Below are 284433 nucleotides of genomic sequence, written 5' to 3'. Positions count from 1 at the left end.
ACCCCAGATATGGCCAGAAGGATTCATCTCAACCCAGCAGTGTGACCTTCTGAAAATTAATTAACCTTTCTGGGCCATAATGCCTTCTATCAAATGAGAGTAATAAACCTTCCTCTTTCCCTTGGTGTGGGATAGAGCGGGAGAGGGTGTGTGGAGTCCCTCCCAAGGGATCTGAAGGGCCCTCAATGGCTGGAGCGAGCATTTTAATCAAATCCCCATTGTTAGGCGTTTATTCACACACTCCTTTCATTTCAAAGAGGGCCCCTTGGGCTCACAATGGCTCATAATTAGAGCAGCAGGACCAAGCCGGTGGTTTGGAGCAGGGAGAAGAGGGGCTGTGGGGGGAACGCGCACGGGGCCAGGATGCTGCATGGGCCCCAGTGGGCCTGGCACACAGGATGTAGGGTGGGTGCCCAGGCTGTGCCTGGGGGCATGGGCCACATGCTGAGCTCAGGCCTGCACCCTAACTCCCAGAGGTCCCTGTCAATGTGCTGGGAGGTGAGGCAAAGCTGCAGGACATCTTTTCACTAAGAATCTGGATGTGAAAAGTCTATTTACATTGAAAGGTGCAACCTTGTGGACATTATGCAAAATGAAATCAGCCAGCCACAAATCCCAGATGATTCCGCCTGTAGGAGGTCCCTGGAGTCCTCACCTTCACAGAGATAGAAAGAAGGTGGTGTTGTCAAGGACTAGTGTTCTTGGAAGAAGAGGGAAAGACACCCAGGCACACAGAGAGAAGGCCACTTGATGACAGAGCCTGGGGTGGGGCAGCTGTGAGCCACGGAATGCCAGGGAGCACCAGCGACCACCAGACGCGGGATGGTGGGGGGAGGCCGGGGCAGATCCTACCTATTGGGGTGTTAAAGCCCTTCCTCCTGCTTTTCATCATTCCAACACAAGGGCAGGGCTGAGAAGCACTACCTGGAGGACATCCCAGGACATCAGTGTGAGAGAGGAAAGTGCCTTAAGACCCTTCCTTGTTCTTGTCATTGCTATGTTTATGGTTCTCTTCATCCTCTCCGCTCCCACCAGCTCGGGCACCGGCTGGGATGACAAGCACCCAGTCTGCCTGGGACTGGACTCTCCCTGCTCACGTCGGGAAAGTCCTAGGCATGTGGACATGAGCCAGGTCCCCAGGGCCCTCCTGTGCTCCTGCCCCTGCATTCTCTCCGCCATGCTGTAAATGGGGTGACCAGCTGTCCTGCTCTGCACAGGACCCCCCCTAGTTTGGGCCTGCAAGCCTGGAGGGTGGGTCGCCCTAGCTGCAAGGCATGTGATGCATGTGATTTTGTCCATGAGCGAGGGCCGCCCTCCGGACGCTGGGTCCTCAGCTCCAGCTGCGCCTGACGGCCACCAGGAAGAGTCTGGAAACGCTGGTGCTCCGGCCACACACCCGGAGACTCTGACTTCATCTCTCGTGGGAGGGGCCTGGTGCTCCAGCCACACACCGGGAGACTCTGACTTCATCGCTCGTGGGAGGGGCCTGGTGCTCCGGCCACACACCCGGAGACTCTGACTTCATCGCTCGTGGGAGGGGCCTGAGCTGTTTATTCAGATTATTTTATTCTTCTTGTGTCGGTTTTAATAGCATGGCTTTTAAAAAAGATTACGCATTACCAAAATTTTCAAGCTTCTTGGCACAAATGTTTTCATCATTTCCTCTCACCTGCTCAGTGTCTGTGACAAAAGCGTTCTTTTCATCCCTGATATGGGCCATTGATGTGTTCTGGCTCTTTACCTTCTCACTGTGCCCCATTGTTTTGGTTTTATGTGCATAAAGGGCTCAATGGGCTTTTTTCCTCTACTTTTCACCACTAGTAGTTATAGTTACATGGTTGCGGGTAGATTACATAAGCTTTTGGGGGCACGCTGCTGTCGAATGAGGGCCACGATTTCTCCCTGAGACTCTCATCCTGAGCAATGAACAGGATCAGCCAGCTCCGTGCTAGGCAGACCTTTGGAAAAAGTCAGCCATTGCTGTCTGAAGCTGGAGTAAGCTGGGTCCCAGAGAAACAGAAAACATAGCAACAAAACAAAATTAGGCACGGGTGGTAAAGAAAGTTAAAAATGAGACAAAGCGGGGGAAAGTAGAGAGTACATTGACTGAAACCAGGAATGAGAAATAGGTCCTTGTTAGGAGCAACCGCTGATTTATTTCTAAACTCCTCGTCAGACTGGGGTGGGTCCTGCAGGGAGCCCTGGCTGTATGCCAAGGACTGGAAAAGCCATGGAATGACCTGGTGCATCTTCTGATGGTTCAGGAATTGCTAACTGTTGTACACAGAGGCTCCTCTGTCCAGGCAGGAGTCTGTGTATGTCATAGGGATTACGTCTGTTTAAATCCAACAGTCCTGTGGCTAGACAGAGCTGCCATCTCATATTGGCGATGTAGGGAGACTGAGGCACAATGAGGTTCCTTCCTCAGGGCATTAAAAGTAGAACAAATGAAAAGCAGAGATGGGATTCGAACCCCTGACGCACATCTCCCAGATCCATGCTTTTAATGCCCATAGACTCTGCTGCCTTGGTTTTAGGGAGGACCTTATTTTATATGAACTCCCATGAAAAAGCAAATTTTCCATTTAAACGAATGCAGTTGTGTTGGGCATGGAATACCAACTTTGGATGCAGTTTGGAGAAATAACAAAAATGTGTGACTTTGTATGGCCCTGGGTCAGGTCCCATCCAGACCTCCTAGAAGGCATTTGGAGCTTTACACACAATTGGCGGCTCCTGTTTTAATCACACCTCCATTGTGATGCATTTGATTGTGTCCTCTCTCGTTCTGAGAAAGGTCCAGAAGCCCCTATGTGATGTAAATTCAAAAGGTGGGGTGAACAAGAAAGCAGGTGAAAGACACAAGGCAGGGGAGGACCAGGTGGCCCTCGCCTGTCCTGTCCGACCCGTCCAGACCCGTTGGAGGGAGGAGGCCGTGTGCTGGGCTCTGAGCCTGTTTCAGACGATGGCCCCTCACCCTTGGGTCACTTGGCCTTGGGCGGGGCGCCATAAAGCCCATCTTGTAGGTGCATCCTTGAACTTGAAACTTGCAAGATTTAAAAAACACCATTATTTTATACCCAAAGAAACATGCCCATATTAGGGAGCAAACATGAAATTTCCATTAATTTTAAAGCTCAAGGGGAAAATGAAGAAAATTGAATGCTTTCGTGCCCTCACCCCGTAACTCAGCAGGGGAGACGGTGAGTTCTATTTGTTCAACTCAGGAGGATTCTGATGGGAAAATCAGTGACGCTTCAGTGCGATCTCTCGATCTCTCTGGCAGCCTTTCCGCACGTCACCGCCACTGCTCGCGGAGCTCCTTGGGGCAGAGCTCAGCAATGGCACGGTGGTGTGAAGGTTCTGGATGTTTTCTGATACTGGGATTGTTGCTGTTACCTCCTTGTTCTTAAGTCAGTTTGGGGCCAGGGCTTGCTACCTCCCTCCCTTTGATGCCATGAGATTCCCGGTTTCCTAAAGGGGCGGCCCTCCTAGCAGCGGTCCTGCGACCTGGCTGCGGGTCACCCTCCCGGGGAATGGAGCTGAGCACACGCTCATGCCGACTTGTACCCCAGAGAGACTGACTGCTGTGCACAGAGGGGGCCTGAGCAGGCACTGGTCCACAAGGTCGGGTCGTTCTAATGCACAGCCCTAGAGCAAAGTGCACGGGAGCCGCTGCCCACCCCCGACCTGGAGCGGACGGCCAGCATCGCTCCCCACTTCTCTCTGAGCCGGAAGGAAGCACCTTGCCAGCCACACGGTGCCCCTGGCAGCCAGCCATCTCCCAGGCCACATGCACTGAGATGGACCCGTTCACCATGTCCCATCTCACCAGAGGAACCACTTACCTGTCCAGATGTGGCCGTCCATGGATGGGAGCCTGGGGGACAAGTTCTGAGGTCCAGAGGTAGGGCCCTGGGCATGCTCCCTCTCTGCTTCCCACCTTCCCTCTCAATTTCGTCCCTTCCTCTGGCTGCTGCCAGCCACACACCCGCCCCCTCCTCACTGGGGTCCCAGCTCTGAACTTTGCTCCATTGTCTCTCTGAGTGACGCCTTCTTTGCCTCCTCCTCAGACCCCCACGTTCACCTGAGGGCACCTCCTCTGCCTGGGCCCTGGGTTCGGGGTGGGGATATGTCCACCAATGGGCCGTGCAGCCTGTCAGTTCCTGGCGGCCGCAGCATGGCCCGGCTTGTGACCCCACCTGTCAGTCCTGCCTCAGAGGCCGGGAGCTCTGTCTCCATGCCAGCTTCCCCTCTGTGTGTCCAACCTGCCTCTCCCTTCACGGGGACATGTGGCTGCATTGGGGCCATCTGGATGGTCCAGGATAGTCGTCCCATCTCAACATCCTGAACTTCACCACATCTGTACGGGTGCCTTTTCTGTGGAAGTCCGCCTTCCCAGGTTCCTGGGATGAGGACGTGGGCATATTTGGAGGGGACATTATTCAGCCAACCACACATATGTTAATGGATTTAATCCACATACACACAAACACACCATGAGATAAGCTATTAATAACCCCATTTTGCAGATGGGACAATGGAGGCATAGAAAGATCAGGTGACCTGCTCAGAGATGGAGCTGGGACTGGAAGCCAGGCCTCGGGCTCCAGAACCTGGCTTCTCGGCTGGCACCCTGCCCCAGAGGAAGCTCGTAGAGTGGCACTTGTATTCCTCAAACCTGGAAAACTTCACTTCTGAATGAAAATAATCCTTTAAACTCTCAGGACAGATCTGAAGACTACAGGGTTAAAAACCTCCACTTAAGAATATAACATATTAAATTGTGAAAATGTCTTTCCATTGGGATTTTTCTGCATAATTTTGTTTTTATACTTGGAAAGATAATTTAAGACATATCACTGATAGGAAGTCTTTTTAATATGTGATGTGAGGGGAGTTTCCCTCCGGGATACTTGGCATCGCCGTGGGTTTGGAGCCCGATTCGTCCACTAGGGCTGCCGGAGCCAAGTGCCAACAAGTGGGGGGGCTTGGGACCACGGAAACGTCCTGTCCAAAGCCTGGTGTCCAGAAGTCCAAGGTCAAGGTGTCGGCAGGGCCTCGGGGGGGAGCCCGTCCCAGGCCTCCCTCCCGGCTTCTGGCGGATTCAGACGTGGACGGCCGTCCTCCCTTGAGCGGTGTTCTCCCTGTATCTTTACATCCTGCTCTCTGTCTCCTGTCCAATGTCCCCCCTTTTAAAGGACATGAATCTTGCTAAATTAGGGCCCCACCCTACTCGAGTTTGACCTCTTCTTAACTAATTACATCTGCAATATTCCTATTTCCGAACAAGTTCGTAATCTTAGGCGCTGGGTTTTTTTAGGATTTCAACGTACGAATTTGGGAGCTTAGGTACAGAATACAACCCACAACAGAAGACTACTAAATCAACAATTCTTGAGACAGGTTTTACTATGTCCCTAGAATCAAAGGAAACATGTTCTCAGAGAAATGCAACTACTCCATGCATGCGATTCTTAATAACATCATTGCTTGTTGTTTGGTCCATGCAACCATGCTGGCCATTCTGGCGCCCGGCCGCAGCCCCTACAAGGCTCAGGTCAGGGGTGTGGGTCACCATTTAGAACAGGCCACCTAAGCCTGTGTCCCTGTCCTGCAGCCAAAGACCCCAGGATCATGGTTGTCATTGAACAACTGGGTTTATTTCTCCTTACAGGGGGCAGTCTCAGTACGAGGCTGATAGACAGCCCTGTGACTCGGTTTCTGGCCTGGGATGGGGTGGGGGGTTGGTACATTAGATGGGAATAATCACCCTCCAAACCTCTGCCCCAAATATGATGGGACCCAGGCTCACGACCAGACAGGATGAAGGACACGGGGGCAGCTGTGTGACCACTTATAAATTAATTAAACTTCCTGGCCACCGTGTCATCTGCCAAATGCTTACGGGCATCTCCTTTGCAGGACTGAGCCAGAGGGAGTGGGAGGACACCGTCTCACAGGCTCTGGCCACACAGCAGCCCCCTCGTCCGTGGGAACGCGTCCTTAATCAAACACCATTGTCGCCCATTAATTCATATGCTCTCTTGTCTGCGGGGGTCTCAGAGAGTGACGCACGTTAGAGCCAGACAGAAATGCAGGGGGTGGGGGTCGGGGCGTGAGAAGGACCAGGTGAGGCATAGCCCACCCACCACATCCTGGCCTGGCGCGGAGGCTTCACGTTGGGTGGGGACCCAGGCCTCTCAGGTGCGGGAGACACCTTGTTCCTGGGCCAGAACCAGGTGACATCAGGGACACACCTGGGGCTCCTTACACCTTCCAATTAGAAAATGAAAAACGGGATCGCGTCACTCACCACCAATGTATCTGGATTATGGAAATGAGGGGTGACGTTTCCATGGAATTTGAAAGACGAAGCAGAATGATTCAGAACCGTTTAGGGAATGGCCCAAAGCCCTTGATCCAGATGTCGCCCCTTGCAGGGCACCTAGAGCGGTTTCCGTAGCGTCCCCCCCCCCCCCCCGCAGTGGACCGAGGAGCTGCGACGGTGGGCAGCTCTCCTGTAGCATCCTGGGGGCAGGGGGATGCAGTTGCTCCCCGCCCCAGCGATTGGGAGCAGGACCAAAACTACCGCCCAGCAGCAAAATCATCCCTGTTTCTGTTTTCACTGTTAATAGCGTCTCTGTTCCGCTCCACTTCTGTTCCGCTGTTTGGGTCCACGTCCCGCCCTGGCTGCTCTCTGTAGTTAGCCGGCAGCCTTTAAGAATACCCAGTGGTGAGGAGACCTGTTTCTGTGTGGGCTGTCGGAAGCCGCAAGGGATTGGTGCTCTCACTGGAAACGGATAACCGCTAACATCACACACGTTTCAGAGACCGTGGAGCGACCCCTCACCCAGCAAGTGGACACACAGACCCCGAGTTGCAAGCAGCGGCATGCACTCAGCAACTAGTGGGAGCCGATCCCAGGACGCCCTGTGACCCCAGTGTCCGCTCACATCCCCCGCACATGGCTCCGGCTCCTGCAGTCTGGGAAGCTTCCTGAGGTCAGACTGCTTGGCTGGATACTCTCAGGAAAGTGCTTCTTTCTTTGCTTTCTCTTCATTTGTGGGACTGCTTGTGTGTCCTCTTAGCCGGGCTGCGAGCCCCAGGAAGGCAGGACAATGTCCGCCTCGCTCGCTGCCGCACCCCCAGCCCTTCCCCGCCTGTCCAGAGCTCCTGCCACCCCCAGAGAGCATGGGTGGACAGACCCACGGACCAACAGACCCAGGAACGCTGCTCAGGATGTGAGGAGTGTGTAGGTTGTATGACTTTCTGTGCCTTGACATGGGGACAATACCGCAGGCCCTGTCTGCACTTGGAGGCATGTGGGGGGAGCCCAGACGCTGGGCATGGAGCCTAGCGCATGGGGAGCAGACCCTCAATGCCGGGAATCCATTCTTCCTTCAAACTTCCTTGTAATTCCATCCCCACCTCCTCCTAAATGTGCATAGTGAGGGCCTCTGTGGGGACCTAAAATAGAGCAAGAGCTTCGACATGGGAAGTGGTGAGAAGGCTGGGTAAACTCTCATTTTGTGTTTAAGTGGAGAGAGAGTGCACCCAGCTCTTCGGCCGAGGCAGGCCATGCCCCCGCCATTCCCTCCCCTCCCTCCACCCACAGTGCACCCCCACCCAGGGTCCTGGCACTCCCGGGGTGCTGTGACAACCTGGGATGGAAGGGGAGTCACCTCCTGGAGGCTAACAGTGATGGCAGATGCTTCTGAGGTCCTCACACTGGGCCGGGTGCTCCCCTGTGTCCCTCTGCCTGAGTTTCCTCGTCGAATCTTTGAAACAGCCCTCCAGGTCAGGTCCTGCTCATGACAACAGTTTTACAGATGGGGAGACGGTGGCGCCCCGAGGTGGTAGAAGGGGCCCCTGGTCAGCACACATGCAGAGAGGCTGAGATGCTAGACATTGCCACGCCGCCCTGCTCTTTCCTGAAATCTCTAGAAAACTGGTACTTCCACTGTTAAATGCAGTCGTACTGTTTGGGAGAACAGACAACCTAAGGCCTGTGTAAGAAAACCTGCGACGTTTCTCTTAAGAGAAAGCAGGACGCCTGGGATGGCCGAGCCCCCGGGAGGCCCCTCCAGCCTGCGGGGCTGCAGGAGGACCTGGGGAACCGTGTTCGAGGTTCCAAGTAATCCTGAGGTTAAAGCAGGGTCCCGGCAGGAGGTGACAGCCGGGGCTGCTCGCTTGAGTCCAATCAAAACCCCTTGTGAGGCATTTCCCGGGCTGTCTCTTCCTTCAGAGGGTTTCAGAGGCCCGCCACGGTGCACACGTGAGAACAGCAGACAGGTGCTATGTTGGGGGGGAGCAAGGGTGAGAAGGAAAGAGCCAGGGTGAGGCCTGAGAGAGCACATGCCCGTGGCGGGCACACACACGGGCTTAGCAGTCGGCCTCGGCGCACTTGTGCGCTCCCCTCACCTGGCCCAGGTAAGGTCCAGAGACACACCTGACACATCTTCCACCTCTAGATCTTAAAATAAAACTTCAAAACCCTGTAACATTATATGTCATCTACCACTTTTTGGATTAATGAGAGCAGGCCTCTAACCAGGAGAAAATGGGAAAATCCCTTAGAATTGAAAACAGAACAAAAGCAATTCTAAGAAGCGCGATGTTTGCAGCCGACCCTGGAGGCTGAGGTTCCTCGGGGGTGGGCTGTGCCCTCCTCAGCAGACCCCGGGCGGGAGTGGAGGAGTCCTGCCTGGAGGACTCAGCGCCCAGAAGAGACAAGAAAACCAACTGGTCTGAGCTCAGCTCTTCCTCATTAATTTGCATGAATTCTGTTCTGTCATCAGCCACCTCGGTTCTCCTTCCGTTCCCCCCGCTCTACCAGCCGAGGTGCTATCTCGTGCCCTAGGTGTCCTCCCCCCACCATGCCCCACGGTGTCCTAGCCCCTCGGGAACCACAGAGCAGCCCTGGTTGGGTGTTACCTACACAGCCCGGGCTTTGGCTTTATTGGCGCTCATTCATTCTACTTAATTGTTCCAGCGTGAACTGGACGCCTACATTTTTAGAGGAACCAACCCTGTTCACCTTATTTATTTTTAAAGTGGGCTTTGCACCCAGTGTGGGGCTGGAACGCACGGCCCCAAGAGCAAGAGTCTCCTGGCAGCCCCGCGGCAGGAAGCACCCTGGGTGTTATGCCGGCAGAATCCCTGCCCCTTGAGTGCGGGGCGTCTGTGGCTTGATTCCAGCCAGCAGAGTACGGCAATGACAACAACAGGGTGTCATTACCTTGGCCAGGTGACGTAACACAGTGGCTGGAGAGACACTCTGCTGCCCTGAAGAGGTGAGCAGCCCCGTCAAGCAGCAGGCCACGTGCCCGAGAGCTGTGGGTTCCTCTAGGGCCTGAGGACAGCCTCCAGCCGCCCCTGGGGAGAAGCCCAGACTGTCCGTCAAGTGGCCGCTGCCGACAGCCACGTCAAGTGAGCTTGAGAAGTGGCTCCCCCTTGGTTGAGCCTCCAGCTGAGAACGCAGGCCGGGCTCACCCTGACCACAGGCTGTGAGACCCTGAGCAGGAACCCCGCTAAGTCGTGCCCAGACTCCCCGCCCACGGGATTGGTGAGACCATGAGTGTTGCTCTAAGCTAAGCCTGTAGTCATTCCCTTTACAGCATCGAAGAGCCTTTACCCCAGCGGACGACACCCGTCCACATCCGTGTGGGCTTCCCGTGGCTGCTGTCACACGCTGCCTCACACGGGGCCTAAACTTACAGGTCTCAAGGTCAGACACCTGAACCGCGTCCCGCTGGGCTGAAGTCAAGGTGTGGGCCGGGCGGGTTCCCTCTGGAGGCTGAGGGGAGGGTCCTTTCCTAGCCTCTTCCAGCCTCCGCAGGTGCCCCACTCCTTGGCCTGCGGTCCATGCTCGCTCTTGGAGGCTGGCAATCTTTCTAGGGCAGACTTTGCCATGACGCGTCACCCCGACACCGACTCTTCTCTCTCCCTCTTCCACTTTCCCAGAGCCTCGTGGTGGCCCTAGGCCCCTGATCCTGCGGGACCGTCTCCCTCCTTTAGGGCTTCATTCCCTTTGTCATGTGACGTCATGTCCTTCTGTGCACGGGATGCGGGCATGCTGGGGGCAGGGGGGTTATCCTGATGGCCCCATGGTTTTGCTGCATGGTTGTTCATTCAAATCAAGACCCAAATAAGGTGTTTTCATCTCAATCGGTTACGTCTCTTCGGTCTCTTAGTCCACAGTCCATAACCTCCTGCTCTTTGGTCGCTCAGTTGGGTCATTTATCTGGAAACTGTCCCACAACCTGGATTTTGCTGATCACTTCCCCGTGTGGTCTTCCCACACACCCCTCTGTCATCTCTCTGTACCTCCTGGGAATTGATGGCTACAGCTAGAGGCTTGATTAGTTCTGGGGGAGACAGGGGGCAAGAGTATTTCATAGGAGAACTTGACTCTATCCATCGGGGGCCCATGATGTCTGTCCCTCATTTTATGATGTTTGGAGCCGTTTATGGCTATTGCCCGAAACTGTTCATCCATCAGGGGCTGCAACGTATTCCAAATCCATCATTTCTTCATTTATTACTTGTTGCCAAAGTACTTTATAAAGATAGGTTTGCCTCGCCGACCGTTCGGTCCCCCTGTGGTGCAGTTTATATGGGAGAGGCAGGAGAAGCCTTGATCTTGTTTCTCTTGCTTTAAACCGGTTTTACAAAATCCGGAGTTGGTTTCCTAGCATCCTTAACACATGACCGATTCGGTCTTACTCTGCGTCATCATGGTTTTGTGGATTTGAACATTGCATGTTTTCATGCATGGCCGTCGTAATTGGTATTGAGGCTTCTGTTCGTCCATTTTGGGGTGGAGCTCATTCAAGCTGGCCCCCAAGCCTTTCTTCAGTGAGCTCAGCAGGCTTCGATCATGTAATTATTCTAGGATCACCCACGACATGTCCTGCCCCAGACCTGGAATTCGTTATTTCTCCAAGGAGTTCTGGCTTGTTTTTGATGTTGGGGATGTAGAGACCACCATCTGTGGGCTGGGGGTGCCCAGGACTTCTGTCCGGATGGAACTAGGAAATATGCATATTTTGAAGATAAAATGCATTCTGAGTCACACTGATACTTTCAAAGCAGTTTCAGACTTGCAGGAATTCTACTGACCTCGTTGACCTACATCTGTACCTTCTTTTTCCCAGCCTAAGAATCCCCGCTCCCGGCGTCCAACTAATCACCCGGTGGCTTTCTCCTGCGACGTACACCAAACACTCTCAGAATAAAAACACAACACGACCGGCAACATTCTGGTTGCCAAAAGCAGTTGTAGATTTTTTTCTGTGTAACTCTTCTACCAACTTGATATACAGAGAGGCTTAGTTCCTTCACTTTCACGGGGCTAGTAGGGATTGATTTTCAAAAATAATCATCCCGATATAATTATAAAATTTTAGTTTTAATTATATGATTTTACTGCTATTTACTAACTCTTAATTTTATAGAGGTATAATTCATTTTGTATAAGTATATAAAAATATTTGCCTGGCTCCAGAACCCTATCTACAAACAGATATATCATGATAGATCTAGTCTCCTCCACACCGGTCCTTTCTCTTTCTAGAAGCAGGCTTATATTTTTAACATTTTCCTTCCTCTTGAGGAAGGAAATATACAAGCACACTCACACACACATTTGTGTCCCTCTTTCTTGGGTAAATCAGTGTACTGTACACACTTTTCTGCACTTGTATTTTCAATGAATAATCCATCTCGGAAGCACTCCAGAGCAGTGTGTGAAAACCTGGCTCATTCCTTCATCGGCAGAACGATGCTGCATTGTCCCACACTATATCCAACCGGTCCTCTCTTGGTGGACATTTGAATTGCTTCCAGATGTTTGACTTTGCAAAAAAAAGATGCCATGATTGGCCTTATGCATATGTCTCTCTGCGTTTTATGCGCATGAATCCTTACCATTCATTCCAGGAGGTTGGATTGCTGGATTCAAGGGAAATGTACATACCGCTTTTCTAAGCAAAGAAATGTCACATTCCCTTTACAGGTGTAGTACTATTTTTCCTTCTGATCAGCAGCTGGTGGGAATGCCTGTTTCACAGTCTCGCCAAAAGAGAAGGAGCCACACTTTTGGTTCTTAGGCAAATTGACCAAAGAGAAAATGCCATTCCAATGAATTGCAATCAGCATTTCTTTTGTGAAAAACGAAGTTAAGCCTGTATTTGTTTATTTACGGCCATTTGCCTTTGCATTTTGGTGCGCTTTTCCTAACTCCCTTGCATTGCACAACTGGCCCCTGTCCCCCTGCACAGACCCCACCCCACTCCAGAGCAGACCCCGCCACACAGTGGTTGGAATGACTCACATGCTGGATTTGGTTGATGGCTCCTTTGTGTGATATCTGCAACGTTTCCTCTGTATTTTGTAGTTCATACAAATAGATATCAAATGTGGAAGTATCACTGGATTCAGTGTATAAGGGAAGAATCTTCCCCAGGTGGGCATTGCGTTACGTGGGGTATGATTCCTTGTCTCACTTCCATGATGGCGAACTTGAACACCAGTTGGCTCACGCATTGTCAGCTGGTTGAGCCAGTGGGATGGTACCCACCGACATTGCACTTCATGGTTTTAGCGCCCGTGGATAGCTATTGCCTAGATCCACTATTATTACGGGACCCAAAGGGTAATTTTAAAAAATCTGTCATTCCCCCTGAATTTATCAGCTGGCATTTTCGCCAAAAGAAGACTTTCTCTTGGCACCTAGTTGATTCTTCTGGACTCAAGTCCCTATGGGATAGTCAGGATAAATATTTTATTCTTTCTTGTTATTTACCAATTTTTCAGGCTAATAATATGGAGCTGGTATTTAGGGAGTGGAATCTACATACTAGGGGTGCTCATTTTTAAATACTACTGGGTTGTATTCCTCTAAGCATTTTTATGAAACAAAGAAAGAAGGTATTTCAAGGAAAATTTATAAGTTTATGCTGATATTTTCAATTCAACATTAAGATTCCAAAGAGTTACCTAACTTCTTTGATTTTAAAATGTCCTCTTAGGCTAAAAATCTTGCCTCCTAACCACATTAACAGAATCATTTGCTTTATCCTATAATATACCTATAATAGTTTCAAAATAACCATACCAATAAGGAACTCAGATTTTAATTTCTTTGAGGCGTTTGTGTCCTTAGAACATTCTATTAGGAATGTATACCCAAAGTGTTTCAAAGTCAGTTGAACCAATGATTTTCTCCGTGTTGTGATGCCACCAGTCGGATAGAATTTTGGGCTGATGTGTTTCCTTTTGTCTTAAAATGTTAAGGATTGCTTTTTTTTTCTTTTTAAACTTAATCTTTTAATTTTACAGAAATATTGACACAGTTCTAAAAGCAAAACTATACAAAGTTCACACGCAGAGAAACGGTACATCATCCCTACCACCTCTGTTCTAGCACTTTCCTCCCACACAGACCACCGAGTTCACTGGATTTCTGTTTGCATTTCCACTGTTTCATTTTGATAATGGAAGTGCACATGTGGGTGTACTTGCATGCCCGCTTTTGCTGTTTTTCATGCATTTTGGGGGGAGAGTCCTAGAAGATGGACAGGTCAGAGGGTAGGCTCCCGTGGGGCTGCTGGGGACGTGCATCCCCAGCAGCAGTGCGAGTGTCTGTTTCTCTACAGCATTACCAGCAGGGAGTGCTACAACCTTTTGGGTTTTTTTTTTAATTAATTACATCTCAACACACTTTTGATTTCTATTTCTCATAAATGAGGCAGAGCACCTTTTATATGATTAAGAATCATTTGCACTTATTTTTCTGTGACTTCTTTGTATCTTCAGCTTGTTTCTTAAACTCCGAGTTTTGCTTGAATTCGTCTCAGATTTTAAGACTTTTCATATATTAGAGATAGGAGCTTTGAGGTCCACCCGTGTTGGCGTCTGCTTTAATATTTCATTCATTTTTATTGTTTGCATGTGCCACATTGTGCTTATCCGTTCACCAATCACTGGAGATTTGGGTTTCTCCGATTTTGGCTATCGTGAATAAGGCTGAATATGAGTATAGACCTATATTTTGTGTATGAGGGCATGTCTTCATTTCTCTTGAATAAATACCCAGGAGTGGAATTTGGGTCTGTGATCAATGTAGGGGGCTGCCATCTAGTTTCCGAGATGGCTGCACTGTTGATATCCTCACCAGCAACATAGTGGCTCAATTATCTATGATTATTATTATTATTATTAATACAGAGAATTTTAAACTGCAAATTTTTATATCAAGCACAGGAAATCCTCTATCTACCTATCTGTTGACTCTGCACAAACCAAAAGCTCTTTGATATCTTCAACATTTTTTAGGATCGAAAGGAGACACAAGACCAAAATGTTTGAGAACTGTGGTTTCAGAGAAAAAGGGAGAAGCAGAATGCGTCTTTTATCTAGCGGCCACAAGGGGGAGCTCCGACGGCCTCCTGCTGTGTTCTCCAACGACGTGACAACGGTTCACTTCAAATGGTCTCAAAGCCCCCAGACCACATCTGAGGACACGAGGTTCAAAAATGCGGATTTAAGAATCTGAAATTCTGGGCTACGAAACCTCCCTCAATGTTGTCTTCGCACTGCAACGGGGGGCTGTGTCGTCAGGCTGCTAAAACTAGTTTTTTTGTTGCTGTTTTACATTTTTCCTCGCCCAAAACAAAAACACTGCCATGTGAAAAATTTCTTGGGAAATGCCCCACGTTTTTCCCATCTCAAACACGCCCTCCCTGTCCCCACTGGGTCTGCAGATGCCCGTTTGAGACACTGAGTTACATAAGTCCAGAACCTAAGGTAGAAGCAACCTGATCGTTCTAGAGAAAGACCTCCTTTCCCTGTACTGATGATGAGGGTCTCCGCAACGCCCTTGGCGAATGATTGGCCCTTTGCAACACTAGTGGATCATAACCGCTCTTTCCCGGGGCCTGGGACCTGCCCGAGAGCTGCAGGCAGCCACTCCGTGGGGCCACGGGGGAGCCCCAGGAGGGGCCCCGGGGGCACTTGGCGAGCTGAGGTTGGTCTGTCCCTCCATCCCCAGGCGGTGGACCCCAGGGCACCCTGTGCTTGGATCCAGTGCAGCCACGTGACCTCCCTGCACACCAGTGTCCTCTTGCAAACGCACAGTGTGGCCCCCACCTTCGGTGCGTCTGATACCGATGGCAAGAGTATGCACAGCCCACAGGGTCGTCCATAAATAGAAGCTAATTTAAAATCACACCGCCATTGCCAGGTGCTCGTTCGTGAGCCTTTCTTCTCTGGAGGGCTTCAGGGGCTCAGAAAGCCCATGAACAAGAGAGAAGGACAGTGGGGGAGGGGAGGGAATAAATGCAAAAGTCAGGGCATGAAACGGACCTGGGCGAGGCTCAGGTCACCCACCCAGTCCTGAGACCGGCGACACGGCGTGGCCCATGTGGGCTCTGAGCTCATGGCTCTCCGTGTGAGAGTTGCTTCCAAACTCCAGGGTCCTCGGCCTGGGTTGGAGGTTATGTGAACTTGGGGTATAGACCTACCTGCAGGACTGCTTACCTCGAACATTTGAAAATTAAAAATTTCATTTTAATGTTTTTTAACCAAACCCCTATGTAAGCAATTAATTTGGAAGCGTTAGGTAGCAGTTGATACCTAAAGTTCTAGGACTTTAGAAGATGAGGCAGGACTGTCCTCCCTGAGCAGGCCCAGCCCACGCCCTCTGCCGGGCGCCTGACGCATTTCCTCCCGGGATTCCGACCCAGCTGCAGGACCTCAGCTGCAGCGTTTCCAGCCGCCACCAGAGGGAAACACGAGCCCATCCAGGATTCGTAGGGTCTCCAAGAGAAAAGCACAGGAGTATAAATATTCCTGTTTGTTCTGGAAAAGCTCAAGCCTCTCCGAAGTAAAGAGAATAGGAAAATAAACCTCCACATGCCCTCCTTCGAGCCCCAGCAGTGTCCAGTATTTGGCCAATTTTGTTATGTCCATCCCACCTAGAAACTCCTGTTTTCTTAAAGTATCTTTTTAAAAAAAGATTTTATTTACTTAGTTATTTGAGAGAGAGAGAGCGCGCGCACAGGTGGTGGGGAGGGGCAGAGAAAGAAGCAGACGCCCTGCGGAGCAGGGATCCCGATGCGGGACTCCATCCCAGGACCCTGAGATCATGACCTGAGCCGAAGGCAGGTGCTCAGCCCCCTGAGGCACCCAGGCGCCCCTTTCTTAAAGTATCTCAAAGAAGAGCCCCCGCCACTGCGCCTCCTCACCTTCAGGAGACACGTCACCAGGCAACCTCAAACCTCTCCACTTCTGCACGTCAGGAAGCGTCCGGGTCTGCCGTGTTCCATGCAATTGATGAAGGCGAGTCTGAAATGGAACTTCTTGTCATCTTGCACCTAGACCCCAAGAAGTGGGTTTACACTGCAGACCAGCTCTCCCAGGACACCCAGGTGTGACCCAGGCAGGACCCTGCAGGGTCAGCACCGCCCAGAAACTCAGACAGGTGCTTCTGCCTCTCTGGGCTGGCATGCGTCCCCCTAGTGGCTAACAGCAGAAGTGCACAGGCATCCCCCGCAAAACCTCTGATAGGGGGCGGTCCCTGAAACAGGAGCCCTAGGGGCTCGGGATGGAGGAGAGGGCAGGGCATTCAGGCATGGATGATGCAAGCTTCCTTGATTAGTGATGATAGCCCTCTAAACTCTTAAATATCCCCGATCATTTGAATTCTGCCTTCTACTCAGTTCTTGGCTTTTGTGTTAATATCAAAGTAATGGATTCCTCTGGAAAAGAATCTAAGTAAAACAGATACCCCAGAAAATGCATGATTTTTACCCAAAGGGCTCACTAATGCCTGAGCGTGGGGCCCACGGCCCCAGTTTGAAAGGATAAGTAGAGCAGGAGAGCAGGTGAACGTGACCGGAGCCCTGGCCCCATTCTGCAGGGCTGCCCTTCCCTCCCTCCTGGCCCCATCTTTCTGACCCATCTGCCTTGAAGGCCTATTTTGCTGCTGTTTTTTCTATGTCCATGTGACCCATTTTAAGCTATCCTTAGAGTAAGATGGGCTATAAAGTAATGCAAGCATATGAGAAGGAAAGCGTGTCCATAGCTGAGGGCTTCCCGTCCGTGTGCTGGATGCCAGGCCGGGAGATCTGACCGTCATGACACCCGCGGGACTGCAGAGTGAGCTGGCTTGGCTGCCCCTCTCTCACAGAGGTGGGTGCTGAACCTCCCAGGTCACAGCAGGTGCACCGATGGGTTCTAGCCAGTGCTCCAGGCACCTGCTGGCCTTCCGTTTTTCTCCCATCAGAAGTGCCTACAGACAGCAGGGATGGGCTCCTGTCTGTGGATCACAGGCAGTGCTTGTTTGCTAAGGAGCGTGCAGGTAGCAATTGCCAAGGCCTTTGATGGTCTTCAGGAATTTTCTTTCATGACCATCACGAAACTCTGTACCGCCCAAACCAATTGCCTAAGTTAGGTGTCCTCTCCGCAGTGCTCTGGCTGCCCACGGAGCTGACTGCTCTTACAGGCGGTCACACCAGGATCACCGTGGGCTGCTCTGCTGGGTGCCTGCTCTGTCTGTGCTGCTTATTATCAGGCGCCCACTGCCAGCCCAGCGCCTGCACGGACGGTGCCCAGAAAGCACCAGACCCCTGATGCTGAGCACCCAACGGGGGAGGTCAGCAGCATTCAAGACAGGCAGCAACAGAGGTGACAGGCCTGGGACTTGGGTGGGTAACTGAAGGGCACCAGGGGAAGGGAGCACAGCTGGGAGGACAAATAGGAATCTGTGCTCCCAGGAAGAGCCATGTGCCCTCTCTCAGGCACCTGTGCCTTGTCCCAGCTGCGAGGGGGACTGTGAGATTATGGGAGTTTCAGATGGCAACGTGGGTTTGCCCCACATCTGAGGACTCCATCCGTGAAGACCAGGAGCCACCGCCTAGCCCGACGGCCACCAGAGCAAGGCTGCCCCAGGGTCAGGGACACTCTGGAGCCTTATCCACATTCCCAATCTAAAAGTCATACCTGTCCCGAGATGTCAGGGGTGCGGGTGATTGCTTTCATACTAAAACAAGAACAAAGATACTGAGTCGATGGCAAAATTCAAATATTTTTCAAGAATAGACAAGGGACACCGAAAATATGATTGTTTGCATTATTAATATTTGGCCATGATGTTGCATCATACTGAACTGCCTACCCCTGCCAATCCCTTTGGAGAACCTGTTAATGGTCGTCTCTCCTTATGGGAGTGTCAGTGTAAAGGTTAGAGAAGTCCTGGGCCAGACTCTGTCAATGACCCAGGAGCCACCGACTTCAGGGACATGTGCCTGTTTGTGTCACACGTGCCCATATGCCTAGTATGGGATTTCCTCCGAAGGAAGAAGTTCTCTCTCAACCATGAAAAGCACCCTCCATCCCCTAAGAATACATGTGGCCCCAGACTGTGAAGTTATGGTAGAAAATTCCAAGATCTTTTAGGAATACATTCTCAACTGCAAATAATATGGAGAGGAGGTTTTCCCTTTTTCTTTCTTTTTTTTTTCTTTATAACCAGTGATTTTTAAAAACTATTTTGGAAACGAAAACACAAAAATTTGAAAAACCCTCTGAGGACTCTGAGACCTTCTGGAATACTTTCACGATATCTGCAGACACAGCATGAGACACCCTGAACTTCAGAAGGCCAGAAGCCCTACAGCTCTCTGACTTTTTCTTCCTTTTTTTTTTTTTTTTTAAGATTTTACTTACTTATTACAGAGAGAGCAGGCATAAGCAGGGGAACAGCAGGCAGAGTGAGAACCAGACTTCCTGCTGAGCAAGAAGCCGATGCAGGACTCGATCCCAGGACCCTGGGATCATGACCTGAGCCGAAGGCAGACACTTCACCAACTGAGCCACCCAGGCGCCCCACAACTACTCTGACTTTGCACTGTATTTATTATTTGCTTTCAGGAGGTGGTGTAGCAGGAGGTTAAGAATAAAGGATCGGGAGATTTCTGTTTCTAGCTCTGATGGAGCAGCTCGGCAGGACTAACACTCTGCCAGAGAGCATCTGGAAAAGGCGGGGAAAGTCTGTGTGATGTGCCGGAGAGCCCTCAGGTGACCAGGACTTCCGGGGCTAAGATCTGCAAGAAAAGGGAAGAGATATGGGAGCCCACATCGTGCTGCCACTTTCCCTTCAGGCATTTGCTGATTCCTAACGCAAGCGTGAGCCTGAGAGCCGCAGGTCCCTGCAAAGAGGCAGCAAAGCCACCCGAGTTTTTGGAAACAACATAGGCCTGGAAAGACAAAAATTCAGGAGCGCCAAGTCAGCGAGGTCTAAAGGGCCAGTTCCAGAGAAAAGCCACAGGGATTTTGCCAGATGTTTGTGACATGTAATCAGAAGGCAGACAAACTAAACGGAAAGTCACCAAAAAGCAAAGGGAAGTTTAGGCAGTGTATTGATTTTTAATGTGCAGAACAAATGATCACAGACATAATGGCTCTTGAACACGCGAGCGCACATGTATCATGGCGCAGGGACAAAGACGCCTGTGTTGACCGAACTCTGCCTGAGCTCCCACAGACTCTTGCACCTCGAACTGACTTTTGGAATCCTTGTTTATCTCTGTATTGTCCAACTTAACAAGAATCCTGCTAAGTCGGAATCTCCAGAGAAACAGAACCAAGAGAAGATAGATGATTGATAGATAGATAGATAGATAGATAGATAGATAGAAATTTATTATAGGATTGGCTCGTGCAGTTATGCAGCTGAGAAGTCCGAGCATGTGTCGGTCCTCATGAGTGGTAATCAAAGAATGAGAAGCCACAGACTGTGAGAAAAAAATATTTGTAAAAGACACTTCTGAGGAAGGACTGTCACCAAAGTGTAACAAAGAACTCTTAAAACTCAACTATGAGAAAACACACAACCTAATTGAAGAACGGGCCAAACACCCCAACCTCGCCAAAGAAGATTTACAGATGCAAACAATCATATTCATCAGGGAAATGCAAATCAGAACGAGATACCACTAAACGGCTGTCAGAATGACGACAAAAAACCCTGCACATGGATGTTTATAGCAACTTTATGCATAATTGCCAAAATTTGGAAGCAACCAAGATACCCTTCAGTAGCTAAGTGGATAAATTGTGGTCCATCCAGACAATGGACTCTTACTCAGGACTATGGAGAAATGGGCTATCAAGCCATGGAAGGAGAAGGAGGAAACCTAAATGAATGTTACTGAGGGAAACCAATCTGAAGAGGATACATACTGTTTAGTTCCAAGTATATGACATTCTGGAAAAGGCATATAGACTTGGGTTCAGTTATAAGAACATCCAATGCTATCATCAGAATCCTTCAAGCTACAGACCAGAAAATTCATCAAAATTGCCACTGCCTTTCCTCATTCCACCATCAATAGATGCTTCGAGACCAATATCTCCTAGCCTGACTGCTTTCTGGACTCCAAAATGGGTTTATAATTTGTTCTACAAAGATTGCTTATTTTGGCTTGAAATATAGTAAAATAATTTATAACCACCAAGGTGTTAGAGGGCAAAATGTAATATATAACATACTTGATTAATTTTTTTAAAGATAAGAATGAAGAGAATTAATGGAAATAATCAACACAGGGCAAAAGGAAAACCAATAGCAAGATAAGAAGTAAATCTAAAGATACTGTGAATTTTATTTAACATAAATGGGTTAAATAATCCAATTAAAAGACAAAGATTGCCAGATTGGATAAAAAGAAAACCATACACACTTGCTGCTTTCAAGATTCACTACCTAAACCTAAGGGCAGAGAAAATACGAAGGGGACTGTTGGAAAAGATAAATGGAAATATTAACCAGAAAAAAAAGGTGGCTTATCTATACTGCTACTGTCAGATGAAGCAGACTTTAAGTTAAGACACATTACTGGAGATGAAGAGAGTCATTTCACTATGATAAATGGGTCCGTCCACCAAGAAGTTTTATAACAATATAAATGCATATGCACCTAATAACATAGATTCAAATTTGTAAAACAAAAAGCTCCTTCAAGTTTCCACAGGGACATTATTATCAAACTACCATTGGTGGCAATGAGGTGGGATATTAGTGAGGAGATAAATGGGAAGTGCTCTGTCCTAAATTGGAACTGGATTAGGACTAGACAACTCAACAGACATGAATTGACTTTGTCTTGGATGAAAAATAATTAAGTGTTAAGTGGAAGGGCTGGTGTCTATTTAAAATTATATTGCAGTGTGGCTAAATAGAGAGTGTGCTGGTAAACATCCCACTCACAGATGATGTAAAGTTCTTCCAGGTGGCAAAATGCATGCAAATTCCTGCATGCACTGTAAGCCAATTAAAAGATGGCAGGCGAGCCTCAGTTACATTTTTACATTTAGGGAACACTTAACCCAAACTCTGATATACAGTAACTATGAGGAATCCGTTACAAAGGCAATAAAGAGCAATCGTATATTGTTCCCACAGACACTGGCTTCATCTGCTGCCCCTGAACTAACACAGCTAACGACATCTGGGTAAGCACCATAATGAAGTCAATTTTGGAAGCAAAGCAAAAATCATTATGACCTCATCCAAAGCCATCAGACGACTGAATCCTGAGTTCTGTGGATAGTTTCCCTCACTGTGTTCCTGGGCAAGGAAGAAAAGGAAGACCTAGGAGAAGAGATTTAAAACAATTAGGGGTCATTATAACAGACTTTAAAAACAACTGGACTCGTTAAGTCTGCAAAGTTCTAGAAAGGTTAAGAGAAAATGTTAGAATATGTAAAACCACAAATGTTAGGCTTAGGGAAAGCCCAGACTTTTTCATTCAATCTTGGTATATGGCTTAGTTTCCTATTGCTGTCACAACAAATTACCACGACATTTGTGGCTTAAAACATACAAATCTGTTCTCTCACAGTTCTGTAGCGTGGGAGTCTGACATGGGTGTCGGGAGGGCTGTGTCCCTGCTGGAGGCTCTAGGGGAGAGTCTGTGTGCTTGCTCTTCCCCCTTGCTAGCCCCTGGTCTCTTCCTCCATGTTCAAAGCCAGCACCAGTCAGCTCCATCTCCGCAGACTGGGGGCTTCAGCAGCAGACATGTACGTCCTCGCAGCTCTGGAGGCGGGAAGTCCCAGATGAAGGTGGTGTCGGTTGGTTCCTAGCATGTCCTCTCACCCCCTTGTGATGGAGAGAGTGTGAGCCACAGTCCCATGGGCTTGCAGCCCCGCCCTGATGACTGAGTTTAACCTTAATTACCTCCTGGAGTCCCTAGATGCAGGTATAGTCACGCTGGGAGCTAGGGCTTCAACTAGGGCATTTTGGGGAGACCCAGTTCCGGCCACAGCACAGGATGACTCCTTCTCACAGCACACCCTTCTTATCTCTCTGGCTTCCTTCTAAGTATTTTCAGGATCCCTGTGATTACATCAGACTAACCCGGATAATCCAAGACAATCCCCCCTTTCAAGGTTGGCTGATGAGCCACCTTAATCCATCTACAGCCTTAATTTCCCCTCACCTAGCCTACTGTCCCCACACGTTCAGAGGGCTCAGCCTCTCTGGGAGGCCGTGGTCCTGTGACACAGTACACCCAAGTCACGAGTCACCCTCGAGGTCTGAACACAGCAGTTGTAGGACCATCAACAGAGGTGCTCCTTTTTATTAATTGTGATAAAAACACATAACGTGAAATTTACCAACCTAGTCATTTTTAAGGGTATGATAGTGTTAACTCTATGCACAGGTTGTGTAACAGACCTCTAGAACTTCTCACCTTGAGAAACTGGAAGTCTGTCCCTGCCGAGCAGCTCCACCCCAGCCCCAGGCAGCCCCGCTGTGCCGAGAGCCCGACCGCTCCCTGTACGCTTGGAAGAGGTGCCGTACCGTATTTGTCTTTTCCCAACTGGCTTACTGAGCCTCACGCCCTCGAGGTTCAGCCACATGGATATTAATGTCCTTCTTCCTTAGGCTGAATCACATTCCACTGCATGTCTACACTGCATTTGTCTCTCCAGCCACCCATCCATGCTGCCTGGGTTGCTTCCATCTTTGGTCTATTATGAGTCATGCTGCTGTGAACGTGGGTGCACGAATATCTCTCCAAGACCCTCTTTCACTTCTTTGGGGTTTGGTCCCTGAAGCAGGGTTGCTGGATCATCCAATTGCTGGGAGAGGTCGTCTCATGTGCAGACTTTCGAGCCCAACTCGGCCATGTGGGGATGGGCTGGGGGCCCGGAGCACCCCTCACCGGGAGGCAGAGTCCTCCCCGCCTGCGCTGGGCTTATCCCCCGCTGTGCAAATCCGCCCCTGTGTCCAACTCCACATGTGCTCCTTGTGCCGCTTAAGCGTGTGCGTCACATGGTGCCTGGCCCACCCACCGCTCTCTCTGTCCCCCGTGGGAAGGGCCCGGGGTCCTTCTGATGCGGTGCCAGAGGGGTGCGTGCAGGCCAATGGCCCCGTGGCTGCTGCTGGGAGGGACTCGCAGGTCCAGGGAAGTTATCCTGCCTCTTCTCTATGTGGGGAAAGCTCATTCTATCCAGCACCGCACCGTGTTCTGTTTTCCCTGCACTTCGATGCCAAGATGCAGTGGGCAGAGGGTTCCAACTTCTGCTCCTGGTGCCAGGAACAGCGGCCACATGCTGGACAGTTGGGGCAGTGAGTGAGGTCACCGATGGAGCCCACCCGGGCTTGGGGGACACAGAAGGGCTCCTCAGCTCCAGTGCCCAGTGGTGCCTGCTCCCAGGGGTGATGGGCTAGGGACGTGCTCTCTGGACATGGGTATTCCTGTGGTGTCCCGGGGTCGCAGACGATGTCCAAGGGAACTCAGGGGCCTCGTGCAGAGATCTGTTTTCACTCTACACAAGACCACTGAGGGTGTGGCTAAAAATACAGTTACTGAAAGGAGACCCGTCCCTAAGAACAGAATCCACAAACTGGAGGACAGACAGGGACAAAAGCCAGGAAGTCCCAGCCTGGGCGGTGTGTGTGTTTGCTGAGAAGGGACGCATCTGGGGTCACACTGGCACAGTTAGAGAAGGGACAGAGGCCTCCAGGTGCCCACCTGGGGCCTGTGGGCCTTCACTCTTGTCCGGATAAAGCCGAGGGACTTCAGACTCTTCTGGGGCTCTTGTCCTGCTGCTCGCATGATGATATTTCCAGGTCCCCGCTAGGGTAGGTTTAAATGGATGATGCTGGGGGGCCGCGGGGCAGGCGGGATGAGCCATGAGACACAGACGCTGATACTCCTGTGGCTGGGGTGCTGTGATCGTGTCTCACACAGCTGAGTGCATTAGAGGCCCTGACGGCTCGGCTGCTCGTACACAGGGCGCTGCTGCACAGCCCAGTGCGTTAGAGGCCCTGACGGCTCGGCTGCTCGTGCACAGGGCGCTGCTGCACAGCCCAGTGCGTTAGAGGCCCTGACGGCTCGGCTGCTCGTGCACAGGGCGCTGCTGCGTTCAAGCGGCCGTGCGTCCTCAGCGAAGAATGGGAGTCGTGACGCTGGGCTGTGTCCACTCCCTCCCAGCCACCTCGGTTCCCTAAACCCCGACAGGCGGTGCTGCCTGCCAGGAGGAAGGGGGCAGTGCTCTGTTAACTCAGGACTTGCTGCAGACGGGCCTGCTATGAACCCCGTCACGAGTTAACAGCTCCGTCCGGCTGATCCAAGAGGTCCCTGGGACGTAGAAACCGACAAGGCACCATCCCAGGCTGAACAGCCTCGTGGTACCGGATGTCGTCACTGACTCTGTCACCGACCGTCCATACCCCAGACTGGAAGGTTGTTATGGGTTTTCTCCGGCCTACCGAGAAGCAGGCGGCGGCAGGGCTGCCCTCCATCACCGACACCCTGATGTCACTGAACTCGCCAGTCAGGTGCTGATGGGTAACTACACAGCTCTCGATTATCCGCAGGCAGAACCACGGCGTTTGCGTCACTGTGGGCATCTCCTGCTGAGCACACGTCGCTATCGGGGAAGGTGGAAGGTGCCCAGAGATGAGCTTTGCTTGGGCAGGAGGTTAGCAGCTGCACCCCCGCAGCCCCCCCAGACCCACTTGGACTCCTTACCTCAGGCCCCTGGGGATCCTGGCGGAGGAGCCTCGGTCTCCAGCCTGCCAGCTGGGTCGTTGGGGTTACAGGGTTTCTACGCCTTTCATCGTCTTTGAGCTATTTTATAACCCCATCAAACGGGAAGATGATGGGAGTGTGAGTTGTTCGTGGTGGGGGCTGTGGGCTGCAGGAATGGCGGGCCCCCCAGAAGCCAGCGTACGTCTTGGGTGAGCACGCTGACCGCGGCCTCCCGGCGCCGCCGTTCTTGGGATTCTCCCTCACGCTGGCTTTTAGCTCCCTACCAGTCGGTTCCTTCATTACTTAATGACTGCAGTCGCATCTCTGACACTTTATTGATATTTGCATAGGAAAGTCACGAGCTTACCTTTCAGCAAAATCTGTAAGGGGAGGGTGTAGAATAGACGGAGATTCACAGATTTTTGGCAGTTGAGAGCAAGGTAGCAGGAATTCTGTTCTGCTCAGCCCAGGACCCTGCGGGCTGCCTGGGGATGGGGGTCTTTCAGCCTCTAACTTTGTTTGTTTGTTTGTTTGGTTAGAGAAAGTGCGAGCACAGGGAGGGGTAGAGTGAGAGGGCAAGAGAGAAGCCCAAGCAGACCCCACCCTGAGCACGGAATCTGAGGTGGGGCTTGAACTCATGACCCTGAGATCATGAGGAGCCAGAATCAAGAGTCAGACTCTTAACCGACTGAGCCACTCAGGTGTCCTTCAGCCTCTATCTTTAAAAATAATTTGATGATGGGACGCCTGGGTGGCTCAGTCGGTTAAACATCTGCCTTCAGCTCAGGTCATGATCTCAGGGTCCTGGGATTGAGTCCCGAGTTGGGCTCTGCACTCAGCAGGGAGTCTGCTTGAGGTGCTCTCTCCCTCTCCCTCTGCCCCTCTTGCTTGTGCTCTCTCTCTCCCTTTCTTGCTCTGTCAAATAAATAAATACAATCTTTAAAAAAATAATTTGATGAAAAAAAATTGCAGACTCATTGCTATGAATTGTCTGCGGTTCCTAGAGGGAATTAGATCTGGGGGTTGTGAAATGCCTGGAGTCAGGACAGGCTTGGGTTTCTGTGAGCATTTTGCTGTCACCTCGGGAAGCTACAAAGTTGGACTGGGCCCTGTGGAGACTGCCATCGGCTGGGGAAACGGAAGCCACTAGGCCCCTCCATCTTGGTACCAAGAGGTGACAAGACGTCCTCTTCCCTCTGCTGCCAAGGCCCTGGGCTCTGAACCTCAATCCCTGACTCAGATGGAGTTGATGAGTCCAAACATCCCAGGCAGAGGGAGGACAAGGCCTTACCTGCTGGGCCCTGACCTGGGCAAGTGGTGGGGCAGGGGGTTGTGTGATAAAACACATCAGTGGAGAGAAAGGGTCCGTAGGGAGGGAGACTCAGAGAACCAGGAAGCAAAATCAGACGTGCGCGGAGAGACAGAGACAGAGAGACATGGAACACACATACAAGTAGAGACACACAGTCTCTCACACAAGGGCCAGCACACACCTGCCCTCCACCCACACTGAGCGTGGCCTCACGGCTTCCTCCGGGTCCCCTGGGTGTCCCCATCCCGACTCGCAGGCTCCCGTGCTTTGCAGTCTGCCTTCCCTCTACCAGCACCCACCCTGCCAGGCTGCAGGGCACTTTGCATTGGGTTTCAAGGATTTCGGCCCTGAGGCTGCAGGGAGGAAGGATCTCCTTCAGGGCGCACCTGGGAGCTCTCAGGTCATGGAGCCGGTGCTCAAGCTGGTTTCTTCAGCTGGGGCCCCATCTGTCTCTGCCACCACTTTGTCCAGTGACATTAACAGCAACCAACTAACATCACCCTATTCCTTATGTTCCCCCCAAAGGTTCAAAGGAAGCACATCCAGAGAGGCTGAGCTCCTTGCTGCTTCTGGGGATTCACTGGAAGGGTCTAATGCAGGATTTTGTGCGTCTCTCTAAATAATGCACACCACAGACTATCATGCTTTTTATTCCAGGGAAAACAGCCCTTAGTGTCTTTTTAAAACCTTTTATTTAAATTCAATTTAGTTAACATAGAGTGTATTACTAGTTTCAGGGTAGAATTCAGGGATTCTTCAGTTGCAGATGTCACCGGGTGCCCATCACATCACGTGTCCTCCTTCATGCCCATCCCCCACTTACCCCATCCCCCCACCTCCCCTCCAGCAACCCTCAGTTTGTTCCCTAGAGTTTAGAGTCTCTTTCGGTTTGCCTCCCTCACTGTTTTTACCTTATTTTTCCTTCCTTTCCTCTATGTTCATCTGTTTTGTTTCTTAAATTCCACATACGAGTGAAATCACATGATAATTGTCTTTCTCTGACTGACTTGTTTCACTTAGCGTAATACCCTCCAGTTCCATCCATGTCAATGTAAATGGTGCGATTTCATTCTTTCTGAGTGTTGTGTAATATTCCATTGTATCTGTAGACCACACCTTCTTTATCCATTCGTCTGTCAATGGACATCTGGGCTCTTTCCATAGTTTGGCTGTTGTGGACATTGCTGCTATAATCAGTGGGGTGAAGGGGCTCCTTCGAATCACTATGTTTGTATCCTTTGGATAAACATCTAGTAGTGTAATTGCTGGGTCATAGGGTAGCTCTATTTTTAACATTTTGAGGAACCTCCATACTGTTTCTCAGAGTGAATGTACCAGTTTGTGCTCCCACCAACACGTAAGAGGGTTCCCCTTTCTCCGCGTCCTTGCCAACATGTGTCGTTTCCTGACTTGTTAATTTTAGCCGTTCTGACTGGTGTGAGGTGGTATCTCATGGTGGTTTTGATTTGCATTTCCTTGATGATAAGTGATGTGGAACATCTTTGCATGTATCCGTTGGCCATTGGTGTGTTTTCTTTGGAGAAATGTCTGTTCATGTCTTCTGCCTGTTTCTTGACTGGATATTTTATTTTTTATGTATTGAGTTTGATAAGTTCTTTACAGATTTTGGTTACTAACCCTTTATCTGATATGCCATTTGCAAATTTCTTCTCCCATTCTGTAGGTCACCTTTCAGTTTTGTTGACTGTTTCCTTTGCTGTGCAGAAGCTTTTTATCTTGGTGAAGTTCTAATAGTTCATTTTTGCCTGTTTCCCTTGCCTTTGGAGACGTGTCTAGCAAGAAGTTGCCATGGCCGAGGTTGAAGAGGTTGCTGCCTGTGTTCTCCTGTAGGATTTTGATGGATTCCTGTCTCATATTTAGGTCTTTCATCCATTTTGAGTTTATTTTTGTGCATTGTGTAAGAAAATGGTCCAGTTTCATTCTTCTGCTTGTGACCGTCTAATTGTCCCAGCACACTTTGTTGAAGAGACTGTCCTTTTTCCATTGGACATTCTTTCCTGCTTTGTTGAAGATTAGTTGGCCATAGCGTTGAGAATCTATTTCTGAGTTCTCTCTTCTGTTCCATTGATCTATGTGTCTGTTTTCATGCCAGTACCATGCTGTCTTGATATCACAGCTTTGTAATAGAGCTTGAGTCTGGCATTGTGATGCTCTCAGCTTTGGTTTTCTTTTTCAACATTCCTTTGGCTATTCAGGGTCTTTTCTGGTTCCATACAAATTTTAGGATTATTTGTTCCAGCTCTGTGAAAAGTGCTGATGGTATTTTGATAGGGATTGTGCTGAATGAGTAGATTGCTTTGGGTAGCATAGACATTTTAACAATAGTTGTTCTTTCAATCCATGAGCATGGGATATTTTTCCATTTCTTTGTGTCATCCTCAGTTTCTTTCATAAGTGTTCTATACTTTTCAGAGTACAGATCCTTTACCTCATTGGTTTGATTTATTCCTGAGCATCTTATGGGTTTTGGTGCAATTTTAAATGAGTTTGACTCCTTAATTTCTCTTTCTTCAGTCACATTATTAGTGTATAGAAATGCAACTGATTTCTGTGCATTGATTTTATATCCTGCCACTTTGCTGAATTCCTGTATCAGTTCTAAGCAATTTTTTGATGGATTCTTTTGGGTTTTCTACATAAAGTATCATGTCATCTGCAAAGAGTGAGAGTTTGACTTCTACTTTGCTGATTCAGATGCCTTTTATTTCTTTTTGTTGTCCGATTGCTGAGATGAGGACTTCTAGTACTATGTTGAACAGCAGTGGTGAGAGTGGACATCCCTGCCGTGTTCCTGACCTTAGGGGAAAAGCTCTCAGTTTCTTCCCATTGAGGATGATATTCATTGTGGGTCTTTCATAGGTGGCTTTTATGATATTGAGGTATGTTCCCTCTAGCCCTACACTGTAGAGAGTTTTCAAAAAGAAAGGCTGCTGTATTTTGTCAAATGCTTTTTCTGCACCAGTCGAGAGGATCATCTGGTTCTTGTCCTTTCTTGTATTAATGTGTTGTATCATGTCGATTGATTTGCAGATGTTGAACCATCCTTGCAGCCCAGGAATAGATCCCACTTGGTTGTGATAAATAATCCTTCTAATGTGCTGTTGGATCCTATTAACTAGTATCTTGGTGAGAATTTTTACATTCTTTTTCATCAGGGATATTGATCTGTAATTCTCCTTAGAGGGGTCTTTGTTTGGTTTGGGGATCAAGGTAATTCTGTTCTCATAGAATTAGTTTGGAAGTTTTCCTTCCATTTTTATTTTTTGAAACAGTTTCAAATGAATAGGTATTAATTCTTCTTTAAATGTTTGTTAGAATTCCCCTGTGAAGCCATCTGGCCCTGGACTCTTGTTTGTTGAGAGATTTTTGATTACTGATACAGTTTCCTTGCTGGTTATGGGTCTGTTCAGGTTTTCTGTTTCTTCTTGTTTCAGTTTTCGTGGTTTATAAATTTCTAGGAATGCATCCATATCTTCCAGATTGCCTAATTTGTTGGCATATAGTTGCTCATAATATGATCTTAAAATTGTTTGTATTTCCTTGGTGTGGGTCATGATTTCTCCTCTCATTTATGATTTTATTAATTTGGGTCCTTTATCTTTTCTTTTTGATAGGTCTGCCTAAGGGTTTATCGATCTTATTAATTCTTTCAAAGAACCAGCTCCAAGGTTCATTGGTCAGTTCTGTTCTTTTCTATTTCATTGATTTCTGCTCTAATCTTTATTCTTTCTCTTCTCCTGCTGGGTTTAGGCTCTATTTGCTGTTCTTGCTCCCGCTGTTTTAGGTGTAAGGTTAGCTTGTGTATTTGAGACTTGTTTCTTGAGAAAGGCTTGTATTGCTATGAACTTCCCTCTTAGGACCACCTTTGCTGCATTCCAGAGGTTTTGAACTGTTGTATTTTAATTTTCATTTGCTTCCATGTATTTTTAAAATTCTTCTTTAATTTCCTGGTTGACCGATTCATTCTTCAGTAGGATGTCCTTTAACCTCCACGTATTTGTGATCCTTCCAAATTTCCTCTTGTGACTGAGTTCAAGTTTCAAAGCATTGTGGTGTGCAAATATGCATGGTATGATTTCAATCTTAATGTACCATTTGAGACCAGATTTGTGACCCAGTATGTGATCTAATCTGGAAAATGTTCCATATGAACTTGAGAAGAATGTGTATTCTGCTGCTTTAGGATGAAATGCTCTGAATACCTCTGTTAAGTCCATCTGGTCCAGTGCATCATTCAAAGCCCTTGTTTCCTTGTTGATCTTCTGCTTAGATGATCCGTCCATTGCTGTGAGTGGGGTGTTAAAGTCTCCTACTGTTACTGTATTAATTTCAATGTGTTTCTTTCATTTTGTTATTAATTGGTTTATACAATTGGTTGCTCCCAATTTAGGGGCATAAATATTTACAATTGTTAGATCTTCTTTTCGGATAGACCCTCTTATTATGATACAGTGTCCTTCTTCATCTCTTATTACAGGCTTTGGTGTAAAATCTAGTTTGTCTGATATAAGGATGGCTACTTCAGCTTTCTTTTGATGTCCATTAGCACGATAAATTGTTCTCCACCCCCTCACTTTCAACCTGGAGGTGTATTTGTTTCTAAAATGTGTCTCTTGTAAGCAACATATCAATCAGTCTTTTTTTTTTAATCCATTCTGATACCCTCTGTCTTTTGATTGGAGCATTGAGTCCATTTACATTCAGACTAACTATTGAAAGATATGAATTTAGTGTCATTGTATCACCTGTAATATCACTGTTTCTGCATATTGTCTCTGTTCTTGTCTGGTCTCTGTTACTTTTGGGCTCTCACTTCACTTACAGGATCCCCTTTAATATTTCTTGCGGGGCTGGCTTAGTGTTTACACATTCCTTTAGTTTTTGTTTGTCCTGGAAACTTTTTTTTTTTAAAGATTTTATTTATTTATTTGACAGAGATAGAGACAGCCAGCAAGAGAGGGAACACAAGCAGGGGGAGTGGGAGAGGAAGAAGCAGGCTCATAGCGGAGGAGCCTGATGTGGGGCTCGATCCCATAACGCCGGGATCACGCCCTGAGCCGAAGGCAGACGCTTAACCGCTGTGCCACCCAGGCGCCCCTGTCCTGGAAACTCTTGATATCTCCTTCTATTCTGAATGACAGCCTTGCTGGATAAAGTATTCTTGGCTGCATACTTTTCCCATTTAGCACATTGACTGTATCATGCCATCCTTTTCTGGCCTGCCAGGTCTCTGTGGACAGGTCTGCTTCCAGTGTTATGTGCCTACCCTTGTGGGTTAAGGACATCTTGTCTCGAGCTGCTTTCAGGATTTTCTCTTTCTCTTTGAAACTTGCAAGCTTCACTATAATATGTCGAGGTGTTGACCTATTTTTATTGATTTTGAGGGGGCTTCTCTGTGCCTCCTGGACTTGAATGCCCATTTCCTTCCCAGATTAGGGAAGTTCTCAGCTATAATTTGTTCAAATAAACCTTCTGCCCCTCTCTCCCTCTCTTCATCTTCTGGGACCCCTATTATACAGATATTATTTTGCTTTATGGAATCACTGAGTTCTCTAAGTATCCCTTTGTGATCTAATAGTTTTCTTTCCCTCTTCTTTTCAGTTTCCTTATTTTTTTTTATCATTTTATCTTCTATATCACTCATCCTCTCCTCTGCTTTGTTCATCCTTCTTTTTATAGCCTCTACCTGGGACTGCATCTTGGTAATAGCATTTTTAATTTTGGCCTCACTAGATTTTAGTTCTTTTATTTCTAAAGTAAGGGATTTTCTAGTGTCTTCTGTGCTTTTTTCAAGCCCAGTTAGTGTGTTTATAATCATTGTTTTAAATTCTAGTTCAGACATCTTACTTACATCCATATTGATTAAATCCCTGGCAGTGAGTACTACCTTCCGTTCTTTCTTTTGGGGTGAATTTTTCTATCTTGTCCCATTGTCCAGAAAAGAAAAATAGAGAAAAACAATAACAACAATGACAGTGGAAAAAACAAAACAAACAAAAACAAACAAACAAACAAAAAAACCAAAGTAAAACAAAACAAAAACTAGATCCTGGGTGTGTTTGGTGTACTTGTTTAAAGAAACTAGATCCCAGGGGCGCCTGGGTAGCGCAGTCGTTAAGCTTCTGCCTTCGGCTCAGGGCGTGATCCTGGAGTTCCAGGATCGAGTCCCATGTCAGGCTCCTCCACTGGGAGCCTGCTTCTTCCTCTCCCACTCCCCCTGTTTGTGTTCCCTCTCTCGCTGGCTGTCTCTATCTCTGTCGAATAAATAAATAAATAAATAAAATCTTAAAAAAAATAAATAAATAAAAATAAAAAGTTAAAAAAAAAAGAAACTAGATCCCAAAATAATAAAGAAGGACAAATATAGGGGTCAGAGGGAAGATGGAGGAAGAGTAGGGGACCCTCATTTCATCTGGTCCCTTGAACTCAGCTAGACATCTAGCAAGTCATTTTGAACACCTGTGAACTCAACCTGAGATCTAAACAAAGAATTGCTGCAGTTCTGCAAATAGAAAATTGACCACCTTTTGCAAGGGAGAAAGTGCAGAAAAGTTAAACTCAAAATGGATGAAAGACCTAAATGTAAGACAAGAATCCATCAAAATCTTAGAGGAGAACACAGGCAGCAAACTCTTCAACCTTGGCTGCAGGAACTTCTTGCTAGACACATTTCCAAGGGCAAGGGAAACAAAGGCAAAAATGAACTATTGGGACTTCGTCAAGATAAAAAGCTTCTGCACAGCAAAAGAAACAGCCAACAAAACTACAAGGCAACCTACAAAATGGGAGAAGATATTTGCAAATGACATATCAGGTGAAGGGCTAGTAACCAAAATCTGTAAAGAACTTATCAGACTCAACACCCCAACAACCCAAAAAATTAATTCGAGAAATGGTCAGAAGACATGAACAGACATTTCTCTAAAGAAGACACACAAGTGGCCCACAGATACATGAAAAGATGCCCCACATCACTGGTCAGGGAAATGCAAATCAAAACCACCATGAGATACCGCCTCATACCAGTCAGAACGGCTAAAATTAACAAGTCAGGAAACAATAATATTGGTGAGGATGTGGAGAAAGGGAAACACTCTTACGTGTTGGTGGGCACGCAAACTGGTGCAGCCACTCTGAAAAACAGTATGGAGTTTCCTCAAGAAGTTAAGAATAGAGCTACCCTATGACCCAGGAATTACACTACTAGGGATTTATCCAAAAGATACAAACATAATGATTCGAAGTGGCCCCTGCACCCCAGCAATGTCCACAATAGCCAAAGTATGGAAAATTGACAGATAAATAGATAAATAATAGATAAAGAAAATCTGATATATATATGTGTGTGTATGTGTGTGTGTGTGTGTATATATATATATATATATATATATATATATATATGTAGTGAAATGTTACTCAGCAATCAGAAAGGATGACTACTTACCATTTACATTGACGTGGATGGAACTGGGAACTGGAGGGTATTATACTGAGTGAAAGAAGTCAATCAGAGAAAGACAATTATCATATGGTTTCACCCATATGTGGAATATAAGAAACAGCACAGAGGATCATGGGGGAAGGGAGGGAAAACTGAATAGGAGGAAATCAGAGAGGGAGACAAACTATGAGAGACTCTTAACTCTAGGAAACAAACTGAGGGTTGCTGGAGGAGGGGTAGGTGGGGGGATGGGGTAACTGGGTGATGGGCGTGAAGGAGGGCACATGATGTGATGAGCACTGGGTGTTGTATGCAACCAATGAATTTTTGAACTCTACATCTGAAACTAATGATGTACTATATGTTGGCTAATTGAATTAAAAAATATATGAAATAAAATACAATGAAAGAAAACAAAAAAAATATATATAGCATATATATAAATAAAAATTTTTAAAAAATAGAAAAGAATTGAAAAAATTAAATAACTGAAAAAAAATGAAATACTAAAGAATAAAAAAAGCAAAGAATGCTGTGTACTGTTTTCGCCAGGAGCTGAAGCTTTGCAGCCCTCTAGGATCCACAAACTTGGTGTGAGTCAGTAGTTCGCGCTGGTCCTCTGGGGGAGGGGCCTGCTGTGCCGCAGTCCCTGTGCAAATGCGCCTCCCTTGCACAGAGGTGAAGACCTCCCTGCTCTCTAGCCCTGGAGCTGAAAATTTGCGCCCCCCACTCTTTAGTGAGCTGTCCCAGCAAAGCAGTCTCTCATCTACCTTGTTTCTGTCCTCGCTCTGTGTTCATCCAGCCTGTGATTGAACATTTTTATCTCACGCATGGGACTGAGTTTCAAAACTCCAGATTTTATGGATTCCTGTGGTGCAGACCCTCGCTATTTCTCCTTGGGGAGGGAGAGGGTGTCTCGTATGCTTCTGCCTTTTGCTGGATCCCTCCCAGGAGAGCGGCGGCAGGACCATGCAGCGCTTTGCAGTTTATGGCAACACAGAGAGGAAAGCAGGAGCCTAGACTCACTGTTTGCAGCTGGCTTCCCCACTCCAATGCTTGGGAACTCTGCCGCACTCAGGCACCCTTCTTCTTGTGACCCCGGGGATCCTGAGACCGTGCTGTCCCTCCTGGGATTCTGCCCCACTTTGCCGCCTGAGCACCTTTAAGCCAGGCACGTCCCCCCGTAGCAGCCTTTTAACAGACCCAGTTTTGCACTCATGGGCTTGTAGTACTTTGCAGTAGGCTCCCGAAGCCGGCCCCCTCCCCTCCGCCACAGCCTCCTCTATACCACCAGGATTCAAGTCTGCACACCTCCTACCTTCCAAAAAGTAGACGCTTTTCTACTTGTAGAATTGTAGCATTCCTTTCCTCAGATCTCCGATTGATTGTGCAGGGGTTAAGAATGATTTGATAACTATCTAGCTGTATTCGAGGGACCAAACTTAGGGTCCTGTATTCCTCCTCCAACTAACTCCTCCCTTAGCGTCTTTAAATGGAACCAGACCAGGGAGCCAATTCCAGAAACCCAGAACCAATTCAGCAAGCTCCTCCTTAACATTCTGCTTCTCTAGAACAAATCCCATTGCCAAAATTTGTATTAGTCAAAGTTGTCCAGACAAACAGAACCAAGAGGGTGTGTGTGTGTGTGTGTGTGTACATATTATATATGTGTATATATATGTATTATATATGTATATATTATATGTATGTATATGTATATATACATGTATATATGTGTGTGTATGTATGCTATATATGTATGTATTATATGAGGGGATTTATTATAGAACTTGGATCCATATATGTGTGGAGACCAGGAAGTCCTATGATCTACGACTTATGAACTGGAGACCCAGAAAGCCAGTGGTGTAATTCAGTCCAAAGGCTTGATAACTGGGGACAGATGATAGAATTCCAGTTTGAGTCCCAAACCCCAAGAACTGAGGGTGCCAATGTCCAAGGGCAGGAGACGATGGATTTCTCAGCTCAAGCAGAGAAAAAGAGCTCATCTGCCTCCACCTTTTTGTTCTAGCCAAGACATCCACAGATGGTTCGATGTCCATCCACAATGGTGATCTTCTTTACTGAGTCTTCTGAGTCAAACATCTCTTCCCAAGACACCCTTGCAGACACCCCAAAATAATGTTCTCCCAGCCATCTGGGCATCCCATGGCCCAGTCAAGGTGACACATAAAATTAACATCGCACCAGGGAGACTTTTATCACCCAGACAGGGATCCTTTTGAGAGTGAAAGGGAGTGCTATTGATAATTATATCAGGACAACAAGCATAGAAAGTGCAGTCCCATGTCCACTGGGGGGCGTGGTCACAGAGCTGACAACTGTCCCTGTTCCAAAGCCCGTTGTGCAGACATCTGCCAGCTCCAGCAGCAGAGGGGAGAGGAGAGGCTGGGGGCCCCTCCTGGTCACACTGGCCGTGCATGACCCGTCCTCGGGGGACACACATTCAGCAAGTGAGAGCCCCAGGCGTACCTGGTGGTTTTATATTAACCCAAAGAGGGCAGAGTGCAAAACTCATGTGCTTTTAAGAGCTGAAACAAGCCCTTGCTTGCTGTTGCTGCAGCTGCCGACCCTTCCCCTTCAAGGAGGACCTCCCTCTCCTTCCTGGGTTGAGGGTCTCTGCCAGCAATGTTGGGACTCTTTTGCCACAGTCCTGTGGCCACTAGAGGGACACTAATCAGTGCCATGACCCACATATTCCATCAAAAGAAGCAAATTGGCTTTTTAAAAATATTTATTTATTTACTTGAGAGAGAGAGAGGGAAAGCATGTAAGAGTGGGGGGAGGGACAGAGGGGGAGAGAGAATCCCCAGCAGACTCCCCACTGAGCGTGGAGCCTGACGCGGGGCTCAATCTCATGACCCTGAGATCATGACCTGAGCTGAAACCAAGAGTTCAGATGCTCTACCCACTGAGCCACTGAGGCGTCCCAAAGCAAACTGTTGTTGAGAAGGTCCAAGGTTCCCAATTCTAGTGCCGTCAGCATCAAGAGTGAGTGCGAGCACAGCTCTGCCTCCATCGCTGGCCTTGGAGGGAGAGTCATCTGCCAGCAGGACTTGTTCCTCCACTGTGGTCTCTTATGACTGAGACCACCACACAGGCCTTCAGGACTGGCCGGGGGCTGGGGGGACTCAGAATATGCTCCGTAAACTGCAGGTTTCTGGCCGTGGGGGGCTGGGTTCTGGGGTGCCCTCTCCTCCCTGTGCCGCAGAGATCCTGCCTGCAGCGCACCTGTCCCCCAGCATGTCCTGGAGCCCCAGCAGCTGGAGGGGGCCTCGCTGCTGCCTAGGCCTCCCTCCCTGCAGACACCAGGAATCGCTATGGGCCCCTTCTCTGAGCCCAGATGCAGGGCGGTCTCAGGGAGTCTGGGCCCCTGGCACAAATCTTTGACCAGGGGGATGTAAGAGGTGGTGGCAGTCCTTTTCTTTTCCTGCCCACAGAGGGACCATCCTGAGGGTCCCCTTATACTGAGGGGCGGTTGGTGTCCCTGATTGCCTGGACAGTCCCAGGTACACCGGTTACCTCGTGGTCTTGAGATGGCATCTCCTTTCGTTCTTGCGAGGGTCCAAGAATATGGGATAAATAACTGCTATCCCTCCTTATTCAGCCTTTGGGGGACACAACAATGGGTGGCCTCCCTGTAATTTCTCTTGCTCCAGCTCTGGGTCTGCCCTCCCTCAGCTCAGCTTGGGAGTGGGGAGAGGCAGGGGCCTTCCAGATGTTAAGAAGGGGAGGACAGTGTGCCCCGCTGAGCCTCAGAGACAGCGGGCTCAGTTCCCGGGAGGCCACACCGGTGGTGGAGGGCTTTCTAAGGAAGGGACTTTCCGGGAATAAGGAGAAACACGTTCTAGGGAGGGCTACGAGTACTCCAGATGTGCGTGCAGGGGCTTGGGGTGGAAATCGCTGAATTCCACGTTTGGAGAGAAGCCTTGGAGGCATGCCCCCAGTTTGCTGCTCACCCTAAATCCTAGCCTGGGGGGTCTTCCTTCGTGCATGGGTAAAGAAGGAGCAATCAGAGGAGAGGAAAGGGGCCCAGGAGACTCCTTCCAGCAGGGGGCAGGGCAGGGCATGGAGAAGGAGCCCCCAGACCACATCAGCTGCAGGGCAGGGGGGGGGTGGAGGTGGGGGAGGGAAAGGCTGGAACAGAGACAGGGAGAGACAGTGAGGCAAGAGGAGAGAGTCCAAGAGACCACAGCTGATGGAGACCCAGAGGTAGCAGGGAAGGAAAATAGACGGAGAGAAGATGAATGAATGCACAGAAGGATGGAAGGTGGGTGGCCAGATGGGCGGGCGGATGGACGCATGGCTGGATGAATTCCAGTGAATGCCCTTCTCTTGCTGTTCCAGCTCCAGAGGCCTGGCTGTTCACAAAGTCCGTTCCCAAGGGAACCCCACCCCACCTCCTCCCCACACCAATGGAAGACGTAGAGCCTAGTCCCAATCCCAACACGGTAGCCTTCTTGACTCCGTGTTCTTGTAAAATAGGCTCGTTTTCCCAACTGCCAGGGGTGTGGAGTGGGGGGGATTAGCTGATGACTTCTAAACACTCTGGCACATGGCTGGCCCTCAAGCAGGTGGCTGCATGGAGAACTGTAGTTCTAATTGAGATGTCATTTATGTACCCTAAATTCACCGTTCGAAAGTGTACATCCAGTGGTTTTTAGTATATTCACAAGGTTGTGCAGCCATCACCACCGTCACCACCATCAACTCCAGATCTTTTCTATCACCATGTAAAGAACCCTCATGCCCATTAGTGGCCACCGCCCATCCCCCACGCCCCAGCCCTGGCAACCAGTAATATGCCTCCTGTTTCTCTTCTGCTCATTCCTTTCTCAATGGAACCTCACACTGGGTGGCTGGCACTTTGTGTCTGGCTTCTGTCACTGAGCGCAGTGGTCTCAAGGCTCATCCGGGCATCATGCGTGGGTCAGCGCGTCCTTCCCCTTCACTGTCAAGTAGGAGCCCGTCGTATGGACGCATTGCATTGTATTCACCCACTCATCAGTGATGGGTATTTGGGTTGTTTCCACTTTTTGGCTCTTGCGAGTTGTGATGCTGCCACGAAGAGCCAACCCAGCTTTTTGGTGAGACATGTTTCCAGCTCCCTCGGGTAGGCGCCCAGGCGTGCGATCGCTGGGTCCTACAGCAGCTCCGTGCTGAGCTTCGTGAGGAATTGTTTTCCAAAGTGGCGGCACCATTTTGCGTTATGAGGATTTGTTTCTCACTATGGGTTGATATCCCCGCAATGCTTTGTAAAGGCTTTCAGGAGGCGCACGCTCATGCCTAAAACACAGCGGAAAACGGAAGAAGGCAATATTGATTGTATGTGGACATATGTTGGCTGGAATGGCAGGTTGGGTGAATTTTAGAAAACAAAGAGGTCGGCTGCCTGCATGGTGTCCTTGTGGGCCATTTCCATCCCACTCCCCAAAGGTCAGGTACTCACTCTATCCACATCCGCGCCAGGCGCCGTCAGCGCCCCTGGGCTGGGGAACCTTGGACCAGCTCTGCTACATCCGTCCTAGTGGCCACTAGAGGGCGCCCCGCCGATTCCCTGAGTCCCACATTCCTGGAATTTACTTGGCTTCTGAGTTTTCTTTCTTTCCCATGCTGCTAGCCTTGCAATGCTGACCCCTAGTGCTCACCCCAAAACTTCCCCAGGGGACAGTGACAGGCTCAGACTCTTAACCTAAATCAGCAGGTGGACAAAAGAGATGACAGGTGAGAATCTGACAGCTGGAGGCTGAGCTCACCCCAGGGCAGTCTGGCCTTTCAACCTCCTCTCTTTGGTCACTTCAACGACCTTGAACCTGTGTCCACCTCTGTAAGATGCAGAGAAGCAGGGCATGAAGGATACCTGAGGGAGGGCACAGGGCCAGCACACAGCCACAGTAGGGGCCCCAGAAATGGCAGCCACTGCTGTCTATATATTTGCATTTGAGTCAAAAAGGATTTGGGGCAGTTTAGGGTCATTCATAAAATTCAGCAGCAGAAGAGACGTGACTCCGAGCTGGGCCTCGGGGTTCCCAATGACCAGAGAGACAAGATTGTGCAAAGAGAAAGGAAAAAGAGGGGCACCTGGGTGGTTCAGTCTGTTAAACGTTGGAATCTTGATTTCAGCCCAGGTCTTGATCTCAGGGTCGTGAGTTCAAGCCCTGCATTGGCCTCCATGATGGGCATGGAGCCTACTTTAGGAGAGGAAGGAAGGAAGAGAGAGAGGGAGGGAAGTCATCTCCAGGTGGGTCAGAGTGTCCCAGGTGCAGCTCCAGGACAGCCACGGGGCTGAGTGCCTCCCCCCACCCCCAGCACTGGCTCTACTGGACCATTTGGAGGGAGATTTTATGTGCGTGCAGAGAATGGATTTTTAGGATAAAACAAAATACTTCGAAGAACTTAATCATTTCAGTCCCAGACCACCACAGGGCACACACTGATTTTCTTCCAACTTGGGTTTGGATGTCAAGAATCTCTGTCTTTTGCTTTCAGGAGGGAAAACAGATTCCCAGTGGCTAGGAGAGAAACACACATGCACACCCTAGCTCGGTGTACTACTCCAGATTCTGTCCTCTTCTTCAGCCGAGCCACACAAAGTGGCCGGTACTTTTTGAAGAAATGCTGCTTTTCTCTTAAAAAAAAAAAAAATCTATCAAGGTAAAATCCGTGTCATATAAAAGTAATCATTTTGTTTATTTCTATTTTTTAGAATATTCTTTACTCCAAGTTCATCTTAAAAGAGCAACTGTCACTAAAATTCCTTTGTATGAGATATAATTGACATACAGCACCGTATAGGTTTAAAGTGCACAGCACAATGGCTGGGTGTACGTATATATTGTGAAATGATCCCCCTAAGTTTATTAACATCCATCATTTCATAGAGATACAAAGGAAGGAAGGAAGGAAGGGAGAGAAGGAAGGAAGGAAGGATGGAAGGAAGGGAGAGAAGGAAGGAAGGAGGGAAGGAAGGAAGAGAGAGGAAGGAAGGATGGAAGGAGGGAAGGAAGGAAGAGAAAGAGGAAGGAAGGGAGGGAGGGAGGGTGGAATGAAAGGAGAGAGAAAATGTTTTTTCTTTGTGATCAGAACTGGTAGGATCTACCCTCTTAGCAAACTTTCGACATGCTAACAGCAGTTAGCCACAGTCCACATGTAACATCGCTTGCCCAGGACTTACATATCTTAGGGCTGGGTGTTCAAACCTTTGGACCACCTTCCTCCAATTCCCACCCCCCACTCCCTGCCTCTGGTCACCACAGATCTGATCTCTGTTTCTATCAGTTTGGCTTTTTGTTTTTGTTTTTTAGACTCCACGTAGAAGTGAGATCACACAGTGTTTATCTTTTTCTGTCTATTTCACTTAGCGTGATGCCCTCAAGGTCCATCCATGTTGTTGCAAATGGCAGGATTTCCTTCTTTTTCATGGCTGAAGAGTATTCTGCTATATATCCCCCACGTTTTCTTTATCCACTCATCTGTTGATGGGGATTTAGGTCTCTTCCATGTTTTGGCTCTTGTGGGCGAGGCTGCTGTGAACGTGGGGGTGCACATATCTCCTCGGGGTAGTGACTTCATTTCCTTCAGATACATACTGGATATGTGTTCGGATATTTGCAGATCATGTGGCAGTTCTTATACTCAGTGCTGAGGGCTTGGAAGCTCTCCTCTAAGACTGGGAACAAGCCAAGGTGTCCACTCTCACCACCCCTATTGAACATGGTGTTGGAACCCCTTGTCAGAGCAATGAAGCAAGGAAAAAAAAGCTTCAGAATTGGAAAGGAAGAAATGAAATTATCTCTATTTGCAGATGACATGATTTTATACATAGAAAACTCTAAAGAATCCCCCCAAGACTGTTAGATCTAATCAACCAATTCAGTAAAGTTGCAAATACAAAACCAGTATTAAATGTGCAGTTCCGTGAATTAAGTACAGTCATAATGTTGTGCTGTCAACTTCACCTCCAGAATGTTCCGTATTCCTGATCTCAAACTGTCCTCATGAAACACTAACTCTCTGTTTCCCCTTCGCCAGCCCCTGGCATCTGCCCTTCCATTTTGTCTCTACGAGTCTGACTCCTCTGGGGACCTTATATAGAACAGAATCAAGGGTGCCTGGGTGGCTCAGTCAGTTAAGCCTCCAACTCTTGGTTTCAGCTCAGGTCATGATCTCAGGGTTGTGAGGTCGAGCTCCGTGTTGGGCTGCACGGTCAGCACGGAGTCGGCTTGAGACTCTCTCTCCCTCTGCCCCTCCCCCCTCTAAAATAAACAAATAAATCTTCAAAATTAAAAAAAAAAATGGAATCATCCAGTATTTGCAGGGCTTGTGTTTTTGCCTTGCTGGTGGTGTTGCTTATTTCACATCATGGCCTCAAGGTTCATCCATATTCTGGCAAGTTCAAAATTTCCTTCCTTTTTAAGATTGGGAATTTTCCATTGTATGGATAAATGACATTTTGCTTCTCCACTCATCTGTTGATGGATACTGGGGTTGCTTCCACATTCTAGCTTTTGTGAATAATGCTGCCGTGAACATAGGTGTACAGGTATCTTTGAGACCCTGCTTTCAATTCTTTTCTATATATATATTCAGAAGTGGGATTGCTTCTGGATCACAGGGTAATTGTATTTTTAAGTTTTTTGAGGAAGCTGCATACCGTTTCCCACAGCTGTGCCATTTTGTACTTTATACTGTACAATTACATTATACATTATACAGTCCCACCAACAGTGCACGAAGATTCCAATTTCTCCACATCCTCACCAAGACTTATTTTTTTGTGTTTTTTGTCCATATTTTAAAAATATAATAGGTGCGACGTGGTATCCCATTGTGGCTTTGGTGTGCCTTTCCCTAATGACGAGTGATGTTAAGCATCTTTTCACAGGCTATGGGCCATTTGCATGTCTTCTTTGGAGAAATGTCTGTTCAAGTCCTTTGCCCATTTTTGAATCGGGTTGTTTGTTCTTCTGTCATTGGGTTTGAGGAGTTCTCCAGATATTCTGGATATGAGTACAATCTGCAAGTATTTTCTCCAATTCTGTGGGTTGCCCATTGAACACCTTTGATTTGTGATTACGCTATCACATCTGTGTCTTACTCTCTTTTCCATCAAGGCTCAGGGCAAAGGAAACGTCAGGGAGGCTGTGACTGAAAATTCAGGCACAGCTGGAACCAGGGGCTCAGACAATGCCAGCAGTCCCAGTATGCCTCCATCTCTGGGATCCTCTCTCGTCCATGTTGTTGGAACTCTGACGTAGGTGATGACCTCCAGAATTCCAGACCATCCTCTTCAGGGCCGGTGGTTTTAGAAGGGCTTCTCTCTCCTCATCCAGTGAAAGTCCCGTGTATGCCTCCCTGGACCAACTTTCCAGAAACAATCGCTGAGACCAGCTGAATGGACTATGCTGATTGGTCAGACTGGGTCATGTGCCCACCTCTGGCATTAGGAAGAGGTCTTGGCTCCACTGGTGTTAAGGAGGGAGCTGCCCTGAGGGAAATAGAGCTTTTGTTACCAGCAGAGGGGGGCAGAGGCTGCAAAACAGATGTTCACTGCACGTAAGTGGGCCTGGGAAGGCGGTGACCCTCTAATGCCAGCCCATTGGGGTACTGAGTCAATCTGTGGGTACATGGCTGCACTGTCGTCTGCCGCATGTCCAACAGAACATGCACGTGGTGTTGGGGGCGGGGACGCGCAGGAGCCAAATGCATGGGGAGGAGAAACAAGGAGAGGCTTCAGAGAAGAGGCAATGCTTAAGCTGGGTCTTGAAGGGTGAGTAGGAGTTCACCAGGACATGCCCAGTGTGCTGGGCAGAGAACAAAGGCACTGAGACATTGACTGAGGTTTGAATCCTGACTCTCCCATCCGAACTTCCTAGGACAAGTTACTTCATTTCTCTGAGGCTTAGTTCCTTCCTCTAAAAAGCAGTGTGAAAACAGTACCTCTGTACGGCAGCTGATGGAGGAGAAAATAGGAGGAAGCTGGGGATGAAGTTCTCCTCCATACAGTGGAGATGATAATTGTACCTTCCTCAAGGAGCTGTCCTGAAGACTATATGAATATATGCCCACGCTGGCACCTAGCGTTAGTTGCTAATTGTTGTTGCTATTGTTACAAAGTTCTAAAGATGAGGAGGGGTAAGGACAGGAAATGCCAGAGGCAGGCAGCTTTGTACCCAAGGACAGGAAATGCTAGAAGCAGGTGGGTGGGATGCCCAGTAGCATCCAAGACCAGCGCTGCACTCAGCAGCCCTGTGGACATGGACAAGTCCTTCCTCTGTGCGGCCTGCCCTTCTGCATCTGTGACATGGACATGATTACACCTGGTCATGGAGCGGCTAGGGTTTGAACGGGTGGGCTCTGGGCAGAGCGGCACCTGGAAAACGCTCAGTGGTGAGGATGGAGGGGTGTTGTCCCTCTGACGCTCTGACGACCTTTGCCTGTTGCGCTGAGCCAGTCAATCTGATGGTTACAAGGACCTCTCCAGAGGACCCTGCTGCTGCTGAGGGTCCTGAGACCATCTCAGGCCAGAAGCTCTGCCTCAACAGCAAGCCCCCCCCCCCCAAGTCAGCAGAGGCTGCTGGAGCCCTTTGGAAACTAGCTGGGGGAGCGGTTGTGATTGGTGGGCGTTCTCAGAGGACTGGGGGGGGGGGCGCTGGCACAGTTCTAGTTCTTGAGCTAGTTGGTGGCTACGAGGGTGTCCCACATACAGTGCACATTAAGCTAGATAGTTATGGTTTTAATTTTATTTTTCGCGAAGATAGACAATGTATGTCATGGTGTATCAGCACAACAGTGGCTTCTGCATCCTTAGCAGGTGTATTAAAGGCAGCCAAGACGTCTCCGCCCTGGAGAGTCGGGCGCCAGCACAGTCTAGACTCCCCCGGGTCTCATTTCCCCGTCCCCAGGTCCATTTTATACCCCAGAACGCTGGCGCTCAGAGCGTCCCACAGCGGCTCTCACTGGGCAGCCTCCTCACACTCCAGTGAACTGGCGGCTGCCCCTCCTGCCCGCCGTCCCTTTAACGCTTCCTGGGCGCCCCTGGCACTGAGGCCCCGCAATCTGGGCTGGGGCGCCCCCCGGCGGGTCCGGGGAGATCAAGGTCAAGGCGGCGCCCCTAGGCGCCCCCGCCCGGCGGAGGGGCGGGCTTGTGTGGTGCCCCGCCCGCGCCCGGCCCCGCAGCCCCGCCCCCGCCCGCACCCCCTCCCAACCTCCCGCACCCCCGGGTTCTGCGCGGCGCTCGGCGGCCCCCGGCGGACGCGGCCCGAAGCGGGCCTCCGGCGAGATGCGCGGCCGGGGCGGGGGGCGCGCTGGCTGGCCGGCGCCGGTGCGCTCGCTGCTGCGCGCCTTCGGGACCCGGGACGCCGCCGCGGCCACTGGAGGCCCCGCGCAAGGTAAGCGCGCGCCGCGGGGAGGGGCCGCGGGGCCGGGGGGCTCGGGGCTGGAGAGCGAGCGCGCGGGGAGCCCCAGCCCTGCCCTCGGCCGCTGCGGGTTGGCCAGGACACTCGCGGCGCCCCCAGCACAGAGGTGGGCGCCTCCTGGCCCGGGCTGTCCCTACAGCCAAGGCGGGCGACTCTGTCCCCAAACGAGGGCAGTGCGCACAGTGGTCCGACGCTGGCCTTGGGGTCTTGGGGTTGGCCGTCGGGGCTGGGAATCCACCTCTGCTAGCTGCGTGTCCTGTGCGCAAGGCACTTGCCTCCGTTGTCGCGTCTGTAAAATGGGGGCGATCCAGTGTTTGAGTCTTGGGGCAGTAGGTGGGATCACATGGGCAGCGTCCCCCAACCCAGTAAAAGTTCCACACGTGTTCCATTGTCCCCCTCCCCCCCCAAAGGAGGACAGCGGGCCACCACCTGTGTCTGGCAGGAGAGGCCAGGGCCCCTGCAGGCAGACACCTGGTCCTGGAGCGGGTCCAGATGAAGTTAAAGGGACAGGATCTCAGGAGAGGGGCTGAGGAAGCTGCAAAAGGTTGAGAGCAGCACCTGCCCAGGAAAGAGGCTCTGGGGGTGCGAGGCGGCTTAGCTTTTCAGGTGAGGAGGCCAGAGAGCGTTGCCTGTCCGCAGTGGCCGTTGGTGCACTTGGTAACCAGAAGGCTGAACACTGTTGGGGCCGAGTAGACTTGGACCACTGTTTGTGGACTGGCCAGGTGGTGAGAATCCCCTATGACAAGCAGCGTCCCCAGGGTACCACCCTCGGCCTGCCCCTCAGATTCTCCTGGAATCAATATTTTTAACCAGTGCCCCAGGTGATTCTGCAGTCAAGCCAGTCTGGACACTGGCTTAGAAACCTCAGTAGCACTTAATTGGTGGCTCTCAGCAAGGGTGTTTCTGGTCCGCCCCCCCATTTTTGGTTGTTACAACTCCCCCCTAATTACTACTAGCATCTAGTGGGGAGAAGCCAGGGGTGCGGTTAAACATCCTATGATGCCCAGGACAGCCTCCCCCTCCCCCCGGAAAAGGAAAGAGGAGAATGATCTAGTACACACTGTCAGTGGTGCTGAGGTTGGGAAAACGAGGTATACAGAGTCAGAGGGTCTAGACCTCAGCGATGCTGGGGTTTTGGGACCAGCAGGTGTCCTATGAGAGCCAGCTTTGCCAGGCCCTCTGTGGTGCCCCAAGGGCAAGAGGCCCATGGCTGGAGCTTTGGGGCGCTTACGTTTGGTTAATGGAGTACCTGGACTCTGTGCACAGAGAATGGGCAGCTCTCCTGCTGCTAAATCCATCCCTCCAGAATACTGAGCACCCACTCATTGTAGACCTTGTGCTGAGCTCTGGGGGTACAGCGGTGACCAAGAGTGGGATGCTCCCACCCAGGGCACTCACGCTGTAATGGGGACAGAAGTTCCCGCACCCCATCACCCCATGCCTGCACACAGGAGGCGCATGGTGCTGGCTTCCTCCCCGAAAGCACCCCCGCCCCCAACTTTGGGTACTGAGTTTACAGCCAGGTGTGTTTGGGGTTGGACTTTGAAAAGACAATCCAAGTCCTGGCTTCCAGCGGCTTGGCGGTGCTTTCAGAGCCCCCACAAGTGTGTGAGCTGCCCCGTGGACGTTACGCAACTCCTGCCCCACACGGTCACTTCAATTGTTGGGCATTTTTTAAAATAGTTCTGTGGCTTCTGTGTAGGCCTTGCAGGATGGCAGGGCTCAGCCTCTGCTAACCCACTTTTCCCGGGGAGAAAGCAGCGCTCAGGTAGCGGGTCAGCTGATGTTTGTTAAGCACTGCGAGTGGCTCAGGCGCTGACCTAGATGCGGGACAGGAGGGCAAGGTCAGCTTCCTGCCCTCAGGGAGCTTTTATTCTAGTAGGAGGGAGATCCATAATAGGCCCTGAAGCCAAGAAAACAAAACAGGATGATCCCTGGGCAGAGAATGGCTGAGAAGAAGGTTAGGACCCCGAGGCGGTGATTAAGAATGGGGGCTGCTGGAGGAGGGGGGTGGCCAGGGAAGGTTCTTGCAAGAGGAATATTGGGCTGCAGCTGTGATGGCTGGGGAGAAGCAGGGAGCCGTGCGGCTGGGGGGTTGAGCATTCCCTGTGGGAGGAAAAGCTGCCAGCGGCCCTGAGATGGGAATTAGCTTGGTGGAAACGGGGAGCAGAAGGGTCACTGAGGCTGCAGACCCGTGAGCGAGGGGTGAGGTGCGCAGGGAGACTCTGGACCCTCTGATGAGCTGTGGGGCTTTAGCTTGTGCCGTCTGAGGCCACTGGCGGCCCTGAAGCAGAGGCATTGGCTGACCTGCTGCGTCTGAGAGCAGCTCTTTCTGGCTGTCCTGGCTCTTGGTGGGAGGAGAGATGCCTGCTGCCCAGCGACACAGGTGGGCGAAGTGGACAGCCTTGGGGGTCTGAAGTGCAGGACAGCTCCCAGGCTCCGCATCTGGGGCGGTGGGAGGGAGGTGGTGGCTCCGTGTATGGCCCTCGAAGGCATCGAAGGAGAGAGGGTGGTGGGGGAAATGTTGGCAGGAGGAGGCATTCTAGTGTGAAGAGGCCTGTGGACATGCTCGAGGATGAGCGGCGGGGGCTGTGGCATATCTGCGTCTGGAGCCTGGGCTGTAGGTCGGCCTGGAACCTCCAGTCCGAGACTCATCGCGGTGGAGGCTTCCTGTAAAGGATGTCACCCGGGAGGTGGAAGGGGCCTGAGACAGAGTGGGGCCGAGGTTCTGGGTTTCGGTATTGAATCAGATAGGACCGTCCAAATACCAGACTTCGGTTTGGAGCAAGGGTCCAGGGAGCCAGGGTAGAGCCTGGCTGCGTGCCCACAACTGTGTGTTCTGACGGCCAGCCCTGGGCAAGCAAGGAGCCGGGGGATTGGTCCAGCTGCTGCTGGAAGCTCAGCTCCCTCGATTTGCGCGGCTACTTCCCGGAGCTTGCTTTGGGTGGACCCTAATTCCCAACCTTAAAGGGATAATGTGTTATTTATGTGGCCAGAGCTGCTGCTTCAATTTGGGAACAAATTAGCCACTCATTCTTCCAGACTTCGAAGTCTGATTTGGAAGCTCTGACTCGTACCGGGTATTTCTGCACCAAATGAGGGTTTTTGTTTTGAAGGGGAAGGCACGATCGATGATATCACGACTCGCCCCAGCGGATGCTCATTACAAGTTGTGGCTTTAGGGCCTGCAAGAGGCAGCTGGAGATGTAATGCCTCGTTTCCCTGCTCAGCTCGGGGCTCAGAGTTAGGGCGGGGCCGGGCTCCCCCCAGGCAGTGACCCTGAAGACGTGGATAGGATCAGAGTTGCCCAGTTCTGTTGCAATCGGAATGACAGCCAGCTGTGCGCAGCGGGCTCTGGGGCTAGCAAGTGACTAGGCCTCGGGGGCAAGAGGAGCGCTTGCCCGTTCAGGAGACTGGAAGTCCAGAGCCGGGTGGCTCAGTAGCTCCAGCCCGCATCCCATTGTCTGCGCAGGACTCGGGCTGGGTCACCTCACCCGCCCTTGCACCCATCCCTGTGGCCTGGAAGTGGGGGGCGGGGTTGCTAGATGGCAGAGGCCAGGTATGGATGCACATCTCTCAGTAGCCAGGCCCGAGACCCCCAGAAGAAATCAGGGGGATGCCCGCAGAAGAGGGAGAGTGGGTGCCGGCTACAGCAAACACCAACCAGCCCATTTCCAGCGGCCCCCCAGCAGTGTGGGAACCCCCAGGCCTGGGCTCACCCGGCCTGCGGAATCCACCGTCCTGGAGCCGTCCTGCAGGCCTCAGCCTTCTCCCCTGGGACAGGTGTGTGCTTGGAGGCAAAAGGCAGTTTGTGACCATCAGGCAGCAGAGGCCCTGCCAGGGTTTGCCGTCCAGCTTAAGACCTCCCCTCCCCTCCTGTCACCTGCCCAGGTAGCCAGGGCATTCTCTCTGCTCGACCCTCGTCCGCAGGTATCGGCCATCCTGTTACCTTCAGGGTAGCTGTCTACTGATGAATGCGACCAAATGACCTCGTCGATCCCTCCATTTCTGTTTCAAGGGCACTGAGTGACCCTCAGGCTCTAGAACAGGTCTGGCCTCTGGTCAGCGCTAGTAACTATTTGTCAGATGAAGCATATGCAGTGTGTTCTCCTTTGCAGGCAACAGGCTTCTTTGGGGAACACTGTCATTCCACTAGTAGATCATGATGGCCCCGGCCACGTGAGAAGTGCAGACATTGCAAATGAGGCGAGCACGCTCCTTGCGCTTCTCCCTTACTCCCCAGAGATAACCCCGTATTACCGTTTCCCGGGGTTCCCAGCAGACTTCCCGGACGTGTGTGCGCGGGGCTCAGAAAATGTGCTGGATGGTTTCCTGTAAGTATTTTCACAAGTGGCATTTGAAGACAGCACATCTTGTTCTGAACTGTATTGTTTGCGTGCACCAAGGTGTCTTGGAGATGTATCTGGGTTAATAGATTCTTTCTATTTGCTTCAGAATATTCCACTGCCGTCTTAGCCTTTCTGCAGCCGCTGACCTTACAGGTTGCTCTGCGATCTTTGTGTCTCGGGCGGGGCTGCAACGAGTGTCCCGTGTGTGTAGCTGGTGCACCTGGGCCAGCGTGCCTCTGTAGGGCGCTTGTCAGAAGTGGAGTTTCTGGGGCAGAGGATGCACACATTTTTAAATGTATTTGGTGTGGCTCAGTTGTGGAAGCTGTGTGCTTCCACCAGCAGTGTCTGAGGTGCCTGCTCTCCAGCTGTCTTGAACTGCTTCCATTCTTACATTTTCTCAGTTCTACAGAAAACAAGTGGAACTTCCTTGGTTTAATTTCCATTCCCCAGATTGTATTTCAGGGTTTCTGTTTAAGATTTTATTTAAGAGAGAGAGAGCGCACAAGCCAGGGGGAGAGGCAGCTGATCAGGGAACCTGAAGCGGAACTCTATCCCAGGACCCTGGGGTCATGACTTGAGCTGAAGGCAGAGGCTTAACCGACTGAGCCCCCCAGGCAGCCCTAGAGGGTTTTTTTTTTTTTTTTTAATGTTGGCCATTTGGTTAATTTCTGGGAGTTGCCTCTCAGTCGCCAGTCTTTCTGTGAGGTTGTTGGTCTTTTTCTAATTAGTTTGTAAGAACTATTTGTGTGCTCTGGATTTTAACCCTCTACTTGCTGAAATACTTTTGCCGTCTCTGTGGCTTGTCTTTTAACTTTGTCTATAGAGTAGAAGTGTTTAGGTTGGTAATGGACATATAACATTGTATTAGTTTCAGGTATACAGCGTAACGATTCGATAGGTATATACATTGCAGAGTGACCCCCCACAGTAAGTCTAGTGAACATTCATCACTGCACATAGTGGCAATTTTTTTCTTGTGATGAGAACTTCTAAGATCACTCTCTTAGCAACTTTCAAATTTGAAGCCTGTGCTCGGAACTAACCTCACCACCCTGTACATTCCATCCCTGAGGTTTTAGTCTTCACGTAGTAAAATTTATCAAGCTGCTTCTTGATGTATTTACTTTTGTTTCTTAAGAAATCTTTTCCTGCTTCGAGTTTAGAGTGAACACCTTGCCCTAGTTTGCTTGGGACGGTCCTGGTTTTAGCACCAACAGTCCTGTGTCCCTAGAACTCCTCAATCCCCAGGGGCAAACCAGGATGGTCAGTCATAAACATATATGTCACGTTTCCTTTCCATGGCTGAATAGGGTTTTTTTGTTTTTGTTTTTGTTTTTTTTACATTTATGTTTCTAATCCCCTATAGTTCACTTTCGTGAATGGTATGCAGTACAATATAGATTTTTCAGCAGGGATTCCTAGAGTCAAGATGTTTAATCCAGGGAGCTGTTGATTCTGGTGGAAGTGTGCTGCCCTGCCTGAGCCCAGGGAGGAGAGGTGGTCTGGAGGGGCAGTGGGGGCTTCAGGCACTTTGCCCAGGATCCCAAAGCAAATCGTGTCTTCTGAACTATAAATGGAAGCAGATTTTGGGCAAGAGTTTGTTTTCTGATTTCATAACGTATGTGACTTTATTGTTATGATTACCATTTGGTTATTCATTAATTAAATTCCTTCAACTGAGAAGCAGCAACTCACAGGGGCCAGCTGTTCAGAAACACCTAGATGTGCCTCTCGCCGCCCTGGCTGCTTTTCACGGCCGGGCCCCCCTGGAAAGAGACCCTCCCATGTGCCGCCCAGACAAGCATCCTCACGACTCACTCTTAGTAAACCCAGGGCACTGGATTCCCCAAACCCCTCCTTTGTTTGAGCTTCGTTAGGGCAACCTGCTGCATTTGGGATTTCTACCAAAATTCAGTTGCAGGAATTCAGTGTTAAGGAAAAATAATAGCAACAGCCCACACCCCTCACATCGGACTTCTCCAAGCCAGCCTGGCAGCCTGGTTGAGATGGTCTCACTGGGGCCCGGCAGGCTGCTGGCAGGCTCAGGCCCACACTGTGTACTCTGTGGTCGTGGGGCAGGGAGGATGGGGGCGGGGGGTGTGGGGGCAATTTGCCCTCTGTAGGCAGGTGGCCTGGGTTACCTGGGAAGATGTTGATTTTGTGCGATTGCCGTGTTTCCAGGGAAGGTGACTGGTTCCACCAGTCGCTGGGTATGCGTGAATATGTGTGTCTTCGTAAGGCCTTGTTCCCAGTGGAATCCAGCAGTCCTGGGTCCTCAGAGCTGGGATGCCCATCTGCTCCTGGCCCTGGGCTCTGGGTCTTCGGGGGTGGGCTGGACCTCTGCCGCAGGTGTTCCCGGGGCTCCAGCTTGCGGGCGGCCGACCCTTGGACTTCTCAGCCTCCATGATGCGTGTGCGCCTGTCCCTGTAATAAGTCCAGTCGTCCGTGTCTAGTGTCTCCTGTCAGTTCTGTTTCTCCGGGGACCCCTGGCTCATACGGCTGGTATGTTAGTTTGCTGGGGTCGTCGCAATGGAACACCACAGACCGCGGAGCTTAAACAACAGAAATTTGATTTCTTTTTTTTTTTTTTAGATTTTTATTTATTTATTCGACAGAGATAGAGACAGCCAGCGAGAGAGGGAACACAAGCAGGGGGAGTGGGAGAGGAAGAAGCAGGCTCATAGCGGAAGAGCCTGACGTGGGGCTCGATCCCATAATGCCGGGATCACGCCCTGAGCCGAAGGCAGACGCTTAACCGCTGTGCCACCCAGGCGCCCCAGAAATTTGATTTCTCACCGTGCTGGAGGCTGGAAGTCCAAAACCAAGGTGCAGGCAGGGTTGGTTTCTTTGGAGGCCTCTTTCCTTGGCTGTTAGATGGCCGCCTCCTCACGTGGCCTTTGTCCTCCATGTGCGTGTCCCCCTTGGTGGCTCTCTGCATGTCAACATTTCCTTTGCTTCTAACACCAGTCAGACGGGAGCAGGGCTCACCATAACAGCCTCATTTTATCTTAATTACGTTTTTAAAGGCCCCGACTCCAGATAAAGTCAAGGGCATAAGTGTATGACTTTCGAAAGGACACAGTTCAGTCCAGAACAGCCTGCAGGTCAGGGCCGCTGGGCGCCGGGAGCTCAGCCAGGACCGTGGGTTTCAGATCATTGCTACTTAGGCTGCACGGGGCAACGGGGGGTCCCAAGAGGGCGCATCCTAGGAGAAATAGGCTCAAGGTCTGTCATCTTTGATGACCCGGCCCTGGAAGTCACCCAGACCCGGGTGAGGGCTGACACCCCTCCCTCGGTGCGGGAGGTGCAAGGGCACACGGTGAGGACATGTGAGGTGGGATGATGCTGTGGCCATATTGGAGATTAGCATCGGCCACACGGTCTGAACGACTCCTTCCTCTTGCTGCTCCGAGCCTAACACATGCTGTCCTTAACTCCCATGCTGCCCTCATCACGGTGTGTAATTGTGTGAGAAAGGGTTAACTGAGCCAGCCCGTCCGTCTGCTTTCCTTACAAAGGTTGCTTGCGAGGCTGGCCTTCGGCGGCCCCCGAGCAGCTGGGCTTCAGGACGGGTCCCGCACTCTCGGACGGACCAGAGTGGCTCACTGGTCCGCAGCTTCCTGCACAGTGTGCTGTAGGCCGAGCACCTGCTTTCCCTCCGGGGCCCAGGCTCCTGGTGTGCTCCAGGCAGCGTGGATCTACAGAACCAGCCCCCAGTGCCCACTGTGGGTATTGGACCTCTAAGGGGCTTCCCTGGAAGACTAGGATTCACAGGTGTTGTCAGAACTTGTTGTTGGAGGACGTGAGTGCTGTCAGCATGCCTCCGTTGGGAGAGATTTCTGGAAGTTTGTGCCCAGTTTCCCCTGGGCTTCACCCCACATACCTTTTCCCTTTGCTGATGGTACTCGGTGTCCTTTCAGTATAATAAGTCATGGCTGTGGGTTTGACGGTATCTGAGTCCCGGGAGTCCCCCTGGTGACTCCCCAAACCTGGAGGTGGTCCTAGAGACCCTCACACAAGAGTCATGTGTTTGCTCCCCCGTTAGTGACTGTCTTCCCTGCCAAATGTCCAGCTCTTGCAGCAGGGACGTGCGTAGCACGCAGCTCGGTGCCTGGCGTATGTAGCACACAGTGGGTGCATTATAAATTCTGTGGCCCTACTGAGCACAGGAGCGGCAGTCGGTGGCGGGAAACCTCCCCTTTCCTGGCTCCAGGGACAAAGCCATCCTCAGGGCTCACAGCAGAGTCTCCCTCCAGGTGGCCTCTGTTCTGACATAGGGCCTCTGGCTCCTTCCTCCTAACGGGGCGCCATTAGGCCCACGAATACCCACATTCAGTAGCATTTAACCTTCACAGGGCGGGAGGCAGGCTGGCGGCCTCTTCATATGTGTCTCTGTTTGAGTGGCTCCCATGTTCTCCTGAACGCACATCATAGTTTTAGACTGCATCGAATGATTTACATACCATTTCTACAACAAAACGTGAATGGGTGTGTGTAGGCACGGGGTCCTATTCTCCGTGCCGACCCCACGTTCTGTGTACAAGTTCCCTAAGAGACCCCTGGCAGTCCCCTTTACCTAAGCCCTAATCAAATGTCGCCCCCGTCCCCACCCCCGTCCACCCCGACCCATTCCTCCCGCCACAGACATGGTCTCTCAGCAGGCGGACAGGTGTGCCGCTGCCTGTGGAGTTACAGATTTTGATGGGAGCAATCTGCCGCTTCCCCAGAGAGTAAGAACTAAACCAGGCTGTACTAGATGAGGTTACTCGTACGAGATGAGAGCTGTATCCGTCCCCTTACGAGTGTCAGAGCCGCGGTACGAACCGAGCGTTCTCCGCCGACCGCGAGGCTCTTAAACTGCCGTGATTCACACTCACACCTAAAGAGGACGCTGGTACGTCAGAGGCTTGCTGCAGATTTCCATTTCTATTTTAATGGCTTTGTTGTCTGTGCTTTTTTCTATAATCCACACAAAATCATGGCAAATCTTTCCCTCTGGGTTAAGCCTTGGATAATAAAAAGAAATACCTCTCTTATATGTAGACTCAAGTGATCTCCACCGTGGGGCATTATGGTCATGGGGCAAGTGCCAAATTCCTTACACTTCTCAATTGCGTTGGGTTTGCATGGGAGTCACCACAGTGTGGGACCAGAGAGAAGCCACCGTGAAGTCACCCCACGGGGACAGCGGTCATCACTCCAGCGGGTGCCAGACTCCAGGCTGAGTTCTCAGTCTGCCCCCCCCATGTGCATGTATGGATAGGAGCTATGACCCCATTTCACAGATGAGGAGAACCTAGTCTTGGAGAGATCGGATCACTTGCCCGAGGCCGCCCAGCTGGTGGAGCTACCTTTGAACTGGGGCAGTCTCCTTTGGCCGACTCTGGATTCCCAGCCATTTGCTGTCCTGCCTCTCGAAATTTATGTTCTCTGCCTTCTGTTCTGGAAGGCAATACTTGTTCTTAGTGCCTAATTTGGGAGTTCTTAATGGATGACCCAATTCCAGCTGCACCTTGGAGGTGCCTGCTTTGGAAACAAGGAGGCTGGTGGCAGGAAAGAGCCGTGCTCCACCCACAGGACACTGTGTGCCCTGTAGGGCGGATGCCGGGGCGGGGGGGGGGGGGGGGGGGGGGGGGGGAGGGGGGGGTTGTCCACCACACCCGTCCTCCGCTGCAGCTTCTTCCCTTTGTTTGAGCCTTGAGTTGACCTTGGATATGAGTGTGTCTCTCTTCTGTGGATCCTCTATGCAGGGTGGAGGGGTTCAGAGTCGAGCAGAGCTGGGAGAAAGGCCCCTGGAGTCAGGCGGATGGCGGGTTCCAGCTGCACTGCCGGCTCCCCGCATGACTGTGTGTGCGTGACCTCCCCCATCTGGGTCGTGCTGGCCTCGTCCCTGGAAGATGACCCCAGAACCAGTGTCCTCCGCCGCTCGGGAGGATGAAAGAGTGGATGTGTATTTGTCTCCCGCGGCTGCTGAGACAAATGGCAGGGAGCAGCCTAGAGTAGTACCCACTTATTTTCACCGCCTCCCGTGGTCTGCGTCCGATGGGCTTGGCTGAGCCCCTGCCCTTGTCCTGCAGGGTGGAGTCCGGTGTCTGCAGGTCTGCGCTCCTTCCCCGCGCTCTGGGGCGGAGTCTGTTTCCAGCGCACAGGGCTGTTGGCAGATGTCAGCTCAGGGCTATAGGCCTGAGCTCCCTGTTTTCCCGCTGGCTGTTGGCAGGGATCACTCAGCTTCTAGAGGCCTCTGTGTTCCCTAGCTTGTGGCTCCTCAAGGCCAGCGTTGGGGCTGAACCCTTCTCACAGCTTTAAGTCCCTCTCCCCTCTCCTCCAGCCCATCTCTTCCTCTCCGGCCTTCCGCCCCTCCTGTGATTGCACTGGGCCATCCGGATCATCCAGGATAATCTCCCTGCCTTCGGGGCTGATGATCGTAGCCCTGATTCCGACCACAAAAGCCTTCACAGCGGTGCCTGGAGGAGTGTTTGATTGAGTAACTGGGGGTCAGGAATCCCAGGGGGGATTAATATTCTGCTGTCCACACTGTGGGTAAGTGGATTAGCCCAGGGTCTGGCCCACAGGGAGCTGCTCAGTACAGATGGGGTGAGTGAGGGGACGCCAGCACGTGGGACCACCTTGCCCCAGCTGCACGAGTGTATGGGGGCCGGGTGGCTGAGTCCTGCTTTAAGGAATCCTAACATTGAAACAAAAACTCAAAAACCTCCCTCTGACTTAGCACATACATCAGTTGTTAATTATCTGTATTTTAATAGCGACGGTGCATAGGATTTTTTTCTTTATTGCAGTTGTAGCTGTAAGGTACCTTTGAATAAGGAGCTGGTGGAATATAGAGTGTATTTTGCTCTGCCCACTGCCCTGAATTTCCCCATCCTCCATGTTGGATTCAGGGGTCCTCATGCAGCCCTTTGTCTCCTGGCCCCTTCTTGCCTCCCTCCACTGACCTTCCACCTGATGGCCCCATAATGTCCTGAGAGAAGGTAAATCCTGTCTCTGCCCTGTCTGGAGAAACTGCTGGGTTTTTTTTTTTTTTCCCTGTTAGGATAAAATCCATGCTCTACCCCATGGATCATGAGGCCCTTTGAATTCTGGGGCCTCCCTGCCCACCCCACTGCCTGCCACCCAGCCCTCTATCAGCTGCTCAAACGGCCCAGCCTCAGGGCCTTTGCACATGCTGTTGTTAGGAGCACTATCCCGCACCCCCCCCCCCAGCACAACCCCTGGCACATACTATGAGCAAGTGACAAATGAATCAACGCTTGAGCAAATCAGTCAATCAAACCCAACACAGGGCCTTATGTTCTCGAGGGTGTTTGTCGCAGACCAAGCCTGGTGGATCTGTGTAGTCTTCTAGCCCCTGCCTAGATCCAAATGAAGGACCAGCTTCTCGTCCTCACCGTGTACCATAGGTTCTCGTGGGAGCCTGGGCCAACCCCACTCGAGATTCCTGCACCTTCGTTCCCTCCTGCTGACAGCCTCCCAGGCCCATTGCCCTAAAACCCTGAGGCTCCCTTTCATGCCATGGTGTGAGTAGACACATGGGTCCCCTGAGTAGCCCTGGAAAAGAACCAAGAGGGTCAGAAAGCCCCCAAACTGCATTGTGAGACACCAGGAGTATCTACTGTACCTCCAGGGGCTGACTGAAGTTATCTGCTGCGAAACACAGAAATCCGTGCTCTCCCCCCAGAGGCTGCAGAAATCCCCGGTACTCGTGTGGGATTGGTGGGAGGCTGGCAGGGGGTGCCGGAATCTGATTGCCTAAATGATTGCTCCCCCAAATTCGAAGTCCCAGTCGGCCCACCAGCTTTAGAGCTCACGTCAGTTTTAGTGAGCACTGGGCTCTGAAAGAGATCACAGCTTCTATGAAAATACGGACGTTATCGCCATTATTTATGGGTTTATACAAGTGGATTCTTGGGATTATCACTCCAGCCACAGGACTTATGATGTATTTTTAAAGTACTACCTATAAACCTAGCGCTATGGATTTTCTGTAATTTATAGATCGGGCTCAGTGCCGTGTTTGAACGGTTACAGTGTAAAGCACTTGGTCGGCCGTTTCTGCGACAGGGCGTTGGTGATATCAATCCGTTCCACGGTTAAGTCAATAAGCCCAGCTCTGCCCTCTCCCACGGGAGGAGAAACATGTCTCTCCAGAATATAAATCTGGTGAACATATTAAAATGTGCACATTTTATTGGAGGAAGGAGTATGTGTTTGGGTGACAAAGAGCATTACTTAAACATAAATTACCTTTTCTTAAAAGGCAAAGAGTGAAATGACCTGATGGTTCAGGCAGCATGGAAGAAGGGTACAGGTTTGCCCTTTTATTCATCTTTTACGTTATAATCATGCACACATTTCACGATCTCCTTCTCCCGGCACAAACGAAAGCACCTCTGCTGGGAGTGTGGGGGAGCAGCCTCTCCTGGAGGCGGCCGCTTCGGCGACAGGGGACAGGGCAGCCGGGCACCCTGCGTCCACGCACGCACAGCGTGATGTTGGCATTTGGCATTGTTGTGTTGTTACGCAGTGTATCCACCTGCCCTGTAAGTAACGAGTCACAGATTCATGTCATTCAAAAAAACCCGCTGTGTCACACCCCCCAGTTTGGATATAGCCAAGGTCAGCCTTTAGGCTTTGAGAGACATTAGATTGTTTTCACTTTGTCTGCCTTGTTCGTACCTTCCCGTATATGTGGGTTCCCGTGGAGTAGATGACAGGGGATGTCCGTGCTGGGTGGAGGGGACAGGGCGCATTTTGTCCTGGCAGAGGCAGCCAGCCCTCTTGCTCCGGCATTAGCTGTGCCATCAGCAAGCCTGGGAGTGGGGCCGGGAGTGGAGTCGGGTTCTGCGTGGATTTGTCCATGCAAATGGCTTCAGCGTAAGCTGGGGTCACGGTGGGGCATTGGGCGGGATGGGAGGCATCAGGGATGAGCTGGCACAGCGGAAACATTCTAAGAGTCCTTTCTGTCCTGTCACTGTCACTTTTTATCTCTGGGACCTTTGGTTAGTCACACACTGTCTTGGGGGCTCACCTTCATGGTTTGCAAAAGGAGGACAGTGATGTCAGCCTCCCAGGGTTGTCAATCAGGCATGTCATGTTCTTGGTAAGTCGTATGATTGCAGAAACACAGTTGTTAAATCTTCCGTCATCATTGTCGAGTTGGTGGCTTTTAGGGGACTCAAAAGCATGAAGTCCCTGCCTGCGCTTGATGTGGTAACAGCCTGAGCTCGGGAGCAGAGGACCTGGGTTCAAATCCTGCCTCTGCTATCCAAGCAAGTACTAAGCACTTTGCATCCCACTTGCAAAATGGGAATGTACTTGGACCTATCATAATTGGTGACTTTGAGCACCAGCCACATTGGTAATTATAAAGTGCTTAGAATGATGCCTGGCACAGTCTACATGGAAAGTAACTGAAAACCCAGGAGCAGTGGCAGGAGGCATAGAAGTTTCACTCCCTGCACACGAGATCAGAGGGGAGGCCGTCCGAGCTCTCTGTCTGCAGTAGCGGGCATTCCATTGTACGTGTGGTGCTGCAGGGTCGCAGGCTGGCCGCTGTGGCTGCGGACCCCACAGGACACTCCGAGGCCGGAAGCAGGAGCCCAGCTCTTGGCAGCGGTCACAACAACAAACGCCTTTTCCGTAAGTGGCTTCCGGTCTGCAGCAGTGTTTCCCAGAGGCCTCAGAAGCCAGCCCCTCTCCGTTCGTCAGCCCCCCCCCCCAACACACACACAGCGAGGGAAATGCATAGGATGTACAGTGCATGGAGAAAAGCTCCTCGAAGATTCATAGCTTTGTACTGCCCACACATCCCTGACTCCGATGAACCGGAGCCCATTGCTCTATTCTCCATCTTTCCTGTAGGGAGCGCTCTCATCTCTCCCTGGTTGTGCCTCTTGCCCTAAATCCGTCGCCACCAATTCACATGCCCACCCCTGGCCACCTGCATGTGCGTGGAGCCCTTTAGACGATATCAGAAGTCTTGCACCAGAGGACACGTTGTACTGATGGCAGCCAGCACATATGGAGGTGTCCGGGGTGCTGGTCACTGTGCCTTCCCTCACTCGCACCCTGGGCACAAGGGCAGTGTGGCAAGCCTGAGGCCACCCAGAGGAAGTCATCGAAGTCTCATGCTTGGGTCTTCAGCTCCTGCTCAGAAGGGCTTCACTAGATGGTCTGAGAATGGACAGCACTTTGAGGAGGGCTGGGGGCATTGCTAGGAAGTCGAGGGTCTCCCACAGCATGATTTTCAGGCCAGCTCCAGCTGCCAGTGCCTTTTGGTATGGAGAACATGGTTGGTGAAACGGAGGGTTTTGTTTTAAAAGAGTTACATGTGTTTTAAAAAGAGCCCTAGCTAGCATTGCATGATATGGCTTATGCTTATGGATGTCCTTATGTATCCTTATATGCTTGGCATATCCTTATGGATATGGCTGCAGGGGCAGACCCTGTCAAGAATGTGGCCAAAGGTCGGAAGAAACCCAGTGCAAGCCTGAGTCCCCAAGCCAAGTCCAGGGCGACCCCTGGGTGATGCTTTGGGCGCCGTGTCTCCAGTGGCCAGCAGAGGGCGCAGCTCCCCTCCTTACCGCCAGGATCTGCAGCAGCGATGCACTGGGCTGGTCGCTCTGCTGTCCCCACCCTGGGGTTTGCCCTCTTGTCCCTCTTCCATGGTTCTTTAAGAGCTTGGACAGAGACAGCGGCCTGAGCTGTGATTTGGAAGAGACTGGGTTTGCTGGTTTAATTCTCCTTTTTTAAAAAAATTTAATTCCAGCGCAGGAACGTACAAAGTTATATTAGTTTCAGGTGTTCGATGTAGTGATTGAACAGCTCTATGCACTATTCAGTGCTCAAGGTGACAAGTGCCTCCTCCTTCCCCATCTCCCACCGCCCCACCTCCCCTCTGGGAACCATCTGTGTGTTCTCTAAAGTTAAGAGTCTGTTTCTTGGTTTCTCTCTCTTTCTCATTTTCTGTTGTTCATTCGTTGTATTTCTTAAATTCCACATAGGAGTGAAATCTTGCCATTTGCAATGACCTGGGTGGATCTAGTGAGTATCACGCTAAGCGAAATAAGCCAGTGAGAGAAAGATAATTCTGTCCCTCCTGACGCAGGCTGTGGGGCGCTGAGCTCTGTCCTGGAGTCGGGATCTCACACGCACCGTGTGCATCGCGTGCTGGGTCCGCCAACACGTGTTTGCTTCCTGGGTGCCTGTGGAATGCCGGGCACGTTCTCGGGTGAGCAGACTTGACACAGATCCCTGAGCCCGTGGGCTGAAACCCCAGCAGCCCAGAGGCCGCGGCCATCAGTGAGCCGGGGCTCCTGGAACCACAAGGGGCCGGGGGAAGAAGTCAGTAGGCGCTGGTATAACCGTCGGAGCGCCTGCTGACTGTGGCCTCGTGTCGGTGGCCGGCGGTGCCTCACCGTCCCGCTGCTGTGCACTCTGGGTGCCTTCTATGCGTGTTTGGTGGACAGGGAATGGGGCCTGCAGCAGCGTGAGCCGCCGGCGCTGAAGGCCTGGGGGAGGGGCTCCCGGGAGAGGCCCCATGGGGGTGGTCAGCACTTGCCACCAGACCCCTGGAATGACCATGTGGAACGGCCGGGCAGCAGTGACCATGCTCGTTCTGAGATGAGGAATTAGAGGCCTGGAGAGGTGTCACCGGGCCTGCAGCTGGTACCAGACGGTCTGTGGGACCCTGGAGCTTGTGTCCTTTCACACCCGCCCCTCCCCCCCCCTTAAGGAACAGATGGTGTCCGTGGGTCTTGGTGCATGTTCAGCCATGGCCACGGGCTCTAACCCATCGTGTCTGATGCAGTTCATCCAAATGGGGCTCCTGGTCTGTCTGCCCCATCCTGCCCCTCCTGTGACCCTCCCCACCCTGGAAATAGCATTGTGCCCATCTCGTTGTCAGTATCAGATGTGACAGGTACCTTGATGTCCCTGCACCCCAGATCCAGTGAATCATCAAAAGTCAACAATCTGGGAGTCCCCTGTGGCTCCCCCCTCTGTCCCATCCCTCCACAGCCACTCCCTCGCCAACTTGCGGGACCACTTTGCAGTACTCAGTGCCCCCACGCCCGCCTGGATGGTTGCCAGCCCCCTCATCCCTTTCCCTGTACCCGAGGTCCCTTCTCCATCAGCAGCCAGAGGGACCTTCTGGAGACTCACTTCTGCCATCAGCTGCTTTTCACCATCCTTGGGATGAAATCCAGACTCCTGAGGAGCAGCACAAGGAGCCACGTGGTCTGCATCCTGCCCCTCTCTCCAGCCTGGCTCGCACCCCAGCCCCTCACTCTGCCGCTTTCTGGGGACTTCAGAGCCCCATGCTGCTCCCACCTCCCGGCCTCTGCCCAGACGGGTCTCTGCCTGGGTCCCGCTTCCTCTCTGGCTTGTCTGCTTAATCCCCACGGAGCCTCAGCTGCAAGAAGAGCATCACTTCCTCAGCCCGGCTCCTCCCTGCCCAGGTGAGGCGTGCCCAGCTCTATGCCCACGGCCATCGGTGGACTGATCGGTGGCTTAGTTGTTAATCCTGTCTGCTCAAGATCACGAGCTCCACGAAGCCAAAGACCAATCAGATTTTGTTCATTGTGATATTCTGGGAAAATCATGTGTTTTGGCACAAAATAGATATTAATCTGCACATTTATGAGAATAAAACCAACTCTAGAGACGTGTATGGGTGAGATTGGGCTCCTTGCAGCCCCTTCCCCCCACTTCCTGATGACAGTGGGCACTTCCTACGCTTCTCTGCCAGGCCCAGGGTCACCTCCACCATGAAGTCCCTCCTGACTGCCCCAGGCAGAGGAAGACCTTCCTTTTGCCTTCACTACTTAGTGTTTGTTGACTTGGGCCCCTTGTAGTTCTTTGAGGCCACTATGTTGGGGTTATCATGGCTGCTGGAGTCAAGAAATAGCTTCGGGTTTTCTGATCAAGGACCGGAAGGGTGATCCCTGAGAGGGCTTTAGCCTGACTTGAAGCCCCAGGCAGGGACAGGAGAGGTTTTAAGTATGATTACACTCTGCGGGGTGAGAAGCAAACCCAGTCATCCTTCAAACCCAAAGCCCAGCCTAGGTACCTTTATGGATGGTGTGTGTGTGTGTGTTTTAAAAACAGCTTTATTGAAATAACGTATGTGCCATAAAGCTCACCCGTTTAAAGTATAACATTCAAGGGTTTTTAATATATTTATAGTTGTGAAATCCTCACCATAATCTAATTTTAGAACGTTTGGAACATTTCCGTCACCCCGAAAGGAAGCCCCGAACTCATTAGCACCGTTTCCGCATCTCCCCAAACTTCTGGCCCGAGGCACCCACTCATCTCCCTGTCTCTGCAGGCATGTCGCGTCAATGAAATCGCGCAATGTGTCCTCCTTGTGACTGGCTTCTCCTACTTGGATAATGTTTCAAGGTCCGTTCATATTAGAGCAGGTATCCGTACTCCCTCCCTTTTTATGGCTGAGTAATGTTGCAGTGGTGGACTTGCCGTGTGTGTGCGCGCATGTAGCAGTGGAGGGACGTTGGGGTTGTTCACATGTTATGCGGCCTTGTTGGTTCCTGTGAGGTTTCTAGCAGGTGCTTATCGGGATCCTACTGAGGAGGGATGTCCACAAAGACCTTGAGGGTTCTCGAGGCTGGGACCTCCTGTGGACAGCGGCGTTCTGCCGCCTCTGGGCCAGATCCTCCCAGGCTTCCAGCCGCTCCTGCTCTGGGTCTGAATGACCTGGAAGGTCAAAGTCTGTCCTGAAGGCACTTACCCAGCAGATGAGTTTCTGTTGACCAGTACCAGTGGTCACCTTTTTTTTTTCTTTTTTGATTTAAAGCTATTTTTATCATGGAACATTTCAAAGCCAGAGAAAAATACAACGACAAGCTGCATGTCTATTCAGCTCTGACAAATCACAATATTTTGCTAAAGCATATTTTTTAAGAAACTAAATCTTGGTTGTCACTCTTGTCTTCCGTCTCTCCACTCCTGGAGCAAATGCCAAGTCTTCTTTCATGTGCTTTTATTTTTTTAAATTATTTTTTATTTTTTAAAGATTTTATTTATTTATTTGAGAGAGAGAAAGAACACAAGCAGGGGGAGAGGCAGAGGGAGAAGGAGAAGCATGCTCCCTGCTGAGCAAGGAGCCTCATGTAGGACTTCACCCCGGGACCCTGCGATCGTGACCAGAGCCGAAGGCAGACACTTAACCGACTGAGCCACCCAGGCTCCCTGTCATGTACTTTTGAGTCCTGCCCCTACAGTTTTGGGGGGCAGGTGAATGGTATTGCGGCAAAGACCAACTGAAGAGACTAGGAATTATTTTAGGTGGTGCACGGATAGGCACTTAGGAACATTGGAGCCCATAAAAAAAATTGTTTCCATGCTTTTGTCCTTTTGGTCACATTAAGAACATCTCGGTTTGGTGCCTGGGTGTCTGAACGCCTCTTCCACCCTTGCTCATCTCCCTTTCCAGCGAAGCGGGAGCCCACAGGGGACCCGGCTGGCAGGACCCAATCAACACCATAGTCCTTCCTGTAGATGACAGGGAGGCCACCTCTCTGTCGCTGGGGCAATGGTTTCCTTTAAAATGCATGTAAGTGCCAAGAATTGATTTAAAGAAAAATATTTTTTTTAAAGATTTTATTGATTGGAGAGAGAGAGACAGAGCACAAGCAGGTGGAGAGGCAGAGGGAGAAGCAGACTCCCCACTGAGTTGGGGGACTGATGTGGGGACTTGATCCGGGTATCTGGAGATCATGACCTGAACTGCAGGCAGATGCTTAACCATCTGAGTGACCCAGGCACTCCTGATTTAAAACGAAATCTTATGTCAGTAGCAGCATGGGTTCAGAGTGGGGAAGTCCAAACAGTGGGACGGAGGTGGGCAGCCAGCCGATAGCTGGAGGCCATGGGGCCCTTTCTTCTCTGGGATGTGCCCCTGGGCTGCCATCCTCCCCCCACCCCGCTGGCCCATCTCTGTATCTGCTGCTGGCTTTCTCATCTCCGTGTGGGAGGTGTTGATGGTGTGCTTGGGAGGGGGTTCGAAAGCCTGGAGGGGGCCAGGACTCAGCTTGGCTCTGGAGGGGCTGCCTGAAGACCCACTTGGAGAGACCCCGGGCCAGAGGCCTTGGACCTGCCAGTCCTGGCTCGTGACCCAGGCAGGCCACTCACCTCTCTGCCTTGCCGTTGTGTCTGAGGTGGGAACTCCAGTTGCTCTCACCTCCTCAGGCGTTGTGAGAAAGAAACACCCCGAGTACAGTGCTCAGCCCAGAGCTGGGCACATCACCGTCTGGCCCATTTCTGTGTGGATAAAAAGTATTCAGGAAAGTGTCCTCCCAGTTTCCCCTTTGTTTCATGGTGGTGTCAACTCTAACTGTTTTGGGGGGACATCCCTTGGTTTGTGGGTGACCGTTCTCAGCTCTACCCTTCCCTCTCATCCTGGAGGACCCGTTGCGGGGGCTGTTTCTGCATTTGTTCACTGTTGGATTCGTGACGCCTGATGGGGTACCCAGCATGCACTAGACTCTGGATTACTGGAATGAATGAATGAATGAATGAATGAGTGAAAGAATGCACGCATGCGTGCTTCTCTGGTGGCGACTGCTGCTGACAGCCCAAAGCCCTGTGTGGAGCGAACATCCACGATATTTCCCCACTTCTCGGTTCTGTCCTTGGCCCTTCATTGGGGTTCACCCAACATTGCCAGGGTGTTCCCCCTGCACCCCAGCCCTGCTTTAGGGGCTGACCAAATCTGGAGAAACAGCTCCCAGAAGGTCCCAGTTCCTGTGCTGCTGTGGCCAGCTGTGGGACCCCCTGGCAAGCTCCTCCTCTGATCTCAGCTTACTCCGTGGAGTGGGCCTGCCCCCTGGAGCTGTCTGAGGGGCTGAGACTGGATCACAGCGTTGTAGCTTCTGCACTCTGCCTCTGCACACAGCAAGTCTTAGGTGGGAGCAGCCTCCCTCAGTGTCCCTGGGGCCCAGCCATCTGGGCGTCTGGTGAAATGCCCCCTCCTCTGGGCACCTTCCGAGGCCTGGCTCTGTGCCAACCCCATCCTTCCCTGCACCTTCACTGGGCTTTCCTCTTTTCATTACCCTTCCTGCCCCCAGGCCTTAGCTGGAGACACTGGAGTTCCCTGTGCTCCCCCCACGTCACTATCTGGAATGGTGAGAATTGCTCATTAGCACTTTGGAGGGCACCTCTGTAAGTGGCAGCCCTAGGGGGTGTCGCCTTCACTGCCTGGCCCATCAACTCCATCAAGGCGTCTGGGGGAAGCATCCCTGGAAGGCAGCAGGGGCCTCTCCTGCCTGTCTCCTCCCAGGCAGGGGGCTGAGGGCCTGGAGGAAGCAGGGGTGGGCAGTGGAGAAGGGGTTAAGGTTGCAGGGCTAAAGCTCTGGAGGGCACCCCCGTCCACCATGGTGGAGTCTGGGCAGCAGGACCTACTGGCCTCCGCATCCCTAAGAGAGGGAGGGCCAGGGAGACCAGCTAGCTGCCTGAAGCCGCTGGGGAGATTAGGCCCTGCCTCCAAGGGAGGCACCCTCAGGGTCTCCTCCCCTCCCGCTGGGGAGGGGAGGAAGTGGGAGTGGAAGCATTCTTGTTTCTAGAGCTCTGCTGGGGTGGGGGGTGGGCAGTTCATAACTCATGATCGGGGCCCCCCACCTCCCTTGGGCAGGCAGCAGGCAACCCAGGTATTTGAGACCCCTCCCCATCACCACGCTGGCTCTCACTCCCCTCTCTCGTGACGTCATGCTCCTCTCGCGCGGCATGATGGGAGAATCCTAATGTTTTCCAACAGATGCTCCAAGAACAGCTTTCAGATTAAAGCAATTGCAAGAGCAAAGATTTTCCTTTTTCCCTTTTTTTTTTCCGGGGGGGTGGGGGGGTGGGGTGGGGGGAGGGAGCGCCCCCAGAAATTCCTGGACATCACCCCCTGCCCCAAGCACGCAATAAACACTGACAAGAAAAAGTTTTTATTTCCTGGTTCAACTTTTTTTTTTTCCTGGAATATAGACCGAAGAATGGGAATAAACACGAATAAATAGCAGAGCGAGGCCGCGCGCCGGGATGCGCCTGGTTGCAGCCGCGAGGCCATTGTCTCACCGCCCTGAAGCCAGCCTGGCGTTGTCCCCAGGCTCCTTCCCTTTCCCTGTCCTTTTTGATTTTCCTTTTTAAAAAGACGCCCCCTCCAGCCCCCTCGCCTGTGACCTTGGCCGCCTCGGATGCTCTGATTCCACCAACTTGCCCCCGCGCCGGCCAGGCCCATGGCCGCGTCCGAGGACGGGAGCGGCTGCCTCGTGTCGCGGGGCCGCTCGCAGAGTGACCCCAGCGTTCTCACGGACTCCTCGGCCACCTCCTCCGCCGACGCCGGGGAGAACCCAGGTAACGGGGCCGGGCGAGGGCGGCCGGGCAGGTGGGCAGGCCGGGGGTAGGTGGCGCTGGGTTCGTCCCCAGCGCCGCTCCGCGCCGCGCTCTGCAATCGGGAAGCCGCGCCAGGACTGGGGCGCTCGGGCTCCGCAGTTCGCGTCCCCAGGAACGCGGCCGGGGCGCCGCGGAGCCCTTTGTCCGGAAAAGAACCGATTCCCCGGGCAGAGCTGGGCGCTCCGCATCGGCCCTCCTTGCAGGCTTGTGGGCTCCGCGGTCCCCTCCGAGGGGCTCCCCTGCCTTGGGTGCTGACCAGTTGGGGGAAGAGAGTCAGACCTGTGGCCGCCTCCGCCAGTGGTGGCTCCGAGCTCTGCCTCCCTCCCCGGGGCCCCGGCGGCTCCGGCTTGGGCGTCCCCGCCCGGTCAGGGCAGCGCTCCCGCGGCCGCCGCGCACAGGGGCTTCGGCTGGACGCCCAACTCTGGCGGGGCCTGGCGCACCTGGGCGCTCCCGCCCGCCCGCCTCTCGGGACAGGTGTGCCCGGCGGAGCTGCCGGCAGGGAGGTGAAGGGCGTGCGCCAGGACCGAGCAGGTTTCATTGAATTATATGGACTTTGTCCACTCCCCCGCCCCCGCCGCAGCGTTGATTGTTCAGGTGATAAATCCGGTTACAAAGGCGTCTATAGGGCTTGATTGATTACTTTCCAGAGAGGAAGAAAGGCCTAATAAAGCAGGAGGGGGGTGGGCTGCGCGGGGCCTGTCACCATGGAGACGCAGGAAGCAAAGTGATCATTAAAACCTTTCTCCACCAGAAGGCAATTTTCACTTCACAGAGAGAAGTCTGAGCTTCTGAAATGTGGGGTTCAAAAAAAGAATCAAAGCTGGTGTTTTGGTATCAAGCCACTGGACTCAATTTCCTATCTTAGAGAAGCACAATCCCCTCATAGATGATGTTTTGACAATAAGTTGCCCTTACCTTCCTTAGAAGACTTATTCTCTCTAAATGCACTGGCCCCAGATGGGGACTTGATCACGTTAAATGGTGGGCATCAAAATCAAGATAATCCCTGGGGCCCGGGTGAACGCAGGCTTTGTGGGGAGGGATTCCTTCACTTGACTGGAACACATAGGAGCTTTACTCTCCAACTACAAAGAGGGACCTATTAAAGGCAGCTCTTTGGGCACCAGGGCCCAATTTGAAATTTTAAACAATAAACCCATGCAAGGCTTGTAAGATTTCTTTGTTAGGACTATTGACACTGTGTCATTTGGTCAGACTAAGGTACCAGCCGAGGAAATCCCTGGCTTTTCTACATCTGGGAGGGCAAGTTAATTTCCTTGGAGTTTCAAGCAGAGCCTGCCATAAGCCGGCCCTTAAGGCTTTAATTAATCCTTTTACTAGGAATTGGGGATTAAGCCTTCAGCACTCCATGATGGATTGGTTTTCTCTGTGTTGGGGATGCTCACCCATGATTGTTCCAATTATGGAAGTTGAGTGGCTCGTCACGAGAGAACCCTTCCCAGCTCCTTTTGTCTCCCTGGCAGTAAAAGGAAGCAAACTTGAAACGGAAATTATGGAGGATTTAGCTTTTTGGCTGTCTGTGAGTTGATGCCTCCGTGGGTGGAACAGAGGGCTCGGCAGGTGGCTGGTGCCAGTCCACCAGGGAGAGGTGGAAGGGCTTGGGTGGTGACATGATGCCGTGGGAGGGCAAATGCCTGAGTTAGTCTCTGGCTCAGATGGTCAAAATGAGACCCTGAGAGCAGATGTCTGAGGTGAAGAGTCTACAGGATGTATAATTCTGTAAGGGTAGAACCTTGCTAAAGATATCAAGCAATTAAGTATTTATGGATTGTGTTAAGCAGAGGAGTTCTGGCAGAAAGAGGATCAGAATCTTCCAGTTGGAAGCAGCCCGGAGCTTGAAGCAGGAACAGTGGACTGGGGGAGAATTTTCTATAACTACCTTGCCTGGTTGGCTTGGCATGCTTGCATACCTCTTTTGATGGGGGACTCACTTCTTCCTGGTGCGGGGCATGCTTTTCTTTGGACAGACTTACTTAAAAATTCCTCAGATGGCTCATTGGAGGCTGCAGCCCATTAGTCCTGGTGGGATCGTCTCATGGTACGTGCTGCTGGGGGTTTCAGAGAGCTTGCTTTTGAGGGCAGTTATCACACCGATCTGCGTCTTTTCTTCACTAGGGCTGAAAAGTCCCAGCCCTCATCTTGCCCTCCCTTCAGGACCTCTTCATTGGTTCTCCTGCTGCTCTAAAGACCTACTCCTGGAAGTTGAAGCTAGCGCACCAGCTGCAGAATAACCCAGCACAAAGTCAAGGAGAAGAGTGGCCTCCTTTTATCTGGATTCTAGGTTTTTATAAAACAGCCCAAGGTTGCATTTATCCTCAATCCCCCAAATGCATTTTTTTTTTTTTAAGTAGGCTCCATGCCAAGCATGGAGCTCAACGTGGGGCTTGAACTCACGACCCTGAGATCAAGACATGAGCTGAGATCAAGAGTTGGACACTTAACCAACTGAGCCATCCAGGTGCCCCCCAAATGCATTTTTCATGCATCAGTATTCTCTTAATAAAAACTCGGAACATTCTCAGGAAAGTAAACAATCCCTCTCTTCAGAGGTTACCACTGTGATGAGTTTAGAGGAGATCCTCTGGACCTTTCCTATAGGTTTATGGCTGCATGGTCTTGGAAAAAGGCTGTAAGAAAACACTGTATATAAGGTTCTTCACCTTGTGTTTCTACTCCACACTGGGTCTTGGAGGTCTTGTCACGTGATCTATTTCCATCTCCCTCTCTTAATACCTGCATAGTATGCCAAGGAATATATTTTTCAGCGTGCCTATTTGTGTTGTTTCTAGTTTTCACCCATCACGGTCCGCCTGGCTGTGGTTACCGGGCAAAGCCTCCTCGTGCTCCCGTGTAAATGTCCGGTAGGGCGTGTCCCATCTTATGGGATGTCTGGGTCACAGGGGACCCACATTTTCTTTTTATGATACTGCACCCTGGAAAATGTACCAATTGACATTCTTTCCAGAATGTCTGAGAGTGCCCTTTCTCTGATGGCTTGCCAACGTCTGAGATCATCAATCTCCTTTTCCCCCGCACAAGAGTGACAAATGGTGGCTCATTCTGTTAATTTGTGGCTCCTTGATTGCTGGTGAGCTTGAGCAGCTTTTTGTGGCCTTATTAGTGCATTAAATCTCTCAGTGGCCGCGTCTGTGGCCATGGACTGCGTGGCGGGATGAACGGTGCTCCCTGAGGGCCTGTCCTTCCACTCTCTCCGCATCATCGCTGCGTTAATGATTCCGTCTGCACCCTTGACAGGCTCCTCTCCGTAAATCTCTACTCTATACCCACAGGCATGGCTAGGCCTTCTCCCCAAATTGAGCTTTAAACAGGGAAGGCAGCACACCCATGACCTTTCCTCCTTCTGAGGAGTTCCTACTCACAGGGACTTTTGTTTGCCCTTAGGCTTCTTTCAGCCCCTCTGCCCCAGGCATCTGGGTTGGTATGATCCCACACAGAGAAGGCGCCCTGTGACCTCCTCCTTGTCCAACCTGGACCACCTCCTCAGCCTTCTCTGTCTTGTCCCCTGACTGTCCTTGCCCCATCCCTTGTCCCTCTTTCTGACCCTCTCTTCCCTTGGAGTCTGCTGCTTTTCGCTCTCAGGCTCCCTGCTTACCCACCTCCTTCCCTTCTTCCCAGCAGGGCACACTGGGGTCCCTGCAGGCCCTTGGCTGCCTTCTTTCTCTACTCTCTGCCCCTCAGGGGTTCCCCAGTGCAGGACCAGATACTGGGCTGAGAGTTAACTGGGACCACCTTTTAAATGCTTCTGTGGGGGGCGCCTGGGTGGCACAGTCGTTGGGCGTCTGCCTTCGGCTCAGGGCGTGATCCTGGCGTTATGGGATCGAGCCCCACATCAGGCTCCTCCGCTATGAGCCTGCTTCTTCCTCTCCCACTCCCCCTGCTTGTGTTCCCTCTCTCGCTGGCTGTCTCTCTCTGTCAAATAAAATAAAATCTTTAAAATAAATAAATAAATAAAATGCTTCTGTGGGGCCTGGCCATTTTCCTTTGTAAAGATTCTGCTCTGGAGGGCCAACCAGGTGGGGGACCTTTGACTGAGGACAGGCTTTCTCAGGCGTGGCACTGCGGACACTTGGGGCCGGTTCCTGTCTGGGGTAGGGGCCGTCCTGGGCACTGTGGGTAGAATAGTCAGCAGCATTCCTGGCCTCTATCTTCTAGATGACGGTAGCTCCCCAACCCCTAGTTATGGTACCCAAAAATGTCTTCAGACATCGCCAGGTGTCCTCTGGGGGCAAAACAGCTCAGGTGAGTTCACCTGGGGAATCCCTGAGTCTAGCGCTCAGCCATGGCCTCAGTCTCTCTGCTGACAGTTTCCGTGTGTGCGTGTTCCCATGTGAGTGTGTGGGGGGACCCTGCCCTGACCTGACTCCTGAGCTCTAGACCTCTGTGTCCCGCTGTCCCCTTCCCATCCTGCAGGTCTCGGGCTGATGTCACCTCCTCAGAATGCCCTCTTTGTCCCCCCGGTTAGATTAAGTAGATACCCTGCCCCAACCAGCCCCGTTCCTGGCCCTCAGCTTGATTCTCTCATGGTTCATCTCTGCCTGGGATCTTGGGGTCTGTCATCCATGTGGCGTGTGCCCCTCTCGGCCCGGAGCCCAGCACGGACCTCACATGCAGGAGGCTCTAGTGAGCACTTGTGAAATGACCGGATGTAGGCACCAGACACAGGGTCTTAGCTGACAAGGCCTGTGGCTGGCCAGCTGGACCAGGCCCCGGGAAGAGCCGCTCAGGCACAGTCTGAGGGTGGCTGGGGGCCAGCAGCTGCACTCTTCTGCAGGGGCACACCCACTTCTGGAGGGAGAGGAGTGTCTCAGAGCACCCTGTGTCCTCCTGAGCTGCAGACTGACCCAGGGACACATTCCCCTTCCTCCCCGGGGGAGCACTCTTGCTGCTTCCCTTTCCCTGTCATTGGCCCCTGGGCACTGAGTCCCAGGTCTTCTCGTCCCGTCCCCCTGCCTGGTCCCGCGAGGCAGGGCAGGGAATTTTCCAAAGTGTAAGCCGGGTCTGGTCTGCAGCCCAGCGGCCTGGTGGTGATGAGGGAGACGCACCCCGTTTCTGCCCTTCTGCATCCTCCTCGGCTCCGACGCTCTGCTCCCGGGTCCCAAGTCCCGGCGATGTCCCTGTGGCCCCTGGCAGAGTGTCCGCGTGGCTTAATTAGCAGCAGAGCTATGCGGTAATTACCTCGTCTGCTTCTTTGGGCTTATTAGAAATAAAAGCTGGCTGCTTTGAAAAGATACGGAGTTTAAAAACTTGAGTTCTTTTTCTGACGATAAAAGCACTGAACAGAGAACGATTGGATACTTCTGAAATTTCTGTTCCCTGCCCCCTTCTCACCCAAATGCCACGCAGAATGCCATGAGCAGGGAGGGTTTCGTCGAAGGTCAGCCACCAACTTCAGGGTCCCGGCTTTCCCCCTCTCCACTCTGCGCCCCTCTTGATCTTTTGCCAATTGCCTTTTCTCTGTGACTCTTTGAAATGATCTCACTTATTTATGTGACAGCCTAGTTTATTATGTCTCTCCCTCTAGACAACACTGTCCAGGACCGTAACCAGCGATCTGTAGCCATTTAAATCTGAGTTAAATAAATTAAAATCAAAATTTCCTTTCCTCAGTTGCACTGACCACATTTTAAGAACTCAATAGCCACATGTGGCTGGTGGCTGCCATATTGGATAGTGTGGATCTAGAACATTCCATCCCACAGTGTTGGGCAGCACTGCTCTGGACTGCAAGCCCCCTGAGGGCTGGGCCTTGTCCACTGTCCTGGTTATGCCACACCTGGCTGTTTCCTGGGGAGTGTTTGTTGATTGAATGAGCACACCAGCGTGGGATTGTCACGGTCCAGAGCTGTCCTGCTAGAGAGACCCTTGGCCTTCTTCAGTCTGATCTCCTCATGTTGTTAAGGGCAGGATGTCCAAACAGAGACCATTTCATATCCACACAAAATTCATTTATTTCAACTCAGTGAGCTTCCCCAGAGGAACTAAAACATGCCATGTTTGCTTCTTGCCGGATGGCTCTCTGAATGGTTAAGGGAACAGTGATCTGCAAATATACTTTGTCTGGAGCTGGATGGATGGGTCCAAGTCCTGGTTCTGCCACACACAGGTGAAGTGACTTTGGGCAAGTCACCTCACCTCTCTGAACATCATTTCCTTCCTGTCACATAGTGGAAGTGTCCCTAACTCCCGGCAGGTGAGGCTGACTGAGCTCTTGTCTGTAACCATGAGTAAATTTTGAGACACTGGTCATTTTCATTGGTTTCACAGCTTCGAGGAGCCAGAGGTCCCCTCAGACATCCCCTGACCACCTCTAGATCATTCCATCTTCTGTGAATAAACTCAGGAGGCAGAGAACCCTGTGAAGAGAGTGGGAAGGCATGGGAGGGACAGCTCCCGGGGCCCTTAGCAGCCCCTCCTATAACGGGGTCCATGTCGAGGCTAAGCTGCTGGCTCTCTGCACTTCATTTCCTCCACGTGTGAATGTGGGTAAGCCTGTATTGAGCCCGCAGGGCTCGTCAGGACTCAGGGCCCCGCAGTGCATCAGGGTCCATTCTCAGGGCACGGTGATGAGGAGGTCCTGGTTCTGAGTCAGACTCCGGTCTACCTGCATGTTTGCTGCAGGGATGGCCTTGTGTGGGTGGGCTGGCTCTAGCAGTCTCTTTCCACCCAGCCGTTAGCTCCAGACCTCATCTGCCCTTTCCCAGAATCACTGTTCTTCTAGGGCCTTTCCTACCTCCACAGCTTCCTCCCCGTGCAGCCCCAGAGCCTCCTCCTCAGACGCTGCTCCCTCCCTGTCCAGCCCCAGAGCCTCCTCCTCAGATGCTGCTCCCTAGCTGTCTGCCTGCTCCCTTCCCAGACTGCAGGCCACCCAGAGTCCCCTCACCTTCTCCAAGTTACCGACTCTGGTGCTATAATTCTGGGACAGCATCTTGGTGGTCTTGAAATAAGATCTGAATGTGTATTTGGGGGGAGGGGGTTTCACTTTTGTGAGTTTGCCTGACGGGCCCTTTCAGGGAAGGACACCTTCTAGAAGGACACAGCTGAGCCATTGTAACACTTAGGGCTGTGGCGTGGTCACACCAGCTGCAGCTGCCCATGGGGCTGTGAAAGGAGGGAATGTTCTGGACCCCCCATTGGTGCTTCAACCAGACAGTCATTTATGGGGTGGACATAAAATGTCACAGGGAGAGAGACGAAAGGAGAAAGTGTGAATATAACCAACGGATATCAGAGGATTTGGGACTTATTCTTTTGCATTTGCGAGGTGGGAGCTAGTCTATGTCCTATAAAATCGTTTCACGTGGGGCCTGAGCCGAAGGGTCTACAGGAGCCGCACCCTGGCCAGCCGGCGAGTCAGGGAGTGGACTGCTCACACAGAGCCCGTTAGGGCCATGTGGGAGCACAGGTCCAGGGCTGCCAGATAACCCTATTTATATCTGGAGGCTGGACATCCAGATTTGTATGTGAAATGTGATTATGAGATATTGTCAAGTTTATGATTAGGGATTGGTTTGGTGTCACGTACTAGGAAAGCTAACTAGCACTGGCTAAAATAAGATCCGGGTTTTCTTTTGTGGAAGTGCAGACAGCACACCCGCTTCCTGGTGGCAGGGTCGAAGGCTCTGTGACTTTCTTGCGAGCTACTGGTTCCGGGGTGGTTGTTGCATCTCTATCAGCAGATACACCTTCTGGGCACAAAGAAGGGGATGGTGACAGGTTGAGGGGTGTCCACCTGCTGAGTCACGACCCTGCTTTCCTGGGAGCCCTACCAGGGACATCCGCTGGCCTCCTTGGCAGGTGCTGGGGGGCTGGGAAATGTGGGGTTTTGTGTGCTGGGTGTTTGGTTGGTTGTTTTGGAGAGGTGCATGGCTGCCTCTCACAAGAGCAGGTAAAGAAGGGGAGAGTCAGCCTGGCTGTAGGTAATCAGCTGCAGCCTCTGCCATGGCAACCTAAAAACAAACAAAACCCCAACCCAAACCAAGCATCTGGGGCTGCATGTGGCCTGCAGGCTGCCCTTTGAAAATTATGGAGAAGGAATCTCCAGAAGGCTGAAGCAATTATTATGTTTCATGACATTTCTTCATTGAGAAATTAAAGGTTGGACTAAGATGTGTGATCTAAGCCTGAACATTATGTCCACCCAAATTTTATTTGATTATATTTATCCCGGGTACAAGACTGACAAGGTCACTGGCCTTCACGGAGCTGACAGTCTGGTAAATTATTGATAGCTGCAGTGAAAATGTGCATGTTGTCAACTCTGTTCCAGGCGGGGCCACCAGGCTTCCTTCTGTTTCATCTTCCTCTAAACCCTTGAGGTAGCACTGGGGGGCTGGGGAGGCCGAGTGCCCCACCGTGGGCACATTTGCAGGAAGAGGTGGCTGGGGGGAGGAACTTGAATCCAGGGAGTTTGATGCCCCACCCACCCACCTGCCCAGACCACTTCCTGCCCCGCCCACTTCCCCCCACCACTCACTCCCGGCCCCACTCATCCCTGTCCATCTGAGCCGCTCCCTGCCCCGCCCACTCTGCCCCACCCACCCTGTCCGGTCCCGCCCACCCTCTACCTCACCCAGGTCCATTCCAGCCACTCTCTGCCCCGCCCACTCGGTCAGCCCTGCTCATTCTCTGCTGACCCCTTTATACGTCTTACCTGAAGGGCTTCAGTCTCTTAGATGGAATAGGTTCTAGTGTTTCCTCCCTTTCCTGGCTCAGGCAATCCATCTGATGGACATCTATGTATCTGTAGTTATATAAACACACAGACGCAGACAGACTCTACCATTTCCCAGTTCATTTAACCAGAATGGCCACCAGGATGAGATTTATTTATTGAAAGTCAGGCAAGGTGATGGCAGAGAATCAGCTGTCGGCAGAGTCCTTGAAGGTTTCCTCTTTAATGGGCTGGGGCCATGTCCTTGTTTGTTCAAGCAAGTTACTGGATGGGTAGCTTGGCAGTGCACCTTACCTAACGGGCACGGCACAAGTAGACTGCCGGTGATCAGTGGACGGTCACAGAACGAACCTGCCAAGACCCAAGTGGAGGACTGTGGCCACGTGGCTTAATAAATATACTTATTATACGTTGTTATGCAGTTGTTTTAAATGTAACACTTTGTTAAAGTTACCATCTGTCTCGATACTCTTACTAATGAGTTGTGTTACTACTTATTTTTTTGGTCCCACTACTTGGAAGTTTGTATCCATGTGCAGAAAAATTTTTGCCTTGTTGTAATCACCAGCTCAGGGGATTTGAATCAAGTCAGAGAGATGTGCCAGAAATTATCTTTTTGCTTCCCTTTGGCAGGAAAACATTGTCTCGGGCAATGTTAATTCGGGGATGACTGTGTTTCTGCAGTCACATGAGTCGGGTTGTTGCTGACCTTGGCACATTTGTCAGCAGGGTCTTTCGTGCAAAGCTCCTGAGCACTCGTGAGCATCAGAGCCATCTCAGCACCTGGGTGCTGCTGTGCTGGGGTCACCTGTCCCTGCCCCACATTCTTTATTTTCTTGTTAGACTCCACGTATGGTGGGGGTTACAGGTTCTCCATAGGGAGTGCGTGTATATGATCTTCCTTGAATCCAAGTTTATTTACATACAGAAGAAGATGGCCTTAAGACATTACTAAAGTAACCGTGGTCACACATTGAGACAGGAGAGACGCAGACACAGCAAAGTCACAAAGGTCACAAAGGGGCTATCGGTTTCAGGAGACGGGGAAATGCTATCTATTATCATCTTGGGCTTGTGACTCTTGGGTTATTATTTCTGTGCTGACATAGTGACACTGCTGTGTGCAGGGAGCACGGTGTGGGGGCTTATCACCCACCCGGAAGCTCTCGGTTTGACGAGCCGCACTGACAATACCACATACACAAGTACGATGACAGGGTCCCTATGTCCTAAGCACCAGACCTCTCAGATTCGTCCCCTTCTGTGTTGTGTCTAGTTCATTCTCTACTGAGATCCATGGTCCGCAAGCAGGTGTCCGCAGGCTGGCAGGTCGAGGAACCAGGCCTCTTCTCCATGTGTACCTCACCCTCCATGGACCCAGCAACGTTGTCTCTTGGCAATGGTAGAAATGCATGGAGCCTCTCCGGGTCTAGAGCCTGCATTTCTGCCTAATTCTATGAGAGTGGACACAGGGGCAGTGTAAGGCCAAGGAGAGGGAAATAGACCCCACCTCTCGATGGAAGGAGCAGGCAGGTCACAGTAGATACCTTGCAGGGTGGAGAACAGGCCCATGGTGCAGTCCACACAGCAGGCTTGTTTCCCTTCCTAGACCTCCTGAGCTCTCAGAGATGAGGGGCTCAGTCAGATCCACGTCAGCGTCTCCTGCTCCTCTGACGTGGCGAGCCCGACACTGGGAGGCCAGCAGACGAGGTCTGGAGGGGGCCTGGCAGGTACATGGACTCTCTGGTGTCAGACTGCCTGGGTCTGCATGACTGAGCCTCAGTTTCCCCATCCGTCACCTGAGGATGACTTGTAGAGGTGCCTACCATGAAGGGTGGTGGTGGGGTCTGGTGGGCTGGTTTCTATGAAGCGTTTAGCACAGTGCCCATCACTACAGAGAACCTTCCACCCAAGGCCTTTGGTGGCCCCTAAGCATTTTAGCCAGTGACAATGGGGGGCTCTGGTCCTTTGCAGCATGGAGGCTCTGACACCCACGTCTCCCGCTGGTGTCCTCACTATGTTGCCAGAAGAGGTCTTCCTGGCCTGAGGTCAGCACTGCCCGGTGACAATCAGGCATCCCTTCCCACCTTCACACCCTTGCCTCTGGTTGGCCCTGGGGCTGCTTCACGGGGTCGCTGGAATGGCAGGGACACTCCTCTGGAGGCCCTGTGCCCATCCTCCTAACTGGGGAGCTGGGCTGGGGAAATTAGGACGTAACAGGCCCAGGTCAAGGGCAAGGCCCAAGGCCGAGTCACAGCCCCAGCTGGGACGTTGTGCTGTGAGCGTGCCGGGCTGATGATGCTGGAGGTTGGCCTCGGGCTCAGGAGCAGGCATCGGACAGCGGGCCCTCCTGCTCTTGTGTGTTTTCCTCCTCCCAGTCCTCATGGGTAGCTGGTTCTGCCTTCATATAAGCAACGAAAGATTTAGGGATAATGCATTATTTTGTCTCACTGTTTTGGTGGGAAAGGTGAGCAGCAGGGGACGTTTAGTAACAAACTAAGAGCCCGTCTCGCGGTTCTGGTCATCTGGGCAGCCCCTTGGGGGGGGGGGACAGGCCCGTTTGTGTCGTCTGGGGGATCTAATGGGGCTTGCCTTTCCTTAAGGTTGTTACTGCAAACATTGGCGACACCTTTCCTCTAATATTTTCCCAACTCTTCCCCATTTTCCGGGAACTGTATTGGTTCCTTTTTTCTGTAAGGATTTGTGTTGTTCACTGTTCTGTTCTCAGCTCCAGAACAGTACTGCTCTGCATGGACGTTCAGTGAACGCTGGCTTTGTCTTGAATATATGGTAATGACACCCTGTGGCCCCTTCTTCCTACTCGCAGGGACCCTTGAGGAAAGTAAAATTGAGGGGAAAAAAATCCCCCAACAAAGAACAGCGACAACAGGGCATGAGGACTTCAGGGCGAATGGTCTTGCCTTTTCGGAAATTCCAGGAGCAGGTGTGAAGGGCAGCCACTCGGAGCCTCACTTCTTGGTGATACACATTGCTAAAAAGAAGCCTACAAATTTGGTAATAATTAGTCTCTGTGTGGTTTTTAAAATGAACTAATGACAGTTTATTCCAGGAGGACATTAGCTCAGAGCAGCTGTTCCCTCAGGGAAATAGAGACTCCAGTCTCTCGTCTTATTTTTCTGGTTCCTTTTCCTGACCCTGGGCAGAGCTGACATTGTAGCTCTCATGGTGGACTCTTGGGCTAGGGGACCCAGGTCGCCTCTCCCGTTGGCACCCAGGAGCCCAGTTACCAAACATTTCATGGGGTGTGACTCTGGTTGTTGCAGAGAGGGTGTTAGACGGCTTCTCCCCCCAGAGAGTGAGAGCCTGGGCTGGGAAAGAAGAGGCACAGAACATACGTGTGATGACACCAGGTGGCTGATTGCAAGTGGGGACTCCCCTCGCCTCCCCTCCACTTCCCCTCCTCCCTCCCTCCTGTCCAACACACCGAGTGCCTTCTCTCAGGCCAGGTGTGATGGCAGGGACAGGGACAGCACGGACAGCAGAGGCATTGCCCCATCCCATGGGGTAGTCTCATGGGGGGTGGGCTGGGGCTGGGTTGTCCCTCAGGCGAACACTAGTCCCACCAGGGGGAGGCTGCCCAGGCTGGGGGAGCTCAGGGAAGGTGTCACTTGAGTCGAGAGCCAAAAGGTGGGTTGGAGTGAACCAGCCCAAGTGGGAAGGGCAGGACTTTCTGGGTGGAGAAGGTGGTCTGTACAAAGGCCTGGAGGCGGGAAGGCGCTTGAGGGGGGCTCAAGGGACTGAAGTCGGTCAATGACTGGAGGGTGGGGAGGAGGGGGAGGGTGACGGGATGGTGCCCAGGAGGGGCCAGGGGCCTGTGCCAGGGACTCCTGGGCAGAGTGGGGGGCTTGTCTGCACCGGCAGAAGCAACAGGGAGCCTGGGGCGAGGAGCCTGCCTGTCTACGTGTGTGTGCACATGTGTGCGCCCGTGTGTGAGGGAGAGGGAGGCCGAGAGGTGGTTCTCAGGGCCTGTGAAGAGCTCCAGGTTTCCAGCCTGCTTGTGCCTCGGGCTCGCAGACCCCTGTGGGGGTGTTTGTACGGACTGTGCACAGACGTGGCTCCCTGGGGTTTCTTGTGGTGGGATTCTGCTGTCTTCTCATGCAGGGAAGCCTGAAATGAGGCCTCACTCCAGGGATTGGTGGGGCCATCACTGTGTAGTCCCTGTCACCCTTGGGAAGCTTGGGGACCATCCCAGCCTCGGACTGGGAGTGTGGTTGGGGCACCTGCCATGCGCCACCTGTTCTCTCTCTCTCTCTCCTGTGATGAGGGATCTGAGAGCCCATATTTGCTGGCCATCTCCCTGCTATGGGTGGTCTAGAAACCCTCTATGTATTTCTCCCAGTGGCCTTTCTCCTGCGGAGCCTGGGCTCGGGATGCTGAGCACGGCCCCCGTGCCCTGAGGTTGGCGGCTCGGTGGGCGTCTGTGCTGTGCGCAACGTGGGAAGAAGGTGGGCAGGCCTAGAGGACAAAATAGGGTCTCCTCCCCAGAATCACCGGAGGTTTCAGACTTCTTTCTCCCCCTTCTCTCCCTCCCTTCCTGTGTTCCCCTCCTTCCTTCCATCTTTCCTCCTTACCTCCTCTCCCCTTCTCCCTGTGCTCCTCCCTCCTGCCTTCCTGAAAAGAAGAGGCAGTCGTGGGGAGAGACACACGGTCAGAGACTCACCAGCAGCTCTTTTAAGGTCAACTTGCCATCTGTCTTTGAGGCGCTAACGTTCACATAGCTCCTTGTGCTGACTTTTGTCAAAAGTCATTGGAGGAGGAAGTCTTCGCACACGTGTGTGTGTGCATGGGTACGCGTGTGTCCATGTTGAGTTACTGCTGTAACTTCTCATCTTTAAAAAAAAAACATTTGAGAGAGAGCGCATAATCTGGGGGGGTAGGGGCAGAGGGAGAGAGAGAGAATCTTAAACAGACTCCCTGCTGAGCTCAGAGTCCCCATGCCCGGCTCAATCCCAGGACCCTGAGATCATGACCTGAGCTGAAGCCAAGAGTCGGATGCTCACCTGACTGAGCCACCCAGGCGCCCCTCTCCTCATCTTGTTTAAAGGCCTTGGGTGGGAAGGGACCTGGGCCAGGCCCCAGCGCACATCCTTCCTGCAGACAGCTGGAGCCAGCACCCGGTGTCTACACGTTGGTCTTCTGGGCAGGGTCGAACCCCAGCCCTGCCGGTCGCCCCTGGCTGGCCTCGGCAGCTGCCTGCATCAGGCCGGGCTTAGTTTCCTCCTTCATGCACAGAGAAATGACAGTTCTACCTCTCCGAGAGGTCGTGACCTTGGCCCAGTAGGTCAGCCGTAACTGGCCTGCTGGTACCCGCCCATGAGTGTCAGCCAGGGAAGGCGAAAGCAGGGCCCCAGGGAGCTCACACCCTCCTCCTGGTCCCCACCAGGCGGTGCGAGTCTGGGCAGGGGCTGTCCTGACTGTGGAGGGCGGTGCTCCCTGTTTGCTGGGGCGGCCTCAGAAAGCACCGGAAGGCCTTGTGTCTTTGTCGCCCCTCCAGCTGCAGGACAAGCAGGGTCAGAGCTCTCCTGGGGGCTGAGCCGGGCGCGGGTCCCACGGGCAGCAGGGTGCACACAGCCAGAGCACTCTGGGCCAGGTGCTGTTACTTGGTCCCAGGACCCCGCGTCCTTCCTGAAAGCCGTGAGCTGCCGTCTAGAGGAGCCTGAGCTCACCCTGTCGGAGAACACTCGAGCTAATATGCAATCCCGTTGTTACAGTTATTTTGAGGAGGGCTTCTGCACGTGTTCTCATTTTTATCAGCTTAGCTTCGACCAAAACGGTCTTCAGCAAACACTCAGAAGCATGTTTACATGGGAGGTGTAAGCCGTGCAAAACAATCTGCCCTCCCCACCCTGGAAATACAGGCAGGAGAAGGAAAACAAATGTTTTCCATGGGAGATGGCAGATACCGTTCTTTAAAAACAAACAAACAGGTTTTAAACGGGAAAGTGGTACACGCACGTGTCGAGAAAACTCCGTGACGGCGGGGACGGGACGCGGTAGGCTTGGGCGTGCCGGCTTGGCATCATCGGCCGGGTTGTGGTCTGTTCTAGCCACTGTTTCTCCTCTCTGGGCCTCAGTTTCCCCACCGTGGAATGGGGACACGGTGGTCATACCCGCCCCAGGTGGTTACGGTCGGCATTCAGCGAAGCCGCGTGTCGGGTGCCCGGTGCCCGGCGCGCCTTTGGCCGGCACTGACTCTTCGTTGCTGTGCCAAACACGGGGTCTCGCCCGTGCTCCCAGTCTCCCTCCCAGGGGCAGCCATGATGAGCTTTTGTATGTGCGTTCAGAAAATTTCTCTGCATTCTTTTCTCTTTCTTTCTTTCTTTCTTTCTTTCTTTCTTTCTTTCTTTCTTTCTTTCAAGATTTTATTTATTTATTTGACAGAGAGAGGCAGTGAGAGAGGGAACACAAGTAGGGGGAGTGGGAGAGGAAGAAGCAGGCTCCCAGAGGAGGAGCCCGATATGGGGCTCGATCCCAGGGACCTGGGATCATGCCCTGAGCCAAAGGCAGACGCTTAACGACTGAGCCACCCAGGCGCCCCAACTCTGCATTATTTTCTTATCATCTTTTTCCCGTTGTCCACCTTGCTTTTTCCTCTTTGAACTGTGTCTTGAAGATAAATAGTGGCATGAAATTTGAAAGGTAAGTAGGAACGAACTAGAATTCTAAGGGGTCTGTTCCAGGCAGAGGGAGCAGCGTGGGTGGTGGCCCCGTGGCAGAAGGGGGCATGCGTGTGAGCGTGGGCCAGAGGGCTGGTGCGTGGGGTGGGGAGATGGGCAGGGGCCAGCCCAGGCGGAGCTGAGGCTTGTGGTCTGTATCCTATGAGCAATGTGGAGCCATTGAAGGTTGTGTGAGAGGGTGACCCGTTGGTCTGGGACTGGGAAGAATCCGTCTGCCTCTGCTTAGGGGATAAATGGGTCGAGTGTGTGTGGAGGTTGTTACCTGAGAGGAAGCAATGCGGAGACGTAGGTGGAGGTGGGAGACACAGGATGCACACTGGGCGTGCGGGGCAAGGGAGGGAAATGCGGGTGACCCCCACACGGGTGGCCTGTGCCCTCAGATGGGAAGGTTGAGGAGAGCGGTTTGGGGAAGGAGAAGAGCTCGAGTTTTGGAGACAGGCCGCGGCCGATGCCAGGAAGGAGCCGGGCGCGTCAGCTGGGCAGAGAGCTACATCACACTGATGTGCACATTCGAGGCTCCGTGCTTCCTTCACCCTGTCCCAGGGTGTGGGACTCGGGGAGTGACTTTCAGTGTCACACCGACTCTTTCCTGTCGGGTTATACCGGGGGACCCTGACCAGCCAACCCGCCATTGTCCGCCTGCAGTGCAGCCATAGTGCTGGCTGCTGGGGACACAGCAGGCCCCCCGTCCCCACGGAGCTGGGCTCGGTGACCTGTGCTGGCCACACAGGTGGCTTGTGTCCAGGTCCGAATTTAAACTCCGGGAGGGGTGGGTCGGGGGGGGGGATGCTGAGTTAGATTGTGTGGCTTTGAGTCCTGAGTCTGGGTGACCTCAGCTGAGTTACTTGCCCTCTCTGTGCCCTCCTCCACCTATAAAAAGGGGACAACAATGTGATTCAAGTTGTTTCCAAAGGTGGCCACAACCATTACCTCCGACCCCGCCCCCACCCTTTTGCAGTATCACTTAGCCCTGTCCCCCGTCAGGAGAGGTGCTGTTTCCTGCCCCCTTGTGTCCCCTGTCACTTGCTTTGACCAACTGGTGCAGCGGAAGTGACCCAGTATGACTTGTGGGCGTAGAACTTAGAGCCCGTGGCCTCTGTTGTAGCCTGTCCAAGCTGCTGGGCAGGTGCTGACTTTTCAATACCATTTCTCTGTTTCTGGCTGGTTCCGGGTCTGCCTTGAATTTGGAGGGTTCACCTGTTACATTTGTGACTGTGTGCACCTGCTCTGTGTTGATGGATATGATGGTTTCTATCTCGAGAACCAGTAACAGGGAGATCTTAGTGCTTGTGTAGTGCTGGGGAGAGGCCAGCCCAAGGCAGAAGTGCTGGGGAGAGGCCACTGGGGCTGGGCTGGATTTTGAAGGGCATTCAACTCGGGATTCTGAGCCAGGAGTGTTCTTTGCAATCCCCTGTGGGGAGCTTAAAAATGAAATCAATCTGAACTTTCCCCCTGGAATTTGTGACTGGCAGCCATTGTTAACAAGTATTTATTGGACACTTGTTCGTGCCTGTTGCTGTTTTGGGTGCTGGGGATACAGCAGTAAAGACTATGATGTCCCTGCCTTCACAGAGTGAATCGTCTAGTAGAGTGAGGGGAAACTGATCGGAAAGATACAGATGTATGGTGTGACACTAGGGAGTTATACATGCCCAAAGCCAGGCTGGAGGAGGGAGAGTGGTAGGGAGGAGAGGCTGGCTATTTTTAGGTAGCGTGGCCAGAGATACAAGGCAGAAGTGAAGGGATTAGTCATGTAAATGCCTTGGAGAATAGCCCTCCAGGCAGAGGAATTGCAAGTGCAAAGGTCCTGAGGTAGATGCGTGCTTGGAGTGTTGGTGAACAGGGGGACCAGGAGGCTTATGTACAGTGAGTGATGGGGGACTGGAGGTGTTGAAGCCAATGAGACTTGGTGGCCAGGGCTGGGATGCTGGGGAGGTGCTGAGACCCCACTGGAGGCTTGGGCTTAGTTTCCAGAGCTAACACTTGGAAGGGGGTTGACCTAGCCACCGTGAGGGATGAGACCGTATGGAGTAAAGTAGGTCATGTCATTGGAGATGGTAGTGGCTGAGAGCACGCTCTTAGTAGCTGCTCTTTTGGGTACCTGCCTGCCGTTCCCTACAACCACCTCTGCCTCCATCTTCAGCTGTGGTTCCAACTCTGCCCACAGGGCAGGCGGGCAGCAGGCCACGTGCCGGCGCCCTCCAGGCTGGTCCCGGCACCCAAGTGCCACGGTGGCCTGGTTGCTGTTACTGTCATGTTGGCAGCTTGAACTTGGCCACAGAAGTATTTACACCGTGGAAACAGGCAGCTGCTACGTGCCCACTCCCCTGTCCCACCCAGGTGGTGGTTAGACACGTACCAGCACCCAGTGCTAGGACCCCACCTCGGGCATGTACTGGGGGCCCTGGACCTTCTCCCCTGAAGCAGGGGCGTGGCCAGAACATCAGGGGAGCTCACGCCTGAGGGCTAGTCCTCAACTGAGGGGGTGGGGCAAATGTCCTGGCTGCCCATCTTTTGGATGGGCATTTCTCAGAGCTCGTGCAGAGTAAACCCCCTGCTCCTACAGCAGTGACCTTGAGAATGCCCCTGAATGTATTCTCCTGCTCCCTGACTCCCACTTTCTGGGACCATCTTCCAAACAGGCTGTTTATTACGAAGCCCACCTCCGGCTCTGCTTCCAGGGAAGTCAAACCAAGACGGTAGTCGAGCCAGAAGCCGTGAGACGGGGCCACAGTCTGGGTGTATTTTGGAGGGAGAGTCCCCTGGATTTGCCGAGGATGAGAGAGGAGTCAGAGCGAACCCCGAGGGTTTTGGCCTGAGCGTCTGGAAGCAGGAAGCCACTCTGGACGGTGGCGGGGGGGGGGGGGCGCGGGGGACACAGTGAGAGCAGGTTGGGAGTCTGGGCAAACTGATGTGCCATGCAGTTTCGGACAGCATCTGATCCAGGAGCCTATCAGATGCTTGGGTGGAAACGGTGCAGAGTTGGGAGAGGTGTAGACACACCCCTGGGATGAGACAGCACTGAGTGGTCAGGGCCCCAGCCTCTGACAGTCAGCTGTGCCCTCCTGTCTGAGAAGCATGGCTCTCCCTCCCCTCCCCCCTCCCTTCCTGTCATCAGTGTACCTGAATCCCTCTTCTATCTATGATCCATTGTCTGTTTACCTATCTGTAATCACCATCTGTATACACATCATCTGTCTCTCTCTCTACTGACCTGTCATCTATCAATCTATCAACCCCATCTCTCTATCATCTATTAACCTATATCTGTCATCTCTCTACGAATCATCTGTCTGCCATGCTCCTGTCCATCCGTCCATCACTCACCTCCCTCCAACCCTTCCTTAGCAGTCCTGCCCAGATAGAGCCTTGCCCCTGCTTGAATGCCCCCAGGGACAGGCAAGTCCCTACTTCCTCATGCTTCTGCTTAGAAGTTTCCAAATCCTGGGACCACTTGAGTGCAGTGTGATGTGGACACCGTTCTTCTCTCCCATTTCCTCACCCCAAGATTTATTTACACTCTCCACTTGCCAGGAGAGAGGCACTTGGGAGTTCAGAGCCGTGCGTCCCCTGGCAGGGCAGCCCTCAGTGAGCTGGGGAAGAATGGGGCCAGTCAATGCGGGGGGGGGGGGGGACCCCCCACCTCCGCTGTAGCTTCCCTCCTCTTGGCTCCCTGGGCAAAGGCGGCTTTGTGCTCCGCGTGGACAAGGCCCGCCATTGAGGCAGGCCAGCGGACGCCGTGGAACAGCAAAGGATGGCGAGAAACTAAAATTAGGCATTTCACAGAAAGCGAGCCCTGCGCCCGGTCTCCGCGGCGAGCCCCTGCGTGCCTGCGCCTGAATGAGCGCTTTGCTCTCGGCTGCGCCTCTGAGCCCGGCTTCTCTCAGTCCCAGGGAGAAAGCCAGCCCTGTTCCCTCCTGGGGCTCTGGCTGACAAAATGAACAAAAACACAAAGAAATGCAAAGTGGTTCATTTTCTCCTGGCTGCCGGTGGGCCTCCAAACCTGCCTGTGGGGTGTTCTGGAAGGTTCCCTACAACTTATTTGCAGATGAGCCAAAAGGAGGCTGGCTTCCATGTTAATAAGACAAAGGAAAGGGGTGGCCTGTGAGCAGCTTGAAAGAGGCAAGAATTTGTTTTTTAATTTTTTTTTCATTTTCTAAACTTTTTATTTTGAAATAATTTTAAACTCACGTGGAAGTCACATAAAGTGGTAACGCCGTAGCTCACACAGGATGCTGATGGACAGCAGGAGACTGCCCTTGGTGCAATATACCAGCCTGACCAGAGGCCGGAGCCGATGTCACCTCGCTTGACCTGCATATTCTTGGGGTCAGTTGTGTGAAATTTTATGACATTTACAGATTTACCACCAGCAGGTGAGACTTTACTTTTAGATTGAAAGCATTTGGCTCCTTATTTTTATTTTATTTATTTATTTGTATTATGTTATGCTAGTCACCACGCAGTAAGAAAATTGGGATATCAATTAAATAAAAGATTATGCAATTATTAAAATGAAAGAAAAGAAAAAAAGAAAAAGAAGCATTTGGCTCCTGTGATGACACTGAGGCCTCAGGGCTGCTGGTCCCGGGCAGCAGGAGGTAGGCCCTGCCCCCACCAGGCCCCTGCTTCCTACCGAGGAAGCTCAGGACCCTGCCCCCTTCTGCCCGGGCTGCCCCAGGACCTTAGTTTTCCTGTGTCCCCCTCCCCTCGTGGGGCTGCGGTGGTTTCCTGAGGCGGCTGGAACACAGTCCTACCAACTGGTGGCCTAAGGAACGGAAATGTACTCTCTCGTGGTTCTGGAAGCCGGAAGTCCAAGGTCAAGGTGTGGGCCGGTTTGGCTCGTTCTGGTCGCATGCCTGCCCCTAGCACCCGAGGTAGGTCAGCTCCATGAAGCGCGTGCACTGAGTCAGGGCGGAGTGGTCCTCAGAAGAAAACGGATGCTGTAGGATGCAGGGAGAGAGGGGATGTGGTGGCCACTGAGTGGACAGAACGGCGAGCCTCCGAGGACAGGCGCTCAGCCTCTGTTCCAGGCGGTTCTCCTCCGCTGTGCCAGGTGCAAGTTTCCTGCCACCAGCTGCCTCCTTCCCCATAAAGTGTCTCCACCTTGGGTTCCGAGGGGACCTCCATCCCAACTCCTGGATGCCTTCTCTTCTCTCTCCCAAAGCTTCAGTGTTTGGTCTCAACATCCCGTTCTTTTTCTTCCATTGAACTTTATGCGTTGGTAACTCTTACATATTTGGGGCGTTATTTGTTTACCGTTTCCCTCTCCCTCTTCCCCCACCCTGATCAAGAGCTCTGGGAAGGAAGAGATCCTAGCGGCACTGAACCACCCCCCACCCTGCCCCCGCATCGGCCAGCACCTGGACAGCGACTCACGGACGCGCAGCCGGCGTGTTGCCTGGGACTAGGTCCTTAACCTCCCTGGCCTGACATTTCTTTAGTTATTACCTATGATAATGGTCCTCACTTCTCAGGCTCACTGTGATCATTTCACAGGACAACCTACGGAAAAGCACATAGGGCTCGGCACTTCTGACGAGCTGAGTATTCCTGTTATCCTAGAAATGCCCTGGCACGACCATGAGAGGTGGTGGGACACAGTGGTTAGATTCTGGGGGCAACCAACCTCCTGGGTTCAAATCCAGCTCTACCACTTGGTAGCTGAGTGACCTGGGGCAGGTTGGTCAACCATTCTGTGCCTCAGTTTCCTCATCTGTAAAGTAAGAGTAGCAGTGATACCAACCGAAAGAATTATTTATCAGCAGAGCACTTGTAACTGTGTCTGGCTCAGATACGCCTATGTAAGTGTTAGGTGTTGTCATCGTTGGTGTTTGTCGCTGTCAGACCACAACTCAAATGCTGCTTCTCTGGAGTGAGCTACCTAGAAGCAAGTTTAAAACATCTCAGGAAACGAACAAAGTGCTGGGGATCTGGGTTCCATGACTCCAGGTCATGTCATGATGCTTTATCACAAATTCCTAAAGACTCAACTGTCAGCCGTGCCCCCGTTCATGTAAATGTGCTTTATCATTCAGCCAGAGAGATGTGCTGAGCTCCCGAGTTTACTGCCTGAGCACCTGCCCTGCCTCCGTGCTCCTTGCCAAAAAAGGTCTCACGGGCTGTGAGCTGCACGCCGGCCCCAAGCACATCCTGAGGCTTCAGGCTGCCAACGTTCACCTTTAGCTGGCAGCTTCTGTCCCGCATCAGAGAATGGACCAGAATAAGCACCGTTCCTTCTCTGGCATCGGAGTTTCGTTCTTGTGATTCTGTGTGAGCTCTTCAGAACATAGAGAAGAAAATAAACCACCTCTCAATCCTATTATTGTCCTCGAAATAATCCCAGAGGGTGACACGGAACGAGCATCCCACATGAGGTTCACACCCATGACCGATGGGAAGTCATCGAGAAAGCCTCCCAGCTCGTGATGACCTTGGTGATCGCTCACGTGGGTGTGGCTGTGGACCAAGGTGTTCATGGGGCCGAAGGAGAGAAGAGACGGCCGCGCAGAGTTTCAGAGCGCTGGACGGGGTGCATGCTCGTTCCCTGTGAGGACGTTCCAGTGGCCGCCCGCTCGCCGGCCAGCCCAGCGGGATACGATCTCCTGGCAGTCTGTATGTGATTTTAGGAGGTGATGAAAAAATTATATGAAGAGTGTGTACCTTTGTTTAATTATTTTATTTGAAAAATATTATGTTTCCATTGAGGTAGATGCCAAAATTTCCTTTTAAACTTACTTAAGAGAACGTGAAAAGTATATTAACTGTAGGTTTTGTTAGGACAGAAGCCTTGGGCGTGGTGGCCGAGCCAGTGAAATTTGGGATGTGTTGCCTTGTGTGGAGTCCCGAAGCCCCCCCCCCCCCGCCCCCAGTCCAGGAGAAGTGCTGTTGGAGGTTCGGGGGTGCAGAGGAGGGGGCCTGGGCCAGCACGCCCTCCAGGAGCTTACCGTCTGGAAGAGGGGAGGGATAGCCCAGGAGGTGTGGACACAGGGACAGGGGACTTGCTAAGCCTGGATAAGCTCCTCGGTACTGGGGGCCTTCAGGGAGGAAGGTTATGTGCCTGGTGCAGATGGGGGTGTGTGGAGGTGTTTGGCAACAGCTTCATGAAGGACAGGAGGCAGGTCTATGGGCGTTCTGGAGGTGACCGTCACGGTGCAGGCTTTGGGACTCTGGCCGTCGTGGCTGAATGGCAATCAAGGTGTGGGCTTCGAAGAGCTAGCAGAGTGGGGCAGCCCCCGCCTGGGAGAGAAGCAGTTCTCAGGGAAATATAGCCTTGAGCCAAAAATCAAGGGGCAGATGCCCATGCTCTGGGGCCCTCTAGTGGCCTAATTAACGAGAAGAGGTCCTCCCTCCGATAAAGTCTGGTCCCTTGCTTCTCGGACTTCTGTGTGCATGCTCACAGAGGCCCTGGAGATCTTGTTACAGTGTGGATTCTGACTCATCTGGTCTGGGGTGGGGCCCGAGACTCTGCATTTCCAACAAGCATCCAGCAAGCCCCCAGCCCCCACAGAATTTTGCCGCCATCCTCATCCCCGTGACACGAGGCTTGCTCCGCAGAGCCCGGAGTCCTTGGAGTGCTGGGAGGGCGGGAGGGGACGGGAGCTTTTTGCCGTGGTGTTATAGGTTGGTCCCTTGTTAAACGTGGCTCGTCCCGGAGGGAAGGGTGGGCACAGGTTGCCGACTACAATTTTGGCCAAGTAGGGATGTTTTGAAACAAAAGGACAACAATGAAGAAAAAATTGAAACATCCAACTATGACCACAGGTATTTCCTTAAGGAAGAAGGAGTCAGAGTCCAGAGAAGCAGGTAGGTGCGGCACGCCGGTGGGGGCTGTGTTTTAAAGTAGGCACATCCAGCCTCAGGAGCACTTGGCGGCTTTGTCCTCGCGTGCGGGTCTTGGGAAGTGTCACCGCAGACTGGCACGGATGGACAGGCGGAGGGTTGGGGCTGTCGCTGTAAGATTGGGGATTTCCGTGGTCCTCGGAGCCGAGGGACTGTCCCCGGAAGACCTCGTGCGGCGTGTCTGGGGCTGCTCTGACCTTTCCTGGGAGGAATAGCCTGGGCTGGGTGAGACCGCGAGCCAGAGCTCCCCTTCCCTCCACACTGCCCTCCCCTCAGGTCACCATCTGGGTGCTGCCTTGGCTCTGGGCCTCTGGCTAGTGGTCACTCCTCTGTGTCCCTCATAGGCCACCATGAGCCACAGGCCTCAACAGCCTGGTTTCCTGAGACCACAGCCTGGGTGGCGTTGGGGCCCAGTGCCGAAGCTGGAGGGGGTCCCAGGATGCCCTGCTTTTCCTCACCGTCTTGTTGGGAGGGAGTGCGCCTCCTGTCTCCATCCTTCTGGGACTGGCCACCACCCTCCATGGTGCCCTTGTGCCCATGGTCAGGGATCTCGGGTGGACACGTGACTCAGGCTTGACCGCGGAGAGTCTGTTCCTGGACCTCATTGGGAAAGGGGTGTTTTCTCTTTGTGAACAGGTCACTCAGCTCCTAGGAGGTGAGCATGGAGTGCTGGGGGCCACTTTCTCCAGCCTGCTTAGGGGGGACCTGCTGGAGAATGGGTCCAGGAGGTGAAGGGTGATTCCTGCGGCATCGTTTTAACCTGGATACAGTCGTGTGTGGGGCCGGGGCGCCCCGGATTCTCAATTAAACACTTACTCCCTTTGATGTCTAAGCAGGTTCCACTCGCAGCTAAGAACTCTGATGATTGCAGCACCTGGGGGAGGGAAGGGACCTTTCCCAGATCCCGGAACGAGTGTAAGTGCCAGGGCTGGAGTCCCAGCGTCCGGCCTCTCCCCCACACCGCACTCTCTGTCCTTCCAAGCACCTCCGCAGGCCCAGCGGACTCCAGAAGGTGACCGGTTCTGCCCATTGGTCTTCAGCATGTCTGCCTACCTGAAGGGTCCTGGGCTTTTTCACGTGGGAGTGTCTGGAGGACTGGGGGAGAGGACGGGGGTGTGACAGGAGGCTGTCGGAAGGACCTTATGACTCCTGATGACTTAGCAGGTGCTGGGGGTTCAGGCGTTTTTCATGAAAGTGGGGTTTGCTCGGACATGTTATATCATCCCGGCTTGCGTGTCGCGTCCAGTCGCTGTAAGTCACGGCAAAGGGTACGCTCGGGAGCTGCTAATGACATACTTCATTTTAATAATGAGACACCTGTGCTCACGGCTTCCTACCTCCTGTGGCTTCCCACTCTGGCTCTGAGCGGTGTACGAGTTCGCGGTGCATGGGTAACACAACGCATTATTTAGAATACGAGCCGGGAGGTTCTTATAAAACCAAAGACTTTGTAACAGATTAATCGGTTCCTCATGTAATTATTATTTTGAATTTTCCGAAGAATATTTTCTCTAAAATCACCCAACTAGATGAAGTTATTGGGGAACGTCTAATTTTTCTATTGTTTCTCTGCCGGATTTGAATTTTGGTGTTCTTACCGTCCCATAGCGCTTCAGTGCAGAGCTCTTGGCTTTCATTTTACCGCCTGTGAAACACAGACCACAGATCCAGACGTTATGAAGCCTTTGGAAGGGTTTGCCACACAAAGTGGCATTTTAACGCTCTAGCACCAGAAATGCGAACGCGAGGCCCCATCGTGTTCTCCCAAGGGCTTGTGTGTGCTGGCTACAAGCGCAGCCTCGGGGGCCAGGGTGGCCTGCACGTGGGTGGCAACGTCACATCTCTGACTCAGTTTCCTCCTTTCACACTGGGGATACTAGTAGCGTTTACGCGTGTGGGTTGCAGTGAGCTCAAGTGAGAAAATGCAGGGGTAGCACTTAAGGTGGGACCCCACACAGGCTGATGGTGGTAACACTGGTATTCGCTAGAGGGAAGGTCAGCGGACTGTGCCCCGGGAGCCCACCTCCCGTGTTTGTAAATCAAGTTTTATTGGGACACGGCTGCACTCATTCGTTTGTGTTCTATCTGTGGCTATTTTCACACTACAGCGGTAGAATTGAGTAGCTACTTAGAGGTGTCTTTAGTACATTTTATTTCGTCTTAGTTAATTAAAATTTAAAATACGATAACCACCCTTGGTCGCAGTTGTGCTCCGGGTGCGCGGTGACCTGCTCCTTCTCCTGTGTCAGAGTGTCCGACGGGTGGCGTCCTGTGTGGCCCTGCAGGAGTCCTGGGTGGAGGGGACTGGGCTAAGAGGAAGGGAGGGACGAAGGCTGCCCACTTTATTGTTTCTTCTGTTTTTGGTTAGTAAAAACATTGTGAGTTATAAACATAAAACCCTTGGTGAAGTATTTGCTAAAGGTAGAAAAGCACGAAGGAGAAAGTTAAGTTATCTGCTTTCAGGATTTGGAGAGAGAGCCGTGTGAGTATTCTGGTCTGTCCGTTGGTGAGACCAGACAGGATGGGGCACGTTCCGGGGGCTGTGGCTGTGGACTGGTCTGCACATCTGGTGTCACTTGAGTATATTTGTATGCAGCAGAAGAGGGGGTGAAAACGTCCCTGGGGGTGCACAGAAAGCCCCATGGAATCGTGATCCACGTCTGTAAGAGTCTCGGTGGTGCGGCAGCCTCTCGGGCTGGCCCTTCATGCTGGTCACGGTTAGGGGCGTTTCGAGCAGTCCGGGGGTGATTGCCCTTGCTCTAAAGCGTGTTTGTGGTTGTGTTTTTCGTGTTTATACAGCATTGCCGCGCACCCTCCTAAGAGACTTCTGTCAGTTTATGTTCCTGCAAAAGGTGTCAGAAGTTTCTGCTGCCTCCCATATTAGTTAATGCTCAGTCTTGTCCATCTTCCTGACCTTTGTCAGTCTGACGGTGAGAAATGACTCCTCTGTGTTTGTATCACTCTGACTTTGAATAAGGTGTGTCCCCAGAAGTTACTGCTTGGAAATATCTCTGGTCATTTCTCTTGCTCCTTGTCATTTCTGGGTTGGACCCGTGATTAGGAACCAGTTTCCGATTCTGGGCAGTTCGGCGGGGCACGGGTTGGGTCTGCAGATAGCCGACTTTCATAGGAGCTCGTATTTGGCAAGAGCTTTACTATGCGCTTTGCAGGTTTTCCATCCTCCTCTGTTCTGATGAGCCAGGTGCTGTGACCTCCACTTACTGGATGAGGAAACGGAGCTCTCTCTAGCCCAAGCAACTGAGCCACAGGGTCTGGACTTAAACAGATTGCCCCCAGGGCTCACACTCTTCAAGCCCCCAGCGGGAGGTGCGGTGCAGGGGGAGGTGTGGGAGATGGGGCGGGGCAGGGCAGGTCTGGCTGGAATAGGACTCACTTACTGGTTTTCTGGCTGGACAAAGTTAGGTGGCCCCTCAGAGTTTCACAGCTCCCAGAGGGATTCCAGTATATTTACCTTGTAGGGTTGTTTTAAGGGTGATTTTGTCTCAAGGAGAAGTGTGTAAGGGCCCTGGCACCATTCCTTATACCCTATCAATGATAAATGGTGGCTGTTATCTGTATTATCAGCAAAAATTTTTAGCACAATGATGAAACACATGGAGTGAAGATGATGAATGAAAGCGTCTAGAACATCTAGCTACCTGGGTATTAGCTGTCATTATTTCATTAATATGTTGCAACGTGTATTTCCACATCCTGTAACATAACGAACCATGCAAACTTTGCCCACCCAAAGTTACTGCTGAAAGCTCCTCATGGGCCCTGGGTGGTCTCACAGACATAGACCCCCAGCCACAGTGGCCAGGAGCCAATCCACCGCAGCCGGTAGCAGTTTTGATCAGTTTAGGCAAGAACATCACCGTGCTTCACAAGCAGCCTGCTCTCCCAGCCTTGCAGGTGGCTGTCATTGTCCTCGCTGGTTTGTCACACCTTTGCAAGCCGGTGGATATGTTTTTGTTTGTGGGATCTAATGATGAGACCCCTGTTCCATGTCAGTGGTGGGACTTGGGGCTGCTGGAACTGGGGCCTATGGCTTCCCAGTTTGGCCTGCTGTGCCTGACCAGCTGTGTCTGGGGATGGCTCTGGTCTTTGCGTTGTAGATGAGAAACCTCTCATGGTGGACCAGGGGCCTGGTCTGTGGGCACGTGCCGAGTGACCCTCATTTCTAATCCCGTGGGGCCTTCCACCTTCTCCTGGGGTTACTGAGTTGTCCAGGCCGTGACATCTTAGCTTCCTCTTGGTCCAAGTTTACTGCTGGTAAAAATTCTGAGGATTAAACTCTCCAGGGAAATTTGTGTCTGTGAAGAAAGCATCTCTCTTGGAAAACACATCTTCTTAAAGGGATTAGCCATATCATCGACTTCTGACTGTCCCTGTCCTCATCCTAACCATGGTACCCAACTTGAGCAGATTGGAAATGAACCTTAAAACCAACCGACATACCACAATGAAAAAAAAGCCCATCAAACAGCAGGGAAAAGTCATTCTTTTGGCAGATTTGTCTATCCCAGTGCCTAGACAATGCTGACTCATTCTTTTGGCAGAGACATCCTCCTTATTGCAGTTGGTTTGGGTGCATTTTCTCCTTGTGGAGAAGTTGCTAGAAGGTAGGGTCAGTGATGGGTCTATGATGGCAGCTAACATCTTTACTGATGAACTGCTCTTCTGCCAGGCACCACACTTAGCTCTTTACACACTTACCTCCCTAAAGTCTCATGATAGCCCTCAGAGATTCCCTGTTATTCTCCTTATTTTGCATATAAGGGGACCGAGACCCAGGGAAGTGAGAGTGTGTGCCCTCAGAGTAGCACATTCACAGAGCCAGGATCTGAGGCTAGGCCATCTTGCTTCTGACCCCAGGGTCTACATCAGATGTTGCCTGGGTTCCTTGACACCCCCTCCCGCCCACCCCAACCATGTGAGGTCCTCTAGTATAAGCCCTGTTAGCATCTGGAAAATGGCTTTGTAGCACTCACCGAAACTGCTTTGACTGTTCTTTGCGAACTTGGTAGTTGAAAGTCTGTTACAATGGCTGAGCTATAGACTTGTGAGGACAGGGACAGTGTCCAGCTTGTCTCTATCCCAGTGCTTTCACAATGCTGCGTACACAGTGGGTCTCAGTAACAGCTGGATGGATGAACAGAGGGAGGGATGGACACACAGATGGATGGATAGATGATGGATGGATGGTTGAATGATGAGTGGGTGGATGGGTGGGTGGATGATGGCTGGATGGGTGGATGGATGGATGGGTGAGTGGTTGGATGGATGGATGGTGGAAGGACGGGGATGGAAGGATGGACAGCAGCAAGGACAAATCTTAAAGAAGCAGACATATTGTGGAATGGGGCATTTCCCTCATGGTCCCCCAGTTTTGTTGCCCTCAGCCTCTGGAGAAAAACACCTGGAAGAAGAACCTGCAGGTATGTCTTTTCTTTCCTTTTGGCTGAGACGCCCTCACAGAGGTGCCTGGTTACACTCAGGCGAGGTTCTCCTGACCACATAAAGCTGCAAGGGGGGAACAGGCACATCTCTGGCCTCCAGCCGGCTTACATGTCTCAGCTCAAACCCCATCCTCCACCTTCCTGTCTGGGGCCTTTCGTGGGCTGGCTGATTGAAATGAGAATATTCACAAAGGTGACTTTGAAGTATCTTTGGAGGCAGCCACAACGAGTCCTGGCACTAGAAAGACGTACGTTTGAGTACCAGCCCCAGCACGTACTAGCCATGTGGTTTAGGGCTAGTTCCTTCACCTCTCTGAACCTCAGTGTGCACAGCCTGTGGGTCCGTGGAGGAGGGAGGGGCATAGGTACCCGTGGAGAAACGCCAGCCTAAAATGGGTGTCTAGCAGGTGCTCATTTCCTTTATGAACTTCCCATTTCACTCTCTGTGTTTCTTTTTAAAAAAAAAACTCCTGGAAGAGATGGACTGTGCTGGAATTTACTTTCTGAGATTTAGTCTCTCTGTCCTCCATATTATCCATTAGTTGTTTTAAATTTAATTTTATTTAAATTCAATTAATTAACATATAGTGTATTATTAGTTTCAGAGGTAGAGTTTGGTGATTCATCAGTTGCCTGTAACACCCAGTGCTCATTCTATCACGTGCTCTCCTTAATGCCCATTATCCATATTACCCATTAGAATGCAAAAAAAAAAAAAAAAAAAAGACTCGACAGCCCAGCTGCAGTGCCCCCTGGGGGCTGGCAGAGGCCCTCTTGGTTCCAGCCGGGGCCTGGGGAGAGTGCCTCCTGTGGAACAGGGCAAAGCGGGTGTCCTTGGTCCTGCGCACACGGGTGTGAGCCCGTGGTGTGTGCAGCAGGGAAGTGGAGCATAGCAGGTGGGTAGACACCTGCCTGGGTCAGCCACTCCCCAGCTGAGCAATCTAGGGACAGGCTTTACCCTCCTGCAGCGCCAGCTGCAGGAGGGTGAGGAGGACCAAGCGCAGTGAGGGTTGGACGAGTCAGCCAGAGAGACTTCCCCGGAGAGCCTGGTTGGATGTGGGCTGGGCTGCGAGCACAGGCAGAGGAGGCAAGTGCCCTGGGGCCAGGCGGGCGTCCCCAGGCACGGGGATCCGCGGCCGCTGCCTCCAGCTCAGGGCGGGGAGACTCTGGGAGCAGTTAGAGCTGCGGCCGTGCACCCTCGCCACGTGTGCGGAGGACGCCGCCGTGAGGCCAGCTAGCTATGATTATGTGGGAATAGGAGCTCCAGGCTGCCAGGCTTGTGGCTTTTAAGAGAATTTGAAAGTCGAGATTTTCATATGAAATTTCTTCACTCTTTAGAAATGTTTGCTTTCAATTCTTGTTTTCTAAAAAACACAATACACGTATTTCTTGACCTAGTAGCGTACAAGGCAGAGGTGAGAACGGAAGTGATGGAAGGAAATGGAAAATATGAGTGGCCTGAATGATGAGTCCATCAGCCAGCGGGAGGGAAGGCAGCCGCTGTGAGGGCACGAATTTTGTTTCTAGAGAGAGATCGCGCAGATGACTGGCTTGTGGTTGTGAACTCCCACCTTGCATCTTGGAGAAACCAGTGCAACCCTAGACGAGGGGCCTTGTAAGCGTGATGACCTATACGGAGAATACGGACAGGGGTACCTGTCGTGGCAAAAGCATCATAAATGCATCTTTGGAAATCAAGCCCTTGACTTCTAAGTTATAAAGATGGGCCAAAAAAGGACCAGCAGGGCAGGAACACATGATCAAGTGCATGGCATAATTGTTACCTCCCCTGTCTCTCTCTCTCTCTCCCCCTCCCTCCCTCCCTTTTCCTCCCTCTGTTTCTGTCCTTGTCTCTCTTTCAGGGGAGGGATAGGCAGATGCATACCTCTGTGTGGCTATCTGTAGATATGCATGCATATATATTTATAATATATAATTATCTTTTCAGGGGTGACTCACAGCCTTGAGGGAGCGATTACGTCTGACCTGGTGGCTTCCAGTGTCTCTTTAGGTACAAATAAATTATGCAGCATTGATGCCCTTGTCCTGTCTTATTAATTACTCTTCTGTTAGTCTGTTTAAAGTCAATTAAACTTCGTGGAGTTCCAGTTCCTCCTGTGAAAATCAGGTCCTTGTCACTTAGGAAACCCGATCAGATGACTGATGGCTATTCTAGCTCTTAGGGAGAATGTGGCCACTTCCCTGGGGACCAACCCCCTGGGTCTCTGGCGGTTTTGTCGTCCTACAATTGGCAGTGGGTGTGGGGCTGCTGGTGTCTGACTGGATAGGCTGTATGCAGAGAGCTGGCCTCTGGAAAGAACGGCTCTGGATCAGAGGGACTGAGACATGGGCAGGTGCACTCCCCGGACTTGTCTTTCTCTGGCATCCTGGATTTCTGGGGGTGCTGGGTTCTTCCAATATTTAGTTTCTGGCTTGTTGCTCTAATGTATGTATATATGTATGTATTTATGTGTTTATTTGACAGGGAGAGAGGGAGAGAGAGAGCGTGCGCGCACGAACAGGGGGAGTGGGAGAGGGAGAAGCAGGCTCCCAGCTTAGCAGGGAGCCCTACGTGGGGCTAGGTCCTGGGACCCTGGGATCATGACCTGAGCTGAAGGCAGACGCTTCACTGACAGCCACCCAGGCTCCCCTCTAATGTCTTTTCATATCTTTCTTTTAGACTTTTTTTTTCCTGATCACGAAGACAAATATATTCATTGTTGAGAATTCAGAAAACACAGAAAAATACTGAGAAAGAAATAAACACCATTCACAAGCTCCCCACCTCCACCCGGAGATAACTCTTGCCGCTACTCAGTGTTTTCTTCCAGCCTGTTTTCTATGTAACTTTTTTTTAACTGTTTTGGGATTACTCAGTATATTCTTTGTTAAATTAGCATCTCATAAGCACTTCTGCGTCTCTCCGCGTACTTGAAACCACAGTCTGTGACGGTTTCTTGAGGCCCCACAAGACGAATTTGCCGGAATTTACCTGCTGATTGCTGCCCACCCTCTTTTACTGGGAACTTGGTCTGGCTCGATGCTTCTGTTTGCTTTTTGTTTCCTGCTGTAATAGATAAGTCTGTGATGGACTTCAGACTACACATCTTTTCGTGAACATCTGCGGTGATGTGTTTAGGTTGAGTACCCAGGAAGCAGGGTTCCCGAGTCAAAAGGATGAAGGTTGGAGGCACTCAGGTGCCTTCCTGCTGAAGGCCGGTGTTTGTGCAGAGACGGGGCTGTCTGGCGGAACCAAACAGCCTCAAGAAATGTAATTCTACCCCTAAAAGTTGGGGGTGAGTAGATGAGAAAGCATTTGGCACAGCCCCCGGCACACAGTGCACATTAAATGAAGGCGATTCATTTCTTCATTTATGGTGATTTTCCCCGTCTCTTAGAATGAAGTTTATAACTGATTTCTTCGTCTCTTTAAATTGGCCTTATCTGCAAAGCACTGGGGGAAATTCACACACACACACACACACACACACACACACACAGTGATCTCTTTTTATCATTATTTTAGGCATCATGATTTAATACAATTCTCCCAATTTTGCTAACTTTCGCCTATTTTTTGAGTAATTCTGCATGAAACCGTGTCCTTACTCCAAGAGGAAAGTAGACATCTGCCTCGATCTTCACAGGATAACTAGACTCTTAAATTAGAAGGGAAACAGTGCATGTTAAAATGCATCTAAGTAAAATCCCTAGGGATTTTGCCCCTCGTCTTTCGCGGCAGCGCAGGCGAGCTCTGGTGACGCCCGGTGCAGCAGGGAGGAGCGAGTGGGAGCGAGTGATGCTCTCTGGCCTCGGGGAGCATGTGGACGAATTCATAGGTGCTGCTGCTGCAGTCCCTCCACCTTGTCCAAAAATGCTTCCAAATGAAGAGGAGGAGCAGTCTGCAACGTCCAGTGACATCTCCATAGTCCGATCCACAAGGGTAGCCCTTAGGAGGGATGCAGTCCCACTTGGTTGTTCTGGAAGGTTGTTAGAGAACATTCCTGGCTATACTGGAGGAAGGAGGTGGATCAGAGACCCTGGGGCTTGAACAGCTTTTCTTTCAGTGATATCAGTCCACCTGGAACATTCCACAGCAGTCCTTCCGTCCACCTGCAGGCATTTATTGCATGACTAGTACGGTGGAAGAGACTCCTTTAATAAGTTAGGGCTCATCAGATGCCTACTGTGTGCAGACATGTAGGGGCTGGACCCCCCAGATGAGCAAAAGGAACATGGCATCCGCCTTCCTTAACAGAGCTGGCTGTCGGATGGAACAGGAAGATGCTGATCAACGGATCCCCAGCCAGCTTGTCGTGGAAAAGGGAGCCGAGTGTGCTGTGTATCTGGACAAATACGGATGTGCTGTGTTTGGAGGTGAAAACAGTTTTGAAGTCACTTCTACCTGTTGTGATAGTGAATGAAGTGGATGACATGGAAAATGGCTGTGGGTTCTCTTGTTCAGTGTCCGTGCACTCTTGCCTTTCCCAGTCTCCAGCCCAGCTGCACATACACTACATTGTAAAATCCAGAGGGTGGGACCGTGTCTGCTTTCTTTCCAGCCGGGACTCCGGGGTCCAGCGCAGGGCTGACGCGTAGTAGTGCCTGGTGTGTGTCGGTTGGCAGGTGTGTGTCCCCGGTGTGGCCTGAGCTCCTGGAAATGGGGCTTTGGGCAGCGGTACCTTTATCCAGAGCTGGTCACAGCCCAGGCTGCCCCCACACCCTCTCAGGAGGCTATCCTGAGCCCTCCCAGCTTGTCCATCCCTTGTGCTGCCTCTGCACCCCCACTCACATCACGCACCCCCCTTAGCTGGTACTGCTGTGCTGGACGGTCGTTTTCCAGGGCAGGGCTGGCCTCCATAGCCCAGATTACAGGTGCTCAGTATTTTTAGAACCAACACACGTCCTGTTGTAGATTCAAAAGGGAAAGAGGGAGGAGGATGGGAGGAAGCAAGGAGGGAAGGAGGGAAGGCCTTCCCTCCTAGAATAACCTTCCCTCTTTCTTAGTGCCACTGGTTCCCTCCTCATGTATGTCTCAGCTCCAGGTGACACTTTCTGGCCATGACTGCCCCGAGGCTGTCCCCTCCCTCATCACCACCGTCACTCCCCTTTCTCATCCCGCGGTATTTTCCCCTGAGCACACTCAGCACCATCCAGAAATATATTATTTATGCACAACTGACTACGGCTTATATTAATTATATATAAGATACAAACATGTACAGATGATATATAGTCACGTGTGCACGAGCCCTGGTCTACACTACCAGAATATAATTTAAAACGCAGACAGTCTTTTCTGGCACCGGGCGACTAGCCCATTGAAGGCTTAAATATAACGCGAATGAATGAATGAATTCATTCATTCACTTTGCTGTATTTTTCATGAGGCTCTTGAGCCTAGGACCCTCACCCACGGCCAGCCACCCCTGGTGCTCGGGCTCAGTGAGGAGGACCCACGGTCCAGAGCACGGGAGCTGATGACAGTGGGAAGCTCCTTCCAAGTCCTGAGGCAATTCCAGGATCTTAATGCCCCTGATTTCCTGAGAAGGCCCGTGGCATGTCTCCAATAGAAACTCTGTTTCCAATAGAAACTCTCCAATAGAAACTCCAGAGACAGTGTAGGACCCAAGTCCCTTTTCATCTTTTTATCCCCTCTCTTCCCCTCCCCCACGAGTCCCTGTATCCCTTGGACCACCAGGCTCTGCGGTTTCAGAGGAAAGGAGTGTTGGGAGTACGCGTATCCCTGTGTGGACACGCGTGCCCTGTGGGATGTCATCTGCAGCATCCGCGTTCCTAACCTGCTTTCCTGAACGTTGTAAGAATTGGGGTCCTTGAATCCAAGCTGTCGCCCCACCGCTGCTGTGCTGGTGCCCCCAGTGGCCTTTCTCAGCTCGGCTTCCTCCTCTGTGCAGTCTGGGATCTGGATTATTCCATTTCTCCCTTTCCTTCCAGCTTTGAAATGCTCCACATGCTTCTGTTTTGTGTAGACTGCTGACATCAGAACACTTCTTTGGGTTAATTGATGGATGACGCAGGCCCTTCCCCCAGAAGGTGCTTTGTCTCGTCAGGCAAGATCCTTCCAGTTGCCTGTGGTTTAGTTGCCCCTGAGAAACCCAACCAACCACACTGGCATCCCCGTGAGAGGTACTTACTGACCTACAGATTGGATTACTCTGGGGGGAGTTTGACTTCAGGCCCCTGGATGCAGGCGGTCTCCTTAGAGCCCCCACATTGGCTCCCTCTCCATCTTGCGGCTGGATTGTCTGTGTTCACCTGTTCTTAGGCCGTTCTTCCTCCTCTGGTGGCCCTTGTAGTCTCCAGCCAACTCTGGAAAAGGGGAGCATTTCCCTCTCCTGCTAGTTGAAAAACAGAACTCTAGGAAATTGTCTTCTTGGCCTGGGGATGGTCAGCATCTCTGAAATCCTGTGGACTGGGTGGAGAAGGGATGGGTGCCCCAAGGACGTCCAGGGGCCGCCACCAGAAAAGGGTGTGGGGGGAAAAGTTCATTTCAGTGTCTTAGAAATCTTTTCTCTAAAATTTCCCAATGATTGCTTGAATCTCCCAAGGATGGCTTGAATCTCATTATCCTGCAGACCGGGATAGGGGTGGGGGAAGGAACTGGAAGGCCTGACCTTTGGGGGTTGATGATACACCTTGTTCAGCTTCCCAATAACAGACTTGCACCGACCTTGTTGCTTAACATGGTCCTGTCCTTTCCTCAGCTCTCCAGCATCCATCACTGTCATGTCCTTCTGGCACTAATTAAAGGGGACACGTTGGATTAGTACAATGATAGATGGGTGGATATGAGTCAGGGTAGGGCTCAGTGAGTGAGAGGAGCTCACTCTTAGAGAACCCCCACCCCCCAAGTAATGCAGACGGCCTGCTTCACCAGGGGGCTGTGGGGGGGAGCTCGGTAACCACCTCTTCTGTCTGGGGACACCTGCGTGGAAATGATGATCCATGAAGGGTAGACATGGAAACTCCGTGCCCCGGGCTCTGTCCAGCTCAGTGTCGTTGACTCCGGAGGGTGAGGAAGCTTCAAACGGTTTTTCGCCCCAGAGCTTATGCGTTGGGTAATCGTTTGCTTAGTTGAGTTAATTTCTGAGTTTTCTTTTCATGACTTGGCCTCGCATTAAAAAAAAAGGCTAATGAAGTGAAATTTTATGGTAACTATGTTGAAAAGCAAGTAGCGAATAACCCATCTATGAAATTGTTATAAGAAAAGTTATTAGGGTAATGGTTAGAACAAAACAACTCTATTTAATGCTTGATGGTTATAGAGATTCCAACCAAGATATAGAAATGCATTCTTTCTTAAAAGATTTTTCAAAGCACACATTTTAATGTGCTTTTTGTCCTACTCAGACACGTGCATTCGTGAAGTAAATTCGACAGAGGGGCCTGTGTGCAGCAGCCCCGTGCTTGCTTGCTTTCCTTTTTGTTCTGTTCGATTTTTTTGTCGTTACGGAAGTAGGGTTGACATAGAATATTCTATTCGCTTCAGGGGTGCAGCACGGTGATTGATTCAACAGTGACTTACGTTACAAACTGCTCACACCATCATCACCGTCTGTCAACATACAAAATGAGACCGTTCCCTATACTGTGCTTTTTATCCTTGTGACTTATCTATTTTATAATCAGAAGTTTGTACCTCTTAATCCCCTTCATCCATTTCACCCATTCCCCCACCCCATGATTTCTTTCTTTAAATCCACTATGTATTCCATGTTGAAAGTTAGGGGCTACGTTATTCAAGATGGATTTTGTGGTGATATAATGGGTATTTGGGGATTTGTTGTCTACTTATTTTTCTTTGGGTTTAAAGAACTTCTTTATACCTCAGCCTATTAAAAAGGATCATCCTGTTAGAATCCCAGTTAGAAGTGCTTTTTCCCACGAAGAACTCAGATGCCAGTACAAATGATTACTTTGAAGACTTTTTATTACCAGTGCACGGCTCAGGAATGCTCTGTGATGTCATGCCTGTAGTGTAAAGCATCGCGGAGAGATCGGAGTGCCTTCCGTGTTAGATACAAAGTGTCCCATACGTACCTGATGACTGTTGACCTTCACATGTTAAAAATAAGAAGCAAAAACCTCACAATGTCGTTCTCCACATTATCTTCGTTTGCAGTGGGGGTATGCTTTTATAAATTAGCTTTTGTCTGACTCACTTGACTTACTGTAGAGGTCTTGTTGTACACTTGATAATTGGTAGGTTTCCAATATTTTCCGTGTTAAAAGTCAAGTGGTGTTCTCTTATGTATTTTTTTCCCTGAAGGTCACAAGGTAAATTTGCAACATCTGTCAAAATATGGATGAATAATTTAAACATGTGCACATATTTAATTTTTATGTGTATACAAAGAGATATAAAGGGAACTGGGAAGGATTGCCTTTTAATAAATGAGCATAAAACAAATCAAACTATAAAGAATGAAATACTAGGCTCTGGGTACAGTATGATATTCATAATGCAAAATGTGCAGAGTTTTTTCCTCATATTTTCTAAGACAGTGTTCTTAGAAATGTGTTTCTGCTGTGAAACAAAACAAAGAAATAGTTGAACGTCAGGAGAACCATCAATTAAAAAGCAAATGAGGGGAAATTCCAAATGGTTCTGCAGCTTATGCTTGTGTTTTCTCTAAAATTAATAAAGTATATGTCTTACGTATCTGTACATATTTAAGATTTACATAAAGGATATAAAGATGCTAAATTCTTAGTGATGAGAAAGAATGTATATGAAGCTGGTCTCTGTCTTCTGCATTATGCTGATTGTTCCCGTGGGGATAAAAATTAATTTTAAAAAGCCAATTAAAAGTAAGCTTTCCCATTAAAGAAAGATACTGTCGTTTTAAAACACTATCTCGTTCAATGCAAATGAAAACGAGATGCTATTTACACTCGTCCGACCAGCAAAAGTAAAAGCATGTCACAACGGGAAGTGTTGGCGAAGTGTGGAGAAATGGGAACTTTAAGTTCTGTGGATTTCAGCATAAATGGGTCTGACCACTTTGGAGAGCCATACACTGTGTCTCCTTGAGTTCAAAATACCACCCCAGCAATGACCGTCCAAGCCTTCGCCCTGGAGAAAATCGCATCCCCGAGTAGCGGGAGAGTTATCTGGGATGTTTATCACAGCATGGATTCAGTAGAGGAAAAAATGGGAGGGGCCATAACAGAGCAATGGGAACTCACAGCAGAGAGAATCCACACGCCCACCACTACGGCCCCTGCCTCTGCGGGGGGTTGCAGGGTCGGGTGATGCGTTGGACTCCCAAGCTTACCACAGGCACTTAAACTCCACCTGTAATGCTTGTTTCTCCTAATAAAAAGAACACCCACTTTTTAAAAAAGATTCCAACCATTTATTTGAGAGAGTGAGCGCAAGTGGGATGCAGAGGGAGAGGGAGAAGCAGGCTCCCCGCTGAGCAGGAATCCCAATGTGGGGCTCGATCCCAGGACTCTGGAATCGTGACCTGAGCCAAAGGCAGATGCTTCACTGACTGAGCCACCCAGGCGCCCCAAAAGAAAACCCATTTTAAGCAATTATGTCGAGGTGTTAATATTTGCTAATTCTGGCTACTGGATGCGTGTGTGTTTATTTTCCGTTACCTGCGTATAATTCAACAGCAATCAACACATTTAGATTGCATTTTTTAAAGTAGTAGAATTCTTTATTTCAGAAACTAGAATCAATCAAACCACTGAAGTATATAGTAAATTATGAACTATTGTTGGTTACCAAAATATCCTGCCAGTGTGTGTTCATTTAAAAAAATACATAAAAATGGAAGTTAGAAAAACTAAAATACTATGTTAGATTACCATTACAAACTAGCCCTATAAACTTAATGGAAGGAAATTTGGTTATATTTAGCAGAATGACATATACAGCTACCCTTTGAACCGTTAATCCCACTTCTAGGAATCTATCCCAGAATATCTTGGCAAAATATAAAATAGCACATATGCAAGGCTATTCATTTTGTCATTATTTGTTATAGCAGAATGTTGGAAACAACCCACATGTTACCAAATAGCGGACTGGTTGGCTAGACAGTGTATACCCACACAGCGGAGGGTTGGGTGGCTCTCAGAAGTCAGGATGCACTGTGTACCAGTAAGGAGTGATGCTCGGGATAGGTCCTGGAGTGGGAGACGAATCGAAGTACAGAGCAGTGTTTATAGTATACTGCCTTTTGCGTAAGAAGGGAGGAGGTGTGTGTGTGTGTGCGCGCGCATCCTCATGAGTGTGCATTCACGTGTGTGTGTGTGTGCGCGTGTGTGTGTATGTGTGCATAGACTGTCCAAAAGGAACCCTGGATGTATAAAGCAAAACCTAAGAGACATAGCTGCGCAAAGGAGAGGGAGCCCACAGGGGGAAGGGCACAGGTGCTGAAGAAAGGCCTCCGTGAGTGCACGTGGTGGTCGAACTTTGAGTTTTGAAACATGTCAATACTTTACATATTGAAAACATTAAAATTGAAAGATAAATGATAATTGAACCTGACTGTATATCAAGTTGGCGGCTTCGTCTCAGAGAAAGCAACGCCTTCAAGTAAGTTTTAAACCCAGTATTTTAGTTGTCCATCCCTAGTGCGGTATAAAGATACATATGCATATGTAAACACAAAGAGATCATAAACAGCGTTCGTTAGTCTCATTAGCTATAATGTTGATATTGTCACTTTGAAATTATTATAGGAATAATTTTAGAGAAAGCAAAGAAGCAATGTGTTAATGCTAGGAATCAAGATTCTTAACATGAGAGAACAGAGGTGTGGAAGAGTATTTTTCAAAGCTACCTAAGTCCTATCATCTGAACTTTGAATTAGCAATATCCAGATGAATTCATTACATTCTTTGCTCTTCAAACCGCCCCCATCATACTCTGCATGCTGAAGAGGGCTAGAAGCAGTCATAACCCTTTGGCAGTGCACACCCCTCTACTGCCCGGAATTTGGTCACTAAATACCATTTCCCATGGAAAGGAAGCAGAGCTCCTTGCTTGGACAAATCATGGGTTCCTAGTCTGGATACTTTATTATACCAGAAAGTAAGGAAGCTATCAAAGGTTAATACAATTACATCAGAAGAATATAGGAATTAAATTGAATGATTTTCTACCGGCTAAGTTGAGATACTTGCATATCAAACAAAATAGTGACTAGAATTGATTGAAACACTTCAGAATTATAAAAATCGATGCCTTCCAGAATGATACTTCAAAAAACAATTGTCACCATTAGATGTTGCCAGGGTACCGGCTCCTTACTCTGCAGCCGCTAGGTAAGGAGAAAGAGTCCTGTTTGGCTTGTATTTCAGGGTAACTAAGTAGTTGGTGATAGAATGCTTTTCTTTAGAGAAAAATTCTAATTAATAAATGCAGAAGGAAAGATGCAATTTCAAAGTTGCCATTTGTCTAGGCAGTTGTTATCACTGGGTATTAAGTTTATTGGCGTACATTGGTGGGGAATTGTGTAACGGATGAATCTTGCAGATATAATTTGGATCAACTGATCTCATTTCACCCCTCTCAAAGTACGACAACCACACATGCTAGTCCTCCCAATACGCAATTGGAAATACACGTCACTGTCTGGAATCGGTTCTTGCCTAAAAAAATTAATGATCAAGCTTCTAGACCTTACTACCATCTTGCAGGAAAAACGGGGACTAAAGGAACATGTTAACAAGTTAACCGCCTTCTGGAACAAGATGTGGAAGAAGTCCATCACTCCGGAAATTTTCCTAGTTTCTTCCTCCACTCAATTCCACCTTTACTCACAGGAACAATAATTTTCCATAGATTCCACCATAGATTATCCCATAAATGGCGTCTAGTCATACGGTATGCGTCTGTGCCTGTGTCTGGCTTCTTCCACTAGACATAATGTTTTAGAAATTCTTCCATATTGTGTGTGTGTGTGTGTTTATATATGTAATTGGTTTGTTCCTTTTTTATTGTTGAGTAGTACTTCCTTATATAAATATCCCATGATCTGTCTATTCTTCTGGTGGACATTTGTGCTGTTTCCGGGTCGGCTGGCGTACCTCAAGCTGCTTGTGACTATTCTGTGAATTCTTTTTGTGCACGTATGTTTTTATATCTCTCGGGCAAATTTACAAGAGGTGAAACTGCTCTAACGTCGAATAGGTATGTGAGTAATTACAAGAAAGTTAAAGTAGTTCTAAGCGATGGGGATTCCAGTCACTTCACACCCTTGCAGAAGTGGGTGTTGTCTGTCATTTTAATTTTGCCGTTCAGGTGAATGGGAATTGGCACTCGTTATGATTTTTTTAGTTTACTTTTTACAAAACAGCTTTGTTGAGATTCACATACCATACAATTCACACATGTAAGGTGTATACTTTAATGGCTTTTCGTATCATCGTGCCGTTGGTAGTTTGTGACTTCCAAGGAATTTGGCCATTTCTCCTGAATTGTCTGATTTATTGACGTGCAATAACTCATAGTATTCCCTTCTCATTCTTTTTATTTCTGCAAGGTTGGTAGTGAAGGCTGTTCTTACATTCCTTCTTTCAGAAATTCGAGTCTTCTCTCTTTTGTTTTCTTCAGCAGCCCAGCTAAGGATTTGTAAATCTTCTTTGATCCTCCCAAGAACCAAGCCTTGGTTTCGCTGATTTTCTCTGTTGTTCTCTGTTCTTCATTTCGTTGGTTTCTGAGCTGATCTTTCTCTATTCCTTCTGTTTGCATTAGGTTCACTTTATGCTGCTTTTTCTGCTCTCTTCAGCGGGAGCATTAAGTTATTGTTTTGAGATTTTTCTTCTGATATAGGCATTTTGTAGCTGTAAACCTCCCTTTATGCATTTCTTTAGCTGTGTCCCACACATTTTGGTTTGCTGTTTCCTCGTTTTTATTCATTTTGAAGTACTTTGTTTTTTTTCTTTTAATGATTTTATTTATTTATTCGACAGAGAGAGAGGTAGCCAGCGAGAGAGGGAACACAGGCAGGGGGAGTGGGAGAGGAAGAAGCAGGCTCCCAGCAGAGGAGCCTGATGTGGGGCTCGATCCCATAACGCCAGGATCACGCCCTGAGCCGAAGGCAGATGCTTAACCGCTGTGCCACCCAGGCGCCCCCATTTTGAAGTACTTTCTGATTTTCCTGTGGTTTCTTCTTTGATTAGTGGGTTGTTTAGAAGCATGTAGATTAATTTCTACGTTTTTATGAATTCTTCAAATATCTATTAAGGATTTCTAATTTCATTCCATGTGATCAGATTTACGTCCTGTTTAATTTATTGAGGCTTGGTTTATGATGTAGCACATGGCCTGTCCTAGAGAATGTTCCATGTGCACTTGAGAAGGATGTCTATTCCGGGGGTGCTGGATGGAGTGTTCTATAGATGTCTGTCATATTGTACATGGTACGGTCGGTCTGCAGTGCTGATCAGTTCTTTTATCCCTTCCTGAACTATTGCCTGGTTGTTCTATTCGTGACTGAAAGTGGGCTGTTGATCTCTCCAACTATTGTTATGAAGTTATATATTTCCCCTTGTACTCGATTAATTTTTGTTTTGTGTGTTCTGGGGCTTGTTGTCAGGTACATGTGTCTATAATTGTTATGCATTCCTGATGGGTTGACCATTTCATCTTTATAAAATGTCTCTTTGTCTCTAGTAACATTGTTTTAAAGTTATTTTGTCTGATATTAGTAAATCTCTCCAGCTTTTTTATGGTTGCTGTTTGCATGATACATGTTTTTCCATCCTTTTGTGTTCAGCCTGTTATATCTTTGAATCTCAAGTATGTTTTTGTAGGAGTGCTTGGGTGGCTCAATTGTGAAGCATCCAACTCTTGGCTTCAGCTCAGGTCATGATCTCAGGGTCCTGAGATTGAGTCTTATGTCAGGCTCTGCTCTCAGCACAGGGTCTTCTTGTCCCTCTCCTTCTGCTCCTCCTCCTCTCTCTCTCATAAACAAAAAATAATAATAAATTATGTTCTTGAAGACAGTGTATAGCTCGATCTGATTTCTTATTGTCTGATAGTCTCTGCCTTTTGTTGAATTGTCTCATCCATTTAATGGATTTAATGTCATTGACACCGTGGATTGCACCTGCCATTCCATTCTTTGTTTTCTATATCTAATATCTTTTTTGTTCTTCTGTTCCTCCTTTACTGCTTTATTTTGCATTACTGACTACTTTTTCATGTAACAGTTCTATTTCCTTAATGGCTTTTTAAACTTGCTTTCTTCGTGGTTGCTCTAGGGCCTACAATGTGCTCGCTAACTTTGCAGAACACTTCAGATTTATACTAACTGAATTTTAGCCAGATATAGAAAATTACTCTTACATAGCTCTATTCCTTTCTTTCGTTCTGTTTCATAATTATTATACGCATTACACGTTACATGTTACAACTCCTATGATACATTGCTGTAATTATTACTTCATATAAAATTATGTCTTTTAAAGAAGCTATGAGAATATTGTTTTTTACATTAAGCTTTCTGTTTACTCTCTACAGTTCTCTTCATTTGTTCCATGGACTTCCCTTGTTATCATCTGTGGTGATTTCCTTACCCTCATGCAGCTTTTCCCCGTACACTTCCTTTGTGTTGCTGGTGTCAAACACATTACGTTTCTGTATCGCATTTTATGTGATCGCTTTTTAAAATCAGTGAACAGAAGAAAACAGAGGAAATATACATTCGTGCTGTCTCTTATAATTCCATAATCATTTTTACTGTGGGTTTTTTTGGTTTTGGTTTTGGTTTTTGTAGTAGATTTGAATCACTGTCTAGTGTCATTTGCTTTCAGCCTGAAAATCTTTCCTAGCGTTTCTTTTTTTTTTTTTTTTTAAAGATTTTATTTATTTATTCGACAGAGATAGAGACAGCCAGCGAGAGAGGGAACACAAGCAGGGGGAGTGGGAGAGGAAGAAGCAGGCTCATAGCGGAGGAGCCTGATGTGGGGCTCGATCCCACAACGCCGGGATCACGCCCTGAGCCGAAGGCAGACGCTTAACCGCTGTGCCACCCAGGCGCCCCCCCTAGCATTTCTTATAAGGCAGGCCTGCTAGCAGTGGATCCTCTGTTTTATTTATCTGGAAATGTCTTTCATTCACCTTCAAGTTCGAAAGGTAGTTTTGCTGGGTATAAGATTCTTGGCGTACAGCGTTGGCTCCTTCTGCTGAAAGTAGGAGTGTCACCCCACTGCCTTCTGGCCCCCATTATTTCTGATGAGAAGTCAGCCATTAATCTTCCTGGGGTTGTCTTGTATGTCACTTGTCCTTTTTTCCTACTACTTTCAAGGTATTCTCTTTGTCTTTATCTTTCAACATTAGTATCTGGATGTGGATGTCTGTGTATTTGTCCTCTTTGAAATGTATTAAGCTTCTTAGATGCATAGATTAATTTTTAAAATCAAATTTGGGAAGTTTTAGCCATTTTTTTCTTCCAGTATTTTTTTCTGTGCCTTTGTCACCGTCCTCTCATTCTGGAACTCCTATGAGGCATATCTTGCTACACTTCCTGCTGACTCCAAGTTCTCCGAGCCTCTGTCTTTGTGTCATTGTTGTTGTTTTCTTTCTTCTTTTTCTTTCTGTTCTTCAGGTGGAATAATGTCTATTTTCAGGTTTGACCATTCTTTCTTCTGCAGGTTCAAAGCACCTGTTTCTCCCCTTTAGCAAAATGTTTTTTGGTTTTAGTTCTTGTAACTATTACAGAATTTCCATTTGATTCTTTTAAATAATTTCTGTTTATTGACGTTCTTTTTTTTTAATAAGACATTGCCATTAAACCTCCCATTTCCTCTTTAAGAATGGTTTCCTTTAGTTCTTTGAGACTATTTTTAAAGCTGCTTTGAAATCTTTATCTGCTAAGTCTGACATCTGGCCCCTTTCATAAGCTGTTTCCATTGTCTGCTCCTTTCCTATATATTGGTCATATTTTCCTGCTTGTTTACACATCTTGCATTTTTTTTATTAGATGTTTTAGATACTGGTTTCCCTTTCCCTTGGGCTTGTTGTTTGTTTGTTTGTGTTTTGTGACCTCGATAGGCTATTTTGGTGTTTATTTCTCCCCACATGCCTTGGTGTTTCTTCTCAAAGGTGCAGCCTTCGGGGTGTGCACAGGCACTCTGAGATGACAGTAATTTTAGCAGGTCTCTCTTTGATGGCTGGCCTTTCCCCCTAATTTCTCTGTTAATCTCTTTGCCTCTGTTATCACCCCAAGCTGTTGGGCCCCACTAATTGCCTGCTGATTGCTCTATTATTTTTGTCAGTGTCCAGGGGTTTATAGTCCTCTACAATCTGAGCCAATTAAATTTGGACCCCCTTTGCAAAATTATTTTTGAGGCTAATTTTTGGCTAAGAGGGTTCCTCTTAGCAATTTTTCTGATGAACTAGCTGGTCTACAATTTATCTTGCTGCTATCAGCTACTGGCCTTCTATACCTGTCTTCAAGGTCACTGGTAATTTCCATTGCTCTGTCTAGTCTGGCATTAAGCCTATCTAATGAATTCCTCATTTCTGATATTGTATTTTTCATTTTAGTGTTTCCACTTGAATTTTTCTCTTAGTTTCTGTGTGTTTCAGTTCTCCATCTCTTCAGGCACATTACTACTTTTCACACAGTATTCTTTAGAATTTTTATCATAGTTATTTTAAAGTCCCTATCTGAGCTAAAACATCTAAGCTGTTTTAGGTTCTTCTTCTATTATCTGTTTCCTGTAATGATCATTCATCAAATTTTCTTGCTTCTCCACACATCTTATTTTTTACTACCCACCGGACATTATGTATCAGTACCAGTATATTCCTCTTCCTTCAGGCTGTCAGAATTGGAGCCCTGAGTCACGCTTGTTTGTAGTTGAGCTGAGTCCAGGCTCTCTTGTAGCTTTGTTTTGGTTTGGTTTGCTACCAGCTGAAGTTCTTACCTCAGCTCTGAGCACTACGTTTTCTAGTGCTCTACCTCTGAGCTACCGGCCTTCTGAAACTTGCCACAGCCTGGTTAGCAGAAGTGGGGCTCACAGAGTGTTATCGTATGGCCTGCTACGCTGCTTCCTGACTTTGGAGACTCCAGCTGTCTTACACTTAGTGAAGGCCTATAAGGCCTTGATGTGGTTCCCTGTCACACGCATTCCCATGCCCCCAGACGTCAATGACTGAAGGCTGGAATTTCCAGGATGGATTTCTCTTGAGTTTCCTCCTCAGTCCCCCGCTTTCAGGGGACTGCTGCCTTTCACTGTGGGGGGCGGGGCTCCACACATTGCTGGATTGCCGGGGTCTTTTCATTTTCTTGCTTTACCTGTGGGAAAGAGTTGCCAGTGGGTGAAAACTCACTTGGTGTCCAGGCTTCTTGATATTCTGATCTGTTACCTGGCCATCAAATTCACTAAAATATCGTTGAGTCTCTCCTTCCTCCTGTTCTGTCACTGAGCTGTCAGGGCTGAGAAGAGTCAGCTGCCAAACTCCTTAAATAATATCTTCAATCACTTGTTTCCATTCTCCGAATTTCATAAGAATGTTAGTCATATGTAAACACTGCGTATACACAGTAAGGACGTCGTTCTCTTTGAGAGCCAGAAAGTGAGTTGTTTTAAGAAACATCTCTAATTTAGTCAATTAAAAAAAAAAAGCTACAATAGCCATTGCTTTGCCTGAGAAAATTATAGAGAAGGGAATTCAGGGCATCGTGACTTCATCTCTGGAGGATACTTTTTATTTGCCTTACTGACGACCTTTACTCTTTCAGGATTCTGGTGGACGAGGAAGAGAAGCTGATGGCCTAAGGGTTTGTTTGACCATGTCTCTTCACACTGTGACTCTTGTTTTCCTAATGTCACATTTCAGAGTTTTCAAGTGGACAATGGATTGTCCAGGTTTTCCAAAGCCTCTTATTGCCCAGTCGTGTGGGAAAATTGGGTTCAGAGTCGAGGGCATAATCTGCCCTCCTCACCCAGATGCCGTGACTTTGCTCAGAATTAACAAAGTTCGAGCCAGAGAAAGTGGTCTTTTCCAGCTGGGCCGTTCTCTTACTGCCGCGTGTGGTGTGCGATTCCAAAGTCATTCCCTCAAGTAAGGACAGATCCGAGTGGCCATTTCCATCCTCACAGTCCCTGGATAATTGCCAGCATCCTGGTTTTAGGAGTTGGTCTTTTGGCCCCCATGCCTGCAGCTTGTGTCAGTGAATGTGTTGGCCAAATCTGCTTAACTGTGCTGGAAATGCGTCTGGCTTGGCCGTCCATAGGGTGTTCTGTGGCCAAAGAAGCCCGTACATGTTATTTCCTACGTGCTGGTGGCCTTGGCTCCCCCAGGCTGGCCACGGAGTGACAGCCCTGCCTCTCCGTGGGAGTTTTCAGGGCGTCTAATCAGATGGAAATCTGACCTGTTTGCACGACTGGCTTCAGCAGTTGGATGGTGCAAAACATATCTGCTGTGGCCTCCCTCGTCCTCAAGGTGACCACGAGCAGCATTCTGCTTGCTGCAAGCCCCTCACCTTCCGGTTGGATTGCTTCAAGTGGGATCCGTTTCTCGTGACCCCTGCAAAAGGGAATCCGGGAGGCATGTTGTGCTCAGTGTTGCGGAGGACGCCACTGGAGACATAAACCTCGTACTCAGGGGCTTTCTGTGTGCGTCTGGGGCCATTCATTCATTCACTCATTCTCCCAGCCCCCATGTGTTGCACCTCTACTATGTGCTAGACTCCACGCAAGGCTCTGGTCATGGGGCATATAGGAGACAGCTCTACCCTCGGGAGCCTTGCAGTCTAGAAGAGCGATGGATGGTGAGCAAGAGTTACACGTGGGAATACGTGAAGAAGCTCAGGATGTGTGGGGCTCCTAGCAGGGAGACTTGACCCAGTCTGGGGTGGGTGTGGGGACAGAGGTGGTTTCCCGAGGAAGTAGCCTTTCCCCCGCGACCCCCCAGAGAAGCAACGTTCCCCAGATTAGGAGTGACAGGTAGGAGATGAAAGAAGGCTCAAGACAGTGTTCAGACGAGAGAACTGTGTGCACGGGCCTGTGGGACGCTGAGCAGGACGTCTCCTTCGGAGCTTCCAGGTGGACATGAAACTGGGGGGACTGCTGGAGGGGGAGTTGTGAAGGGTGGCTCCAGCTTTCGGGCTGAGTGACTGGGTGGGCGTGTAGGATAAACAGACACCGGCGTGAAGACGGCAGGGCCACTGAGCCAGGAGTGCACGTTGATGTGGGCGTGGGTGAATGACCAGCTGGAGTGAGAGTCCAAGTGCACCTCGGGTTGACCTTTTGTTCTGTTTATTCTACGCAGAAACACTGTCAGCTCACCCTTACTTAGCGTAAGCTGTTCTGTAAACTGCTGTGTAGACGTAAGTCAATTCGGTGAGGGTTGTACACTTGCCGTAGTGTGATGACCACCGGGGCCTGACCCGGTGCAGGGGCCGTGCTGTGTGGCGGGGGGCCGGCTGACCCCTCAGCAGCGGCCAGCTCTGCTCTCTCTGGCTGTGTGCACCTGAGCTCCTCTGAGCTTAAGTTGCTTCCTTTGTGCAGTGGGGACAAAAACAGTTAGGGGCAGGGCCATGGAAAAACCATATGGTGCTGGAAAGTACTTGGCAGAGGACCAGGCTGGTTTTTGTTTTGTTTTTACCTTTAATGGAGGCATTATAGACGAGGATTCTATTTTGTCTTTTACCCAATACCTGAGACAGGAGGATGTCTGTGATTATATGTTGCTTGTTTGAACTTCCACATTACTCTTTAATGGCAATTAATGACAAGGGCTTGTTTTCTTGCGATTCTTCTTCCTTTTCTGGACACTTAGGAGAGAAAAACCCCACTTAATTGTAGATTCTTACTAAGGGTCCACTTTATTTAGTAGCCTGGGAAAATGGTGCTTGACGGATAAATAATAAGCGAAAGAATAAGAAAAACAATAAGCGTCCCCCATAGAAAGAGGACAAGGAAATGAAAAATCCACAAAAGGAGCAGTGACCAAGAACTTTTAATTTGATTGACCTGAGAAGTCCAGTAGTCAGCTGGCTTCTTTCAGCAACCCGCCTGAGTGGCCCTACTCTTGATCCTCACATCACGCAGGAAGACCCTTCCTCCAGAGCTAAACTCAAGCAGCCAGCTCGCAGTAGAGTCCTGCCTGCCCTCCTCTCCTTAGGATCTCCCCAGCCCTCCTCCTCATCTCGCAGCCCTTTCCTGGTCCAGATGCCTCGCTGAGCTAGTCTGGGTCCCAGGACTAGATCCAGCCTTACTCTCCATTGGATCTCAGCCTTGACCCACAGCCCCCATCCTCAACCTCCAAGCATCCTTCTTCCAGTCCCAGGGAGCTCGCTCCTCATTGATGGCAGAAGTCACATGACCATGCTTTTATCCGTGCCTCAACCTCAGCCAAGGCCAAGGGTGCTCGCCCAGCTTGTACATCCCAGGACTGCAAAGTTGCTGAGACCTTGGCTCAGATCTTACCTCCAGCACTCACTGGAAGTCCCAGCCATCCTCTGCCGGACATATGGATGCCAGCTTTCAGTCAGGTCCCGGAATCTGACCCCGTTGGTGAAGCCTCTGTCCTCTCTCCTGTTCACGAGAGGAGAGTGGATGTCGTCCTGCTAAGTGAGTGCTTCGGTCTGGAAGTGGGCTCCCCCCTCACTTCCACGTTCTCTGCCCTCGTGTGTGCGTTACGGGCTTGCGCTCACCTCTGCCCTAAGAATACGATCTGCTTACTTCGTACCTGGTTCACTTCATCTTATTTTATTTGGTAATCAAATAAAGGAATTTATTTCAAGTAGCCTAAATGGAAGCTTTGTTCCCCAAATGCTGCACGGGCAGTGTTTTCAGCGGAGCGTCCACTTTAGTAACATTTATTTAACTGGTCCTCCTCCTGTTGGATATTTTCAATGCTTCAGGTTTTTCAGTGTGATTACTAATAAAATGGTAAAGCCTTCATGCATGTAGTGTTCTCTGTATTTAGGATTTTTTCTTCAAGGTAGAGTCTGAGACAGGAATTTAAGAAGTTAAATGTTCTATGCCTCTTGAAAAATAACTCAGGATTGCCATTGTGTAGGGATGTGCTGACTTACAGGGCTATCAGCAGTGCAGAAAGGGGTTTGATTTCACTGCACCCCCATGAGGACTAGAGAATGGGATAGAAAATCACCTGGGAACAAGTAGAGAACCTGAAGTTACTCAATGCCCAGCTGAAGTCAAATAAAATGAATTTGTCGTGGAGCACGGCATTGTGATTTTTCTCCAGCAGCTTTTACGCTGTGTGCTGGGGAGCAGAAATGAGAAAAAGCGGATGGCAGGGGCAAGGAGATTGTAGTGGGGGGCGGGGGTGTGCTGAGCCTCGGGTGCTGGTCGGACACACTGACCATGGGGGCTCAGGTTGAACTGGATGGAAGTTAACACCTGGGAGGACCTGGCTGAGGGGCTGAAGGCAGGAGAGAGAGACTGTGTGGTCCCGAGGGCTCTGTGGATGGAAGGATGGGAGGTCTGGGGGGGGGGGGGAGGTGAGACACAGGGGCTTCACGTTTTCAGTTGGGGGAGCAGATCTGGGAGAATCCATCTCCATGTTGGTCATGGTGATTGGGGTTGGTGTTGAGAACGTCAAGGACTTATGATGCTAGGGGCTGGACTGGTCCTCATGTGGGTGATGGTTGGGAGGAGACAGAAGACAGTGGCTGGGCTCCTGCAATCCTGGGGCATGGCCCGGACAGGCTGATGGTGTACAGAGATGGGGACTGGTAGAGCTGCCCTTCCTGAGCTTCAGACGAGGGGGATGTTGGACAAAGATGGTGGGGGCGTGGGGTGATGTATGCAGAGAATCACAAAGATGAATCCAGTCTGCTGTGGCTCCGACACCAGGGCCTGAGAGAAGGGGAGGAGGGCCTTCAAGGGGGAGAAGGACATGGGTTGCAGCTTGCATGCAGAGGGAGATAAAATGGACCTGCTACAGAGGTGTCCGTGCCCTCAGCCTGCTGACCTGTCTGAGCCTCTGTGAACTGAGGACGAAGACTATTCACTAAGGCTGCGGGGAGGGCTCTCGGTGCGCACTGGCACAGAGGAATGCTCGGTAGAAGCCAGCGATGACAGCACGTGTGGTCACGAGATTTCGTAGCATTGCAGGTCTCAAACATCTGGTTTTTTTAGCAACTAAAGGTGGGGTTAATTACCGATCACCTGGGGGTGCAAAGTAATTAGGGCTGCTTTCCTTATTGCCTAATTCATACTCAGGGTGTGGCTTCCAAATTGGGAGCGTCTGACCCATGGATAAGCTGCCTTGGAAATTTTCTTTCTTTCTTTCTTTTTTTTTTAATATTTTTTTTCTTTTTTTTTTTAGAAAGAGAGAGCACACACATGTGCCTGCGAGCCAGGGGGCGGGGGTGGGGAGGGGCAGAGGGAGAGAGAATCTTAAGCAGGCTCCACACCCAGTGCAGAGCCTGACGTGGGGCTTGATCTCAGGACCCTGGAGCTGAAATCAAGAGTCAGCCACCCAGGCACCCCCCAATTTTTCTTTTAATTTTTTTTTTTTTTGGTAACAGCTTTATTGAAATAGAGTCCACACGCATCTCATAAAATTTACCCATCGAAGGCATACTGTTCAGTGGTTTTCAGAATTCATGGACTTGTGCAATCAGCACCATAATCAGTTTTAGAACACTCCCCCTCCCAGAAAAGGAACCCGGGGAACATGAGGAATCACTCCCCTCCTTCTCCAGCCCCCAGCAGGCACCAATCTGCTTTGTGTTTCTGTAGTTTGCCTTCTCTGGACATTCCGTATGGATGGAATCATACCATATGTGGCCATTATGACTGGCTTCTGGTGTCTGGCATAATGATTGCGAGGTTCATCCATATTGTAGCATGTTCAGAGCTTCGCTCCTTTTGGTGGCTAATGTTCCACGGTGTGGGTGAACCACAGTTTGTTCGTTCATTCATCAGCTGATGAACATTTGAGTTGTTCCTGTTCACTTCTGCCACCTGAATTGTCTTCCTCAACATTCTTGTGTTGATACCTGCCTCTCTTTTAAGGTTCCTTAGTCCATCTCTTGATCTGTCCGACGAATATTTACTGAGCACCTAATATGTTCTAAGTGCTCTGTGAGGCACCTGACGAGCCCCTCACCGTCACGGGAGGGAGCGTTCTGTGACCGGGGCGCAAACAGCTGTGTGACGTGTCCGGGGTGGTGAGTGCCGGGAGGTCAGCCAAGCCAGGCGAAGAAGAGACGAGGGACGAGGTCTGTTTCCGACGTGGTGGTCGGGGAAGGCCCCCTCCGAGGAGGGGTGTGAGCACAGCCCACACTTGGTCAGGGTCAGCTTCTGAGACAGGTGGATGAGCCTTCCCAGGGTTGCAGCCTGGGCAGAATTTTGAGGCAGAAGGCTCTTTTTACTCTCTGTGAAACAGGCTCACGTGTGGTCTAGCACCACGTATCCACAGCTCCTAGCACGCCTCCCTGTTTTCTCTGCATTTGGCCTTCTCAGCAGAAAGGGAGGGATGGTGGGCACTTGCTGGAGCAGGCAGGCAGTCAGTAGCCCGCGCTGACCTTCCGTGCACGGGCCTGTGGTATCCGCAGCGTGCAGTGCACGCCATCTTCCATTGAGATCAGCTGTTCACAGGTCCATTGCTCCGGACGGTCTTGTGGTTTCTCTCTCTAAAATATCTCCCAAGTAGGCCCCGGTGTTCCCATCCTCATGGCACCTCCCCGGCCTGACTCACCCGCTCCTTGTACCCGGGCAAGGGCAGTGGCCCTCCCTCCCTCCCTCCCTGCTTCTTTGCAGTCTCACACGTTTGCTCCCAAGGCTGGAGGCTGGAGGTGTATGGTGTGCGCTCTGAGTGACCTTGAGGGGCTGCCCCTCTCCCCACCAGCTCCTCCCCTGGTCCAGGGAGAGAGAACATTTGGTCCATGGAGAGCCACGTGGTTCTCCTTCTGCTTATCCTGAGCTTTCTCCTTCTTTTAGTTTCAATCCCAGCATGGAACATAACGGGAGCCAACTGGAAGAGATTTCCAGAATATTTGGCCTTCCTTAAGTGGCTTCCTTGCCCAGGCGAGTGGGAGACTTGACCATCCATATGTTTCGTGATAAAGGCCGGGCGCAGCTCCCTGCTGGGTGAGCCTCCCCTCTCCTGGCCGGGAAATGTCAAACATAGTATCACATGTTCCCTGAAGCTGTCATGCCTTCTCCTTTCTCTCTCAAGCCTGGGTTGGAAGCCACCGAGTGTAGAAGCAGCCTAGGGAGGTGGCTTGACCCTGTTCTTCTCTAAATCTGGTGGAAAAGAAGGTAGAAACCCAAGGTTCAACACAGGAAGCCCATGGGCCAAGGTTAGCTTATAGACTTGCTTAATTTGGTGAACTGTGTGTGTGTGTGTGCGTGTGCGTGTGCACGCACGTGTGTGTGACTGAATGAACACTTAAAAGTTGAGGGATTTCCATACCCATTGCATTTCTATACACTAATAATGAAGTAGCAGAAAGAGAAATTAAAACAGTCCCATTTACAGTTACATAAAAAATAATTAAATACGTAGGAATCAACTTAACCAAGGAAGTGAAAGACCTGTACTCTGAAAAGTATAAAATACTGATGAAAGAAATTGAAGATGACACAAATGGAAAAATGTGCCCTGCTCCTGGATTGGAGAAGCAGACGTCGTTAAAATGTCCCTAGTAGCTGAAGCAGTCTACAGATTTAGTACAATCCTTATCAAAATACCAACGACACTTTTTACAGAACTAGAACTAATAACCCTAAAATCTGTATGGAACCACAAAGACCCTGAACAGCCAAAGCAATCTTGAGAAAGAAGAACAAAACTAGAGGCATCACAATCTCAGATTTCAAGCTATACTACAAAGCTGTGGTAAATGAAACAGCATGGTACTGGCACAAAAATGGACACATAGACCAAGGGAACAGAATAGAGAGCCCAGAAATAAACCCACGATTATGTGGTCAATTAATCTTCAACAAAGAAGGCAAGAATATGCAATGGGGAAAAGACCGTCTCTTCAACAAGTGGTGTTGGGAAAACTGGACAGCTACATGCCAAATAATGCAACAGCTAATTTCTTACACCATACACAAAAATAAATTCAAAGTAGATTGAGGACCTGAATGTGAGACCTGAAACCATATAAATCTGAGAAGAGGCATGGGCAGTAATGTCTCTGACACCAGCCATAGCAGCGTCTTTCTAGGTATGTCTCCTGAGGCAAGGGAAACGAGCAAAAATAAACTATCGGGACTACATCAAAAATAAAAAACTTCTGAACACTGAAGGAAACCATCAACCAAACTAAAAGACAACGAATGAATGGGAGAAGATATGTGCAAATGTCATATGTGGTAAAGGGTTAGTGTCCAAAGCATATGAAGAACATAAATGCAACACCAGGAAACCCCAAATAATCCAATTAAAAATGGGTCAAAGACATGAACAGACATTTCTCCAGAGAAGACATGCAGATGGCCAATAGATGCGTGAAAAGTGCTCAGCATCACTCATCTCCAGGGAAATGCAAATCAAAACCACAATGAGATACCACCCCCCACCTGTCAGAATGGCTAAAATTAACAACACAAGGAACAACAGGTTTTGACGAGGATGTGGAGCAAGGGGAAGCCTCGTGCGTTGCTGGTGGGAATGCAAACAGGTGCAGCCACTGGAGAAGACAGTCTGGGTGCCTCAAAAAATTAAAAATAGAATTGCCCTATGATCCAGTATTTCCACTACTGGGTATTTACCCAAAGAATATGAAAACAACTAATTGGAGAAGATACACGCCCCTCTATGTTTATCTCAGCATTATCTACAATAGCCAAGATATGGAAGCAGCGCCAGTGTCCACTGATTAGCAAATAGATAAAGAAAATGTATTTTTACAAAAGGAATATTATTCAGCCATAAAAAGAAAGAAATCTTGCCATTTGCAATGACATGGATGGAACTAGAGAGTATCATGCTAAGTGAAATAAGTCAGAGAAAGACAAATACCATATGATCTCACTCATGTGGAATTTAAGAAGCAAAGCAAATGAACGAAGGGGAAAAAAAGAGAGAGGCAAACCAGGTAACAGAGAATGCACTGCTGGTCACCAGAGTGGAGGGGGGTGGGGGCGGGGAGAAGGGGGGGTTGGGGAAGAGGGAGCACACTTGTGATGGGCACCGGGTGATGGATGGAAGTGCTGAATCCATACATTATACGCCTGAAACTAATGTAACCCTATATGGTAACTAACTGGATTTAACATTGAAAGAAAGGAAAGAAAGAGAGAAAAAAAGTTGAAGGATTTCACGCAAACATCTGGCCTTCCTGGCTTGGCTGGAAAACCTCAGGGCTCTGGCCGTTCTGGGCTGCCAGACCGGACCTTTCATGAAGACACAGTTTCTGTCTGTTTTGTCCACTGCTTTGTTTTCTTTCCCTCAGTCGTGCTTGGAGGCGCTGGTCCATAGAGACAAACAGAGAAGCTGAGCGCCAGCCGTGTGCTCCGGGCAGGACCCACCGGCCCAGCTGGGCAGCGTGCCTACCACCTGTGCGGGGACCTCCCCGGCCACCTTGCCTTCCCCGTGTGCTCAGCCCGCCTCTCTTAGTCGGCTGTGGTCCTCCAGAGCGCAGCTGTAAAGCTTCCTGAAATTTCGCGGAGCAAGCCTCGCGCTGTGGCTGTGGGCACAGCCCTCGGGAGGGAGCACACTGGGGAGAGGGGTCGGTGGACGTCATCTGTTGCCGTTTGCCAGGGGAGTGCCCGCCGTGTGAGTGGCCGCGTGTGGACAGAAAGACAGGATGGGTTCAGGGGCCAGTAATGCTCCTTTCGGGATTCATTTGCCAGGGGTAAGAAGTCTCAGACCCCGGCTAGAGGCAAAGGCCACACACACCCACTTCCTAACCCCCGGTGTTCTTCCGTCTAGAGCGGCTTTCTCGACTGGGAGTGGCTGTGGCAATGTCTGGAGGCGTTTTTGGTTGTCACAACGGGGAGGGAAGCTCGGTTGGCATTGACTGGGTGGAGCCCCGGGCGTTGCTGAACATTGTCTAACGCCCGGGACAGCCCCGCCCACTGCAGAGAATGTGCGGCCTCCGTGTCCGTGGTGCTGGGACTGGGTGGCTGTGCCCCACAGTCACAGAGCCCTGGCTTCCAGTCCCAAATCCGTTTCATCACTGTGTGCTGCCGACCTGCTGCTTCAGTTTCCCACCGCTAACATGGGGAGGGTAACGACTCCCACCTCTCTGGTTTTGAACGAGATACCCTGCACCCGGGGTCTGGGAGTGGAGTTCTGCGTCTCTGGGACGGAGTGGTCCTCGGCTGGGGCATCTAGTGCTCTGCGTGTGACCTCAGGCATCTTGCTCGCCCCCCGGGGCCCTTTGCTCACCTAGACATCCGGGAGAGTGACAGTGATCCCTTCTGGGATGTGAGCACTGACTGGACCTTGCCTGGACTCGGCCCATGGAACGTGATGGCGTGTGAGCAGCCGGCCTGCCCCTCTGCCCCGCGGGCCCTGGCTCTGTGTGGGCGCAACCGTGCACTTTGACATCCAGCTCCCGGCCTCTCCTCCCTGCACCATCCCTTATCCTCAGCCGGGCGTGGAGGAAGTCTGCCCTCTGACCGACATGCTGCATGAGGATTCAGGAAGTTTGCTGGGGTGGATGGACACCTGGGTGGCTCCCCACAAGTGGGGAGACAGGTGGAGGCAGGTGGGGGCTTCCAGGGGACAGGTGAGCATGGCTTAGTCTGGGCTGGGGCCTAGGGCTGGGGAGGAGGTGGAAGATCCTGGAGGAGGAGCTGGGAGGAGTTGCTGATAGATCGGACATGTCTGTTCCAGTGAATTGTGAGGTATCTGGGGGCAGGAGGGCACCCCATTTCACTCGTGTCTCCCGACATCTGATCAATATGGTATATGGATTTCAATAAACTTGAAGGTCTTGGGGCATCTTTCTGGGACAACCGTAATTTGCTTGTCTTCTCACGATGTATGTGTTAGAGTGGCAGGAATGTCCTAAGATTGGGTCCAGGACCCCGTCCACCTGCTGCCTTGCTGAGCCTCTTTGGGTCTCAGTTTCCCCCTCTGCAGAATGGGGATAGAATCCCTCCCTCCATGGCTTCCTGCGAGGATTCAGAGGACTGATGTTGCAAGTCGCTGGCAGAGAGATGGGCTCGTGCAATACAGATGGGAGGAATCTGATAAGGGACCACGCTCATGAAAGCTCGCTCCAGGGGTGCTGAGTGCGTTCCGGGAGCCTGGCACTGTGCTGAGCCGCGTTTTTGCGGTGAACCTCGTGCGGCTGTGACCCGGGCAGAGAAGAAGGCTCTGGGTTCCCTTGCATGTGCTCACAGCCAGTTCTTGCCTCAGCATGGGGCAAGGGCTCAGTTGGCTTGGGGGCCCCTGTGGAGGAAAGGCATCTGGGATGGCATCCCTGGAACTCTGCCCCCCCGGGATCAGGACTTGCTCCAGGCTTTGTTTGGTGCTCCCTCGGAGCTGTCTCTGAGCCAGGACCGTGACCCGGTTGCCCTGGGTGTTGGTACTTTAGAGCCGCAGAGGGTCACACCCAGGCCCAGAGTGACAGAGATAGTTCCTGTCACCCTCCCCAGCCACCTCCTAATGAGTGGCCTTGGGCAGCTCACTCTGCCTCTCTGAGCCTCAGTTTCCGCACTGGACAGAGGGATCATAGAAGTGCCTGCCCTTGGGACTGCTGTCTGTGAATGTGATGCCGGGTAGGGCTGCAGGGCTTCCCCACGGTGCCTGGCAGAGGGAGCCCCACCGTGGCAGCGGCCTGGAAGCCCAGCGCTGCGTCTAGAAACACCTTGAGTGGGAGGTGAGGGCAAGTAACCCGTTTAACGCTCCATCCTCTGCTGTCAGCTGAGGTTCCAGGCTGCTGCTCTCCTTTCCCAGAAAGGGCAGAAACGGGCCGCTGGCCGCAGCACTCAGTACACACCAGCTCCCTTGCAAGATCGTGTAGAGGTGTCATTAGCAGGCCAAGCCCTCTTTTCTAAAAGGCAGAAGCAACCTATCATTGACTGCTGGAATTAGAGGTTTCCAGAGAGACCCCAGATGTGGAGTAAGTCGTGAAAAATGTTCAGAGTTAGTGTGCTTACCCCAGGGACGGTTCCGAGGGGACCTGGCTCTCCCATGAGCCCTGCCCTTGGTATTGCCCTCCTCCCCCTGCTGGTCCCCCTCCCCCTGCTTCCTCCTCCTCCTTGTCCTCCCCCAGCTCCTGGTTCTTGAGCCTCTGCTGTGTGATGATGGCGCTCTGCATACCTTAGCTCAGCTCAGCCAGCCTGGGGAGCGCGGGCCCTTGTACCGTTGGGGGAGCAGAAGGGCACACGGGAGTGTGTGGAGGCAGAGCCTGGCCCCACTCCTGAGCAGGAAGGGTCTGGGCCCCTCTGGGTAAGAGCTCCATTAATTAGCCCCTGGCCCGGGCTCCGTTCTTCAGGGCCATACTACCCACTTTGCAGATGAGAACACTGAGGCTCAGAGGAGTGAAACCCCAAGTTCACACAGTCACGCAGTTCCTGATTCACACCCACAGCTGCCTTTCTGCAGACAGAGGTTCTCAACAGGGCAGCTCTGCCCCCAGGAGACATCGGCGATGTCTGGAGACACTTTGGTTGTCCCCCTGGGGTGGGGGGGTGCTTCTGGCTTCTAGTGGGGAGAGCCCAGGGAGGCTGCCAGACATCCTAGGACAGTGCGCGGGACGGGCCCACAACAGACAAGTGTGTGGCCCCAACCGGCAGCCGGCAGCCGTGCTGAGTTGGGGAAATCCTGCTCTGGGCCCCCTCCTCATTGGGCGTCTGCCTTCAGCGTCTCTGTCCTGAGGCCGCAGGTCACAATCCCTTTCTCTGCCGTGGTCCCTGGGGCTTGGCTCCCGGCGGCCTCCCTGGTCTGAGGCTGCCGCAGCTGGCTCAAGACTGCATGGCCGAGCTGCCTTCTCCCCAAGGTCAGCGTGGCAGTGCTGGGGCGGGGGGAGGAGAGGGGAGAGCACCCCCATACTCAGGGGAGACGTTGCCTAAGGCCCGGAGAGGTTGCTGGCACAGTGGGTTTATTTATAGGTGGGATTTGAGACTTCAGTTTGGCGATTTCTGGCAGGCTCCGGCCAGCTGCTGGCCTGGGCAGTGTCCTGACAGTACTGTGTGACAAATCAGGGGCTTGGTGGGGGCTGGTGCGCGTGGTGCTTGGTCCCCTGAGCAGCCCTCCTCACCCCCTCCCCAAGCCCGTACTCCTGCAACGTCTGTATTTAAAAATGTTTACAGATAATAATGGTGTTCAGCCCCAAACGGCAGACAGGAGCTTGCTGACAATTGCAGTGCCGCGCCGGGCTGGGGGTTGGAGGTTCTCTGGGAGCTGAGCAAGTCCTGAGTGCTGCGGGGGCTCTTGGCCAAGCATTACCTCCAAGGGAGGTTTGGGGAGCCGGGATCCAGGAGCCCGCAGGGGACAGAGTTTCCCGGGAGGATGAGGACCGTAATTGAGAATGTTTCTTTGACTATAACGTAAGTGGAATTCCCCCAGACACCGCTGGGGAGGGAGAGAAGTGGGCATCTTTCAGGGGGAGGCCTCTTGAAGGCAAAGGCTTTGCAAACGTTAACCGCAGCAGGGTCAGGCGGGGAAGAAGGGCACTGTTTGCCCCCTTGAATTAAATGTCCGAGTCTGGAATCTGGAGTACAGGCTGAGGGGTGGGTGCTGCCCCTCTCCCCACCGACGGGCCCTTTCCAAGTCTCTGCTGAGCGAGCCAGCAGTCACCAGCGGCCCAGGATCTGCCACAGAGCCCGGGTCTTTTGTTTCCACGTGAATGCTATTTTGACCCTATTACTTCTGGGCTAAAAATAAAGATTCCACCTGGATGCCTTTTCATCTCCAGCCTGTACGGAAATTTCCAGGAAATACTAGATTGTCCTCGATGTGCATTTTGACAGCACAGCGTTCTATTTGAAAGCCAGGTTTGTAAAAATTTAAAGTAGGGGAGGTTTCTGACAATGGAGATTTAAACCTTCATTTCGTGTTTGGAATAAACGCTGCTCTGGCGGGAGTCACTGTCCCTCCCGGCTCTCCACCGGACTCCGGACCGGGAGGGTGGAGGTGGGGAGGAGTGTGCATTTTGCTTTTCTGTGATTTTTGCTTTTTCGTATCCTTTGTGGGTTTGGGGTTCTAAAAAATGGTTTGCAAGGGAGGTTGGCTATCTGGAGTTGGGGCCACAGAGGGGGATGGGGGGACTGATTCCAAGTGTTAATACGGGTCATGTGAAGTTCCTGGAAGCAAAAATTGGTTCCCAGTGGTGCCCCGCTGTGTTTCTAAGCTGCAAGTTTTTGAACTCGGAGGGAAATGAAGTCCCAGGACTTTAGGAGAGGGCAGTTGTCAGCATGCCAAAGCCCCTCCCCTGAAATACTTGCTTTCTTCCTGGGGGAGGAGGGGTGCGCGGGGCGGAAAGATGGTAATTTAGCAGTTGTGTGGTGCAGAGCCCCGGGCGTGTTATTCTGCCAGGATGAATTACAGAATTATGCACATGCATAATGATGGTAGCCACTTCCAAACTCTAAGAATAACCAATCATCAAAAAAAAAAAAAAACCAAAAAAACCCAAAAAAACAAAAACCCATGCTCGAAGTTCATTCAGAAATCATCAGGGGTAGACTGTTGGATGGAGGCGAGGAGCAGGGGAACGTTGTCCTAGAGCCACCTCAGCTGTCACTGAGGTGTCACCCTCAGCAGAAGCAAACATGGCCAGTGAGACATTCTGTACATTGGCTGCTGTTTAATTTCCCGGCTTTTACCAGGCGAGCTAAAAAATAAGAAGCCCGGAGGAAACACTGTTTCTGTAGCGCGCATCGTCTTCCCTCCCTGAGCCACACCCATCAGCTTCAGGACACTTTGCAGCTGTCTGTCTCGTAGAGACATTGTGTCTGTGTTTTTTTTCCCTGTGAATGCTTTGGTTGCAGAGCCGCTGACCTGCGTTATTGACCCTCAACCTCTGTCTCACCGTGGTGTTTTAATCACATCGTTGTTACATAATGCAGTAGCTTTGCTCGTGGGGTGACTCTTCCTATCGTGTATGCTCAGAACATTCTATTTTTAAACCACAAACTATCCTCTTCGGGAGTAACCTGCTCGCTCCTGCCTCCCCTGGAGCCCCAAGCCCTGCACCCGCGGCGCTGTGGGCATGAGGGCACCTGACATATGGACAGAGCAGCTCCTCCTGCCTGGGGCCTCGCGGGACCAGAGGAGTGGCTGGAGGCTGTTTCTTTCTGGTCCTGGAGTTGATGAACCAGAGCCCTCAGTGCTCAGCCTTGGTGCTATTTTTAGCTCCCTTTCTTCATTGCATCTTGACATAATTTGACAGGTCACAGCTGAATCCCATCTTTCTGCACAGGGTGCTGTGTTCTGCAGTCCGCGTTTTGTGGGGCAGACATCGTCTTTGCCTGGGCATATTGCCCTGTGATTCCTCAGGCGGGAAGTTAAGATATTACCAATTAACTTCAAAAGGTACATACGACATAAATAATTCTTTTATTTTATTTCTATGCTCATTTCCCTGGCCGTGAGCACCTGAGGGGAGGGGAGGGACCATTCTTCCAGCTGTTAGCCCAGAGGACAGAGACAGTGCTTCTCAGGGTTCGAGAACCTGCCTGTGAATCCCCAGTAGGGTGGTGGGGCTTGTCACCCCACTGACTGCAGGCCCCACCTGCAGAGTGTCGTGTTGGGTTCTGCAAGCCTGGGGTGGGTGTGAGAATTTGCAGCTCTCACACGTTCGAGGGTGAGGCAGCTGGTCAGGCACCGCGCACAAGCACGGATGCAGATCCCAGTGCAGGGTCAGTAAGTACTTCGGGGCTGGGGGGTGCTTCCGTCTGGGGAAGGCAAGCCAGTTTAAGAAATATTCAGACGGCAGAGCAGGAGATTTTTATTGGCTGTGTATCCCGTCCATGTGGTTGAAGAGGAACCTGATGGGGAAATAAGTAAAAGTTTAGATGAAAACTTTATTTTCTAAAGGGGCTGAGATTTGGGGAGCGAGGGGAGTGTTCTTAGTGGTGTTAGATGTGCTCGTGTTCCTTTAGGGGGTGAACGGCTTGGAGCCGGAGCATCCCCACTTCAGCGTCCTCTGAGATGGCTCGGCTGGGCCCACAGTAACAGGTGCATGAACACAGGAAGCACATGCAGCAAAACGCTAGTAACTGCTCGGCCTGGGGTGTTCATTATACTGTTCTTCATTCTTTTCTGCAAGTTCAAAAATCACGTTAACCCGCTAAGAACAAGCACAGGGCTGAGGACGCCGCTGGGCTTTCCCGTGTGTGCGTGAGGTGGCTACGTCAGGACAATGTGTGTGTGCAGAGCAAAGTTGCTCTGGGACTGCGGGCACACGGGTGGCACACTCGAAGCTCCGACGTGCGGTTGGTCGCTTCCAGTTAGTCCTTGGGCTGTGGTGATGCGCCTGGTTTGCAATGTCTTACTAGGACTGGTGCCGAGTTCTCCCCTGGAGCTGGGGTTAAGGGGGTGCCAATTTCTACGCAGCATGCAAGCCCCCGACTTCTCTTGTTTCCCCGTGAATGAAACCCCCAGCTGTTAACAGGAGAATTCCCTAAACACAGGGCCTGAGGCACCTTCCAGAACCTGCCTGGGGACAGAGACATGGGGAGAGTTAGTACCAGCTGGCGAGTTCTGCCCCCGGAAGGGAGGCGTCGCCTGGAGCTGCGGCCGCGGGGCTCCAGTGGAGGGAAAAGCACTTCTGCGTGAGTGTGAGTCTGGGCCGCCAGCCCCGGGCTGGGAGTCGCTGCCTCTAGGCCACTTAGGAAGAAGCTCTCAGGCCTTCCTCCTGCCTCCTTCTCTCCTGTTTCTTCTTTTTTCCACAATGGTTTCTGTTACAAGCAAATGGCACAATAGGAACTTGGTGATAAATTTCGCCCTTGGAAATAAAACATTTCGTCCGTTCCTTTCCAGCAGCGCATGCGCCTCTCCCCTGACCCCCCCACCCGGGCGTGGGGGGCAGGTGCTGTCATTGCTACTCACTGATGGGCACACGGAGGCTTCGGGGTTTAAGGGACTTGCTCTAATCCCAGTCTTGAGCCCACTGACACTGAGCTGACGTTCCTCCTCATGCTGTGGTGCAGAGACTGGGGCAGGACAGTCTTCCGGTCTGTTCCGGGCTCTGCCTCTCGCCCTGGGCCCTGGCTGCTCACCTTCTCCAGGCAGTGCTGAGCCTCGGAGCTTGGAGACAGACCTCTGGGCTTCCACCTCCCAGTGAGGAGCTGGTGTGAGCTCCGGAACGGATGGCCCAGCCAACTGCTCTGTCCTTCACATCCCGTGTCCCACGGGCTGTCGATGCCCCCCGGCCCCCGAGGCACAGCTTCCATCTGGGATTGCGGGTGGGGGTGTGGCTGGATCTGCTCAGAGAAAGTTTCATCATGGGCAAACTATTGTTTTTCCCTGGGCTTGTGGGCTGCTTCTGGGTTTTGTCAATAAAGTTTTATTGGAAAGCAACCATCTCCATGATGTGTTTTTAAATGACTGGATTGCTGCAGAGAAAGTGCTCTGACCCCTGCATTTTCCTATGGGTATCTTTGTAGGTGGAGATTTCACACACACACACACACACACACACACACACACACACGGAAATGCAAGATGTTGATGGAAGAGGCTAGGTGTTATGTATATGATTGTTCATTATACTTTTTTTCCCCTAATTTTCTGTGTGTGTGTAATTTCATAAAACATTGTGATAATGGTAGTTTGACGACCCCAGGATCTCTAAAGGAATGCCACAGGGCTCCGTTCTAGGTCCTGAACCGTCAACATTTGCCTTAACCACTTGACAGGTTAATCAACAGGGCAGATGATAGAAATCGATGAAAGGATTCATAGTCTGGCCAACATACTCAAGACTCATATATTTTGACAGACTGCTTGGGCGCCCGAGCCAACAGGGAGGAGTTTCATGCTGATGGGGTTCAAGTACGCAGCTGACATTCATGAAGCTCGCTGTCAGGCCCGACAAGCAGCGGACTTGGGTGGGAATCAGGCCTCTTCACTGAGCTGGACCCACGTCTTCCAGGTCCCTAGAGTGTGGGAACACCGTCCTGCTAGCTAGGATACGGGTAAGCACAGCAGACAGGATTGCCAGCCTCCCAGACCCTGCATCCTGGATGGGGTGGGGGGAGACCCAGAATAACTAGTCCCCATAACCAGTAGGGAGTCATCCTGCATACTGGTGATATAAGTGTTGTGGGAAATGCACAGGAGAAGGAGGGCAGGTACAGGAATCCTAAGTGCAGTGAGGATTGAATGGAGTGTCAGGGTAGGCATCCTGGAGGAGGTGACGTTTGAGCAAGGACTGGAAGGCAGTGAGGAAGGAGCCATGTGGATATGGGGGGAAGAGCCTCAGGAAGGAGCTGCCAGTGCGAAGACCCTGGTGGGAGCCTGCCGGAGGGTCCAGGGATGCCTAGGGGCCGTGGTGGCAGGAAAGAGCCAGGGGGTGGGAGGGTGGCATGTGCTACCATGACTGTGGTGTTTGCTCCCAGTGTGCTGGGAGTTGTGGGAGGGTTTGAAACTCAGAGATTCAGCATCCAACTCAGGATTAAGGGACCCGGGCCTCCACGTGAGAGCAGGCAAGTGCAGAAGCAAGGGGCAGACTAGTTAGAAGTCACTGCTGCGTCCAGGTGGGAGCCTGTGACTGGCCCCTGGGAGGGCGGTGGTGGCAGCTGCAGGTGGGAGGTGGGTCCAGTGGATCTGGCCTCCTGAGTGGACAGAAAAGGGAGCGATTGGTGGGCCTTGGGATTTGCCCCGTCTGCCAGGAGGGTAGAGCTCCCTGCCTGGGTGCTGGAGCAGGATGGGCTTGTGCAGAGAGGGCGTCCGGGTGCACCTGCCTGCGGCTGGCACTCTGCACTCAGAAGCGATGGTGGGACAGGGACTGAACATATACCCACACGCCCTCACCCGCCTCAGTCGTTCGTCTGTCACTCTTAGCATAATTCGGTGAATATTGTCTTTTAATTCAAGTCTATTTATTTTTACCTAAACTCATTTTATTTTATTTTTTTTAAAGATTTTATTTATTTATTTATTTATTTATTTGACACAGAGAGAGACAGCCAGCGAGAGAGGGAACACAAGCAGGGGGAGTGGGAGAGGAAGAAGCAGGCTCACAGTGGAGGAGCCTGATGTGGGGCTTGATCCCATAACGCCAGGATCACGCCCTGAGCTGAAGGCAGACGCTTAACGACTGAGCCACCCAGGCGCCCCTACCTAAACTCATTTTAAAAGGAAATATTTTGTGAAGACTTCAAGCAGAATGCTGGTATTGCTTGTATAACTGTAAAATAATGACTATAAAACATTTAGTTTAAACTTGACACGACCTCCCGCCAAGGTTCAAACACCGAGATCTACAAATGTCAGCAGGTGTCAGAATCATCCTAGCACCCACCACCCACTAAACTGGGGCCGTGAACCCCCTAGAATCACCTCACACCCTCAGGTCTATGCCTAGCCCTTAGGGAGGTGCTAGACTGTGTACAGAGTAAGGAGCTTGGGGTCCAGCTTGACCCTCAGCTAGAAGCTGGGTTCACTCTAGGATCCTGTGTTTTCTGAAGTACGTCGGCAAACTGGAATTTGCAAGAACGCTGTGGGGGCTGCGGCTGTTTATTCTAGAACAGACGTGGGGGATGGCCGCCTTGGAAGGAAAGGGTGGGATTTGTCCCGCGTGATCCAGAGGGCGGCACCGGGACCTGCGGGGCGGAGATAGCCAGCTTCCCATTCCCTCTGAGCACACACTTCTTCTTTGAGAATTCTCCTTGGAGTTTGTATTTTTAAATTAAATAATCTGCCTCCTGACTCATCTCTTTCTTCTGGGGAGTTTTTTTTTCCTGTCTGTTTATTGTGGTCTCTTCTTCACGCGACAGGCTTTCCTCAAGTGCCTGGTGAGCCACGGCTGACCTTTCCTGCTTGAGAACAAAGCGGAGGAAGCTGTGCTTCTCGTTGCAGGTGTTTCCAGTAGTGGGCCGGCTTCAGGGCGCTGGCCTGTGTGTGGAAGGGTCCTTGCAGTCCCGTTTGGTGGGTGGCCTGGGGACAGACAGAGGGGGCCCAGTATGTTGTGCCTGGAGCTCTCCGTGTTTTATCTGCAGCCCACCCATGGCTCGTGGTGAGAGGGGGAGCTCCCTGTCCTAAGCAGTATGTAAATAGGACCTGTACCCCGCGGTGTTAGAAGGGCTTGGGGCCTCTGAGGTTCTTCCCATTGTACATTTGTGCGACTTTGTCCCTGCGACCTCTTCTGTAGGAATCCCGGGGCTTCTGACACTTTCTCTGGGCGGGGACACCTGGTGACTAGGAGCGGCTGGTGGCAGTCACATCACACCCAGCCCTGCTCGTGCATTTGGGGGATGCGCTGAAATGTGGAATGAATGGGAGAATGCAGGAATCTGCCACCGGAGGCAAACTGCTTGACTCCAGGCCCCCGAGTCCAGGGGGGCCCCGAGGCCCACCCCCACATCTTCGCTGCACTGTCCTTTTTGCTCTTCCCAAGCTCCCTGGATCCTGCCTGTATGTCCAGGTCCCGCTGTTTTATGAAATCTTGACTCACCGCCTGCACCTCTGTCCGCAGCTGCTGGTGAGCATCCTGGCTCCGCTGCCGCCATTTGGCCCCACCCACTGACGCTCGGCTCCTGGGCAACAGCACCAGCCTTCTGGTGGGCTCCCTGCACCCACTCTCGGCCTCTGTGGGCCACCCGCCTTCTGCCCAGAGCCGGGAGAGGCTCTCAAAGTGTAAATCCAAGCTCATCCCATCCCTGTTTCCCATTGCCCTTGAATAGAAATCCCAGCTTCCTCACCGATGTCACCGTCCATCCCTGTGGAGTGGTGGCCACGTGGCAGGGGACCAGGGACATGGACTGGAGCCCCAGACCATGTGGGTGTGAAGCCTGGCTCCCAGCGTGCTTGCTTCGTGGCCTGGTTCCTCATTTTCCTCTCCTGTGACGGTGACGGTCACATTAGCCGCTGCATAGATTGTCCTGAGGATGAACCAGTCTATGTGGCCAAGCTGCACGTGGTCACCGCCGTGTGTCTGCTCCTGTTTCTTTCCCCGCCATGCACGGCACTCCGGCCACTGGGACCTTTCTTCATGCCCTTTGAACTCGTTCAGACTGTTTCCCGTGGTTGCTCCCCACCTACTTTCGCTAGGAACACTTGTCCCTGGCTTGTCACTTGCTCAGCACATTATTCTTTGGGTCTCAGGTTAAATGTCACCTCCTCCGAGCAGCCCTCTCTGGCACCCCATTTAAAGTGGGTCCCCTACTCCCCTCTCTATGGAAATCCGTAATGCTTCTGTTTGCTGCTGCGTGCTGTTTGCAGTGAGCAGAATTGGTCCATCACAGGGGTGGGGACCGTGCCTGCTGTTTCCTCCACTGAGGTGCCTAGAGCAGCAGGGCCCCAGTAACTCTGAAGGGGAAAGGAATGAAAGATGAATGAAGGCATGAATGTGGACATGAACTGTGGGACGAGGGGCCCGGGGTGTGGGCTGCGCCTGTACCCCCCTCTTCGTCTGTGAGTGCGGTTCCTCTGCATCCGTGCAGCGCTGGCCTCAAGGGCAGGAATACGTCATACCAGGCGGCAGACCCCTGCCAGGTGTGTGGTTCCCCGAGAAATCCCAGTGTTAGGAATCAGACAGAAGGGGATGAGAAGAGGGCCAGGAGCCTAACTGCCACATGTGGTGCTGACCCTGCCATTCATCGGCCAACTTTATGCGATCCCTGGTTACCTCTGTCTCCTCGTCTGCAAAGTGGAAGCGACAGTAGTACCTGTCCCGAGGGTTGCTGGCAGGATTAAATGGGACAGTGATGCTTAGAGGTCTGCGAACAGGGTCAGTGTCTGGCAGATGGTAATTGCTGTGTCAGCGGGAGCTGCTGTGATACTGGCGGTGGCAGTGGTGGTGTTCGTGGTGGGGGTGGTGGTGGTGGTGATGATGTAGGTGATGGTGTTGATGGTGGTGATGGTGGGAATTGTGGTGGTGATGGTGGTGATGGTGTAGGTGGTGATGGTGATAGTGTACGTGGTGATGGTGATGGTGTTGGTGGTGTAGGTGGTGGTGTTGATGGTGTGGGTGGTGATGGTGGTGGTGGTGGTGATGGTGATGGTGATGGTGATGATGGTGGTAGTGTAGGTGGTGATGGTGATGGTGTTGGTGATGGTGGTGATAGTGTAGGTGGTGGTGGTGATGGTAGTGATGGTGTAGATGGTGGTGGTGATGGTGGTGATAGTGTAGGTGGTGGTGGTGATGGTGGTGGTGGTGGGGATGGTGTAGGTGGTGGTGGTGATGGTGGTGATAGTGTAGGTGGTGGTGATGGTGTAGGTGGTGATGGTGATAGTGTAGGTGGTGGTGGTGATGGTGTTGGTCATGGTGGTGATAGTGTAGGTGGTGGTGGTGATGGTGGTGGTGATGGTGGTGATAGTGTAGGTGGTGGTGATGGTGTAGGTGGTGATGGTGATGGTGTTGGTGGTGTAGGTGGTGGTGGTGATGTAGGTGATGGTGTTGGTGATGGTGGTAATAGTGTAGGTGGTGTTGATGGTGATGATGGTGGTAGTGTAGGTGGTGTTGGTGATGGTGGTGATAGTGTAGGTGGTGGTGATGGTGTAGGTGGTGATGGTGATGGTGTTGGTGGTGTAGGTGGTGGTGGTGATGTAGGTGATGGTGTTGGTGATGGTGGTAATAGTGTAGGTGGTGTTGATGGTGATGATGGTGGTAGTGTAGGTGGTGTTGGTAATGGTGTTGGTGATGGTGGTGATGGTGATGGTGTTGGTGGTGTAGGTGGTGGTGGTGATGTAGGTGATGGTGTTGGTGATGGTGGTGATAGTGTAGGTGGTGGTGATGGTGATGATGGTGGTAGTGTAGGTGGTGATGGTGTTGGTGATGGTGGTGATAGTGTAGGTGGTGGTGATGGTGTAGGTGGTGATGGTGATGGTGGTGTAGGTGGTGGTGGTGATGCAGGTGATGGTGTTGGTGATGGTGGTGATAGTGTAGGTGGTGGTGATGGTGATGATGGTGGTAGTGTAGGTGGTGATGGTGTTGGTGATGGTGGTGATAGTGTAGGTGGTGGTGGTGGTGGTGGTGATGGTTGTGATAGTGTAGGTGGTCGTGGTGATGGTGGTGGTGTTGTAGGTGATGGTGGTGGTGGTGTGGGTGGTGACGGTGATGGTATTGTTTTATAATAGATTTCAAAATGTGAAATAGAGCAGATTTTGACAAAGGACTCCAGGGCTAATGAGAGGAGAGCAAGGACACAGCAGGTGCTTGCCAGGGAAGGAATGAGCCCATTTGTAGTATCAGATGAAATTGAGACTCATGAACTTTACTGCAACTGAACTTTGGTTTCCTGAGGCCGGTGGCAGGACCCCTGTTTCCCAGAATGCGGACACGGCCCCAGCAGGTATCAGGGATTTTCCAGCAGTGCATCTGACACCCTCTGTGGAGTAGGACCTGTTTTAAAATTTCCGATCTGTTACAAACTGGTACTTTCTTTAATGTGAAGAGAAGCACTGTGACACTTCGCCCTTAAGGGAAGAGGTGGGCGTGGATTGGTACCTGAGACAGCTCCTTACCTGGTTGCCATGGCTACACTCACTTCCCAGGTGGATGGTGGTCCGGATGCCCTTTGAGCACCACTGTTCTCTGTGTAACTCAGATGGGCTTTGATGTCACAGGGTCCTACGGTCAGATGGCTGTCCCCTTTGAATGCTCTTTCAGTCTTCTGGTTATGAGTATCAAGGAGAAACTTTTAGTTTGTGGCTGGTGTGTCTTTGACCCCAAACACTAGCTGATTTCCTTTCTCTGACAAGCAGAGAACAGCCTCAGGCATGGAGCCCTTGGACGGTACAGCACCAGAATATAATTGCATTGACTTGTTTCCATTGTATTTATTTTGTGGCCACTTAACATTTCTGGAAATGGATTCTGATTTTCTTATCAGAGCAGAGGTGTAAAGTTTCCTTAATAGATACATTTATTTAGGTGCAAAAGCGAGTTGACTTAAAATATGCAGTAAATTGTCATGTAGCTGAGTGTGCATATATGACAAATACCTCATGAAAGTGATACAAGAAAGATTCTTGATAAGCTTTCAGAGGACTCTAGTGGAAGGCAGGGTAAGGGAAGTGGGAATAGATGGGATGGAAATTTGGGGCTCATTTGAGGCTGTGTAAGCTTCTCCCCCCACTCTCTGCTGGGATAGCATCAGGGGCATGCTTCTCTCCATCCCTAACACCTGTTTGTGAGAACCACGGGGAGATATTATTCTTGGTAGCAGAGAAGCCTGGTTTGCTTTATTTTGGGGATGTGGAGAATGTTGTAACTGATCTTGTTTCTTTCTTCATCAGGGTTGCTAGGAAGCCTGGCATTCAAATTCAATTCAAACTTCTGGTCTCTGCACAGGCTCCTTTAGTATGTGTTTTGTGTATTTAAACCATGGAATCTGGGGCTCCTGGGTGGCTCAGTCGGTTAAGCGTCTGCCTTTGGCTCAGGGCTGCACAGGGCTCAGGAGCGAGCCCCACATTGGGTTCCCTGCTCAGCAGAGAGCCTGCTTCTCCCTCTCCCTCTGCTGCTCCCCCTGCTTGTGAGCTCTCTCTCTTTCTATCAAATAAATAAAAGCTTTAAAAACAGTTTTTTAAATAAACCACGGAATCATGTACTTTTTCATGTATCTGTTTTATCTTTTTTTTTTTTTTTCAAACTGCCAGAGGTATTTTTGTAAGCTATCTTACCTCCTTTTTGAGACATGGTGTGGGTAATGAATAAACTCTGAATAAATAAGTAAATAAGGACTGATGACACTCTTTCCTCACACGGCAAGATGGGGGGCAGCTCTGTTACTGGAGGTGCTTGCAAGCGATCAGGACCAGGGAGCAGGTAGAGCGGGGCAGGATGTGAGCCCTTGCTCTTGGAGGCTGGGGCCAGGCGCTGTCACGATTGCTCCGAATGCCAGTTTCTGTTTTTCCGTGGCGCTCCGATCTCGGGCCTCTATTTAAGATACAACATAGATTTCTTCAAGGCACACATTTGCATTCTGTGTGGGCTGAGGTGCCTGGCTTCATTCTCTCTATATATACCCACACCATCCCGTGGGTATTTTTAAACGCACGTCTCGAGAGCCAACTTTTTTGCAGGGTGCAGGCTTATCGTCGTGCCAGGGGATTTGCCATGTGGGTTTGCAAGGGCTGAGGCCAAAGACCTTAACTTCTGGGCAGAGAGCTGCCAGCCTTGAGCAGGGCAGAGATCAGTCCCCGGTGCTGTTGTTAAGGCTGCTGGAGGGGCCAGGAGGCCCCATGGCCGGAAGGGCAGGACGAGGGGATGAGTCAGATGGACTCAGAGAGCGGAGCCGGACGGAGGCAGCAGGGGCTGGCCAGATTGTTGAGGTGTGTGCTTTTTCCCCACACTTGTTGGGGGATCTTTCAGAGTTTGGCGGGGGTGCCCCAGAGGCCCACTCAGAATTTGGGGGCACGCCAGGCTCTCTGGGCTGAATGTCCCACGCCCTGTCTCCTCTCACTGGCTTGGCTTGCTGTGTGGATTGGTTGGCGTCCATACCTGACTGGTGAAGCAAGACAGAAAGCCCTACAGTTAGTCCAGCCCGGTCACTAGACGCGGAGGGAAACCAAGGCTCAGAAGGGGTCCCAAGCTGCAATCCCTCATCCTTTTGCGATGTTCCTAGGGGAAGACACTGCTTTCCACCCAGCTGCTAAAGCCAGAAACCTGTCTCGCCCATTTCCCTCCTCACCCACATCACCACCAATAGCCCTGCAGCCAGCAGACTCCTCCGTGGGCCTCTCAAATGCACCTGCTTCTCATCACCTCCAGCTACCGCCAGGGGCCAGGCCTCCTCCTCTCTCATCTGGGGGATACAGCTGCATCCTGGCCCACCCCCTGCTTCCTCTGATAGGCCCATCTAATTGGGTTTCTGCTGGGTAATTGGAATGATCTTTTTAAACCTCAAATCTCATTATGGCAGTATTTCTGCCCCCACCCCCTATGTTTCCATCCTGCTCAGAATTCCTCAGGGGCTGCCCATGACTTGTAAGGTTAAAAACACTCAAGCTCCTCCCCATGCCTGTCTGGGCTGCCTGTTCTGGCCCCTCTCTGCCCTTCTAGCCTCATGATAGCATGGCAGTCCTTCCAAACTTAGGACCTTGACACATGCTATCACCTGCACCACAACACATGCAGACCTGGGACTTCGCCTGGCTGAGTCCTCCCCCCTCCCATCCTAGCCCACGAACTACTTCTTCACCAGGATCCATCATGTCTTCTTGGTCCTTTGGGACACTCAGAACCTACTGTCAGTGTCTGAGTTTGGGGTTCTGTCTGGTTCTCTCATCCACTGGACTGTTGTCTCCATGAAAGCCAAGTGCACCTACCTCGTGCTGGTACGTGCCAGGTCCTCAGCCGATGCCTGTCCAGCGTACCGTCACACGTGCAGAATGGATGCGGACCTCGAGTGTTGTGCGGAGGCCGTGCGCCATACGGAGAAGTCTGACATCCAAGCAGGAAATGTCTTCTCTCTCCTCGTTGTCCTCCTAGCAAACCTTTCTTTGTGGGGTGGCTGAAGCATCATATTGGGGCTGGTTTCAGATTTGGGGTCCTCAGGTAAAGGGACCGTCTTCAGTTCACTGTCCCCAGAGCCCCGCCTTTTGTACCCTAGACGGGTCTCTGCGGCAGCCGCTGCTACTAACGATCGACGTCAAGCGGATTGTTTGCTGTCTGTCGTACGGCTGTAGACGAGCCATCGGAGGCCGCCAGCAGCACTCCTAAAGTCGAGTGAGCTTTGTTGAACTTGCTGTGGCGCGGGAGAACATGCCATTCGGGGGCCTTGGTGGCCTCCCTGTGAGAAAGCCTGGGAGGGGCTGCTTGTATGGTCTGGGGCATGAGCTGGATGATTCTAGAAGGAACGCAGGAAGCGAGGGCCAGCTCTGGGTTGGATGTTTTCAAGAGAGGGGGGCCTTTCAGTAGGGGTGCCTGTTCAGGAGGTGGCAGAACACATCGGGGGCAGAAGGTCATGGGTAAGATAGTGGGACTCGGACACAAGCTGCCACGTGGCTTCCTGCGTGTCCTGGCCGTGGCCTCGCCTGCAGTGGGGACCCTCCCCTGATTGTCTGCGGGGCTACCCGCACTCTGCTCACTTCTCTATTGTTTCTCTGTTTGCTTTTTCTCTCTATTTCTGAAGGCTCATCTATTAGGGGAATTCAGCTCTTTGCCTGAGAAATGAGCGCAAGTACTTTTCCTTGGTTTGATGCTAGTCTTTTGACTGCTTATAGTGATTTTTGTCGTACACACATTTTCATTTTTATGTAGGTGAATTTATCAAGATCTCCTTTCCTTTATGGCATCTGGGTTTCATATCATAGTTAGAACGGCCTTCTCCACCCTGAGATGATTTCATTTTCTGTGTATTTTAAGCTCTGATAAAGCTGGAATTTTTTTTCGTGTAAAATGTGAGGGATGGAGCCAACCTACTTTTACTCCCATTTGCCACCGATTGTCTTAACTCCACGTACTAGGAATCCCATTTTCCTCTGACTTTCATTTTCATTCTTTATAGGTATTTTAAAATCCCATGTGATTTGAGGTCTACGTTAGGACTTTTCATTCTGTCTCATTGACATCTCTCTATTCTTGCAACAAAACCGCATTAATTGTCACTGCATTATATGTCTTAATAGGAGAGAAATCTGTTGTTCCCTCATACTTTATTCCTCTTTCAGTTTTTTTTTTTTGTTTGTTTCTTGTTTATTTATTTATTTTTCATTTAAAATTTAGCTTATCTCCTATATGTCTCCTGAATGTCCGATAACACTAGCAGGATTTTAGACCTACAGGGACTGCTGCATTCGAACCTGGGGGGATGCTTGCAGCCTTCGGGGGAGCTCTCATCTGCTAGAGGGAGCATGGTGATTTTAGAGAGGCGAGCTGAGTGAGTGCTGGTGATGAACCAGGAGGTCCCCATATCCGGGCTGCTCGCCCCCTGCCCCGCTCCCCAGCCTCAGCCTCCAGCTCTGAAGCTGGTCCTTCCAGCTGCCAAGGAGGAATTTCATCAGCAGGTGACACAGGGTTCTGCCTTTGATGTGAATTTGCTCTTTTAGGTCAAGGCAACGCCTTCCGCGCTGATTTAGAGGGAAGGATGGGCTAAGGAATTCATCTTTGATCTCCGTTTTGCTGTTCGTGTTGTGAGCAAAGCTACAATGTCGCCAAGGCCACTTCTTTGTTTTAATGTCGGAAGCAAGTTCTGTGAGCGGGGTTGGTTGGCTCCATTGAACTTGTGGGAAAAATCTCACAAGTATCCAAGGAAGCAAGCGAGCGGTGTGAGACCGAGGCTGGCACGCGGTTCCCCAGCAGGGCCACGGGACCGGAATCACAGTAAATAGAAGTGGGGGGGCATCCAGAAGGTCACACGTGGCTCGGCTCCGAGGTGCCCTTGCTGGTGCTCGCTCTGAATTGGCGTCCGCCTATAAATAGCATCCAGCCAACTGCCAGTGATGATTCTGACTGTCCCTTGCCGGAGGCCTGGACTGCTGGCTTGGTCGTGATTCTGTCATGGGTCTCTGTGACCTCGAGGAGGAAGAAGGTAGGCAGCAATGGTTCTGCTGATGTTAGCATCTAACAGTTGTGGAAAGCATGTCCGATACCATTCCCTGCCCTCTGCATGAATTAACCCTTCAGTCTTCCAACACCCCTTGGAGGCAGGCACTATATTTGTCCCCATATTACAGGTGAGGAAACTGAGTCCCAGAGAGTGGGTGGCATAGCCACCCATTGCCCACAACTCCCCGCCCCTTTTCTGTGAAAATAGAAACTGCACCAGGCATCATCCCACTGCCCAGAGGTGAACGCTGCTGGCGTCTTGGTCAAGCTCATTACAGTGTTTTTCCCCATTCATGTGTACGACTAGAGATTCCAGAAACAACATACTGCTTATGTTGTACCCTGTGTTTTTTTATTAAGTTTTTACATTTTAATTTAGTGGCGTTAACATGCAGTGTGTATTAGTTTCACTGTATTCTGGGTTTTTCAGCCCACATTATATTTGCGAACATTTTCACATGAATATCTTATTGACTGAGGATTCGGGGGTCAGGCATGTTTCATTTTACCTCTTAAACTCAATGTCAATCTAGAAAATGAGGATTTCCCAGGTGTTTATAGGGGGGTGTTTAGTTTGCTCTGGTTTGGAGGGGGTTAAGTGAACGAATGCAGTCAGCCCAGCTCCATCACCGTCTGCTGTGCTTTCGGACACGTTCATTTATCTGGGACTACAGCAGGTAGTGTGCTGGGCTACAGGTATCCCCCGCCTTCCAAAAGCTGGTCTTAGGCCACTTTGCTTTTTTTTTTTTCCTTAAAGATTTTGTATTTATTTATTTGAGAGAGAGCGAGCACGCCCAAGCAGGGGGAGCAGCAGAGGGAGAAGGAGAAGCAGGCTCCCCACAAAGCAGGGAGCCTGACGTGGGGCTCGATCCCAGGACCCCGAGATCACGACCTGAGCCGAAGGCAGACGCTTCACCGACTGAGCCACCCAGGCACCCCTAGGCCACTTGGCTTTTATGAAAGACCTAGTTAGTACCCGTTTTTGCTAACCACTAACCAGAAGAAATCCGGAGAAGATTTTTGTAAACGCATTCAGCACGGGTTTGGCAGCGAGCTGTCCCAGAGGCAGCGCCCCCCGGACTGCGAGGGTGGTGCCCCCCGCTCCTTCCCCGGGAGCCACACGCAGCCTCTCTGCCTCCAGCCGCCAGTCTGAACCCTGTCTGTGAGCATCTGTGCTTTATCTTGATGTATTTTGTGCATCTGTTACCAAGATGCGTCCTCAGGTATCAGAAAAGCCCAAGAGAGGTTATTTTTGGGGACTGGGAATGCTAAAAAAATTTTTCCATGTAAATTCATGGTGATTGCTTCTTTGCTTTATGCTATTTTGGCTTATGAAATGTTTCATAGGAATGTTCTATTTTCGATAGCAGGAGAAACCTGTATTTGGAAGGTCGCATGTTGAGAGAAATGCCTTATATTCTTTGGTACTAGCACAAAATAAAATTAAATGGAGGTCGAAGCAGAGAGCACTTATGGATTCCCGAAGTGTTCAGAACGACAGTGGCTGGCTATAAATTACAAAAACGGACGATGATGCTGCGTCCACGACTGTAAACAGGCATCAATTAGCAGCAGGCGGGCGGCAGCCAGCCTCTCTCAGGGCCTTCCCGAGAGCCTCGAAAGGGTGGCGGCAATGGGCGTGGGATTGGAGTCAGGCTGAAACTGCCCTGTAGACGTGGGTGGGACCTGCCCATTTTTCCTAAGGGCCGAGCATGCTGGGGTCTGCCTCAGGCACGTGTGTTTTCTTCCCCCACTTTCTTGGGAGGCTCTCCGTACCTACGTGGAGTTCATGCGTTCAGACGTGGGGCATTTGTCTTCCCGCCTGCTTTGCCGAGAAGGCCGGAGCGACTTGGCGAATACTAAGGAGATGCTCCCACCCTGGCTCAGCTGTGCTGGGCTTCCTGGGCAGCTGCCCACAGATAATGCCAACAGCCTTGAAGAGGGGCCAGCTAGCGTTGGGCCCCTTCGGCTTGACGGGACCCAGAGCAGCCTCTCAGGATACCCAGGTCTGCTTTGGGGAGACCTACAGGCTGGTGAACTTGCCACCTCATTCTTGCTTTACCTGAGTCAACACTGGGGCATTGGAAGGTGTTGAGTCCCCTGCTGGGTGGTCTCTGGCTGGGCAAGTGGATGGACGCTTGCAGTAATCCAGAGATGAGCCTTGGGAGTGGAACCGAGGGTGATGGGCTTCATCTAGACATCTGGGCAGAGAGAGGAGTGGGCTGGTAACAGTTCGCTGGTGATGTGACAACGATCGCTCATGAGCTCCGTTCGCTTCGGTTCTCAGCGGGGCCCTGGGGGAGCCGCATGGCCCCACGTAACAGGCTTGAAGCTGAGGCTCAGAGGGTTGTGGTGAGTCGTCCCAGGGGTGGACAGGAGCCCAGGAGCCTTCTCTAGAGCCTTGCACAAAGGAGGTAGGCATGGGCAGCTTCCTTCCCTCCTTTTCTCTCAGTGCGTGATGGCATCCTGTTTCACTGATGGCTGCGGAACAGCGAGTTCAGATGCATCACAGATTCGTGTCGTGACTTTATGAAAATAGGAAGCAGATGCTTACTTTTCATGGTGACGCGGACCTCCTTCTCTAGCCCTGTGTTTGCACACAGAGGCCCCTAACAAATATCAAGCAGTGGTTAATGGTCCATAGGAGCCTTGGCTGGAGACTCACTGCCATTTCTTTTCTTTTTTTTTTTTAAGATTTTTTAATTTTTTTATTTGACAGAGATAGAGACAGCCAGCGAGAGAGGGAACACAAGCAGGGGGAGTGGGAGAGGAAGAAGCAGGCTCATAGCGGAGGAGCCTGGCGTGGGGCTCGATCCCATCACGCCGGGATCACGCCCTGAGCCGAAGGCAGACGCTTAACCGCTGTGCCACCCAGGCGCCCCCTCACTGCCATTTCTTAGCCATGGGACCTTTGGCAAGTCACACATCCTTCCCCAGCCTCAGATGGTAGGGATCGCTTAGTTACCCGGGAGGACCAAGGAAATGGTCATTGTGCACGATGCTTTAGGCAGTGCACCGGCCAAGAAAGGAAGAGAGAAATTAGGAGAAGACAGGAGAAAAAAGAAAGCGTGGGACATTTTTCACCCAAGGGATTGACCAAACAATTGAAATCTTTGATAATGTCAAGTTTGGCAAAAATGTGGGGAGACAGCTCTCGTGCATTTCGGGTATAGGTTGGTGTGGCCATTTTTGAGTGGCAGTTTGGCAGAATCAAGGGAAATTGGAAACGTGCTCCCTGCCCCTCAGTCCTGTGTCTATTTCTGGGCAAGGAGATGTGGGCAAGGAGGCCAAAGGGGATCCCTACAATGATGGGCATTGTGGGTAATAACAAGTAACTGAAAACAACCCAAATAACCTTGTGTGAGGGCCTGGTAGATGAGATCTGGTGTGTTCTTACCTGGGACGCCAGGTAGTCTTTAAAAGCAACGGACGAAATGTCTACAACAAAATCCGGTTGCAAGAAATGCACAGTGTGCTAGCTTGCGTGTAATCCTACCCCCCATAACCAACATCCTACGTGTGTGAGTACGTGTGGGAAGGCGGCTGGGAGAGAGCGTGTGAGCAAACACGCGTGCAAGCAAGTGTGCGCCAGCACTTGAAGTATTGGACTGGAAAGGCATGGACCGAATGCACCCTGATCGTTCCTTCTGGGAGTGAAAGGAGTCAAGGAGCATTTCAGCTTTACCAGGGCGCCTCACTGCCAATGTTATACGTATATGTCTTCACACATACACACCAAACAATAGCACTAACAGCTACCAGTTCTGTGTGGTTAATATATTATTTGCTGTGCTTTTGTTTATTATTTTTACTAATTTTTAAGTAGGCTCCACACCCAGCATGGAGCCCAATGCAGGGCTTGAACTCACGACTCTGAGATCAAGACCTGAGCTGAGATCAAGAGTCAGACATTTAACCGACTGAGGCACCCAGGCGCCTCTCCCCGTGCTTGTAAATTTTTTTAATTGTTATTATTCAGAGAAGCTAAAGAAATAATTTTGAAAGAAAGATTTATTTCAGGAGGAGTTTAGAGGGGAGAGCTGAAGAGCCATATTTCAAGTTCAAGGTATTGGTCTTACTTTTGTAAGGTCATTTGTTCCTGGAGAATGTTTTCGGCAGACACTTATTAACTGCTTATCGTGCATACGGTCCCCAGAACTGTCTGCCATGCTAGTTCTTTAACCACTTGGCACAGAAATAAATCCTCTGAGTTCATCTCGGATGATTTTTTTCTCTCCATTTGATAAAAACTCAAGCTGCCACGCTCTGGGTCATCTAAGCCACAGAATGTGGAGAGCAGATCAGCAGTGCCTGGGATATACATTCAGAAACATGACTTTGTCCAGATGTCCCCATGTTCCTGCTAATCCAAAATTCCCAAGGCCAGAATAAGTCCAAGGGTCATGTCTGAGCTCTAAAAACATTGGCAAATTGCTTGAGTATTAACTATAAAGGGACGTCACTTCTTATTTTTAATAAGAGCAAAAGCAGGGCAATATCACATACCAAGTCAGGAAAGGACAGACAAGCCAAGCTGTGAGCCACTGTCTTTATCTGCCACCAGGTGTGGGGCAGGGGTGTGGTTTGCCGGGAGACGGCCCTGTGTTCTTATGTTAATCTTGGGCTGCACCACCATCATCATCACCACCATCACCATCGTCATCATAATCATCATCAGTTATTAGACAGCAGAGCCCCTCCTCTCTTCACTGGCTGTCCAATTCTCCTCTTTTGGCCTCTTTGACTCCTTGAAGATATACCCATCATGCAGCATGTATGCATACGTGTGCGTGCGTGCATGTGTGTGTGTGTTCCTGCTTTTTCACACTCATGATGGCATTCTGTACGTGGCATTTGGTACTCTTCTCACTTGGCAGTATTTCTTGTAGAGCATCCCACATCAGTCCAGGCCACTTTTCCTCATTCTTTCTCTGTGCTGCTTGATGCTCTAAGGAGAGCCTGTAGCAAAACGTTCTCCTCCAGGGCCCTGCCCACCAGGATAATGAGATTGCTTCCAAAGCTGGTCAACGAAGTCAGCTCTCGCAAGAACACTCCCCTGTGTCCACCTGCAAGAACGCTCATCTTCATTCTCAGGTTCCGGTTGATCTGTAACGTGTGTTGCGGTGATTGTAACTGCTCAGCCAAGCGGGTTCATTTGGACAGATAGGAAGAATTGACCTGCAAACATATTATGCCGATTTATAATCACACAAAAATTGGCAGGGACTCCGTTTCTCGACTGTCTCACCAAGCCAGGTGGATCGAACATCCTAAAAGGTATGTCAACGAGAGGGGTGTTTGAAAATAGAAGTCATTTCTGGTTTAAATTCAAGCCACAGTGACAGTTGAAATGTATGTGTCTCGCGTTGGCTTCACGATCAGGCAGTGGGCTAGGGGGCTAGGGTGCAGGGGCGGGGGACGGGGGTGTGTGCGCGAGAAGAGATCTCCGTGCGTGTGCGCTGTTGAAGCGGGGCATGGGTCCGCGGCCGTCTCCAGACCCGTTCTCTGTGCTTCCCAGGTGTTGCATGTCTTTGTACTTTTTTGTAAGAAATTTTCAAGTCAGGTGTGAAACAGTGTCAGCATCTGACCCACACAGTACAAACTTGGATGATGAGCTGTCCTAGCTTTTTCATTTTCCTGCCTGCATTTAGCAAAGCTCGCCATGTGCCAGGCACCCGGCTCAGGGCCGTGCCTGGACATCTCGTTTACCCCTCAGGGCATCCCTCCGAGTCTGGGTGGTGATAGTTTGACTTTGGTTTTACAAATGAGAAACAGAGGTTCTGAGAGACTAAGCAGGAGGCTGAACCAGACGTCTAGGAAAGCCACACCTTGCTGTGACTGGCTGTCCTATGCCTGGCAGCTGACCCTGCGTACCACCTGTCCGCCAGCTCTGGGGGCACCAGTCACTCTGAGGGTCTAGTGAGTAGGTAGGTCCAAGTGGATGGGAAAGACGGACAGACACAGGTGGGGTATAGGAACATTACAACAGCAACTCTCCTTTTTAAATAGATTTTATTTTTTAGAGCAGTTTTAAGGTTAGAGAAAAATTGTACGGAAGGCAGAGTTCTCATATACTTTCTCTCCCCTACATGTCTCCTGTGATTGACCCCTTGCAATGGTGTGGTGCTTTTGTTACGAGTGATGGGCGCACACCGATACGTTATTGTTAACAGAAGTCCGCAGGGCCCATTGGGGCTCACTCTTGGTGTTGGACGTTATGTGATGTGTAATGTCACGTGTCCACCATTACGGCATCGGACAGAGTAGCTTCACCGCCCTGAAAATGTACTGGGCTCCTCCTGCCCCTGCTCCCGCCCTCTCTCAGCCCCCCCACAGCCTTCCCTCTTGCAGGAGGGAGGTCGTTCAGGTGGGACCGTACCGTGTGCACACGGCTCAGACTGGCTGCTGACGCCTGGGTCCCCTCAGGTCTCAATCACTCATTTCTCTTTATCCTTGAATATTCCGTTGTCTGGAGGCGCCACTGTTTGTTTCCCTGCTGAGGCGGGCGGGGGGGGGGGTAGTGGGGGGGCTTCCTATTATTGGCACAATCTTTTTTAAAAAAATGTTTTCATATGCAACAGATGAATCACTAAATTCTACCTCTGAAACTAATAAAAAAAAATGATTAGATTTAACCTGTGAGTCGTGCTGCACCTGGAACACCGCCCAGGTGCTACCCACGACCTGAGGCCCAAGCGGCCTGGGACCGCCACCCACACTGCCCTGTCTGGCTTCATTCCCTTCTGTGTCTCCCCCTTCCTCCGCTCTGCAGCCAGCCAGCCTTCCCAGTGCCACGCTGGGTCCTGCACCGGCACCTTGTGCTGCTTCTTCCCTCTGTCCTGAAGGCTCATATGCCAGCCATCTCCCTGTCTGGGTCCACACAGCACCAATGACACCTCCTCTGAGAAGCCCTCCCAGACCCCTTCTGGAAAGAACCTACCCTGCCCGGGAATCCCTCACAGGCTCCTGTTCTGATTTTCTTTATCACACTTTTCACTGCCTGAAATGGTCCCGTCTGTTTGCCTGTCTGTTACCTGGCTCCCCGCAGAGGCAGGGGCCCCATCTCCCAGCCCTCGAGTGGTGCCTGGGGCACGGAGCAGAGGCTGGGAGGATAATTGGGGGATGAGTGAGTGAGTAGATGGGTCTGACTGCTCCGACGTGCCTCAGGTTGGTCGCCTCGCCTCTCCACTGGTCGAGTTCATCCATTAAGGAGGGGACGGGCAAGTCCGTCTTCAGGGGTGTGGGTCGTGTCTCGGGGAGCTGTCCGGGGGACCGTGGTGAGTTTCCATGCGGCTTCTGCTGGAGTTTGGTCTGCACCCCCCTTCCCTCCAGAACAGAGGGATGGAGCCCACAGCGGTCTATCATTCTACACAAACACGTTCCAAGAATCTCTTTCAAAACAATCCTTCTTAAAACGAGACTTGTCCCTTTCCCTTCCCATCCAGGGAGCCTTTGAAAGATTTTTATGTTGGTTCTGCCAGTCTCCACTCCTGGCATGCCGACAGGCGCCATAAATACGCGTGTCTCGAACAGGTCCTGAAACTTTCTGACAAAATCTCCATTTTCTTGTCAGTACTTATGAGCATGAATGGTCTTTTGTGGGGGGTGGGGAATTATCTACAGTTGGGGATGGTTTGAAGGTGTTTTTGTGAGCACGTTTAGTCATTGGCGATCACTTGTTCCTGAGTCATGCGTTTATTTTAAGCCAAAGTCTTTTGAAAGGTCATTTAGATTTTTCAAATATAGTAGGCAAATTGTTGTCTCCTCTTCTTTCTCTTCGCCCATTCTTGACTGTAACAAAGAAAATCATTTTCAGAGAAAGAAGATTGAGATGATATTGAGCCAGCCCTAGAAAAATATAGCTTTGCATTCACACTGCTGAGACACTCGTGCCTTTTTATGGGGGAAGGATTGTATCCTAGGTAGGAAGTGGTGAGAATTTTACCCCAAGTCTCATTTTTTAAAAATTTTTATTTATTTATTTGTCAGACAGAGAGAGAGGGACAGAGACAGCACAAGCAGGGGGAAGGGCAGAGGCAGAGGGAGAAGCAGGCTCCCCACTGAGCAAGGAGCCCAGTGTGGGGTTCGATCCCAGGACTCTGGGATCATGACCTGAGCTGAAGGCAGATGCTTAACCGACTGAGCCACCCAGGCGTCCCCAAAGTCTCATTTCTAATTATGAAAGTGTGACATATGCATGATGGAAAGATTTTCAGGTAAGCGTAAGAAAGAAAATTATTACCCAAGTTCCACCAGATGTCATTAACATTTTGGTGTATATCATGTGTGTGTGTGTGTGTGTGAGAGAGAGAGAGAGAGAGAGAGAGAGAGGGAGATCTTACAGATCGGACTGTAAACGCCAACCAGGCAGGCCCCTCGTCTGTCTTGTCATTCTCCAGAGTGTCTGTGTACCCGTGAGAGGCTCAAGGCCACTTACTAAATGAAATCAAATTAGGTATATATGTGTCACATCTTTCAAAGCAAAATTTGGGTAGTTTTCTGTATTTAGTTTTGTATCCTGCTTGTTTTTCATTTAAAATACCAGCAATTCCTTATTTTTAGGATTTCTTTGAGAACACGATGTTAAATAGTGGAATGTCATCTCGTTGTATGAAAATCATGTTGGAAACCCCTCTCTACAGCAGTCTTCAGGACCTCCTTCATTCGTTTCCTTGCAATCCATCTTCAGAAGTGCAATTCTTGGGTTGAAGGGCCTGAACATTTTTAAAGGTTTTTATATATTTTTGCTAAGTAACTCTCCAGAGAGAAGGAGCCAAGCTTCACTCTCCTTAGCGAAGCACAAAGTGGCTCCTTGGGTTATGCCCCATGAAAAGTGGCTTCAGGGCACTCTCCCGGGGTAGGTGGATTCCTGTCGTGTATGTTAAAATATTTGCTCCAGGGAGTAGTATTCTGCTGTGGTGGTATTGTTGTTTTTCTTTTCTTTTAATTATGTGTTTTCATGTTAGGAAGTTTTAAAAATTATTAGGTCAAATCTACTAGTGTTTTTTCTTTATGGCTTTGTTAGTTGCTTTCACACCTGAGAAGGTCATTCCCACTGCCAGGTCAGAGGAGTGGCTATACTCGTTATTTTCTTCTGGTTCTCTTCTAGGCTCCTTTTCTTTATATTTGACCTTCAGCTCATAGAAAATGCATTTAGTGTGCGGTGGGAGGTCCTGACCTTCTGAGTTACGTCAGAAGCCCAGCCCCGTCCTTCGAACTGTCCATTTTTGGCGCTGATTTAAAATGCATGTTTTATCCGTAGGGGAAGAAAGGGATAAAGAAAGGAGGGTAATCAGAAGGGGGAGTGAAACATGAGAGACTATGGACTCTGAGAAACAAACTGAGGGCTCCAGAGGGGAGGGGGTGGGGGAATGGGATAGGCTGGTGATGGGTAGTAAGGAGGGCACGTATTGCATGGTGCACTGGGTGTTATATGCAAGTAATGAATCATCGAGCTTTACATCAGAAACCAGGGATGCACTGTATGGTGACTAACATAATGTAATAAGAAAACATTAAAAAAAATTTTTGTAATCAGAATGGTCACCCTAATTTTCTACATTCCAAGACAGTGGTCTTCCTGCTATATCATGCTACTTCCCTAAGATCCAAGGTTCAAAGATTATATCTAAGTTGCTCTTTGAAATAGACCTAGACCAATTGCATTATTCACATTTTAGTTTTTCATTTACTCAATAATCCTCCCCTGCACTGTCAGATATTATTGATTATCATAAATGGACTTTATCCAAGCAATTCATGATCCCATGATATTTATTCCAATAAATGATTCCTGGCTCTTAAAAAAAAATAAAATAAAATGCATGTTTTATAATATACCCACTTTTATTTATACTAAGTTCTTCTTCTGGATTTTTTCTTTTATTTACCTGAGTCTGTTCTTTTATTTTATTTTATTTTATTTTATTTATTTTTAAAGATTTTATTTATTTATTTAACAGAGATAGAGACAGCCAGCGAGAGAGGGAACACAAGCAGGGGGAGTGGGAGAGGAAGAAGCAGGCTCATAGCGGAGGAGCCTGATGTGGGGCTCGATCCCAGAACGCTGGGATCACGCCTTGAGCCGAAGGCAGATGCTTAACCGCTGTGCCACCCAGGCGCCCCTGAGTCTGTTCTTTTAATAACCATAGTTAAGTATTTTAATATCCAGCCTCCCTCATTACATATTTATGTTCCATATTAACTATAATTACATATTAATTAAAATATGTTCGGTTCATTTTTTAGTATGAGACCCACTTCATTATATTTTGGAGATTTGGAGAATTCACCAAATGGACTCATCCCATTCAAGAACCTGGCATATGTCTCCACTCTTTGGGACTTTTAAAAATCAATGTAATTCTCAGTTTAAATTTTCTCGCTTCTTCCCAAGGAGTTCAACAGTGTGTTATGGGTTTTGTGTCTGTGTGTTCAATGCTGTGTATCAGTTATTGCAAATGGGATTGTTAGTTCCCTAAATTATCTGGGTCATTATTGCTGACTAATTAGGAACAAAAATACTGATTTGGATCTGTTCATTTTGTAACAAGTTACCTTAGAAACTCTTGGTATTTAAAATAGCTTTCCAGGTGGTTGGGCTCAGTCCTCCGGTGTAGCTGTGATCCGCCAGCCGCCCACGGGGCCAGCACCAGAAGGAGGGTGTGCATCCTGGCCTGTAAGCGTCCACGGCTGGCTCGGGATGGCCCTTATGCAGACACAGCTCCTGGTCTGTCTTCTGTGGAGAAGGACCCTCTGGCGAGCTTTAAGCTGCCCTTTCCCTCCTGCAGGCGGTGATCCCAGAATAAATAAGTAAAGATACTCACTTGGTTGGTAAATGGCCACGCAGGGCTGGACCCCAGCCTTCTGAGGGCTGGGCCCATCCTGTCACCCCCTCTTGCTTTTTCAGGCTGCTGTGCTCCTCGTCCCCGTACCGACTCCTGTTCTGACCCAGTGAGATCTCCTCCCTTCATACCTCTTCCCTTGCTGCTCTCGCTGCCAGGATAAGGACCCTTCTCCCCTGTCCCATCTTGCTCACCACTGTGCATTCAGAGCCACTTCCTTCAGGAAGTCTCCCTGGACCTTCCCACTAAGCTGGTCTCCCTGGTCCCTGTTTCCCTGAGGGGCACTTTCCTATTTCTCCGGAGACAGGGGCCCTTGGGTCTCGTCCACTGCTGAGACCAGGTCGATAGTGAGCACTCTGCATCTAGCTGGCAGGTGTCAGGGGAATAATGGGGTGCCACAAGAGAATTTAGGATGCCAACCAGGTCCGTTTGTGATCTGAGTCTGGGCCCCCACCCAACAGTCAGGCTGCGGGAAGGGCCAGCCTGCAGCATTCAGACGCACGCAAAGGACAGCACTGTTCACTTGGGAGTTCAGACTGTGGCGAATGTCCCAGGAAATGGGAAGAATCCGTGTGATGCTGACAAGTCCCCTTGGAAGGCAAGTGAGGTCTGGGACTTTTCATAACCCCATGAGGATATGGCCCAGAGTGCTTCCCAAACCACGGCGCGTTTCCCACATGCGCTCCTCCTGCGCCCGTCTGGTGGTACGACAGCCTTTCCTGAGGCTTTTGCCAAGGTGGGAATAGTGACAAATGGCACTCAGACCCCACCCACGGGGTTGGGCCCAAAGGATGCTCATCCTCGCCCCCTCCCACAGCAGAGACCAGGCGTTTCTGGCTCCCAGAAGTCAGTGCTCCTAGGGCTCCCGCCTGGATCCCATTAGCGTTAATGGACGTTCCCGTGGGCCTGCGAAGATAATGGAGCCATTTCCCCCCGAGCTGTTAATTTGGGAAAAGCAGTGTTTGTTCTGCTTTGCTTCTTCCAATCTTGTGGTGTTGCTTAGAATGCAGACACACACGGTCACACACAGACGTGAAAGGGCCCTTTGGTTGGAGAACCAAGCCCGCTGGACACAACAGAAGGGGAGCCGCCCACAGCTGGGCTCCTCCGCGGCCCAGGCTCCGGGCTCCCCGCTCCGGGCTCGCTGGCTGGGGAGCCGGTCAGCTTTCTGTCCTGGGCTGAACACGCCCACCCCGCTGAGCTCCCCACGCCGTCCAGGCCTTTTCCTGAGGGCTTCTCTCAAGGATCTTACGCTTGTCTTGCAGAGGAACATGCAGGGTCTATTTGTGTTTGGTCCCGGTGGGGGGGGGCAGCAGGTCTGACCCAGAGGGGTGTCCGCGGGAAAGGCAGCGGCCGCTTCACGGAACCAGGCCAGCCAGGGGGTCGGTCAGGCGGCTGCGTCCGGGGGGCGGACCTCGTGGGCAGCGATCTTCTCTGTTGGGTCGGCTTCCTCCCTGGCAGGCTCTCACATAGCTCGTGTTCTCGAAGTTCAGCAATCCTTACTTGGGAAAACATGTTAATCTCGACAGTTTCATGGGGGGCCAAGGGGGTGCAGAGAGAGAGGGGCGTTAGGATTAGCAGGGCTCATGCACCCCGCACATCTGAGGGACTCGCAACCGTGATGTGTGGTCCTCTCGGATTCTACATGCGGACTGTGGGACAGCAAAGGGACACTGCTTGCCCAAGTCCTCGGGGACCCAGCTTGACCGGGGCTCTACCCCAACACACGTCTCCGTGACCATAGAGGCAGGAAACATGGCCCAGAAAGCATCCAGTTTGGCCCTCAGGACGAGCTCCCGGGGCACAGTTCGTAACCGCCCCCCCCAGCTCCCCCCTTAGGATGCCCTCTTTTCTCATGTTCTTGGTGGGTTTTGTCAAGAGCAGATGCTGGAAGACAAGGTGTTCCTGAGGCGTGAGCAGCTTTCTCAGCTGGCGGGTAAGGTCCGAGGATCGTTTATGCAGGACACAGCAGCTGCTTTGGTCTCATCTGGTGAGTTTGGGCAAGATACACCCCTCGGAGCTTATCTGTTGGTTCTCGTCGGCCTCATCTGCGAGCAACCACACTACAACTCTGGTTAAGATGTGCCCTCCCCGTGAGTCGGAATTGGGGTGCTCTGATGTTGTCAGACACCCGCAAAAGAGTTGTAACCGTGCTCCCCTTGCTGAACCGTTGTGTCCATGAAAGGATTTACTAGACACCACGTAAATCCATTTGGGATTTAAACGAGGGGCGTGCCAGCAGACGGAGTCGAAACCACCCTTTGTCACTCCAAGCCTTCTTGTCTTTGTTTCTTGTGGGTGCTGATGAAGCAGGGGGCTTTCCCCCATCTTGCAGACCTTTGAATTTCTGGATTCTCTTTCAGTGCTGCTGGACCTGGTTACCTGGGTGGGCATTTCCCCATGTATATCGGCTGTGTTGTGGAGGGTTATTGCCTGCATCTTGGGAGGAATTTGGTGGCTTCTAATGATAGTTAGCATCTACTTGAGACTTAGGATTATCCTTAACGTGTCTTAATAAGCGATTGGATGTTTCGTGCCTTGTGCATTCCCTCTGTCGCTGGTGCATTTAGAAGCCAGTGGAAATTCTGGGTGGGATTGGGGGCATTGGTGCAAGTTGGACACTCATTTGTGGAGGCTGACTCAGCACTTCTGGGTCCCCTGAGTCGGGGTCCCAGTGCCTTTGTGATTACGTAAAGCTACCCCCGGCATCTCTGAAGTGCAGGTTATGGGGCACTCGTAGTCGCTGTGCGGGCTTTCCTGGGATCCTATCACCTATACTGTATCGTCTGGTCCTTTGCAGGACCGGCTGAGCTCGGCTTTTCCCCATTTGGGAGGAGAATCAGTGGGGTTTCAAGGAAGGCACTGGGAAGTGGCAGGGTCTGGTTTGATGATCGAGTCTTTCCGGTTCAGTGATATTTTTTCTCTTTACTTTTTCCGGTTGGTTTCTGGAAAGATTTCTTTAAATCCTCCCTGGTTTACCGCCCGAGTCAATAGATGCATCCTAACAAGCCCAGAGAATCGTGTTTGTTTGGGTACTGTGGACAAGAATGGCAAAGACAGAAGGGGCCCCATTTGTTCACTGTGTTCTCCCACTTTTGGTCCCAAGCTGGATGCTCCCAGGGTCTCAGTGGACCTCAGGAGGGATGAGTCTGTGAGACACCAATGGTAATCGTCCTCCTTAGATCCGGACCAGGCCCCGACTTATGGAGCGTGGCTTGTTCCTTAGGAGACAGTGGTAGGGTCACGTGAGGGTCCCCATGCACAGGGCATCACAGACGCAGTAACAGCTGGGTTTGCCGGCCACCCCCCTTAGGCAGACACACGCTTTCGACTCCCTCAGTCTCCAATTAGGTTTTTTTATTCTTTTTCAACTCTTGTGTGGCTCCTGGAAATACCTGGCCCCTTGCAACAGAGCCTTCAGCTCTGCCAGTTTAGCCAGTGGTTCCATCACTGACTTTCTTATTTCTGGTCCCATCTTCATGCTCATTAGCCCCTAGCTCAGCACCCAAGTCCCTCCAGGGTCTGCACGCCCACCCTTCCTTCCTCACCTCTCTCACCATGGCCCCCCCTTAGCCCCCAAACCCACATCTGTCCTCCCTGCAACACAGCTCCCATCACCTACAAGCTCTTCCCCACCCTCAAGGTCCAGGTCAAGGGCTACACCTTCAGGAAGAATTCGAAAAGAATGATGTTTGTCTGCATCTGAGAGTGTTATGTGCTTATTATAGAATATTTACCAATAAAATGAAAATCACCTGCAATCCTATCAGCCAGTTAATCACTGCAAATATTTGCGTATATTCCATTCATCCTTTTTAATGCAAATGTACACATAGAAAAGATAATACTGATACCATACTGTAGATCTAATTATGTGTCCTGATTTTAAATATAGCTGTTGGACTATTTAGATGGTTTACTTATGAATAAATCTTTGTCTATATCCCCGATTGTTTCTTTAGAGATATGGTTGTGTCCAAGGTGTATAAACTATTTTAAAGCCCTTGACGCACGTTGCCAAAGTACTTCTTAGGAAGGTGGTGTTAATTTACACTCCCATCTGTACGTGTGCTTGTCTTTCCAAATCTTTGCAAACGCTGATGAGTTGATTTTTAAAAACTCAACTACCAGCTGGGTAAAAATGGAAACATTATTTAATTTGCCTCTTTGGAATAACTTGTACAACTGGGTTTTCTTTTCATTTTTTTACCGTGTACTTTTTTTCTTTCAAAAGACTATTTAAGTCTTCTGTACACTTTCCCAGGAGCGGCTTTTGTTTTTCTTGTTGATTTTAAAGAGGTCTTTGTATATTACAAGATTTTACACTTTATCCTTGTGAATATATCCCAGAGCTCATTTGACTTTGTTTTATCTGGATTTTGAACAAAAAGTTTTAAAATTCTTCTATAATTTGGACTACCCATTCTTTTTTTTTTTTTTTTTTTTAAAGATTTTTATTTATTCACTTGACAGAGATAGAGACAGCCAGCGAGAGAGGGAACACAAGCAGGGGGAGTGGGAGAGGAAGAAGCAGGCTCATAGAGGAGGAGCCTGACGTGGGGCTCGATCCCGGAACGCCGGGATCACGCCCTGAGCCGAAGGCAGACGCTTTAACCGCTGTGCCACCCAGGCGCCCCTGGACTACCCATTCTTTTGTTCTTGATGATTTATATTTCTTTTTAAGTTGAAGAAGTTCATCTTAATTCTGAACCAGTTTCATTTTTTTCCCCTAGATTTTCTACCATTGTGCTTAGTGAACTAAGCCAGAGGTGATCTTAGCGGAAGTACGCAGCAACTGTCCAGGGCGACCTTTCCCCAAACACCTGGTTAGGGTTCTGCCACATGCTGCATTACCGAGGAATGTGTGGCTTCCCACCCCCTGGATGACGCTGCCTTTCCTGCGACTACAGAAGTGACCTGACTTAAGGTGGTCCAGGTGGCCCTGTCCGCAGGTCTGAGTAGGAATGCCTTCAGCTTTGCCACGCATTTCCAAGTCTGGGAAGCACCCCTGTGGCCCTTCCTTTTCATCGTGGTCCCCTCTCAGAAGGACTTCTACCTTCCAGGAGGTCGTGCTGATTGGTGGCTGTGTCTTGCTGTATCAGCCGCCAGGCAGCTCCTCGAGGACGGGGCAGGGTCTGCTCGCAGAGCGTGGCCCGCCCCGGTCCTGGCCCGGTGGAACCCCAGCATACGTATTTGTCAAGCCACGTGTGCAGTTTCCTTCAGGTCACTTTCAGGCTTCCTTGTATTTTTAGACAACCTGCAATTCAGAAAGCAAATATATGCCATTTTTGTGAGGCTCTTGTCTCAAACTGCAGCCCAGCTAATTGAACTTCCAGCGCTGGTAGTGATGACGGGACACCTGGTGAGTTAGGACGGCTTTCCCAGCAGTGACTTAGAGTTACTCTGAAACCTAAGTTACTTCGATCCCAAACCGAAACATGGCCGTTTTGATTACCGTATTTCCTTATTCCTGTTTCAAACCGAAACATCACACTGGGCTATGAAATGGTGTTGAAATGGCCAGAAAGGAGGCCTTGGCTGAACAAAACGAGGTGCTTCCTCTTCTCGTGTCAGGACCTGGGTTTGAATCCCGTTGGAACCACGATGGGTGTGGGGGAGTCAGACGACCTTCCAGGCTCTACTGAGCGTTCTTGGATCGCGTGCCATCGGGGCGTCTGTTCACATTCAGGGGGTGGACAGAGGCCCAGAGAAGTCTTTATCATTCCTGTTTGTTTTTCTATTTTCATTTTAACATTTAAATACATTCTTGGGTGTGTTTGGTCCTCCCCCCCCCCCAGAATAGACGTTCAAAAGACAGGTTTTATTTTTTTTTAACCTGAAAACGTTTTAGAAACATTTGTTGATATGTAGCACTCCCATAAAAATATGAAACAGTCGAGCTTGCAGACCAGCTAAGTGAACGTGCCTCGAGTCAGTCATCAGGTGGGGAAACAAACCATCGGTGGCCCAGGAGACCCTGGGTTCTTCAGTCACGACTCTCCAGAGAGACCCACTGTCATGACCTAGAGGAGCACAGATTAGGTTTTCTTGTTCTCAAACGTTATGCAGTGGAACCCATGCTGTACGTACTGTTTTGTATCTGACTTTTGTGTCTGCTGTTGGAGGTGGGGCCGAGTCACTGATCCCTCCCCTGGAGACTATTCTATTAGGTCACGATACCACAATATGTTCATCCTTCTGTTGATGACCTTTGCTGTTTCCAGCATTTGGCTGCTATGAATGGTGCCCCTAGAAACATTCTTACTTGTTTTTGTTTATTGGTTGGTTTCTTTTCCTTTTCCTTTTTTTTGGGGGGGGGGTGAGGATTTGCTGGGTCATGGGGTCTGATAGGTTCAGCTTTCGCAGATACTGCCAAACAGGCTTCTACAGTGGGGGAACCCCTGTCCACTCCAGGGTCCCTCTGCACCAGCAGTGGGGGAGTCTAGCTAGTAGCCTGATTCCACCCCGATACTGTCAGCAGTTTAAAACGTTGTAGCCGTGGTAGCATGTGCGTGGAAATATTACGTTATGATTTAATTGACATTTCCTCGAATACTACTAAGTTTGAACATCTTTTCATTTTCTTTTGGCTCCTTGTAGGTCTTCTTTTCAAAATGCCTTTTAGGTGCTTGTTCATTGATTGTGTGAGGAGGACGGTGCCCATCTTTTAAAAAATAATTTCTAGAATTTAAAAAAAAAGTATATTCTAGATTGAGTGTTTGGGAGGAGGCACAGATCTCGAATATTTCCCCTTGGCATGATTTGCCTTTTCATTCACCTAATGGTATTTTTTGATGAAAAGAAAGATTTCATTTCAATGTAGGTCAATTGATTTTTTTTCATTTTTGTATTGTGTTTGAGGAATATTTGCTCATCCCCAAACCATGAAGATTTTCTTCTGCATTTTCTTCTAGAAGTGTTACTGTTATTATCTGTGAATTTTAGAATCAGAACTGACTGTGATTTGGTGTGAGGGGGGGATCAAGAGTCAGTGTTCCCGTGTGGGTATCCCACTGATTCAGCAGCATTTTTGAGAGGCCTGCACTTTTCCTACCACATACTGCATAGCTGTGTCCCCTTTCTCCTGAGTCACTCACTACGTCAGTGCGGGTCTGTTTACACCACTCTCTGTTCTGGGGGTCTCTTTGTCCTTGCACCAACAGCATATTGTCATAGTTACTATGGATTTATAATCAGGGTATTCTGAGAGTGTAAATCTTACCACTTTATTTTTATTCTTCAAGATTGCCTCAGCCATTCTTGGTCCTATGCATTTCTGTATAAAATGATGAAATTTGGAGGGCACCCGGGGGGCTCAGTCAGTCGAGCATCTGACTCAATTTCAGCTCAGGTCATGATCTCAGGGTCATGGGATTGAGCCCCGTGCTGGGCTCTGCACTCACCAGGGAGTCTGCTTGAGGTTCTCTCTCCCTCTCCCTCTGCTCCCCCATGCTCTCTCTCTCTCCCTCAAATCAATCAATCAATCAATCAATCTTTCAAAAAATTATGAAATTTTGAATTAATTCTCTCTCTCTCTCTTTCTCTCTCTCTCTCTCTCTCTCTCACACACACACACACACACACACACACACGCAAACACACAATCTGCTGTGATTATGATTGGGATTCCATTGACCCTGTGAATCAATTTGGGAAGAAATGAGATCCTTAAAACGTTCAGTCTTTCTGTCTGTAAACATGGTGTATCTCCATTATACTTAGGTTATTTCCCTTTTCTCTTGGGAATGCTTTCTCTGTGGAGGTCTCATGCACATCTTTCGCTAGATTTATTCTGGGGTATTTTATATTTTTTGATGACTTTTAAATGATCTCATTATTTAAATATCATTTTCTTAATCTTTGGTTCTGGCATCTAGAAGTATAATTTATTTTTGAAAAGGAACCTTCTATGTAATAACCTTGCTAAATTAACTTATTCTAATTTTAGGGACTCTTTTGGATTTTCTAAAAACATTACTCTAGAAAAAAAAAGAAGATGGCTTCATTTCTTCCAATCCCGTACTTAAAATTTTTGCTCCTGCCCTACTGGTTAATATCTCTAGTGCAATTTTAGACAAAGACATTTTTGTCTCATTCCCGATCTCAGAGGGAAAGCTTTCAATATTCCATCAGTAAGTAGGCGTTTGCAGGAGATATTTTGTATCTATTCTTAATAAGACCAAGACACTTCCCTCCTATTTCTAATTTGCTAACAGTTCTTAATTATGAGTGGATGTGGCTGTTTATCAAGGGCTATTTCTGTATTTATCGAAACGATCATATGACCTTTCCCCTGTATTTGGTTAATGTGAGTTATATGATTTCCACGGATTTGGTTTTTGGATGGTGATGGAATCCAGGGGAAAAGCAGTAGGATTGTTTCTGGGATGCGCCCGGCCCGTGTGTGCTGGTTTGTCTTCCTGCATATCTCTGTCTCTGATTTAATGGCATTTGTGAAACATCTCTGTGCACGCTCGTGAGAGAGACCGGCCGGCCCCCTCCACGGCTATCCACACCCTTTCCCAGTTCTGTTTGTACCGGTCGCTTGAGCCTCGTAAAATAGGTTCCCTCTCCCTTCACCCTCTGCGAGGCCGATGCTAGTTCTTCCTTAAGAGCTCGGAGGGCCTCCCTGCCAGTCCGCTAATGCTCCAGCAGGTACGTAAAGATTTAGAAAAGGGGACATCCTTCTCAGATGGTAGCGAACTAAGAGAGGCCAAGACAGGTAAACACAGAGGGGCTTGTCCGTGTCTCCCCTTTGCGGGAAGGGTGCATTCATTCAGCAAAAATCTCCTGACTGTGTGGGCATACCCGCCCCTGCTGGGCGTTACGGGCCCTGTAGGAGCCAAACCCAGAGGCCGCGTGCCGGGGAGCTCGCCTTCAGGACAAAGGAGTGTTTCCAACGCCAGGTTGAGAGTGTGTGTCCCTGCCCTTAGGACCCCTCATTCCACCCCGTCCCCGCGTGTGCTGGCCCTGACCCCTTCTCCGGCTCCTTCGCCCTGCTCGCTTCCCTCCTCCCGTGTTTCCAGGCTCTGGGGTGTGCTGTAGCCCGCGTGCCTTGGGCACTTCCTGTTCTGCTCCTACCTTCACCCTTCCTCTGCGAGTCCTGCATATTCTGAGGGTTATTTCTTCAGTGAGGGCTTGGTTGGCTGTGGCTTTGAATGTAGTAGAGGAATGGAGACTTGGAGGTGTCCTAAGTCCACGGTGTTCAGCAGAAGGGCACAGCCGCTCCCATAGCAGGGAAGCCCTGGGGTGGGTCAGCAGCCCCAGGGAGCAAGGGGAAGATGTGGAGAAGAGCCTTTATTGTGGTGTCCCAGAGAAGCAACAGGCGAGGCAGAGGAAGTAGGCTCGGGTCTGGCTAGTTGGGATAATTCCAGTGGGTTCTGGGGCGTGGGGGCTGCTGCCCCTTGTCTGGGACCTGGCCCTGCAGTGTTAGGGCAAGTACATAGTGGCCCAGAGTGCGAGACCCCGTAAGGGAGCATATTGGGGTGTGGCACTTCACAAACCTGCAGTTCAATTGTGTGGTTATTGTTGTTTTCATGGTAATTGTTCTTCCCAAACGGTGGTGCCTCCTCGGGACACGAGCTCTACTCATTCTGCTCAATAGTGAAGTCTTTGTGCCCCATGCAAGGCCAGGCACATGCTAGGCGCTCAATAAAGGTGCACTTCTTACCTTCTTTTCTAAAGGGTTCTGGAAGCACATTAGTAGGGAAAAAAACAAAACAAAAAAAACCCAAAAATGAAAACCCCCAAAACCCAAACCAAAAAAACCAAGCGCAGAAAATACAGATGAAGACCAAATCCAGCTTGTTTCCGCCGTGGGTCCCCGTGCCTGGCACGCGCCGCTCCGCCAGCATCAGTGGCATCAGTGAATGAGGAAGGGTCACTGAGTGTGCTTCCCTCGCCAAGGAAGACAAAAACAGTTGTCACATTGAGATTATTTCAGAAGTTAGTTTGTTCCTACGCTCGTTCTGTTTCTGCCACCGACAGTCCCTAGAGACGGCTATTTTTTGTTTTCATGAAAAATTGAAAGAACTCTTGAGCGTTTATTCACCATATCCTTTTCGGCAGGATTAATGATCTTAATAATGAAAATAGCCCGCTAACTATTTAAAATTTGTGTTGAGATCACTGTAGATCTGTGGGCAGCCTCAGAAATAGTTCAGAGGGATGTATGTGGCCTTTACCAGGTTCCCCCCGTGCCAGACTGGAGCGTAGCAGCCCAACGGGGATACTGACACGCACGCAGTCCCCGGAGTTGATCACGCCATTCGAGGTGCCATGATGAGTGCTTCGTCTCCTGTAATTGGCACAACAGGCCTGCAAGGGAGACAGCGTCATTGCACGTGTCCTGGAGCCCGGGTGCTGGGAGGGGAAGTCGCCTGCCCCGCGGTGCACGTTTCACGCGGCGGGGCTGACTCACACCAGGAAGCTCGGGCTCACGTGAACCACAGTGCATGGCTCTGTCCCTCGTCAGAGATCATTGAGGGAGAAAATGACGTGAATAACAAAAAGAATTTTGTTGGAAAAGTATGTTTTTGAATGCTCCTCCAGAATTGTACCTTCTGTAAGTCTAAAGCCTAAGGAAAACCGGGAAGGTTCAGGGCACCCGGGTCTCTAAGCAGAAGCTCTTCGAATAGATGGATGCATCATTCTCGTTCTTTTAGTGTACCAGTGGGTGCAGTCACGTCCTCTGTGCAGTGGCTTCGTGTCTTAGAAGAGCTCTGCCACCTAGATTTGCGGATGTCCCTACGAGGTTTGGGAAGAGGTCCCAGGTGGTAAGAATCCTGGGTTTGCCATGTCCTTCCATGTTCTTAGAAGCCAGGTGGCTGGGGCAGCCTAGCAGGGAGGTGGCTGAGAGCAAAGATTCTCCCTTTTCTGTGTTTCTTCCCAAGACTTTATCACTTGGAAGATCTGAAACGGCTTCCCCAAGGCCTGCGAGCGGGTCCTTGTGTCCTTATGGGTGCACACTCTTCCAGGCCACACGTTCTCTCCTGCTCCTGAGCCGTGTCCAAGCCCACCTGGTTCCTTTCCTGGTCACCGCGTGCTCTGGATGACCCCGGGGCAGGGGGCTTCTCGCTGCCCACCCCAGCGTTTCCATCTGGTGCCCTCACAGAGCGGGGAAGTGTGGGTGCCGTGCTGGTGACTGAGCTCCCCAGGACCCCGCCCCCAGGTCCATGGTGCCACCTGCCCGGGCCACTCGCTCCTTGTGTGTCTGTGCCTGATGAGAGAGGAACAGGGCGATCCTTCACAGCAGAATGAGAGGCTCATTCCTCAAACTTTGGCCTGGCCCCTGCTGATGCTGTAGGAAAAAACTCCCCGAACAACGCGTCATATTCGTGCCTCTGTTATTTCATTCTAGAATGAGATCTCGCTTTGGCTTATGTTAGGTAGATCTGTGTATGAAACTGCCGTTCCCGTAAGGTAGCACCACGGAACGTTGGTAGCTTCGAATGGCTCAATCTAATGCAATAAATTAAATTGAACGTTGAGGAATTTGCAGAGCAGCCCTTCGCGTGGCTCTGTGTTTTAAGAAGGATGTCAACATATGTCAGCGTATTTCTGTCATGTGTTGTGAGCAGCTGCCAGTGGGTGGGGCCCAGTGGTTGGCCTGCTTATGGCTGTTGTCACCAGAAAGCCCTCCACGTCCCCGAGGGACAGGAATGTCATCACGAGGGCCCTCCCTTACCTAGAGAAGAGCCCATCGGATCTCATGAAAATTTAACGTGTCAACGTATACAGTTACACGAGGCTTTTTCCCCCCAGTAAAGGAGCTTGTAGCCCTTGGTGACGCAGGTGGATCAATGAATGATGGGCCCCCCCGGGGGCTGTGGGGCTGATGGCTGCGCTCAGGCTGAAATTCGCTTTCTCCTGTTTGTGGCTTATCCGTAAAGGGAATTCCCTGCCTTTTATTCTTCTTTCCGAGGTGATTTCAGGTTTGCCAGATTCTGCAGCGGTTTGAACTGGACTTCGTACTTTGAGCCTGAGGGCTGCAGCAGGAATAGCCTGGCCACCTTCCCCCGAGAAATGGTCGAATGCCACAGGCGGTCCCCCACCGAGCCTCTGTTCTGGGGAAACTTAAATAGGGCTGGGGAGTTAGCTTGGCTTGCCGAAGCGTGGGTTTGAGTGGCTGGCTCCTCTCCTGGTTTTGGGTCCTGTCATGGGCATGACCGATGCGGTGAGGGCCCCTGAGAGGCCTGTGGCCTGACCACGGCCATGGGGCCAGACTGCGTGCAGCCAGCCCGCATCTCCTGGCTCTGAAGCTCGGCTCGTTCCTGGTTGTCTAGTGAGACTCTGATAAGCCCCTTGAAAGCAGGCCCTGTGCTCACTTTCTCGGTGTCCCTATGGCCTCCGGCGTTTCACAGGGGGCAGGTGACGAGCACGGAGGAAAGGCGTTTGGTGCCGGGGGCTTCTAAAGTGAGGAAGGGGCATCACCACCATGTTATCCCTGGAGGGTAGACAGCAAACAGCTTCTCCTGGGAGGCCAACACACCTGGCCAGAAAGCTCCCCGTTTCTTTGGGTGAGCCCCCCACACAAGTGACCCCCTGGCCACAAAGTAGCCCACCTCCCACACGGTGACCCACATCCTGCATAGTGGCCCCACCTCACACAGTGGCCCCCACACCACACAGTGACCCACGTCCGATGATAGTAACCCCCACCCCACATAGCGGCCCCACCCTGCACAGCGGCCCCCACCCCACAAAGTAACCTCCACCCCACAAAGTAATCCACACCCCACATGGCAGCCCCCACCCCACACAGTGGCCCCAGCCCACACGGCGGCCCCCACCCCACATGGCAGCCCCAGCCCACACAGTGGCTTGCTGGCTCCTACAGACCCGTGTTGTGGACACACGCACATCAGTAAACATTACCAGCAGCCACGAGGAGGCCACAGGCTCACATGGACAGGCAGGTGGAGAATGGAACTGGCAGAGGCCACGACCTGTGACATAAGGTCTCTCCGTTGCCGTCCCCTCACTTACGGGGGTGACGGCCGTGGAGTGTGGCCCGGCAGTGGCGTCTCTGTCAGGCCCCCAAGGACATACGGCTGAAAATGGAAGACTTAATCAAAGTGTCGCTCTCCTGTGATTCCCTTGAAAGCTGTGCGGCTTTGCCCAGGATCTCCATGGTGTCCTCATGCATTGGGCAGATATGTACCGAGTGCCTGCTGTGTGCCAGGGACCGTGATATGGCAAGGCCACCCAAGGGGCCTAGAAAGACTGATGTCGAAGCAGGTGGGGGGCTCCTGTGGTTGTGAAGCTTTGCCACGTCCCAGACACCACGATGCACCCCCCCCCGCCCACATGAGCTCACCCAGCCCTCACAGGTGGGGGCCGGCATCATCCCCGTTGCACGGCGGTCAGGCCTCTGAGGCTCCGAGAGGCCAAGTGACTTGTCCGCGTTTGGGCAGCTCACGAGAGCTCGCATCCACAAGTGGTCTGTCTGGCCGTGGCAGCCAAGCTTGGCAGGTGCTGCCCCCGCTGTGCAGGACGGGCCTGCGGGGGCCTCTGCTCTCCCCAGAGGCCTTTCCCGGGGACTGACTTTGTGCAGGGGTCTGCCCTGATTGGTGGTGGTGAGCAGGACCCGCCTGGCTCTGTGCTCTACGGAGGCTTCCAGCGAGACGTCCAGCGAAGCCAGCAATGCTCTGTGAGACACAACGGAAGGCAGCGGTGATAGAGAGGCTGGGTGCACAGAGCGGGGCCCCCAGCCCTGACTCTGCAACGGGATTTATCTGGGGAGGAAGCGAAGTTTAAGCTGTGATCCGGAGTAGGAATTAGCCAGCCGAAGATGCGGGGCAAAAGGGTTTTATAAGGGAAGGCATGTGTAAGAGTTCTTTTTTTTTAAAAGATTTTATTTATTTATTTGACAGAGAGACAGCCAGTGAGAGAGGGAACACAAGCAGGGGGAGTGGGAGAGGAAGAAGCAGGCTCCCAGTGGAGGAGCCTGATGTGGGGCTCGATCCCAGGACTCTGGGATCACGCCCTGAGCCGAAGGCAGACACTTAACGACTGAGCCACCCAGGCGCCCCAAGAGTTCTTGAAGCAAAAGAAAAGAGACCTCGGGAATCATGAAGTGGCCAGTCTGGTTGGGTGATCAATGATGAGGCCAAGAGTAGCAAGACCAGACCCCTTGGGGAGGATCCTGGAGGCCCTGAGGGCAGCTGACTGAGCAGGGGATGACTGGCATCCAACAGAAATCTATTGAGTCCCTGTTGCCCTTGGTGTATATAAATGCTAGATAGACAGAGTCCTTGCCCTCCAGGAGCTTGTATTCCAATGGAAAAGCAAACAGGTAAACACACAACACAGCATCAGAGAGCAATAGGGGCCCCAAAGGAAGTGAAACAAAGGGAAGTCTCAGAGTAAGTTGTGAAAGGTGTAGGAAAGCCATGTGAAGAACGTGGGTGGGGAGAGAGGGCACATTGGTGCCGTCAAGACTTGGAGATGAGGAGTCAGCAATGTGGCATTGTTGGGGGAAAGGCATTCCAGGCAGAGGGGATAGCTGGTGCAAAGGCCCTGAGGCAGCAACCAACTGGGCACGCTCAAGGAATGCAGAGTATGGTCAGTGTGGCTGGAATGGAGGGAAGGGGCTGGAAAAGCCTCCAAAGGAAGACAGAGGGTCTTCAAGGAGTTCGGGTTTGATCCCAAATGGGGGAGAAGCCACTAGAGGGTTTAAGCAGGGTGTGGCAGGGCCTGATTTGTAATTTTGACCATCACTGTGCTTCTGTGCAGCCAATGGATTATGGAACTGCAAGCATGGAAATTGGGATGGGTGGAGGGGGTGAGCTCTTGCTACAGAAGTTGGTGAGTCGACCTGAGCCAGTCCGTGGCAGGGAGAGGAGCTCAGGCAGATTTGGACGATGTTGGCACGTGCTCACACTTACTCTGATATGGAGCTCCTGACCAGGGGGCAGCGAGGACCACAGCTGTGGGCAGCAGTCCCGGGTCCGGAAGTCCACTTGTCGCAAAAGACACTACCATCCGGGGAGGTTGGGAAAGACCCCCATGGTTCTCAACCGGCTCAGAGATGTTGCTGAGAGCGGATGCGGGCCGGCCCGACCATCTTGTATTTTCCTGTTTTCATAACGGGTTTATGGAGCTGTAATCCACATGCCGTACAAGTCACCCACGTAGAGTGTACGATTTAGTACGTTCCCACGCTTGTGCCACCATCACCGCGATCTGTATACATGGAATGATACCACGTGTGGGCTTCTGTGACGTGATAGGATTCCGAGGTTCATCCGAGTGGAGCAGGTGTCTGTCCTTCACTCCCTTATGTGACTGACCACTGTGTGGACACACCGTATTTTATTTATCTGCTCATCCGGTGGTGGAAGTTTGGGTTGTTTTTTCCCCACTTTTTGGCTATGGTGGGTAATGCTCCCACAAATATTCATGAACAGGCGTTTGTGCGGACGTATGTGTTCAGTTCTTTGGGAAAAATTCCTGGGAGTGCAATTGTCAGCGGGTGACTCTGGGTAACTGGTCAAGAAACTGCCAGACTGTTTCCCACAGCGGCTGCCCCCCTTCCATCCCATCCACTGTGTGCTGGGGGCTGCCATTTTTCGCATCCTCACCCACGCTCGTGATTGTCCCTGAACACCTCTGACACGCTCTGTCACACTTGCCCTGAGCAGTTCCCTGGTGATTTACAAACCAGGCTCCTGGGAAACAGCACCCCCAGTCCCCAGCTGCATGAGAAGCTGTGCGTCCCATGTTCTCTGCTCCCAAGGGTGAGGAGGTCCTCGTGCTCTCTCCACCACGTGGGTTCATATCAACCCACCGGGAGGACTGAACGTCTCAGGCTTCACTTCATTTACTTAATGGATGAGGAAGGAAATGGTTTCTGAGGCCAAGACCCGAGCGGTCCCCGAGGACTCCATTTCGACAGTGCATTTAAACATCTACTTGGGGGTTCGCTTGTTAGGCTGGGAACTGTGACCAAAGACCTTTCAACATGTGATGTTTATAAAGGGGGTTTGAGAGTGATGACTTTTAAAAAGGCGTTTGAGTGGGGAGGACTCATTTTGGGGTCCATGGTGTGTGTGGAGTTTGCAAAAGCAGCTGGACAGGGCGTGCCCTTTGTCACGCTCTGGTCTGGGGTGGGGGTGAGCAGCAGAGATGTGTGGAAATCTCCTTCCCCTGGTAAGCTGTGAAGCCCGGAGTTCACATCCGGTGCCATCACCCGGGGCTGTGTGATCCTGGGCCAGTCACTTTGCCCTTCTAGGCTCTACTTGTCTCTTTGGCACGTGGCTCCTGTTGCACATGCAAGATCAATGGGCAGTGGCAACGTTTTGGAGAAAGTGCGACTGTGACTATTCCAAGCTGTCTCTTTCCATGTGGCTTCACACACTGTGTTTTTCTTTTCTTTTTTTTTTTTTTTAAGACTGTATTTCTTTATTTGAGAGAGAGAGCATGAGCGCAAGAGAGAGAGACAGAGAGAGAGCATGAGCAGGGGGAAGGGGCAGAGGAAGAGGGAGAAGCAGACTCCCCGCTGAGCCGGGAGCCCAATGTAGGACTCGATCCCAGGATCCCGGCATCATGACCTGAGCTGAAGGCAGACGCTCAACCAACTGAGCCACCCAGGCGCCCCACACATGGTGTTTTTCTGAATGCAAAGTGCTCACCCCAACTCATTCTCATCTGAGCTTGAGTCAGATTTCTTCTAGGACATTTGTCCCATCCCCCATTGCCTGTTCCCAGACACCGCTCTCCCTCAAAACACTTACCTAGGCGTTGCAGTGCAGTTATAAATTCAATTCTTTGATTGATGCCTGTGTGTCTGTGACCCCGGGTAGGCTGTGAGCCCAGGTAGACTGTGAACTCAGGTAGACTGTAAGCCCAGGTAGACTGTGAGCCCAGGTAGACCGTGAGCCCAGTGAGGGCAGGCACCCTGTCTAGTTTTGCTTATCAGTGTCACCCTAGCACCTGGCACAAAGTAGATGGTAGTCTTAGTTTGGGTTTATTGCAAGGAGACTGGAATGTGGGTCTGAGAGCAAGTAACTCATAAGGAAGTGGTCCCAGGAGAAAAAGAAATAGGAAAGAGGAAGGGGCTGAGGGGGTGTGATCTCAGGCCGAGGGCAGTTACACCTGATCCCACGGGGGACTCGGGGTGTGAGCAGCTCCCCAGAGTCTGTCTCTAATGGAGGCAAGGGGGCTGGGCTTTACTTCTGTAACGTCACTGGCTTGGGCCAGCCAGGCTGTGTCCACCGCCAGCACTGCCTCCTCTCTCCCAGGAAAGCCAGCAGGGCCCGCGGTCGTGGTGTCAGGACCGCAGGGACCCAGGGGGAGCCTGCCCCAGAGTCCGTTCACATCCAGTGTCTGCCCACGTCTTCCTGCTCGGAAGGGCTGCCACGTGGTCTCTGGTGGGCTCTGACGCTAGAGCTTGATCATCAGCCGAAGTGGTGCTTCCACGTGGCAATCGTGTGAGCCCAGCCAGAATGCTTTGAAATTTGGGATACTTAACACGTTTTTAATTTAGGGTAATTGCAAAGTTTGCATGCGACTTTATGCTTGTATGGCTCTTTCAGATCTGCATGAATCACAGTCCTGATGTATGTGTGGGTTATCGTTCGGCATCCCGACCGGCTTCCTTCTGGACCCCAGGGTCCTGGTTCAGCGAAGGGCTGGGTGGACGTGCATGAAGGAGGACGCCAGGTTGGGAAGCGAGCTGGCGTTAAGTACATGGGGAGGCTGCTCGGCTCAGTGCAGACCTGCTGGGGCTAGGATAATCACGTGATTTATTCTCTGGGACCCGGCTTTCCTCAGCACCGGGTCACGCCATGCGCAAGATGCAGGTGAATGGAAAAATGCAGGACTGTTTCCTTTTTGTTCCTACCCAGAACCCACCGCTCTTTTTGCTCAGTTGTATTAGTCTGACCCTGGCTTTATGACATGACGGAGAGCTCCGCTGGGTCAGGACATGCTTTTTAACAGAGGTAAAATGACCTCAACTTAACCTTTAAAATATCTAAGTTTAATATTTTATAATTTTTTAAAAAAGATTTATTTATTTTAGAAAGAGAGAGCATGAGCAGGCAGGGGAGAGTCTCTCAAGCAGACTCCACGCTGAGCACAGAGCCTGACCCCAGGACCCTGAGATCATGACCTGAGCCGAAACCGAAAGTCAGATGCTTAACTGACTGCACTACCCAGGTGCCCCTTAAATTCAACATTTTGACTATTTTAAAGGGTACAATTCTGAGGCATGCAGTACATTCACATGGTTGTGCAACCTCTCTCTAATTCCAGAACTTTCTCATCACCGAAACAGAAACTCTGCCCATCAGCAATCACCCCCCATCCCCCTCCCCCCAGCCCTGGGGACCCCTGATCCGTGTTTACCTATTCTGGCCGTTTCATACCCGTGGACACGTCCTTTGTGTCTGCCCCTCTCTCTCGGCATCCCACTCTGGGTGTTCGTCCATGTCGTGGCACGTGTCAGTGCGTCATTCCCGCCACGTGGGAGACAGGCTGGCCTTTGCTCAAATTTGGTTAAACATGGAAATAAGACCCAGCAGTCGCCTTCCCGGGTATACACCCAGAAGAATTGGAAATAGGTCTTCCAGCGAACACGTGCCCGCGAATATTCATAGCAGGGATGTGATGAACAGAGACACAAAACGTGGTGCGTCCATACGCTGGAATCCTGCTTTTCTTTCATACTGATGACCACTCCATAGCTCGTTTACCTCCCGCTGGGTCTTTGAGACTCTCATCAGATGTCGTCAGGCGTCCTCTGTTGGCAGGAAACTTACCTGAGCAGGAGACCAACCCTCGCCTTGCCCACAGAGCGCCTCTGTCGTGGTGCCTGGTCTACACGTCCCTTCCTTCCCTGATCCCTTCCAGATCTCTTGGGAGCCTGCGGTGGGCGGGGCCTGCTGTTCCTCTCCAGTGGGGAGGTCCGAGTGAGAGAGAACGCCCCAGAGGAGCCCTGGCTCGCAGAGCCCAGCTGTGCTGTAGCCCCACGGCCCTCCCTGTGGAGGACCGACTGGCATCCAAAGTCGAGAGAGCACAAGGAGGCGGCTGGCAGAGGTGGGAGGGAGAGGGCTCCTCCAGGGGCCGCCAAGTGCAGGGTTCCAGAGGTGGGAAGAGCCCCCGGGGGCTGGGGCTGCTGGTCGGGGAGAGGCTGGGGCTGAGGCACAAAGTGAGATTTTATTCTAATGCTAGTGGAAGCCACTGGAGCTGGGAGAGGCTGGAATAAGGGGACGTGTGATGTGACCTGGGGCCAGATGTTGCAGGGACCCCAGAGCCACGAGGGTGAGTGGGACCTGCGTGTATGAGCCGCAGAGGGTGCAGGGGGTAAGGTTGTAATGTCCAGGTCCCTGTTCTGCCGTTGCCACCCCCACCCCAGACGCTGGGCCTGGGAGCGCTGGGTTAGGTCTTGGGCCCAGAGTTGATGCTCACCAAAGCTGTCTGAAGTGTGAGTTGGTCAGCTAGCGTGCAGTGCAGGGGGGAGCGGGCAGAGCCGGCCGCCTCACCAGAGCGGCTCCCGGGTGCCCCGTGATGAGGGAGAGCAATGGCTGGGGCTGGGGTTAGCCATGCATCCGTCCGCTGGGACCGGCCCTCCCCGGGGGCACCGGGGGGCTGTCTCCCAGCACAGCCAGGGACTTGGAGCATGCTCTGAGTGGACAGGAGTCAGCGGCTGTGGCGTGGTCCTGGAAAGTGTGCGCTGTGCGGACTCGCCGGCTGGCTGGGCTGTGTCCACTCTGCAGGTGCTTCTGCGACAGCCGCCGGGGGGCCGGGCCAGGACGGGGCCCGTGGTGAAGCTAGGAGCCACAGTGACAACAACAGCAGAGACACGGCAGGTTCTCAGACGTAGGGGCCTCTGCTCTCGGGGGAGGTTCTCAGGGCGGCCACGAGTGAAGCACTGAGGCGCCGGAAGGAGGCAGCGCCAGGCAAAAACCTAGCGTGGCTAGAAAGTCCACAGATTCAGGAAGGAGCCCCACTTGACAGATCCTGAGAAACACGTCTTGTTCTGTGGGATTTTACGCTTCAGATGGGCCTGCTCTCGTTACCCACAGGTAGAGACTGGACTCGAGCACAGAGGAATCCGCCTCTCCTTTCCTTTGGCTTCTCAAATACTTGCGGAGCCCTTGCTGGGCCCTCCTAGGCTCTGTTTTAGGGCTTGGGGAGGTAGTTCCATGGGACACACTTGGTCCCTGCTCTTCGGGTCAAATTCCCAAGAAGGATATCCAACTAGTGAACAGGCAAATCGACAGCTCATTGTAAATCGCACTGAGGTCTATGGTGAGAAATGGGACGGGAAGCCCAACAGGTGGGTGTGGAGGCTGGGACCGTGAGGAGTGAGTAGGAGTTCATCAGGGAAAAGTGTTGCCTCCAGAGGGATTGGAAAGGGGGCAGCCTTATGTCGGGAGAGCTTCAGAGGGAGAGGCAGCAGTCAGTGGAGCAACGCAGGGAGGTGTGGTGCGGGATGAGCTTAAGAAAGCAGACCCCAGAATCTGGGGTCACTGTCGGGGTCTTGTGTTTCATCCTAAAGGCCGCTATGACGTGAAGCAGGGAAGTGACGCAGACCGTGTCTGCTTAGGGGGCAGGCTTAGCGGATGCTGGGAAACCAGGGGAGGCTGCAGACTTGGGTGTGGGAAGTGACGCTGGCCTGGACCCCAGGGGTCAGGAGTGAGAGAGAAGGTCAGGGATTCTGAGCCAAAACCATTCATTCCCTCTCACCCTCTTTCTTCTCTGAGCGTCTAGTGGTACCTTTTCCCTGAAGACGTTTCCGAAGGGACCGTCTAAGGCAGGAGTTGGCAAACTATGGCCCACAAATCCAACTTCCACCAGTTTTTATAAATAAAGTTTTATTAAACGGTGTGGTCCGCGAAACCGGAGACATGTATGAGCTGTCCGGCCCTTTACAGAGAACGTTTGCGCATCGCTGATCTCAGCAAAATGAATGTGGGACACATTTTCAAAATACAAATCTTTTGGCTCAGAATCTTCCCAGCATTTAAACGTGTTTAATTCCTTTGAAAAATGCTAACGCATGCATATTTTAAAAAATCAACATTTGTCCTTAAGCTTTGACTGGCATCTGAGAACCTCATCTTACACTTTGGTTTGGAAAGTCCGGGCTAGAACTTGGGCTTTGAAGATGTTGGACAATATTATTTGTCTGGATTTACAGTGCGATGTTGGCATCTCCCAGTGCGTTGTTTGACGGTTTATCCTCTCTCTGAAACGCTCGTTTTTCTCTCCTCCGTTGAAGAGGCTCTTTAGGGGACGGCTCTAAAAGCAGCTTCTAGTTTTTGCGAAGTCTGTGGGCTTCTTGCTAAATAATTTCTGTTAGCGTTTGCTGATGGGCAAATACAGAGCTTCCTGCGAAACCCAACACCAGCAAACGCGGGTTGGTGACGAAGGTGCTTTTCTAGATTCGCCCCTCCTCCCTCTCTGATCCCATCCCCCTCGTGCTTTAATTCCTAGTTCCAAACCCCACCAGCCTTTTCAGACCCACTTGGTTTACAGATTTGAGCTGATTTTCGCTTGGAGAACTGGCCATATGTCTGGCAGACACCAGCGACCATTGGCAGAATTATGGGGTTGATGCTAAACAGATGGGCTTTCTCATCAGATATGCTGGTTTTTCCACAATATATGCGAGGAAGAAAGAAGCCACTTTAACGATGCTGTGGTTTCTCCGCTGGTGTCGGGGTATAGACGGTGCTCATTGTCTGGTCTTTATATTTTCATCGTTGCCGTGTAGGGGCCTCGGGCAGCTGGAGGACGCTCAGAGACGTGAGAAACTTCGAGGCCCAACCTCTGCAAAGGTCTTAGAGAATCCCCATTATATTTGGAATACAGATATTGGGGACGAGACTTTTATATTCCAAAAATAAATTGTCATGAACACTTCTTCGCAGGAGTACAACTGCTTAATCTCATGTCTACTGCTCCAAATCCATTGTTGCTCTAGCCTGTGTGTGGTTTTGGCTGTCTGGGCAGCAAGGCGTAAACAGGCCTGATCCATCTGTGTAGGAAAAGCTGGCTAAACAGCTGAACAGAGTTGCTGACTGCAGGACTGCTCAGAGCCTTTGTTTGCTGTGCTAGTATGTGGCGGTCCTCCAGGGAGGGACTTTAAGTGTGCACAGTGCTTTCCCATGTGCCTTCATCCACAGAGCATCTCCCACGCTAGAGTTCCATGGAACGTGCGTTGGGAAACACTGGTGTCGTGCCCCACTGGTGAGCTCTACATCCCAAAGCTGTGCTCTTGTGCCAGTTCTGCCACTTCCCAGCTGTGTGACTTCCTACATGGGTCCCGCCCCCCAGCCTCCTCTTCCTAAATGTAAAATGGAGCTTGAAATATAGACCCTGTCCCCTGGGGTTGTTTGCGTGGAACAGACATGCAAAGAATTGGGCAGCTCCCCTTGGGCATTCAAAACTGCATTCTACAATTAAGCATCCATTCGACTCATGATATTCCGGGGCCCATTGTTCAGTCTGAAGCTTAGCAGAGCTCTTGTGTTTCTTAGCCCCTTGACTGACAAGCAGGGTACAGCAAGGACATGCGATCCGCGTCAGGGGCTGCTTGTGGTGGCAGCCAGGAGAAGGGGTGGGGCAGAGTGAAGCCTGGGCATTGCTTAGGAGTTGTAGCTGTCCCCCGCTATCGAGGGGCACAGAGGTGACTCGGGTCCCTGTTAATAACCAGTGACCTGCATTCTGATCCTGCTTCTGTTTTCCTACCGCAGGATCTGTCTCTCTCATTCATGCATTAATTCACTCTCTCCTTCATTCATTTATTCCACATGTAAGGCGCCGAGCTGGGAGCCCGGGGAGGAGGCAGGAAGCCTGCTGTGGAGCGCCCCGTGGCCTCTGCACCGGAGGGGCTGCGGCTGTCCACCCGGGGGCTGTGATCGATCGATGGGCAGGCTGGCCGAGCAGTAGAAAAAGCCTGCAGAGGTTCTGGGAAGAGAGCCATAGGCCCTTAGAAGTCCTTCTCCCCTTTTGGATAAACTCACCCTTCTTCCCGCATCCCTACCGGCCCCCTGCCGGCCCCAGCGGCCAGTCCCCGCCTCCATCCCCAGCCTGATTACGAGGAGTGCCTCCCTCCTTCCTGGAAGGTGTTCCGGTGTGGTCCCGGCTCTGCCTGTACTGATCAGTACTCCCCACATGTCCTGCTCTTCACTCATCACTCAAGAATTTTCCAGGAGGAGTGGAGAAGGTCAAACCAACCATACTTTTGCATCTGGGAGACTTAAAGTCCATTTTGAAAATGTGGTTTTGGGGGTTCGGACCCACCCTGGTGATGGGTCACTTCAACCATCCGGCACTTCTTTGTAGACAGATGTCAAGCTACATCTTTTGCAGCCTGGACACAAGCCAGGGGTCTTTGATGCTAAATGCCATGACTTTCTGCTGCCCTGAGGATGATCTCTGCTCCAGGCCTGCTCCCATCCCACAGCCCGTACCCGTGCTCACGGTAACGTCATCCTCTGCCCCGTGTGGTCTGACGCAGGGGTTAGGAAGAGGGTTTTTGCAGCAGATGTCCTGACTTCGAGCGCACTCTCACCTTTGCTGCGTGACCTGGGAAAATTATTTCCCATCTCTCTGCCTCCGTTTGCCTCCTTGTGATGGGGTTGATGAAAATAGTGATCTGCCTTCTTGGGGCTTGATAGGAATGGAATGAGCTCGTTCATGGTGGGGGCTCAGGACGGGGCTCGTCACCCCAACAGCAAGTGCCGCAGAGATGCTGCCGTGGCCGCTCTTGGTTTTTCCGGTTCGTCCCTGTGTGTTCGTGTCCCATGTGGATGGCTCTCCCTGCTCGGATGAGAACTCTGTCTCAGCAACATCTCTGGGTCCCTCCCTCCTCTCTGTGCCAGCCCGCCGCCCTCCCCCTGCCTGTCCCTGCTCCGAGGGCCCCCCTGCCTGCAGCCTGGGTCCCTGCCTCCAGCCATCCACGCCACACTCTTGAGGCCTTTCCACAGTGCTGGTCCTCAGCCCCTGCCCACCCTCAGGGCTTCCGTCTGGGCCCCACGTGGCTCTTCTTGGCCGGGCCCCAGCCTCCATTCCAGAAACCCCGAGCTCCAGCTGAGGGCTCCCAGATTCAAGTGCACAGACCCACGCTGGCCAGTGGAGAACACTGAGGGCGACACAGCACTGTTACTTTTTCTCTCGTCAGTATACTTCTAACCAGAAGATGCCGTCCTTACTTAGAGATTTTATTCTTCCTATTATGTGTAGTCAGTGGTGATGATGATAGATGGCCGTGTTGTGTAGGTGTGTGTGTCCGTGTGTGCACGTGTGTGTGCACGTGCGTGTGCACGTGCACGCGTGTGTGTTGGTTGTTAGCTAGCACCATAAAAAGTTGGTTTCTCTGTGCAGACCTCAGTTTCCTGTGTGGAGATTTTACCGGGCTGCTTCTGAACCTCAGAGCCCGGGGACACCCCGTGGTGCTTCCCTGCCTTAATCCCCACTGCCCAGCGACCACGTCCTGTCGTGCGCGGATGGATTCGCACCCTTTTTTCAATTCCTTGTCAACCTCCAAGGCCCTGACCCCCCAGGGGCCCTCTGAGTTCTCACTGCCTCCCCCCCCCCCGGCTGGAAGAATCGCGTCGTCTGCAGGTATCGTCCCCCGACTCAGCTCTTCCTGGTGATTCCAGGCATCTTGGTTTTCTCTGTGGTTAGCGGACCCACCAGGGCGGGGCATGGGAGGCAGCACCTGGCAGGTGCTTTTCTCAGAAGGTGGTCACTGGGTATCGCCAGAGGGACTCTTGGGCAAGGAAGGCTCACTGAGGAAGCAGAGGCCCTGCTGCATTGGTCTGTATCCCAAGTTCTGGTTCGCCTGTGACATGAGTCGTTCCACGGTCTGAAGTTCCTCCTAGTTTCCATCCTTTTCTTCCTCCTGCCCCGTGAGCATGTCGGCTTCCCGCAAAGCAGCCCTAGCACCTGGCAGGCCTCAGCCCACACCTGATGACCAAGGCTGCGAATGAGGGAACTGAAGGAGCCCAAAGTGGCCCTCAGATCGTCTGATGCAGGGGGCGCCTCCCTTCCCCCCCGAGGCCAGCCATGCGGCAGGCGGCACCCAGGAATCAGTGGGGGGGGGGGGCTTGCATTCCTCGGGGCTTGGGGGAAAGCAGAGGTGAAGGAAGAGAGAGGTCAGTGCATAGAAGACGAGGAAGCAGGAGAGCCCCAGCTCACTAAGGAGCGGACTTCGGAGTCAGACGCACGGGGGCCAGGTCCAGGCTCTGGCCGCGGTGGCTCCACGTCCCACATACACAGGCCATGCACGTATTTATTTGCTAACCCCCTGGGGGCCGGGCACCCAGTAGAGATGCCAGGGGCACACGGTGAATGAGACAGCCACGGCTCCTGTTCTCACAGAGCTTCGTGTGTTCCGTTGGGAAAGACAGATGACCGCAATCAACAGGACGCCCCAGGACGATATCCAAGAGCCATCGGAGCGAGGATGGAGGGGATAGCATGTAGTGAGGAGCTGGCCCTGGGGTAGGCGTGAGAATCAGCCGGGTACCCAGTGAGCTCAGTCATGGTGCCTCGTTCTAGAATAGCGCCTGGATGCAGGTCTGTGGGACCCACTGGTGGGAGGTGGACAGGGTCGGGCACCAGGGGCAGCGCAGCCCTGAGGGGCCCCGGAGAGGGCTGGAGTTGTCGGGGGTGCGGGCTAGAGCCTGCTCTCCAGCTCCAGCTGTCGTGTCAGTGGGGCCGGCCACGTGGCCCGTCCATCCTTCGGGAACGCCGCAAGGCCCCCGCCTGCCCGTGGCGGCATCTTTTACTTCCTCACGCAGATGTGGGGACACATTTCTCATTAATTAACTGCTAATGCTTCGCAGGTGGCCGAGGTGGCTCTGGAACGGCACCGCTGTGTGATTCCGAGCCTAGCGGGGTCTGCTAATGCATCTGCACCTCCGGAAGCCTCCCAGCGCGGGGAGCACGTTCCTCTGGAGCCCGATGGAGACACTGCTGACTTCACGGGCTGGAGGCCGAGGGCCACAGGCCGTCCACCTGCCCTGCCTTCCCCGTGCGGACACACACGTGTAGGAACATGCGCCGGCATGCGGCCCCCAGCCACTCCTGCGTCCCCGCGAGTGCGTGGGGGCCACGCCGTGCAGGAGGACGCACTCCCCCCTCTCGCTCACACCAACCCGCATGCACACAGTCAGCGGCACATTCGTGCCCTCTCTGCCCTCGAGCCGCTGGTGCAGAATGCCTTCCCTGTTGCTACAGTGAAATTTCTGTCCTTGGGCCAGGCCCTGGGCCTGAGCTCTGCTGGGGGAGGTGGGGGGGAACTCCCCCTGGGGGCTGGGGGGGCTGGAGTCTGTGGCCACCTGGGCTTTGCTCCCCTGGTGACAGCTGGTGCCCTGAGGCATTGCTCCTATGAAGGTGTCTGTCCTGGGTATTTGGGAAATGGAGATGAAGATCCCTCAGGGGCTCCTGCTGAATTTTGCATCAAATTCAAGCTCCTGGGTACAGCCCCTTCCGTGCTCCAGGCTGCGTGTGAGGACCCTGTGCCTGCTCCAGCCACCAGGGGCAGAGGTGGGGTGGGGGGAGCAGGGAGTCAAATGATAATGATGGTGATGGTGGGGGGGGGGCACTCTATCCCTTTTACCCACCTTCCCCCCCGCTTCAAGTGAGCCACAGGGCTGAGCCCCAGGCAAGGATGTGGGAAGTCCCCTGCCCTTCGTTCCCCAGCAAGGCCACGACGGGCGTGAGGGTGCAGGGAAGAAATGCAGTCAGCACGTCCGACCCCGTCCGTGAGGGACAGAGCCAGGACGTGAGCCCAGCTGCCTGGTCGTGGCACCTGCATTCTGTACAACGAAACCGCACTGGTTTCCATAGCACGCCAGAAATGTTAACGCACAGCGGTGAGGATGATGAAATTGTGGGGGTGGGGGATGGCAGAGATGAGTGGGTGGGCAGATCTGGGGAGCTGTCCGGGCTTGGCGATCAATCTGCCCTTTGTGCTATAGGAAAAGGGAAAGGGTGGAAATGTGCAGAAAAGTGATGTGACCAGAGTTGTTCGTAAGGGGGGTGGGGGGACTGTGGGGAGGCCAATTAGAACACCTGTGGGGCATCTGGGGGGAGCCGCTGGTGGCCGGGAGCAGGGTCACCATGGTGTGGGTAGCCAGTGGGGTGGGATTTGGGGTCTGATTTCTGGTTTATTCTATGTGCTGCTCCTTTTTGCTTCAGCTGCTGGGAAGCTCAGAGCCATATGTGTCCCCCCCCTCCGGTGCCCTCGTGGTATCTCTAAGGCCTCGATGCGGTGGTCCTGTCCAGACTCCCCTTCCCCTGGATTTCTGCAGGCGCTCATCTTGTGGGCCCTGTGTTTCTGGTAACTGCCACCCATCTTTTGTGAGGTATAAACCAAGGGATGACAATGGTCTATTGTCCCCATGCACATCTCTGGGGATCGTCATCTTCATCTTCGAACCAGCCTGGATGCTTGGGGGAACTTGGCCAGTTCTCTCCCCCTGGTGCCAAAATGCCTCCAGGACAGCAGCCTTCCGGGGCCTGGCAGTTCTGTGCCCATCTGGCTTCTGTGGGCGGGAAGGAAAGGAGGGGATAATAACAGGACTAAACCGCCTCTGGGAAGAGAAGGACCCGTCTGCATCCTGCCCCTGGAGCGTGGAGCTGGGGAGATGGTGGAGGGAGGGGTCTGTGACCCGTGCCCTGGGGCTTCTATCGCTCGCTCCCTAGCTCATACTTCCTGGGCCCCCCCTGGGTGCTGGGGACACAGACGAAAACAAGCTCAACCAAGCTGCTTTCTCAAACAAGACACCCCGAGGCTTGTGCTTCCACACAGGGTTGCTTTGTCGACCTCTGTGGACACGGTCTCCTCTCTACAGCTAGAGCTGGTATGATGACAGCTAGAGAGAGTGGCCGCACGCCCTGGTTGGCTGGGACGGTCCTGGTTTATGCCTTTTGTTGGTGTCTCACCATTTGTGTCCTGCTCTGGGAGATGGTTTACGCAGGCACACGAGAAGATACCAAGGGGATCTCTGGAGTCAGCCTGCTCAAGGTCATGCCCAACCTCCAGCATTTCCTCCCTCTGGGAGTCAACAAGACGGCTCCCGGCCCTAACCCTCAGTGTGCTCACCTGTAAAATGGATATGATAAGAGTCTTATCTCATAGATTTACTGTGAGGGTGAAGTAAGGTGGTACCTGGCCCAGAACAGGCAGGGACTGACTTTCACTCCATCATAATTCTTGTGCTACTTGTATGTTATAAATCACCGTGACAGTTTCTACCCAGAGACCATGGTGGCATGGTATGATAAGCAGAGTGTCTACAGAGCCTTAAAACGTAGATAATGTTATTTTACATGGATTGTAACATACTCTCAATGAACTAGGTATTAAATGTGTTTACCTAAGTTTCCAGTCTCCGTGGCCACCCTGTGGTCACCCTGAATCTTCTTTCAACACTAGGCATCAGGGATGATCATTATCTTTATTTTACAGACGTGGAAACCGAGGCTCAGAGGGGCAGGTGCCTTGCCATGAGCCCTGGGCTACTGACAGGTGTCAGACCTCAGGGATCACCTGGTTGCTGCTCCCTGGGGCTGTGTGTCTCATCAGATGGGGCACTGGGCCAGGTCTGACGGCAACCAGCCCGTCACAGGGCCTGGCCCCTCTGGAGGCCTCCTTCTGCTGACAGCCCTCCTGAGACAGCTCACTCCAGCCCTGCTCTCCTGGCATCTTGGGTCCCTCTGGGGCTTCTTGGCTCTGTACAAACTCACGCTCCCCACCCCGCCTGTGGGTAGCAATGAGGTGAAGTAACCCACTGGGTGTGGAGCTAAGTGTGTGCTGGGCAGCATGCGTGTGCGTGTGTGCCCACGTGCGGGTGCGCGGAGTGTCCTGGCCAGGGTCGGACACGTGTACCAGCAGCCATGCTGGGGAGCACTGGCGGGTCTGTGAACATGAGCACCCAGGGATATAGAGAGATGAAAACTTAGGGCACTCAGAGCCTTGTCACTGCCAGGAGAAAGGTCCCTTCCCTGTGCCGGGAGTGGTTTGGGGCAACTGAAGCTTTTTCCTCCATCCTCCCAGGCGCTGGCCTGAGCTCTGGTCTGAGCTATGCCCGGTGGACGGGGGACCGGGTGAGCCATGGAGCCAGCAGTGGTCACTCTCACGCGGCTCTCTGATTTCTCTGTCTTGTCCGCTGCATTGTCTTGCATTCTAACGAAAATTCTTCCTTCAAACATGAGCATGTCCTAACTCCCGAAGGGCCGGTGGTGAAGCTCATGTCTTCCTCTCTCCCAGGCCCCCCAGTAGTGTGTGCCCCCCCATTGCCTGAGGGCCCCACAGACGTGTTCTCTGCGCATACGAGCGTGCGCAGGGACACGACCCCTTTACACGCGTTGCTGGCATATGCCGTATGATTTTCGTGCTGATTTACTTGACCTAGCAATCGATCTTGGCCAGGTTGCCTATCTGCTTATTTCCTTCCATGTCCGTACACGGGTCACAGAGGGGAGGGATGATCAGTGACTTAGCCAGTGGCCTGTCGATGATACCGGTCCTCCTTGTGCGACAAACAGCTCCATGAGCACCCTTGCATGTCCATCTCTGTGTGTCCCGCAGAGTGCAAAAACAGCGTAGTTTTCTGAACAAGGATCCAAAAGAGAGCTGCTTTCCTTGGTCCATTCATGCACTGACTCCTTCCGCGGCTGTTCAGTGGGGAGCATGGCTGGGCCTGTGCCGAGGTCCGAGCAGAGAGCGGACAGCTCAGCAGGAGGGCAGGCACCCAGGCACCACCGGGTGCAGACTCTACCCGCACAAGCAGCTTCAGGAGCAGAAGGCAGGGCTCTGAACCTTGTCTGGGACAGGAGAACGTGGAGACTTGCAGAGAAAGTCAGATTTAGCAGAATGGCTGAAGGAGAGCAGCCAGAGAGAAGCACAGGTGAAGGGCATAGCATGAGCAAAGGTCCTGGGGTGGGAGAGATTTCATGGGGGAACTTAAGAAGTCTTCAAATTGCTGTGGCCAAATGCAAAGTTGGGGGAGGGCTTCCGGCAGACCGCAGAAGGGTTCGGGGGGGGCAGGTTTCCGTAGAAGGGAGCACACGAATTCGGGTGCTGGCACATGCCACCTGTGGGCACTCGCCCATGGGAATGAGCCCCAGGCTTTGGAGAGTCACTAGTGGCCCCTAGGGTGGGGGGAGGGGGTCACCTCGGCAACCCCCCCCCATGGAGTCATGTAGGATTGGTGATCACTTGAGCCCTTCCTTGGTGTTCCCCCTTCCAGATGAAATGGACCAAGCCCCCCCAGCGCGCTCCGAATATCTGGTCTCAGGGATCCGAACTCCCCCGGTGAGGAGGAACAGCAAACTGGCCACCCTGGGCAGGATCTTCAAACCCTGGAAATGGAGGAAGAAGAAAAACGAAAAACTGAAGCAGACGACGTCCGGTGAGTATGGGGGAGAGGGAGCTGGTGCCCCAGTCACGGTGCTTCTCGTGCTGACGGTTTCTCCCCAGCCCCCACGGGAAGGCCAGCTGAGCTCTGTGGGCCCTGATGGCTGGAGCTCTTCAGCCTTCTCCGGTCACCTCCTTGGTGGGGTGCTTCAGCACCGGGCAGATCTGTAACCCCCTCAACACCCAGACCCACGGGGCTCACAAATCACTGGGACCTTGTTAATGCAGTCTCGGAGTCTCTGCAGGCCGGGGCGGGGAGGCTGGCTTGGGGCAAGCTGTCCTTGCTGACCACACTGGGGCCTAACCTCCCTAGGAGTCCCGTCGGGGACTGGGAGTGTCCAGGCCCTCATCTTTACTGGATTCCTGGAGGAGAAGCCTCCAGAGCCAGCCACTCCCAGCTCCTAAGCTCTTCCTGCAGAGGCTGGCTATCAGGCTCTCCCACCCCGACACCCTCCCACCAAAGAAGCTGCCTTCCCTCACTCACCTTGGGCTGCATGCTTATACCCTGCCAGTCCCAGCTCTGTGGGAAGGTGGGTTGCCCCTCGCATCCACACCAGGAACTATGGCCGTGCCACTGGACCACGGAGGACAGATGTGGGAACAACACAGCTGGCCGTGGTGCAAGTAGTGTCCAAGTAAACACTCAGGGCCAGCCCATGGGCCAGTGCTCTTCCCGGGACCCCACCCACCTCGGGGAGGGGCAACAGGCTCAGAGCGGGGAAGCCAGGCCCAGGGTCAAGCAGCCAGCAGGCCATGGAACTAGAGCGTGAGCCCTGGCAGCCTGGCTCAGGTCTGGCTCCTGGATGACAGGGTGTCCGTGGTGAAGGGGGAGGAGGTCCGTGCCCCCGAAGCAAACCCCAGGGGAGACTGCGTCTCAGCTCCCCGCAGGCCTCACTGCTGAGCTGTGTACTTGTTACAGCTACAGCTGGGGACCATTAGCGGGCGAGCTGTGCACGTGGAATTAGTCCAGGCCGTGGGGACCAGCCTGGGAAGTGCCGGCCTCAGGCTGCTGTCTATGGTGGTCCCTGGGGCCCCGGTCTCCTTCCCAGGATGGGAGCCATGCAGACTCTAGGGCTCCGAGGACGGCGGAGACAGAGCCTATGGGGGCGGGGGGGGGGGGCTGCTAATAGCAGCAGGTGCTCCACTCACACTTGTTACACGTTTTACAAATTATTTCTTAAACCCCCCAAGAAGCTGATTGACCAGTCCTCCTTGTGGAGAATGGACTTAGTGTTACTGCAGGACTCCTGAGTGCCTGCTGTGTGCCAGGCACAGAGTAGATGGGGGACCCTAATTCAGGCTCCACGCACTTAGAGCTTTCTGCCCGGTGGGGGTGGGGCAACAGGCCAGCGAGTGTGTGCACGAGCCCATGGATGTCACAGCTCTGGTGGGGCCGCAGAGGAGCTGAGCAGGGTCTAGGGGGAGGTGCACGGGGTTGGGCCTCACGTTGGGCTGATCTGAGAAGTCTTAGGTGAGGAGGCACTGTTGAGCCCAGGTGTAATTGGCCCCTTGAGAAAAGCAGGGAACAGCATCATGACAGAGGGAATAGCTCATGCAAAGACTCTGAGCTGGGGAAGGCACATGGGGCCAGAGCACTGTGACCTCAGGAGTCCCTGACGAGCTCTGGGCTGTAGCATTGGAGGGTTGAACTGTGCAACCTGCGGACTCCACACCCCAGACCCCCTCAGCACTGTCCTGCAGGGGAGGGACCTGTAAGTTCATCAGGAGGCTGTGGGGTCCCTACAGGTACATTAAGACCTGCGGGATCCCCACCTGGGGGCCCTTAATCAGGCATTTGGAACTCTAAAAAACAGGACTACCTTTTGTTTATTCTAAGCCATTCTCCACCCCCCCCAAAGTGTGGGATGTTATTTATTTCAGTATATCGAATCCCTGATTTCACAGGCATTATTGGTTAGCATGAGAGAAAGTAAATCTAAAGGTGATTTAAAGTGACAAGCAAAGCCGACAGTGGCTTGGGCAGGGCCCAAGGATGGCAGCATCCCAAGGATGCCCAAGGATGGCTCCCCAACACTGCGGTCTGGGAAGTGGCCCCCAAGCCGGCACCTGCTCTGGGTGGGGGGACAGTCCCCTGAGATGGGGACAGCAGACCCTCACAGCTGCCTCTTTGGGTCAGTGGGAGGCTCAGGGGCCCAGGCAGGTGATGTCCTGTGTGTGAGCTGGGCCCCGGTGAGCACCACCCTGGGCTGGCCAGACCATGGGGTCCCTCGGTTCTTCAGACCTCCACCCTGGTTCTCTCACCCCTGTCTGCTAGACCGGACAGCGGCCTCTCTACTTACAGCTCCCAAAGTCAGGGTTCAGTTTCTCTTTTTTGTGCATACTTCCAGCTCCTGGAAATTGGACTAAGAAAGGACATTATGTTCCCTTTGCCTGAAAATGTCTTCTTCCCACTGTTTGGGTTTTCCCTGTTATGCTCAGCTCTCAGTGTGAACACCCACAGGGAAACCAGCCCTGACATTCCAGCACAGCTGGGGTTTCCCAGACCCCTGGCCCGAGTCCCTCTGGCTCTGGGTCATTCCACTCGCCCATTTGTAGATGTCCCTCGTCTGGCATCCCCGGGCAGAGGCCGTGCCTGTCTTGCTCCCCCATGCCTGACACAAAGTAGGTGCTCAGTAAATGCTTTATTAGTTCTGATCATTAGAACAACCCCGTTATCACTGCCTGCCCCCCCAGAGCCCCCCAGAGCCCTGCAGGGAGGGGGGCTGAGCTGGTTCTGCTCCCCAGGGACTCCCCAGTGCGTGCTCAGCACTTGGCACATAGTAGGTGCTCAGTAAATATTTTTAAATAAATAACTTCATTGCCATTGCCTGTTTGTCCTCTGCCGCTAGTCCTTAAGCTCCGCCGGGAGGGGCCGGCTCTGTTCCCTGTCCCCCGCCACAGCCCTCACCAGGCAGAGCGCCTGCACACACAGGGGACCCTGCACCCTTGTGATCAGGCTTATTAGCTGCAGTTTGCCTCTTGCCAATAAGGGCTCCGAGGTATTGCGTGGGGCTGTATTTGGAAACGGAGTCCTACTGTAGGCAAACCGTTTTCTGGACAGATAAAGGAGACCGTCCAGCAGAGTGAGCCCCCTGCCTTGGGTTTGGGGCGAGCTGCCCGGCGGGAAGGCTGTTCTGAGGAGGATTTGAGGAGAACCCGCATGGTGGGGTCTGGGGGGGGCTGGCCCCTCCCTCCCTGTTCGGTGACTTCTTTGAAAGCTTTAACCGGGGGTGTTATTGGAGGCACCTCTGGGGGGGCAGTGGCCCAGAAATCATTCTGTGAACTGACCCAAGAGCCTCCAGGGCGTAGTGAGCGGAAGAGAACAGGACCCGCAGAGAAGTGCCCCGGGGCGTTGGGGCCAACAGATGGTTCGGGGCTGGGTAGGGACATTAAGGAGCGTTGCACGGAGGGTAGGAACAGGTGGGAAGTCCGCTTAGGGAAGGGTTATCCAAGGCGTCGCTTTTCAGAGGAATCCCAGAGATGATTGCCTTAAATAGTCTGCCCCATGTGCTTCCTTCGCCGCGCGCCTGTGCAACGGGCAGCAGACCGTGGAGTAGGAAGGCTGGGGACTCCGGGCCGCGGCCCCCCGCCCGGTGGCCCCCGTCCCCGCGGCCCCGTGCGGTAGGCTGGAGACGCAGGCAGGCCCCGCCGCGCCGTGACTCAGCATGTCTGTGTGTTTGCAGCGCTGGAGAAGAAGATGGCCGGCAGGCAAGGTCGGGAGGAGCTCATCAAGAAGGGGCTGCTGGAGATGATGGAGCGGGGTAAGTGCGCCCACCACCCCGCGGCCAGGCGCTGGGCCCGGAGGCCCGTCGAGGGCGGAGCGGCGACCCAGGGAGCCCGGTGTCCAGATGCAGGGGCTGGACCCCAAGGAGGCCTCCGCGGTGGCCGTGCCCCGTCAGCCCCGTCCTGAGGTGCTGGGCACCTCTGCACGGGGGGGCACGGAGTTAAGCGCCGTCATGTGCTGGGCGACGCGGCGGGCTGGTGCTCCGTCCTGCTTCCCCGAGCTGGCGGCATTGGCTTTTGTTTCATGTTCCCATCATTATCCCCGATTCGGGCAGGTTATTGGACTCACACGGCCCTCTAGACCGCTGTCCCCCCTCCATAAGTGTCGACGCTATTCTGGGAGCTGACCCGCCTCACCCATCCCCTGCGGCCCCAGCCCCCAGGCGGTGGTTACCACACTGTGCAGACGAGGGTCCAGGACGGGCCGCCCCGGGGTCACACAGCACAGACCCGGACACCGTCCACACTCTGCTCTGGAGGTCTCACCACGGGGGCGTCTTGGAGAGACACGGCTGTTACTGCTCGCCGTTCGCTCACGAAGTTCCGGAGCTCCCCGCCCAGTCTTGTGCTCTCGGCGATGACGAGGCGTGAGGCACCGGGCTCCGGTCCTGATGCCCACCTTCCGCGCTTCGTCCTGTGCTAGACTCCGGTGTCGGCAGACCTCGCCGCGGCCAGGAGCGCTCTCTGCAGCCCAGCCACGCTCTGGCCGCCTGACCGAGGGCCCGGTCTCGTGGCGTCCGTTCCCCCAGGCTGTGCGAGCCCATGGAACTCTGTCCCCGTGTCCAGCGTTTCTGTGGTTTGGCCCCGTTATCTGGGCTAGGAAGGGGCCTCAGCAAGCCGGGCGTCTCTGCCCTCCTTCCTCGTCTTCAGCTGCAGAGAGGGAAGTGTCTTGATGCCGCGTTCGTGGGAAACCAGCGTGTGAAGTTGCTCACTCAGGGTGGTGCAACTTTGCGTGTGAATGGGGTGCTTGGTGCCGGGTGCCGTGACCCTCCAGGGTTGAACGTCTGCCCCTCCGATTTGGGGGAGTGTCATTGCTGACGGAAATCCAGACTGTTCTAGTTGGGATGGGACAAAGCAGCTCCGAACTCTGTATTTTAAATTTGTCGCCAACACACCTTCCTTTGGACCTTGGGGAAGGGGAAGGGAAGACGAGAACAGCACGAAAGGCCTGTTTATCTATCATAGAAATCATGGTCTCTGGTGAATGAAGAGGAAACAAAGACGTGGATTTGATTCCTGTCAGAAAAACAAAGGGGTGGGTGCAGAATCGAAGGGGGGCCCTCCAGAGGAGGGCTCTGCTCTTGCTCACTCTGAACCTTCGTTCAGAGAGGTCGCCTGGTGGACTGACGGGCCACATGGAGCAGGTGGCGTCTGGCTTTGGCTCCCAGAGTGTCCTTTGCTGACCCCCACGTTAGATCACACCCTGTCTTGTGAGTGATTATGAGCCGGAACCAGGTGGGCCCAACACACAGCGTCCTTCCTCACGAGCTGAAAACACGCTCAGGGATGGATGCCGCGGTAGATAATCCCACAGATGAACAGAGAGTCACAGCTGAGCTGAGCACCTGGGGAACGAGGCACGGGCCCCAGCCTGCGTGGGGGCAGGCAGGACGTGATGTCTCAGTGGGACCCCAGGGCAGCAGGAGAGCAGTCCAGAGCCTGCGCGAATTATCATCACCTGGGGAGCAAGGCAATTAAACGCTGTGGGGGCGGGACCTCGGCACCTGTGCTTCATAAACCTCCGGCTGCCTCCAGCTTTGGTGCCTCCGGGCTGAGACGCAGAGAGCACGGGGAGGTGGGGCGCACCTTCCGGGGGGAGGAGCAGCGTGAGCAGGGCCCCTCGGTGCAAGGGAGAAGGTGGGTGAGGTGCGGGGAGGTTGGAAAGGGGGAGGGGGCCCCAGGTCCGACAGAGCCTTGCATCTTCCCTGCACCCCCCCACCCCCGGAAGCTGCTGGGTGACAAGCCCAGGGGAGTGCAGGGGTGTGGGCTGGGTGGGGCTGCGGCGAGCCTGCCCGGGGGGGGGGGGGGGGGGTTGCTGAGGGGGGCGTGCTAGCAGGGTAGTCGGGGTGCTTCTGGGAAGGGTCTTGGGGTCAGGGAGAGGAGGGGGACGTGCTCTTGTTCTGTGCAACTCTTGCCTGCGTGTGCGCCCTCCCCTGAGCATGCACGGACAACGGGGTCTGGGGTGGTGCCTGGCAGCAGGCCCCTGGGGCAAACACCGACCCGCGCTGGTGTTCCTGCCATGTGCTTGCTTAGAAAATGCCTCTTCCCACTGGGGGCGAAGGCTGGTCCTAGCCAGGCTGCCTGCCTCCCTCCTTCGTCCTGGGGTTGGGGTAACCAGCGGTGGCTAGGAATCTTCGGTGGGGGTGTGGAGCTGCCCTCTGCTGGCTCTGGGGTGGGAGCTGAGCAGTGAGCCCCTCCCCTCCCCTGGCCTCTGTCTGGTGTAGCTGTGGGAGTGACTCCCGTGTCCCCCCCCCCCCCCCCATTTGGATGAAGGACTCTCAGCTACCACCAACTGTTCTCAGCCAGGAGTCGAGTCTGCAGCGTCCCCCTGTGGCCGGCCGTGCCCCTGCGCCCCGCGCTGTCCCCAGGACTTCACACCCAGCGCGCACCTGGGTGGGGGGCGAGGGTGACCGTGACCAAGGGGCCCAGAGAGGCCCCCACAGGCTCGAGCACAGACCCTGCAGAGCAGCCCCAGACCTCACACCTGAGCTTCCTTGGCCAGGACAAACCCACACCCGTGCTCACCCCCCCCCCCCCCACCCCGTGTCTGTCCCCTGGGAGTCTGCCCACAAGCAGTGAGCAGCACGACTGGCTCCTGGGCAGGGCCAGGAGAGAGGCCCGGGGGGCGGGGGGTGCCTATGTCCCTGTCTGTGTGTGGTGTTTTGTGATCCTATGAGCCCGTCTGACCCACTCCTTTTGCTTCCAGAAGTCTGGTCATCTGTCGGAACCTGGGGAGGACCTGGGTGCTGTTAAGAGACACGGGGCGTGGATCAGGTGTGGGTGGGCAGGGAGGAGGTGACCCTTCCTCCACTCGGTCTTCCCTGCTTTGGCCACACGCCTCTGACTCAGGAGGGCCAGGTGGGGGCCAGCCCGTGCCCCACGGGCCCCCCCACTCCGTCCCTTGCCCAAAGGCAGCAAGTAAGGCGCCTGCACATCCCCCCATCTTTCCGGCTGTGTCCCCTTGGCCTTCTCTTAACCGAAGGGATTCCATCCTCCACCACTGGACGTAAGAGATGGTTGTCATGCCGGTGCTTGTTCAGTGACCTGAGAGGCACGAGGTTTCCTTCCTCTGGGGGATTGGGCAGCAGTAAATCGAATGCGTGTGAGTTCTGTGTGGCGGGCACGCTGGGGACCGCGCGCGTGTGTGTGTGTGTGTGTGTGTGTGTGTCTGTCTGTGGCATGTTCCCGGTCACCGTGGCTGCTCTGTGTGCTCCCCCCACAGCGCTCGGGGGGGGATGGGCATCCGATGGAGAACAGGCCAGGAGGGAGGGCTGGCTGAACAGGGAGGCCCAGGGGACAGCCACCCACAGCTCCCCCCGCCCCAGCCGGCGTTCCTTAGCAACGGCCCTGCCACCAGCGCTATTTTGGGAACCGTAACTTTTCATTGAACATGATTGTGAACGGGAGCTCTGAGCACAGGCCACAAGAGTTCTACAGGTGCACTGAGCTGGGACGCAGGTGGGGGACGTTCCGACGGCGTGTCTGGTGGAGCCTCTGCCGAGACGGTGGCAGGCCGCAGACCTTTGGGCCTTCCAGATTCAGTGCTCTGACCGTTGTATTGTGGGTGATGATGATGAGGGATGGTCATTGTTATAAACCGCCGTGTCCATCACTGGCAGCAAACAGCCTGTCCTTTCTAAGATGGGGAGCCCACCTCTGTAAACGGTGGGCCGCAGCCTCACCGGGCGAGGGTGTGCATTCATCTGGAGTGGTGCTCCCGGGTGCCCATGCCGCATCTCTGGGGGGCACGCCTTCCCGCCCGCGCTGGCTGTCCTCTGTTGCTAAGGACCAAGTACGCTGGTAGCCGAGCCCGTCCCAGCCGTATGTCGGGGGTGTGTAAACCGGTCCTGAGCAAGGGTGCGAGAAAGTACGGTTTTGAGCATGAGTTTGTGACCTTTCATCGTGTCCACTGGGCGTGTTCTCCTGGCTGACGTCTGGGTCTTTTCCTGGGTTGGGGTTTGTCAGCAAACCATAGTTGCAAGTTTACAGGTTGGACCTGGCCCAGGACCAGTTTTTGGAAGGCCCTTGGGCTGAGTAATGGTTTTTAAACTTGAAGTGTTTTTTGAGTAAAAAAATCAAAGACTGCGCAGTATGGGCTAGATGGCACTTGGCCCACGAAGTCTAAAATGTTCGCCATCTGCTCCTTCTTGGGAAAGGTTGCTGGCCCCTCATCTGGACTCTGGTCAGGGGCACAGCTGCAGAGACGAGACCTTTCCAGCCCCAGATCTCCAGACTTCCAGCCTGGCTGACCTTTCTGCCCTTCCTGGGGAGATGGCTGTGGCCTTGGGGGGGCGTACTGGGCCATGGTGACCATTCCCGTCCCTGTGGGGTCACACGCTGTGGGCTGGGCCCACATCCTGGGTACAGTGAGGACCCTGCTGAGGAAGCCTGTGGCTCTCACCTGGGCACCTGCGCCCGGCCCAGGGGCCAGGCCGGGCCGTCCGTCCTCCTCGTCAGAGCTCATCACCAGGAGTGAAGATCAGTGCAAGCATAGGGCCTCCTTTCGGCCAGTGCGTTGTGTGGATGGACTCATTTAATTCCCACGCGGATGCCATGAAGCAAGGAGTGACGTCATCCTCCCCACCTCCGAGGGGAGAAGTGGAAGCCAGAGCTGTCTGCCGTGGAATGAAATGCGTGGGGCAGGTGACCTTCTACTTCTTGTCCAACCAGGCCACTTTGGGGTGAAAGGGACGTTGTTGGAGAACCGGAGGGCAGCAGGTGGGGGGTTGAGACTGGCTGGGGTGAAGGGAGCGCTGACTCTGAGATCAACACCTCCCCCCCCACCCCCCCGCCCCACAGTGATGGGAAGCAGTCATCCTGAGTCAGGCTGGTGACCCCATGATGCTGCTCTGCGTGGGATGACCTCGTGCATGGGCTGTGGCGCCTGAGGGGGGCATGTAGGGGTCCCATGCGCTGGTCTGTGATCCGCATCTCGGAAGCCGTGATTGTTATCAGCTGGCTATGTCTCTGAGCCCCGACCTGCCATCTGGTGGCCGTGGGACTGGGCCAGTTATGCCCCTGAGCACCAAACCCCTCTTCGGTAAGCTAGGATGCTGGAGGTGATCCATCTGTCATAGGCCAGACCCTCAAAGGTTCCAGCAGCTGAGCCCCAAGCAAGGGGAGCCCCTGAGTCCTCCTTTCAGCCCCACTGGGAGCCTGGGGTCATTTCTTCTGAGAAGGCCACCCGTCTACATCTAGGGACTCCCTGCTCTGAACCCGCTTAGTCCTGGGCTTGCAGTGCCTCAGAGCATGAGCCGCTGGGGGCAGGGATCACTCTTTCCATTGCCCGTCTTCTTCCTGGGGTGCGTACAGGCCCAGGCGCACCGTGGGTGACGGAGAGTGGCTTGCGTGCTGGGGACCGATGGTGGAACAGTGGGCGCGGAAGCAGATTGGTTGCCTGTAACCACGAGAATGTTCTGTAACACCAGCATTTTGGGGCAGACAGCTGTCCGCGTGTGTGGTCCTGTCTGGGGCTGGCCTCTGCTGGCCGCACGGGAGCAGCTCCGTTTTGTGCATCTGCCTCTTGTCCCCAGCCTGCTGGCCCGGCGCGTCCTGGCAGTGAGGACAGGTGGTGGCTCAATCATGGGAGCATGAAAGCACGTTTGAAGGCCCTGCTGCTTCAAGGCCCTGTTGGCCAAAGCAGGCCAGAGGGCAGAGGCCAGCGTGGGAACGGGGGTCCCGATGTGGATGGAGGCTTTGTGGGCAGAGGCCAGGGGGCTGGGGGTGTGGCAGTGCCTGGGCCTCCTTAGGAAGCCCGGATGTGGAGAGGGACTCCCGGGAGGTGTGGGGAAGAGACGTGGGGGTACCATGCCGTGCCTGGGGTGGCACGCTCCCTAGGAAGGCCCCTCGCATGAATGGAAGCATGTAGGAAGGGAGATGTGGGCTTGGCTGACCGCTGGATTTCCTTGCAGATGCTGAAAGCAAAGCCTGCAGCCCTGACGGAGGGCCCCGGGCCGCACAGAGCGAGCCCTCCACCCCCAAGCAGGAGACTCTGACTTCAGAAGAAGCCCCGCCCGGAAGCCCTCTGGCCACTGGAACAGACCAGTCTTCCCTGGAAGAGCCACTGTCCTTGGACTCCCATTCTGACGATGCAGGTACTGGCTGTAGACCGTGCAGGGCTGAGGCGCCGCCAGGACGGCTGTCGGCTGGGTGGCCCCGGGTAGCATCCTGTCCTCCGAAGCACCGCCATGCTCTGGACGCCAAGCCCTGCCGCGCTCGGCCGTGTGGTTGGGTTTCAACATCCGTCAGAGCATTTTTCTCGGCTGCCCTTCCAAGCCTGGCACAGCCGGGAGGCGCAGGTGCTTGAAGACGTTCACAGGCGGCCTCCCCGTGTAGACGTGGTTGCTGGCCACCGGGAGTTCTGAGCGGGAAGGTCCTCGCCGAGGGAGCGGGTGTCTGGTGGGGGCCTCTAGCTGAGCCCAAGACCGTAGGGCACGATGAGCAGAACGGACCTTCCTAACGGCCTAAATCCTCAGCAGCTGGCTGCCGCCTCCAGGGAGCCCGGCCACACGGCCCCCAGAGCCTCGGGGTGCTGGCGCGGTGCCGCGTGCCTCGCTCCTCACATGCCGGGCTCTCCTTGCCGCGTCTCAGTGGGGCATGCGGGGTGTGCTGCTCGAAGCCTCGTTTCTGGCCTCCGGGAAATGGGAAAAGCAGTACTTCATAGTCAGGGTTGTTTGAAGGTAGGAGAAGCTGCGCTGGGTCGTTGTTGGGGACAGTGGGGCCGTGGCGCTGGTTTTAATTGTCTAGACTGGAGCCAGCTGAGCGAAAAGGCGGGGAGAAGAGGAAGGTGGAGAGGCGACCAGACGTGAGCCCACCCAATGAGCTTGTGAGTGCTCTGAAATACTACCCCTTCTTCTTTGGACCCGTTAGCAACGTGTTTATAGAAATATTTGGGGGGACCTCATTGTCAGGCTTTTTCCCCGTAAAATTGCCAGCTATAAATCTGTTCGGCAGGGTGTGGGGGCTGAAGCTGAACGGTCTGCACACGTGCAGAGGCTGGGAGTCCTGGCCATGTGGATGGGCCCACGGGGCTCTGTGGCTTCACAGCCAGGTGGGCATCTGTTCTCTGTGGCGTCTTCTGCCCAAAAAGGCTCATGCCTCCACATGTCACCCGCGGCCCCGGCCAGTGAGACCCCTCCTGGGTCAGGAGGCCCTTGTGGAGAGGTCTGCTCTGCTCTTCCTGGGGGTGGTTGTGCCTCTCCGGTTTCACCCCAGCTTAGGGATGTGGTAGGAGTTTGGGGTCTGAAGGGTTGTGACCCTTGGGACAGTCCCGGTGTCCCCAGGCACCAGACCCCGTGAGGGTCGGGGCTGGCGTGTTTCCACCTGGGGTCCTTGCCGGCGAGCCCTGCCCTTGGCCATGGAGCTTCCCGCTCTGCGGGCTGCTGTGCCCAGCTCCCTGCTGGCCCCGGGCGCCTCTCCCGGGCAGCTCCTTCTGCCTGCTCAGCTCTGAGGAATGTGCCTGCTCCCCTCGGCGCCCCTGCTGACCTCAGGTGCTCTTTCTCTGCATGCCTGGTGCAGGGGTGGAATTCTTGAGAGCAGAGTAGGTTCGTTGAGACGACAGGTTTATATTAAGGACTTTCTCCTGGGCAGGATGTGCTGTGGGGTCGGGGGTCATGATGGCGAACATGTCTGGGTCTCGTCCTCCCAGAGTGATGGGAGGAGGTGAGCGCACCTGCCGGCCCCCTTGAGTGAAGTCCATGACCTTGGGCGTGCACGCGGGGCTCCTTCCTGAGCCTGGGAGCTGGCTGGTTGGCCAGGCAGAGAGAGAGGGAAAGAGCATCCCGATGGGGGAAGAACCTTTGCAAAGACTGAAAACAGGGTGCACGAGCTGCTTCTGCCCAGGGCCACTTAACTATCGTTGTCTTTGTGTCAGAAGGTTCCTGATGAAACCGCTTCTCTCCTCCGTGTGGCCCAAGAGCGGCCACAAAAGGTGTGCAAACGAAAGCACGTGGCTGTGTGCATGTAAACCTTACTTACAGAAGCAGCCCACAGGCTGGGTTTCAGCAGACTGTGGTTGGCCGGGGAGCAGGCAGACCATGGGACTTGAATAGAGTGAAAGCTTTGTATGTGTGGCCAGAGCCAGGGTAGGATGGAGGGAGAGAGAGGAGGCTGAAGGCCCTTGGAAGCCTGGGGACGGGGAGGGAGGAGGACCCACAGTGGATTTACCGTTGGGGGGCGCCGGGCGGGCCAGGGCCTGGGGAGTGCACCAGACCACGGTCCCTGGTCCGTGTGGGGCGGTGGCGACGTAGCCTCCTCCGGCAGCGGGACTCCCTGTTCCTGCCCTCAGCGTGGGTCCTGGGTCCCGGGGGTAGGAAAGAGGAGTTCACGTAGGTGGCACATGGCCAATCACTAGAAAGCTTTTTAACAGTGGTGTTTGTTCTCATTAGCGCAAGGGGACTGGGTTTCTCATGGAGGGCAGTAAAGGGCTTTTCCCCTAATAAACAAGTTAGAATGAAAAGCGTGAGTTCACGTAAAAGAAAATGCAGCAAACCGAAGCATAGGAACATGGAGAACGGTCCGAAATCTCTGAAGGAGGCGGGCTGCGCACACGGTCCATTCTAAGCACCACACGCACACACTAGCTCTTTTAACCCGTGGTACGGAATTGGGGAATTCCGAGCAACGTGTGTGACATGGCCCAGCCCAGGTTTGAGACGTGGCTGAATGCTCCGCTTAGCTGTGTGACAGCAGATAAGTCACTCACCCTCTCTGAGCCCGTGTTCCCAACTATAAATGAGGACAATGCCACACCACCTCTCAGGGCTGCTAAAATTAGGGAATCCCCAGGAATCCCCTAGCTCCGTCCTGACACACCCCAAGTACTCGGTAGGTGTCTGCTGCTTGTAGTAGTCCTCGCTGTCCTCACAGTCAAAGCCTCTCTCGGGGACGAATGCATGTAACACAGGAGCCAGCTGCCTGAAGTTGCTGAAGTTGCCCCAGAGGCCCTGTCTCTGTCAGCACACATGTTTGGGGATGTGGGTCCACCTGCATTTTGCTACTGAGCCGGGGGCGGAGGGGTGGTCACTGCCGGGGGTTTCTGGAAGCCCTGCAGGCGTGGAGCCCTGCAGCAGGAACGCTGGCCGCCATTGGGGCCCCAGGTCTCTGTTGAGAGGTTTGGCCTTGAACAAAGCCCTTCCGGGAGGGAGCACACATAATCTAACAGACTTTAAGCTCCTTGCTTAAAAAATTGCAAGTCAACATTTAAAAATGAGGAGCTTTCAGCCAAATCTTCGTGTGCAGCTAGCATCTTTCCAGCCACCAATGTCGCTCCCCGCCCCGGGGCTGGTGCTCCCATGCAGCCACGGCCAGGGGCTGCCCCCCGCTTGGCCTCACCTTTCTGTCCTTGCCCGGCCCCCCCTGTGTAGGTCAAGAGCCTGGTCTGCGGAGCCCACCCCTCCGCTGCCACGGAGGTGACCTGCTTTGGGCTTCATCCTTACGTGGTGAATGCAGTGCACCCTCCCCTCCGTGGCCTCGCTTTCTGTGGCTTCAGTTCCCCGCCGTCAGCCGCTGTCTAGAAGCAAATGCATCTCCTGACATGACGTGCCGTCACAGGTGGACAGTAACCTAGTGGTCAGTCCAGGGCCTCGCCCTTCCCCTCGCTGCATCGACTCACGTAGTCTCGTATCCACGCCTATTACGGGAAGGGTGAGTGCAGCCCAGGAAGAGCTTTGAGAGAGCGGCCACATTCACAGAACCTTTATTACGGGACGTGGTTATCATTGTTCTGTTCTAGGAGTTATTGTTCATCTCTTCCTGTGGTGAATCCATAAATTGCACATTATCCGAGATGGGCATGTAGAGGAAAAGATCCAGGACCCGTGAGGTCAGCGTTCTCTGTGGTTCTAGGCATCCACGGGGGTCCCGGAATGTATCCCCCTGCAGATAAGGGGGGGCTTCTGTAGTTGAAGCACAATGGGGTCCCAAGTCTGCAGGGCCTGATGCAGAGCTCAGGGGAGACCGGCTGTGATCGGACTCTGTTCACCTCTCATTCTTGTCCCCATCCCTGTGCCTCATACCCAGGGGTACCACCTGCTGTGGGCCTGTCCCTCTGTGCTGCCAGTAATGTCTAACAGAGAAAGCTGAATTCTAGGCAGTGACTGTGTCCCGGGAATGCCCGGGTTCTCTTCTTGGCCCCAGGACATTCATGGAAGTGTCCAGGGGCCAGACTGGGATGACCTTGTGTCCCCGGGGATCCCCTGGGGACTTCTGTCATGGTGTCACTGTGTCCTGGAGGGTTGGCTGCTCTCTTTTAAACAGCGGACTTCCCGCAGACTTTGCTGGGCAGAGGGAGGGACCACCTGTGCCAAGAAGCTCCCAGTTTCGGAGATACACTGCTTGGCCAGGTGGGAACCCCCAAACTGGGTCTGCAGCTTCCATGTGTCCCCGGCTGCTGTGTGGGTTTGGAGGGAGAGGTGGGGGTTCTCACCACACATCACAAATATCTTAGGAAGAGAATGCTGTCAAAGATTCTGACTGTTGTTTTCTTTAACCCACCGTTTGAGTTTGGTGGTTTGGGTTGACTTTGGACCCTTGAATTTGGGGTGATTTTGTTTTTCTTGTTTTTGCTTGGATGGTGCTAGACCAGCAACATAGCATTCCCTAAAAAGCCCAGAAGGATTTGTTGTGGGACAGGTGGCTGTTCAGTGTTTCTGTTGCTGGGCAGGGCCTGAGCTCCGGCATTCACATGAGTGCACTAATTAAAAAGAAAAGTGGCATTCAGAAAGCATGTACTACGTTCATTGTATTTTCTTAACAGCCCATTTCTTTTCCTTTAGCCAAGAAAGCAGAGGCTCAGGGTTGTTGCTTATCCAAGACCACAGAGCCCAGAAGTGGCAGGCTGGAGATTGATCCCCACACATGATTTTAACTGTAATATTCTATAGCCCAAACTAACAGCAAGCCGGGAATACACTTTCACTCTGCTTCTGGAATGCTCCGGGATGCGGGTTGTTTCTGAAATAGAGGAGGGGACGGCGAACTGCAGGCTATAGGTCAGACCCAGCTGCTTCCCGTGTCTGCATGGCAAGTTTGAGTGTGCCATCAGTCCACGTGGAGACCGCCCCTCCCTGAGCGGTGGCCACACTTCCCCACTGCTCAGAATCTGGGCTCGTCCCACCTCCACCTGGGACTCTGCCCGTTGCCGAGCCCATGGACAGCTGTCCAAGCCGAGACCGAGGACATGCCAGGTGTCCCTGGGGTGCAGTGAAACTGGACACAGCAGCTGTCCCCCGGCCCACCAGGACTCTCCTGTCGCACTGGTCACTCCTGGTCTTGGAATGGCTCCAGCAGGTGATAAATGGGCTCAAAGCACGCCCACCACCTGGGCAGCCCTTGTCAGGCTAAAGGGCAGGGTAGAGCTTTTTCTCTTGTTACGGAAGTACCTATGTAATATTCTTGAGTTTGCCTCTTGTCCTGCCAAGACTAAAATATTGACTCTCTGTCCCTGGACATAAACAAAAGGTGTATCAGCCCCTGCCCAAGAAAGTACGTGGGGGCCACCCAGAAGCATGTCAGTGGAACGTTTCATAAAATGTGCCAGTAAGTCATGGATGTGCAAAGTGGGTTAGTTTCAGTGGCTTCTGTTCATCTGGTGAGCCCTGCACTGAGGTTTGTAGGATGACGCAGGAGCCCCAGCTGAGAGTTCAGTTGGTGAGAAGCGACCTCTGCTGGTCAGGGGTGCGCATGAACAGCCCCCGAGGGAGGTTTCCAAATGTGGGGAACATGGAAAGTTGGCATTGCCTTCTCTATTTTTTTTTTTTTTTTCTGATCTAGCACTTAAGACGTTAACGGATGTTAACGTTTTAATTTCAACAGGATTCCAAGCTATAATGGTTGCTACACACGTGAGCTGTAGAGGGAGATGTAGGCTGAAAAAGATGTTGGAGCACCTCTTTCCCAGCCTGGGGAGCCCCAGACAGGTCAGGGACATACAGGGGTCCATGTGCGAGCAGCTTGGATGAGTTTTGTGGGAAGATGTAGGAGGGGATTTTGGTGAGACCTGCTGTTGCGCTGGGTCCCAGGGCTCTCAGGGCAGAGGAGGGGACCTGCATTCCACCTTGCACTGGTGGGGAGGGAGGACTTCCACAGGGCTGTTAGAAGCTTACTCTGCAGTCTCTCTCTGGTTGAGGGGGGTATGGGCTGTGACCACTGACCCCCTCCCAGGAGTCTGCCGCTCCCCTGTCCAGTACAGTACTCACTGGCTGCATGGCTACTTTAATTAAAACTAAAAGAAATAAAAAAATTCAGCTTCCGTCACGTTGGCCACTTGTCAGTTGTTCATTGGCCACACATGGCTGGCGGCCTACTGAAACGGGTAGGGAGCAACCTTTCCAGCATCTCAGGAAGTTCTGTCCTCAAAGACATACCCACTTTGGGCTCAGGCAGGGGAGTTCTGCTGTTTGAATTGGCCAGCTTTCTGGAGTTTGCTGCACCAACAGAGATACTCTGATCTGCAAAACCCTTTCTAGAAAAAGTTTGCCAATACCTGGTTTGGAGAATGGATTTGGGGCAGGGAGCATGGCAGTGAAAGAAGGAGCCTGGAAGCCATTGCTGCTGTCCAGGCAGAGGCCATGGAAGCTTGCACAAGGAGAAGTGGACATGGCTGGGAAGTATTTTGGAAGTAGACCACACAGGATTTATCCATGAATTACATACACGGGGCAAGGTACTGGGTGTCCAGTGTGGCTGCACAGCTGGTGAGCTGTGTAGAAAGCCTGGTGAAGGATCTGTCTGGTTTAGTGCTGTGTCTGTGGCTCCTGGAAGTCTGCCTGGACCCCATAATTGTTCCAGGACATTTGCAAGATGGGTGGATGGATGATGGATAGATGAGTGTGATGGAGGGGAAGACTGGGGAGGGCTTTCCCCTGGGAAATCAAGAGACGGGTCTGGGAATGTTTCATTTTGTCTTTCTGACCTCCAGATGGAGATGTCACAGTGGCTGATAATGTATGAGTCTGGAGCTTGGAGGGAAGGTCAAGGGTTGACAGAAAGATGGGATTGATTCTGAATCCAGAGGACTGGATGGGAGAGTTACAGCTGTGGACTGAGGGCTGGGTCCTGGGCAGGCCATGTGGAGCTGGTGAGAGGCTAAGCAGATGTGGAGGGAACTGGGGAACAGGTATCTGGAAGCTGAAGAGGAACGTGTTGAAGAGAGACTGAGGACCGCTGAGAGCCGTGGCTGATGCAAGTGTGGGATATGACCTGGGCTGCTCAGTCTCCCTGTTAACTTGGCAGCACAACCAAGGGAACCTGCGGAGTCCAGGTCACATACTGCTCACCTTGTCCAGACCCCCAGGGCCCAGAAACTGGCCTGTCCATGTTTGCACATTGCAGGACCCAGGCTGTGTCACGAAAGTGTCCCAGCCCTGGAGTCAGCCGTGGGTAGTAAAAGAACAGGAATGGCAATAACATGGGATCTGTGGGATGTGCAGTGTCCACTTCTGAAGTTTCTTTGGAAGTTCTCGAAGGGCAGGGATGGGCCAGCACCGTGTTTTCAGCACCACAGACAGCGCCCCACCCATCAGGCCCTCCAGGACCCTTCCCGATGGATGAATTCTACACCCCACACCGTGACTTTAGGACCAGCTCTACCAAGCTGTTCCTGATGAGTGTGCATATCTTCCTCCTCAGCTGGTTGTAAAAAAAATAGGATGAGATGTGTAGCAGGCACCTTGTACTGTGCTGGGCGCCTGGGGTGTGCTCTGAGAAGGCAGGGAGTGCTGGGATCCCTGGTGGGTATGGGGTGGGGGGGACACCTCTCTTGTATCAGGGAGGAGGAAGGGAATATGGGGTTTCAGAGACCATTGTGTTTGAGTCAGGCGTCCAAGAAGAGTGCCCCCACCCCTCTGAAGGCCTCAGTTTCCTGTGGCGGTGAGGCCCCATGGGAGGAGGGAGGTGAGGAGCTGCAGGCAGAGTCTGACACCGAGCTGAGGGCCTGACAGTGGCAGTCCTGAGGTGGTGGGCACTGGGGCTCCTCCACCATCTTTCTCCTGCAGCACTCACGGGCCGAGAACTGGGGGGTGGAGGCCTCACCAGGGAGCTCAATGGAAAGGAAGTGAAGCAGAGGACTTGGGGGTGTCGGTGGGATGGGTGGTGCCGTGATATCAGTAGAACTTGAGAGGATGAAGGGAGACATGAAAGGGGAGCATTCATGGACTGGAGAAAGCCAAGGGGTAGGCAGGCTTGGAGAGGGTGCTCGGGGAGCAGCAGGAAGGAGAGGGGATGGGCACCGGCTCTGGGTGGGCTGATCCTTCCTCAAAGCTGGACCTCCCTGCCTCGCGTACCGCTGTCGGGATCTCTGTGCCAGGCCCGGGGCTGTGAAGTCTACAGCTGCTGAGTTTGGGGGCTCTACAGGTGCTAGACACACATCTCCTTGTCACTTCCTGTTTAAACCTTGCCGCGGTCCTGTGAGGGACTGTTTGTCAGATGTCCTATGTGGGTAAATGGAGATGCTGGAGTTTTATTACCAGGCTCACAGTGCAGGGGCTGATTGGAGCCTGGGTAGGTCTCATTACAAAACCTGTGATGGCTGCCATCTCCGGGTCCGGTGGGAGCAGGAACTTTGGCACGGCCTGTCGAGTGGGAAAAGGGATGGAATTACCTGGCTCTTGAAGTTCCTCCCTCCCTCCCTCCCCCTCCCGTCCCTCCCCCTCCTCCTCCCCCTCTCCTGTCCCTTCCCCTTCCTTCGTCCCTTCCCCCTCCCTCTCGAGCACTTCTGACAGTTCCATTGATCTCTGAACTCCCAGGAAGTCAGGTCTGTATGGGAAGCGTGGTCTCTGTACCCTGCTCTTGTTAACAGTCCCACCCAGCCCAAGCCGCCTTACTGTCCTTGCTCACATCCATCCCAGCCAGAGGAAGAATGGCTTGTGAACTCTCTGTTTTGCCTTTGAACCAGCCAAAATGCCGTCAGCATCCAGAGGTGAAGAAGCAGACGCCGCCAGCAGCCTCCCGCCTACCACGGACGAACCCTCTCAAGCCTTAGCTGGGTCTGACTCCCTGGACAGTCCTCCCAGACCCCCAGAGAGATCCGTGGGCCAGCTCCCCAGCCCCCCACTGTTGCCCACCCCACCGCCGAAGGCAGGCTCCAAAACCACAAAAAATGTCACAGGTGGGTCTGCATGGACACATCCTTCCATTCATCCACGCGTGTCTTCAACCTGGTGGGGCTCTCACCGTGTCCACCATGGGCTGGTTCTCACCCTCTGCTTTTTCGGTCAGGGCTCTGGGCAGGTCCAGGAGAGCAGAACGGGAGGCAGGGGTGCAGTTCTTAGCAAGGAGCTCTGGTCATCAGGAGCAGACCCCTCAGGCTCCCTCGAGTAAATGGGGCAATCTGTAGGCAGGAGTCAAAGGGGCTTCCAGAACCTGAATGCAGAAAATGCAGCCAGCCAGCCCCCAGGATGAGGAGTGTGTCTCTCTGTCTGGATGTTTAGGTGTCCTCCTCTGTCTCTCTCCCTCTCCCCTTCCTTCCCTACTCTGTCCTCACCTCTCCCTCCATCTCTTTCTCATGGTCTCTGCTCATCTTGGTTTCACCGCATCTCCCCAGTGAGCCCCTCCTGCAAGGCAGAGCCAGAGATAAACTCTGGACTGTAGGGTGGTGATGAGAGACGGGAATCTGGCTGGGTGGAGGCCCAAAACGCATCTGCTTCCATAGCTTTGGCCACCCTGGCTGAATAATCCCAGGAAGTCAGAACATTCACTTTTGGAGTTTGGGCATTTCTTGTCCCATCACGGCTAGGAATAGGAGACACAGCTGGTCTGGGGGACGGTGGGCCTGTCCATGTAAGAGGTGACTGTTCTGAAGACCAGGCCCTCACCTTCCACCTCTGAGGGCCGTGGGCATGGAGAGGATGTGTACGGCAGACCCGAGCAGCTTTGACCTCACCCACTGTGCTGCTCCGTCCCCCTTGCTGGTCCACAAGGAGGCTCAAGTACACACGGCCCGTTCCTAATACGTGAGCCAGCCTCTCTGGGGGAGGGGACATGGGCCTGATTCACAGTTGAAGAGACTGAGGCTCAGGGGGGCTCCAGCAACATGTCCCAGGTCCCACAGCTGATGGAGACCCGACCCCAGTTCTGGGCCTGAGGCTTGTAACCTCCCCATTGCTCTTTCTGCTACAGCTTCTTCCCTTTGCTTCACCCAGTCGGTGCCTGTGAATCTCGGTCCCTCCTTGAGGGGAGCCATCCCCGACCCCAACCCCATAGCAACATGCTCTTGCCTTCTGGTATTCACCACATCTCTTCGCCTTGCCCAGTGGGTTGAACGGTGTCCCCTTAAAATTCACATCTACCCGGAACCTCAGAATGTGGCCTTCTTTGGCAAAGGGTCTCTGTAGACACAGTTATATCAGGAACAAGATGAAATCATCCTGCCTTTGTGTGGGCCCTAAACCCCATGGAATGTCCTTACAAGAGACCCAAAAGGACACAGAAGATGACGCAGAGATGGAGACAGACATTGGAGTGACCTGTTTGCAAGCCAAGGTGTGCCAAGGGTTGCCAGCGGCCACCAGGAGCTGGAGGGAGGCCTGGCCTGTTTCTCGGCCCTCAGAGGTCTCCAGCCCTGCTGACACCTGGGTTTCAGACTTCTGGCCTCCACAACCATGAGAGGATGAAGTCCTGTTGTTCTGAGCTACCCAGTTGGTGGGACTTGGTGACCGCAGCCTAGGATCCCACCAGTTCCCATGCTGGCATACAGCAGGTGCTCAGTGAGTGTGTGTGGCTGTGATGGAAGGAGCACATGCGTGCTCTGAGCCCCGCCCGCCTGTGTCTACATAGCTGGGAAGGAGTCCCAGCCTGCCGTGTGCCGGCGACAGGGCCCCACAGATAAGAGTGAAAGTTTCGAGCAGAATCACACTGTCCTGCCTCTTGCTATGATCTTGTGGTAGTTTCCTTCTCCATCTGTGGAGACCTGAAACCATTGGAAATCCGTCTGCTCAGGCAGCACCCACCACGTGGTCTTCTCGCTCACATATAATTTGTTCTGGTCCCTGGATAGCTCCGTGTCCCCAAGATGTCCTGCCCCCGGTGTGCTTGGGACGGATCAGGCCTCAGGCTGCACACGTTCCCCTACTGGGACTCCTCTGCCTGTTCTCACAGCTGAAATTCCAGGTCCCGAGGGCCTCGTGTTCAGCGCCTCTGACTTCCGCCCTCCCCTTCCAAGGGACTCCAGAACATCGGGGGATTCGTCTGGGGACTGGATTAGGAGCAGAGAAAGTGGTTTCGGTGTGGATCTCTTTTTAACAGCTGAGACCCCATTTTGGAACCTTTGTCTTCGTTTTCTCCATTCTCTCGTGTTCTCCTTGTCTTTTGGGGAGAATGTTCGCTTCCGCATGTGAACGCTAGGTGGCAGCAGAGGAAGACAAAGGCCCCTTACCTGGGCTTAACTGGGACCCAGGGGGACAGCACGCAGGAGCTGAGTCCCCGGGGTTTCTTTCTTGCCCCCAGCCTCCGGGCTTCCTCCCCACCCTCCACCAGAGGTCAGGGAATCGTCCCCCTGCCCCCAGGCCCACTCACAAACTCGCTTCTCTGGATCTGTATGGTGTTTTATTTGTTTTAATGGGTTGCCGACATTTTAAACATTCAAATCTGTGCAAGTGTTAAATATTAACACTTTAAATATTAATGTGTAAGTGTCAAACATGTACCTTTTACCTGTAATCCAAAGTTTTGGCTCCTTTTGACAAGTCTTCATATCTGACAGCCCCCTGAGTCCCAGCAGCCCCATTAAGGTGAACAGGAGCTCTTGTGTTTGTTGGAATCCTTGCCTCCTTTTTGTATGAACTGCATGAGGTCCGTGGACTCACCTGCCTGGACCCGGGGCCCATGTGAGTTAACCCCCTCAGGGCAAAGCTGCCCCTGTTCCACTGGGGGACAGTCGCCCCTCTGTACGGGGGTCCTGTGGCCTGTGCCAGCTACACGTAGAGGTGTTCCAATCCCAGCCTCTGCCACACCCTGGAGGCATAACCTGGAGTTGGCTTCGGAGCCTGGCTCCTCACCTGAGACATGGGAGTGGCGAGAGGTGGGCCAGGCCAGGCAGGGCCTGGCTAAGTGCTCAGCGGAGCGGCATGGAAAGTACTTGTTCCATGTGTCCGTGATTGACAGGGTACGGGGACCCCGTTAGAGTCCAGACTGAGTGAGCCCAGGCAAGCCATATTGCCTCTGTTTCCCTGGGCTGGTAATGCCTTCCTAGCAAGTGTGGGGCGAGGATTCCAGGCAACAGCAGAGCGTACCTGCTCGGGAGACGGTCCCCGTGATGAGCAGGGGCTGCCCTGGGAGGGGGGAGGCTGGTGGGGGAAGAGCTGGTGGAGTGTAGAGAACTGGGCTGGTCTTGGGGGCCATGCTCGGGATGGAACCCCCACCCTGCTCTGCCCTATCTGTGGCTGGCACCACCTTTTCCCTTGGGTGTCAGTCAGCTCAGATGGCCCTTCTGCTGAGAAGCCTCGCCTGAACTCCGCAGCCCAGCCCACCTGCTCCCCACGCCAGGTGTGCTCAGCCCACCTGCCTGCTCAGCTCTCCCTAAAATCCTAGTGCTGGCTTTCTGTCCACCTTTCTTCTCCTGGCTCCAGCTGGCTGGCCTTGAGGCCCACTGAGGGCAAGGCCTGGGCCTTGTTTGGTGTTATCTGGTTGTGCCCACAGAAGCAGGTGCTTATGAAGAAAGAGAAATGACCTGTTCCAATGAAACTTAAAGTTTTCCTTCTAGGGTGTGTGTGTGTGTGTGTGTGTGTGTGTGTGTGTGTTGACACTGTCCACACATTCTAGGATTGCATCAGAAAGGCTTTGTCTATTAGGGAGTGGTTTAGGTCTCTCTCCCTCTCTCTCCCTCCCTCCCCCTGTTGAGGTTGGGTACAAACAAATGGTTTGTTTTGTACCCAATCAGACAAATTGGTAGAGCCTGGAGGCTGCGGCTGCGGAGACGAGCTTAGGAGCGGGTCTGTGTATGAACATGTAACAGGTGCCAGGCCCCATCCCAGCGGCCGGGCTCCTGCGGGCCCTGTCAGGGAGCTCTGGGCCCATTTTAGATAAGAAGGCTGAGGCTTTGAGAGTTCAGGGGACTTGCCTAGAAGGGCTCTTCCAGCGGGTCAGTAGCAGATGGAGACTGGAGGCCAGGTCTGTGTAATGAGCAAACCCATGCTTTCTGCCGCCCCAAGCACCTGCCGCCATGCAGAATTTGGAGTGAACGTTCAGGAAGTATCTGTTAGGGAAGGAAGCCTCACCTTCTTAGGATGGACTTGAGCAAATCTCTTCTGAGTCTTCAGATTCCTTTCATGTAAATGATTGTCTGTTGCCCACGTATCGGGTACCAGGCCCGGGGATACAGCAGTAGGAAAGGTGGACACAGGCCCCACCCAGAGGCGCACAGTCAGGTGAGAAGGGCAGGCCCAATGAAATAGTTCATTCCAAGTGGGAGGAAAGGGGTGTCAGGGCTGCCTTGAATCCCATGGTAGGTATGGTGGGCTCTGCACAAGGTGGGGGTTCACGGAAGTTCTCCCTGAGGAAATGAGATTGGTGCAGACAGAGGAGGGGAAAAGCATTGCAGGCAAAGGGAACAGCCTGTGCAAAACCTCAGAGTAGAGCATGTGGCTCCCTCAAGGACTGGAAAGATCCTCCTGTCCTAGAGTGGAGAGAGCTTGGTGGGGGGGTAGAGGTGAGGCCCGGGTGCTGAGTGGGACAGCCTCCAGGGCTCTGGGCCTGGGCCGGGAGCCAGCTGCCGTGGAGGGCCCCTTCCTGGAAGCTCCTGCTGGGGCAGGTACAGGGAGAGAGGGTTGGAGGAGGTGCGGGGAAGCAGGGACTGTGGTGGGTCCAGGCTGAGTGGCCCCTGCAGGGCTGGGGGAGTTGTGCTGGTTTCCACAATAGGCAGTGTGGCTTCAGAAAGCCCAGTTTATAGCAGAGCATCAGGAAGGAGGGTGTTCTGTGCCTGAGACCTCGTGGGGGGGGCCGTGGAGCTCAGCTCCCAGGGTTGGAGGCAGGAGGGTCCGGAGATGGAGCTGGACAGGGGGGAACCCTGTCTCTGACTCCGGGGGCAAGGGACCTAGCACAATGTCTGGAACAGGGTGTGAGGGTCTGCTGGCTGGGGGACTGTGCCCTCTGCTCTCGGGTTCCTGTCTTTCTGCAGAGTCCTTCCTCCTTGCTTCCAGAAACTTACGTTCTCGTTGGTCCCTCTCACGCTCCAGGCCAGCCTGCGCTCTTCCAAGGCCCTGGTGGAAAGAGTGCTGACCCTCCCCTCCGAGGACAGCTTTCCACGCCCACAGGGTCTCCACATCTCACCACTGTCCACCGGCCGCTGCCCCCCAGCCGTGTCATCGAGGAGCTGCACAGGGCGCTGGCCACCAAGCATCGCCAGGACAGGTGAGGCCCTCTCCCTGCTGGTACGGAGACCTGTGTGCCCAAATCCCCATCAGCCTTGTGCCGTGCCCCCATGTTGTCATGGGGGCCCCCGGACTGGGTTCCGTGAACTGCTGTCACTGTCTTGAAACTGTTAATTTTGGGACAAGATCCCCACATTTTACTTCGCACCAGGCTCTGGTCTCAGTTGCCACATTCTGGGAGAGGACATTCACGGGTGGGAGCCCGGCCACAAAGCCCCTGCCTTTCTATGGGGGAATCCAGGAAGAGAAGTAGCTGTCACGCTGTCCCAGGACTCTGAAGACTTTGGTTTTCTTTAGTCATGAGGGTAATTAAGCCTGTTCCTGAAGCTTACACTTTTATCTTTGATTCCACGTGTCCATAGAGAAAGAGAAGGGATCATTGGAGGGCAAGGCAGACGGGACGGGACGCACGTAGGGCTTGGCAGAAACACCGCACAGGCGCAGTGCCCTTCCCGGTTCTCGGGGAGTCCGGTGCCAGACCCGCGCGGTGCGGGGTGTGGCCGGCTTCCTCTCGCGCCTGTCTGTGCTGTCCGAGCAGCGCGTTCTCTGCACCGTCTGGGGGCTCGTCCTGTGCGTTCAGGACAGACGGTGGACGCCGCACGCATCGGGGGATCACCTGTGCCGCGTCCTCACAAGCCCCGTGTCGGTTTGGCTGGGTCCTCCGGTGACGCGGACGGCATCCAACCAAACTGTCTTCTGATTCAGTTTTCAAGGAAGGGACGGTAAAACGTCCCCGAAGAAGCGGGTGGACGTCCGCCTGTCGAGAACGTCCAGCGTGGAGCGGGGCAAGGAGCGGGAGGAGGCTTGGAGCTTTGACGGGGTCTCGGAGGGCAAGCGGACTGCCGCCAAGGGGTGTGAGGAGAACAAGGAGAACTTGATCGTGAACTCGGAACTCAAGGACGACCTGCTGGTGTATCAGGACGAAGAGGCGCTCAACGACTCCGTCATCTCTGGTGAGGAGAGGCCGGAGCCCGCGGCGCGGGGTCGCGGGGCCACGTGGGAGGGACGGGGCCAGGGGCTGCCCCGGGGCTGGAGGGGAGCGCCTGTGAGGATCAGGCGTGAGGGGCAGGCGCTCGGAGGTGCTGAGCGAGCCCGTTCTGTTTCCGTAACTGCACGCGCATTTTCGTGTGCTTTTGAAAACACGTAAAAGGCTCTGTAAGTAACTTTGAGAGCGTCGCTGCTTAGGAAGACGTGGCAGAAAGTCGTGCAGGTGGTACTCGGAGGTCCAGGGTTTGGAAAACAGAGCAAAACTTGCCACCAGGAAAGCAAAATGAGGTGGGAGGGGGAGTCCAGCGGCCATCCCCGACCGGGTGCACGCGTGCTGGCGCCTGCTTGTGTGGGAACGCATGTTCCCAAGGCCATCAGAAGCCCAGCTCTGGGTCTGTCCTCATGGCGTGCTCCGGAGGTCAGACTGACTGCTCCGTCATACCTCGAGGACGCAGGCTCAGGGAGGTGGGGCATCGCAGCCACCCCCATGGTGAAGGGAGAGGAGGTACAGGCCAGGCCATGGGAGCACGGGGAGTGTGCAGGCCGTGCTGAGGGCTCACTGCTTGCTGGAGCCTCGGTCTCCTACTGACTGTCACCACCTGGGGCAGAGCTCTGGGTGGAGACACCAGGGATCCAGCCCAGCAAGTTGCTTCTTCCCTGGGTGTCGGGTGGCAAACGGGGAAGGGGCTGACGTTGACCTTAGTCCCGGCTTGTCCTGAAGGGACGCGGGCATCGGGCGCAATGACCAGGTGGACAGAGTCCAGGGTCATACAGCAGCTCTGGCTGTCACCCTTCCTGTCCCCTTGCATACTTCCGAGCCTTTTCCACCTTGGCCAGCGAAGCCTTTCTGGGAGCGGGTGCCGTAGCGTGGGGTGAGCACCAGCATTCTGTGCACTGGGGGGAAGAGACTGACTTTTTGATCACCGAACCAGAAACTCGGAGCCAGCCCCTGGCCGAGGGGCTCTGGACGTGTCAGAGGAGCCTGCAGCCTGTGGACCTTCCCAAGCTTACCCAGCCCCAGAACTCTCTTCCTTGAACACCCCTCAGCCTCTGAGGGATGGGGTCACGCGGGAAATCTCTGCGAACGGCGGATGTAAGCGAGGCTTGTGCAGGTGTCTGAGCTCAGCACCAGGGCCACCGGGGGCTGGGGATTCTCTGCGGGCAGGGCTGCCCTGTGCCTTGGAAAGTGTCTTGGAAAGTGTTCAGCGGCACCTCTGGCCTCTACCCCCTGGACCATGCTCCCTCCAGCTCTAGGGGCGGATCCCATCTGCCTCTTCGGCTGCTGGTGTTTCCAGACACTCCTGGGTTTGGCAGCTGCTTCCCCTAATCTCTGTCTCTCTGTTCACATCCCTCTCTCCTCTTCTCCCTGGGCCTTCGCCCTTTCTCCCATCCAAGTTCTAACCAGGCCCGATCCTGCTTAGCTGCCAAGATCAGACGAGAGAGAGAGCATGTTCAGGGTGGTATGGCTGTAGGCATGCCCTCTCCTTTTCTTACAGGGATGCTAGTCATTGGATTTAGGGCCCATCTGGGCAATCGTGGCTGTTTTTTTTTCCCCCTCTGTAATGTCTTTGTCTCGTTTTGGTGTTAGGGTAGTGCTGGCCTCTGAATGAGTTAGCTTCCTATCCTCAGCAAGACATTGCAGAGAATTGGTATAATTTCCTTAAAATTTCAGTAGAATTCACCAGTGAACCCATCTTGGCCTCATGTTTTCTGTTTGGAAGGTTATTAATTATTGAGTCCATTTCTTTAATGGATATAGGCCTATTCAGATCATCTGCTTATTCTTGTGATTTGGGGCACATTGTGCCTTTCAGGGAATTGGTCCGTTTCCTCCAGGTCATGCAATTTGTGGGAATGGAGTTGTTCATAGTATTTCTTTATTGTTTTAATGTCCATGGGCTCTATAGTGATGTCCCTTCTTCCATTTCTGATATTAGTAATTTATGGCCTCTATCTTTTTTTCTTAGTTATCCTGAATGGAGGCTAATCAATTTTATTGATCTTTTCAAAGAACCAGTTTTTGGTTTCATTTATTTTCTTTCCCTCCATTGATTTGCTGTTTCAAATATCACTGATTTCTGTTCTAAATTCGTTCTTCTCTCCTTTTGCTTACTCTGGATTTAATTTCTTCTTTTTCTAGTTTCCTAAGGTGGACATTTAGATTACTGATTTTAGATCTTTCTTCTTTTCTAATCCATGCACTCAGTGCTATAAATTTTCCTCCCAGCTCTGCTTTTACCACATCCCACAAATTTTGAGAAGTTGCATTTTCATTTTCATTTAGTTCAAAATACTTTAAAATTTCTGTTGAGATTTCTTCTTTGACTCATGTGTTGTTTAGAAGTGTGTTATTTAACCTCCATGTATATTGGGATTTTCCAGTTGCCATTCTGTTGCTGATTACTGGTTTAATTGTGTTGTGGTCTGACAGCAGACATTCTATGATTTGTATTCTTTTAAATTTGTGGGGGTGTGTTTTATGGCCCGAATGTGGTGTATCTTGGTGAATGTTCCATGTGACCTTGAGAACCATGCGTGTTCTGCTCTTGCTGGATGAAGTCGTCTGTGGGTGTCAGTTACACCCAGTTGGTTGGCGGTGCTGTGGGGTTCAACCGCGTCCTTACTGATTTTCCATTCCCGGGTCTGGCCACTTCTGAGAGAGGGGTGCTGGAGTCTCGACTATGATGGTGTGCTCACGTACCCCTCTTTGCGGCTCTGTTTCTATCAGATAGTTTGACATGTTGTTAGGTGCGTACTTGTTATGCGGTCTTTGAGGACTGGCCCCTTTGTCCTATGGAGTGTCCTTCCTTATCCCGACAACCTTCCTTGTTTTGAAATCTGCTTCTCTAACACCCATGTAGGTGCTCCTGTTTTCTTTTGATTGTGTTATTGTGGTATATTTCTCTCCATCCATTTACTCTTAATCTCTATGTGTCTTTATATCTAAAGTAGTTTCTTTAGACAACAGAGAGTTGAGCCTATTTTTTTTAATAATATGTTTTTATTATGTTATGTTAGTCACCATACAGTACATCCCTAGTTTTTGATGTAAAGTTCCATGATTCATTACTTGCGTATAACACCCAGTGCACCATGCAATACGTCCCCTCCTTACTACCCATCACCGGCCTATCCCATCCCCCCCACCCCCTGAAGCCTTCAGTTTGTTTCCAAGAGTCCATAGTCTCTCATGGTTCATTCCCCCTTCTGTTTACCCCACCCTTTCTTCTTCCCTTTCTTCTCCTACCGATCTTCCTACTTCTTATGTTCCATAAATGAGTGAAACCATATGATAATTGTTTTTCTCTGCTTGACTTATTTCGCTTAGCATAATCTCCTCCAGTGCCGTCCATGTTGCAGCAAATGTTGAGAACTCGTTCTTTCTGATAGCTGAGTAATATTCCATTGTATATATGGACCACATCTTCTTAATCCAGTCATCTGTTGAAGGGCATCTCGGCTCCTTCCACAATTTAGCTATTGTGGACAATGCTGCTATGAATATTGGGGTGCATATGGCCCTTCTCTTCACTACATCTGTATCTTTGGGGTAAATACCCAGTAGTGCAATTGTTGGCTCATAGGGTAGCTCAATTTTTAACTTTTTAAGGGACCTCCACACTGTTTTCCAGAGTGGATGCACCAACTTGCGTTCCCACCAACAATGGAAGAGGGATCCCCTTTCTCCACATCCTCTCCAACGTTTGTTGTTTCCTGCCTTGTCAATTTTTGCCATTCTAACTGGTGTAAGGTGGTATCTCAATGTGGTTGGTCTTGATTTGAATTTCCCTGATGGCTAATGATTCTGAACATTTTTTCATGTGTCTGTTAGCCATTTATATGTCTTCATTGGAAAAGTGTTTGTTCATATCTTCGGCCCATTTTTTGATTTGTTTATTTGTTTCTTGTGTATTGAGTTTGAGAAGTTTTTTGTAGATCTTGGATACCAGTCCTTTATCTGTAGTGTCATTTGCAAATATCTTCTCCCATTCCGTGGGCTGCCTCTTAGTTTTTTTTTACTGTTTCCTTGGCTGTGCAGAAGCTTTTTATCTTGATAAAGACCCACAAGTTCATTTTTTCTTTTGTTTCTCTTGTCTTTGGAGATGTGTCATGAAAAAAGTTGCTGTGGCCGATGTCAGAGAGGTTGCTGCCTATGTTCTTCTCTAGGATTTTGATGGATTCCTATCTCACATCGAGGTCTTTCATCCATTTGGAGTTTATCTTTGTGTATGGTGTGAGAGAAGGTCAAGTTTCATTCTTTTGCATGTAGCTGTCCAATGTTCCCAGCACCATTTATTGAAGCCTAATTTTTTGATCCACTCTGATAATCTCTGGCTTTTAATTGGTACATTTACACCATTGACATTCAAAGTGACTTATGATCTTGTTGGGTGAATATCTACCATATTTGTTATTGTTTTCTGTTTATTACCCTTTTTCTTCTTCTATTCTACCATTTGTGCTTTTATTTTTTTCATTTTAATTCCGATATAGTTAATATACAGTACATATTAGCTTCAGGTGTACGATATAGTGATTCAGCACTTCCGTCCATCACTGGGCACTCATCACAGGTGCACTCCTTAATCTCCATCATCCATTTCACCCACATCTCCATCCACCTCCCCACTGGTAACCATGCATTTGTTCTTTATAGTTAAGAGTCCGTTTCTTGCTTTGTCTCTTTTTTTCCCTTTGTTCATTTATTTTGTTTCATAAGTTCCATATACGAGTGAAACCATACGGTGTTTGTCTTTCTCTGACTTACTTCACTTAGCGTTATACCCCCAGCTCCATCCATGTTGTTGCAAATGGTAAGATTTCATTCTTTTTTATGGCTGAATAATGTTCATTGTATATGCACACCCCTTCTTTATTCATCTACCAGTGGGCACTTGGGCTGCTTCCATAATTTTGTCATTTTAAATAATGTTGCAGTAGACATAAGGAGGCATATATCCTTTCAAATATAGAATTTTTGTATTCTTTGGGTAAATAGTAGTGTGATTACTGGATTTTATGGTAGTTCTATTTTTAATTTTTTGAGGGCCTTCCATGCTGTCTTCCGGAGTGGCTGCCCCGGTTTGCATTCCCACCAACAGTGCACGAGGGCTCCTTTTTCTCCACATCCTCACCAACCATTGTTTTTTTATTTTTTATTTTCGCCATTCTGACAGGTGCGAGGTGCTATCCCCTCGTGGTTTTGATCTGCATTCCTTGATGAGCCGTGTTGAGCATCTTTTCACGTGTCTGTTGGCCAGCTCTTTGTCTTTTTTTGAAAAACGTCTGTTCGTGTCATCTACCTATCTTTTAATTGGATTGCTTTTTTGGTGTTGGATTGTGTAAGTGTATCTTTTAGATACTAATATTTTATAAGATATGTCATTTGCAAATGTCTTCTCCTATTCAGTAGGTTGTCCTTTAATTTTGTTGGTTGTTTCCTTTGCTGTGCAGAAGCTTTTTACTTTGATGTAATCCCAATAGTTTATTTTTGCTTTTGTTTCCCTTGCCTCAGGAGACCTATCTAGAAAAATGTTGGTATGGCCAATGTCAGAGAAATTACTGCCTGTGTCCTCTTCTAGGATTTTTATGCTTTTAGGTCTTACAATTAGGTCCCGAATCCATTCTGAGTTTATTTTTGTGTGTGGTGTAAGGGAGTGGTCCAGTTTCATTCTTTTGCATGTGGCTGTCCAGTTTTCCCAACACCGTGTGTTGAAAAGACTCTTTTTCTCATTGCATATTCTTGCCTCCTCTGTCAAAGACCATATGACTGTGGGTTTATTTCTGGGTTTTCTTTTCTTTTCTTTTTTTTTTTTTAAGATTTTATTTATTTATTCGACAGAGACAGAGACAGCCAGCGAGAGAGGGAACACAAGCAGGGGGAGTGGGAGAGGAAGAAGCAGGCTCACAGCGGAGGAGCCTGATGTGGGGCTCGATCCCACAACGCCGGGATCACGCCCTGAGCCGAAGGCAGACGCTTAACCGCTGTGCCACCCAGGCGCCCCTATTTCTGGGTTTTCTTTTCTGTTTCCATTGATTCGCGTGTCTCTGTGCCAGTACTGTACTGTTGTGAATACTGCCTCTTTGTAACGTATCTTGAAATCTGGAATTGTCATGCCTCCAGCTTCCATTTCCTTTTTCAAGATTGCTTTGTCTGCTCGGGGTCTTTTGTGGTTCCATACAAACTTTAAGACGGTTCTAGTTCTGTGAAAAATGATGTTGGTATTTTGATAGGGATTGCATTAAGTCTGTTGGCTGCTTTGGGTAGTATGGATACTTTAACATTATTTTTTCCTCCAATCTGTGAGCGTGGAATGTCTTTTCATTTGTTTTTGTCATCTTCAATTTCTTTTTTCTATTATGTTCGGTTAGCCAGCATCTAGCACATCATTAGTTTTTGGTGTAGTGTTCAACGATTCTATTAGTTGTGTATACCACCCAGTGCTCATCACGACATGTGCCCTCCTTAATACCAGTCACCCGCTACCCCATCCCCCACCCCCTCCCTTCTGTAACCCTCAGTTTGTTTCCCAGAGTCCAGAGTCTCTCATGTTTTGTCTCCCTCTCTGATTCTTCTTATTCAGTTTTCCCTCCCTTCCCCTGTGGTCCTCTGCGCTATTCCTTATGTTCCACATATGAGTGAAACCATATGATGATTGTCTCTCTCTGCTTGACTTATTTCATTTAGCATAATCCCCTCCAACTCCATCCATTTTGACGCAAATGGTAGATATTCATCCTTTCTGATGGCTGAGTAATAGTCCATTGTATATATGGACCACATCTTCTTTATCCATTCGTCTGTTGGAGGGCATCTTGGCTCCTTCCACAGTTTGGCTATGGTGGACATTGCTGCTATGAACATTAGGGTGCATGTGTCCCTTCTTTTCACTACATCTGTATTTTGGGGTAAATATCTAGTAGTGTAATTCCTGGGCCATAGGGTAGTTCTATTTTTAATATCTTGAGGAACCTCCACACTGTTTTCCAGAGTAGCTGTACCAGTTTGCATTCTCACCAGCAGTGTAAGGGGGTTCCCCTTTCTCCACATCCTTGCCAACATTTGTTGTTTTCTGTCTTGTTAATTTTTGCCATTCCAACTGGTGTAGGTATCTCATTGTGGTTTTGATTTGTATTACCCTGATGGCTAGTGATATTGAACATTTCCTCATGTGTCTGTTGACCATTTGTATGTATTCTTTGGAGAAGTGTCTGTTCATATTTTCTCCCCATTTTTTGACTAGATTATTTGTTTTTTGGGTGTTGAGTTTGAGAAGTTCTTAATAGATCTTGGATACTAACCCTTTATCTGTAGTGTCATTTGCGAATATCTTCTCCCATTCTGTGGGTTACCTCTTAGTTTTGTTGACTGTTTCCTTTGCTGTGCAGAAGCTTTTTATCTTGATGAAGTCCCAAAAGTTCATTTTTGCTTTTGTTTCCCTTGTCTTTAGAGATGTGTCTTGAAAGAAGTTGCTGTGGCTGATTTTTAGTTTTTGGAGTACAGGGCTTTCACCTCCTCGGTTAATTTTATTCCTATGTATTTTATTATCTTTGGTGCAATTGTAAATGGTATTCTTAATTTCTCTTTCTGCTGCATTATGATTAGGGTATAGAATTGCAACAGATTTCTGTACATTGGTTTTGTATTGTGTGACCTTAATGAATTCATATATCAATTCTAGTAGTTTTTTTAATAGAGTCTCTAGGGTTTTCTCTCTACAGTACCATGTAATCTGCAAATAGTGAAAGCTTTACTTCTTCCTTACCAGTTTGGATGCCTTTTATTTCTTTTTGTTGTCTGGTTGCTGTGACCAGGACTTCCAGTAGTATGTTGAATAAAGTGGTCAGAGTGGACATCCCTGTCTTCTTCCTGACCTTAGGGGAAAACCTCTCATTTTCTCCTGAGTATGATGGTCATCGTGGGTTTTTCATATAAGGTCTTTATTATGTTGAGGTATGGTCCCTCTAAACTTTGTTGAGTTTTTTTTTTAAGATGTATTTATTTATTCATTTATTTCAGAGAGAGCACGTGAGTAGGGAGAGGAGCAGAGGGAGAGGGACAAGCAGAGTCTGTGCTGAGTGTGGAGCCCAACGTGGGGGCCTGATCTCACGATCCTGAGATCATGATCTGAGCCAAAATCAAGCATCAGAAGCTTAACTGACTAACGTACCCAGGTGCCCCTGTTGAGGGTTGCTTTTTTGTTTTGTTTTGTTTTGTTTTTGTTTTTTTAATCATGAATGGATGTTGTACTTTTTCAAATGGTGAATGATTTTTTAATGTTTTGTTGGATTCGGTTAGCTAATATTTCGTTGAGGTTTTTGCATCTGTGTTCATCATTGATATTGGCCTGTAGTTCTCTATTTGTAAGTGTCTTTATCTGGTTTTGGTATCAGGGTAATGCTGGTCTCCTAGGGAGAATTTGGAAGCTTTCCTCCACTTCTATTTTCTGGAGTAGTTTGAGAAAAATGGGTATTAACTCTTTTTTAAATGTATGGTAGAATTCACCTATGAAACCATCTGGTTCTGAACTTTTATTTGTTGGGAGTCTTTTGATTAATGATTCAACTTCTTTGGTGGTAATCTGTTCAATTTTTCTATTTCTTTCTGATTCAGTTTTAGTAGGTTGTATGTTTCTAGGAATTTATCCATTTTTTTCTAAGCTGTCCAGTTGGCATATAATTTTTCATAATATTCTTTTATGGTCCTTTGTATTTCTGTGTTATCAGTTATCACTCCTCTTTCATTCCTGATTTTGAGTCCTTTTTATTTTTATTTTATTTTTTTATGAGTCTGGCTAGAGGTTTACCAATTTTGTTGATCTTTTCAAAGAACCAGCTCCTGGTTTCATTGATCAGTTCCATTCTTTTGTTTTTTCATTTCTATACTATTTATTTCTGCTCTAATCTTTATTATTTCCTTCTACCGGTTTTGGGTTTCGTTCTTTTTCTTCTCATCCATTTATGTGTAAGGGTAGGTGGTTCAGATTTTTCTCCCTGAGGTACACCTGTATCGCCGTAAACTTCCCGCTTAGAGCTTTGCTGCATCCCAAAGATTTTGGATTGTTTTGTTTTCATTTTCATTTGTTTCCGTGTCCTTTTTAATTTCTTCTTTTATTTCCTAATTGACCCAGTCATTGTTGAGTAGCATGTTCTTTAACCTTCATGAGTTTGAGCTCTTTCCAGACTTTCTTTTCTGGTTGACGTCCAGTTCCATAGCCTTGTGGTCGGAAAAGATGCGTGGTATGACTTTGATCTTTCTGAGTTCGTGGCAATTTGTTTTGTGGTCCCAATATGTGATCTATTCTGGAGAATGTTCCATGTGCACGTGAAGAGAATGTGTTTTCTGCTGTTTTAGCATAGAATGTTCTGACTGTATCTGTTAAATCCATCTGGTCCAGTGTGTCATTCAAAGTCGTTGTTTCCTTGTTGATTTTCCATTCAGATGATCTGTCCGTTGATGTAAGTGTGGTGTTAAAGTCCCCTATTAGTATTGTATTACCAATTAGTTCCTTTATGTTTGTTGTTGGCTGTTTTATGTATTGGGGTGCTCCCATGTCGAGTGCATAAATATTTACAGTTGTCCTGTCTTCTCTTTGGATTGTCCCCTTTATGATTATATAGAGTTTTTCTTCATCTCTTGTTACAGTCTTTGTTTTAAAGTCTATTTTGTCTGATAAAAGTATTGCTACCGCAGCTTTCTTATCACATCCATTTGCATGATACATGCTTCTCCATCCCTTCACTTCCAATCTGAAGATGTCTTTAGGTCTGAAATGAGTTTCTTGTGGGTGCCATATAGATGGATTTTTTTTAATCCATTCTGTCACTCTATGTCTTTGATTGGAGTATTTAGTCCACTTACAGTCAATGTAATTGATAGTATGTATTTATTTCCATTTTGTTACTTGTTTTATGGGTGTTTTTATAGTTCCTCTCTCTTCCTTTCTTTTCTTGCTCTCTTTTCTCATGGTTATTTGGCTGTCTTTAGTGATATACTTGGATTCATTTCTCTTCACTGTTTGCATATCTATTACTTGTTTTTGATTTGTGGTTACCATTAAGTTTGTATATAACCTCTTCTGCATATAGAAGAGTATATTAAGTTGATGGTCACTTAACTTTGAATGCATTCTTTACTCCTTTCCCTGCCTTGTCTTAAGTAACGGTGTCATACTTTACATCCTTTTATTTTGTGAATCCCTTGACTCGTTTTTACTGCTTTTTTGCTTCCTACTTTACTTTCAGTCTTTCCTTTCTACTCAAAGAGTCCCCTTTAACATTTCCTGTAGGTCTGGTTTAGCAGTCACAAATTCCTTTAACCTTTGTCTGGGAAACTCTTTCTCTCTCCTTCTTCTGAATGATAGCCTTGCTTGGATATTCTTGGCTGCAGATTTTTTCCTTTCAGCATTTTGAATATAGCATGCCACTTTCTTCTGGCCTGCAAAGTTTCTACTGAAAAATCAGCTGTTAGCCTTATGGGGTTCCCCCTTGTATGTAACCATCTTCTTTCCTCTTGCTGTTTTAAAATTCTCTATCATTACTTTTTGTCATTTTAATTACTGTGTGTCTTGGTGTGGTCCTCCTTGGGTTGATTTTGTTGGGGGATCTTTGTGCCTCCTGGATCTAGATGTTGTTTCCTTCCCTAGATTATGGAAGTTTTCAGTTATTATTTCTTCAAATAAATTTTCTGCCCACTTTTCTCTCTCTTCTTTAGGGATCTCTATAACACAAATGTTACTATGTTTGATAGTGTCACTGAGTTCCCTGAGTCTATTCTCATTTTGCATAATTTTTTTCTCTCACCTGCCCAGCTTGATTACTTTTTGTTACTCTGTCTTCCAGGCTGCTGATCTGTTCTTCTGCTTCCCTTAGCCTGCTATTTATTTCATCTAGTGTGTTTTTAATTTCATTTATTGTGCTCATCTCTGATTGGTACTTTTTTTAAAAATCTCTTTGTTAAGGGTCTCACTGAGATCCTCCACTCTTTTCTCAAGTTCAGGGAGTGTCTGTATGATCATTACTTTAAATTCTCTATCCAGGGATATTACTTATATCCATTTCACTTAGGTCTCTTGTTGTGATTTTGTCCTGTTTTTTCATTTGGGACGTCTTCCTCTGTCCTCATTTTGTCTCTATTTCTCTGTGTTACAAAAGTCTGCTTCATCTAGTGCTCTTGAACGTGGTGGCCTTATGAAGAAGTTCTCTAGTGCCCTGCAGTGCAGCACCCCTGCTCATCAGAACCTCATACTTCAGGGTGTCCCCTATGTGTGTTGCATGCACCCTACTGTTGTGGCTGAGCCACTTTTTCCTTCAGACCAGTCATCTGCAGTGACTCTCTTGGCTTGCTGTGGGCAGTGTTTGGTGCCTGTGTTGTTAGTGGGCCAGTCTGGGGTCTCCTTGGGCTTGAGCTGAGTCAAACCAGGCATTTGCCAGAGATGCAGTAGCACCAAACTGCAAGACACTCTCCTTGTGTCGTCCCGAGATGCTCTTTTTGGTGGGCAGGGCCTGGAGTCGGACCAGATGTCTGCCCCAGTTCACTGTTGGGGGTCTTTAGTGTGTGACTGGTGTGTGTGGTTACCTATCCCTCTTCCTGGGGCAGGAGTCTATTTGGAGCGGTGCTGGCCCCTGTCAGGACTGCCCGCGCACTGCCAGGCTTGCGGCACTGTTTTGGATGGGCTCTGGCCAAGAGCATATGGGAGGGTGCGGATCCACAAAGCAAGCAGGGTGAGATGCAGCGCTAGCAAGGTTTGCATCGGTCTTCTGGAGGAAGGGGCCTGCAGCACTGGGACTGAGGCAGGCTTGCCTGGAGGGGGTGAGTCCACTGAAGCTTGGCTGGGACAGGCATGGGTAAGCAAGTTAGGAAGTGAGTATCGGTGCTGCGCTGGTTCCCACAGCTGACAGTGTGTTTATGCTGCAGGGCAGGGGAGGGAGATGGCTTCTGCCTGCTCCTTTGCTCCTGGGGGAGTCTCCCTGCAACCTCTGTCCCTCTAGAACATGCTCTGAGATGAGTAAATAACACTCCCTCTGGTATGCCCTGGGAGTTTTTCAGACTGCTGCTTCTGTGCCATATCTCCATGGACTGTTTGTGGTGCTGTCCCTTTAAGGGCTGGGACTCCGTTTTCTCTTGCCTGGTGATTTTTAAAATTCCAGGTTTTAAGACCCACTTGTTGTAAGAACACAAGAAATTCAACCCTCTGGTTTTCAAAGCCAGATGTTATGGGGAAATCACCATCCCTGTGCAGGCTCCCTGGAGTGATAGTCTTTTTCTCTTCCTACTCTGGGCCTTCTCTACGTTTAGTGGAGTTTGGTCTGCCAGTCTTTGGATTTTCTGGGTTCTTTACATTGATGTGAGTGTTGTCTAGTTGTATCCATGAATGAGGTGAGCTTAGGGCCCTTCTACTCTGCCATCGTCCCAGCAATCCCTACCTTTTGTGGGTTTAATTCATAATTTTATGTAATTTCATTTTTTTCTCCTTTCTTTACATATAAGTTATACTTTTTTTCATGGTTCTCCTTGAGTTTATGTATTTTATATAATATACATATAATCCAAGTCCACTTTTAAATAACACTGGACCACTTCACAGGTAGCATGAGCACCTTATAGTAACAAGATCATCCCGATTCCTTCTTCTGGCCTTTGCTTCATTGCTGTCCCTCCTTTCACTTACATAAAAACATATATATATGTTTATATGTATATATATATATATGTACATATGTATGTGTATATATGTGTGTATGTATATACACATAAGGTATATACATAAGCATGAAAATACAGTATGTATGATATATACATAAGTACATGTAATTGAATACATTGTTGCTATTATTTTGAATGAACTGTTATCTTTTAGATAAATTAAGAAAAATAAGAGTTTTTCAGTCACCTTTACCTATTTCCTCGTTGCTCCCTTTTTTATGCAGATCCAAGTTTCTGTTCTACACTGTTTTCCTTCCCTAAAAAACTTCTTTTAACAACTCACGCAAGACAGGTCTAGTGGCAAAAAATCCCCTTAAGTTTTGTTTGTCTTAATAAGTCTTTGCTTCTCCTTCACTTTTGAAGGATGATTTCTCACTTTCTATAAAATTCTAGGTTGGTGGGGTTTTTTTTATCGAAACACTTTAAATATTTCATTTCACTCTTCTCTTGCTTGCATGGTTTCTGAGGAGAACCTGGATAGAAATCTTTTCATTTTTCTGTAGATGTTTTTTCTTCTGGCTTCCTACAGAATGTTTTTTCTTTATTTTTGATTTTCTGTGGTTTGAAGATGTTATGCCAAAGCATAGTTTTGTTTTGATTTTCTTTTTGGCATATACCCTGCTTGATGTTCTCTGGGATTCCTGGATCTGTGGTTTGGTGTCTGACATTAATTTGAAGAAATTCTTGGACATGATTATTTCAAAGACTTCTTCTGTTCTTTCCTCTTTCTTCTTCTGGTATTCCTATTATGTGAATGCTACATCTTTTGTAATTGTCAGTCAATCCTTGGATATTCTGTTTTGTTTTAGGTTCTTTTTCTCTGCTTTTTGGTTTTTAAAGTTTCTGTTGAGATGTCCTCAAGCTCAGAGATGCTTTCCTTAACTGTGTCCATTCTACTAATAAGCCCATCAAAGGCATTCTTCATTTCTGTTACAGTTTTTTATGTCTAGTATTCTTTGTGGTTCTTTCATAGAATTTCTGTCTCTCTGCTCCCGTTGCTCACCTGGTCTCGCGTGCTGCCTACTTTATCCGTTAGTGCCCTTAGTGTGTTAATCAGGGTTGTTTTAAATTCCTGATGATTCTGACATCCCTGCCATGCCTGGTTTTGCTGTTCTGTTTCTCCAGATAGTGATTTTGCCTTTTGGTATGCCTTGTAATGTTTTCCTTACAGCTGGACTTGACGCCCCGGGGAAAAGGAGCTGCTGCAAACAGGGCTTTGGTAACTCAGAGGGGAGGTGTGGGGAGGGGGTGTGTTCTGTAGCCCGTGACCAGGTCTCACTGTGTCTGTGAGCCCTGCCTCTGGACCGTGAAACTTGCAGGTATCTCTCGGTTTTATTTTCCACCTCAGGTGGGACTGGATGGCTCTCGTGGGCTGGAGTCGGGTGTCTCCCTTCTTCCGGGTCACTTAGCTCTGATGATACCCCAACAGGTCAGGCTCTGGTAAACTGGTTTCCCCAGAGGGAGACCTTGTAAAGGAGAACAGAGTTTCCTGGGGTATTTCTGGTCCCTTCTTGCCCTTCCCCTGCTGGGAGGAAGCAGAAGGGGATTCTTTTTCTGACATTCACTGTGAGAACCTGGTCGGGCTCCTGGTGGTTAAACTCACAGTACTGTGGGGACCCCTGTGACTGGGTCTGTAGGTTTTAACTCTCAGGCTTGTCCGTCTCAGCCTCCGGCAGGTGCTCAGTTACCATTCAGGTTTTCCTGCCCCTGGCGCTGGTTCCCCTGGAGGCTTCTGCCCGCGAGTCTCTGCTCTGGGCCGCCGTGCCTCTGTTCACCTGTCTGTCTCTGTTCTTCGGGGGCAGTGGTTGGCCCTGTGTCCTTCTCTTTTGGATCTAAGAGGAGATGGCAATTTTGAGTCTGTTCAGCCTTTTACTTGGTGTTAGAACAGGGTAGTGACTTCCAGGTTCCTTATATGCCGACCTGGAAAACAAATTTTGCTCACTCAGAGGTGAATTGTAGAAGGAACAGTTTTTATGCTGTTGCCACCCCAAGATTCAAGCTTAAAATCTGTCGAGAAGTTTGTTTTTCCTCTTTTCTCCTATCCTGAACTCAGGGACCACATCTGTCTAATTTGTCTGCTGTCCCTGCACCGGCCCAGTGGGGGGCATATAGCAGGTGCCAGGAGATAGTGCGATGAGGGGGAGGGGGAGGGGCAGCAAGGGTAGCTCACTGGGGGAGAGGGGCAGCAAGGGACGGGGCCCTCACAGGAAGCAGGGCTGCAGGAGGAGTTGCCAGTTTGGGAGAACACCTGTCCCAAGAGGTAGCTCGATGAGGGGGAGAGGGAGGGGAAGCAAGGGACAGGGGCCTCACAGCAAGCAGGGCTGCAGGAGAAGGCGTTGCCAGTGTGGGAGAACACCTGTCCCAGCACCTTCTCAGCAAGCTGAGTCACTTGTCCCTTCGTGCAGACCGTTTCTGCCCCGGGTGTTCACCACAGCGCACCTGCAGAGCTGGGACCTGCAGGCGCGTCTTGGCCACGTTCCATGTTGTGATGGAGCAGGCGCCCCCCCCTCCCCCACTGTGGGGTGTCAAGATACCATAGACTCCGTGGCTTAAACAACAGACATTCTTTTTTCACAGTTCTGAGGCTGGCAAGGCCAAGGTCAAGGTGCCAGCAGACGTAGGGTCTGGTGAGGGCCCACTTCCTGGTGAGCAGGTGGCCATTTTCATGCTGTGACCTCACGTAGTGGAGGGACAGAGGCAGAGCAAGCAGTCTTGTGTCTGTTAAGAAGGGCTCGCATCCCATCACGGGCTCCATCCTCATGACCGAAGCACCTCCTAGCGCCATCCTAGATACTCAGTCTGGAGCGTCAGGAATGTCGTGGCTGAGGGCTGACTGTGCGTTCAGATGGGCCTTCCTCTCTGGGTTTGCTGCGTGCTCAGAGAGGCTTTTGTCGGGGTTGCAGTCTCTCTACCTGTCAGGATGGATCCCTTCTAGCTCTGTGACCTTGGATGACTCCCTTAACCTCTCTGTGCCTCAGATACACCATCTGTAAAATGGGCGTGATAAGGGGGTTATCCTGATGGTTGAAAGGGACGGTTCACCCGCGGAGTCCTGACTTCTTGTGCTCTGAGTGGTTTTGCAGTAATAACCATCATCATCGCCATCATTGACGAGTGGGCAAGAACAAGGGAAAATCTGAGGGTCACCATGCCCGGGATCTGAATGAGTTTCGCCTCCAATTTTGTCAATATCCTGTAGTTGATTTGTTCCTTGTTCCCTCAGCCCCTTTTTTACTTTAACCAGAGTGTCAGTGTCCCTGCAGCCAAGCAGGTATATCCTCCGTTGGGAAGTGTAATCCATACGTTTGTGTCCTTGGACATGACTTTAGGATGGAACAAGGACAAGAGAATCGACAAGTGCTAGGTGCCTTCTTTGGCAGGACAGACTGAGGGACCCTTTGCACTGAGGAGGAACGCCCCGAGAAGGCCTCGGTGGCACCTGCTGTGAACCACCTGTCCCTGACCAGGAGGGAGGACTCGCAGGTCATAGCTTCCCTGTCTGCAACTCGTGGTGACAGTTGGGCCTCCCTGGTCAGGTTGCCAGGGGACTGATGAGCCATCACCTGTGACCAGCCACCAGGCTCATGTGGTATGTCACCTGTGCCCTCCTTGCTCCCCTTCACGTGAAAACAAGGCGTGTCTGTCAGAGCCCCCAGATCCTTGTAGCAGCAGGCATCCCGGCTTCCCTTACGTGCAGTCCCTGACACCTGCCAGTTACCTCTGAGGCACCAGGCCTGCCCTGAACATGGTGGCAGCGGACAGGGCCTCTGGGGAGACCTTGGGGGGATGCACAGTCCCCTGGCTTTTGCTTGGGGTGTAACCAGTAAGTTGGGGGGAATAGCGTGTCCACTCTGCCCTGATGGTACTTGCAGGGCGATCGCGTGCTGCCCTATCTGCACACCCCACTGGCACATCTGGCTATGTCCTGCGAAGGGGCCGATATGTTGCTGACTGCATCCATCAGCAGTGAGCACTTATCCGATGGTCTGTAAGGATGGGAACAGCAGCCCAGGGGAACAGTTTGCAGCTGTGCTCAGCACCGGCTCGTGGCAGTGATCGGTGAGGCATGGTGACCCCAAACGCTGTTCTGTGGGGACAGTCAAGGTCACAAGAGAAGCCCGAGGTGGCAGAGGGTGACTGTGTGCAGCCCGGGTACCTTGGGCTCCAAAGCAGCACAAGACAGTGTGCTGAGACCCAGGGAGGGAAGCCCGCGTTCGCGTGCCCTTCGGGGTCTCCGCAGAGGGCTGTGACCTCCGGAGAGAGCTGTTGGAATTGTCCGTGCCCATGCTCTCTCTTCCGGCCGCTTTGCTTCCAGGAATTTCTCCGCCAGTATCCTAGCACTCACGCATACTGGTTTATATGCACGAGGGTTTTTCCGGCTTGGTACTTGTCACATTTAGGGCCAGGGGCTTCCCTGCTGTGGGTAGGGGTGCCCTGGGCATTGTAGCAGCATCCCCGGCCTTCACACCCGTGGTGCCAGGAGCACCCCCCCCCCCCCGTCATGACATCCAAACATGCCTGCAGCATTGCCAAATGTCCCCGGAGGGGAGCAGCCGTCTTTGGTGGAGAAGAGCTGGTGTCTCTGGATGTTCACGTGTAATAATTGTGACAGGAAAGTTGGAAACGCTCTGAGTGGGCATCAGTCAGGGACCAATTAAACAAGTGTTATCCCGTGTCTGCAGTGGGCACAGGCATTCGACAGAATGTTCCGGCTCCAGCGTGTGGTGCATCCAAGGTGTAGTGGGAGGGGACAGGAAGAACTTGAAAATGTTTGTTAACTATGTAAAATGAAGTCACAAACGTATTCTATATTGTAAGGAAGAAAGAACAAATGAGAAAGCAGACATCTTACCCAGTGTGATCAGGACCAACCCATTATGTTTTAGTCAAAACAGCTGATGAAAGTCAGAAATAGAGCAACGGTGTCCACGTGTATTCAACCTCTTCAGGGTAAAGCAGGAGTGCCGAAGGTTGCACACACGAGGGCACGCTTCTTTGCCCCGGGCGGGGGCCTCAGTGGGGTTCTTCTAGCTGGATCCCCCAGCCCCTGCCGGAAGCATGCCCACTGTGCGTCTTTCGTGGCGTCCAGCTCAGGTTCTAGAAGACGGAGTGGGGCCTGAGCGCTTCTCAAAGCGAGGTGGGTGCTCACTCCTTGCCCGTGGTTGTTTCTTTCCGATTCTATTTAGGGGAGGAGCCGGGAAATCTACGGTACCGCACTTACTATCTTAACTTTGTAACAAGCACAAAGTAACGTCCTCTTCAGGAGTGTTGGAGTGCTCGTGGTTTCCCTTGATGCTTACGAGCGTGTTTTAGAGATGTACGTGTACTTGGTACTCGTTGCAAAGCCAAGGATAACAAGAACTAGTGTAGTTTTTACTGTTTCTTTCTTCCCGGATCTGCTTAGGAAACAATCAGCTGTTTGCACTCATACAGGGCTAATGCGGAGGGAAGTGCCTGCGTGTGAGGGCAGAGCCTCCTCCAGGAGGTCCACCAGAGTTGCAGGTGGTCCTAGAGAGGGCGGGGGACTAAGGGCGGGCGCGGCCACCTGGCTGAGCGCAGATGGGGTGAGAGCATCTCCCACAGGCACACAGGCCACACAGAGAGGGCGTGTGTGTGTGTGTGTGTGTGTGTGTGTCTGTCCGTCTGTGCAAGAGACTGAGGGAGAATTCTGTGCTCATCTGGGTCATTGCCCCTGGGCATGGGACACCACGTCTGGTCAGTCTGTTCCCCATTTCAGGCAATGCTGTGAATGCATCTCTAGGAGAAAGTCCTGGAAGTAAATGCCAGGCTGATATGTATGTGCCTTTTGCACGTTGACCCTCGGTGGGGAAAGCACCGGGGGCTGTGCTGACACCCCCTCCCCAGGCAGAGCAGGAAGCACCCATTTCCCGCAGCGCCTTCATCCGTTCCTGGGAATGGGAGGGGGAGGAAGCCTCCCCATCGGCCAGGACAGAGGGATTGCAGGCGGTTTAAGACAGTTGTTAAAATTTCCACCTGTCTCTGCTGCTTGGCCTTTCAGACCGAGCCTGTCTTTTCTCATTCAATGCAAATCGGCCAAGGCCAGTTTAGGGAAGGCACCGTCCTGCCTTGAGGACTCAGTGTTACCCGGAGCGGGTGATAGGAGCTGGACAGCACCAGGGGAGCAGACAGGCTGCGGGCGGGGTGGGTGGTGGGAGAACGTTCCGGGGAGGGCAGACGAGGCTTCGGCGGGGGGTTTGAAGAATGGAGGAGAGTTTGCTGGGTGGGTGAAGTCTCAGGACGGAGATGGGTGCACTTAGGAAGCTGCTGCGGGCTGCCTGGGGCCCGGGGTGTGTGTTTGCGGAGGTCTTTGTTAATGGAGCAAAGGGTTAATGTGAGGGTCTTCTTCTCTATCACCTTCCCGGTTCCCAGGTCACCTGACAAGCCTAAGAATACCAGCCATGGCGTCACTAGCCACTAATGACGAGAAAATGACCCTGAACGTCAAATTGTATCTGTTTTTTGAAAGACAATAAATAAGCAAGAAACACTCGAGATCCCAAGTGTAGTGAGACTAGAGGGGACCCTGGCAACTCAGCCTGGGGAGCTGGCCTAGGACGAAGTGATCCCCCGAGCAGCTCTAGGGGGGCTCCCAGCCCTGCCTGGTCCCACCTGAGCTGTGTCACCTGGGGGGTGGGCGCGGTTCTGGGGAGCGATGTGAGCTGCTTCTGGGATTCGCCCATTGAACTCCTTGGCTGCCCTGTGTGCTGAGCAGAGGAGGGAGACATCGGGTCCTTGATAGTCTTGCGAATCCAAATGATACGTTGAACCGAGACAGAACCCCTGTGGTGGGTTCCGCAGGTGGTGACAGTCTGGGGCTAGGCTTTACCCTGCGGTCAGGGGCCTGTCGAACGGCTGTCAGTGGGAGTGTGACCAGAATTAGCACCAACGATATAGAGAGAAGTTCATACAGTTCTGGTGGTGCACCCCGGTAGCAGACAGTTCACCCCGGACGTTTGTACGTTATTTGTACATTATGTGAGTGGTACCATGTGAATATACCGCAGACATCAGAAAATGTGCACAAAAATAGTAATGACGGAGGGAGGACGTGGAATAGCCACTATACAAGTATTATCATCTCTTGTCACAGCCTGACCTACAGAATCCTGGGAGTAGGCATGTCAGCGAGCCCAAGGATGGGGTGGGGGTGACTCTGATACCCTTGGTCCCGACTTCATTCTTGGTATAAAATAGTTATAAGAGCTAGAATTTGTTAAAGCTTCTAAAACTGCCTTATTGTTTGTTCAGGAAGTACTGTGTGTCCTAGCCCTGGGCCCAGGATTCTGGGGATAAACCAGACTGGCCGAGGAGCTCCCTGCTAACACTGGAAAGCTGCCCTTCAGCATAAGGGCAAGCAATCCCAAGAGGGCTGTGTCTGGGTGAGGAATCCAAGGACACTGGGCTGGATGCATGTGGACGTGGGTGTGGGGAGAGGTGCGGCTGAGCACTTCCTGCACTCCCTGAGCTGCAAGAAGAGGTGACCCTGTCTGCAGGCTCTGGGACCCTTTCCCAGGGGACACTTTGCGGAAAGCAAAAGCCGAAATGTACTGTGTTACTAGAATCCCATTTTAAATGCAGCAGAGAGCATATTGAAAACCTCATTGCAATGAATCTTGTGAAGTCACCTGTACTGAGTTAGGGCTCACCTGTCCTCCCCACGGGAAGCCTTCAGAGCACTGCTCACTGACTCTGCTGGAAGCTGGGCCAGGCACCCCTGCCATTTCCCCTGTGGACACCAGATGGCGCTGCAGATGGTCACTGGGAGGCAGGATGCTCAAGGGCAGGCCTTGGGGACAACCTGGTGGCCTTGCGTGGTGGAGTCTCAGGTCTGGGTGGTTCTTGCTGGACATAAAGCAGCCACTGCGGGGGGGGGGGGCACTCACAGACCCAGTGATGACCTACAGCAGCTGAGCTGCGTTTTCTTTGCATTTCGTTATTTCCTGCCAGTGTTGTTCCAGGGACTTCCCGTGCAGTCCACCCCTGACCCCCATGGCAGCCTGATGGGGCGCAGGGACTACTGTTGTCCCATCTTGAGGAGATCAAGGCAAAGAGGGGAAGGAGGGTGCCTTCTGAACCCAAGTCTCTCTAGCTCTGTGGACGTCCCCAGTCATTCACGAGCAAGCTTGTGCTGTGAACAGGGTGGTACCAGCAGGGCCCAGCCCGCAGGCAGGCCACACGGGTGGGGAGGAAGGACCCCTGAGCAGCAGTTTCAGGATTGAGGGAGGAGTCCCAGGATGCGCACAAGCCAAGAATATGTGGATTTCCACATCCTAAAGCCTTGCGCTCAGGCCAGCGGCGTTGCTCTGCGATGCCCTGATGCAGGTGCCCCCTCTCCCCCCGGAGGAAGGGCATCGAAACCGCAGACCTGTTGGTCCTGATCCCCTGCTTCAGGAAGGTGCCCAGGCTGGGGCGGGATGTGGGCCACGGGAGGCAGATGGGGGCTGTGCGGAGCGTCCTGGCTGAGTATGGGGAGAGGTGGGGCCGAGCGGGTGTACCGGCCGGCACGGGCTGCAGTGACAGGATGCCAGAGACTGGGCGGCTTAGCAGGCGTTCTCTCGCAGCTCTGGAGGCTGCAGGTCTGGGATCTGGTCTGTGCTGAGGGCCACTCCCTGGCTTGCAGACCGCCACCTTCTCACCATGTCCTCCCGTGACCTTTCCCCCGTGAGCACGAGGGAGGCCTGGCAACTTCGGTGTCTGCTCTCCTCTCAGGACACGGGGGTGATTGGATCAGGGTCCTGCCCTTAGACCCCAACTTAATCCCCTCCAGAGGCCCTGTCTCCTGATACAGGCCCATATTGGGGTAGGGCTTTCAGGCCATGAGATTTTGGGGGGCACCATTCAGTCCATAGCACTGGGGTGGGGGGAGGCTGAGTCAGAGAGGAGAAGCAGGCAGGAGCGGGGGTGGTGGGGTCATTGGCTCAGAATTCAGGGGAGAGGAAGGGGTCCCCTTCCCTGCGAGCTCATGAGGGCAGCCCTCACCGGCTCATGGTTGACCAGGGACCCCACAGTCCCTCAAGAGCATTTATTAAGCACCTCCTGCATGCATGATGATTGAAGCCAGGGGACCTCTGGGGGAGACAGAAGATCCTCAGAGCTACTTGGTCTTGTGTTCAAGTTCCTCTTCATCCCCTGCTTCCAGCGAGACCCAAGCGGCACACGACCTTTCTGTTCACTCACGCGGGTCATCAAACCTCACGCAGCCTCTGAGTCCCAGAGGCCGTTTGGTTCAGAGACCTGAATATCCTTCCCCTGTGGTGAAGACGACGTCTAGGTGATTCACTGCTTCTCCTGCCCTTGTCCCCCCAGGCCTGCTCGTCCCCCAGCGGGGGCTCGTCCACTGCAACTGGGCTCTCCGCTGTCGCTGCGCAGGGCCTTGGGCTCTCACTTCTCTGAGAGCCTCAGTTTCCCCTCAGAAGGACGTGGTCTCCTCCCTTGGACAGTTAGAGAACCCGAGGCCCTCTGGGGCCGGGATAGAGCCGCATACACAGAGAGGGTACGGGTCAGATATGAGTTTCGGGGACTTGTTAGTCCTCTTGCTGCCGTAACAACGTGTCACGCTCGGTGGTTTTAAGCAAGATGAATTATTAGCTGGCAGTTCTGAGGGTCTCTCTGGGCCAAACTAAAGCCGTCGGCTGGCTGTGCGCCTTCTGAAGACTCTAGGGGGAGTCTGCTTCCTTGCCTTCCCGGCTTCCGCTGCTGCCTGCGCCCCGTGGCTCGCGGTCCCGCCCCGGCCTCCAAAGCCAGCAGTGTCTTCCTCATGTCTGTCCGACGCTGACTCTCCTGCCGCTGTCTTTCACCGATAAGGACCCGTTGATGACATTGGCTGCGCTGTGGCTAATCCAGGGTCACACGTTCATAGTTTCTGGGTTCAGGAAGTGGACATCTCTGAGGGCCTTGGTTCTGATGACCATGGTGTCTTTGGGGGGGGGGGCTGGGGTGGCTGAACGGTCACGGACACCTCCCATGCCCGTTTCTGTACCATTCTCAACAGCATGCCCGGCGCATAGTGGGTCCTCAGCTATGATAGAGGTGATGTGACCTGGGCTGTTTCCCCGTCTCACCAGCGACACCCTGAAGCCCAGGAGGTGACGCGGCTGGCTGGGGCTGCGTGCACAGTTGGTGATGGCCCCGGGCACGGGCCCTGCCTCCCGCCCCCTCCCACGTGAGCACGGCTGCTGGATGAGAAGGAGCACCCTAGCTTCCACCGTGACAGGCACCCATGCTTCTTCCAGAAGCCAGACCTCGGGGAGCCCTGGGGACGTGGAAACGTGGGATCCACAGAATCACTGAGAATTGCCGTACTAGCTCACGTTTGACATACACGCCGAAAAACGCGTTCCTCCTGGGGAGTGTTGTCAGCCCAGGATACCTGCCTCCTGACCCCCCCCCCCACCCCCCGCCATCGGGTCGAGAATTCTAATGAAGGGCTGGGCCTGCCTCCTCCTTTTGAACAAGACGGATGGGGAAAAGGCTGGGATGATTTGAGAAGGCCGGGTAGTCCACAGCCTGGTTTCTCGGAGGCAGAAGAGCAGTGATTTTAAGGAGCCGCGACTGTGGGAATTCGGGGGCCCGTGGGTAAGAGCCACATGACTTCCTTCCCTGCAGCCCCGTGGCAGCCTCTCCTGTTTGTGGTCCCTGTGGCTCATTGACCTCCAAACTCACTCTCCGTGGCCCCGCACCCACCCCCCTCAAGTTCTCTCCCTGCTTCCTTGGCTCCCTGCTCTCGGTGCCTGTCCCTGCCCTGCCCTGCCCCTAACTGGGATGGCCCACCGGCTCCCTGCCTCTCCCAGCTCATCCGCACATGCTCTCCCCGCCGCCTCTCCCCGTGAGCGGCTGGCCTTCATCCCTGGCTGCAGGGCTCCGTGGCGCGGAAGCCCCCGGTGTCCCTCTATTCTCTGCTTGTGTCCCTGTAGATGCCCTGACTGCCCCCTAGCTCTGCAAGAGCCGAAGCCAACGCTGCCCCTCGACCAGGAAACCTGCCCACCTTCCTGGGTCTCCATTCCCCGTGCATGTCCTTGCCGTGTTCCTAGGGATTCAAGCTCCAGCAGTCCCTGCCTCCCCTTCCCCATCTTCCCAGAACTCGTTTCTTCAGGAAATGTGAGCCCCACTCTGCGTCCTGCACGGGGGAGGGAGAGATGGACAGGAGCGAGTCCTTGTCTCCGAGGCTCTGGGAGTCCGGTGGTGGCATTTATGAGTGTCGGGCCGCTGTTTTTCAAGGCGTCCAGCCCTGCTGCCGCTGACCTAGGCAGAGCCGTGGTGCCCGCCCTTCCACCAAAACCAGCCACAGACCTGGACTTGGGGGCACAGGACTGCAGGTAGTGCAGACCATCACCCTTGTTAGATGGGAGACACTCTGGGTGAGCCCCACACTGTCCAGCTTTCCTCCTGGCATCTTCCTGGGGGGGCAGTGCACGGAGGTGGCCTCACTGGGACGAGGAGGTGGAGACGGGGGTTCTGGGCTGTTGGCACAGCTGGAATTTGTAGGACAGACAATTGGAACAGATGAGCTGTGTGAAGGGGTCCCCTGGACAGTGGTGTGGAGGTTCAGTGAACCGGGGGCTGGGGTGTGCCCGAGCAGGCAGAACTTCATGAGGCTCAGCACTGGTCACCTGTGGGAGGAGGCCTGGGCCGGGGTGCTGGGGGTCGGGGGGCGCAGGGGGACCCAGCGCAGACCACGTTCAAAGCCAGCTAGACCTGTAGTTGTATGTTCAGGGTTTTAAGGAACAGGATGAACGAACAGAGGGAGAATCTTAGAGAAACAAACTATAAAAGAGCACTGAATGCAAATTCTAGGGATAAAGTGTATAATGGCTACAGCAATGTCACAGCCGATGAAAACTGGCCCCACCGTGTCACTGCTTGTGCCAGGACAGGCCGGAGGGCCCTTCTCACGTGGGCTTGTCCACGAGTCGGGCCCTGGAGAGGGCGGCAGGGGTACCCCTGCCATCCCCACTCTCTCCTGGCACCCAGCCCTGCTTGCTCCTTCTCTTCTGCCAAAGCCTCCTGGCATCAGCTCATGTGGCCTGAGCCCCCGGGGAGCCGGGACGGCCAGTCAGGCCACGTTAGCAGCGTGAGATGCACATCCTTGGAGCGAAGACTTGTGCGTCTCATAATTACGTCCTTAGCATAAGTTCCACAGTGTTCCTGATTGAGAAAAAGCTATCTCATGGCAAGTTTATCTTTAACTGCAGAGCTCCTAGACATATGTTCTTATTTATCCACAGCTCCATCTACATTTCCCCCTCTTTCCCAGGAGGCCAGCGAAGCGGGGCAGAGTTGGGAAAGGAGCACCTGTCATGAGCGAAAACCAGCCCCGCTCTGGCTCCAGGGACGGGGCTGGGAGGACAGGAGGGAGGATTGTACCTGCAGTTTTGGAGAAAGAGCAAAAATGAACACCTGGGTGTCCCCCCCCCCCCCCCCGGGGGTCTGGCTCAGCAAGCAACGGGCTATGTGACCGTCACACTCTGGGATCATTGGTGGCCCTCAAAGGGCAGGAGCTGGGCTGATTCAGCCTGATCTGGAGCTGGAGCCAGATGTGTGAGCGGGACCATGTACGCAGGGTGCCCTGTATGGTGTGATCCGCGTTCCTAAAACATAGAGTGACGTGGGAGTAAGTTGCTAATTGCACAGAAGTAGGTCTGGAAATAAATCTAAAACACAGTAGAGGTTTCTTCTGGAAGTGAGAGTGGGCAGGAAAGGGGATATTTCCCCTCCTAATACTGCTTTAAGCCTAAGCTGTCTGCTACGAGGACGTGTTGTTTTTGTAGCTGAGCAAGTGAACGTCCTTGTTTACTTGTTGGAGCTGGAAGGAGCCGGAAGGAGCCAGAAGGCAGCCGTGGGCTCTATGCTCAGCTGTGACCTGGGCCAGCTCTGGTCTCCTTGAGCCTCTTCACCCTCTCGTGCCTTCACTGGTGTGGGCGGGGGAACTTGGGCTCCTTCCAGCTCCGACCGGGCCAGCTCCCCATAGGGGCAGGGTGGTCTCCGGAGATAACCCTATGGTTTCTCTTTCAGTTTGGTGATTTGGTGAATTACATGGATTGCCTTTCAAATACTCAGCCCCCTTGCCCCCCAGTTGGTCGTGGTGTATTACCATTTTTATAAGTTCTCGGATGTGATTTGCTAAAATAGTTTATAATTTTATATCCATGTTCGTGAGGTGTGGCAGTCTTTAAATCGTTTTGATTTGAGTATCTTTTCTGGTTTTAACATCACTCCATGCTAGCTTTGTAGTATGGACTTTAAAGTGCTCACCCTTCTTTGAACTTTCTGAAATAATTGTACGGAACTGGCGTTATTTACTACATGCTTCGTCATCAGTGCAGCTACCTGGGCCTGTAAAGGTTTTGTTGTCTATGGGGGAAGGTTTTTAATTCCAAATTCGAGTTCTTTAATAGGTAAAGGTCTATTCTGGTTTTATATTTCTTCTTGAGCGAGCCTCGGTAGTTTGCATAGAATCAGTTGGAGAGCTCACCTGTCTTACTTCCCCATGTTGATAATTTCTCCCCCTCCCTCTCCCTCCCTTTTTCTAGGTTTTATCAATTTTATTGCTCTTCTCAAAGAACCAGCTTTTGGTTTTAGTTGTTTTTTTTTTTTCATTATGTTTCTGTTTTCGGTCTCACTGGTTTCTGCTCTGACCTGTATGATTCCTTCTACTTCCTTGGGTTTAATTTGCTCTTCTTTCTGCAGTTGCTTAAGATGGAATCTGAGGTCACTGGTTTGAAGGCTTTCTTCTTTTCTAAGATAGGCATTTAATGCTGTAAAATCTCCCCCAACACCATTTTGATATGTTGCGTTTTTATTTACTTCAAAATATTTTCTAATTTCCCTTTTGATTTCTTCTTGGAACTGTGGGTTATTCCAAAGTTGTGTGGGTTTTTTGTTTGTTTTATGTAGTTTCCAAAGATTTGGGTACTTTTCTGGAGATCTTTTTGTAACCAGTGCCCAGTTTCATTTCCCTCCGATCGGACAGCACGTTTTATAGGGCTGGAGTGCTTTGAAATTGATCAAGACTGGACTATACCTCAGCCTGTGGTTGTCATGGCAACCGCCGCACGTGCGCTTGAGAAGACCATGCGTTCTCCTGTGTGGGGGCTTTATAAACGCCAGTCAGATCCAGCGGCTTGATGGTGGTGTCCCTGTCTGGCACATCCTTGCACACATTCTCTCACACTTCCACATCCTTGCACACATCCATGCACGCTTCCACAACCGTGCACACTTCCAAATCCACGCACACTTCCACGTCCTTGCACACATCCTTGCATTCTTCCACATCCTTGCACACTTCATCTGCTTGTTCTTTTTTTTTTTTTTTTAAGATTTTATTTATTTAGTTGACAGAGACAGCCAGCGAGAGAGGGAACCCAAGCAGGGGGAGTGGGAGAGGAAGAGGCAGGCTCCCAGCAGAGGAGCCCGATGTGGGGCTCGATCCCAGAACGCTGGGATCATGCCCTGAGCCAAAGGCAGACACCCAACGACTGAGCCACCCAGGCGCCCCTGCTTGTTCTTAAAATTACTTGCAGGGGTCTTGAGACCTTCCACTCTATCTTTAGATTTATCCTTTCTGCTCTGTCAGGTTTGCTTTATGCCACGTTCACAAGAACTTTGCACCGTTTTATCCTCCTGATGAAGTTGCCCCTTTATCAGTTCATCCCTTTATCCCGGATCAGGTTCTCGGCTGGGAAACCAACCGCGTCTGCCATTCACGTGCCCCTTCAGCCTTCCTGAGACCGGGCTTAGAGCGCTGCATCGCTCCCCTGGGACTTCCCGTCTAAGTCTTCGCGTCAAAATGTGTGTTCTGTAGGCAGCATCCAGTTTGGTCCTGCTTTGTTATCCATTCTGGGACTTTCTGCCTTTAAGGAGGGTGTTCACACTATTCACACTGAGTGCAATTCTTACTTAGGTTTAAATCCAGCCTCTGGTAAAGTCCAGATCTTCACTTCTGCGTCTGGGCGACCCCCTGGCCCCCAGTTCCACGCTGCAGACTCGGGGGGCCTTGGTCTCCCCCCTTCACCTTCTCAACTCAGGCCGTGTGGCAGGCTCCTCCCGGCTCCTCCCCCAGGTCCCCAGCCCAGAGACCTGGGGTCCCAGAGACGGGGCATCCGTAGGGCTCCCTTTGGTTCGCGTCCCACCAGGATCACTGTGCTTTCCAGCATCTTTGCCATTGTTTCGTGTAGCTGGACTTTGTTTTGCTTTCTTTTGGGGCAGAAAAGCCAGTTCCCATTATCCGTTTTAGCCAGAAGCGGAAGTCCGCACATCACTTTACTTCGGGGCCTGAGGCAGATCTCCTCAGCACATTCTTGCTATGGAGTGAAGCTAGCTTCTGGGACTGCATGTCCTGGGGTGTGGGGCCCCAGCTTTCAGGTCCCAGCTCAGATGCCGCCTCCCCCAGGAAGCCTTTCCTGATCTCCACCTCATGCCCCCTGCCTCTTTGGCTTGTTCTGCCCGGTGCTACGTAAGTCAGCAGGCACTTCGAGTTTGTGTATGGGATACCTTGAACAAGGAACAGTTCTCTCCATGGACGAGCCTGGCAGATTTGTTTTTCTCTGTGAGTGAAAATGTCTCCGGCTCATGCAGTGACCACAGCTGGGGAGAGAGGCAGGCAGACAGGTAGTTCGGAGATGTGGTTGAGCTCGCACACACAGAAGGCACTCGTCCTGTGCTTCTGGTCATGACAGCTGCTTGTTCGCCCCTTTCCCTCCCTCACCGAGAGGCTCAGCAGGCACACGGCCCTCACTTCGGGGCCGGGTGTGGAGCAGACGTGGCTAGCAGGTGCCCGGCTGCCCTGAACAGATCCGCGAACGTCACTCAGCCTGTCTGTGCTTTACTGGGAGCGCAGGTGCTCGGTTGTGGACGTGCTAATTTGAAATGCCTGATAGGGACCCGGGTGGGGATGTCCTGATGGAAGTGGGTAAGCAAGTCTGGACTGCAGGAGAGAAGGTGTGGCGACCTGGGGAAGTCCCTGCCGTTAGCAGTTGGGCTGGAGTGTCTCATGGGACAGAGGTCATGTGGGAAGCAGGTGTGGACCGAGGGCTTTGAGGATTGAGTCCTGGGGCACCCCAACATGTTGTAGAGCTGGGGAGATGACAAGGAACCAGCGAAGGAGACTGAGGTGTGACTGTTGAGGCAGGACACCAGACCGATGTGGGGCTTGTGGGGAAAGGAAGGGAGCCTTTCACAAACGAAGGGGGTGACTGACGGCCTGAAGTTCTCCAAGAGCACCCTTTGCTCCGCTGGGGTGGGTAATGGGAGCTGACGGGACAGGGGCCTGGGGGGTTGTTGGGGGTTCCACACTCGCTGGCCATGCAAGGCTGCCTCCTGCTGGCTGAGCTGGAGCCCTGGTTCTGAGCGCTCGGTGGCTATTGGGGCCACTCCGGTTCCTGGCGAGAGGCGGCAACATCGCCCACCCTACCTTTCGCTCCCTGCCTGTCACCTGTGCATTGGAAGGGTGCCCCCAGCATGTGCTGACATTGGGCTGATGTGGCAACACCAGGCTTTTGCTTTTAATTTACTTAATTTTTTTGGCCTATACGTTGGTTTTTTTTTTTTTTTTAATTGGCTTTTGCCAATACAGAACTTCATAGGATAGTGAGCAGGACTGGTCTGAAGTTCCATGAGAGTCTTCGCCTTGGAAAGACAATAGGGTTTTCAACAAATGGATCCAGAGAAAGACATTTTGGGCTGGGTGAGCTCCGATCAGATCCGGGGCGGCCAGCCTTGCATGTGGGGACTTCTGGGGAGCCTGCAACGGGTCAGAGGGGAACCAGGCCTGGCTGCGCCCTGCCGTGACTGCCGGGCGGCTGGTCTTCACCGAGGATGCGAACTCTCGAAGTTGAAGGCTACCGCAGGGCTGGAGGAAGAGGGGCCTGGTGCTGGACAGAGTTACACTCTCTTACAGACACTCAGCCTCTTTCCCTTGGATTAACATTCCCTGTGTTGCTGCTGCCGTCCAGTTAATTAGAGCGTTCCAAAAAAGTGGATCCTGACCATTTTTGACAGTTGTCAGGTTGCTTTTACGGAGAGAATTTTCCACCATCTTCGCCGATGTCACTCAACAGTGTGCTTTCTTTTTAAATAATTATCTATTTTCATATCAGAGAACTATGTTTGGGATAAAAAATATACAGAAAGCAAAATTAGTACATAAATTGATCAATTCCTGATATTTCTATGCCAACTTATAATATCATACATACTTGCAAAATTAGACACCTACACAGACACAAATATATTTCTATAGATGACATACTTACTTTTGTACAAGCTGCGGTAACTAAACGTTATAAGCATCCCGTGAATGTCTTTTTGGCTCTTAGTAACGTGCACACCCCCGTGTTCGATGGGCTTGCCCTGGCCCAGTGGTACGATGGGCCGTAATCTGACAAGTGTTGTCTTGGGTTTTTCGGTTGTGTATAATTTCTTGCTTTCATCAATGGTGCTGGATGGACACCTTTTTATGGCCTTTTATGTGCTTGTCCCCCTTGTTTTGGGAGGCAGACTCCCAGAGGTGGGATTTCCAGGTCAGAACACAAGCGTGTCCGGGGGCACCTGGGGAGGGAAGCTGGCTCACTCCCCACACCTGGACAGAAAGGTCTCATGGCCGCTGTTTCCCGGCCTCACCTCCTGCTCCGAGTCAGCGCGTGCGCTCTGGGACACGTGCTCAGTCACGGTGCTGCTGACGGTTGGGCGCACCTGCCGGCCAAATTTATGAAAAGCCTCATTTTTAAAAAAAAGATTTTATTTATTTATTTTGACAGAGAAAGAGACAGGCAGCGAGAGAGGGAACACAGGCAGGGGGAGAGGAAGAAGCAGGCTCTCGGTGGAGGAGCCTGATGCGGGGCTCGATCCCAGAACGCCAAGATCACGCCCTGAGCCAAAGGCAGATGCTTAATGACTGAGCCACCCAGGTGCCCCATGAAAAGCCTCATTTTAAGCTATTTGTCTGGAAATTTCCTTTTTTGGCTTTTCAGTAACAAAACCTAGTAACCTCCTGACACTCTGGAGAAGACCTGAAGTGATCCCATAAGTGTTTGCGGTGGCCCTACTGTGCACGCGGGCTGTGCCCGGGAGCACCGCTGGTTCCCTCGGAGCGAATTCTCATTTACATCTGGAAATCTCTGATGAAGGAATCTTTTACTCAGTGAAGAATGCATACGATTAAAGTTTGTAATAAGAAACCCAAGACATTTGCAATGGGCTTAAAAGACTTTTGTTTTATCAAAAGCTAAAAAGATTAGACTGCATTCAGGGTCTTTCGTGGTCGAGCACTTTCTGGTTCTCCGAAAATGGCAATCCCTTCTCGCCATGTGTTAGACCCTTGGCATTCACGTAGGATTTGTCCTGAGACCTTCAAGACTCCCTTAACTCATGAATGCCACCACAGCTTCCGATTTCCCCCAGAACATGCAGTAAAGACGAAGTGAAAACGCGTGTGACTCCTTCAGGTTCTTTATGATCCTACAAATACGGGGCTCTGGTCATTTACAAAGCTGTTAAAACAAATTCAGGCTGGAGCCCTTGCTGAAATGACTTGAGCCATTATTTTTCTCTGTCTCTGTAAAACACACAGCAAACAAGCTCATATTAGAAACCCAAGCCTCAGCTGAGCCCTGATTTTGTGTCTGTCTTTATCCCAAACTTCTGTTGAACCCTCACGTTATTCGACTCATTTCTTGCGCTGTTCCCATCTTTGACACTGGACGCTGCTGTCGTTGGGAGCCATTTTTCTTGAGAAATAACGTTTGCCTCCACCTACGGGAGTGTCCACGTTGGAAGATGGTTTGAGCCCCAGGATTGAAATCCGTGTCTCATTAGAGCTACGAAACCACGCACCCAGGGCAGGTGGGGAGTCTCATTCAGAAAGCTCAATGAACCAGAACACCTCCGTTTCCCAGCCCGCTAATGAATGATCTTTCTCTGCCTGTGAACGCCGCCAAACCCCACTTCTCTTAATTTAGACGTTCCATTCTCAAGATCGTATTTGCACCCCGATTTTACTCAGCTGATCCTAGACATGTGTGGAAATAAAGATCAGTCTCCACCTGGAGATCCTGAGTCAGCGCCCCCCTTCCCTCACGCAACAATATTCACTGGGGACCTGCTGCGTCAGCACGGATCTGGGGCCCGGGGAGGGCAGATGCCCTTGAACTTAGTCTCGAGCAGGAGATGGAGTAAAGTAACCAGCGGGAAGAGATCAGACATGGGGTGGGGGGATTAATGGCATGATGTGATGGTGATTGGAGCCCTGTTGGGCCTCTTCAGGAAGGTTGAAGGCTGGCTGTGGGGCCAGCCGTGGACGGTCCGGCAGAGCTGGGTGGCAGGCGGAGGACAGAGCGGCTGCACAGGCCCTGAGGTGGGATGTTCCAGAGACAGAAGGAAGACCCGCGTGGCCAGAGGGTAGTGTCAGCGGGGAGTGTGGACCATGTGGAGAAGGGGGATGGGAGGGGGGCTGCCAGGCAGAAAGTAACTTTAAGTCATGGTCCACACGCAGGAGAAAAACCGGGTGCCATGAATAATGACCCGGGGCAGCAGGTGTCGACCAGGACTGTCCCTGGAGGCCTGGACTGTGATTGATCACCCAGCCATGGAACGTGTGGCCCATGGGTGGTGACATCACTTTGTCCCTGTGCTGCCCTCGTTGCCGCTGGAAGGAACCCCAGGCTGACAGACGTGCCCCCATTGCCCTGATGCCGACGCCTTCTTCCAACAGCTGGGCGGCTGGGGCAACAAGCCAGCGTTTGACTAATACCTGTTGTCTTGTCCCCTCCGCCCCCTCTTTGGTGGCACTCAGGAACACTGCCCAGGAAATGCAAGAAGGAGCTCTTGGCGGTAAAGCTGCGGAACCGGCCCAGCAAGCAGGAGCTGGAAGACAGGAATATTTTCCCCAGGAGGACTGATGAGGAGAGGCAGGAAATCCGGCAGCAGATTGAGCTGAAACTCTCCAAGTGAGTAGCGGTGTGGAGCCAGGGGCGGAGGCTGGAGGCTGCGTCCCGCCGGCCAGCCCCTCGGACGGACGTCCCGGGGCCGTGCTGTCTCAGGGTGCCCACATGGGGTGCTGACGGTGGCTTCCCACCTCGCCACTATCCGCACTTGGGACGGGACGCTGCTTTGTCATGGGGGCTGTCTGTTTGCCATCGGGGGCCAGGCAGTAAGTTGGGTCTCTACACATGATATTCTCCTGTGACAGTCAGAGCTGTCCCCACATGTTTCCAGACGCCCCGGGGAGGGGGGCACATCCACCCCCCGCAGTGGAGGAGCTATGGTCTGTAGTGGCGGTCAGGCCAGGCACCTGCAGGAGGAAAGGGGGTTGCAGTGGGGAGAGACGGTGACAGAGTAGGGAGGACATGGCTCGTCGGCGTCTGGGGCATGGGGGAGAGTGCCCATTCACCTGCACCATCGTTTTCCTGCAAGAATTGCATTCAGTATTGCCCAATCTTGTAAGTTTTTCAAGAAAAGCTGGAAATCTATTTGGGGGGCACAGTGTCTGCACCAAGTTGAGACCATCTGCCGCCTGGCTGTGCACCAGAGCCATGAGTGAGCACCCTTTGCTCCCAGGGTCCCCCTGGCCGTCCCCGGGGTTGGCCAGCTGGAGATGCACTGTGCTAGGGGCCAGCACAGCGTGGAGCTGTGGGTCTTCACAGCTGAAACTTTGGGGATCCAGTTGTGTGGCCTGCGACATGATGTTTTGTCCCAAGGATGGGGCGGGACTGAGACAGTGTGGCGGGTTTGAAGTGCTGGCTGACTCTCTAGGTTGCTTTCCAGGAACTGGGGTCACTGGGGTCCAGAACCCAGAGCATGCTGGGCCCCCCGGCTCTCGCCAGCATCCCCTGCCACGAAGCCAGCCCAAAGCTGAGCTTGAAGCGAAGGGCTTTGTTGGGAGTCGGGCTCTTCCGGCAGGGTGGATTTCCCCCAATCCTCCCAAACGGAGGGGCCAGACTGCAGCCCCGGAATTTGAGGGTGGGTATTGGAGAGGAGACATTACTGGGCTTCAGGCAGCCAGTGCCGATGCTTGCCGCCCGCATGCTGCCATCTCCCCGACCTTCCTCCGGCACCCGTGGGGTATCGGGGGGCTGGGCTTGAAGGGACAGTGTCCTGCATCCCCTCCAGCCCACGCATTCCCTCTTTAAACCTCAGAAGCAGGTCCTGCAGAGCAGGAAGAGATAGTATCCTGATGGTAAGCTGGACCAGCTGTCCCTGTGCCTCGCCCTTGATTTGGCCTTGACCCACATTTCTCCCTGTCCCCTGCACCCAGGTCCCCTGCATGGACCACGGGAAGGTGCAGATTCCGATGCAGCAGGTCTGCAGCGGGGCCTGAGCGTCTGTGCTTTAGACAGGCTCCCAGGGGATGCCCTCGCTGCTGGTCTGTGGGCACACATGCAGTAGCGAAGGTCTCAAGCAGGATCTCCCAACCCCCGCACTCTGGCATTTGGGGCCAGATGACCCTGTGCCGGGGCTGTCCGCGTGGTCGGACACTCAGCAGCAACACTGGCTTCCACCTAGAAGATACTCCTCTAGCCCTCCCCCTGCCCAGCTGTGACAAGCAACAATGTCTCCCGTCATTGTTGACTGGCCCCAGGGGGACAGAATCCATCCTGGTCAAGACGCAGTGATTTGAAGGTCACCTTGGACTTCTTCTCCAGGGGGTCTTTCCTCTGCGTGAGGCCCAGGGCTCTTTGTTCGAGGGGACCAGCCCTTGTTTGTGCTCTGTGCTGGGGAGTGTGGACCCCAGTGTCCCCACCTTCCACTGAAATGCTTTACCGAGTGTTTCCGGGGTGGAGGACCAGGAGCGTGCCTGGGTGAAGCCCAGACGCCAGGTGCTGTGAGTCTTTACCGTGGTTTTCTTGCCTGTAGAATGGGAATGAGACCAGTTGCCAGGCCCGTGGCAGGGGAGGGGCGGGTTGAGCATGGCACACATTACTGCAGGCCGCAGGGTGCCAAGCCAGTGTCCTAAGGACTTGAAATCACGCAGACCTGCATTCGAGTTTTGCTCTGCAGTGATGCACTGGGAGACCTTAACCCCCGGGTCTTGGTTTTCTCATCTGTAAAGTGGGGTGCTGACCTTCCAAGGTCATAGTCTGTTTCAGAGAGATCCTGTAAGAAAGGCTTGTGGCAGAGCCTCTGTCGTGTGGCAGGTGCTCGAGGTTGGGCTGCTGACCTCTGGGAGCCAGGTCCACTCCCTGCGTCAGCTCGAAGCTGTGTGGCGGAGGGTGCCTGCTGTTTACCTGGGGCTCGGGAACCCCGTCGGGAAACTTCTTATAATAGAGATCCATGAGCCCCATCCACACCTGAGGCCAGACCATTTTAACCAATTGCTTGATAATACTGGGTCGAGGGAACTTCCCAGTGTTGGACTGTATCAGCCTGATTGCAATGAGATGGTGACACCTGTCAAGCATTTATCACCTCGTCTGTCATTCAATGAAGACTTAATTTATTCGTGTGAGGGGCAGGCGCTGTGACAGTTGCTCGTGATACAGCCCCGGGCAGTGGAGGTCACTCGTGTCAGCTCGAGGGTTCCTGGAGAACAGCAGTGGCCTCAGACCCCTTCCCGTGTGACTGATGTCCACTCTGGGGCTCGGTCCGGGGAAGATGGTCGAGAAACACGATCCTGAGGGGTTCAGCGCCTGCCGCATGGCAGGAGGAGGGACAAGTTCAGGATGGTGGGCCCCAGCTGTGGGCCTGGTCCCCTGGAGGCCCTCTGAGCAGAGGGGTGTGGGCCCGCATTTCCTAAAGAGACAGCAGGCATTAGGTGTGAGCACGTTCTCCGTGCTCCGGTATGTTTGGGGAACCATTACGAGAATGATCTATTTGCCACGGGACACATCAGAGCCTTTAATGCCACAGCACACGGCGCAGCTCTAGAAGAGGGGGCGGGGCATCTTCGCCCCAGTGGTGCAGCCAGGGGGCCTTTTCTGCCTCGGCACCGGGACGGCCACGTTCACAGCCACGTGGGATGTGCCACACCTGGCGTCGGCTCTGGCCTCAGCTGTGCTGGAGGTGTTCGGGGGGAGGGGGGCTGCAGGGTGTCCACCAGATCCCCGTGCCCAGGCCTCACCCACGGTGGGTGGGGGATGTTCGCGCACCCCCCTGAGGAGCTAGTAGTGCAGTGGGAGGCATGTCAGACTGCGGAGCAGGGGATGGTGGGGATGACCTCCACATCCTGGGATGAGGTTGGGGATGTGCTGCCACCACCCTGGTGGGACTTGGATGGCTAATGCTTCGGTGTGGCTCTGACCGCCTGTGTGGGCAGTGAGGCTCCGGGCCCCCATGGGGGACCACAGGCTGAGGGGATCCGGCCCCGGGGGCGTAGTCTCAGCACCGACCGGAACGCGGGGGGGGGGGGGGGGGGGCGGTTCCAGCGTGTCACGTGAAGAACGGGACCGTCCGTGCTTCCCAAACTGCAGCACCGTTCAGGGGGCTGTGTCGAGAGCCTCCCGGTCTGCAGACCCCGAGTGACCGAGCCGTTGCTCTCCTGTCCGTGCTGCTGCTGAAGCAGGAGCCCCTTGTCTACTTACGTATTGTTTTTATAATAAAGGAGATTTCCTGTCCCTTCACCGGCGTGTTCTGAGGCTCACAGGAGAAGCCGTGGGGAGAGGGGCCTGCCGGGAATAGAGCCTCCTGCTGCATGCTGGAATCGCGGTGGAACAGCCTGTCTCGATCCTCTCTCTGCCTCCGTTTCTTTGCAAACTTCTTTCTTTTCACTGGGGCACAAGCCATATTCATGCGGTCACACACTCAGCAGCTACTTGCTGAATAACTGTGATGTGTCAGACCCTCTGCAGGGTGCTAGGTGTCCTAGCCAACAAGACAGAGGCACTCTGTGACCTCTGGCGCTTACTGCCTCTGGGTGTGCTGCAGGCATGGCTGGATCCAGGTGCTTGCATGGCATTGATGGGAGTTGGTCTTTTTCTGTTTCTTGACTCTGTTGTGCTCTCTGTGGCTTCGTTCTCTGGCTCTTTCACTCGACATCCTAATCCCCAAAGCTCCAGGCTCACATCAATACAGGAGCCCATTCCTGAACCAATCACCTTGACCAAGGAGGGCTAAGTGGACAAGTTTGGATCACATGCTCATCTTGAGCCAATCACCATGGTCAGGAGAATATGCTCATCAGTCAAGCGTGGCTGGCATTGTCGCTGGTCTCGTGGATAGGATGTGCACTCACAGAAGGTTTGGTTTTGTCTTATTTCTAGTGAGATTGCACATTTTCTCAGTGCTTATCAGCATTTGGTTTCTTCTTTTCACGTACTTAAACTGCTGCCTTCTTTGTCTTAATACTTTTAGGAGTTCACTTTGGAGATTGTGGCTTCCAGTCCTTTCTCGGTTTGGGGGCTCGTATTTGCATTTTGTTCACCTTTCCTGTGTGCAGGAAGGTCACTGGGTTGCCAGTCACATACTTCGGGCGTCCACAGGTTTCTTCTCCGTGACGGGCCGGAGAGTGGAGATTTTGGCTTTGTGGACCCCACAGTGTCTGTTGTAACAACACAACCCTATTATCATCGCACCAACGCAGCCAGTAGCCCGTGTGGGGCATGAGTGGGCCTGGATGCGTGCCAATAAAACCTTATTTATAAACGTAGGCCGTGGCCCACAGGGCATAGTTTGCCGACCTCTAGTAAACTTTTATGGTTCATGCCCTTTGTGTCATGTTCAAAAAATCCTTCCCTACCCAGAGGTAAAAAATGTATTGACTTACCGTATGATTTTTGAGTTGACTTCTAGGTCTGCCAACTGGTAATGGTTTTCTATTTGATAAACAAACCAACTTCTCTTTCAAAATAGAGTATTAAGTGAATTGATTTAAGGAGAGAATTAGTGCGGCACCTGGTGGCTCAGTGGGCGAAGCATCTGCCTTCAGCTCAGGTCGTGGTCCCAGGGTCCTGGGATTGAGCCCCATGTCCAGCTCCCTGCTCAGCAGGGTGTCTGCTTCTCCCTCTCCCTCTGCCCCTCCTGCCTGCTCGTGCTCATTCTCTCTCTCAAATAAATAAAAATCTTTATTAAAAAAAAGAGAAAGGTAGTAAACAGTGATGTATATGTGATTCGAACACAGGACGAAATTACCCCAAGGTTGCCTGCATAAGAGAAGTCCAGGGACCCCCACCCCTGTCTGTGGGTGCAGAGAGGAGGTGGGAGGGGGTGGGGGCCAGGAACCACGCCCGAGAGCCTGGAGAGGTACCCCGAACATACGCCCTGGACTAGGTCTCCCCAGTTACTCGCTGAGTCTGTAAATAATTTTCGACCTCAGACAGGAGCACAGTAGCTCCCTGGGCGTTTGTCACCAGGTGTGAAAATGGAAAAGCGGGCCCGGTTCTGGGGCTCTAGAGAGTGGCAGTTGAGAAGTCATGTCCCAGAGGGTCAGCCGCTTGTTTCCTGCAGAAACGGTTTAATTGGATCCCTTTGTCTTTGTTTGCCTCCTCCCAGGGTCTTCCTCCAGCCTGTGCTGAATAGTTCAGCCCTGGTTGCCATGGCAACACTCCATCCACCCATCCCCTCAAGCGCATTGGGTGTTTTTGTTCTGTTTTATTTTCTTTAATTTCCAGACCTTTTAGACTTTATCTTTGGGGCGCTCCCGGGGCTGTGGGGGGGGGGGGAGTGGTCACGGTCCCCGGCTCCGTGCACCGGGTCTGGCGACTCCGTGAAGTCAGAGGCCTCCCTCCTTTCGGGAGTGCGGCGCACCTTTGACACATGTCCACCTGTGGGTGCATCGGCAGGCAGCACGTTAGGGACCCACAACCCGCACGCATCACACAGCAGGCGTGTTCTGGAAATCATGCCAAGGGCACGACTTGTGCACCGTTTAGGGGGCGTGGAGATTAAGGATGTGCGGCAGCTTTCCTCTCTCAGGGCCGACCCCGGGCAGTAAGTTCTGCTTGCTATCCCTCATTTGATTCAGTCCTTGCAGGAACCGGTAAAGTACGCGTTCTTATCTCCATTTTACAGATGAGAAAACTAAGCCTTGAGGAGAGGTTCGGTGATTGCTCAGGTCCCACAGGTCCCGCAGTTCCAGGTGTGTCCCCTGAACCCCGGGCCCCAGGGGCAGCGTTCTGGGAAAACTCTGCTTCCTTTATCTCAGCGCCTCGCGTTTTCTCATACTGGTCTGGCTTCCTTCTGTCGGGTGCATCCGGCCTGCAACCCACACGTCCAGCCCCTGGGTGCAGAGTACTTCCTGTCCCTCTCCGGGTGGGGGGGCAGAGATGATGCAGAGCGTCCCCCCCGCCGGGGAACACTGGGGGCTCGTGACGCCCGGGAAGGGCCCCTCAGCCTCACACAGGCTCTGGGGGAAACGTGGCAGGTGGGCTAGGTCCCAGCCTCACCGTCACAGGGGTGGGAATTCGGGCAAACCTGCCATCTCTGAATCTCCCTCCTGGTGGTGAGATGAAGACAGGTTCGTCCTTGCAGGACGATGTTCCTGGCAGGAGATGCGCAGGCACACAGAGCTGGGGCTGGCGGGCGCGTGGCTGGGACCCCCTGGGTTCATGGTCACCTGTGCAGGAGGACCGAGCGAGCATCCCCTGTACACGCACCTGGGGCCAGTGAAGCATCGCTGTTAATGCTGATGCGGCTGCTGGGCTTGTCTGTGCTTCCTTGGGGCAGCCCTGTAGTCCGCCTGGAGACGGGAGCCTGAGCGATGCACGAACCTTCTACTAACTGTCCCGGGGGAGGGGGCTCCCCTCGGGGGCCATGCTGTGAGAAGCTGGTTAAGGCTCAGGAATGTCCTTTGGGAGTTGGTACTTAGCATGGTAGCACAGGACTTAAATGATCCTCAAGCCTGTGCCTTTGTACGTTTTGTTCAGCCGCGTCCGGAACAGTCTGCCACCACGCAGCCTCCATGGAAACGCAAGTCCCCGGGAAAAAACAGTGTTGCGTGCAGCTGCCCTCACCCGCCATGGTCGCCTTGAAATCTGCAGAACTTGAAGGAAGAGGCTGGATGCTTTGAGGGTTGGGGATGGAGATTGGCGCGGGCTTTATCGCGGGGCTGCCTGGACCCGAGTACCCGCTTTGGTGCCTGCTGTCCACCGAAGCCTCAGGGTGAGGGTCCCTTGCGGGCTCTCCGTTCTATGGACACAGAATTTCAAAAATACAGAAACCTTTCTTTTTGTGTGCTAACCAGGAAAAAAATGACCTTTGATTGCTGGAAAGGACGCCACTCCTTTGGGCGGGGTTGAAGCTTCATTGTGGGGGGGTGGTGGCGGTCGTCACAGCAGCTGGGCATTGATAAGCATTTGCCAATTTGAAGAAGCTTCGCTCCATTCCCTGCACCCTGCAAGACAGGGACCGGGAAGCACGGTTGTTAGTAATGGTCGTTGCTAATGTTTGTTCAGAGTCTTTTCCATACCAGCTTCCTGAGGAGGGCTTCTCGAATGTTCTCCCCTTGAAGCCTCACAGGGCTCTCTGGGACAGCTACTATAAATGGTCCCATTCTTCAGATGAGGAAAACTGGCTCAGAACCGTGCACTTGCCCGTGGGTGCACAGCAGGAGACGCGGGTGGGTAGCTCGTCGTCAGGTCCCACCAGTGCCCCCCTCTGACTACATCGGGATCCCCAGGGAGCTTTGTGAAAACACAGATTCCGGGACCCCGCTCCAGATCTCCTGAGTTGGGATCTCTAGTTTAACGGGGCCCTTCTTCCCCAAGTGTCCCCGCTGCCCCGAGATGCACTGTGTCTATTCCTCGGGACCCTGGGAAGACTGTTCTTTGAGGCTTCAGGATCCCAGTAAACTGTGTTGTGTATGACAGCTGCCCTTTAGTATCTTAAGGAGAATGCACAATTCAGGGGTGCCTGGGGGCTCAGTCAGCAGAGCGTCCAACTCTCGATCTCCACTCAGGTCTTGATCTCGGGGTTGTGAGTTCAAGCTCCACGCTGGGCTTCGTGCTGGGTGTGGAGCCTACTTAAAGAGAGAATGTACACTTTGTAATTAATCGTGCTTCCCTTTTTGCTTTGGCCACCAGGACGCTCAGAGCCCGTGTGCAGCTACCTGTGGCAATGCCGTTGTATCATTTGGGGTGTGGGTCTGCGTTTGACCTTCTGTTGTACAGCCTTTGCCTAGATTTCCTCAACTCCTCATTTTATCTCTATGGGCTATATTTTTCTGTGCATGATTTCAAAATCATTTATAGATTTTACTATAAAAAGTAAGTAAAAATACATATTTTTTTAGGGAGACCTCTTAGCGACTATGAGATTTTGCCACGTTAGCATCCTGTCAGAAGGGTTTCCGTGGTGCGACACAGAATTCTAACGCTGGTTTTTAGTAGTGTCTCATCTCGAAGCAGACGCATCTGCCAGCTTTGCTCTCCCCTCCCACAAGCAACAGACTGGGAGTTTCCCTCAAGATCTTTACTTTTAAAGTAAAACTACAAGGCTCATTTTCACACGTCCGTGTTTTCGTTTTTATGGATTATTTTCATGAACTGCATTTCCAGAAACTGGAGGAAGAGAAGAAAAGTAAGGAGAGCAGGAGAAGGAGAAGCACATTGAATTAGACAACGTCATTACTTGGGAACGAGGCCGCTTGTCAGGGAGCACAGCCGGACCCCAGCAGGTCCGCGGGTGCGAAAGCCTGGAGCGCGGGGCTCGGGAAAAGGGAGCAGAGGTTGTGAACAAACTCATGGGAAGCTCTCAACTTCATTAGGAGCTGCAGACACAGAAATTTGTAGCAACAAAGAAACTTCCGTCCCCAATTAAAATGACAACGGGACGTTCAGAGAATAGGACTTCAAAATATGACTCTTTAACGTTTGTGGCGTAACGTTGACATAAGTAACAGTAAGGAGCTGCAGAATCGTACCCAGCCCTAGCGAGGTGGCGGCTTGCGCGCGCGCGCACACACACACACACACACACACGCACGCACGCACCACCGTGGCAGCCGCAGGACTCAGGAATCAGCGAGCAGCACATGGGAAGGACCAGGGTACCAACCTGTACATTTTAACTGAACGTTCCACTTCCGGGAGTTTCTGATTAGACACCGAGGAGAAGAATGCTGTGACGGTTCACTTTGGGTCCCAAGGAAACACGACGAGTTCTGCCGTCACACACACCGTGAGCAGGTTGTGCTTGGCGGGGGGTGGGCGACGGTGCTGAGGCCGCCGAGCGTCGGGTGCACCTGTCGACCCTCCAAGTCTTCCCAGCCTCTTTGCCACCACGACCGTGCAGAGAGATGGGCATTTCTGTCGCTTCCAGATGGCACCTGGGCTGTTTCGGTGGGAGACACTGTCCTGACCCGTCCTTCCCATCAAGACAACGAGGTCGGCACCGTTATCCCCGATCGGAGCCAATGTTAATGACTTGGTGCCGGTGACCCGCTGCTGTGTGGGGGTCTGGATCCAGCCCGGCCCCAGAACAGGGTGCCCAGAGTCAGGATGACCCCGGCCAGACCGCCCTGTGCGGCCCTGGGTAGGTCATGAACCCCCAGCCTGCTCCCCCTACTGCTTGGGGGCCCGAACCGTGCTTGTCCCCCCACGTCTGCGCAGGTGACACGGACTCGGGGTGCCCGCAGCGCAGGTGGCCCGAGCGCCTGGCTACTGTCGTCCCACTTCACCTTTTGCCTGCACACCTGCTGGGGTTCACGGCCTCATGGGGACCAGGCATCGCCATAGGTGCGGTCTCTGGCCCACAGCTGCCCCTCGGTGTCTCTGGGCGCGAGGCACAGGACGTAGCGCGACAGCCGAGTTCAGGGGCTCTCCAACCTCCAGGTGCACCGCAGGTGGGGCAGCTCTATTTTAGGGCCTGGGACAGCCGTGCGGAGCGGCAGCGGTGGCGTCCCACGGGAGCTGTCATTCAGGCTGCGAGGCCGGCAGGGGAGCTGGGCCTTTGTTCTACGGCGGGTTTGTGCCTGAGCCTGCATGGTCCACGATCCTCACTTCCACACTCGTGTCCGTGGGTACATTTCAGGGCCGGGGAAGGGAGAGAAGCAGCCCTGACGCCACACTTCACAGCAGCAGCGACAGCATCTTGGCCCGTGACTGCTGGCGGGCGCTGAGCCGATTGTTTCCAAGCCTGACCAATGTCCCGGGCCGGGGCCGTTGTCCGCTCTGCAGATGAGGAAACTGGGCCCAGAGAGGGAAGCTGTATCCCCGTGTCTCACAGTTAGTGAGCAGCGGACAGTAGGTTCCAGAGCGCCCCCACCCCCAACCACTGGGCCTCCCCACCTGAGGCCAGGCCGTCCTGCTCCCATCTTGCACATGGTGTAGAAAGCTACTGACCTGTGGTGGAAGCTTCTGGTGTGTGTCCTGCTAATGAGGCAGCTAGCGTCCCCTCGGCCGGGCCGGGTCTGTCTGCTTCAGCAGCAGCAGCCCTGGGGACTGTGTCCCGTGTGGCTGGGGACCCCGCGCACCTGTCACCTCCTCAGTCCTTAGAACACCACTCGCAGGCCCACTGTGCGGCCCTCACCGTGCACGCCGGCACGTCATGCCCCAGACCAGGGCCCGGCCACAGCCAGCACGGAACGCGGCTCTTACGACAGCGCTACTGCCGTCCTTACAAATTCCTGGAAATTCGGCCTCCCGCCCTGCGGTTTATCTGTGGTTGCTGTGCTAGACGGTGGTGATTTAAATTACCTACAGGGAGAAGTCGGGAACGCAGGAAAACGGGACTGGTGTTTCCAGCAGCTCCAAATGCCCGGGGACACGTGTGGAGGGCTCACCCCCAAGGACAAAAACGCACGGTTCTGGGGGCAGGAATGGAAGGACTTGTTTTCAGATGCACAAAGACAGGTGTGCGAACCAGCCACAGAGTTGCAGGGTCTAGGAGGGAGGCAGGGATGGGGACAGGCATCAGAGAGTGGTGGCTCGGAGCAGGTGGTGTCTGTAAGCATCCAGGAGCACAGGGATGTCCCAGGCTGAGAGCACCCACCCCCCCCGGCCCAAAAGCACCAAGTCCGGAACTGGCGTGGCTGTGGGTGTGCAGGTTGCTGCAGAGGGGTGTGGCGGGCACAGGGCCAGAGGGCCCAGCGGGGCCAGGGGTGGGCCTGCCATGCTCCCCATCCACAGGTAATTGCCTCTGCTTGTCCCTGGCCCAGCTCGGGTGTCACCTCCCGGCCCCCCCGCCTGGCTCTGCCATGACCACCCCCCCGAGTCTCCCTGACTCCCCAATTCCAACCTCCTATTGTTTCTTCACCACCCTGCTGCCCGAAATGACCGCTTTGTGTGCCTCTCCAGGGTCTGTCTCCCCGCAGGACACTGGGATCCTGCCTATCTGGTCACTGACGTGTCCCTGATGCATTCAGTAGGTGCTCAATAAGTTGGTGCTAAGTGGTGAACAGAGATGTCTGATCTTTGCAAGAGGCGGTGAGCAGCCCCTGAGGGGTCACAAGCGGGGGAGCGGCGGGGTGAGGGCATCTGAGGAAGACAGTTCTGCTGACACATGGGGGTCGAGTGCAGGGAGCAGGATGGGGCCGTGGACGCTGGTCCTGGAGGTGCTGCTGGTCAAGGAGATGGACGCTGTCACACGGGCCATGGAGTGGGGGAGGGGTGGGGGCTTGAGGAGCTCTCCCACCCAGACGGATCTGGATGCTCTGCCCTGGGGGAGGGGACCCAGGAAGGAGGAAGGCAGAGCATGAGGGAGGTTCTGTGTCCAGGTTTGGACAGTGTCGGTGGGGCCCCTGGCACATCCAGGTCCCTGACACATTTAGCAGTGGTTAACCACGGGTGCCAGTGAGCTTGCAGAAGGGGTGTGTAGACCGCGTGGGGAGCCCGCGGGTGGGGTGTGTAGACCGCGTGGGGAGCCCGCGGGTGGGGTGTGTAGACCGCGTGGGGAGCCCGCGGGAGGGGTGTGTAGACGGTTTGGGGGCCTCGGCGGGGGCCTCAGCGGGAGGGCAGGGAGACCCCGTGGGGGCCTCGGCGGGCAGCCTTGAACTGATGGGTTGTGGTCGGAGCTGCACCAGCTCGGGGGCAAGGGCCCTGAGGGACCGGCATGGTGTTGTGCAGGGCTCTGTGTTTCCCGTTACTGTCCGTTCGTTTCCTAGCAGGTATCTTCCCCCGACTTCGCGCTGCTTTCACAGACAGAGACCGAGTGGTCAGTGGTTTTTCACTGACATCCAGGGACAAACAAGCCTCTTGATCTCCTGGAAATGGGGCAGCATTAAATGCAACCAAACCAAAATTCAGGGGACTTGGAATCCACTTTTCTTTGTTCTGAAAGCCTGCAGGGCTGGAGTTCCTGGCCCTTGCTGAATAATTTGGGATTTGGGGTTGGGCATTTAGGAGCCGAGTGTTTCTGTTTAGATGGAGTGGGCTGGGGGAAGGCTACGATCTTCCTCAGATGCCGAGGAGGGTCGGGCCTGAGCTCTCCTGACCCATCAGCGGTCGAGTCCAAGCAGCTGACCTGGGACTCAGAGTCAGGAGAGGTCTCGGGTTGAGGACCGCCCCTTGGTGGCAGAATGCTCTCCCAGCACCAGCTTGACCCGTCAGCAAGGATCCTCAGAGGCTGAACTCGGCTCCCTACGCACAAGAGCATTCGCTGGCTCCGTGTCGGAAACTGCCAGTGGGTCGGTTTCCAAAGGGTTTTTAGAAAGTGGAGGGAAGAAGGTGAATGAGTAGAACCATAAAGAGCTTCCTGTGCCCAAGATCTAGCGTGAGCAACAAACAAACGAGCAGAAAACAGCTGGGCATCTTCAGCAGGAATAAGCACAGCCGTGCGGGGAGCATAAATCTGGGGCTATGACAGCCTGTCCTTTTCACTGTGAACCCCAAATTTGCAAAATGTGGGACCATGCCTGTGGTCGCTAGCCTTTGAGGTCATGGATTTAAGAATCTGATGAAAGCTTTGTGTATCCCGGGCACGCAAACCTTACTGGAGTGTCACCCGTGGAGCCACTGCCTGTCTGGGCCCAGGACCGCACGATGTCATGGCAGCGAAGCCCTAGGTGACAGAGCTCACCGTCTCCATTCCACCCGTGAGGAAACCGGGGCTCCGAGTTGTTGGTAGCCAGGAGCAGCTGAGTGACGACGTGAGCTTGAGTCTGCCCAGCTCAGCTCCGATCCGAGCCCTTAGCACCTCTGCCTTAGCCCCATCACAGCGCCCCGAAACGCGCCGTGGGCCGTCCCTGGTTCAAGACCACTGACTCGCACGAATGATTCTTCACCGAGGCTGGGAAGGGAAGGACCCTGCTTCTTCGATGCCTTAACCCTGGAGCCTGCCCTGGTGCCTGGTGTAAAACAGGCTCCCAGCCGGCAACTGTCGAATGGACGGGTAGCCGGAGGGCTTAGCTGAGGGGCTTGGAGGGACACACGTTTATGTGGATTGGTAGGAGGACAGAGAGATGGACAGAAGGATGGACGGTTCATGGTTGTGTAGTTAGGTGGGCAGGTGGATGGCTGGATGGTTGGATGGATAGACGTCAAGGTGGACCCGGCGTAGTGAGTAGGGTGCAATTCAGTAAGAATTCGATTCCACGAAGTGAATATGCATTGAATGAATGACGTCCGTTTCAGAGTGGGGTCTTCTGATAGCTTCGTTGTGACTCCGTTCACCAGTCTGGTGTGTAACCGACACAGTCAGAAGCATATCCGTGAGTCACACGCATCTTCAGATCCACAGTGGGCATTCCTAGTTTTGGAGTGTGGTTCTGTCCCGGGGTGCGCCCTGGCCAGGGACTATATGCGTCTCCTGCTCACCTGCTCTCAGGCCAGCTGACCGGAGCGGCCTCACTCGGGCTGCAGGGCCTCGGGCCCTGAGGTGGGAGTCCCCCACGGTCCCCCACACCATCACTAGAAGGCCGGTGGACGACGGGGCTGCTCCAAAGGCTTCCTGAGCATTTCCAGGAGGGAGAGGGGAGAAGGTTTCCTGCAGTGACAGAGGCTCACCTGTAGCTCTCCGGAGGGGGAGTCACACTGTGTCCACAGCCCACTTCACGGAGTAGAAGTCCCAGCCCAGGTGCTCCGTAGGGGCGTGGGCCGGGCAGGACCTGCGGCAGGTGGGGAGTACGCGTCCTCACTGAAGGGGGCAGCTGGAATCCAGCAAGCGTGGAGTCACCTCTGGAGTGCAGGACCAGGGTGGTGGGAGCTTTCAAGAGAAACTGAAAATGTCTGTTTTTGCGAAATTTCCTCCAGTTAAATGTTGGGAGCCTATTCACATTTTTAAAAAGGGAATGTGTGGACCCCATAAAACACATTTGCGGGCCGCATGTGGCCTGGGACCAGCCCTTTGCACCTGTGATATGAGATCCCTTGTGTGCTTGTTTTCCAAGAAGCTCATTCTCGCTGTGCTGAACGCAGGGGATTTTCGACTGTGGAGTTGTAGAGGAAGAATGCACCACGATTGAATCTGGCTGTCAGCAGCAGAAGCGTCAAGGCCTGGAGTGTAGTCGCCAATGCCCCGTGCAATGCCCGGGGAATCTTCCTCTCCCTCTGGCGGGGGTGCAGCCGCGCTCTGAGAGCTGGGGTACGACCCTCGGCTTACCCCGATCGTGGATGGCATCTCCGTGTGGCTGAAGGCCTGGGCTCTGGTCAGAAGGCCTCGGCAGCCATCCGGGCCCTGGTTTCCAACTGCGTGACCGCAGGCGGCCACCTCCCTGGCCTGCATCTCCCTTTCCTCCTCTGTAGAATGGGGGTGCTTCCAGAAGAGTCTATCCCGCAGGGCTGCAGAATGGAAGCCATATGACAGGACACAGGAGATGCCTAGAGCTGCCTGGCAGGGAGGAAGCACCCGGGGAGAAATAAGGGTCCCACGGGGACAGGGAGTTTGTCTTCCCATCTTAACAGCTTATAGAGCTATGATTTCTGTACCGATCAGTTCCCTTTCGAAGTGTGCCGTTCAGTGCTTTCTGTGTGTTTGTACCATTGTGTGCCCCCACTGCCCATTCTAGAACGTTTCCGTACCCGCCAGAAGCAGCCCCTCCCCGTTGCCAATCCCTGGGCCAGTCCGGGGGCCCCGAGGGCACACACGGGCTTGCGTTATTGTCACAAGGATCCGGGGCAACGGCGTATATTGGCTCGTCTCGAATGTCGGCAAGCGTTACGTCTCCGTCTTCTCTACCTTCATCCGTACCAGACCTTGGGCACCTTCCTCGGGATCTTTGTCACCCCCTTACCCGTCCTCATTCCGTCCCCGCCCTCATCACGTTTGCCTGCGGCAGGCTCGCTAACGCTCCCGGTCTCACGCGCAGGAAGCGCCGAGGGAACGGTGGCCTCAGCCGCTTGACATCCACAGGCTCCATCCACCTCCAGGGGCCTGAAGCCACACCTGCAGCCAGGTCAGGGGCCTCCCCTGGAGCCCCATGTGCAGAGACGGGGGAGGGGGGACGGGCATCACAGACCCTGCACGTCCCGCTCAGGACGCCGCTGCGGCCCCGTGTCCCGGGCTGGATGCTGCTGTCCACCTGTTTGCTCCCCTCCACTGGGATGTGGGGGGCAGGCAGTTCTCTGTGACCGTCTTTAGATGCTGAGATCCCGGGAACAAAGACTCTGCTTAGCCGTTTCTCTGCCTTTCTTCCATTTTCAGGGAAGCAGATTTACCTGACGTGCTTCCCAGCCCTCTCGGGGGTCTCAGGCCTGTCCCTGGGGCTTTGCTTCTCTTTCTGTTTTGAAAGCTCAGGATGCCGGGAGGTCAGGTCTACTCTGTCCTGCCAAACCCTCTTGGCTGTCAGCCTGGCAGCACCTGCCTGAGCCACTGCGGTGCTGAGGGGCCGGCCGCCAATGTCATGCAGCCTCCAAAGGCAGGGGGGACGCCCCCATTTATGAGGGCGCTCGCGAGGACCGACTGCAAAAATGCAAAAGGAACACTAGAGGCAGGCGCCGAGGGATGTTGTAGGGAGCGTAAGACGTGACCTCCGGCCCGGAGGGAGGGTGCTCGGCAGTCCCGCCAGGCCTGGGCGCAGGCCAGGCCAGTGGGGTCCGGTGGGAGCAGTGTCTGGAACGTGCGGATCTTGCACATTCTGCTTTGAGACGGAGGCAGCGAAGCAACGGGAAACAGCGCTTCCAAGTCAGGAGAAGCTTGACAAATCTAACCCTCCAAGAACGTAAATATAAGTCTCGGTCTTTGGGTGGGGCTCGTGGTTTGCAGGGAGTGCGGGTGTGTGGGGCTCAGGTTCCCTTGTCTGGGTCAATGTACAGGGAGCCCGTGGCCTCGAGTCGGCCCAGGGTCAGCTGCTCTTTGTTTTCCCTGGTTGCTGGGGAATCCGTCAGGGAAAGTACAGCATGTTTTGTAAGAAAATGCAAAATGACATCAACTGCCTTCAGTATCAGTGAAACACGAATCCCAAACCAGAGGAGCAGGTGGTCTGGTGGTTTACAGGTCCCCTGGCTGGGGCTTGCAGACTGAGCACGGGCACATTGTGCTACCTGTCTGGGCCTGGGGAGTGTGTCCGTACTTCCTGCCTGCTTGGCCAATGCAGGGACTGAATACACCCGGCCCTGCTTTAGCTGCAATCAGGGCTTAGCCTATGTGAGTAGAGGCTGTAGTTGTAACAATGCCACGGTAGTGTGGAACACTGATTAAACTTGTGTAACGTGCTGTGAACTCTGCTTGGCCTGCGTTCGCTGAGCCCAAGATGTAAGTACTACATTGATTGTATTTTACAGCTAAGGGAATGGTGGCTCAGACAAGTTAGGTGGGCATTCAAAGCCACACAAGTAGGACGCCACTGAGCTGAGATCTGACCCAGGTAGGCTGGCTCTCAACACGGGGCCTGGAGCCACTCTGCTCCATGGAATAGTTGCAGACCGTCGGGTCTCTCGTGGCTGTTCGACAGTCATTGAGAGCCCAGGTTTCTTCTGTCTTCCTGCTCAGTTATGCTCATACTGGCATTTATCCTCCATGGTCTAAAATAGCTGCAGGAGCACCAAACATCACATTTAAGTCCCAAAGGTACACACATCCCAGCTGAATTGGCTCTTTCCCAAAGCTCCGCAGCATATCTGTGGTCAGAACCCCTCCACGTGGCCATGTTTAGCTGGAAAAGAGGCTGCCCTGAGCAGAATCCGCTTTCTGGTGCTGCATAGGAAGGGGACTAGAGATCAGGCAGGAAACTAGCAGTCTGCTACTGTGGGTGCTCGGGTTAATTTTGTTGTGTAGATAGAATGAAGAGAGAGGGGAAGGAACGAGCAGACAGATGGCCGAGGGAGTGGAAGCATTCCGTCTTAGCTAGAGCAGCTTCTCCGGCAGTCTGGCCCGCGGAGTGTCCGTGGAGCCCCATGGGCTCAGGAGAGTGCCTCACGTACGTCCAGCGCCGGGAGGGGGCAGGAAGCTGGGGTGGTGTGGACGGATACTGCAGTCCCTCCCTCAGTGATCACCCCCTCACAACCTCTCAGTTCAAGGACACACTTCCCGAGCAGCCTCTGTGGGCCGCCCTCTGCTCTCAGCTCTGGGGACTGGGGAAGGACGGAGGCACTTCGGGACAAGGGGACAGGGTGTGTGGGGGGGGTCAGCTCCGCGAGTGTGAGAGGTGCAGGGACACACAGCGCGGGGTGGTGGGACACGGGAAGTGCTCCCAGCATGCCAGGTACGGGGTGCTGCTGCCCGGGTCCTGTGCCCCCGATCCCCTGCCCCGGCTTCCCCTCTCCGGGCCGTGAGGGCCGGCGGCTCCTTGGTGCTTCGATGGGGCGGCACATCCCGGGAAAATCCTCTGCGGTGGAGGAGGGTTTCGAGCAGAGCTTGGGTTTCCGTCTGCCCCGGTGTCGTGTTGTCCAGTTTGGGCGGGTGTCCACGGCCCCTGCCCTGCGCCAGCCCTGCCTGTGGCCCCCAGGCCCACGAGCGAGGCGGGACAGAGCGGGATGTCGAGGGTGCGTCAGAACGCCGGTTATCAAGGCAGAAATTACACACGTGACCTGTTCTTGCCCTGAATGCTCTCCTTTAGCCCAAGTCACGCGGGCGAGAATCGAGAATGTTCCACTGAGGGAGGACTACATGGGAGTTCTTCATGACGCAAAGCTGGGATGCGTCTTGTATGGTCCCCAGCGTCGGTTTCTTGGAAGAGGAGCGAGCATGGAGAGGCACTTGGAAGGATCGAAGCGCAGAATCCTCCCGGAGTTTTCGATTCCCTCCCATCTTTCTCGCTCCCGCTCCCACACTAGCCAACACCACTATTTTTAGCATCCTTACTTTCCTGACTCCAAGCCTTCAACCCTGTTCTCACAGAAACGTTTTCCTTTTACACCTGTATTAAGTCATTTAATCAATGTGCATAAAATTTAATTAACCTAATCACAAAAATAAGTACACCTGGTACACATAGGTTTGGGAACAAAGGGAGCAGTCCCCGAGGCACACAGAGCTCACTGTTGAGAACAGACCGGGGGGGTGGGGGGTGGCGGGCTGAGCACGGTCGCCGGGTTCTGGCCTTCCAGGGTTGGGAGCGTTGGCGCATCTGGGGTCGGTCAGTGGGGATCCTGGAGAGAGCTTCTCCCATAGTATCGTCATCCTCACAGACAAGGACCTGGTGTCGGTCAGGCACCCGGGAAACAGACCCAGTAGGAGACAAATAAGGGGGTTATTGCAAGGCGTGGGCGTGGGTGACTGGGGGGCTGGCTAGGCAGGTCTGGAATCCGTGACACGGGCTGCCGGGAAGGGCTGGAACTCTCGGGCATGGGCCGAGGCCACTGTCCACAGGTGGAATTCCTTCTTTATCAAAGAGCCTGAGCCCAGCTCTTAAAGCCTTTCGACTGATTGGACCAGGCCCACCCAGAGCATCCAGGAAGTCCCCCTCCCGTAAAGTCATCTGATTGTGGACTGTAATCGCATCTACACTGTGGCACCTGGATGAGGGCTTGCATGAGCACCTGGGGACTGTCGTCTCGCCAGGGGGACACCTCTGACTGTCACAGAGCGAAAGGCAGTGAGTTCGTGAGCAGGTTGGAGATCCCACAGCTTATTGTGGAGAAGTTAGAATCCCCGCCAAGGCCGGGTCCAGAGCCCAGATTCTTCACCACAACACGATTTTGTATTTTCTGTCTTCGCTTTTCTGCCCGTTCTTCCCAGAGTCCAGCTGGGTGAGCCTTCCGATGAAGGCCAGTGTAGACGCTCCCTACCCTTTTCCCCGTCTGCACAGAGCTCTGTTGCCGGCCGACTGCTTTCTTTGTCCAGGCCCTAAATGGGCATGAAGCCTCTGCCCTGCGTTTTGCTGTAACCCATCGGTGCCCGTGAGTTGCTCCAGAAACTATCCACCTAGAACTGGAACAGTTGGGCCAAAGGATGCAGGCGTTTAGAATCTTGATAGACGTGCTGATGGTCCCACCAACAGGGTGAAGGCCTCTTGGTCTACACTCTGGCCAACTCTGAGTTTCCCGCCGTTTGGCCCTCCTCCTTTCTGCGGGAGTCACAGTGACCTCTGGCCGCGGTCGTGACTTCAGGGGGATCTGGGGGGATGGTGGCTTTGGGCTCCGCACGGTCACCGCAGCTGCTATCCAGCGCCCCCAGGAGACTTAGCGTGTCCCAGGACCCCCGGCTGAGCGGCCGGCCCTGCGGGAGGCACTCGGCATGTGGCGGTCGCCGTGGGAAGTCAGGGGGAGGAAAGGGGCCACCCCCTGGGAGTCTTGGGTCCCTACCATCCTCCCGGGTGTGCGTGCGCCCTGCCTCCATCTCCGAAGCGGTGGGCTGCAGGTGGGGGCGTGGGTCAGAGCCAGGACTCGGGCTCCCGTCCCCTGGCACAGCCCTGCTATCTTGCTTTCCTCCCACCTCTTCTCCCCCTGCCCCCTCCAGCCGTGGCCGCAGCCTAGGTCTGGGCACAGGCCCCACAGCACAGGGCAGTTCCGACGTGGGGTGACTGCAAGGACCCAGGGAGCTCAGGTTGGGGGGAGCTGCTGTCCCAAAGGTGGCAGGTGCCACCCCCTCAGAGCCTGCAGCCCGTCCCTGCTCTTTCTGCGGCCCGGTCTTCGGGTCACCCCTTCAAGTGGCCTCTCCTGCCCCGACCCTCTGTCTCAGGCTGGCCCACAAGCCCTTGTGGGTCTGCTGCCCCGACAGCACCCTGTGGGAGCTCCCCAACGCCGGTGTGAGCACAGGCCATGTGTGGCAGGAGGAATCCCTGCAGAGTGAGTGTGGAGACGCCACCCCGCCGGGGAATCCGTCCCAGGCAGGGATGCCAGCGGGCCGAGGCGGCTCCAGGCTGGTGGAGCGGCAGCGATCGGATCAGCTTGCCTGGGAAGGGGCTCCCAGAATAGCCCGGCGGCCCGTGGGTGTGGGGCTGCCTGCTCGGCAGCCGCAGCTTCTCTCTCCAGAAGGGCGCTCTGCCGCCTTGGAAGGAATCGGTTCTCAGTTCTTGCTTGACACCAAGGTGATGTCGGTCATGTTTGAGCCTCAGCCACAGACGAAGCAGGGGTTTGGGGCTCGGGTACGAAGTGGGCCAAGCGTGAGGCTGGGACATGCTGCTTCTGACCCACGTCCCCCCGAGCCGGGCCTGTTGTCCCTTTGCTGCTCCGAATTCCCTGCAGCCTGAGTGCCGTGCGGGGACGGTTCGGGACCTGCCACGGCTCTGGGTCCGCCGTGTGCCGGGCCCTGGGCTCCAGGCTTCCGGGTCGATTCACCTAATTAGCAGCAACTCCGAGAGGTGGGTGCGGTCGGCCTCCCGTTTTCAGGGGAGAAGAGTGCAGCTCAGAAGGGACGGAGGCTGCCCGCGTCCCCGAGCTGGAGGGTGGGGGGGCCAGGCCTGAAGGTCTGGAGTGACCTGGGCCGGGAGGCACACCCATCACCTTGACAGCAGGTGCTGCACCCAAGAGCTCTTCTCTAGGCGACTCAATCGAGTTGGAGGTACTGTGGGGGCTTGAGCCTCGGGAAGGAAGCGGGGTGCTGAGGGAAGCCCTGGGAAGGCGCCGCAGGTGTGGCCGGCGGGAGCCCAAGGCCACATGGGGCGTGGGGAGCCAGGGCACGCGGGGGCGAGCTGGACGGGCCGGCAGCGCAGCAGCAAGCGGGTGTGCGGCTGGTCCCCAGACGCCGGGACGGGGCACATGAGGAGGGGGGCCGGGGTCACACCACGAGGTGTGCGGGGCCGGGCGCGGAGTCCCAGCGGGGCCCTTTCCCAGGTGTCCCACGCTCTGCAGAAGAAGGAGCCATTTCCCTCAGGGGATTGAGCAAGCATGAGGCGGGAAGTTCAGCCGCAGACCCGGGTTCCAGAGACTTCTCTGGGGTTTTGTGAACTGTTTTATGAGGACCTCGGTTTGGGGGTTCTGTGTTTTTTCTGGCACGGGGTGCTCATCAGTAGGTGATAGGGTCTGAGGCAGAGGAGGGCTGGGGGAGTCCCGTGGGTGAGAGCGGGGCCGCGGGGACAGGCAGGGCCGTGTGAGCAGAGGGCTGCGCCGAGCCTCGGTGTCTGTGGACCGGATGGCCCGTCCCATGGAGTGGCTGCCGGTCAAAGAAGACGTACAGTGAGTGCGGTGAAGGTGGCCCTTCTTACGGGGGGTCAGGGTGGCCAACCCAGACAGCGCTCATGGTTCACGGCGCTCTCTGCCCCAGCCGGTCCCAGTCGCCACGGCCACCACAGTGCTGGGGCCCCATTCCCACATAGGAACTCAGGCCGCACGGAGCAGGCCTTCCTGACAGCCCCTCGCCTCCCAGGAGCCTCCAATCCTGTGTGGAAGAAAGGCCGTGTTGTCAGCCACGGAGCACGCTGCCACTTGCCCCCAGCCTGGGACCGGAAGGTGCCCCTCGCTCTATGGCCGGCTGGCTGGGTCCTGGGGCACGTTCCACAGTGTGACCCCGGCCCCATGGTGGGCAGCGTCCTTCCCGTGGCGCTGAGGAGCCGGTGACAAGTGCATAGTGGGCGGGCCTGGGACAGGCTGAGGCCTGTTTATTGTGTGACCGTTTTGTTGTTTAAGGTCGGTGGGTCATGACGCCATCTGAGGGGTTTTTTCTGAGAAGACCTCACCCCTGACCCAGTGCTCCTGCCACCCCTGGTTCCTTCTGGTCCCTGAGTCTTTCCGCTGAGGGGTGGAGTCCCCCGGTTCTCCTCTCCTTCCCGTGGGGCCAGGAGCTGCCAGCACTCCCTCAGTTGAGAGGGTCCCCCCAGAGAGCGCCCGCGAGAAACCAGTGTCACGTGGCAGACACAGCTGTGGGAAGTGGCCGTGTGTCGGGAGATGGGCTGGCGTGGACAGAGGTCTGTCTGGGGGCATTGCTCCCGGCAGACTAGATGCCCCCCCGCCACCCCCCACTGCTCGGCAGGCCACCCAGTCACTCCTGTCCTCGGCTTAGGTCTGGAGCTGCTGTCCGGGCCTCCGAGCCACAACGCCACCCACCCCCAAGTGTGTCTGGGAGGCAGGAGGGGCTCCTCGGGACAGGCAGGGGGTGGTGGTCCCCAGGGCCCAGCTCACTCCAGATCTTGGTCCCGAGGCAGGGTGACCAGAGAGCCCAGATGATGGGGGTGATGCCCTGGGGAGCCATGGGGACTGCCAGCCACCAGGGTGCCCGCTTTGCCCCACTGTGTGTGGGGGATGGGGCTGTGTACCCAAGTAGCCAATTCTTCTGTATATTCCAGGAAAGCCAGGAAACATTTGAAGTGAAACTCCCAGTCAATTAACGTCCCTTCATGCTGTTTCTTAAAAGTATCATGTGAGCCAAAAATGCACCTGCCTGCCTGTATTTGGACTATGGAGCATTGATGGGTCTGGCAGCCAGGCTGCCCCCTGACCCCGATGGTGAGGGGCCGAGGGGCACCTACCCCTTCGGTCCACCTGGCCTTGCAGGGCTCCCCAGGCCTGGCCCCATGCTGGAGAAGGCTCTGGGCCGGTCCAGGCTGCAGGGGGTGGGGGTGTGGGGCAGTCAGACCTGGCCTGCATGGCATGGTGCCCTGGGGACATGGCCAAGGTCACAGCCAGCCATGGCCTGAGCTGTGCCTCCCGAGGTCAGATGGCGCTGTGGTGACACCCCAAACCTCAGTGGCCTCAGCCAGCACAGGCCTGTTTCTCCCATGCAGAGTCCATCATGGGCAGGGCGAGCCTCCAGGGCAGCTGGCCTCACACGGAGGCCAGCCTGGGCCACTCAGGTTGGAAGCTGTGCCATCAGGCATGTGGCCCAGGGGCCCGCGGTGGGGAGCGGAGCCCACGGAAGTTCCCGTGCCTCTTCTAGGGCTCGGTCCACATGCAGCATCTCTCCTGCTCCCAGCCACCGCTCCGACCCGGCCGCACGGCGCTGCCTAGCCGCAGGGGGCTGGGAAGTGTAGGGAGCCCCTGACCCTGGTGAGCCCCGGAGGTCCCTGCACAGCAGGCCCAGGTCAGCTGCTGGAGCCCATGCTCACTGGGCTGTGGGACGGGGTGGGCCCTGTGTGATGGTGCAGCAGGGTCATGTCCTTGAGGGTGGCGGGTCGTTCGGCCTCAAGTCACCACCTTGCGCCTGTGCTGATGTGAGCCTGGCACCAAGGGTCTGATGCAGGAGGGGGTGAGGGTCTGATGGGGGGGAGGGAGTCTGATGGAGGAAGGCATGAATGAGTGTCTGATGGAGGAGTGTTTCCTGGGGCTCCTGGCCGGCACGGGGGCTGCCAGCAGGTTAGAGATCGCAGCTCTGTCGGTGGAGGCTGCAGGAGAGCCGGCCTCAGCACACCAGGGGAGCACTGTAGACGCCAATCACAGTACTGCCCCCTGTTTGTGTGCCGGCTCCTTGACTTTAGTGTCCTCACCCCTCAGTAGCCCATGGGGTCACTGGGGCAGGTGACAGCCGGGGACCAGAGGCTCAGGTCGGCGAGGCATTAGCAGGTGGTGGAGCTGAGGCTCGACTTCAGCCCCTGTGTCTGTGCGGTGGCCCTTGGTGCTGGTGTGGGCGGAACGGAAACAGGACCATCTTGTGCAGAGCAGGAGCCTCATGGACGATGCGACTATACCCCTTATTCTCGTGCAGCCCACGCGGGCGTCCTAGTCGGCCAGCTGCCCACGGCCACGGCCCCTCGTGGCCACATACCCTCCATCCTCCGTCGTTTCCTGTGTTCGCAGCACAGGGTCAGGTGTGGAGAGACAAGAGAGCCTCACGGGACCAGGAGCACGAGCTGGTGACCAGGCCCTCCGGGGGACACACACCCACGTGTGCACATGCTGTCCTGTGGGGTCCCACACCCCTCCCCTTGCCCTTGCTCCCTGCCTGAGCCCCGGAGGGCTGTTGGCGCACTCTGGCCCTGGGCCAGCGCTGACTTCCCCACCTCTCCTGTGTGCACAGACGGGGACCAGGCTGGGAGGCGGGCGGGGGCCTCTCTCTACCCTGGCCCTCCTTTTCCTGCTGCCGCTCCCCCGCGGTGCTGCGATTAGCTGCCACACTCCAGCTCTCCGTGTGGGAAGAGTCAGAAATAGAACGTGTCTTCCCCAGTGGCACCCGCTCCTCACTGGCTGGGCGCCTTTCTGAATCGGGGCAGGGAGGAGCCTCCAGGAGGAGCTGGGGAATCCTCCGGGCTGCAGTGCACCCACGCCCTCCCTGAGGCCCCGGCCCCCCAGCCCCGCCACCCTGGGGCCGTGTCTGCAGGTCCTCTGAGAGCCCCCTGCCACCGAGGCTCCGAAGTGAAGATGCTCCCTGCCCGGGGGCCCCCTGGAACACACCGCGACGGGAGGGGGTCTCTGTGCTCTCATTGGCCGCCTGGTCTCATAGCGTGTGCTCACCTGCACCCGCCCCCCTGGGGTCTACCTGGCCGGAAAGACCTGATCACGTCTGCCTCTCTGAGCCTTCACGGTCTCCTCCATCGTGTGCCTCTGACAGTAAGTGGGGTGGTTGTCACTCCTGCTTCTGGAAGCCTCACCCCACACAGCCAGCTGAGCCGAGTTTTAGGCAACAAAGGGACGGAATGCTGTGGTTTATGTATTTAGTCTAATGGGTACTAATTTGGAGTTTGCAGTGTCCTTAGTCCAGAGTCAGTACCTTCCCTGTGTCGTGAACATTTCACAGGGCCCTCGGCCACTCGTGGGTCTGGAGCACCTGTCCTTCCTGTCTGGCGGGGGTACTGGCCCCCGGGGAAGGCCTGTGTCTCCTTCTGATGGGTTCTGCCCTGTCCTTTCTTGGACAGCAGCCTGGAGGAGTCCAGAGAGGGCTTCCCAACGCAAATCCGATCTTGGCATCCCCTCAACCCCGGCCCACCCTTGCCTGCTTCAAACCACCATATGCCTTCTCGGACTCCCGGAGTGAACCCACACTCCTCACGGCCGACGCCAGCTTGTGCCCCCCCCCCCAGCTCTCCTGCCCCACAGTTGCTCACATGCCTCCATTCAGTCCGAAGAGCACCTGCAGAATTTCTGCTGACCTCAGGACCTTCGCACTGGCTTTTCCCGCCCTCCTCGCTTAGCAGTCCCCACGGATCCGTTAGATCTCAACCCAAGGGGCATCTTCCAGGGAGCTGGCCCTGTCCGGTCCGCCCACCTGCCCCAGGCTTCGTCCTCGTGCTGTGTGGGAACAGGGTGAGCGTCTGTACCCCAAGAGAGCCTGCAGGCCCTGGCACAGGACTGGGTGTCATTTCTCACCACCCTATCCCCAGGGCCCCGTGTATTACGTGCACTCACAGAACATGTGATGAAGGAAGGTCAGGTGAACCCGAGGCAGAAGTTCACAGTCTCGTAAGTGGCATCCTGGGTACTGGGTGGCCTTCCGGGTAGGGGTGAGTCTAGGCTGGACTCGCAGCACTGCCCTCGGGACCCCCTCCTCCCCTGTCCCGGGTGATTGGGATCCTCTGTCGTGGAAAGAACCACGTAGGGAGGGCTCGTGTCCTCTGCTCTAGCTCCGGGCTGCCTCTGCGGGGACGGTCAGGCAAGGGATGGTGCCTGCACTTTGCTCGTATCGGGGTCCCTACAGGGGCTGTGTCCACCCGGAGGACTGCCCGTTCTGGCGGCCAGCTGTGCTGTCAGCCCAGTGGCACCGGGAGGAGCCCTGCATTGCGGGGCAGGACTCGGCCCACCTTCAGCACGCAGGCCGGGGCACAGATCTCGGGGGCGAGCTGTCCACGCTTCTTAGAGCCGCAGGAATTGGGTGACAGGCCTTTCCCGGCACTCCCTCCGTGGCCAGCTGGCAGCTCCCAGGTTGGGTTTTCTTGAGACTTTTTTGAGAGATTACTATGTGCCAAGCTAGCATTCACAGACGCTCCGTGCATTACCTCATTCAGTTCTCACACTTCGGGGGAAGTCTGTGATTGGTTCTCATTTTGGAGGAGAAGACAGGCCTCCGGCAAGAAGAGGCTCTGGGGCGGGGAGGCATTGCCAGTGGAGATTTGGGATACTTTCCAGGTTTGAGGAAATCTGTGGCCTCAGTCCTCAGGTGTCCCAGCAGGCGTCCTGGCTAAGCAGCTGGCAGTCGCCAGTCACCAGGCTCTGCCCCCCTATAGATTCTCCACAACCCTGCCCAAAGTTTCCTCTTCCATGAAGCCTGCCGTGATCACTCCTCCCCTCCGTCCCACGTCCCACGTCCCCAAGCCCCGTGTGTGAGTGTTTAGGGGACTGCGGCTGGAGAAGTGTGATCTTCCCGTGGCTGACCTCCTCCTTGTGCGGGTCTCAGAGGAAAGGCGTCTCCCCGGAACCCTCTCGCCGCCCCCCCCCCACCCATTCTGGTCACTCATTCATCACATGCCCTGTCCTGTTTCCTCTGTGGCATTACACTCTCTGGAATGGTTTTGTTCATTTTTTTAATGGTTTGCCTGCCTTCCTCCTTAGCCTGTGAGCTTTGCAGGGCAGGGGAGGCCGGTTCAGCGCCGTGGCCAGGGCGTGGAACCGTGTGGCACAGAGGCGAGACTCCCTGATCCTTCGCAGGGGGAGTGAGTGAGTGGCACCGGGGATCTTCCAGTGAGGCCCAGGGAGCCTCTGCCCGAGCCAAGTCTTGTGTGCCTCGCGGGGGGCAGGTCAGGATTCTCAGCCCCTGGGTCCCAGCCAGGCCTCATGCGGGGTGGGCAGGCTCGGGTCCCACCAGCCTCCGTGACAAGATGTCGAGGCAGCCACCCCCAGAGCCCTCCGCACACAAAGCCCTCGACGGTGGTGTGCCTGTGGGGGAGGAGCCGCGGAGCCCTGGGGACGCCCTCGGCTTTGTGCTGGGACAGGCATTAGGAAGAGCAGACAGATATTTCTGGGGGCTGCATCCTCTTTGGGGCCAAGTGCGGTGGCCCCCCGACTCCGGGCGTTCGCGTGCTCAGCCCCTCCGTCTGGGGCGGTGGCTGGGGGTCCGGAAGTGGGCCGGCTCCTGGCTCGGACCCAAGGACGGTGGTGTCGGAGCTGCAGAAAGAATTGGCGCTTGGCACTAATTTGGGTTCATCATGCCTTTCTCTCCTGACAGGCCTTTTCTGTATTTTATGTGTTTGTTTTTGGCTGGATCCTCCACTCCCTCAACGCGACACCGCTGGAAAGCCTCGTCCTCTGCCCGGGAGGGCGCCGGTGGGGCGGGGGTGGGCTGGGGCCGGAGCGGAGCGAGGGGAGGAGAGGAGGGGAGGGGAGGCGAGTGGGGGGCGCCCCTCCCTCTGCTTCTGCCGCTCTGGCTCCGCTGGGCTGGGAGGCGCGAGGCGGTGCTCCCTGTCACTCCCCCTGCCGAGGGCTGCGGGCGCGGCTGCTTGGGACGGAAGCGGGACGCCTGGGGGGCGTCCCGCCGGGGGGCTGATCGGCAGGTCTGGAAATGAGCCGCGCAGCCCGAGGTGGCACGGGGTCCTCCCCGGGAGCTCCGTGACAGAGGGCGACCTCCCTCCTGTGCAGGATCCTCCTGGATTGGCCAGCAAGAGGCCGCCGCCAGAGGTCCCCTCCCTTCCTCCAGCTTTTGGGGACACGATCTTCGGGGCGCGCCGGCCACCTCTGTCCCGGCAGAGCCCAGGTGCAGGCGGCCACCATGGTGCAAAATGTAATTCTGGTGTTTTTCCGTAGACGGCTGAGCCAAAGACCCGCCGTGGAGGAACTGGAGAGAAGAAACATCTTGAAACGTGAGTAGCTGGGGACCCCTGGCTCCTCCCTCAGGTGCGGCGTGGGGGCGGGGCAGGGGGCGGGATGTCCCAGCGCAGCCCTGGCTGCAGGCTGGACACTCCCTGCCCAGCGAAGTCCAGTCCGTCTGGAAAGCAAGCCCTAAAGTTGATACGCTCCGAAATCTCCCCATTTAAAATTAAGAGAGGAAAAAAAAGTTCTCCCCCTGGCGTAAAGATATCCCTATTTTCAGGGTTATTTAATTACCCTGTGGATCTAGGGGAAATAGCTCAGTATCCTCTCTGCGTCCTGGGTTTGGGGCCGGTTTCCCTGGCACTTTGGGAGTGGCGTCCTGACGGGCGCAGGGATCACAGACAAGGCGTGGACAGCGTTGGAAACCCTAGGGCAGGAGCACGTGGCCCTGGGGCGCTAAGGCCAGTGGGGACGAAGCCGGCTACTCCAGGGACCTGCCCCGGGGCTCACATCTCTGCCGTTTCAGGACCATCCGGGCACCACATGGCCCGGGGGTCCCCAGGCAGGTGTGCGATCAGGGTGCCTCCCCAGTACAGAGAACGCAGTGCTCTCATGAGCATCCTGGACGGTTTGGGGGGTGGTTAAACCCCTTCAGAAGTGTTTCTTGGAGAGTTCTCTGGCCAGCAGACTTCAGTTTTCCAAATGTTTTCTACAAAAGGTGTCCTCGAAGGGCCTGGATTTTTAAACTATTTTCATTCTTTTTCCTCTTTACGTGATGAACGCTGCAGAAACCCTCTGAGTTTGGTTTTTTATTCTGTGAGCTGTGAGCTCTTCCCAAAGTTGGGGCAGCGCGGGGGTGGGAGGGGGATGCTGTCAGAAAGCCGGTGGATGGCAGCGCCTCCTGCTGGTCTGGGCACGGAGTCCTGGCTGATCCCTGGCCCCCCACCCTGTCCTCGCCGGCCTGAGCAGCCCCTTCCCCCTCCATCACGGAAGGTGAGACATATTTCACCCCAAGAGAAGGGACTGTGTTTTTGTCATCAGACTTCGGATGTGGCCCCTTCTCTTCTGTGTTGTGTGAACTTGGCCGCATCTGAGGGTTTAAGGAGAAGCTTGTTGGCCTCTCCCCGCCTGACCCAGTAGACGGGAGAGTCAGGCTATTTCAGCTACTGAGTATTTGAATGTTTAAAAATTCCACCATTTATCTATAACGCGACTACGTCACAGATGTCCTGAACACAGCCGGCCCGGCGGTGGGCAAGCGGGAGCCTGGGGGGCGCTGCCCTCCGAGGGGTCTGCTTCCCGCGAGCCCGCATGGCCTCCGCAGAGCTCTCATCCCCGCTCGCATTGTATTCGCCTTTGCAAATAAACGTCAGAGCCTTAAAAATAGAACGGGCGCCTGGTGAATGGAGGCGCGGAGCGGGTAACCTGGACCGTCGTCTGCTCTCAGCTTCAGTGCAGGGCGGAGTGGGCTTCCTGCGCGGTGGCCGCGGCAATCCCTTCCTCACCCTCGAGCCGGTCCGTGTGTGGGCAGCTCGGGAGCACTTCGAGTGCCCGGTGTGCGAGTGCCCGCGAGTTTCTCTGCTTGGGCTCGGCAGGCCGTTCCATTCTGCGGAGCCTAAAAGAGAGCGAGCGCGTCCGGCCCAGTGTGGGACGGCACCCTCCCAGGCCCCGGACACGGGCTACACACCCTGCTGCTCCAGGGCCGGTGCTGCCTGTAACCCTTAGAATGTTGTCATGGCCTGTCTGCTCCCCTGCCAGTGGGGGCTCAGCTGGGATCAGCTCTGAGGGACGCTCGGAACTCGGTGTGGGGGTCATTCACGGGTAAGACAGTGGCCCCTTTACAGGTGACGACCCCAAACCCGGCGCTCCCACGGTAGGCCCACGCTGTGCCAGCCACGGGACTCGGGGTGCTTACGCGCCCCTGTTGGATCGTTACAGCAGTCGTGCGGTTTTGCACCGCTGTCCCCATCTCCCTGGTAAGGAAGCTAACTGGAGGAGCCATACGGCTGGTTGACGTCGAGCTTGGCAAGGCGATAGAGCTGAAGATTACCTGGCCCCACGGGCCGCATTCTAACCCCTGTGTTAGAAGCAACAGTGCATCTCTGATGAGTTACAGAAGACTCGAATGTGGCTTCTGTGCCACTGGCTCTGTTTCTAGAACATCTGGGTATGGAGGCTGTGGTCAGGGGTCCCTTGGTTTGTATAAGGCAGAGGCTTTTCTAGGTCTGGGAATCAAAGGTCCACAAACCCATCGCTAAGTGTTGCTCAGAGGGAACCCGTGGGGTCGGGCTTTGAGGAGGGACTTCTTGGGGTTGGCGCCCAACAGCGCACCTGCCCCGGGGGGGGCCTGCTGGCCGCCTTCAAAGATCCGCTCTCCAAAGCGTCCGTGGCCCTCCTGGGACTTTGGTAATGACGCTGTTGGTGATTAAAGACAAAGATCGGGTTTTGTTTTACGGTTTTCACAGTGAAGGCTGCACCGGCCTTTGTCCAGGGCCTATTTTTAAGAAATCTCAAGAATTAGCTTCATGTCATCACCGAAATCTCTCACAGTTGGCCTTAGAGCGATACTTCCCCATTTTTCCTTGATCATCTCGTCAGCTTTGCGGTGAGAGCCTCCTCGTGGGCTCGCTTCTGCTTTATCACTTGGGTTAGAAACCAAGAACGAACAAGGGCTTCATTTCCTTTTCTAAAACATTCAAAAGCAAGATGTCTTCCTTTTCAAAAAGTTACTGAAGAGTACCGTGTGTCTGACACCCGTCAGCCCAGTCCCCCAAATGCACAAATGTGTGGCATGCCGGAAGTCAAGGCAGATGAGGGAGATTATGTTAAGCGCAAAGCAGCAGGGCTCCCCTTTCTGGAACCAGCCGTGTCTCCAGGAGTGACTGCTGGCAGGCGAGCCTCCCTTCCCAGGAATGGAGCTTCCTACAGTCCGGGACCTGAGGCTTTATTTAGCAACAGAGAGTGCCAGAAATAGGACATCCATTATCTCGTATCCCAGGGCAAAGCCCGCATTTTTCACCCCGGCTCTGACTTCTGTTCTATTTTTAGCTCCCGCGTGTAGGTATGAGCACAGCTTGAATGCTAATAGTCACAGCTCGAGCTGGGGGAGGCACCGAGCCTCCCTTACAAGCCTGTGCTGTGGACGTGTGCTCGCTTCCGCGCGTCCGCTGGGTGCACGTACCGTAGGTGTAGACAGACCCCGCGAATACAAATTCCAGGCAAGCGTGTGGCCCAGAGTGTGGGGAAGGGTGTTCCTCTGTGTGTGTTGGTTGGCTGGAGGTCTGTGTGTCTGCCTAGGAAGCAGAAGGAGAAACAGCCGTGAGAGTCCTGTTACTCTTCACGTATGACGTTCCTGTGTGCTTTACATTCCTAGTCACGTATGTGCACATTCACTTATCCTGCTAAAAGAATTTGCGCATGTTATCTATACTCCTGGACGTGACTATACAGACAGAGGGTAGATATTTGGTTGGGGGGGAGGGAGGGAAGGAGCGCTGCCTCCCGCTTCTCCTGCAGGTGAAATGCACAGCCGAGCGTATGCGCGGAGTCTGGACACGGAGAAGGGCTGGATCGTGGGCAAAGCTTCCCTTGGTGTCAGTGTCTCTGTGTGGCAGTGAGACCACGGTCTGAGCGTGGCTGGCCAAGTGGAGGAAGACCAGCCGTGCCATGAGGTGTCCCTGATAGCCTGTCTCCGCCACCAGAAACGTGGAGGCTGGGAGCTCACGGCCCCAGCAAAAGGAGGAGAGTCTCACCCCATTTTTCTTTCTTTTTTTTTTTCCCTGTTTTAACCTTTCACAGAAAGGAATGATCAGACAGAGCAGGAAGAAAGAAGAGAAATCAAGCAAAGATTGACAAGAAAGGTACCATGATTTAAGCCTCTTTCCCTCTGGATCTTGCGGGACAGGTGACAGGTGCACTGGTAGTGGTGGGGCGGGTGACGCGGGACATCAGTGTGTCACTCGGTGACGTCTTCCTGGACGGCAGCGAATTCGCTTCCCAGATGCCTGCTCCCAGGGGCCCCCTGTGCCCGGGGCAGAGCGGCTTGTTTGGCAGGTCAGGCCCGATGACATTTCCGTGCATCTCCGGGGACCCGGACGGTGCGTGGGCATCCCCTTCCTTTACCTGAACTCTTCACACAGTCTGGGAAGAGCATCCCAGGATGTTGGCGCTCGCTGTGTTTCGGGCTCCTTGGCACTCCTGCCTGTCCGGCCGCTCCCAATTGCAGAAGCGTTTCCTTGGCTTCCAGGGTTTGTGTGCGGGGGTCACAGGGAGGTAGGACTGGCCACCACTGGCCTAGGTCACGGCTGCATGAGCTGGTCACTTCGGAGCCGGGACTGTCTCTAAATCCAGCGTCTCGGCCCTTCCCCGTCCTCTCCGGGCCCCGGGCAGTGAGGAGGAGGGGATCTGCACCTGCTGGAGGGGAGCCGAGCATCCTCGTGAGCTCGACGGAGGCCTCCTGCGCGGGGCAGCACCCGCTCCCTCCGGCCCTTTCTCTAGAAGCTCGTCCGAGAAGAGCTGGCGCGAGCGGCTGCTGCCGTCGAACGCACCCAGGCTTCCTCCGCGAGCTCCCCCGGCGCCTGCGCTGCTGGCATAGGGCCGTATTCCCGGTTTCCGAGTGCCCTTGTCCCTGTAGACACGTGCTGTCTGTCCGAGTCCCCGAGAGTGCTGGTGCAGCCCCGGGCGGCTCACGGGCGACCTTTGATTTCAGCTCAACCAGAGACCCACGGTGGATGAGCTGCGAGACAGGAAGATTCTGATCCGGTTCAGTGACTACGTGGAGGTGGCAAAAGCTCAGGACTATGACCGACGGGCAGACAAACCCTGGACGCGGCTGTCCGCGGCCGACAAGGTACGGAAGACACTGGCCGTGCTGCTCGGGGCGGTCAGGGTGGCACGGCGTCGGAGGACAGACGGCCACGGGCCAGCGGGTTTGTTCCCAGACCCGGGGGGGGGGGGGGCGGTGCAGGCTCTGCCCCGATGTCACCTTCACAGACGTAATCCGCGCTCATGCTGTGTTTGCAGCTGGAGGCAGTTCCACCCTTGACAGTGTCTGCGGGCATTCTTGGTGTCAGAAATGGGGGGCAGTGGGCTGAGCCCAGGGTGGCCCCACCCCAGAAGGGCCCAGTCCCCAGTGTCGAGAGTGTGGGAGTTGAGAAACTCTGGTCTGGACAATGAATCAAAAGCAGGCGAGGCTGGCGGAGAAGAGGCGAAGGACAGAGGTCCACGCGGAGTCCGTTGCAGTGATGATACGGGGCGGGGGAGGCAGAGGCAGGAAAGCCTCGCCGTGTAGACAGAGGCGGCTCTGGATCGGTCCCCATCACTCCGGTGTGAGGTGTCTCCGGGGCCTCCAGGGCAGTCTGAGGGGACCGGCGTGGGGTGCGGGAAGGGAGCAAGGAAGCCGTGGGTCCCAGAGGCTGTGGGGGAAGCAGAGGGACCCAGTGAGCCCTCCCCTGGTTGCTGTGCCAACCGAATCCCTGAGTCTGGCCCATCCACCAGCATCACTTGACGTAAGCCCCGGAAAGTCCCCGAGGGTGGCCTGTGGCCACTTTCCCTGTAGAAGCGCTGCTGGGCCGCCAGCCTGCAAGGGCGCAGAGGGCACGGTCCTGTCCCGGGTCACACATGTGGACACGCGGAGATTCCTGACTCCGAGGCTCTCCCCGGCCTCAGCCGGCCCTGGAGGGCTCATCAAGGGAGCGCACGGTCCCAGGGGGCCAGGGAGGCTGGAGGGGGCCGGGGACAGGCCTGACGTGCTGCGGTGCACACCCCGCCCGCGTGTGACGGCGATACCATTTGTCACATGACACAGCGACACCGCGTGCGGAAGTTAGAATGGCTCCCAAATGATCCGACTGCAGAATTCCAAGTGAGTTCACCCCAAGCCGAACTTCCCACGTTACGTTGCTCCGCATCAGGTGGCTCTGCGTGTGCTCAGGGCGGCGGGTGTATACGGCTGGGGGTGTCTTCCTGCTGCGGCCTCACCAGCCTGTCGGGGACGCGGCCGTGCGCTGGTCAGGGATGACCGCGACCGTGGGTCGGAGGCTGAGCGCTGGGCCCAACGTAGTTTCTTGTTCTTTCGAAATAGATTACAGAACGACAGAACTCAGCAAGTATTAGGACTATTGCTCATCCACACCGGGGTACTAATTTCGATGCTCGTTTTTTAATGTCCTGTGTTTGAATTTCAGGCAGCCATCCGTAAGGAGCTCAACGAGTACAAGAGTAACGAAATGGAGGTACACGCATCAAGCAAGCATTTGACAAGGTCGGATTTCTGTGTGTGTGACGTTCATGGGACTTACCACGTTTCTGTAAAACGAAAACAGAGACCAGGGTCTGCATGTCCAGGGAGCGAGTTCAGCGTCTCTGCGGAGAGCTGGGGGGACACGCAGACGCACCCCCGGCACAGCTGCGGCTCCCCACCGGCGTGCGGGGCGGTGGGGGCAGAGCAGCGCTCCCGGGCCCGTGGTGGAAGGGGTTCACGCCCGAGTAAGAGAATCGGTCTCAGAGCAATGACCGTGACGTGCCTGTCAGTTGCCTGCGCCCCTGTAGTGTCCAGACCTCTCCGTTATGGGACCCCCCCACCCGACTGTGCCGACAGGAGGCCACCAAGCGCCTTCCGTTCACTCGTTCCTGGGACCCCCCACCCAACTGTGCCGACGGGAGGCCACCCAGCCCTTCCGTTCGCTCGTTCCTATCTTTCCTCCATTTACGTTCGCATCTTTAACACCAGCTGTGGCTTCCCCCAAACCCAGATATCTGAGTCCCTACGGCACAGCAGGCATCACGCCAGGCGCTGAGACGGCGCGATGAGTACGGTGAAGGGGCCCCCGCTTCAGGGAGCCTCTGCTCCGGCGGGCGCATCGGCCACCTTCCACCACCAGGCTGGCCGCGTCACGGTGAACGTGTGCCCTGGACGTGGTTCCTACAGAAGCCGCGGGGTCTCCAGAGGGGGCGGCGGGGAGCAACTGGCTTCTCCTGGCTTGTTGGAGGCATGTTCTTTCCTCGGCGCGACAAGCGATACGTTCTCACGTTCCCTCCGTCCTGACCGAGCCTCCACCCGAAACAGGCCCTCCACCCCCTCTCCCTTGGCCCACAGATGCTCAAGTCCCAAATACAGAGAGAGTGGAACTCCCAAGTACAGACACGGCCTTAAACCAAAGTAGCAGGTTCCTGTCCTTTTCTGGTTTGTCCCTAAGTGGCCACTGTGGTTGTTGAGGGGACTTGCTCTGTAAGGCAGGTGTGGCTGTGGACCCGAACCAGGTGTGGTGGGGTTCTATCCTCCAGGACGGTTTTGGGGTGAATATATTAAGGGGGGAAGAGGAGGTTGCAAGAGCAGGGCAAAATGATTGCAAATAAACAGTCTAAAAATTGTTAAGGTTTCCCCCGTGACTGGCATACGTTTGGGCAGGAATAGGTCATCTCAGTTTCGATTATCCAAAATACTCAAAAATGTTTAGGAAATCAGCATTGTCCAGTAAAACATTCAGAGCTGTTTCTCACGTTCACCGTGTTAAAGAAAAAGGACAGAATTGTTACGTAGTGTTGTGTTAACGTCAAAGTATCCGACAGTTTCCCATCACGCGTTATTAGCAGTTGTTCACTAAACACATACATCTTCTCTCAAAGTCCTTAATACCTTTCCTAGGTGATAGAATTTTAAGAGTTGGCCCAAAACTTGGACATCAGGAAGTAATTCTTAAGATTTTTGGTACCACATTTGAGCACTTAGTACCAATTTTTGAAAGAACGGTACACGTAGGCACGTGAGACCTTGTTAAATGTGTTACATTTAACATCACAAACACATTACCGACTTACAAAAACGAAACCGTAACTCTAATTTCCCAAAGTGTGTTTTATGAATCGATTCATTACTTCTGGTTTAGCAAACCTCGCACACGTCAAGAGCGTAACCAGCAGCTTTCAGACCAAGTTTGAGGCAGAGTTCGGCGTATCGTTCCTTCTGGGGTCCAGCGCAGGCCTGGGAGCCGGGAGCCCTCGGAGGCCCCCCAGTACCTGAAGCAAAGCCGGCCCTTCCTTGGGTTTTCTGTGTTGGTTCTCTGAGCCGCTTTTAATAGCCACACATTTACTTGTGGGAGGTTTTGGCAATTTTAACTTAGGAATGAATGACCTTGAACTGTTTGTGTTTTGTTAATTCCTAGATTCCACAGGCCATAGAGATTTTCTTCTGAGAAGAATTTGTGTTTAATTTTATACCAACACTGAACCTTGATCAGGGAACTTTCCTGAAGTTCAGCTCACGACTCCCTGCCGTGTCAGCGAGAGGAGCGGGGCGCTCGGGCAGGTGAAGTCTGGGCCGTGCTGTTCGAGGGGACCCAGAGGACACCCTTCGCTCTCTGGTGTCTGCGGAGTGGGAACTGTGGGGCCCGGTGGAGACCCAGAGTCGCTCTCCCAGAAGAAAACTGTCCTTTGCCTTTGCACCTGGTTTGACAGCTCTGCGGCGAGCCGGGGCCCGGCCGCGCGTGGGCAGGCGCACCCGGGGCCTCCGACGCGGACGGGCGGCGCAGCGGCGTTCAGGCTTATGTTGAAAGACATTTTTATTCTGATCACAGTTAATTTGAGAACTCTTTAAGTTCATGTTCCACAAAATTATTGACTGTATTATACTTTTCTTTTTTTTTTTATATAATGTCTAACAAAAAAATACAGCTGCAACATTTTGATTCCTGTTAATTTTGTTCTTTAATTAAATGACTACTTATTGCAGGAAATGAACCTGGGTTTCACATTTTCTTGGGAGTTGGGAGGAGAGCGGATCTGTGAAACAAGTCGAGTTTCATTACTTTTGAGCCATCAGATCCAAACACGTAAAAGAGGATTCCAACTTTGCGTTTTGTTTTGTAAATTCTGTTAGTATATGTGGTTTGCGCCTTGGAAAATCAGATTGTTTTTCAACTTAATTAAATTCATGTATCATTGAGTAATGAACCCAGAAATAAGTGTCAATTTGGTGGAAAATTCTACCACGATGAAAATTAGGCCGTCTTTGAGTATTTTTAGGTTCACATTTGCAAACATTATGGAAAACTGTTATAGGACACAAAGGTTTAGATGGAGTGGAGATTATAAAGAGGACATTTACCCTAGCACAAAAGTAAAACGTAATGTTGGCACAAAGGGGGAAAATAAATTAAAAAAAATAATGTTCCCCGAAAGGCATTTTTACTTGGCCTTTAAATAAGTGTCCTCACAGGTGAGCCCGCCTGCCCGCGTGCAGCTTTCAGACTGAGTTTGAGGCCGGAAGCCCAGTGGCTTGGAGCCCGACTTTAGCAGCTTGCAGACCCTGATGCTTAAATCCCAGCTCTGCACTGTTCACCAAGATACTATTTTCTCTCTAGGAAGATCATCTCCCTCTCAAAGTGTTGCTGAAACTTCTAGAGGAGATGCCTGCGACCAACACATTCTACGTCCCCAGTAAACATTCGCCGCTGGTGGGGCTGCCAGGAGCCCCCGGAGCAGGTGCACGTCCTCTGTGACGTCTCACTGCACACCCTACCTCACGTCCTGTTCAACTTCTTCAAGACCGAAGCGGGTCAGGGGCCCGTGGACACGGCTCCACCCTCGTGGCAGCACTCTGTCCTGAGGGACTGTGATCGGTCCTAGATGCTAGCGAGCGTGCTGTCCGTTAGTTGAACTCTTAAAAGAAATCCCCGTTATGGTGGGAAAATTCCAGCTCTACCTCTTCCTTGCTGTGCAGCCTTCTGCAAACTGCTTCACGTCTCTGAGCCTCAATGTCTCTGTGAAATGAGATGATATCTAAAGCTTTTCTAACTAGAAGCCAGCTCTTTAATTTTATAAGCATTTATGTGTATATAGCATTATTTAATATATACGTATACTCTACTCATATTTGTGGTCAGTCAACCTCCAGGAAACTTTAATTTTTTCCCTATTCTAAACTACATTTCGGCAGCTCCGTATTTTGTTTTATTCAGTTTAAAACATTAAGTGGAGCCCAAATTATGTAAAAGTAAGATTTCAATCTCCTTCGCATAGAAATATCCACGGACTTACTATGAAACAAAGAAAGGAAAACGGTGCTTCTGTTCAAAACCATGCTGGCCCCCAAGGCCGAAAGCATCAGTACTGCTTGGGAGATGGGCCTCTGGTTAGAGGTAACTTGGCAAGGGGGACATGTGTTCAGGTTTTTCCCCAAGTAAAGTTCCATAATTAATGGATAAATAAAATTCAAAATGAAAATAAGGTGGAGACCCAATGGAGGGTTTGGTTTGGTTCAGACTCAAGCATTCTAAGATATCATAAAACCAGAAGACATTTGCATTGTAACCAAAATTTTTAGCAACGGTATCTGACTTCTATATTGTATTTTTATTAATCTTAAACTATTCCTCTAGGTTTTATTTCCATATTTCACGTTCTTATCCAGTATTATAGAGGTCGAGAGAGCCAACTGAAACTGTGAATCAGGTGTGTTCACTCCGCACTGACCAGGTGCACGCAGCCCGGCACTGAGGAAGGCTCCGATGGGCGTCTCGAATGTCTCTCCTCCGAGTTGGAGGAGCAAAGTTAAAAAGCAGCTTATAAATCTCGTGGTACAGGTGATACACATGTTTCTTTAGATATATTTACATATGTTCTATAAATTTGAAGAGAAAGTGTATATACTTAGGAGCCTGAAGATTTAGGGAAAACCCGTTTCTGCTGCCTCCCTATTCAATAACTAATCACAATATCTGTGATATTACCACAAACAGTTCACTAACTTATCACAATTCTTCACTACTAGGACTTATCAGGTTTTTATGCGTTGATTTCACAAGTCATTTGTTCTAATTTTCACACACAAAAAACCTATGATTAACTATTAAAGTAACAATGAATATTAAGTCATTAATGAAATTGTTTTTAAGGCGTTTAAAAGATTAAAAGATTTAAAAACCATAATTGATTATTCTATGAGAGGAAATTAAATCACTTCTAGAACTATCAAGCTTTAACCTGGCATTGATAGGGGAAATAGTACATTGTAAGTCTTTGTAAAAAAATACATTTTAAAGCATATTAAAAGACTTTGAAATCATATTACATGAGTAATTTTTAGACAATTGAAATGGCAGAAAAACAACAAAAAACAAAACAAAAACCCAAAACCCTAACATAAAGAAGTCCATCTTGTGGAAATACATGGTAATTACAAGTCTAAATTTTGGAGGTGAAAAGCCAAGTTTTTAGCTGCATATCCACATCTTTAATAGCAAGTTCAAGTCCAGAAATGTACAATTCTAATTATATTGTTAAAATTATTAGCCTCATATGCTTCTAATCTCAAACCCATTCTTTTCCAGAGATTTTTTTTCCAGAGTTTTTCGTGTGAAAGAAACATCTGAGGAGAAGCTCATAAGACACTGAACACGTTGAGACTCAAACTGAACTATGAAAATATTTTTAAACAGCGCATTACCGTAAATTAATTTCTCTGTAAATTTATTGATGGTGATACTAGGAGCAGAGCACTCGTTCATATTTAGACAATGTTAGAATAAACAACGGAAAAGTTACTAGTTATCTGTTTCACTGCTTCGTGAAAACAGAATGGTATTTTATGTTTAGAGTAATAAAAAGTAACTTTAAGTCTTTCAACTGTTAAATCTCCTTTAAAGAAGGTGAACAGGAACAGGTCTAAGGATCCCATTTTCTTGACAATAAGCCATGGTAAGAACATCTGGATATGGTGCACATGCTACTAATTCTTAAAGTTAAAACCATGCTTTTATATGCACATTATTGCTTTTAGATGCAGTTTATTCCCCGTTGTCAAAGATACAGGTACAGCGAATGTGCAGGTGTGTGCCCCAGACCAACGGTGCATTCCCTGCCTCCCACCCAGAGAACGTCTTGGTTGCAGTGGTGACTCCTGGTGTGGCACAGAGCGGTCTCAGGGACATCTAGCCCCTTGCTCCTTCCAGTTTTTACATTCCCACTTAGAGTGCCTGTGGCTGTTATTTCCTGCTGTGCTCCTGTGCTCAACATTCTACTTCAGTCGTTTCTTCGTAGCATGCAGGATTCCTTCCATGCTCACGTCAGCTTGTCACTTGGCGTGTTCAGGAGCGAAGTAGGAATTGGTGGACAGTAACCGCGAGTGGCTCTGCTGTTGACAGGTGGTCGGGACAGGTGGTTGAAGAGCTGGCTGCAGCAACCGTGAGCTTCACGCCGTGTGCCGAGGTCGGAGTCGTCGGAACTCGTCGCCCTAGACTGCCAGTTCACTGTGGCATTACGTGCGGAATGAAAACCACACGGCCCACTACTGCTCAGAGGACCGGCTGGGCATCCGTGGCATCAGGATTTGGTGACATTTAGGTCTCTGTAGTAACGTCTCTAGGGCTGAGTATTTGAGCTTCTGCTTGGCTGGACTAATGATGCGGAATGTTCTCTCTCCTGTATGTCCTTCTGGAGTAGGGACCACTCTGCAGCTCAGTCTGGCTGGGGAAGTGTGAGAAGCCCACACCAGCACGGTGCTGAACTGCAGGCCAGGTAAGAAGCAGAGATTATTGGCTCGAATGATCATGTATTTTTAATATGTTTGAAATAGGAAAATCAAGAAGGTGTGGCTCTATTAACTCACATAGTTATTAGGCTCTGCTAATACAAAATTGATTTAAATCACTGTTTTTGTTAAATGGTGAGATACATTGAGAAATACATATTATAGTAAAGAAGAGAGAGATCTGATCTTTAAAAGTTCAAGACGGATCTGATTTGTCTTAAAAAGACATTAAGGGTCTTGCAAACGACAGCCCATCAACCAAACGTGGACTTTTTTTTTTTTTTTTAATGGCCTGCAACCTAAGAACGGTTCTCACATGTTTATGCAGGTACCTACGCGTATTCTCAAACTCACCCATCGGCCCGCACACCTGCACAAAAGCACTATGTGGTCTGTCAGGTAATTTGCCAACTTCTGCTTTAATTTTTCTTAAGTGTAAATAAATATATAAAATGTTAAAAATGAATTAGAACAAAGTCAAGCAACTACATTTTGTTTTTAAATATGCTTAAAATTTTTTGACATCAAATCTGTCCAAAACGTCAATTTTCATCATAAACTCATAATGACCATAGTAGAGTTACATAAAATGCATTTTATGAGGTAAATAATAAAGCCCTTACTGATCTTAAAGGAAAGCACTTCATTAGTGTGACAAACCCACACTGCTCCAGCTTCCTTGTACTTAAAATTATTGTTATCATAGCATAAACCAAAGCGTCTGAAATTCAAGACAGTGCAACATACGGATCGCACTCAAAACATCTGTATTCTTGAATAAATGTTGAATTATTTTCCTTTAGATATTATTTTAGAATATTTCCATGGACTTTTTTTGACCTAATGTTTTTCTTTTTTTTTTTAATTATTTTTTTAGAGAGAGCCTGGAGTGGGGGGCGCAGAGGGAGAGAGGATCTTAGGCAGGCTCCACACTCAGTGCGGAGCCTGACGTGGGGCTCAATCTCGCAACTCTGAGATCCTGACCTGAGCCAAAATTAAGAGTCGGACACTTAACCAACTGAGCCACCCAGGCCCCCACCCCCCTAATAGGTTTTTCAACAAACCCAAAACTAAATATCACAAATGTAACCATCAAAAATACAATATCGACTTTGATAATAAAGTCTATGTACATTTGACGCACCTACACAATTCTTCCAAGGGGCCAATAAAATGGAAATCTGTAGAATTTTTTATGATTTTTTTTGAAATTCAAATGCTCCTTGTCTTTACAAAACATGGATATACATATTTCACATTTTTCTAAAGTCACCTTTTAAAAATTTTTTTAATTTAAATTCAGTGAGTATATAGTGTAGTACTAGTTTCAGAGGCAGAGCTCAGTGATTCATCAGTTGCATACAACACCCAGTGCTCATTCCATCCCCTGCCCTCCTTCATGCCCGTCCCCCAGTTACCCCCCCACAACCCTCAGTTTGTTCCCTCGAGTTACGTTCCTTTTAAGTACAAGGAAAGGGTTCATTTCTTGCTTATCTCCGTATCTAGAGCTGAGCACAGCACGTGACATGTCATAGATGCTCACGTGGCTGATTGACTAATACTTCATTATCCGTTTTAATGGAAATGCTGCAACCGTGCAGGCTTTGAGGATCTGAGAGTTTCAGGCGCATTCGCCCTCTCTGAATTCTGTACATTCCTACCTAGAAATGCTCTATTCACCCCCTCACTCATTCACATTGCTGCAAGCTTACTTTTCTAGCACGTTTTTAGGTTCTGGAGATAGTGACCTAAGTTACTATTCATAAGTGAGTAAGACAGACAAGGTTCCTGTTCTCATAGAATTTAGAGCAGCGGGGTTTATGGAAGGGAGGAAGAAAGAAATTTCTGGAAGGAAAGTGTTAGATTAATAGGACTGGGAGGGAGGAGCTCTCTGAAGTACTGCTGTTCACGTGAGTCCCAAAGGACAGCATGCGCCACGGAGAACAGAGTCACAAGAACAAAGATGCCATGACAAGAATAGGATTGTTCAAGAAACAGTGCTGGAAGTCTGCTGAACGAGAGAGGAGGGGAACAGGAAGCAGGGGCGAGGAAAGAGGCAAAGGGCAGCTCACATAGGGACTTTCAGGCCCTGATATAAAGGTTGGGTTTTAAGTGCAAAGGACACCTCTGGAGAGGTTTTGCAGTGTTTTATTTTCTTTTAAAAGTAAATTCAGGTGAAATGCAGGTAACACGAAGTTAACCACGTTAGGAGTGCAGTTCGGCGGCATCTAATGCACTCACAAGCCATACAACCGCCGGTTCCCTCTGGTTCACAAGGACACTCCATGTCCTGGAAGCAGGCACTGCTCATCTTCCCTTTCCTGGGGCTCCTGGCCACCCCCAACCTGCTTCGTCTCTATGGATTTACATATTCTGGGTATTACCTGTAAATCCAATCCTACAGTGGAAGCTCTCGTGTTTATTTTTTCACGTAGCACGATTTTGAGGTTCATCCACATTGTAACATGAATCAGTGCTTCTTCCTTGTCACGGCTGGGTGCTAGCCCACGTAGACAGGTTCAACCTGCGTCTACTCACTCGATGCCCATTCAGGGCGTTTCCACGTGCGGCCTTCGTGACTAGTGCTGCTCACGGACATTCCTGTGCAGGTACCTGTTCTTTGCGTGTATGGCCAGAGGGTGGAATGGCTGAGTCATAGGATAATTCCACATTTAACTCTCGGAGGAGCCCCCAGACTGGTTTTCACAGGAGCTGCAGTATCTTACTCCCGCAGAACCCACGGGGCTCGGAGCCCTGCACCACCTTGCCGGTACTTATCTTCGGTCCTTTGATTCTAGCCGTCCTGGTGGGTGTGAAGGGCATCTTGCTATGGTTTGTAATTCCCAAATGACTAATGCTATTCCGGGCATGTTCGCGTGCTTGTTGGCTATTTGTACATCTCTGGAGAAATGCTCATACAAGTCCTTTGCCCCTGCTTTTATTGGGTCATTTGTCATTTTGTTGCTTAGCTCTAAGAATTCTTTATATATTCTAAATTCTAGATCCTAAGCAGATATGTGATTTGTAGGCATTTTTCTCCCATTCTGTAGGTTGTCTTTTCACTTTTATGAAAGTGCTTTTTGCACAAAGGTTTTCTTTCTTCTTCTTTTTTTTTAACTCCAATTTACCTTTTGGGTTTTTTGTTGTTGTTTTGTTTTGTTTTCCTGTTGCTGGTGCTTTTGGTGTCTTCTCTGCCAAATCCAAGGTCATGAAGATTTACTCCTATGCTTTTTCTTAAAAGAGTTTTATAGTTCTAGCTCGTTTACATTTTTGATCAATTTATTTTTTATGTATGTTGCAAAGTAAGGGCACAACCTTGTTCTGCATGGGGCTGTCCACGTGTTGCCCCGAACCACGTGTTGAAGACCACTCCTTTCCCCACCAATGGTCTTGGCAGTCTTGATGAAGCTCAATTGGCCGTAGAGGAGCAGGCTTATTCCTGGATGGTCATTTCTGTTCCACTGGTCTAGATGTCTCTTCTTCCGGAGGCACTACACGGTCTTGATTAACACAGCTTTGTGGTGAGTATGAAATTCGAAAAGTGTGAGTAGTCCAGCTGCATTATTTTTTCGAGGTTGTTTTGCTATG

General features: G+C 52.4%; 1 protein-coding gene across 1 annotated transcript; it reads left to right on the top strand.

The window, feature by feature from the left end:
• The first annotated feature begins 66868 nt into the window (after positions 1–66868).
• Positions 66869–276895, top strand: PHACTR3 (phosphatase and actin regulator 3). Its single transcript, XM_026503833.4, has 13 exons — positions 66869–66986; positions 182348–182509; positions 186198–186275; positions 192429–192611; positions 201410–201622; positions 206685–206859; positions 207585–207832; positions 240383–240536; positions 268314–268369; positions 272118–272179; positions 273028–273168; positions 274505–274581; positions 276482–276895. The coding sequence occupies exons 1-13, from the start codon at positions 66869–66871 to the stop codon at positions 276495–276497; spliced, it is 1683 nt and encodes a 560-aa protein (XP_026359618.2). The 3' UTR covers positions 276498–276895.
• The last annotated feature ends 7538 nt before the right edge of the window (positions 276896–284433 follow it).

This window comes from Ursus arctos, unplaced genomic scaffold (assembly GCF_023065955.2).
Source record: "Ursus arctos isolate Adak ecotype North America unplaced genomic scaffold, UrsArc2.0 scaffold_16, whole genome shotgun sequence".
NCBI classification, from domain to species: Eukaryota; Metazoa; Chordata; class Mammalia; order Carnivora; family Ursidae; genus Ursus; species Ursus arctos.
Note: the sequence above shows the minus strand (reverse complement) of the source record. Positions and strands in the feature narration are given on the sequence as shown.

What these genes read in the sequence shown, in the direction of transcription:
- PHACTR3 (XM_026503833.4), top strand. Translation starts at nt 66,869, where the DNA reads ATGGCCGCGTCCGAGGACGGGAGCGGCTGCCTCGTGTCGCGGGGCCGC. An exon ending in CTCCCATTCTGACGATGCAG is followed by an intron (nt 192,612 to 201,409) that starts GTACTGGCTGTA and finishes CCTTTGAACCAG; the next exon opens with CCAAAATGCCGTCAGCATCC. An exon ending in ACCAAGCATCGCCAGGACAG is followed by an intron (nt 206,860 to 207,584) that starts GTGAGGCCCTCT and finishes CTTCTGATTCAG; the next exon opens with TTTTCAAGGAAGGGACGGTA.